Source organism: Scardinius erythrophthalmus (genome assembly GCF_964197995.2).
Source record: "Scardinius erythrophthalmus genome assembly, chromosome: 12".
NCBI lineage: Eukaryota > Metazoa > Chordata > Actinopteri > Cypriniformes > Leuciscidae > Scardinius > Scardinius erythrophthalmus.
This window is the reverse complement of record NC_138232.1, coordinates 8,197,151-8,477,570: the sequence shown is the minus strand read 5'-3', so window position 1 is coordinate 8,477,570 and position 280,420 is coordinate 8,197,151. Positions and strand designations below refer to the sequence as shown.

The window sequence follows — 280,420 nt, the reverse complement described above, 5'->3', positions numbered from 1 at the left end:
AAAAAAATCCAATCATCAATTACAAAAGAAAAAAAAGAAAGAAAAAAAAATCAGTAAAAGTTTTTCTTTTCATTTCAGTTAAATTTGATCTGCACGCACTTTTTGTACAATTTTTTTCAATCTGTGGACATCTTGACTTGATAGTCCTTCTTCCCCTCTTTCTCTCATTAAGAAATTTGCAGACTCAATGAAAATTTTACGATCCGGAAAGAAATCATCTATCACCACATTCCGTTTGCCTTTTGTAATGATCAAAAACCGTTGTACCTTTTCAAGACTGTACCCACTAGGCCCTTGGCCCTCATTCAGAGACACCACAGAGTCTGAAGGATCTATTTCACAAGAACTGACCACCGAAACATCAGTAGATGAGTCATCAGAAGCGTCCTCCGAACTATTACCTTCCCCATCTTTTATTGACTCTTGGCTGTTCATTAATTGTTTCTTTAATTTTGACCCCCCTTCCTCTTGTCTGGATTTCCTTTTCACTACAGGGATTTTAAATACTAATTCTTCCTCCTCCATCATTATACTTTCCTCACCTATTATAGCTTCTGTCACAACTTTTATCATTTCACCATCCAGTACCTTTGGATCAATCTCATTTCCCTTTTCCTTACCCTCAGTACTTTTCCCTTTATCAGTGTTTACACTTTCACCAGACACTTGTGCACCTAAGGTTGGCTCTGCTTCTTTTTCAGCCTGAGTCACATTTTGTTTATTTACATCCCTTTGGGGAGCATTGTTTTGCTCTGGACAAAAACGAACTTGATGTCCTACCCCCCCACACCTGAAACACTTCATCGTCTCAGTTGTGGCAAAAACCACATAGTCAAATCCCTCTACTTTAAACTTCAGCACTATATTTAATTCTTCTGCATCCCCCTTCAGAATCATGAAAAGTTGTCTACGAAAAGACACGACATGTTTCAAAAGAGGGGATTTGCACCCCAGAGGAATCTTTCTTACTGCCGAAACTATTTGCCCGTGTCTTGCCAATTCACGTTCTAAAATCTCGTCACTAATAAACGGCGGTGCGTTTGAAATCACAACTCTTTTAGCTGGATTAACAAGCGGGAAAATTCCAATATGTTCGTCTTTGATTACAATCCCTTGTTCAACAACTTGATTAACTTTGTCAATTGACTCCAAAAACAATACAACTGCACTGTTCATTCTTGACGCCGATTTAATGCAACTATGCCCAACAATCTCTCCAACTGCGAGACTACATTCCTCAACGGAGCATTCCACCCCGACCGGTATCTTAATGCCATGCCGGTGTAGCAGTCGATTCTGTTCCCTACAGGAATTTGTGTTCCCCCTCAAAGAGGCATGTATGCGCATGCCTAGAAGATGCATCAAACCACAACTGGAAGTACGGAAAGCGACAAAGGCCAAACGCATTGGCGCAACATTCAATTGTCAGCATAATAAAATGGTTCTCACACTCCAGTAATATTTCTGTCAAAACAAAAACTCAATGCCTTATATTGTCTTTATATAATTATGTCTGTATTATTTATAAAGATTGCAAAACGTCAGAGATGACAGGTTTATGAAATACAACGTTGTAAACAGTATACAAAATGTATAAATATGTTAAATGTCACCAAAATACACATTTAAAAAAAGAGTTCATCATATTATTGTCAAAAGGTAAACACATTTTCAGGTGACACCTTTTATATCCCCTGTATGAAAATAAATAAATAAATATGAATAAAACCATATTGCTATTTTTCTTTAATATTTTTCACATGCAAGATACATGGGTGCAACATAACATTCTAGTAATTAATTCATTAACGATTTCTGAGGGCACTAATTAGCTTTAATTAATCAAATGAATCAATGGTGTTATAAATGGGGAGATGACCACACAACATTGTCACCTGAATTTCTATTCTTGCTGGCACATTCCAACAATGGATCCAAAAATGTATGAAGAAATCATGAGCTATAAAACTCAAGGCACATATCCATTTGGTATAAAAAAAGACCAAAAATATGTGATTCGCAGACGTTGCTCCAATTTCCAAATTCATGGTAAGTAATCTATTCTAAATTATAATTATTTTTGAAAGTGAAGATAACATAGCTCCACAGACAGGAGTGAGGTAATACACCAAGACTTGATAGAAACAAAAAACCCATACTTGTCCATGGTCTATAGCCTTCTTGGCAAATAGAACATAAAATATTACCTATCCTGCAATTTTAGTTTAAAATATCCTATTTCTTTCATTAGGCATTCAGAACCTCTGTGGTTATTGTTTAGACTTTACTAACAATAAAGCTATTTCAATAGATGGTCAACTTTACTACATCTCAAAAAATTGTATGGGTTCGAGGAAAAAAGTGGTCATTGGCCAAAAAGAGGCCAACCAAATATTTACAGAATTCCATGCCAGCCCCTATGGCGCACACTGTGGAACAGAAAAAACCAAGCTTGCCATTTCAGCGAGATTCTACTGGCCTGGAATGGGGGTGGACATTGATAAATGGGTAAATCCTAAATTATTCCTTTCTAACTTTGTTGTGAAACATATGAATGCATTATGTTTTGGAATGCATTTCTCATGTGCTTATTTCTGAATATCAGGTTTTGCAGTGTGCCCAGTGCCAATATAGCAGACTGTCCATCAAACAGGAGCCCAAGTACATCCCAATATGTGTAAGCTTGTCCACAGATGTGCATGGGATTTGAGACTGGTATTTCATGAGTGCACATAATTTGAATGTATTTATTTTAATTTTAAGGTGGATAAGCCTCTGGAACTGCTAGGTATGGATTTGGTGGGGAAAGTCACCAAAACCAACCAGGGAAACGAGTACATTTGTGTCCTCGTTGACTACTATACTAAATGGTCCGAGGCATATCCAATCCCAAATAAATCTGCAGCAGTTGTCTCGCGCTGCATTATAAATTTTTTCTACAGGTTTGGGGCACCAAAGAGGATTCTAACTGACCAAGGGACTGAGTTTGTAAACCAGGTTTGAAGTTTGTTAAATGAACTAAATTCAATATGCATGATATTTTAATGGTTTCACACATGTTTTTGTTTATGTAGATTAATGTTAATGTATGTTTTGGAAACAGATCAATGAAGAGCTCTGTACCTTCCTCAATGTGGAGAGAAGCCTCTGTGCCCCGTACCATCCACAAACAAATGGGCTTGTGGAAAAATTAAATGGAACCATTCAGAGGTGAACCTTCATTTATGGGTTGCTTGTGGGAATGCAATATTCTGAGAAATATTTGTCTTTGAAAACTGGTTACTCCTAATTTAACTCATTTTGGTCATGACTCCAGAGCCTTGTGCAAACTGGTGGATTCAAGACCAGAAAAATGGGATGAGTACCTAGATGCAGTAATGTTTGGTCTTAGAACCAAGACACAGCTGACAACTAGGTTCTCACCATTTTTTTAATGTTCGGTATGGAGGCACGATATCCTTTTGAGGTGCCGGAGATATATGAGGTATGTGATCCTTTACATTGTTCCATATAAATATCATGCATCAATTTAGTAAAATCATTTCAATCTTCAATGTTTCTAAAAAAGGTCAACAGCACAGTGGAATCTGTAATTGCTGAGGACACCATTTCAAAGGCCATTTCTTTGAAGGAGAAAATGGACAACATTGTAAAAAAAAATGTAAGAAGATAACAGGACAGGAGACAGAGGGTGGCTGCGGTGGCAAATCAGGCACCACTTTTTGTAGGGCAGAAGGTCTTACGACAAAACATACGGACCCAACAGAGGAAAGGGGGCAAGCTTGAGCGCAGCTGGTTGGGACCATATGAAGTTGTTTATTTGCAAGACAAAAGCGCAGATTTAAGGGATGAAGATGGCAGGATATTCCCCAAAATCAACACTGACCACCTCAAACCCTTCAAAGAAGACACACCACGGATACCCCATAGAATCACCCAAGAACCACAACATAAAAGAGCACATCATGAAACGTTATGCCCTTCACTCACACCTGTAGACCTCACCATCACCAAGTCACATGAACACCAGCCCCCACCATCACCTCCATCCTCACCAATTGACTTGTCTACTAGATCTCAATCTACAAGATCTTCTCCCCTGTCTCCGTTGAACTTTTCAACCAAAATGCCACTTTCCTCTCCTGTGTCCCACACACCTACAATGATTGCAGAGGTACCAGCCGACACCACAGACGCAGTGCATGGCTGTAAGTGTTGATGCACAGATCTTATAATAGATCAATATTAGTCTGATTTCTAATATATTTGTGAGGTGGTAAGTGCAATGCTGTTTTTGGTTATCCTCTGTAGATATCAAAAGTGCCTGGGCTGGAAACGACAGCTATGTACTGCTGTCCAGAGTGGGACCCTATAAATTATTTTATAAAGACTTGCGTATCGGCCCTGGAAGGGAGTTGGAGAGTGAGGTACACATTTAATTGATTTTGTCAGATAAGCCTTTCATCTGCTATGCTAATATTTTGTATTAATGTTTTTCCATGTTTGTCAAGGTTATAAATGCATATCTCTCCCTTAAAGTGAGGGAGCACAATTTAACTTCACCAGGCAAGGCATTCCACATGGACACATTTGCCATGACCGATATGTGGAACGGAAAACATGAAAGGCTCAAGGTGTCCTGCAAAAGTGCAATTTTTTTTTTTATATATATATATTTTTTACTTGTTCTAATGCCCATTTTGTGTACAGTCGCAAAGTTTAAATGATAGAACATGGGTTTTTTTTAGTTGGACCCAGCAAATTATGAGGTCATAGTGGGTATTGTAAATGAGGGCCACCACTGGTTCCTAGTTGTAAGTATTTGTTGTATTGAACAGTTTTTTACTTAAGTTTTCCCTTTTCCCCTTAATCCTGATTAGCAATTATACACCCCTATCAAGTTGTCTTTTTGCATGTTACTTAGGCTATATACCCATCCCAACAAAAAACCATTCTGCTTGACTCAATTGGAGAGTCAGATATCAAGAAGAAAAAGTGTTTGGAGACAACAAGGTATTTTTCATACACCATATGTAGTGTTATTGTGTAATATGTAGGCTGCTTGAAATAATACTATCTTGTTTGTAGAGCCCTGATGATGGCAAAGGGTATTTCGGTTTCAAACTGGGTGTGTGAAACCTTGCCTCACCCACTTCAGAGGGATGCCATATCATGTGGTGTGTTCGCTTTGAAGGTGTGTGATTATAGTATTGTAGCAAATATTATAATATTTGTGAGTATTATTTGTGTGATATTATAATATTTATAATATCATCCACTTATAAGTGTTCATTAAAATGGGATGATGCTTAAGTTAATATCTTGTTACTTCCTCAGTTTGCAGAACACATTCTGCAAAATACCACAATAAACTTCTCCAGTGATGTACAATCTTTAACACTATTCAGAATGGAGATTTCTTTAACTCTGCTCCACCAATCTGGTATGGCTTTATAAACTCCTGAATGTTATTGATTTTGATGTGCATCACTTTCATCAGTGTCGTACTGTACCTCATAGATGACCTAAGTGACCTGTGCCACTTTTGTGGAGAGGCAGAAACTTTTGATGACTCTGAAGGAGAGGCAGAAACATTGACTGGATGTGCAGATGATTGCAGTGCAGATGTTCTTTGGGTAAATATGGTTAAGCATTTTTGGTTGGTGTAGCATACTCAAAAGTAATCATGAATGGACCAATGCTTTAAACCCCTTTTTTAAAATTGTTAATCTTATATATATTTTTATTTTTTTATAGATTGCCTGTGATGACTGTGGGCGATGGTTCCACTTAAAGTGTGTTGGCAATCCATCCACGGAAGATGAACACAAATGTGCTTCTTGTAATAAATAACTAAATATGAAACCATTGTTTTTGGAGTTTATTTTTTCCCCTTTATTTTCCCTTTGGTTAAACCTACTCTAAAATCAATCTTTCAAAACAAGTAGCCTATTTATTTTATAAAATGTGACATAAATGATAGTGACATAAATTGTGAAGTAATTGTGGTTCAAATAGTCTTCTGCTAGACGAGTATTAGGCTACTAATCAAAGCCTTAATAAACATTACATTGAAATCGCTAATAACGGTTCAAATCTGAATATAACAAAAAAAAAAAAATAAGCTAGATTGAAATGACAGAGCAGGAAAAACTCGCTTTAATAACTTTTTTTTTTATTGCAAAATAGTACTTTTTTTAACCTTTTGGCTTCCCGTACATCCAGTTGTGCTTCTTGTCGTATCAATTCTGACGTTACGTATGGTAACCTGATGGTAACGCGGCAACTACGCATGATTTGTAGTATGATTGCGTAAAGGGAACAGGAATTCCGGAAGGGAACAGAATCGACTGCTACACCGGCGCGTCAACTGACTGAACGTCATTTTCGTCTAAACGCCACACCGGCCAGAAATGGAAACACAAATCCGGCCGCTGTAAACTTCCACCACCCCACTAACTATGTTTTCCTAAAATTACTAACTATAAACTATATAAACATCAAATAAGAAAAGATAGAGCAAAAGATCGCAATCACTCACCAAACACTCTCAGACACGCGCTCACTCAATCACCCGCACCAGTCGCGCATGCGCACAGAGAGAGAGAGAGAGAGAGAGAGAGAGAGAGAGAGAGAGAGAGAGAGAGAGAGAGAGAGAGAGAGAGACTATATACTGTATGTGCAAAAGCCTCCCCAATATTGCCTCCCCAATATTGGCCTGCCATTTTCTGATCCCCAATCCCCAATGCTTGCCAGGGAATAACATATCATAGATCATGGCTGTGATGAAAACCAAAGGCTATTGGTTATTATATTAAGTAGGCGGGCACTTTTCTTCGTCCCCCCCCCAAACTTCCAGCTTCACTAGGAAATATAAGTCAGTACAAGAAAGAAAATAATTTAGGAGGTTAAGGGGTATTGGGAAATAGGTTGTGCAATCTTGACCCATACTCCTAACCAGCAGGTGGCGGTAATGCACCTTAAAGTTGTTTGCCAACCGCCGTTAAAAAAAAACAAGAAGATGAAGAAGAAGATGAAAAACTCATCAAGTAGCTTCTAAAGTTGTACCAGTATCCAACTATTGAAATCTGCTATGATTGTTACGGGTGAACACAGATAGCGATAGATATATGTATATTTGATTCAAAAGTGCTACCTGGAAGAAGTTTAAAATTGTTTGTATTTACATAAAGGATAAAGGCGACCTTTTAAACTTAAAAGTTCATTCCAAGAGTCGCTCTCATATTCTTGTATCTTTGATCTCCATGAACGCTCTTTAAGGTAAGCGCAACCCTCAGCTGAACCTGAAGCCATGAACTCAATTTGAACCAAAGACTGTGAACATTGCTGTTCATCATTTACTCTCTGCTTGTGAATGAAAGAGCCCACCAAATGTGAGTGGATAGGTTTGTTTTCTTATTTTCAGGTCATGGACATTCTCAGTTTAAAAAAAGTCTTCTACAGAATTTAGCCTGTTTCTTTCATCTCCTCAAAAAGATGTTCAGAATAACAGATAATGAGAGACATGTTTAAGAATGCCTTATTTTGATCTTTGATGATGAAATGTCCTGTGTTTTATCGATATTTGTCACTACTACAGAAGATGTAATGAATATTACCCTTTGGCTTATTTTTGTCATAACATCATTGATTTACGTCAAATTGTCGTCTTATTCTTGGCTGCGATCCATCACATTGACATTTAGAAATACATGAATCAGATTCAACTCTGCGTCAGCACTGGGAAGTAACGTGGAAATTGTAAATGTTTTTTCCAACGGTTAGTTACAGCTGCAACGCGACCTTGCTGTTTTTAATGTCTTTGTATTACGCATGCTGTTTTACTGCAGAGAGCGCTGAGAGAATAAACGCTCCTCGCTCTCATGATGTGTGGTGTTGGACAGTCGGTCATTTAATTTCCAAACAGCCATTTCTCTAGCGTTGGCAAGGCCAGTTCATTCTAATCATTGGTTCATTCAGAAACAACAATTTGATGTAATGAATTCAAATTCATGAAGTCGGATTCATTCTAATGAATCAGTTTTTCCTATATTGTCCTCTTTATTATGTAGAGTTGGAATGTCTGATTCATATTAAAGATGTTGGTTAGTTTATAATGATCCTATGGATAGCTTCAGCTCCTCTTCCCTCCAAGGCGTGATGTATCCCAATCTCCAAGCAGAAAGAACTGGATGAAACATTCTAAATGACATCAATCCCCAATTTTGACTTGTGTTGTAGCCTGGAATTAAACCACACCATGTTTGTTTGTTTGTTTGGCCAGAGAAGAACGGGCCCCCCCACTGAGCCTGATGTCTCCCACCTGTTTTTCCTGCATTTCTAGTTTGGGTTTCTTGCCACTGTCGCCTTTTGGGTTGCTTATTTGGACAGAGACACTAAATATACTGCAATATTATTGACTTGACTGCACTGACACTATTGGATGAGACCTGAACTGAACCAGATGATGTTGACATCACTGTTATCTCCACAACTGCTTTATAGATGAACTGAACTTTACACGGTTATTTTTCAACCAAACTGATTCAACACTGAACTGAATTGATCTGAATAACCTATTGTTTGCTATTGTCTTTCTTGAGCTGCTTTACAGCAGAATTAAATTCTGTTGAATCGTTGAATCATTATTTTCCTGTTTATCACTGTAAAGCTGCTTTGAAACAATCTGTATTGTATGAAGCACTATATAAATAGAGGTGACTTGACTTGACTTCATTCAGATGGATAATGAACAAATTAATGAACAGATTAATCAAGTTCTTGCCTGGATTGTTAGTCTTCTATTTTCGTAAGGGAATAAATAATTCGTTAGTTATTTAAATAGAGCTTTTCGTTTTGCTGTTGTTTTTTCAGTTTGTTTAGTGTACATTTATCTGTTACAGTATCTGTTAAAGGTACAATATGTAAGATTTTTGTAATAAAATATTCAAAAACCACTTGCACAGTGGGATATATTTCATATAGTTGTGTAGTTACATTATCCCAAAAGTTGCCATGGATTTGTAAATCCAGAGAAATTCCAGTTTTAAATAATGGCTCGTCTCTTGTCATTGTCACATATCAATTACGTAATATCCACGCAATCCTCGGTTTCTGCTTGTAGAAACCATAGATAGATATACATAGATACCTCATTAGCGGCTGTTTCAATGGGCCGCTATACGCAAGCCGCTAATGAGGATCTATGTATATATACACTCACCTAAAGGATTATTAGGAACACCTGATCAATTTCTCATTAATGCAATTATCTAATCAACCAATCACATGGCAGTTGCTTCAATGCATTTAGGGGTGTGGTCTTGGTGAAGACAATCTCCTGAACTCCAAACTGAATGTCAGAATGGGAAAGAAAGGTGATTTAAGCAATTTTGAGCGTGGCATGGTTGTTGGTGCCAGACGGGCCGGTCTGAGTATTTCACAATCTGCTCAGTTACTGGGATTTTCACGCACAAGGGTTTACAAAGAATGGTGTGAAAAGGGAAAAACATCCAGTATGCGGCAGTCCTGTGGGCGAAAATGCCTTGTTGATGCTAGAGGTCAGAGGAGAATGGGCCGACTGATTCAAGCTGATAGAAGAGCAACTTTGACTGAAATAACCACTCGTTACAACCGAGGTATGCAGCAAAGCATTTGTGAAGCCACAACACGTACAACCTTGAGGCGGATGGGCTGCATAAGCGGATAACAGCAGAAGACTCCACCGGGTACCACTCATCTCCACTACAAATAGGAAAAAGAGGCTACAATTTGCATGAGCTCACCAAAATTTGACAGTTGAAGACTGGAAAAATGTTGCCTGGTCTGATGAGTCTCGATTTCTGTTGAGACATTCAGATGGTAGAGTCAGAATTTGGCGTAAACAGAATGAGAACATGGATCCATCATGCCTTGTTACCACTGTGCAGGCTGGTGGTGGTGGTGTAATGGTGTGGGGGATGTTTTCTTGGCACACTTTAGGCCCCTTAGTGCCAATTGGGCATCGTTTAAATACCTGAGCATTGTTTCTGACCATGTCCATCCCTTTATGACCACCATGTACCCATCCTCTGATGGCTACTTCCAGCAGGATAATGCACCATGTCACAAAGCTCGAATCATTTTAAATTGGTTTCTTGAACATGACAATGAGTTCACTGTACTAAAATGGCCCCCACAGTCACCAGATCTCAACCCAATAGAGCATCTTTGGGATGTGGTGGAACGGGAGCTTCGTGCCCTGGATGTGCATCCCACAAATCTCCATCAACTGCAACATGCTATCCTATCAATATGGGCCAACATTTCTAAAGAATGCTTTCAGCACCTTGTTGAATCAGTCTGCCACGTAGAATTAAGGCAGTTCTGAAGGCAAAAGGGGGTCAAACACAGTATTAGTATGGTGTTCCTAATAATCCTTTAGGTGAGTGTATATATATATATATATGATACATTATCTGGTTTACGATTATTGATTGCGAGTACAGAAAATCCCCCCAAAAAACGTAAATGTAGATCAACTGAGCCAAGCAGGCTTTGGGAGAAACGGAGAAATAAAACAAGGATCAATATTGGTGTGGCGTTTTCAAGATGGAGAGAGCTTCGCGACAAACTTACACTTGATCTGTCGACAGAGACTCTGCTCTCACATGTGTTTTAATAGACAGGTAAGCAAAGATTTATTATTAATTGTACACACAGGCCTACAGTTATATTGCACTTTGTTTGTACTTCAGTAACGCTTTTTATCAAGTCTATGGCAGTGAAATTAAAGAAAGTAGCATATGTGTTCCACAAAAATATTTAGCCATTACTTGCAAATACTGTGGGTTTGATCAAATGTACTTTTACTAAGATTGTTTTAAACGTGTAAAACTGTTCAGCGTTAACCCACCAAATCATTTGACAAATATTCACATATCAGTAACAGGCTAATATAGCTTAATATGTCACGTTCCTTGCAGCTAATTTATCAATGACATAAAATAGAGTGATCAAACGCTCAGGTAATACAAAAACTAATTTATTATCTGATATATAATTTATATGATTCGTGAATTCCACACATCTCTGCATGGTGAAAACGACATATCCCATCATTCCACTCTCCTTCATAGTGTCATCAATCTTCGTCTTTGTTATTGTTTTGAAAATACGACCTCTGGCGGCGAAAAAATTACAGATTGTACCTTTAAAGTTAGATGTGGTTTAATTGTGTGCGTGTGTGTATGTGTATTTGTGACTGAATTCTTGACACAAGTTTTTATAGGCCTATGTGTACAGTATGTGTAGGTGTGCAGTTTATCAGTCAGAAAAATGACTTAATACTTGATGAAGGGAAACATGAGCCTTATTGATGGAGCTGTAGTATTCAAGTGATGCTCACTGCAGAACCAAATGATGTCCAGCTCCCTCTCTCTGGATGCAATGGGTGGAGCTTGGCATAGTCCTGCTCCGCCTCTGTTGACCTAATACGTGGTGCTTCTCCTTATCAGGTTTAGGGATAGGGGATAGGGTAAGGTTAGGGTGTGGCTGGACCTTCAAGTTCCACCAATTACATCCAAAGAGGGGGAGCTGGACATCATTTGGTTCAGTGAGCAGCCTCTCGTAGTATTACATGAGAAAAAAAAAAGTCTGGGAACTTTGACAGAACTTTCAGTTCCTTGTTTTTTCCAAAAAGTAATATGTAGTGTTAATGGTAATTTTCATCAAGTATCAAGCGGATTTAAAGATTTGCATTGCATGACGAGGGACATGTCATAAGCCCTGATGGGAACTGACAGAGACACAGTATTACAGTTATATAAAGCACCTTAGTGTACTCCAGATTATAGCCTACTGCATTTCACAACAACTGGTGCATGAGTCGGCATTATATATTGTCATATTTGTGAAATGGGTAAAGAATATGTATTGTATTTATTGCATAATAGCATAAAACATGTTTTTCATTATTCAAAGCTTTTGGTAAAACTAGATCAAAGCTTTTACATTTGTTTTCCTTGTTTCTTTCCAGACACTTAAAAGAGGAATTTTTTAATGCAACAGTAGTATTTGTTATGATGAATGTCAAAGCATATCTTTTCAAGATGATAAAATTATCATGAAAAAAAAAACTAAACATGAAAATAGGCATAAATCAGGCTTCAGTATTTTCATTTTCAGTGACTCCAATTATCTCCGTAATACATTTTGACATCCCAACCCTTAACGTATCGGTTCATATCCATATTTATGGGTTCTTTATGGAGATTAATGTATGGAAGTTGTAAGAATGCCTCCTAATCTGTACATTTCGAAAGCCGCAGCGGAAAAACAGAGACGTGACGAGGTTGAGATAGTCAAATATTCCAGCTACGACACTTGATTAAAGTAATCCTGTTTGTGCAACAAGAACAGAAAAGGTCTGAGCCCTATCTCCTCTATGCAGCTGCCGGCTCTTCAGCAAAATCCACGTCTTATGTTGGAATCAAACGCTATTGAGAACAAACTGATTGCACTGAGCATCAATAACGTGGAATCATTTAGTTGAAATGAAGCGTGGTTTATGCACTTTGTCATAGGCATGACGGGTTCTTGACTGGAAATGATTGTTTACAAAATAACACCTAGCTAGTAATGGAAATGAAATTTGTGTGTGTTTCATATTAATTAGGAAGCTGAATGAGCCTCATTTACATATCAGATTTGTTATAAAGCAGTTCATCTGACTCTCACGGATCCTAAAATTGATGAGTTGCGTGTGTATACTAATTCTTTGTTTGAAATTGAATTATATGGATTTACTGTACATGCTAATTGTGTTCAAATTTATGTGACATCTTCTGTCCTCAGGGCCTATGTAAGACAGGATTGATAGGCCAGTCTTTTACAACTCTTGTAAAGAAACTAGCGGCATCAAATAAAATGGCATTTTCCAAAGACTTTATCATATAAGCAATAGGCCACGCTAATGCCCATTGAATCATATTGGTCGTGTTTCTGACTTTTTGCCTTGACCCCATTGAATGGATCACTGCTGTACAACATCGCCTGCAGAGATTTATGAGCGTGGGCTTCATTCATTAGCTTCCGGTTGTTAGCGCTATAGCCTGTTAGAAACTCTTACACTCTAAAAGCTCCGCTTTATCACCGTTAATACAATAACACCAAGAAACATCCAGATCAAATGCTACACGTTCTTTATTATTTCAGTACAGTCCGGAATCATTCAACCAATCATGGACGCTGAAGCAAACAAGTGTTGCGTGCAGTGAAACATGGTGATGTATGGCTCCTCAAAGCTGCTTTGCTCTGTAAATTAAAGCGCTTAATTGCTGCCTTATTGCTCGGTGAAGATGAATAATAGTCAAGAGGCTTATCATTGGCAGCAGACCGTGAACCAGCCTCCTCATACTGAGCCCGGCATCCCCCCTCAGATGCTCGCTTTCAGAGACACTAGCGCTGATAAAGACTTGGCCGAGTAGTTGGTAATTATGAGAAGCATCCGCTTCCTGGAATGCTGGTTTGTGTAAGTTCGGAATTACTTGATGTCATGATGATTTCATCTTTTGGTTACTCATTTACATTTACATTTAGTCATTTAGCAGACGCTTTTGTCCAAAGCGACTTATAATTTAGGACTAAGTTAAGCGAGTCATCGTAAAGAGGCAAAAACAATGCAAGAAGTGTTCAAAATACAAAGGTCAGGCATTGTTCAGAGTAGCAAAAAGGAATTTTTTTTTTTTTTTTATGAGGTTAATTGCTCACGGAACAGATGATTTTTCAGTTGTCTTTTGAATGTTGTCAGGGATTCTGCATTCCGGATGAGGGTGGGGAGATCATTCCACCAGCATGGAACCGTGAATGAGAATGTTCTGGTAAGGGATTTTGTGGCTCTCTGTGATGGAACCACGAGCCATCGCTCATTGACCGATCGCAGACTTCTGGTTGGGATGTAGACTCGTAGGAGCGAGTGAAAGTAGGAGGGAGCTGACCCTGTGATAGATCTGTAAGCAAGAGTCAATGCCTTGAACTTGATGCGAGCAGCGAGTGGTAGCCAGTGCAGAGAGATGAACAGAGGAGTGACGTGGGCCCTTTTTGGCTCGTTGAAGACAAGACGAGCTGCAGCATTCTGAATCATTTGTAGAGGTTTAGTTGCACATGATGGAAGTCATCATGCCAGAAGAGCATTGCAGTAATCAAGCCTAGATATGACCAGGGCCTGGACGAGAAGTTGTGTTGAATGCTCAGTTAGGAAAGGCCTGATCTTCCTGATGTTGTGCAGTGCAAACCTGCATGATCGAGCTGTCGTTGTAAAGTGGTCTGTGAAGGTCAGCTGGTCATCAAATATTACTCAACTTTAGCATAGTTGCTTGCTATAGAATATTTGATTCGTTGCATTAATATCAATAATGTCATACGACTGGCATATGTCAGATATTGGCCCCTAGTACACCTCTGATCACCACATCTGCTTAAATTGTAAAAAATGACTAGGGCCCAAAGTGCTTTGCCTCTCAACCTCTCAGAGCAATTATCTGACAAAGTTTTGAGTCTTTGCTGTATCGTGTCTACATCCCGCTACCAGTCAGAATGGCCAACTCCTGGGAGACTTCTCCAACAACATGATTGAATGAGAGTAAATTATGAGTGAACGGTGCCATCTCCCTTATGGGCCCTTCTGTTTCAATTTGGCAGATCTCTGGACAAGGATGGAGAGTGATAATGCTGAGCAGTCTCGTTGGTCTCAAACTAAGCTCATCATTTTGTCAAGAACCAAGTCCAGCCAAATTTTTTTTATTTTTATGAATTTGCTGTATGCATATGCCTAGTTTTCCAAATCATTGATTTTAAACTAAATCAAAGTTTAAATGAATGTTTAAATGGTGAACATGAGATGAGAATTTTTAGGCTGTTCCCAACCTGATCTCGTGAGAAAATGTAACTACGAGGTGCCAATTTCATATCAGTTCACAAGATGAAGTGCAGTGTTGTTTTAGTATCATTAAAATATTAATTTAGTTTTTGTTAATAATTTCAATAGATTTTATTTTTATATTGTTTTCATTTTTAGTTGAAATTTAAATTATTTGTTTGTCATTTTTATGTTTTTTGAGTTTTTTATGTAGTTTTTATTCATTTCTAATATAAGTTATTTTAGTACTTCAACTTTAAATAAAACTGAGAAATGTTGCTTTGGTAACTAGCTGAGATCAAATAAGTTTTGATTTTGTAAATATTGAATTTTATTTCAGTATTTTTATGTTTGTTTCAAGTAATGAATTTTTCTTTTGTTTTATGTTTTTGTTTTATCAATAATAACCCTGTTCAGTGGGATGTAATCATCTGAAAAGGAATGAATCAGGAACGAATTAGCCACCAGTTTGTAAAAGCGTAAAAAAAAAAAAAAAAGGTTTTCCAATATTTACCTTTGCATTTTCTTAATTTATTTAGATTTTGTTACCTGTATGAAATTGAATGATTTTTAATATGAGCACACTGTAGTTTCAACAAATGCCAAATAATCCCTTAAATCATGAACACCTGATGAATATTTGATAAACAAATATTAAATTATTTGGTTCACTGCTTTAACACTGGATTATCCTCATCTGTAACCTAGAGAAATGTTGGCTAAAAAAAATTAAGTAATCATAATACGGTTCACATAGCATTATGGAGACAAATAGTATAACCTCATTATATCATGGTGGAAAAGAATATCCTGTTGGTCATTGTTTTACAGATGTGCACTAGTCTGGGTCTAAAGAAAAACTGCATTACTTGCATAAATGTCTGCTTGTGGTAAACAATAGGATGGAAATTAATGCTATTTCTCCCATGGCTACTATCTTTTCTACTCACGTTGCAATAAAATTACCTTTCAAAAAGTTGACAAACTGCAATCTGGGCACTTTTAAACAGAAGTTATCACACACACAAAAAAAGGAAAGGAATTAATATACCTTTGTTATGCCTGTGGCAAGAACAGCAAGCATTCATTGTGCCATGCAACATGTCCGTCAATGCATCTGTTACTTCTAAGATGGGATGTCAAGGGGGCGTGTTGTGTAGTCGCGCTGATTACAGAGTTAAGGCTACAATCGTAATATCAATCTTCGCTCCTGTGAGAAAAAGACATTGATTGGGTGAAACCCACCCAAAGATTAATGACACCACGTTCGTAACGTGGCATTTAGTCTTTATTATTGCCAGCAGGCATGGGAGCGTCACACACAAATGTTCTCGCACACACTCACCCGAAGACACGCAGCATGTGCTAACACTCCTCTAATCCAATATAGCGATCTCCCTGCTCTTGCATCCCAGGGAAAACTGCCTGGCATGACAGGCTCATTTCAAGCAGCCTTTCACCAGTTCCTGAGGGTGTGCGGCCAGTTCAGGGCAGGTCTTACTTGGGGAAATTGTGTTAAATGGACTGTGAGGCCCGGCATTTTGACCTCAATTAATACTGTTCTCCTCAGTGTCTGAAAAGAGCACAACCTCCACCGTCTACGAGCAGGATTTAATCTGTTGTATGTCTCGTTACCTTTGCCAGATCATAACATAATATATATATTTTTTTACTTTCAGTTCCTCTGATTCTAATTACAAGCTCTGTGGACTGTGAGCAACTCAGCTCAACATTAGCCACAATTCTGTTAAAAGATGTGAAATCAGTCCCAGCGGGTGTCCAGGGTGTTAATCATTCTCTGTAGGCATTTCAAGATCGTTGGAGACTGTCATTAATCCAGTCTGGTATTGATTGCTATCCGTTATAGAATATTCCCTGAAATTAACATTCCCTTTTAAGGGAAACTCCTGTTGTTATTTACTCACCCTAATGTAGTTCCTCTTTTACTGTATGTTCCACAGAAGAAAGTAAGTCATAAGGGTGAGTGAATGATGACTGATACTGTCTACTAGTTATATTATATTGCTTTTATACTACGAATAATGATGGCTCTGGGACAAATTACTTATGTTCTTCTATTGCAAGACGCTTTGGATGAAAATGTCTGCTAAATGGATAATTGAAATATATAATTTTCATTATTTGGTGCACTATTCCTTTAAATTTCAAAGAAACATTTGTATAAACTTATCAAAGTTAAATATATAGAGATAGATATAGTGCGTGTGTGTGTGTGCGTGTGTGCCTACTTTACTATATTTTGGGGACAAATTTGTACCCAGAAGTGACCAAAATCTCCAAAAACCTCCCTCTAGGGACGTCTTCATAGCAAATATCGTATAAAAATAAAGTAATTGAAGTTTTTTTTAAAATATGTAAAAATGCAGAAAGTTTTGTGTGATGGGTCGGTTTAGTGGTAGGGTTAGTGTAAGTGGATAAAATATACAGTTTGTACAGTATAAAAACCATTATGTCTATGGAATGTCCCCATTTAGATAGCTGAGTATATGTGTGTGTGTACTTGTACAACTATCTTTGTGAGGACGTTTTAGACCATCGGAGTGAGGACAAAGAGAGTAAAGTGAGGATATTTTGGCCAGTCTGAGACCCCTTTAAAGGCCTGTTTGAGGGTCAAGACTTGGTTTTAGGGTTATAATTAGGTTAAGGGTATAGGTTTAGGGTAAGGGTTTGGGTTCGGGTTAGGCACTTAGTTGTGATGAGTAAGGTTAGGGTAAGCGGCTAGAGATTGCATTGTGTCAATAAATGTCCTCATAAAGATAGATGTACAAGAATGTGTGTGTGCACGTGTGTATGTGTGTCTGTGTGTGAAACCGCTAAACCTGGGGCTCTTATGTTGTGCCCTGAATCATGACTAACACTTAACACGTCTGGCATTAGTGCCATGGTAAGAAGCCATGACCACCATTTGAAATTTTCCAAATGACTAACCAGAATTCCGGCAAACATTCATCTCTTCAAATCCTCTTTATACAGGGGCAAATGCAGAGATGTGCGCAAGAGCATTCTGCAGCCAACTTGTCAACAGCTTTAGTACATTAGCACAGAGAAATAGCCTTCTGTATGTGAGAGAGACGTGTGACAGAGAAATGTATAAAACATGGTGAGTGTATTGTCATTTCCCAGCTTATCATTTCAGAGACCAAATGTGTTTTTCATCACTATTGAGAGGAAAACAATTCAGCATTTTTTCACTGCTCATTTTCAGTATATCCTCAAATTATGTAGTGATAGTATATTTTATTCCTGCGATGACAAAGCTGAATTTTCAGCATCATTACTCCAGTCTTCAGTGTCCCATGATCCTTCAGAAATCATTCTGATGCTGATTTGGTGCACAAGAAAAATTTCTTCTCAGTATTATTACGGATTATGAAAATGGTTTTGCTCTGTTCAATATTTTTTATGGAAACTGTGATTATTCAGGAATCTTTGATGAATAGAAACTTCAATAGAACAGCATTTATTTAAAATAGAAATCTTTTGTAACATTATAAACTTATTAAGTCTATACTGCCATTTTTTTGTATCAATTTATTGCATCCATGCTAATTAATATACCGATTATATGCATGCTATGCTATGGTGCAGCCACAGTACTGATTCAGCACTCCATTTGTCATATTCCGAGTTAGTGATTTGCGATTATTCATGTTATAATACATTTCAACCCAGATAAACTGGAGAATGCACATCCACTGTGAAACTGACTGGTTTTCTTGCTTCTCGAGTCAGAGGGACTAGCAGACTGACAGCTCAGTGGGCAGAAGAGTGAAGTCACCTCTCATACTTGATGAAGACAAATGATCTCTGCATAACACTCTTACCTCGTGGATCAAATATAAAGAAATTTGACACTGACAAATGGCTCTGACTGAAATGTGTCACTTGATTGAATGGTTCCATGTTCATTTTCTCATCTCACCCACTCAGAACTGCATTACCATTCAAACAGTTGCTCATAAAGCAATTTGCATCCGCCTAATTTGTGCAGATGGATTGGGAATTGTTGGGGATGAAAGTCTAAAGAAAAAACACAAATGAAAAAACAGAATTTTGTGTCTTATCAACTTAATCAAGGCCGTGTCGTATTAGTATTTCCATCTTGTCCCTTGTATATTCCGGAAGACGGAATTAGCCTGTTTTGTGCTGCAAGGATTTTCTGCACCACCTCAGTGTATTTGCCACAATAAAACCCAGGGACTCTCTAAGACATACAAAGTTATTCGATTTCTTCTCCCCCTCCATAATGTATAGTTGGCACCAATTTAACAAGTGCTAACTTGATAGGCTACATTTAGATGGTTCTCAGTGCGGCAATCCTCCCTCAGGCTACGATGGCGTGTGGACTGGCGAGGCAGTAAATGCTATTTAAGCATCACTGAGCAAATATATCCAACCAAGTCATAGCTGTTTTGTTCAAGGAAATATAATCTGTGGCCCTCTGGAAAATAACAGAGTGAAAATCAAAATAACCAGAATTGGATTTGTGATGCCAGATATGTCTCTGGGTAGACATTTTTTGTTGTTTATTTTGTTGAAACCATCTGCAGGAGCAAGTATATGGAGATAACTTGAAGATAGAAGCTATTTGAAGGCTTTTCTTTGGCTCGGATTAGTTGGTTTGCATGCCTAACTTCAAAAGTTGGCCTATTTGATACACAAATGTAGACGCAATTGAGGCCTTCCAAACATGAGAACTAGTGCATACGTTGTTTATACTGCGTATGTTGTGTTGATTTAATATGGTTCAGAGATTTCGAATAGTGTGGATAGCGTATGGAGTCCCTTACATCTCGAGCAGGGGCGTTTTCTCTGAGGAGGCAAGGGAGGAAGTGCCGCCTCAAAAAATTGGATAAGAAAAGTATCCATATTACAAAAATAAAACAATGCAAGTCTTACAAAAGTTTTTCTAAAGTAACACTGTCCAACAGCGACGCCCGCTGGTTTAGTGGAGGGTAATTGAGAATTAATATGGGGAAGTCACGTGAGAGGAGGCAATGCCTGCATTGGATGGGATTGGTTCGCGCGATAAATCCCGCCTCTTGTTTTCGTGCACGTTTGAGAGTCAGTCTGAATAAACAAAATGATGCCGTTAATGGGAAGACTTATTAAAAAGTTAGTAAACAACTCACCAACTTATCACAGCTTAATGTCACTTCAAAATCAAACTTTAAATGGCCTGAAAACATCAGACAGCAACATGTGTCAGCCCAGATCCGGCCCACATCTGGTATGCGTTGAATCCACATGTACCAGATGTGGCCCGGATCTGGGCCGACACTATGTTGCTTTCTGGGATGAAGATTGTGGGGGGGTTTTAGTGAGCAATCAACCTGTGAAAATTAAAGGTACATTGATCGTGTCTGTGACCAGTTTTACCGAGAATGACTGATGATCCGAAAATAAGTTAAATATTTAAAAAGAATAGATGGACATCAGTTCACAAGAAAGATATATACTTGGTTTTAATAAACATAACATTAATTACATTGTTAATGTAAAAATACAAAATAGAATTGTATTTTCTTTTTCTTTTTTTTTTCTTTTTTGATGTAATGTTTATTTAACCAAGAAAATGTGACAACCTTAAGTGTAACTGGGACATGAAATATATATATATAAAAATTCATGTCCCAGTTACATTTAAGGTTGTCACATTTTCCTGGTCTATATATATATATATATATATATATATATATATATATATATATATATATATATATATATATATATATATATATATAGACCAGGAAAATGTGACAACCTTAAATGTCACATTTTATATATATATATTTAAACACATTATAAAACACATTTAAGTAAACTGTGAGGGCGTTGTATCCTCATTTCAGGACACCATTGCACGCCACTTATCTCGAGTGTATGTAAGCATACGTGCTTGTCTTTATTGTTTTATGTGTGACTGACAGCAGCCATTCTTGCACGTGCTTGTATATAGCTGTGTTCGCTTGGTGGAACTGATGTCCACTGACAGATACATCGCTTTGTTGCTCTCAAAATGATTTATTACATGAAGCAAATCAGCCAGAGATCCCTGGAAATGATTTTGCCTTCCATTATTTATTTTTAATCCCATGCGGTTTCAATCAACAGTTCAATATTCATTGAGCGTGTTTGGTGATGTGAGATTGCATATTCAAATGTTGAAAAATGTCGACCTATAAAACAAGCACCTACTAGCTTTACAATAAAGATGTGCATTACATTATGGCAAAGATATTTATTTGAACAGGCCTGAGACTAGTAATGTCAAAAGTGGAATATCTCGGCCAGGCTATTTAGCCTAAGGCAGATGGCGCATGGCATGGATGTGCCGACTTTGCTGGAATGTGCCTCCTCAGAGCTCTTCCCACCTGCCCATGGCACACTTGCAGAGAAATGTCAGTCTCAAACACAGTTATGTTGGTATTTAAAACTATATAACTAATTTGCAAGTGGTTTTTTTTTTTCATTCAGCAACATCCTTGCAATTGCATAGACATTTCCTGACAACACTTTAGCGTAGTAGCTGCAAGTTTTGCCAAAGTAAACAAGAAATGTAGGGTGAGACTGGGTAATATGATTTGTGTCTTGGTAAAAGTGATACATGACATTGTATTATGTTGAATATTTTTTGTGTCTTATTTGTTACCCAGACAGCAACATAGTGTCGGCCCAGATCCGGCCCACATCTGGTATGCATTGAATCCACATGTACCAGTTGTGGCCCGGATCTGGGCCGACACTATGTTGCTGTGTGGGTAATGAGAGATTTGTGAACACATTAATGTTTTTAGATTTATGGATTAAAATTTTTCGTTTTTATTGTGAAGTGAAAAGATAAAATTAGTCCCTCGGAAAATGAATTGGCACAGAACAGAAGGCCCTGACTGGCATGTTGTTAATAGTGAAATTACTTTTAAATGTAATACTTATTGTATATAATGTTATTCAATAATGCCAATACATTTCAGACAGGGTTACCAGGTCTGTGTAACAAAACTAGCCCAATGGCCAATCATAAAATAGCCCAACTCTCTTTGAAAAACTCAAAATATGCCATTCCCATTCCTAAAGTACATATTTTACAGTCACTGTTATGCAAATTGAAAACCACTGTTTCATAGGACTCTCTGCCAGTGGTCCTCCTTAGCAAAACTTAACATTTAGCACAGTTTTATCATTGGTAGAATATAAAATATTTCAATGTAAAATAATTTCAGTGTTGCTAAGTAAAACTTGTATGAAAAGAGTTATGGGCATTGAGTTCATTCTAATTTGTGTGTTTGTATTCTGTACATGGCAAAGATTGTTCAGAAGTTCACTAAAAATCAAATGAAATGTTACACTCATAAAGTCATACTGAATTGAAATTACTTTGTTGGCAAGCCTAACTATAAGGTAGGCGTCTAATTCTGTAATATATTGCCATTTTGCATTCAAGATTGATTCAATAAACCATGTTTTGCATTTGTATTTTAATTGTTGTTTTGCAAACAGCTGCAGTGGTATAATATGATAGGGAACAATGCTTTCTAAATTTGATTCATATGAGTCATGTTCCTGCCGGCTGAGTTATAACCCTCTAGCAAATTAAGAGGTCTAATTAAAGCTAATAGCATTAGCATTCAAACATTACAACCATTACTTGATGAGCTACACCTATTCTTTTACATTAATGGGTGGCAGGTAGGGCAGGTTGACACAATTTACAGAGCGAAACACACAGCACATCAAGTCCAATGAATATATCGGCCTAACGAGTGACATCAACACGCGCTCAGTGTTGATTAGGCCACATAAGTCTTAAAGGAGTACGTGGCTGCATGCCATTGTCCCCATTATGTCTTGCTAATACATAGTTTGAGTTCTCTGGTGAGAGTGCGTGTCTTGCGACGGCTTTCTCGGTTCACTCGCACGCCCCCACCTGCCGAGAGAATCATCATTTGGCTTGTGCCTATCAAAGCCCACTGACACAATGCTCTGACTTTTTGCCTCAGGTGCCTTCAAACATTCACCGCTTCAGTGTCTTTTGCCACGAGAAGGTTCTTATAGAAAAGCCGGTGGGCTAGTGGCACCTGGCGCATGAATTCGGTTCACACTGCGTGCAACCGAGCCTTTCAGCCTCATTGTATTCGCTTTCTTAACACCCTGCTAACGTCGTCTCATTAACATCAGGCGGGTCGCATGGCCGCCAAAGCGTTTGGTTGTGTCTTTCAGAGGTGAATGGTATCTGCCCGCCACTCCTGCTTTCTCTCGGCATGTACGTGTGGGGGGGTTGGCGGCCTGCTGTCCGTATGAAAGACTGGGGCAGCCAGGTTTATAAATAAAACCGACAGTGTGCACCTTGCCCAACCATGACCGGAATGTTTAAAGCTTAGCAGCTCTAGAAAGAGAGACAGAGACTTGGGATGGCTGAGGTCAGGGTGGTGGGGTATTTAGAGGCTCTTGTCAGTGGCGTCGAACGGAATAGGGAGGCGTAAAAATGATTTTTGTTCCTCCATTCAAAGTCTACTCGCCCAAAGCTTCACGCTTCAAAACATTCATAAAGAAGTTTAATGAGACACAATCACTTCATATGATGAAAAAATGTAATTTAGACTTTTATTCTGTAAACATTGATCAGCGAACATACATAGAGCACTCAAATATGGTAAATGAAAGCTCAACTATACCTGCTTGGCACGCGAGAACAAACCTCAAACTGCTGGCATGACATTCGAGAACGAATCTCACTGGTTCTTGCGGAAGCTCAAACGTGTAACAGACGAGAATGGACCATTGGTTCTTGCGCGTCATGCAATTTTACAAAATTTGAATGCTCTACGACTATTGTGTTGTTAACAGTTTAGGACCCAAGGACCAGATGTTTGAAAGAAGACCCGGAGTCAGAATTATACAAAATTGAAGAAAAGTTTTACTGAAGATAGCTTGCAGTTTCATCAGCAGAAGTCAGCTTCAAGACTCACACAGGAGTTCGTAGGCCGCCCCGCTTACAGTTACAAAGATCACAGCAGTTATACCATTTCCAAGGTCTAAGCTACGTCATTGCTTACAGGTTGAATGATTCTGATTGGCTAAGAAATTCATAAACATAGTAATTTTCCACACATATACAGATAGACAGAAGCATATCTCCATAGATTATGCCGCTGACACTCAGACCCTGAAGTCAGGCACGTCATGACCTTCCAGGTCACAGATTTGGGATGCTGGGTGCCAGCATGTCCCGAACAACAACTCAGTCAATCTCCAATAATGCCAGTGGTTCCTTAACCTGTAACCAAGAAGACTAACACACACACCGACACACAGCTTTTCCAAGGTTGGATTTGGCCTGGCTCTAACTATAAACAGGAGTCTCATCTCAAAACATCAAGGTAATGCGTTCTTTCTCAAGGAGAGTTACACTTTAGTCTAAGTAAGGAATGGTCAAAGAAATGGTCCCTTAAACTATTGGCTTCAATAACCCCTATGTGTTTTAACATGTTGAGGACCTTTCTCAAACACAAAACATGTCCCTATTTCATTTCTGGAAATATCAAATACTGGCATTAAAGAATACATGAAAAGACCATTTCAGTAATCACACTGGTAACTTCAATAACAAAATAAAAATCTTCAGAGAAGTAATTCAACTCATGTGATATTTAGAAGGAAAAATATTAATACCTTGATTATAATCACTCATTACATATACATTCAAGCAGCAGTGGATTCCAATCCACCCCCTTCACTATGCACATTCGCTGATCAATGTATATAAGTGAATAAAAGCCTAAATTAAATGTGTTCATTATATAAACCGATCTTGTCTCTTCAGAAGACTCGGATTGAACCACTCAATTCATATGGATTTATTTTACGATCTCTTTATAAATGGTTTGAAACATCAGAGTTTTAGGTGAATATACTTACAATAGAGGGACAGAAATATAAAAATAAAAAGTAGTCTATATTCATTTAAAATATATTAATTTGTGTTCAGAAGATGAACGAAAAACTTAAGGGTTTATAATGACATGAGGATGAATAATTGATGACAGAATTTTTAACTTTGGGTGAACTAACCTTTTAAAAAAGGGCAACTGGAACAGTTTTAATCCACTCCATCTCTTCAGCATGTGACCGATTTCCCCCATCACACACAACTAACGGTAGTCTCCGAAATGTTCGATCTGAGAGTGGAGCAAAAAAAAAAAAAAATGGCTCGATTGCACCGATCAATATTTACCAGATTCCCACCTCAACCTTTGCCTTTTTTCTGAAATGTGTGGGGGAGAGAGTGATCAACAGCTGAATTGAATCTGCCATCCAGGTATGATCTATCCAGGAAGTCACAACCGAGAAGATACAGGCTGTCGCTTTGACATACACACTCTTTCACACACACAAACGGACAGGTACACACCTATGAAATGACTCAGGGGAGATATAGCCTTGCCTCACAGAGGCGATAAACGTGGGCACATTAGGAATTGAATCTTTGTTTTGAACCTGAGCCCTGGCCTGGGCTGTTTTTGTTGTGACATCTGGAGGGTGATGGAGATAAGCTATCAATCAAAGTCAAGCTTCACTCCTTCTAAAGACTACCACCTTCTAAAACACACACACACACACACACACACACACACAGAGAGAGAGAGCCATTTCAACAATTTTACACTGTTGGCTTAAAGGTGACCATTAGCATTTAGCAATAGCATTTACAGTGCTGTGTCGATGTAGGTTTAGACAACTGAGATAAGCATTTGCTTTGGGCAAGGGTAAAAGAGCAAAAACAAGCCTGCTAATTCACTTTACTGAATAAGGTTGCTGAATTGCTTTAGCAACCATGTGAAAAGTATTTACTTTCTACTTTTCATCTTCAGCTGAATTTTTTTTTCTTCTTCTGAATGATTCGTGCTTTGAAGTAATCCTTTTCCACTGCTAATGCAGCCATCTCTGAAACTCCTTGTACAATTATATGACGGCTGGTTTGCTTTTCCCTTTTGCTATTACAAAAAGATTCTACCGAATTAAAAGCTAATATTGTCTTATCGTTATAAGCATTCACAAAAAAAATATTCAAACCTAGTTTGATTTGCTTCTAGCAGTTCGATTTGCTAGGTGCCTGTCTGACTAATGGAATCCTGAATTGAAAATGCCACTAGGACAATGTTTTGGTGGGTGTTTTTTTAAGGGGTTTACTTACCCCTTAAGAGCCAAGGGGTGAAAACTTTTGAACAGGATGAAGATGTCCAAATTTTTCTGCTTTGTTTAAATGTCAATTTGTTTCATTTAGTACTACCCTTCGGCAAACCAGCAGTCATATAATTGTTCAGGTGACTTCAGGGCCGGGGAAGACAATCCAGCGCTTTTTTTTTTTTAATTTAAGAGAAAATATGCCAATTTATCACATATTGACCCCTACTGTTGACTTAAGACAGGTGTAATTAATAGTTGACTCAACTAAAAGAGGTCCTTACTTGCTTTGGCTGCTGCAAACTCTTCAACTATCTTGGAGTAATCCAATTTGTGACAGATTTGGTGCTGAATTGAAATTTCGGCCAATCCATTCAAACGATCTTGCTATGTTTACATGCACACCTTTTGTTTCAATCGGACTGAATTCATTCCAATTGATGAATCTGAACGTAGTTTTTACATGAACACTAAATAAAGTGATCAGGTTGATGCACGCGTTTATAGTTTCCCGCTGTTTGTGCATAATAACTATTCTCCTACATTGAGCAAATGAACCGTTTTGCCGTGCTGCTTTTATCACGCAGTAAAAATGCCCCTATCCACACCCAAAAAGTCATCTGTGGATGAGATTCCGAAATAAGGACTGGTGGGACGTTGTCCTGCTCCACTTCACACTCACAGACGCTGAGTGAAAGGAGAATTTTAGAATGATGGGACACTCATTTATATGACACTTTATTCAACAGGAAGAACAGCTTGTTCGTTCATACGTCATTACGCTATTTCTACGTCATTGCACATGCGCAATCCTTTCAGTTTCGGTTTTCAATGCGATCAAGTGTTTACATGTCCTCTTGATCGGATTAGAAAAGGAATAAACCAACCCTTTCAATCCAATCAAAATTTCATTCGTATCGAGCTCAATCAGATCGATTAAGGTGTTTACATGAAGGCTTTTCAGTGCGATTGAGCAGTCAATCCAATTACTAACAGATTATTTGGTTGCATGTAAACGTGTCGATCCCAGATAGGTCTTCACAAGTTCGAGGAAATCGTGGTCATCATGGTGCGGCGCCCTCTAGTGTCTGGCGCCCCGGGCAATTGCTCAGTTTGCCCAACGCTTTCACTGGACCTGCTGATGGTCTTACTCATGGTTGCTCATGGTTTACTGTGAATACTCATGGTTGCCTGGATCACTATATCAGAGCTGATCTGTCTGGCTACAAAATCACCCAAATAGTCCTACAGACACTAAGCAGATAAGCCATATCTTAGCATATCCAACATAGTAGCCAGATCTTCTTAGTATTAGGACTTAAGGATGAATGATGACCTAAAAAATTCCTGCCAAATTTAACAAACAATAATTCATTTCTAATGAAAAATGAAATGTGAAATGTTCCATATTGTTAAAAAAATAGATCAATGGATAAACTTTTTTCAACCCAAGTGTATGACTTGAAATGAAATGAAATGAAAGAGAATTATATTATTTAGAATTGTATATTCTATTCTATTTTATCTGTGTCAGCACTTTAATCTGGATCTATAAGGACTAAAACCCCACCTGACTACAAACCTGACCACTAAGCATTCCATATGAAATATATGCAAGCAAAAACAGCTGCAGCTTTACCCCATTCCTAGAGTCCTGGAACTTCATCTCTCCTCCATCTGAGGTTTGCAGTTCCTGGAAGAGCAGTGTTTTTTAGGCCAGCCTCCAGACTATGTTTAACTTATCACTGCCTAAAAGTTACAGCACCTGTTCTAAAAGAGGAAGCAAACTTTCATTTCCTGAGCCCCAGAGGCCACCGATCCTTTATAAGATTTGCTAGGATCCTTGAAGAGCGCGCTGCTTCCATCTCTCACCCTCCAGGGGGGCTGCTCCATTCCACCTCGCTCCACACTCCTCCTCCCCATGTGTCAGCTGATTATAACACACTCAGTGTCATAGGCAACACATTATTGTACTCGTAAAGACATGGGGACACGCTCCAATAAGTCCTCAGTTGGGAAACAGAGCCTCTTTTGCATATTAATGACCTGGGGTCAGTTTCTTAAGATTGCGTTCATGAGGAGGTGAAAGAAATGAGAAGGAAAAGACAAATTGACCCAGCAGTGGAATTATGAAAAAAGGGAGCATATGCAGTTGTGTCCAGGGTCCATCATTAACTTTTTTCCACACCTACCAATGGCGGATGAAATGAGAGAATTTACTGGCCATAAATATTTCTTACTGACCATGAAATCATAGTTTGTGTTTTTCTGTTTATAACAATGGCATTAATTTGCTGTTTTTTTATTATTTGTATGCATTGTTACACTCATAATAATCATATACCATACTGTTCAGGGTCAGTAAGATTTAAAAATTATACTTTTATTCAGCAAGGATGCATTAAATTGATCACAAGTGACTGTAAAGAGAGACTTAATATCTACAGTAATATTAAGAAATGTTTCTTGAGTGCAAAGTCAGTATAATGATTTCTGAAGGATCATGTGACACTGATGACTGGAGTAATGGCTGATGAATGACAGCTTTACCATCAATGAAATAAATAACATTTTAATATCATACTTTAAATTACAATGATAATATTCACAATATTACTGTTGTCACTGTATTTGTTTTATCAAATAAAAGCAGCCTTGGTATAATCAGGGGGTTTATGGGAAAAGAGCAGGGGCATTTAAGGATGTATTCTTGAATTCCAGGCATGAGATAATTTAGATGATTGACATGATACTGTAGTATGGTCATATACTCTTTCCATAAAAGCGTAACTGTATCTCTGGTTCCTTTTGTGTTGTGGCTTTGTCAATAACTCAGACATCAGGTTCCCTTCCAGAGAGGACAGACACCAACCACTTAAAACAACAGAAGTGGATAATAATACACATTATGTCCCCCATCAGCTCTTCCGATGACAAAAGACTTAATGAAGTCCATGAACGCCTTGAGTACCCTCCCAGGAGATATAGGGCCAGTCCTGAGTTCACAAGAAATGGCTTGGGCAAAAGAGGGAACATCTTAAAATACCGGTGTAGCTCTCGCACAGTTGAACCCTGAAATATCCAAATTACTCCATCTCCATTGCTGAGAGTTGGGTACAGGCTCGGCATAATAGCTAAATGTCAATGTGGAGTGCTAATGCTCACACAATTGAGCAGCTCTCCTGTGAGACCTGATTAAGAGACAGTGAGAAGGCAGATAGCTTACTCATGTCCATAATAACGGGATAAGTCACATTTGAATGTCCTCATTATCTTTTACTAAGAGGAAAGGAGTGGCTGTACCCAACTCTCAGCAATGGCGATGGAGTGATTTGGATATTTCAGGGTAAAAGGGACAGCGAAAGCAATTTGTGAGGCATCACATAACTGTTTCTGAGTCAGACAAGCAGAGTGTGATAGTTGTACGATATGCCAGTTTCACACTTTGCATACGAAGTGATCTTTCAGCCTGGTTCCTGCTTGCTTAAGCACTTTCCAAGTGCTTTTCTAGATAGGCAGGAAGATGTATTGCTGTACTTTATTGATTACATAGAGGAAATTCAGTGCAGAGGTAAAGTACACGAATACATTCTCATGGTTCAGTTACAATAGGCAAGACCTTATTTACAGTGTAAAATGGAATTTTAATGTACTTACAGTACACTGTACATGATAATACGATGATAATGCTGGATTCATGAGTCAAAAGCACTGGTGGTCTCAGGGGGAAAAGATATAGGAGTGTGCATGGGCCAAAATGAACACTTTCTAAACGTGAATAAAATTTGCTAGTTAACTTTGTTAGGAACTGAAGACGTCATTAAAGTCATGTTATAACAAGTATACTTGGCCTCAACAAATATATATATATATATAAATCCACATATATAAATGCACATTTTTTTAATCTGACGTTGTAAGTCTGATCTTTAAAATAAGTAAGAGTTTAACCCAAATCATCATTGTCATTCCAAACCTGTATCCTGAATGAATTTATTTCTTCCATGTTTTCATTGAATTGACAAGAACAGTTGAAGCATTTTTTAAAATATCTTCTTTTGTTTGCTGCAAAAGAATGAAAGTCATACAGGTTTTGAAAAGGCATAACGTTGAGTAAATAATTATTATGATTATGATTTTTTATTTTTGGAGTGAACTATCCTTTTGATACGCGAAAGTAATGGTAATATATAAAAAGTGGTCTACCAATTAGGGCTCACGTGACTTTTTTCTTTTCCTCATAATTTCCTGCACTGTGAAATAGTTAGATAGCCTGGCAAGCCAGACCTACATCAAAATGTTAGGTCTGGAAATAGACACGGCTCAATCCGAGGACACGGGATAAACGGATGTCTTTCAAATTCCCTCTGCACACAATAGGACAGCGCTTCAACCAACCAGAGCGTTTTCCCAACAGCAGAGCTAGTTCATAGATTCAACATTTGCCATATCTGGCCGGCAAACCGACGAACACATCTTCTTTTTTTTAAGAATAACTCAAGTGCCGTTCTTTGCTCTTTTCTCAAAGAAAAACTTAACTCCAAGTCCTCCAGAGTCGTGGACAAAGCCGATTCGAAAGACTGTTCTCCAGCAGCAGCAGCCATTCTTTGTTTTCAAGTCGCAGCCAGGTAACCGTCGCAACTCTGTCATCATATGTTAAGCCCGCCCCGCCTACTCTATAAGCGACGTGATTGGCCTGACCCAGTTTAGGTTTTTGCAGCTCGAAAGTCTATGGAGAGTTTCTAGACTACCCTGGCTGCAAAATACATTTTGCTGCCGCTAGGGTGCATCTAGATTTCTTGGCTAATAGTTAGATGTATTCTAAATCATTTATAGACCTGTCATGTGTCAGGTATTTATACCTCCTTAAACTGATTTGGACAATGTCATCATGGGCCAAAAAACTGTTACTGTCCATATCATGTGGTTACCGTCTGTGCCTCTCTCTCCTGTGAATCTTCTCGCTGTTTTCAGCAATAACTGAAAAGTCAAGTCTGTCTCTCTTTCGTTCTGTCTGTCTGACTCTGATTACAGTCTCTTGACAGGTGTTGGCTCATTGAGTGGTAGACAGGCCAATGTCAGCATCATCAGCATGGATCCCCTTGACACACAACCCACATCCTTCCACCAGTCACCTATCATCCACCCCGAAGCCCTGCTCTCTCTCTCTCTCTCTCTCTCTCTCTCTCTCTCTCTCTCTCTCTCTCCTATAGGACCTTGTCGCCTACGGCTAATCTTCCAGGCATTCTCCCACTTGATCCACTCGACTCTGCCCTGTAGAGGTATGCCATTGCCCTGTAATTAAGACCCGGACTTTTCACCTTCCTGTCTCTGTGCAATGAGCAGCCACATTTCTGACAAATGCGCTCAATGCTTCCACTGCAGTTACGGAAAGGACTGTTATTAGCTTGGACAAGGTGCATACTTTCTGAGGCACAGGACAGAAATGTCAATCGGATGAGAATTAATTAAGTTTGCCTAACTTCCGTTAGGGGCGTCTGGTCAAAAGTTTTTCATCAAACATTTCTTTCCTACGTTTAAGAGAATTTGCTTTCTATTCAGTCTGCCCATTCACTGTTTGCTTGTGAATTTGAGGTTGAAGTTAGTTTATAAATTGTAATGATAAACCACACATAAAAAAGTGTGTGGCAATGAAATTGAATTTTAACATTATATTTGTGAGGATTTTGCTGATGATGCAAAGTTAAACAATTTGAGTATTAGAATTATTGAAATGCCCTTTTTAGTATGTAATTTATAATGTTTGAATTGCCAATTGTTTCCAGACAGGTTTCTCAAACACTTCCCTCATCTGCCATTGGTGAGGCAAAAAGACCCTAAACACCTGCCACTGGTTCAGAAAATGTCTTAAAATTCATTAAAATGCCGTTAGAGTTGGTAAGTTAGGTTCATTTTCACGAATCAATTCAAACTGTATTGAATCGATTCAAATCTGTATCGTCAATAGACGTTGGGCAAGGATTTACCTCTGATTGGGATGAAAAAACTTCAGAGTGACATCAACAAAGCGATCCATAAATATCTGGATAAATATGTAGCTTTTTAGCTCTATTTGGTTTGTTGATTTGGTGCATTTATGTCACAGACCATCATTAGAAAGAGTTTGTTCTATATCCAGCCCCTAATATGCTGCATTTCATCTGCTCCAAGCAAAATAAAATGCCTGAAGTGAAGTGAAGAATGATCCGTGTTGTTACTCAGTGAACATGCCTCATAAGCAATGTTCATTTAATGTCATATAAATAACACGTAATGTAATTGTATATTATTTTTTCCTGAAAGCTTTTATTTGTGCTCTGACTATAAATGAAATCTTAAAAGGCACAAGAGCAAATCTGGTAAATGTTATTATTCTGTATTTTCTGATTTAAAGGAGTAGCTTTAGTTCAAATCCAATAAAGAAGTTTGTGCATTATGTTCTGCCAGTAAAACATATGCATTTCCCATTTCATTGAAACAAGACATTAAACCTTCAAACCCAGGGTATAACCACTGGCACCGAGGGCTCGTACGTCCTTGTTAAACCTGTAGCCAAACAATATCTTTATTCTACCTTTCCTCTAACTTAATCTTACAGAATGTCTAAGCAAACAGTAATATATGAGAGAAGAGCCTTGAAACAACTTTTTTAAAATTCCAAGAGAAAAGAAGTCAACATTTGCATTCTGTTTTATATGCTGTATAGAGGGCACATTGTCTCCAGATGATTTATGCAAGACACATACAGTAGCTTGAAAAGACAAACTCTTATGGATTGTATTTTTTTCTTAGACTGCAGCTTGCAGTTTAAAAACAGCACATACTGTAGTAACATTTACACTTTATTTAATGCACAATGGAAAAACTTATTTTAATTAAGTAGTTCAGGTTCTTTGTAATTAATTACACTAAAATGTAAAATAACAGGTCCCTAATAAATGAATACATTTTATTGGTTTTATCTTGGTCTCACAGCTTTTATATTTCCTTTGATTATCCTATTTTTAACAATGCATCTTGTGAAATGTCTTGTTTTTTTTTTGTGTGTAATTTTGCAGAAAGGTTCCCAGTGTCAACCCAAACAGAACAGTCAAAGGGAGTTTCATTAACTCCACCATATGGAGGTTAGATAAATTTCCACTTGGCTCAATGTGCAGAAGTGTGTAATAGATTTAATGAATCGCTACAATAAAGTGCAAGCGGTAAGTTTTTGCTAATTTCTGCTCGGGCTGGTTGGCAGTGCACAATAATTAATAATAATAATAATAATAATGATAATTATGTTTTTTCTTGCAGTGATGGGCAAAATGCTCGCTTGAGATTCTCTCAGGCCAGCTCAAGCCTTTCTGACATTGTTTGGGGGTAAACTTTCCAAAAACATTTAACACCTGGTTAGAGACAAAAACTTCAAAAATAGAAAGAAAGCAAAAAAACCAGGATAGCTTATCAATTGAAGTGTCATCTTCCAATGCATCCACTTACTGTGCGTGTTCCAAAGGTATCTGATCGTGTGTCCTTTCTTCTGAGCTTCAACAGGAAATTTATCTGTGCGTCCTGAAGCGCCAGTCCTTCACACTCGGGCTGAGTATGAGCAGATGTAATTTCCACAAAGATCTGTGATCACCAAATAACTCTGACTCCACTGAAATACAATCCTTGCTATTTGTCTTTTTGACACAAAGTGACCCACACTGCAGAAATTAAGTAAAAAAATAAATAAAAAAATCCTGAAAAAAGTACTGAGTTTTAGCAATGCACAACAGACACATATGTCTCCATGGAGCTTTTGCATTACAATATACTGTATTTATTTTTGTTCTTGTTCTTGATTAATGATAAATTATCATTCTTAGAATTATAGCATCAAGTCATGGCAACTTAAGAATATAATTATATTTAAAAAAATAAAAAGCATAATTATAAAATGGAAAAAGTTCAGTTACAGAATATTTTGGTAGTGCATTCTTTTTTGGCTTTTAGAAATTGCAACCTGTGACTGCTGAACAGACCAGTTGTAAAATGGATGCATGGATTCGTAGTAAAGATACGCTGCACTGTACTGTGCAGTTTGAACTTCTATTGCAATGCTAAGGTGGAAAAATGACACCAATTGTTAGTGGTGGCTTGGGTCTTATCTGTTGGGACAGCTGAGCTTGACACAAAGTGCTCATCACGCTCCATTACCCAGCAGCGACATGCTGCTCCATAAAGACAATTCAATGTACCTATCTCAGAGCCACACAGGAATAGTTTACATGCACATGTATACTTTGGTTGATCCGTCTCTGATCTTTATGTTTCAGTAAGTGCTGGTCCAATATTGTGTGAAATTAGCATACAGAACATCAGATCTGGATGCAGTTCAACTACACTATTGTTGTTTCCAAACAAAAATGGTCATTTTTCTATGCAGCCATGTTTAGGTATATTTTTTTAGGGGAAAAGTACTTGCACTTTTTCTTTCTGGCTATTTTACCTTATATCATTGTCAACTAAGAAAAAGTCATTGTCAAACTAAGAAAACTTTGTTTGTTTTTTAAATGGCAATACTATATAAAAAATAATAATTTTCAGGGGCCTCTTTTTATGTGGCTGTTAGGCAATAGTGTAAAAAAAAAAAAAAAGGTTTCTCGTAATGTGAAGGCACCTCATCTGATCTCGCTATTCTGATAAACCATTAAAGTGAACTTAATGGTAAACTCCATCCACCAGCATATGCTATTCACCCAGCTCAGGTAGCAGCTGCCACAGTCTGCCATCTGCTCTTTAATTGGTGAACTTGTCACTGATGTTATTTTTCAGTTATCCTTTCTTTAAGAACAGATGGATGTTTAAATCAAGTCCCTGCAGTCATCATAAAAAAATAAATATTAAAAAAAAAACATTGATACGAATGCACGTCATGGTCAGCATGATCTCACAGGGAATATTAAGCTCCTTCTAGATGTCATGCCATATTTGTCTTTTTGCTTGATTGCAGGTGCAAAGGAGAAAACATCTGAGTTAAATAGTATAGTGTGTTTGTTTTCTATCACTGGCTTTTCCCTTGTAATTAATTTCAAAGCACGTTCCCTTGAGTCCGGCAGGTAAATCCAGCATTTGTTTTGGTGAACAACAAACACTGAATCAATACTCACCAAGGCCACCATCCCTTACTATAGAAGAGCGATGTCACTGATGGGTGGGAGCAGCCAAAGGAAGAGAGTTTGAACTCTACTTCTTCTTTTTTTTTTCTGTGGCCCACCACCTTATATGTTAAATGACTTGTGTATCTGGTTTGTAGAGATAGGCTCTTATCTGTTATTGAGAATGCTGGCAGCAGGTAGACTGATCTGGGTGTGTGGTGTCCAGTGGAGTGGCTCATCTAGAGGCCAAAGCTTCTCTGCATCGCTAACATTCCCCTAAGCTCCATCCACTTACCCTTTGAAAGCTCCAGCGGAGCACACCATCCTACCCACAGTCCCAGCAGACTTCGTTATCCCGCAGAACAGACCGTGCGTTTGCTTCTGCGAGAAGAGCTGTGTTTTTATATGAAATGACAGCACTGGGAAGTTACTGGGCTTGTAAGTGTTGTTTTTCACAATTATGAGGAATAAATGTTACAAGAATGGCTCAGAATGTTCGCACAAAAAGATTCAAACAATGAAGTTAGCGGCCTAAATGCTTTTGTTTTGTTTGTATAATAAAGTGCTTATAGCCACAAAAGAATGGGTGTTACAATGATTTTGAGTGGGTTCATTTTTTACTAAACAGCAGTTATATGCAATATGGTAAAAGTAAAAAAAAAAAGATAAATAGTTACATTTATTAATATTATTAATAGAAACAAACTATTCTTCCTCCTTTATCATCTTCCACCAAGTTTTCATTCACTTAACTTAATAATTAATACTAATTACAATGATTTTCACATTATTTTATTATTAACCTGATACCAAGGGATTTGAAGGCCAATATTTATATACATTTTGATAACTTTATTTATTTATTTATTTATTGTGTGATTTCTAAGGATAAGGGATAAGATTTTTTTTTTTTAAGTCATCATCATTAAAAATTAATAAACAGCAAATGTTCAGACCTCAACAAAACCTTTTATAATAAATGCCACAATCACTATTTAGTTGATTGGAATAAAACTCCACATGATGTCTGTAAATTCTATTAATATATATACTGTATAAATATATATATATATATATATATATATATATATATATATATATATATATATATATATATATATATATATATATATATATATTATAATTATTTTATGTATTATTATTATTATTATTATTGTTATTAAATATTATTGTTGATATTATTATAATCCTGGACATGTTTGTGTAGTGACACGGTAAACTCCATTGCAACAGTGCACTATAATTTAATTTAAAAAAAATACACATTATTATTATTATTAGGGTATACAAAACAAAAAATCATAGCACTATACATATGCAATATCCAGCATATAAATAAATGTACATAGAGAGATTTTCTTTTATTATTAAGAATTGAAGTGGAAGGATGTCATTGCGGTCTATAAGTAGCTTTAAATGTGGCTCATCCAGTCTGAATGTACATTTTCTGTACTTTAAACCAGTGAACATAAAACTAGCCCTACTGGAGCACTACTGGATGAGTCAGAATTCAATACCTGTATGTAGCTATCAAGGACATCAAGAGCATCAGCACATGTTTTTCAAGTTCTCTGGCAGTGCTTGCTATTTGCTTCTGAAGGAAAAGAGCTGCTTGAAGCTGCACCGTCAACAGTGGAGGGTGAGCAACTGAATATCAATCAATAAAAGATCTTACTTGGATAAATAACAACTCTCAAGTGCACATGAAGTACAGTTTCAGATTGTGATGGAGCTGACCGGTATAATCTGAGGTTAATGGAGAGTAATTCCATTATCCTTAACAGTGTCATGCTTAATATAAAAGGGACACAAGATTTAGGCTAACTGATCTCTCCAGCTATGTGAAGTATACGCGCCATCATTCTCATTATAGCACACATTATGTAAATCTAAAGCTGTTTATATTCTAAACAACTTTGTGGGCACACAATTGTCATTTGTATACTAACCATATGAATGTGGAGTTTATTTGCAGCATTATGTTTTTCCTTACACAATGTGACTCGTTGTATTTAAATGACCTGTTTTAAACAAATTTACTCCTGATTAATAGGAGGACAGAGAAAGAATACAATTCTTTCTAAATGGCAAGGGCAACCACTTCATCATTATATAGCAGGAGGCGGTTTTGTTTGTCCTTGAGGCCCATCCAAAGTCAGATCACTTGTGTTCTGGAGTGAGTCCTGTCTCTGTCTCTGCTAGAGAGAGCCGAGTCACAGTGTTAGTCTGGCAGAAACCCTCGCTAAACTCCCACGTATTAAAAAAAAATCAGTCGACAGCTTCTCAAGTAGGTAATTGATGTTAGATGAAGAAATATCACAGAACTAATCATGCTTAAGCTCGGCAGAAGACCAAGCTTAGCAGGAGAGAGCTTAAAGGAATACTTCACCCACGAACAAAAAATCTGCTTTTAAAATTCTGCAGAGGAGGGGAGTATTTTCGGGAATAACAAAGTTGTGTAGAACTATGAAAGTTAAATTGTAGTGGATTTTTTTTTTTTTTTTTTTTTTTTTGCTTTTATTGTTTGGGCACCAACTTTTTTTTCAGTTTGACAACAACTATTTGGCCTCTTTAGTAAAGTTTTCATAGACTGTTCTAAGGTAATGTGGATTTTCTATTGTGATATCTATTCTATTGTGACAGTACCCAGACAGCAACATAGTGTCGGCCCAGATCCGGGCCACATCTGGGCCGGATCTGGGCCTGTATGAGTTTTATACGTTTATTTTGTCATTCAACATCGAATTATTACATACATACAAGCTACATAACCTAACAGATTAATCCTATTTTTATGGGCTTTTGAAAATGTGGTTGGTTTGGTTTTGGGATATGTGCAATATAAATGCATTTTTACTTTTCTTGATGTGTTTTTCATCATTTGCACACCTCGCTCCACTAACTAACAATTTCATATCCTTTCAAATGGATGTGTGCTTATCTTTTCAAACACGCAAGTGCTTGTGAGAAATGAGAACAAGCTTCTTATTGTCAGACTCCTTTTAAAGCTGACTCATACTGCTAATCGGCGATCAGCCTAGTGTGACTCAAATTTGCAGCAGCATTTATAACTATTACTTCAAGGTTACTTTGGTTTTCTCATGTGGTGCTTGTCTATCCTCTGTATTCTCAAAGATTTGACTGTAGTGCAACTTTTATAGCTGATATCTTACTATTGTGCTTGACTTTTTACAAAGGAATCAGATTTCAGATTTGATCTATTTCTGATGTCGACTTGTATGTTCTTTTTTTTCCTCCCTGGAATAAGGTTGCACAGTGAGATGGTGTTGTCCTCTGACCATGACTGAATATCAATTTCAGTTAAGATATTATAATGAACAGTGTTTGAATTGTGCATGATGCATCTATTATTATCTTTTCACTGAATTTCTGGTGTCCACTCCAGCCAGTTTAAAAAAATTCTGGAGTGTTTTATATGGCTTTATAGAGTGCAACAGTCAGGTTCCGGAAGTAAAAACTCTATTAATTTTCTCCATAGGAATATTAATTTTTAAAGGTCCTCTAAGCAATGTCACGCGTTTTTTAGGCTGAAACATTTTTTGTCACATACAGCAAACATCTCCTCATTATCCGCTAGGCTAGCTGCCTGTCCCCTGAACACACTGTAAAAAAACGAGGTCTCTGTAGACAGCCCAGGCACCACAAACGGCAACAAAAACAAACTTTGCCAACCTGCACCACGATACAACAAACAGTGTTCCAGCCAATAACCGAAAATAATTATTTGGGGGTGGGGGTTGGGGGGTTAGTGCGCGTGCACATAAAGTGTGGGGAGTGGAGGAGAGAGAAGCATGAAGAGGGAAGGTGGCTAGAGGAGAGATGTCCTAGACAACGACTAACGTTAGAATTATATTCTCTTGAATTTTGATATGGCTGACACATGACCAAAGAGACAACGTTCCGATGAACAAATAGCAAAGAAGAGGGAAAAGGAGAAGGAACGCGCAAAGTCCCGAATTTACATCGGAAAAGCCTTCGAAAGGTGGCGAGAACTCCGGAGAAGGGAGGGGGAGGGGACGGGATGAGGAGGAGGGAGGGTCGAGCTAACCTCCGTTTTGTTCGAACGTCAACAAGAAGTGACATCACCCAACATCGCTTAGAGCACCTTTAACGATAATCAGTCTTTGAAGACAACCTTACTGTGAGCTACGAGGTGTTTAATCAAGAACATTTGCTTCCTTTGAAGCCATCAGCCCGCATTATTTCGACTTAGTTCTAAAATAATCATGTGAAATTCGAAAATTCCACCAATCAGAGAGCAAAACAAGCAAAGCACGCCAAAGTTTCGCCCGCTGTCATGAAGTACCGCAAATGGTGTAATCGAGTTGGTCTCCCTACACTCTCAAAATACCTAGAAATTTGAAAATATATTCACACACACACACACACACACATATACAGTGCTATGCATAAGTTTAGACACCCATGCTAAAGTTGACTAAAAAGAGGAATAAAAAATCATCTTTTGAAAATTGAACTTAATGCATTAATTTAAAAAATTAGGAAAAATACAACCTTTAAGGACACCAATTTTCTTTGTGAATGAATAATGTATTGTAAATAAATAAATGTTCTTCCTTAAAATACAGGGTGCATAAGTTTGGACACCCCTATGTTAAATTCCCATAGAGGCAGGCAGATTTTTATTTTTAAAGGCCAGTTACTTCATGGATCCAGGATACTATGCATCCTGATAAAGTTCCCTTGGCCTTTGGAATTAAAATAGCCCCACATCATCACATAGCCTTCACCATACCTAGAGATTGGCATGGAGTACTTTCCATAAGATCATCTCTCAATGCAAATCAAACCAGCTATTAGGCTAACTGAAATAAAACCATGCCAATCTCTAGGTATGGTGAAGGCTATGTGATGATGTGGGGCTATTTTAATTCCAAAGGCCAAGGGAACTTTATCAGGATGCATAGTATCCTGGATCCATGAAGTAACTGGCCTTTAAAAATAAAAATCTGCCTGTCTCTATAGAAATTTAACATAGGGGTGTCCAAACTTATGCACCCTGTATTTTAAGGAAGAACATTTATTTATTTATGATATATTATTCATTCACAAAGAAAACTGGTGTCCTTAAAGGTTGTATTTTTCCTAATTTTTTTAATTAAGGCATTAAGTTCAATTTCCAAAAGATGATTTTTTATTCCTCTTTTTAGTCAACTTTAGCATGGGTGTCTAAACTTATGCATAGCATTGTAGATGTATATAAGTTTGTAATGTTATGATTCACCTCATAGCTTGGTTTAAAATGCTTTAACAAAGACTTTTTTGAAAGAGGGGATGATAAGCCATTGTATCTAATACCAAAATTACATTTGCCCTGCCTTAAAAATGCTGTAAGTGAATTCAAATGCAACTTTCAGGTTTGAAGTTTAAAACAGCTTCGCCGATATGTGCGAAATGATTTTTGATGCACAAATGTGCTTAATGCTGCATAAAATGTAAATAGTTTTCCACTGTATAGACAACAGATTGCAGGGAAATGGCTTTCAAAGTTTCAAATGCCTCTGACACAATGTTGATATTGCTTGATTTAAGACACTCACATCATAATCCGTTTGTGTTCACAACAAAAGCTGAAACCCCTTGTAAAGGATATGAGAGGCTTTCTCGATCTAACTTCCTGTCTCAAGGCCTCGTGTCCTTGATAGCGATATTACAAGTATGGAAAGAACTCCCTAAAAACTACTCTGACTTATCTAACATTCTCAGATTTCAGCCTCCGCTGGACACAATTTCTAGCGCCCATCATGCGAATGGTACAAAAATCAATACATTTGAGAAGTGGTTAGAGCTCCTTTATCTTGGGCAGCTGATGATTTGGAGGTATAAATAATTCATTCTTAGAAAGCTACGGATGCAGCCAGGGAGTAGATAGGAAGAGGGAAGAGGAGGGGAAATAGTGCTTTACCTTATCACTCTTAATCTTAGAGGTTGCAGTAATGCAGTTCTGAACATTTAGCACTTAATGGTGTGTCAGTGGAGCAACATGATCTTGGACCATTAAGGCCATCTTGAACCGGCTCACAAGACGATGTCACTCATTCTTTTCCCAGGGAAGGGTCACGTGAAAATGGGAACTGGGTGTTTAGGAGAAGACTGATGTCAGTAGCTTGGACATTCAAGGCAAAACATCTCTTGATGGGTAAGTTATTTGTGTGTGCGTGTGTGTGTGTGTGCTTTAGCGTGTGCAATTAGTGAGCCTTGGGGATAATGGCCAATGACCCTGGTCGAGAATGATGTAGCTTCATTGCGGCAGGAAATATATATTTTGAACTTAGAGGAAGGTCTATGAGAAATATTTTAAGTGTATTTTAATGCATTGCTCAAGGTTACTTGTGTTTTTTCAAAGCTACCCATGGACAAATTTAAAGACCGTGCACATCATCATGTATGTGTTATTCATTTTCAGTATTTTCCATTATGAATTCATTTGTATTATTCAGTTATTCAGGGGATATAAATATATATAATTTTATATAGAATTTTTTATAAATATATATAATTGTATCCAAATTAGTTCATTCTGTTGAAAATAAATAAATAAAACAAAAATAATAAAACAGTATATTATAGAATAACCATCAATTGAAACGTTATTTATTTATGCTTGCGTGCTTGCAAGACTGCAATGCATAATGTGAATTTAAGCTGCCTCAACTGATGCCACATCTATAATATATATTTTCAATCTATATATTTTTGGTAACACTTTACAAAAAGGTTAATTAGTTAACATTAACTACATTAGTTAACATTAATGGCCTGCACTTAAACAGCTTTGGTTAATGTTTGTTAATGTTAATTTCAGCATTTACTAATACTTTATTAAAATCTTGTTAACATTAGATTTATTTTTATAACGTTAACAAAGATGAACAAAAACAGTAACACATGTATTGCTCATGGTTAGTTCATGTTAGTTAATACATTAACTAATGTTTAATAAATTAACCTTGTTGTAAACTGTTATTTTTTAAATGTGACATTAGCTGAGGCTGATTTCCCATGATGCATTGTGGTTTCAGTTGATTGTTAATTCTTGTTATTATTATTATTATTATATATTACTGCCAGTGCAAGCCGCAAATATTGCACAAATAACATCAACAAGCTTTCATTTGTGTTGACATGCCCATTACCATCCTTCTAAATACAGGCTGATATTGTAGTTCATGGGCACGAGTTTATTGGTCGGCGTAAAGAGGAGAGTAATGATTATTTGTGCCATTCACGTTAATGGCATTGGGAAATGAATCCTGATGATACCAGTGAGCAAACTCCCTGCAGACCAATTACAAAGGTTCACAAGGTTGTTCCTCATATGCACAATGACTTTTTAATGAGGCTTTGCCATAGCCAGACAAAATATTGCTTTGCTTATTTTGTTGCTGTCTACTTGCAGAATAGAGTATAGTTCGGCCATTGGGGAAATGACTCACAAATTACTACATTTCAGCTGTCATGAGCCTACTGTAAGTCATTAGCTCAGCATTTGTTGTATTTAAATGAGAAATGCAATGCGTGTCACACTCCTCAGTGTGTATCTGGTGGGTTTAGATGAAGTCCCCTCTTGAGGGGCAGTGGATTTCATTTCCCGCTCGGTACCCCGGATATATCCATGTGCATTAGTGCATGTATACTCTTTGCACATATCCTTGTTAGCGTGTCCTCTGCCTTCGGTGTCGTCCCGCTGCCTGTGTGACACCGGGGGACGAGGCAGTCGAGGCAGCACCTGGAACGGTCTGATGTGGGGAGACGTGCTACAGCGAGCAGGGAAATTAGGATCAGCGTGCCACCCGGGGGGTGGTGGCGAGAGGGTTCTATGTTCTCTCTTTTCCTGCCAATCCTCCTCCACTTTCCCGCTTCTTTTTATAATCTCTTCAAATCTAAAAACCCATCACTGTACTCGCTGGTGCGACATGGGTTTATCCAGCATGGATCCGGCAGTCTCTCACTCTTTGGCGCAGAGCCTTTAATCTGTGGAGCTGGAGTGTTCATGTTTTTTGTTTTTTGTAAAAGAAAAAATTGGGAAAAACTTGCTGCGCTGCAGTTGGCCTTACAGAAAAGCGCTTTTCCTTTTGGAGTAATTGGCCTGCATTCTTTTCGGTGTATTTGGCGCAGTACAGCTCCATTGGAGAAGTGACTAATAAAGAGGATTTCTTGTTTGTCTGTTGCTCTACTCCAGGAGAGGCAGTGGGTCTGAACTCAAACTTACCAATCATGTGTTGAGAAAGGAACTATATGTGAGAGCTCTACAGAAGGCTATTTCCAAATGCGTTTCTTTTGGAAGCAAATGGGGTGTGATCTTCCTAGGTGACAGATAACAAAATCTCTCATGCAGATTTAATAGTTTTTCTTTGGAACAAAGGAAGATAATAAGAAGGATGCAAACATCAAAGCCTTCATCTGAGTACGCTGTCTAGATTGTAATCATATGATGCACTGTTAGTGGAAACACTGTTAATATAGCTGTGATGGCAATTTGTTGGGTTGGCGCAAGTGTAGAACTACTTAGTCTCACAGTTTCCAGAGGAAGAAAGACGGAAGACAAAAAAAGTTGTTTGCAAGCAAGATTTCGAAAAGTTACAAGGTTGATCTTTGTTTAGTGTTCTGAATGAGAATTTATCCATAAAATGAGACCTCTTTAAGGTCTCGAACAACAGAGCTGGGATCTTTTGTTATGCAGTGTGCATTTGTTCTCCAAGTTTGCTGAATGTCTTTTTAGTCTATCAGTTTAGTTTTCGTTTAGTTTTTATTTTGTGAGCACATTTCTATTCAGCTTTTATATATTGAGTTGCAATTTTAGTATTAGCAGAGTTAACAGTACACTTTCATTTAAAAACATTTATTTCAGCAAAGTTTTCAGTTTACAGTTAACTCTTGCGTAAACCTCTTAAAATGAACTAATTGTTTAAGATTGAACAAAGAAAGAAACAAATGCAGCTTAAAAATATAAAAGTAAAAATATTTAATTCAAACTCATTCATATTAAAGATGTAATCTTGACGCGGTGTATAAGAAAAAAAAATATGCATATGATTATTATGATTATTCTTTTATGGTTATTTCTATTAATCCTTTCAAACATATTATTCTTGTATTGATCAATTTATGCTTTTTGTCTATTGTATCTTTTAATATACTCATATGCATAGTTCTATTTAGACCAAACATTTAGTTTACTTTATACTTATACTCTGAAAATGTAGCCTACGTCTACTTGTGGGCTAGACATGCTATTTTTGACTGTGTACAAGATTGATAATGTGGTATCCTGTTATTAATTTTCACATGAGATGGTTATCTTACCTGGAATTAATGTAAAGCTGTATTTGCATAAGGTCTAGACATGCTGGAAATACTTATTTCGCCATTTCTGCTTTTTAAGGCTGGTTCACACAGAAAGTGTTTTTGATTTGAAAAACGCAAGACGCGGGCAGTGGAATGGGGGGAAAGCGCAAGGTCTCGAGGCGCTCTTTTAAAAGTTGAACTTTTTTAAAGGGTAACTAAACCCTAAACCAACTTTTTTTAAGTTAAAGGGATAGTTCGGCCAAAAATGATATTAAACCCATGATTTACTCACCCTCAAGCCGTTCGAGATGCATATGTCAATAATTTTTCAGACGAACACATTTTCAGTTATTTTAGAAAATGTCTTAGATCTTTCAGTGGTTATAATGTCAAGTTATGGGGTCCACTCCTTCAAGTCCCAAAAATGTGCATGCATCCTTCACAAAAGTAATCCATCCGGCTCCAGGGGCATAAATGAAGGCCTTCTGAGGGTAATCCGTGCGGTTTTGTCGTAAAAATATACATATTTAAAACTTAAATAATAAAAAAAATAACTGGCTTCCGGCAATGGTCGATGCCCGTTCACGGGAGATGGATGCCGGCGTATGACGTAGGACGTAGCGTAGGAAGCGTCGTGACGTAGAACGAACGCGACAGCGCAGCCAGAGAGCAGAGCAAAACAAAACTCCACTCAGGATTTCCGCGATTTAAAAAACGTGGATTTAAATGAAAATGTCGGAGGATTTTGATATTAGAGAAGAGGATATTGAGTTTTTGGCCCAGCCCTATCTGTTTGTTCGTTCTACGTCACAACGCTTCCTACGCTACGTCCTACGTCATACGCCGGCATCCATCTCCCGTGAATGCGCGTCGACCGTTGCCGGAAGCCAGTTATTTTCATTTATATAGTTTTAAATATGTATATTTTTACAACAAAACCGCACGGATTACCCTCAGAAGGCCTTCGTTTATCCCCCTGGAGCCGGATGGATTACTTTTGTGAAGGATGCATGCACATTTTTGGGACTTGAAGGAGGTGGACCCCATAACTTGACATTATAACCACTGAAAGATCTAAGACATTTTCTAAAATAACTGAAAATGTGTTCGTCTGAAAAATGATTGACATATGCATCTGGAACAGCTTGAGGGTGAGTAAATCATGGGTTTAATATAATTTTTGGCTGAACTATCCCTTTAATGATCTGTAAAAATGGGGCTTTATTAGTGCTGTTCATTGATTCGAGTAACTTTTTTGACATTTGGGTATAAAGTGTTTTAATTCTACAATATATGGTGTAAAAATGTCTGAGTGCTGCCCTCTTCAGGTTGAACGGTGGCTACTGCAGTTGAATTTTCGTATTGGATGTTTGTGGTACTATGTGACGTAAGTGGTACTACGTGACGTAAGCAGGTTCCAGCTCACCACGCCCTTGGTACGAGCTCACCACACCCTTGGTCCGAGCTAACGTAGATTTATCTGTATTTAGTACAGTGGTAGGTGTAGGGATGCTGGTTGCAACAGCACTGCTGGACTGCATAGCTTTCCAGTAGACTTGGAAATTAGGCGCCAGTGGTTGCATGCACTTGACCTGGAAGACCGTGAGTGTGAAACCTGCATTTTATGTGGGATTGCTTCTCCAACATAGAGGTGGAAATGGGCTTCTCCACACAGCTCGTGCTGAAAAACGACGCAGTGCCAAACGCTGCTCCTCCTGCATGGACTCCACCACCGCAGCGGCGTCTTGATGTGAGTGATCATATATATTTTAATCACAATTTATGGTTAGGCTAAAGTTAATCCTCTGGGGTTGACAAACGCGCCGGCGCATTTTGCTGGATATTTTTCACATAGCGGCAAAATATGAATATGCCTACAGAGAGTGCGCGCTATTGATATCAGCTCGATAAAACTCATCAGATGCATTTACTTTACGTCGTCTTGCGACCCTGTGAGTCACTCTCCATTTTAGAGAGTCTGACAGCAGACCCCAGCGGAATTAGAGGGGACGAACCGTGAGCGGGGGGGCGTACACCTGAGACCTGCTGTCAGACTCACTAAAATGGAGAGTGACTCACAGGGTCGCAAGACGACTTAAAGTACATGCGAGTTGATGTCAATAGCATGCGCTCTCTGTAGGCATTTTCATATTTTGCCGCTATGTGAAAAAATCCAGCAAAATGCGCCGGCGCGTTTGTCGACCCCAGAGGTTAGCCTAACCATAAATTGTGATTAAAATATATATGATCACTCACATCAAGACGCCGCTGCGCCTACGTATCCTCCTAACCACTGTACTTAATACATATAAATCTACGCTAGCTCATACCAAGGGTGTGGTGAGCTCGTACCAAGGGAGGGCGTGGTGAGCTGGAACCTGCTTACGTCACGTAGTACCGCTTACGTCACGTAGTACCGCAAACATCCAATAGGAAAATTCAACTGCAGTAGCCACTGTTCAACCTGAAGAGGGCAGCACTCAAAAGTTTTTACACCATATATTGTAGAATTAAAACACTTTATACCCAAATTTCAAAAAAGTTACTCGAATCAATTAACAGCACTAATAAAGCCCCATTCTTACAGATCATTAACTAAAAAAAGTTGGTTTAGGGTTTAGTTACCCTTTAACTTGAGTGTCGCGTTTTTAGAATGTAGTGTCATGCGCGAGGCGTTGCAATTGCAAAAGACGCGAGTGCAACGATCATGTCCGTCTAGCCTAGCGCGTGTTTACATCAAAAAGCCTAGCACAGTCAAATGGAAAAACGTGATTTTCCGGAACAGGATGAGAGCTTATTAATAACGAAAACTATTATTTATTTTTGCTAATTATAATTTTATTTCATTTAGTTTTTCGGTAACTGTTGTTAGTTTAGTTTTAGTTTTTCATTTATGTTGAAAATTAAAGTCTCTATTTTATTTCAGTTAACCATTTTACGAACATGGTTTTTTGACCAATAGTTTTAGTCTTAGATTCAGTTTTAATTTACGAAAATAACCTTGATGCATACAAATTCATGTTTTAAATGCATTATTCTCACAAACCGAAGATCTCTGACTCTGCTATTCAGACAGGGGAGCCACAAATTAAGTGATTCGGGTAGTCAGGAATAGTATTTTAACCTTTAGTTAAATACGATTATTTCTATTACTTATGCATATGTTGTGATTATTTTATCATTATTTGAATGTCTTTTTTATGTAGAGCACTTTGAATTCACATTGTGTATGAAATGTGCTATATAAACTTGCCTTGTCTTACCTTTTATGCTCTAAGAAATTAATGTAAGATGCATAGTGTTAAAGGAGAACTCCGGTCAATTTTAACATTGAGCTCATTTTATTGTACATTTGGAGTGCTGTCAATACAGAGAACAACTACAAAAATCGGTGTTGCCTACACCGAGTTATTCTATTTTTAAAATTTGCACCCTGTTGACATCAATGGGGCAAGTACTAAACCTGCTTTTAACCTCTTAACATCCTTGATGTGTCATTACAAGTGCACAGAAAATGTGAGTGATTCCTTCTGAGTGAACACGAGTGGCTCTGACTGCAGTAGATGTAAAATATATGTATAAAAATGATGTTATTTAAGCCAGCGCAAATACCTGTGTTTACATCCTGTTTTTCGGTTGAAGTCCAAAGTAGTCGATTGCCGAGTTCACGCGCGGGATCATAGGTAACTAAACCTATGCGCGTGAACTCGGCAATCGACTACTTTGGACTTCAACCGAAAAACAGGATGTAAACACAGGTATTTGCGCTGGCTTAAATAACATCATTTTTATACATATATTTTACATCTACTGCAGTCAGAGCCACTCGTGTTCACTCAGAAGGAATCACTCACATTTTCTGTGCACTTGTAATGACACATCAAGGATGTTAAGAGCCTAAAAGCAGGTTTAGTACTTGCCCCATTGAAGTCAACAGGGTGCAAATTTTAAAAATAGAATAACTCGTTGTGTAGGCAACACCGATTTTTGTCGTTGTTCTCTGTATTGACAGCACTCCAAATACAAAAAAATGAGCTCAATGTTAAAATTGACCGGAGTTCTCCTTTTAAGCTACAATATGTAAGATTTTTGTAATAAAATATCCAAAAATCACTTGCACAGTGTAATATATTTCCTGCAGTTGTGTACTTACAATATCCCAAAAGTTCCCAAAGATTTTTAATTTCAGAGAAATTCCAATTTTAAATAATGGTTCGTCCCTGCCGCCCTGTCCCACTTGTCGCCTGTCAATGACGTAATATCCACGTTATCCCTGTTTTCCGCTCGTACTACCATAGTTACCATTGCGACAGACGTGGACAACTGAGTTATTGACCTGTGTGAATATTATTCAGCACTTGCGGGTAGTTCGGTAGAATGAAATATCCTTATTCCTTTATATCCGCGGGACTTGCATGTGGCGCTGATATCTGTCTCTCATTAGCAATCGCGACCTGCTTCATACCACAGTCATGTTAAAAACATCAATGTATTCACTCATCCATTAACATTATTAGATCCTTCGGCATGACGGCAAGTTCCATAATTCCGCTTATGCGTCATCAACACAAGCCTTTGTTATTGTAAGAGGTTAGCGACACCTAGCGGCGAAAAAAATTACATATTGTAGCTTTAAAGAAATGGTTCGGCCAAAAATTAAAGTCATCACTCTCATGTCTCATGTCACTCAAAACTCTTTTTTTTTCATTTAATTTATGTCTGTCTTAGAGCTTGACAGCCACTGATCACTAGACTTTAGTTTATGGAAAAGAGCAACCTGGACATTGTGGTATATAACTCATTGTGCCAAAGGAAAAAAGTATGTTGTAGCACTTTATTTCAATGGTGCACTTTAGACAATCTACTAACTATAACTTTGCAACTATGTCAACTAACTCTCATTAGATTATTAGTAGACTGTCTGCTTAATATCTGATAACACTTTGATGGTCCCCCAACAGACATTCTACTGACCAAGTAACTTTGCAACTACTGTACATGTCAACTTATTCTACTAACCTGAACCCTACACCTAACCCTAACCACAACAGTCCTAACAGACTTTTGGACCTCACTGTGTATAACTTATATACTTAAGTATATAAAAGTTTTTCTTACTAATTCGATTCTTTAAGTTGTGTGGAAACTTTGTATCAGCTGACATGTATCTGGCACAGTTAGCTTAGAGAGTAGTGCAAACATCTGATCTTGATCGAGCCAGAACAGGTGTGATTTAGACAGTTTTGCCAGCTTGTGCTGAGAAATGTTTCACCATGGATTTAGCCCAGTTCGGGTCTCGGCCAATAATAAAAAAATAAGGCTTCCAGGAGAAACTGGGCAATATTGGACACAGGGGGCTGTGTCAACCTATAAAGCAGGCAACTTGCTAATGACTTTTTCAGAAACTAATTTTCTTCTTTGCCGCACTGGCCATAAAAGGTGGTTATCTTCTCTATCCAGGGATAGATAGAGATTTAACTGTCCTCATTGTTTATTGTTTTCCACTGCAGATTTTATGTGGTACATGGAACACGCACCAGGAGCAAATCTCCTCAGATTAATATTGCTCCATGACTTGAGCTGTTCTCAAATAGTTTCTTAATTATAGGGAATGATAATATTGCACAATAGCACTCAATGCTAATACCTTTGTAAAAAATACTCTTGTTGTCAATAGATAATTTAGCCATGGGTCTTGTTAAAGCTAATGTCTACCTGCTGTTAAAACAAGACAGAGCAGCCAAGTCACTTAGGTGAATAGATTAGGTTTTTAAGAAAGACTTAAGTGATATGATACTTATGATAATGCATGATAGATCCTCATGCTTTTCAGTTTACCCTGCTGACAGAAACATCTTTGCTAAGATGGCCTTCAGATGGTTTAGTTGGTCTCCCAGCCTGACCAGCTGAAAAGTGCTTAAAACCCCTTTAAACCCAGCTAACTAGACCTGACCGAACTGGGAGGCCAATTTAAATGAGAATAGTTTAATATATGAGAACAAAGTAATTACTTCCCTGCTGAAAAAAAAAACAAAAAAAACATCTTTAACAAGCCTGGTCAGTCTGGTTTGTTGGATTTTTGGGGCACTATTCAGCAGTTTGTTTTTCAGCAGAGTAGTTTTGCAGCTGGGACCAGCAAAGACCAACAAACCAGCTTAAGCCGGTTTATGTGTTGTTGATGTTCCAGCAGGGTTTTCATAGACTACAAAAAAATATGTCTATCCATATAAAATCAGAAAACAATTACCATAATGCTATAATATCCCAATGAAGGATGTAATTGAAATCACCCTTTGCCCGATCTGACCCCACATAACTTTGTAGATTGGTTTCAGCTGTGCTGTCAGTCTAAACTATTGTGTTACTGAATGTACGCCGTCAAGAGCCGTAATGTAATTCCGAATGGAAAGGAAACAGGGCTCATCATTCAAAACGACCCTGTGGCCATTGATAAAAAGGCTTGATAACGTCACGCTTCCTGTGTATAAATCTGCTCTTCCTGGAGCGAGTTTAGCTAATGCTTAAAATCACTCTGCGATCTGTACGACACTTTAAAATGCACTAGAGCAGCTCTTCTCCCAACATCATTAATATTCTTTATTGCATTGCACAGTTTATAATCTCTGTTGATCAGGAGATCTCGTCTTAATCATATAAACCCTTTAGTGGATGGGGAATATTATGTATTAATGAGCTATCAAGATCCACAAAGCTCATGCAACCTGAATATCAATACCCCTTGAATACTGCATCAGAAGACAATTGATTTATCCATGTTCAGCATGAGAAAAGTCAACACGGTGTGGAGTGCAACTTTATTTCACGGTACAGAGGTTGTACTTAACCTGAGCACAGACAGTTAAATGCTTCTGTCCATGAGTCATTAGTGGCTGTAGAGTGATACCAAGTAGATGTGTCCAAAAAGAGCTCAGCCCAAGAGACACTGAAATATCACAAAGAGGAAGGTCAGTGTGGCAATGCTTAGCCTTGAACTTCTAGCAAGAGATTCAGTTGGAGTGGTTGCTTTCACGTAATTAAAAAAAGCATTTGGAGACTGACAAGTCTGAGAACGAATCTGCCCACATAAAGTATTTGTTGAGGTTTGTAATAGTCCCTTAACAGGGATTTTGAACTAGTGGCCCCTTGCATTATTAAAGTTTTGTTTCTTTTTCTTACCCAAACTAGATCATGCTATAGAACATCTTACAATACCGTTCAAAAGGGGTTGGTAACATTTCTCTTATGCTCCTCAAGGCTGTGTTTAGTTGATTTTAAGTACAGTGAAACAGTGATATTGTGGGATATTACTACAATTTAAAATAGCTGTTTTGTATTTAATATATTTTCAATGTTATTCCTGTGATGGCAAAGTAGCCATTACTCCAGTCTTCAGTGTTACACAATCTTTCAGAAATCATTCTAATATGCTGATTTGGTGCTCCAGAAACATTTAATATTTTTATCAATGTTGTGCTGCTTAATATTTTTGTGGAAAATGTTAAACTTTTTTCAGAATTCTTTGATGAATAGAAAGTTCAGAAAAGCAACAGTTATTTAGTCTGTGATATGTTTGCAATATTTATACAACAAAGTGATAAATTATGTTCTGTCAGTGTTCTGTACAATACTGAATCTAATATGAATAGAAAATGTTGAAGCGACCTACTGTCGCTATGGTTACCACCCGATGTGAAAGATTTCTGTTTGTGTCAAGTGACCCTGACTAACTTTTTTGAATGCATGTTTGTACGTAATTTCAGCATTGCAAAAAAAAATGTGACTGTTTACAAACAGGTTTCCCGATATCCCGATGTTTGTCCGTGTATACCGACTGTTCTGTTTTTAATTTTGACTGTTCTGAGTGTTTTGTTTATTTTAGTTTACTGAGCAGCCTTGCATCTTAAAACATAAAAAACAGTACAACAGATGAGGGAGGTAGAGAGGGAGGGAGGGAGGGAGGGAGTTAGTGCAGACTGAGCCGGGTCTCCCAGAGGAGGGGTTAGCCAGGGTGAAATTGACTGTGGGATGATCCAAAGTGGAGACGAAGGCTACAGGAGCCAGGGAGTATCCCCAACAGGAGAACCAGAATGCAGGCCCATGATGGAGTCAAGGGAGGGAGGAGCCATGGTGGAGCCTTGCCAGGTGGAACCAGGTGGACAACTGACTGAGTAAGAGTGGATGACAGAGGAGACCATGTTGGAGCTGCTGGGACAAGCAGCCATAGTGAAGTCAGGGTGACTGAGGCGGAGCCGTGTAGCGAGGACTGAGGTGGAGCCAGAGGGAAGGTAAAGCCCGACGGAGACAAAGGGGTGGAGCGACGAGTCAACGATGAAGGCCCGTAAGTCCACGGTGAATTCAGAGCAATGGCTGACCAAGACGGAGCCTGAGGGACAAGAAAGCCCGGTAGAGCCGTGAGGACGACGGTCCCAGGTGGAGCCGAGGGAGCGAGGAGCAAAGGTGGAGCCAACTGGCATAGGGGTCTGTTTGGAGCTATGGGATCGACACTCCCGGGCTAAGCGGACGAACTATAAGCCCAAGGCGAATCCACAATGCATTGAACAGGCAGTGTAGGAGGAGGCAAAGGGCTGATGTGAGGCAGTGAAGACAGGGCTGAAGGACTGGGCATGCAGTGCAGGAAGAGGGTTACAACAAAATGGCCTTCCTGGCCGATACCTACGACACACATAAAGTCTAAAAACGGCCTTCTTGTCCGACATGGAACAGGCAGATGTGTTCTGATATGTCAGAAAGATATGTTCTGGAAACCTGTTTGAAAAAATAGTCATAATTTTGCAGTTCCACTAAATGGCCCAGAAATTGCACCGTTCATCTTGAAAAAGTGACTGTAGATTTGTAAAAATGTTGCATATTTTCTTTTGTTCACATTTACACAGTCAACTTGGCTGCAGACATTCTTTTTTATCTTGTAGTGATTTAGCGATTTTATATGCAGCATGAGAAGTCAGCAAATACTGTATGTGCACAAAGACAGTGGAGAAGCTGCTGTTAGTCGTTCACCCTTCAAGGCTGTTGCTCTCCTCCGCACTGTCTTTCCTGCAAGTTAATCCCATCAGGAATTCAATTTACTTCTCTTTTAATTATCGCCTTTCAATTGACTATTTTAAAAGGAGAAGATTTTCTCCAATCCCACTTACTATAATTAGGGCTTATGTGTGGATAATGAAAATTTTAAGGGATCAAAGGTGGAATTCATTTGTAGAGGGGCCTGGATCTGTTTAATGTAGTTGCTTGCAGTGTAATCCTGAGATTGGTATGCAATACATAGTGCCACAGAAATTATGTAAATAAAAAAAGTGGCCGCCTAAAATTAATGCGGCAGCTATCAGTAGCACTATATTTTCCCCCAAACAGTCTAATGTCACCAGTTTATCCTGATTTGAAAAACCTGTGTTTGACAACAGGCTTGTTAGCTTGTGCCACCTAGTGGATTAGCACCTTCTGTGTGGACACGAGGTTACGTATCTAATAAAAAACCATTGATTTCCCTCCCTGATAGTCTCACAAATTGGACGCTTAAAAACATTAAAACTTCACCAGTCTTAAACACACAACCAGTGCATCTATGGCCGTAGTGTGTCCTCTAATAGTCGACGTGAATACAATCTGCCTCCCTCTATGAGGATGTGAGTGCTAAGGAAGATGGATTCATTGTAGACCTATTTCTCAAGCAGCTGTGCATGAGAAATTGCACTGTTTGTGTGCTGCAGCCTTTTCCCCTGCCTTTGAGTTGCATGAACATATGCAAAGCAGCCATAGTTACACAGCAACACACACACAGACATGCACCTAACAACCCTGTCACACCAATGTCAAAACATGCCACGCTCCCCACCTTGCCGTTCTGTCACAGCAGACAGAGGGTGCCATCGGGAGTTAAGCATGTCAATAAGCCCCTAACATTGATCAAGACACTTACTGAACAGCTTATAAACCCCCTGGCGCGGGTGCCTGGATAGATCAGTCTTCTGATCCAACTTAATTGAGGAAAATGTGATAGTATTGAGGAGAGGAGGCGGGGGAGTCTATACTCCAATGACATATAGAGCAATGCGATCTCATTTAAAGACATACATAATTTATCAGCTAATGCAACTGCTTCATAAGGGGTTCTCTTAGATTGTATTTGGCAACTGTGTTCTGTGATGAGCTCTCGTGTTCCTTGCAAAACTACTCTTTTTTTCTTTTCATGCTGAATGCCTGTTTGGGGTCTTAAAAGGCATGCTTAAAATGTATCAGGTAGATGTTATCAGAACTAATTATAACAGTGTTTTAACTTGATGCAATATCATCCATGAAAAGGTTACAGTAGCTACTAGGGTTCTAGAAAATTCAAAAGTTCTAGGGTTCAAATTCAGTAAAATGCAGTTCAATGTGTGGGAGATACTCTTCTGCTATTGTCTAATTGGATTTGTTTGATTGCATTCTTCTAGTGTTTTTGCTGGAGTCAAATTGGGCCGAAAGAGAAACAGTGTTACTCTATTGGATAAAAGTGTTATTTCTGAAAGGTGCATGCCTGCTTTGTGAGTTAAAGCTTTAATAATTCCGGTGTTCTGGGATTTGGGTCAGACAAACAAACAAAAAGAATATGAGCAAAGGTAAGAGGTTCATTTCTGAAAATTACTATCATTACGTTTACACATTATTGGGTCTCCAGGTTAAAGTATAGCATGTAATTACATAAATTAAATATTTTGTAACATCAGCATTTTTTGCTGGTAATATATTTTTTTATTATGACTAATATTTTTAGATGATAACAAATGTGGTAATGTCTAAAGTGTGGTTTGTTAAAGTCAAAAATGTTATTTAATTAATCATCTAAATCTGTATTTGAGGTCAGATGTAGAAAATAATCCTTAGTAACAGCAGCGCTTTTTATTGTTAGGCTACTCTATTAAACTTTTTAACATCCAAAAAATGCTTCATTATTTTATTTTATTTTTTGCAAATAATTTTAATAATATTTTACCATTTAAGTATACATTTTGCCTTGCTGGATATACATGTTCTCAATGTTATTTACATTTCTTATTTAACAATATTTCAGTGACATTATGATATTTTAAAATATTCTTTTTACAATATTTGTAATGAAATTGCTCTTTGTTGTAGTTGTTCTATTACAACATTTTTTACAGTATTTTTATTCTCTGTACAGTGCACCCAAAGCATCCCACCCTCTTGAAAGCAAAATGAATAATCCATGGACATATTTTACTGCAAATTTACGTTTCTGCCATTTCAGCTGTGTCCTCGTATCCCTAATGTCAAAGCCTCAACCCTTCGTGACACAAAGATGATGTGATTTGTGTGACTCTTTGGGAGCCCTCCAGCACAGTACAGTATGTGGGAGGTGCAGTGGCGGATTTAGCAAATTGGGGGCCCAAGGCGAAGGTATGTATGGGCCCCCCATCCGATCTTTAAAGGTGCAATGTGTCATATTTCTGAGGATCTATTGACAGAAATGCAATATAAGATCCATAACTATGTTTTCAGTGGTGTATAAAGACCTTACTTAATGAACCGTTATGTTCTTATTACCTTAGAATGAGTCATTTATATCTACATAACCGCGGGAACCCCCTTCTATGAAGATCGACTTATTGTGACGTCTAAAAATCACACACTGCACCTTTAAAAGAGAGCGAAATCTTTTTTTTTACAGACTGAATGGTGAATAGGCAGGTAAAGGTTGGAGAGGAGAAATAAAACTTCCCCTTTAAACCTTGCATACACGTATTCACTCCTAAACAGAAACGTTACAATGTTTACATGGTACAATTTCTGGTAAGCTCTGTTTTTTTTTTTTTTTTTTTTTTTGCTTGACAAATTTCACCATTTCGATTCAATTCTTGTGATTTGATTCAATATTGACTCATTTGGATACATATTAGGTACACAAGATAGGCGTTAATTTTTCTCAAGAAAAAAAAACTCACATAATGCTGTGAACATACAGAGAGCCATATCAGCTGGTATTATTTAAGGTTAAAAATAACTAAAATTAAACAATGCTTTTTTATTATAATTAAATTATAAGTAAACAATATACTAAATAATTAATATAGTAGGCCTACACATAGGCCCTATTTTACGGAAGAGGATTAGGGCCAGGCAATAATAAAAAAAATAAAACCATCTCGAGATTAAAGTCATTATAATGCGAGATTAAACTCGTTAAATTTCGAGAAAAAAAGTCGAAATACAATCTTGAGAATAAACTCATTAAATATCGAGAATAAAGTCGTTGTGTTGCGAGAAAAAACTCGTTAAATTTCGAGAAAAAAAGTCGAAAAACAATCTCGAGAATAAACTCATTAAATATCGAGAATAAAGTCGTTGTGTTGCGAGAAAAAACTCGTTAAATTTCGAGAAAAAAAGTCGAAATACAATCTTGAGAATAAACTCATTAAATTTCGAGAATAAAGTCGTTGTGTTTCGAGAAAAAAAGTCGAAATGAAATGTACAGAATAACGCATTCGATCAGTGTTCATTGCATAGCCTCGATATCAACCTCATCGAGGTTTCGTGGTTTCCCAGGATACCATAAGACACATTATTAATCGTTGTTGGTTGTGTACGCCTCCATCCACAGAATGTAACGACTGTAACCATCTATACAGCCATTAATGGCAATGCCGTACGGTTTTAATTTATCATGGCTGTCCATATGCCAGAATGTATTTGGGCCAGCGAAAGTGGCGTCTTCTCAAGCGTCTCCTTCGTCGAAATTCCACACCTTGAGGATCAACAAGTTTAATAATGCGTCTTATGGTATCCTGGGAAACCATGAAACCTCCATGAATTTCATGTTGGACAAAAGCGAGTACATCGCGCAAATTGGACTGATTTTTTCTTCTAAAAACACCTAGCCGACCTAGACCTAATGTTCTATTCTTTGTTACTGAAAGAAAGTCAAAAATATAGATTGTCTAAGTGATCTAACTCTGCCATGTCCTCTATCAGGTTATGCAATGAACACTGATCAAATGCGTTATTCTCTAACGTTACATTTCATTTCGACTTTTTTTCTCGAAACACAACGACTTTATTCTCGACATTTAACGAGTTTATTCTCACAATTACTTCGACTTTTTTCTCGAAATTTAACGAGTTTTTTCTCGAAACACAACGACTTTATTCTCGAAATTTAATGAGTTTATTCTCAAGATTGTATTTCGACTTTTTTCTCGAAATTTAACGAGTTTTTTCTCGAAACACAACGACTTTATTCTCAATATTTAATGAGTTTATTCTCAAGATTGTATTTCGACTTTTTTTCTCGAAATTTAACGAGTTTAATCTCGCATTATAATGACTTTAATCTCGAGATGGTTTTATTTTTTTTATTATTGCCTGGCCCTAATCCTCTTCCGTACTATTTAGCTAAATACTCTTTATATCTTATTTTTCTAGTCAACTAACATGCTATAGCCTATATTATGGTAACTAAGTGGATTTCCTGAGGAACGTTAGGCTAAATGTTATGTGACGATTGTTCTCCAGCTGTTTTACCTCTTTCCGCGGTTGAAAAACACTGATTGGTCGATATTATGAATAAGGAATACATTTTGGTAAGTTATTACCGAAGATGATCAGTTCACGTGCCTCTAGGGATCGGTCACGTCACATTACAAGCTCCAAACGGTATTTATTATTTCGTAATAGAATTGACAGAATCTGAGACCTGAGATTTTTCATATCATAAGTAATTTAAACTGCTCTGTTTTGTCTGTCGGTCTCCATGTCCTCTTTGCTTCACGATCTTTCTGTGCGTTGGACGTTTGTTGTTCCTAGCCATAAAAAAGTTTGTCATCTTTGGCAGCTTTCCCAAATAGCCTACTTACAGTATCTGAGTCTTTTTTTCTTTTATTTGAGACGCTTGGGTAACTTCGAAACTTTTCATTTTCACGTTTAGACTCATCTTGCTCTGTTTGTGTATTTCCTGTATCGTTGTTGTCATTGTCAGCGGGCATCACAAAAAAGTTTGTTACCTTATTCTGCAATTTTTCCTCCTTTTTTCAGCACCGCTTGTGTAGCTTCGCTTCATTTTTACTCTACTCTGTACACTCTGTCAATCACTTCTTTTTCTCTGTCAGTTTTTTGTCGCAATACAGCCTTGTCACTTTAGCAGATGCGTGAGATAATGGAATAGTCCAATGTAGTGAGGTGGGGGGCCCCCTCCTTTCTGCGACTAATGATTTGATGCCATTTTTCGCAAATGGAGATTTAGAAATATATAATTTGCGAAAATTAAAAAAAAAAAAATTAAAAAAAAAAACGTAAGCATAAATTAATGGGGCATTTTGGGGGCCCCTAGGTAGCTTGGGGCCCAAGGCAATTGCCGACCTTTGCCTAATGGTAAAGTCCGCCCCTGGGGAGGTGCCCACCCCGTGCCACACGAACAGCGCGCGGGCTCATGTTGATCTAATGCAGGAATCAGCGGGGACCGTGTGTGGATAACGCGATATCTCCAGCTGAACGCTGGCACTCACAAATTCTGACATTAAGCGGCACTTTTTGGAGACTGTGTCCGTTTTATTTGGATGCTCGGTTCAGTGAGAGTCTCGCAGTGAGCCCGCATTACTCTAAGGAAGGGAAGAGACTCGATGTGTCACAGTAAGTGCGTCTTATCAGCTGTGCATCGCTCCATCATACTGATCTCGGGTTTATATTGCTTCTCTATCTGCACTTCAAACATTTGTGGAGAGAGTGAGTATGCCGATGCACGTTTCGTCATGTGTTTTTGGTTAGCGACATAGGTTATTTTCTTTAGTCATTTACTTCGATAAGGGACACATCCTCACTTTGACGACTGCTCAGACGTCTCTCCGTTCATTTTCAAAGATTTCTATGCGATATACAACCAAAAAACTAAAGATCAGTTTATTAATGTTGTTTGTAGTAGTGCTAGTAGTAGAAGGCGTAAATTAGCACTAGAATAGTTGTATCTAGTTGGGAAGACAGTAGTGATCAAAATGACTAGTTTGAATGACTATTATATTATAGTAGTAGCAATTGAATAGTTTCATCAGCATTAGTTGGACTCACAGTATCTATCTATCTATCTATCTATCTATCTATCTATCTATCTATCTATCTATCTATCTATCTATCTATCTATCTATCTATCTATCTATCTATCTATCTATCTATCTGTCTGTCTAGTCTCGTCTCTCACTGCAATTGTTGTAATTGTTATTTGATGTACATGTGGTAAATGGAATATCATTTACCTTACATTATTAACAAGAAAACATTGCTATATAAATTATTCACTATTATTATTATTATTATTATTAATATTGTATTTTTTTATGTACCGTGTTTACATGCATAAAAGTCTCATGAATGGCATTTTTAAAAGTTTTGCATTGCTTCAAAAGTAATTTTCATAGTGCAGTAGCAAGAATACTTTGTACAATTTTATCAGTGCAAACTGTTGTTTTGGTATTATCGGTATTAATGTGACTGGTATTATGCTGGCAGGCACAGAGGTGTAGGCTACCTTTAATTTATTCACAAAAAACTCACAGATCATTTTGTGTTCCAAGTCATGGGTCCAAGAGTTGGTCAGTTGTTTACTGTCTAATGAGTCTATCCATTTTCACTAGTTTGACACATTCAGGCTGATTTGTGCACCTGTTACGATTTCATTATCCAGTTGACAGCGTGATCAGCCAATCAGGTGGAGTCACAGCCTCATGTCACGTGACTTTTCACCTGTATTTATATATACACACACACATATATACATATATATACATGTTATGTTCATTACATTTTATTTCCCCTCTCTCTCTCTCTCTCTCTCTCTCTCTCTCTCCAAATAAATATGTTTGTTTTTAACCAAGTGAGAGTGACAAGAATCTTGATGTTTGCAGTGAAAGTCATCATCACTGTTGACTTTTCAAACCTTGCTCGAATTGATCTTACTTACTGAAACAGCTGTTGTTGGGGTTGTGTACAGAGCGCATTAACGTCAGGACGGGTCTGCATTACCGATGCTTTGAGACATGTTGCGCTGGGGTTAATGATCTGATATGCTCTGGGTTTGATTCGGTTAGAGAGCGTTATGTTGGAGACTAGTGCCTCTGCAGATGTTTATTAATCCGCTCTCACTGTCCCTCCATCGCTTAATCCGGCCGGATTTACTGATTATTGCTGTCCACAAACCCCATAAACCACTCACAATATATTTATTTATTTCCCGTGAAGGATTTACTCGCTGCATCACGTTAAAAGTCATATATTCCTTATATTTTGCTCCTTATTTGATTTATTTATTAATTTAGTCACTATTGGACTCACTATTCGGTGTCGGGGTTCTGTCGGCAAAGATCAGCGATCTAAATAAATAATGAAGTTATTAAGTTATAGACCTCATCTGTATATGTGGTTGGATAGACAGACTTATCTAGCATCTGTCGCTCAGCATCACAGACTGGAGCTCCTTGTGCTAAGTACAATCTCATCTCGTCTGGTGGCCAAGCAGATGAGGTTTTATATGGATCATATTTAATGTTAATCACTGGTCAGGCTATAACAATGCAGGGCATGTTCCTGGCTTCCTGGCTTTTCTTTCAAAGCAACCTTTGTTTATGTTCATGTCATAATACATTAGAGACAAATTCAGTGTGATTGCATACATGCATGCAAATGAGATCGGTATAAATCAGGCTAACATTTAATGTCAAAACACTGCTGATAGGAGAATATGGTGCATAATTATTGTTTTGGATAATAATGTTTTGGCGAACAGCTGAAGTCGTTTTGGATGTCCTTTTTGATATACTACACGGTCACAAATAGCAAGCGTTATCAAGACGAAAGTAAGAGAGAGAGAGAGAGTGAATGTGTTCTTATGGTAAGTGTGGCGGGCTGTCAGAAGTGATGTAGTGCAAGTGACATTAAAAAGATTCTGGGGTGGTTGCATTTCATAAAAATTTTAATGGATGGTTTCTGCTGGGGGAAGCATTGAGAAAATGTTACAGGAAGGCCACTTCTATATAATATATACTTTCCTACTCCTTTCTAAGAAAAGTTACTGAAATGAGTGGTATCTGCGTGCAGGTCAGAGCTGAAGAGTTTTAATTTAACAGGTCATTTTCATTTTACACTTCATTTTCACTTCATTGGCAACAGACATGTGAAGGCGACTAATAAGTAAAACATGGTGACATTAGTTGTAACTTTCTTGCAAAGAGTGTTAGCAGGGATTGTGATCACTCTGATGAAACTTGTGAAATAATAGAAATTATAATGAAAACTTAAGCTTTTACAGGAAGAATGAGATGGGTTCCATATTAAAAAGCTTGTTAGTTAAAGGGATAGGTCAACTAAAAATGATAATTCTGTCATTAACTCAACCTCATGTAGTTTAAAAAGAAAAAGTTAATCTTTTTTCTTATTCTGTGACAAAAGAAGATTTTTTTTTTAAATGTTTGAAATATCTTCTTTTGTGTTGTTCTGTAGAAGATCATACAGGTTTGGAACAACATGATTTTTTTGGATGAACTATTCCTTTAAAATATGTTTTGCTTCGTCTGGTATTTTGAATACTCGTCATGTTTGCTAGGAGACTTACACCATGTTGCTCCCTTCAGGGAAATGCAGAGTCCCTCGGGATCTCGGCGTTGTTACTGTACCCTTCTAAGCGAGTCCAACTTTTATGTTTACATAGAGCAAATTCAGTGGGCAGCCCGTGTTAAAAAGCAACAAAGCCGTCATTGGGAATTCAAGTTAATTTACATGTGGGCGAGACACAGCTGGCCACTCTCATGCCTGGCAAAATAGCATTTTGGACAGTGTCCTGAGAAGTCCGTTAGCATCTAATCTAGGGGCTCTCCTCTCCCAGCGGACCGTGCGGTAAGCCAGGGTGAAGCCCTGCAAATAAAGACAAATGCTCTGTGTCATCCGCCTTGCGCCTCCAGTAAGAGACTCTCCTTTCTGCTCTGCACTCTGTGGGTTTTTAAAAGCAAACAGCGACGTGCAATTTTTCAAAACATTGTTATGCACAGAGAGGCTGTGGGCCCATGATGCTTCTTTCGCCCGTGCGCATGCTGAGACTTGTAAGCCTCTTGTGTCGTATTAAGATGATTTTTTTTTCTCCCTCCCCATCCAGCCGTTGTGGAATCTCAAAGTCTGTTTCTTTCTCTCTCTCTCGCTGTCTTCCACCCCCTTTTTTCTCTTTATCGAGAGACAGCCAGTGTCTTAGCGCAAGCATATGCTGAGTGCCTTTGACACATCTCTTCTTACGGAATTATTTGCATATTTGCCAAGCATAGAAATTGATCCAGCTGACATCACAGATCAAAGCCTTGTATACTGACAGCAGTGTACTAATGGATCTGAGATGGCTGTCAATTAGGAAAAACAATCCCTCTGGTGATGGAAATTGTTATATCTCAGATACCTCTCGAGAGTGTGTGAAAAAGGTGTATTGAATGCACTTGCGCACCCTTCAAAGGAAGCAATGGGTCTAGTAGATTATTAATAGTGTTCCTAGTGCTTTGCATTGATGGCTAAAAGGCTAAACTGAAGACATAAACGCTACTGGGAAAAGGAAGCCTCCCTTTTGTTTTAACACATCATGTTTTATTCCATGTTGGCTTGAAGTTGAGGGAAGCTGACAGCAGCGTATAATAGTGTAGATGTCTCTTTCACACCATTGCACTTTTTTAAGAGCAGAAACACTTTTTTAAGGGTTCAGGACCATAACCGAACAAAGCAAAGCTGTATTGTTACTGGGATCAGAGTTAACAAAAAACCCTCAAAAAGTGTGTTTTGTGAGAAATTGCCTTGAAGAAACTGAGTGATTTTTGAAGACAGGTGAAAATGTAAGGTTAAGAGTAGTGGAGGGGCAGAATCAATTTTCTTTTTTTCCCCAGTTCCAAGTTTCCTGTCTAAAGGAATTGTTGTAAAATACAGCATTTTGTCGGACTAAAGCTATTGTTTGGGCAAATATGCTAAATATTGAGTGAGGGTACATTCAGTATTAAGCGTGTTTAAAAAAGTTCCCTTTAAAGCAGTGCTTTTCATTTATTCTGCTGCTATCATCACTACCACTTAATGTCTCCGAGCTGTATTTTAAAGCTCCTTGGCTTCATGTAATGATCCTCAAACATGATTGCAAGTAGACCGGCCACAAACAGAGCTATCATTCATTTTAATAACATCGCCATTGTGCCTTTTTTATCATGCCTTAATGTCCAGTTATGTGAATGGACTTTTATTTCAGATTTCAATGTTACAGACACATTCAAATTATGTTTTTTTCTTTTTCTTTTGGGATTTACAGCCTCAAAAAATCACTCTTATAAATACACTTTCTTATTCATTTTTCATTCTGGTTGGAATGGTAATATTACGATACTTTGATATACTACAGTATGATTACCATGGTATTTATTTACCAAGGATAAATATATAAAAACTGTTTGTGCATCATTATTTATCTAAGCACATAAAAAGAAGGGGAAAATTGCTTTGAGTTTAATAACCAACACATCTGTCTCTAATAAGCTGTGGGTCTGAATTAGTTCAGATTCACTGAACTGTATCCCATATCTGCCATTTATAAATGTGTTACAGACCTATTATTGTCTGTTGTTTCTTATGCAATCAGGGTGCAACATTTTCCTTTGGGAATATGGGTAATTGTGGGTTTCATTAGCGGAGCATAACATGATAAGGCAGTTATGGAACTGTTGGCGCTGTGATTCCGGTTTTATTATTTACCTTTAATGTGCTCCCTGGTTGTTCTTCCCTCTAGTAAACTTAAGATGTCAGATAGAGACGTTGTATATGATGTGCTTTAATGATGGCCGTGTCGGGCAAATTGTTTAATCTGCAAAGTGCATCGTGCCAAACCACATGGGTGTGTTTTGAAGTGCTTATGAGAAATCTAAGACAATTTTCTTGGGAATTCAGATGGTGCTAAAAACATACTACTACTTTATGTTTTGGAAAAACAAACAAGTGGCTTCTGTCCATGAGGAATATTAGCCTACTGACTGAGATTAAAGTTTGGTTAGATAATTAAACTTGAGTGTATGTGTGCTTCTGAGAGCGATCATGATGTAATCTGTCTTAAAAGATAGAAAACTGGTCACAGGCAGTGGTTATGCTGGTGCATGGTTTTTACAATAAAAAAACATTAAGGTCATAATACAGATTTCAATAACATTAAAGGAGCTATATTGGATATTTTTTTACTGTGCACTTTTTCCTTGAGGTCCACTTATGATGTTACATAATATTTTTCCCAGTGCCTAAAACACTATAATTGTCCCATTATAATTTTATTTTGCATTAAAATGTTTTTGAAAATGTTCCATTACACCATAACCAGGCATGATGTAATTTGTCTTTACACACCGAAAGTCTTTTTTTTGGTCTGTGGCGTAACCATATTAAATGTTTTTAAATGTTACACCATTTCTTTTTTTTTCTAGCCAATATTAGGCAATAAATATCCAATATCTAAAAAATATAGATCCAGATATAGGCGGCAGTGGCTCAGTGGTTCATGCAGATTGTCTACAAACCGAGAGGTTGGTGGTTCAATCCCTGGTTCCACCTGACCAAGTGTCGAGGTGTCCATGAGCAAGACACCTAACCCCAGCTGCTCCCAACGAGCTGGATGGCGCCTTGCATGGCTGACACCGCCGTCGGTGTGTGAATGAGTGAGTGAATGGGTGAATGTGAGGCTATGTAAAGCGCTTTGGTTGCCATAGGTCTGTGAAAGCGCTATATAAATGCAGTCCATTTATTCTTGGTATTATGATTTTGTTTGTGAGGAACTTCCAATGTACATTTCACATTTTCACCTTAAAGAAGGCAGAAATGTGTGTTTAGAGGGTAGTACTACTATAAATTACGTAGACCTCACTGTCTTTTTTGGTTAAACGATACCCGTGTCATTGTGTGTCCTCACACGACTTCTCAGGTATGAGAGATTACTCCAATTTCCTGTGTACTTCTAACAAATTGTTGCACCAAAGCAAAATCCAGGCCCTCATGTCTTACCAGTGATAGAAATGGGGAACCTTTTTGTTAGATTAGATTATAACTCTATTTCTCTGTGCCACCACAATATTCTTAGTTCCCATTTCATTAAAAAAAAGCACTGCCTTCTTCAAGGTGAAAATGCATGGGCCCATGGAAAGAGTCAGAAGCACAAAGTCTCCATTCCCCAAACTTCTTAAGCTTTATTCTTTGCAATGATTGACCACATCTCATTATATAGAAATGTAAGACAAAGAGAAAAACAAGTCCATATAAGAAGAAATGCATAATTTATTTATTTATTTATTATTGCAGGGACAGTGCATATTAATAAACATTTCTGCCAATATGCCAGAGTTAGCCAGAAGGCTATTTTCTTATAATGTGACAATATAAGTTCTGGACCAAGAACAACATTTCCCCATCTTTGCCCTGTGGGACTGGGGTGAATGAATACATTCAGAGCATATTCAGATAACGAAAAACATGTGAGCATGCAGAGAAAAAGAGGGTGAAAAGGCAGGCTGAGAGACTTATTTTACACTTTTACTCCAAATACCCTAATTTTTAGCTCTTTAAAATATGTCCTGAAGGCCTAAGGCAATTCACAACATAATCATCTCCCAAAGGCTCAGGTTTGAGAAGTAGCAAAGCGATTATCTCCCTATAAAAAAAGCTTTGAATTATATTACCATGTTGGATTGACTGTCATCTCATCTTATCTGGTCAGATAAGTCGCCTTGATGTGAGTTATGGTTTGACCGTGATAATGAATCAGCGGTTGATCTTGATTTGACAAGCTGACGGAAGGCTACTGAAAATGTCTTTGTCAAATTGGGATCCAGGGCTTGAGTTTTCTAAAACCCACAATTTAGACAAGCTGTGCAAAAATGACATTTTAAAGATGCATTGTCTCTGAGGGAGGAAATGATGGAGTGATACTTGCAGAATGTAGGCCACTATCCTACAGAAAGCAAGTGTGCATATCAAGACCAAGTAGCATTTATATAACAAGTGCCCTTTTCAAAATGAGCACAAATATGAGCACTTCCTGTCCAAATGTTACAGTAGGCTTAGGCTACAGCATGTGTTAATGTTGCAGATGGTATGTTGGTTACATACTGTATAGGGATGGGAATGTTTTTCAGTTTTTCATTTTGAGTTCTGATAGGTCTTAAAAACGAGTACTCAAGTACTAGGGGGCAGGGCATTTGCAGGGGGCAGGAAGGGGCGGGGTGTGTCCGCCATGACAATAATGAAAATACTTGAATTAGTACACTCTTACGAAAATTTATGTTGACAAATAAAAATTGTGACATGAAAATATGTATCAAAATGAAAAATATGATTAGAAAAATAACTGCTAGATTATCAATAATACATCACTGTTTTCGAAAAAGGATAATTTAAAAGGAATAGCTGCATGTGGTGATGCTAAAGAGTGAATGAACACATTAGTAAACTGAATCCCGTTCTATATTACACATCCTATATGAGATGAATCAAATTCTAGACATGTAACATTACAACTTGTATCTGCACAAAAGGAAGAAAATGCAAGTGAACTTTAACTGTTACGTGCTAGCCAGAATGTGTTACTCCCATTGTGGATCCACTCTTCCCATAACAATGCACTGAAACATGGACAAAAATTCACCAGTATTCTATACAACAATAGTGTTCTCATTATAATGCTATGGCAGATTGGTGCTGCACATCTTGCACTTAAAGATAGTTCACCCAGAAATAAAATTCTGTCATCATTTACTCACCCTCAAGGTTTTCCGAACCTGTATGAGTTTCTTACTTCTGCTGTACACAAAATAAGATTTGAAGAATGTTGGTAACAGTTGACGGGCCCCATTGACTTCCATACTATTTTTTTTTTCAATACTATGGAAATCAATGGGTCCTAATCAACTGCCATGATTTTTCACTTTCAATCAACTTGCCTTTTCAAGTTTTGAGGTCTAAAAGTTGAACTTCTGTCACTGTTTCCTTACACTATTTCTAATCACCTTATAGGCATCATTGATCGTTTTTGCAGCTTAGTTTTAACACACATTTTTGGACATTATGGAAAGCTTTGAGTTCTTAAAGTTGCATTATATTTTTATAGTACACAGGAAAAATGTATTCCTCATCAAATATTGGGCCTCTCTATTGGTTATCACAGTCTGGCTGGTACACATCACCCAGAAACAAGGGTGGCTCTGTCGAGTCATTGGCTAATCCAACTCATCACAGGCGCTGTGCTAAATAGTTGGAGAGGCACAAGAATTTGTATTGTTCCTGCCATAATGGTGATGTAATGGTGGTGGTGTTATGTTGTTGATGCCATTATTGTTCAAGGCTCAGGCTGTAATTTGGCTTAGGCTGTAATACAGGACCATAGCAAAAGCCTTTATGGGGCAGCGAGCTGCAATTTGAGCAGAGTAGAATCAGTAAGCCATTGTTGCAAGGCTGGAGGTGTAACATTAAACAAATATTAACTATTTCAGTGCTCTTTCTTTTTAAAAAGCATCTTAAATTTTAATCCTTAAATAAAAACGTTGCTAAAAGTATTGTATGTTTAACTATCATGAACAGATATGAATCAGATTAAGCATATTTATCAAAGTGGTGACATTTACATAAATCAGTAACAATCAGCTGAGTCATAATAAAGGGTTAGTTCACCCAACAGTGAAAATTCTGTCAGTAATCACTCACCCTCATGTTGTTCCAACCCGTAAGACTTTCGTTCATCTTCGGAAAACAAATTAAGATATTTTTGATGAAATCTGAGAGCTGGCTCACTCCTCCATAGGCTTCTAAAGGATCAGAACTTGCAAACCCTGAAAGTTAGTAAAGACATCGTGAAAATAGTCAAAGTGACTACAGTGGCTCAACCATAAGTTTATCAAGCGACAAGAATATTTTTTGTGCGCAAAAAACAACAAAAATAACGACTGTATTCAACTATTCATTTTAGTCTGTGTGGGCCTGAATGAATTCACGTAGTGTGTTGTGTTGTACGTCACACACATGACCAGCGTCGGCCAATTTTGAGCCTACGTGGTGGCGTACAACCCAGACGCGCTGCGCTGTTACACTACGTGAATTCATTCAGGCCCACACGGACGAAAATGAATAGTTGAATAAAGTCGTTATTTTTGTTGGTTTTTGCGCGTAAAAAGTATTCTCGTCGCTTGATAAACTTATGGTTGAGCCACTGTAGTCACTTTGACTATTTTCACTAGCCTGGCAAGCCAGACCTACATCAAGATGTTGGGTCTGGCAACTCACCTTAGACACGGCTCAATCCGAGGGGCGGGATAAACGGCTGTCTTTCAAATTCCCTCTGCACGCAATAGGACAGCGCTTCAACCAACCAGAGCGTTTTCCCAACAGCGGAGCTAACGTTAGTTGATAGATTAAGCTTTTGCGATATCTGGCCGGCAAAACTACAAACACATCTTCCTTTTTTTAAGAATGACTTAAGTGCCGCTCTATGCTCTTTTCTCAAAGAAAAACCTAACTCCAAGTCCTCCAGAGTCACGGACAAAGCCGATTCGAAAGATGTTCGCCAGCAGCAGCAGCTCTTCTTCGTTTTTAAGTGGCAGGTAACCGTCGCAACTCTGTCGTCATTATGTTAAGCCCGCCCCGCCTACTCTACACACGACGTGATTGGCCTGACCCAGTTTAGGTTTTTGCAGCTCGAAAGTCAATGGAGAGTTGCTAGACTGCCCTGGCTGCAAAATACATTTTGCTGCCGCTAGGGTGCGTCTAGATTTCTAGGCTATATTTTCACGATGTCTTTACTAACTTTCTGGGTTTGCAAGTTTCGATCCTTTATAAGCGTATGGAGGAGTGAGCCAGCTCTCAGATTTCATCAAAAATATCTTAATTTGTGTTTCGAAGATGAACGAAAGTCTTACGGGGTTGGAACAACATGAAGGTGAGTAATTACTGACAGAATTTTCATTTTTGGGTGAACTAAGTTATCCCTTTAAATGAGATTGTAGTACATCAAGTTCTGCAGATTATTAAGTATTAGTATGTTTAAATTCGAATAAAGCATCTGCAATGTGTCAATGTTTTTATTAGAGCCTAACAAGGTGTTTGCAAATGGAAGTATCATTATTCAGAGACGTTACATGCTAAATATTTAGCATTTCGCCTAGAGGTAGTGATAACAAAGATAACAGGGCTTTTGTGCTTTCAAGTCATATGCTTTTTAAGTAAGCTGGCTTAAAAAAAAGCCTAATTGATTCTAGCCCTTATTTAATCCTGTATTGATGTCGGTACTGTATTTTGTGACCTCACTTAAAGAGCAAGGTTTCATTTGTTAAACTGAATAATTGTTTATTTCTTATCACAAATTTCTGGAGATCTGGTGCTAAGCACGTTTTCTGTGGATTTTGCAGCGTATTAATGTTGGATTTATTGTTGTCAGCCTAAAGATACTGCTATGGCAAAGAGTGTCCAGTGCACCAGAACTCACAGCCTTGGGCATTTGTCAGCTGTCGATGTAAGATCTTGTTTGGTAGTAAAGCTTAAGGCACACTGACTGCAATTTCACACTCCCAGCTACTTCTTATAAATCTTGCAGAACTGTCGAATATATGACTTTGGTGCTGTATTTCTTTGTGCTTTAATTAATCTGGCATTCTTTTATTTTATAGCTGTGGTGTTGTCATTTTAATATTTGTCCATTTATTGTCCATACATATACCTCTGTAATTTGACAAATTTACTAATTTAACCCATTTCTTCTATCTTTGAATATTGCTCCAGACAATGAGGAAATTATTGGATATAGTAAAAAGCAAGTGTTACATACCAAAAATGAAGCCTGGTGGTTAGGAGGAGATGCACACAAATTAAGAGGGATTAGTAAAAGCCGAGTTGGAGAATGTTATAATTATGAAAAATATATATGAAGACAGGTGTTTATTTTCTTTGGAAGGTCATGTACAGACGAATAATGCACAATAAGACCAGTAATGTGCATTTAAAAAGTAAATGTAAGGTCAACTGTGATTTTATGCTTACACCCCATGGCCACTTCCCATTCATATTTAATATCAGAATAATATCCGTGTGCACATGCATGATACTTGACTGATTATATTTCAAGGATTTTGAAACCTTATTTTATATAAAACATTTAAAATGTTTACCACTGTTTTTCAGTAAATATAGCATAGCATGACATTTAATGATTTTAATTTGCATTAACCTATATATATATATATATATATATATAGCAGGTGTTACATACCAAACTCAACCATGACCTCATCAATATTCCTCATCCGAAGTGCAAAAATTCAAGCCAGCGGGCACATAGTCGGTTTAGTTTGTGGAGAGGGAACAGGGATGATTAAAGATTAAAGATTATGAAGACCAAGGGGTCAAGGTTTGACTGGTTAGGATAGCTATAACCTCTATTACTGTAACTACACACCGTCTGGATAAAAAAAAAAATCTCCATAAACTGCAAAATAAAATGTGTACATATTTTGAGACCTATCTAGCTTACATTTTATTTTATTTATAGTAAATGTTTTTTAGTGTCCAAATCAGCATTGTCATGGTGTAATGTTCTTGCAGCTCCAAAGTAATTAGTATTGGAATCATGTAAAGCGATGAATTGACCTACATTAAAAAAGTGAATATGGTCAGTTTTGACTTCATTAAGAGAGTATAAATAGTGCTTTTATTTAGTATTTAAAGAGAGTAAGGCAGACTGACAGAGAAAAGTGAAAAACAGGCAGATCTCAATGAACCTTTGACTGCGAATCCTATTCTCCTCCCTACATTGTAACGAGATTGGCAAAGACAGAGTGGCTCAGCCATGAAGGTTACATCCAACACAAAGAGCTCAGCTTCAGAGAGAGGCAGCAGAAAGACTTTTGTGCGGCTTTGCGTTGCAAGCCATAAGAAGACATTTTAAGCCACTCTCTTTATATCACCCATTGCCTGAAGCTCCATGAAGTAGCGGTGACTTTTTTATGCCTATGCGTTCCCTCACCCATCTTTCTGAGTGCTTGTCATTGATGCACCAATGCATGCCTGACTTTCAGCACCCTGGGCTCCACTCTGGTTTAGAGAGAGGGATTTTCTGGCCCAAAAAAGCATGAAAGATGCAGGAATGTCACTTAAAGGAGTCATGAACTGCATTTTTTGTTTTATTTAATAATGTTCTCTGAGGTCCACTTATAATGTTATCAAGATTTTTACGTCAAAAACATCCCAATTTAGAAGTAATAAGATATTTTCTATCCTGTTTTGACCCTCTTTTTCGAACACTCCGTTTTGATAGGCATGTCGCATTCAAGACTTGGAAGTAAGACATGGGGTTTTTCAAAGCAAAAATGGAATTATGAATAAATTTGCCATTGTTTGTCACACTGTCGTTCTTATAGGCTATTTATAGTTCATCCTATTCGATATACAAGTATACATTGTAATTTTATTTGTCGTGTTTTAAATAAAATTAAACGGGTTGTAATGTCTTACTGATGACAAAACAGAAGATGTCACGCACTGGATTACAGCCAAGGGATTAGATCAAAACGATAACAAAAGCAGCGTTCTCTACGTGCTCTACATGCGTGAATTGATGGGCGGGGCTAAAGAGGCAATGATGTAGAAGTAGGCGTTGATCTTCTTCTGCAGAGGCGGTCTTTCGTCGCACTTTGATGTCATAATGTGACAAAATCCGAAACAAGTCATTTTGGTTTCAATAACAGCTGTTTTTGGACGATCAAGGAAGTTTTGACTTCTGAAACTGTGCAATGACTGAACAATGACTTCTTATATGTCAAAAGATCAAGGAAAAATGTATTTATCAAATGTATTTATCAACGTATACCCACTTTGAAAATAGAAAGAAAAAAAAGAAAGAAAAAGGAAATGCACGACCCCCTCCAAGGCACCTCGAAGACAAAAAAAAAAAATATATATCCTGCATGATTTTATTTTTGAGCTGTTTTTGACCATGACAGTTTTTGAACACCCACGCAAAGGACATTGATTGCAAGTGTGTTATGATTTGCAGAAAGAACACCGTGGTGCCACTAGACAATAGATAATAGCTCTATAGGAATTACACTGTTAAGGACTGTTCTCACCAAATACTATAACTATAGTGTTTTAATAATCGTTCCAATTCTTTGTGAATAAATAAAACATTGATGAACATTGGTGTTGACGTTAATATAGTTAATATAATATAGTTAACTTTATAGTCATATTAGTCAATTACATTAAAATATATAATAATATATATCAATTCATACATATCTTTAAGACTGGAATGTAAGATAATTACAACAAGGCAATTTTGGAATTTAAAGAAAAGTGTGGCAGCATTTGCGGCAGTCTCTGTTTAGGAAAGGATGATGTGTTTGAATGACAAGACGTTGTTCAAACTTACGTGTTTTATTATTTTTATACAACAGTTGCTTATCTTCCAGACAGACTGTCGATCTCTGTATTAGTGGTTGGGATTTTTCAGGAACGAAACGAGACTGTCTTTATGAGTGATTGATAAATCAATGTCTTACTTGTTATCACATTACCATCTTTTTTTGTGTAGTATGATACAAGAGTGTTTGTCTCCTTACAAGAGTGTGTTGCAGTGTTACATGTTCTTGACCACATAAGATTACGCATTTAATCTGTGAACAAACAGGAGACAATAAAACAATTGACATTGTAAGTTGAGAGGCATGAGTGCACTAGATTTGATCAACACATTTCTTGAAATAGCGCATTAACCCCATCTGCTGCTGGATCAATTTTGTAGCTTGTTCTGCGGTCTGGATTCTCCACCTCATTTGTTGCCCATCTCAGTCACGTCTCAGTATCAGCTATAAATTAAAGCTTGTGGTCGAATCAGCATGCCTGTGATGACCAAGCCCAATGGCCCTCATCTAAATGCTGTTTTTGTCCCTTGACCCCTCGAAAAAAGAAAGAAATGGCTCTCATTTAGAGGATTTTTAGTGCAAGCATGTCATCAGATCGGTTACATTCGCATTTCCAATCAATCACAACCATTAACTCGTACTTAGAAACAGCATGGTAATGGAGACCTCCGAAATTAATTTGTTCAAGAGGATTTTTTTCAGAGCAAATTGTTTAAATTGCTTGTTTTATTGTAAAATATATGTAATGTGATGTATGTTTCTGTCATTGGTTATCATCTTGCTGTCATCTTGATGTGATCCCATATTTACCACAGTTTAAAGAAATAGTTCAGCCTATAATTACATTTCTTTCATCATTTACTCTCTTTCATGCTGTTTCAAAAACATTAAACCGTAATTATTCCAAACTTTTGACTGAGACTATTAGTAATAAAAATACTATATAATTTTTTAGTTTGTCATACGAGAAAACACCAACATTTAAGCCATTATTCAAAATCTGATCTCAATTTTAAGTGCATGCTCAAGCATTTATAATGTATAAGATTTATAATATAATGTATAGACTATTTAATGGTCCATTTTTTAAAAATAATAGTTTTATGGTATCACTATGGTATTTTTGTGTTATTTTTGGAGCTTGATATCTCCTGTCCCTCTTTACTTTCATTGTATTTACATTATTCTTTTTATTTTATTTTGTTTTGTTTAAAGCAGCTAGGATGTGCTAAGAAAGAGAGCCATACAGGTTTGGTTGAGAACATTATGACAAAATGGTTGAGTAAACAATGACAAAATAGAAATTTGTGTTGACCATTCCTTTAAAATATCAACTAAATTATTAGGAATATTGCTCTTTTGTTTGTTAGAAAGATGCCTTTGTCCAAAGCAATACATTGGAGCAGTCTTCTAACTGGGTAAAGGGCATTGCCAAAGGGCACAGTAGTGATAGAGGATCTGCTATTGACAGATCTTGATATAGAAAAAAACCATATCCGCACATCTCATCAATGTACATCCAGCAGATTTTGAGTCTAAAAGGTAGACTGTACTGGCCCGGTCTGGTTTCAGATGAAAGACAATATCCCTCTAACCCAGGTACAGAGAAAAGTGAGCTGGTATATGAGAGCAGATTAAGGTGGAGCTGGGGTTGAGGAGGAGGGGTGGAGGGTGACCTGGAGATTGGACTGATTGAAATAGAGATAAGACATGATCTAGGACATGATCTAGGTCGGCAAATCCTTAGCTTAAGTTGTTGACGTTACTTTTCAGGAAATAAAGTGGATTCAATCTCGGCAACCCTCATGATTTCGATCTGGAAAGCTCTTTGGAAATCATGCCTCGGGGTTAGGCCGGATATTCGAGCGGAAAGGTGTTAGCATCTTTTTAGTTTGGGCACGGCTGAATTAATAAACTTCAAACTGTTAGACTTGTCCGCTGCAGCAGCTGCTCGTTCTGCTCTCAAGCCGTTTTCATTCCTGTGCTTCCTCCTAGTAAAGCAGAACTCTTGACATGTTCCCTCTCACGATTGCTCTGCTCACTCTCTAGAATGCTGCATAAATCACACTGCGTCCCATTTACATTCGTCTTTGTTTGCCGGCAGTTCAGAACCGAACGCCCCTCAGTTCACCCTCCCAGACAGCCGGTCTGAACAGGAATCTGAGAGTGGAATGGAGCACAGAGGAATCCATATATGCACTTCAGAGAATAGATTGATCCATGTTTTCTTCTCTTATTTTTCAAGTTTATATTGCTACCAGTGTATTGAGGTTTACCTATTTGTTTGTTTGTTTTTGACCTCTCCAAGAATTGGACCCAAGTGTTTTTAGCTAGTAAAGTCTGGGGACATATTTCACAAAAAAAATTTGCATAAAGAAAATGTAACATACCCTTAAGAGTTTTTGCAGTGTGGCATTTTGACAAATGAGCACTTTCCCCCCAACATCTCATTAGTATAATGTGAAAAAAAATCTTATTCTCACTGATTGAAACTCATTATATTTAAATGTAAATAAATGTTTAAAATATTTATTGTAAATGTACCATTTTTACCATTTATTTTATTGTACTGTCAGAGTTCAAGAAAACTCAATGGCCTTTAAAAGTATGCATCATTTTCTTTATGAAAATATGTTTTTCCGTTTGATTTTGGGGTGAAATATTGTCATTAAATTGACCTAAATGGAAAACAAATCTTTAGATAAAAAATGAAGTATTTTGAGCTCTGAATGCATACAAATTAAACACGATGAGGCTGTTCATTCATTAAAACCATCATCTGTTGGCTAAATTAGGACTATTTAAAAAAAAAGACAGTTCTGCTTGGGGATTCTGGGACTTTACAGTAGGCCCCATTGATTTCTTCTCCTTTTCCAGCAACTTTTGCAGTGTCAAAAGCTTAATATTCCTTTCCTAGACACAATGTGTGTTTGGTCCCGATTTCACGGTGATCCCTTTGGGACTTCCACTGAGACGTAAAGACAGAACAACCCCACCCCCACACACTCCCAAAGTGAGGCATGTGACGATTCAACAAATGTATTAAACTGTGCAAAGTGTGAAAGTAAGTGTTATTTGGCCTGGCACTGATATAGAAAATAGCTCCACAACTTACATTGTAGAGTCCTGAATCAGGACTCTTAATGACACATAACTTGATATTTTTACCAGACAAGATCACATTCTCATAATATACTGGGATTTTACCAACTAGAAGAGAACAATTTGGAGTGATTGTACTGTAAATACAGTTACATACAAGATATTTTTGCCTTCAAAGCTAAACTGTGTGATTTCTGCACCACAAGTGTCACCAGAAATGTGTGTCTTTATAATCTTTAATCAAAATGTAATAACTTCCTCCACTAAACCCTCTTATTTTTTCAGCCAACTGTCGTATATGTAGAGACTGCTTTTCACAATCCAATCAACTCCTGATGGGTAAATTTAAGGGTATTTTTGTTGCTTATCCTGTTTCACTTGGCGATATGTCATATTATGAAAGTTAAATAGGTGGTGAACATCATTTCAGCATGAAAACCTTAGTAACTACTAGAACTTTACTAGAGTGGAGGATCTTTGAATCAAACTAAGCACACAATTTTTTTGTGTTCCTTGCAGAGTGAAGAACGAGAAACCACAGAGAGGACTCCATACATTCCTGATTGGATGTGAGTTGACTTTGACCGTACCAAAGTGAAGATGAAGTTGCTATGGAAACTGCTGGTTCTGCAGTCATTCCTGGGGTGCCTTACAGGTAAAAGTATCTTATTAAGAACTTTTGATGCATGCATGGCAGCTCTTCTTTGTGAACTCTGTTTTCATATTCCTGTGTATATAGGGCAGGGGACTGTCTGAAAAGACGTCACGGAAATTGCTACCAACTTATATGCAATTTACATTTGCCGATAATAGGCCTGATCTTTAAAAAGAGCAAAGAAAATAGTGTAGTTTAGTTAATAGGGGCCTTATTTATAAATCGTGCGTACGCACAGATTTGATCTTAGAGGGTGCGTACGCTAAGATCCACGCCAACACTCATATTTAGTAAAACAGTCTTTGACGTCACGTCAGGGTCTGAGCAGACATACACACTTTTCCTTGTGGCAGAAAGTCGTAGTACTGCAGTTATTTGGAAATCTAAGCACTTCTTGCCGCTCGCCATTTTCAAGTAAAGGATTTGGACGTTGACTGGTACTCTTTTATATGTTAATGACATTTATTAGGCAACATTTACAAAGCGGAGATAGGAAACCATTCAGCTGTGCATAGTTTCAAGATCACTTGCGATTTATAACTTTCACTTCTGTAAGAGAGGCGGTTCGTTCTCTAAATCACACCTACGCACATTTGAAAAATGATCGTAAGATCAAATGTTTTTATTTATATGTTTTTACTCATTTTATAAATGAGGCGCTAGGAGAGGCATTGTTACAGTCAATAACAGGATATGGCGGATAGATCTGAGAGGAAGGGCTCTCGGCTGTTTGCTTGATAGTTTGGAATATAAATTAGGTGATCGGCTTGCAAGATAGGATACTAAGATGAAAAATATTAATTTGAATCTACTGATAGCTAAGAATGTGATATTTAATCAAGAAGAGGAAGAAATCCTAATCTTTATTATTTGGCAGACTGATAGAATTTATAGCAGTCTGAAATTAAATTCTTTGGGACGTTACTGACCCAGAGGTGCTTTGTACTGAAGAATTGAAAATGACTTGTTACAAAAAGCCAATTATTGAGTGTTACTTTGTGAATAACAGAGCTAAAGAAGTGTGATAGTGAGCTCTTGTCTTCATTACAGTGATTCATTAAGGCTGATTTGACTGATTGATTGATTGATTGATTGATAGCCTTTCATGTGCTTTACAATGTTAAGTTTTACAGTTTCTTGTTTAAGTCGTAGTTTTTCTTTTAATGAAAATATATTTTAAAATACGATATGAACTGTTGCAAAAACCTGAGATCCATTTTGCATTACCATTTTGTTACCAAGATTAACTTGTGTTTTGTGAGGTGAACGATTTGAGGGAAATACTAGGGATATTGTTCCCTAATGACTTTTTAGTCAACGACTAATGCCATTGGAATCAATGATCCTTCTTACTCAAAGTCTTAGAGCTTTTGGGGAAGTAAAACTCACCCCCCTCATCTATCTCTAAAGTCTTTGTTGTTAATTAACGTACAAGGAGGGGAAATGGCGATATGCATGTATTCAAAACTCATATCGTGAATTTATTTCATATTTCATTAAGGAACAATTAAGGTGGCTATTATCTCTAATCATACTTTCTTTACCTGAGGGCTCTTGTACATCAATCATAATCTGATTACGCAGTTCCATTTCTCATACTTAGAACTATCTGTGTGAAATGAACACTATTTACCTTCTTTGAAGCATTTAATAAAATAGTACTTTGTGAGATGATGTAGTGCTAATCATTTACCATAGTTTGCATTTAGGGAATATAAAAGGAAAGATCCAAAGATGCCACAATGATCAATAATGTATATTTGAGCTGTTTCTCTTTCCCTTTAGTTTTGGTATTGCAAATGTGGCAGCCAAATTCCAGCACAAAATATTTTATTTTATTTTTATTTTTTTATTTTATTTTATTTTAAACCTGTTCAGTACTGTTCGAAAAGTATAAAGATGCTCATGAAGTTGATTGAGAGAATGTACTCAAAAGAGTGGTGACTTTGAAAAAGCTAAAATATAAAACAATTATGATCGGATTCACATATTACATGGAAAAGGGTGAAACAGAGGGAGTTTGTCTTGTAAATCAGTGGCGTATATGCATATGTATGACAGCATAGAATATGCAGTTGAAAGTAACTTTTCAACTGCTGAAAGGAGGAGAGTAAATTCCAGGAAAATTCTCTGAACTTCACCTTTAATGTTGTCAAAGTGTATTTGAAGACAGAAGTTCCCATTCAAAGGGAAATTTACTCACTTCATGTCTTTTCAAACCGCACTTCCTTTCTTCCACACCGGCCGCTATTTTACATGCAATTACAATGAATGTAAATGACATGAGGTTGAGTAAATAGTGACAGAGTTGTTCCTTTAATCTGTTCACTTACATTATCTCCCAACACATGCACAGGAAAAGACACTGTGTTTGGTGGTACTTGACTTTCTTGCACTGAGGGATCTTTGTTCTTCCCTTGTATTTTCAGTTAGTGGTAGGTGGCACTGGTTGTTGTAGTGTTGTACTCCCTTTTAACGCCGAACTGACAGGAAAGGTCGTTCAACCTGCCGAACAGCATAGACGAGGAAGGTTTGCCCCTGAAAAGACGAGGCTTGGCAGGGCGACTGCTCAGAATGCTGAGAGGGACTGCAATGATCTCCATCCCCTGCTAGGCATCTTCCTTTGTTCTCTCACAGCAGTGCATAGTGACAGGGGCGAGCTGTCTGCTACACACACACACACACACACACACACACACACACACACACACACACACACACACACACACACACACACACACACACACACACACACACACACACACACACACACACACACGTCACTCCACCCTGATCGCCCACCCAGTTAGCATGTGATTACCTTACCGTCACACACACTTCAACCAAACCCATGCTGCATTCTAATTCCCTGTCTGTTTCTCTTGTTCTCATTGACTCAGGCCAGGTTTATTAGTTTAGATTTGAGTTTCTTCAACATACTTTCATGATTCAAAGAACACTTCAAGCAACATGATTTCCCTTTTTGTCAGAGGAGATGACCCAAAGATTAAAATTCATTTTCTCATTCATTTATCTACTCACCCTCACGTCGTTCCAAATCTGTATGATTACTTTCTTTTTTTGTCCAAACAATGAAGGTTAAATAGGGACCAATGTTCTTTAAAGCATTCTTAAAATATCTTCTTTTGTGTTCTGCAGAGGAAAGAAAGTCATACAGGTTTATAATGACATGAGTAATGACAGAAATGTCATGCATTTTAGTACACTCAAAAATGATTTTTGCCTCTTGTTTAGTTTAATTAAAATTGAGTTAAAGTAACACGATTTTTTTAGATTTTAAGCTTAATTTCATTGTGTTCAATTGACCTTATATATTTAAAAAGGAAGTGTTTGGGCTACATGAATCATTTTTGTTGACAAAACTCCATCATGTTGTTTGTTCCCAACACTTAAATATAAAATAGAAATAAAAATGATTTCTAGCCTACGAAAGCGATCTGATTTCCGCACAAAAATGTAGCGCAATAACAAAAATATATAGCTAACAATAGAAATCCAGCTAAATTGTGAAGAACTAAACTGGTTTAATGAAATTGAGTTATTCAGTTAAATTAAGCAAGGGTAATGAATTCATTTTTTTTAGTGCATAATGGTAATTTTATTTCAGGGTATCGGTATACTTCTGTTTATGTTTGCCTGCAGTTCAATGGAAAAATTGGCTACAAATTTCTTTGATTAATTGGAACTTTTTTTTATTGGAAAAAATCTGATTAAGAAATGATAAATCTAGCATCAGAGCAAAAACATGATGCAACACTTGAGTTAAAAAACAAAAAAGCTCAAAAGAATAAAACTAATATAAAATGAATCTTGACTTGAGATGCATTCTACACTGTATTCCCACATTACTTTTTGCATCACTCATCAGTATAAACGGTATAGCAAAACCTTCAGAGTTTGACACATTTATACTATCATCCTGCACGGCCTTAATTCTCCTATTCTGTGCCATTTGATTTATCCACCTGAGACACCATCTGAAAATAAAGAAAGTGACATTGTTGCATTCCACTGAGGTTTATCAAAACAGAAAATGATGCAATGAGAGGAAATTGGAGAAAGCATAGGTGAATGTAGCTAAATCGTAATTTGTTTTAACATTTGAACTGGTGAGTGAACTTAGCAGGCCTGAGATGTTTGTTTCAAGCTGTCAGTGCCTGTGTGTGTGTGTGGAAGTTTAATGTTTGAGACTTATAAACAAACCACTTGACATTTTCCCTTACCAGCTGAGCTGTTTAATTTGCCCACCTTTTTCATCTTTGATTACAAATTTCTTCCAGTCAGTGAAGTGTTCTTTACCATCAGCTGCTAAGAAGAAGTATTTTTGCAAGCAAAAAGGATTCAGTTCCACATAGCCATTTTATGTTTCAATTCAGAAAGAATATTTCATACTTGAAATTGAATTTAAATGATTTAATATATTTTTTTAAAGGAAAGTTCACTGAAAAATGAATATTCTGTCATAATTTACTCACCCTCATGTCGTTCCAAACCTGTACGGCTTGTTTTGTTTTTCTAAGGTGCACAAAAGAAGAATTTTATTTTATTTATTTTTTTCACAGTCTTTATTATACTGTAAAAACGGAAGGTGACTGGGGCTATCAAGCTCTTAAATTGACAAAAAGAAATGCACCACAAAAGAAGTTCAACTTTAAACTGCACTATACATTCAAATTCCTCTGAAACTTTGTGAGAAGCAGATTGAAATTAAAGTTGTTTTTCCACTGGAAACTTGCCCTCTGCATATTTTAAATGTCATTCACTCATTCACGCCTTCAAACTCATTGGACAAAAATAAGCCAGAATATTCTTTTAATTTGCTGTGAGGCTATCATAAAATCCTCTCCCTCTATTTCTGTGTCTTATTTCGCAGAGTGTTTGACAGACTGTCATTGGATGTTTGCTTCAATTGTAAGCATAAAATACTAGAGGAACATCTTCTTTTCTGATTAATTTGGGGCTTAGATCGTTTCAATATAGCAATCAGCTCAGACACAGTCTTTGTTTCTATGCTTTTATTTTGTATGTCTGGTTTATATAGACCACTCACAGGTGAAAAGCCAGACAGCGGGACCCAGAAACCCGTCATTTGGTGACCAAGTTATTCATGGCTTGTAAAGGCGAGGCCCAGTGGGGATTCTGTAAACAGCATTTTCACAAAACAATTTTTGCCTTCCGTGAGGTGTTATGATCTAAGAAGCACTGTCTCCCCCGACCCACCGCTGGCACGGCGCATACAAATGCTAATAGAACACCAAATGACTCACCTCCACGACTCTCTATATTGAAAAACTATGCAATCACATTGTGTGATCTTTTTCTTCAAAGCTGTTGTGTGCGGTTGTAGAGCGTGCGTATAGCCTATCTTGAGTGTTTGTCTTTCTACTCGCAAGAAAAAGTGTAGTCATTGAGCCCTGTATCGTATGTTATCACATTTCACTCAACATATTCCACACGCCTCTGTGCTTGTGAATATGATTTGGAAATATGAATCTTAATTGGTTTGCGTGTGTGTGGATGGGTATGAGTGTGTCCGGGAGTGTGCGTGCGTGCGCTACCTGACTCTATTCCAGGTGGAATAGATGTTTGGTTTTCATGTGTGGTGTGGATTTGTAGCTTATCCGTTGTCCTCATTAGTATCATAGACAATGGCACTCCTATTATATTACATAGTACAGACCAGAATTCCAATTTTCTGCTCAAATCTAATTTTTTATTTTTTTTTGTGGACATGACCTTTCAAATGTGGCCCATATCAGACACCGGTCTGAACAGGCAACAATGTGACCAGCATGCATAAAGTGTGTTCATCATAACATCATCCACAAATTCCATATAATCATTTAATATTTTGTATCATGTAATGTTTTGTTTCAGGGTGATTCAACAATTATGATGTTAAAGTCGAAGTAAATTCAAACCTGACTACGCACACCAAAGTCACATTGCAAAAAATCCCATACATGATTGTTTTGAACGTGGTCCAAATTGGATTAAAAATTGTATTTTGTCAACGTAACATGTGTGGGGGTAAAAATCAGATTTGGTCTACATTTAGCTGTGGTCTAAACATAGCCTTTTTTGAACATTGTCTAACATTTGTGATTGTGAATCACATGTTTTGATGAATTGAGTTCACATGGAATGATGAAACTATTAGTAACCACTTTACTGACATCAGTAATTTGTTCTAGTGACTTTGTCTGACACTTTAGGTTTTTATGCATCGGAGGTTTGATTGCCCATGCCCAGATTAGTGGGTTGAGTCCACATGATTGAATAAGCTTTATTGATCTTCAAAGACAGACAATGAGAGCTGAGTGAGAACTAATAAATCCTGTTTCAATTTGATGTGAGAGTAATTTGAGGTGCCATAGCTTTGTCCAGCATGGCAGAAACCATAGGCTATATGTTGGTTGGTTGGTTGGTTGGTTTGATTTCATGTGATTTATTGATTTAGTTCATTCCAGTGCTATTTTCAAAATAGTGTAGCTTTCTTTTCAAGCTACTTTTTCTAGCTGAGTAGCGCAACAAACATTACATTTCTCTTTTTATGTCTCATTGTTTGTGCGTTAACTGAGGCAAAAATCAAAAATACTTTGATGTAAAAAGAAAAACGATGTCTTGTAGCGTCAGATTCAATTTATATAAATCAGTTTGTTGAAAATGATTGAATCAATTATTCACAGAAGTTCCTGGGTTGCATCTTTCTTTATTTTCTAAAATATTTATTAAATGATAATAAAAATAGTTAAATCATAGTTTTTGATTTTAACTAGATAAATGCAGTTAGTTATACAAATTATTTTTTTTATTTAAATTAATTAAATAAATTGTCTTAGCTTACTTGAAGTTTGAGGTGTTTTTTTCTTCTTTTTTATACAGTTTTAAATCTTCTGCAATAATTAACTATAATTAAAATGACTAATTCACTGAAGTTCCTGGGTTGGGTTTCCATAATTGTGTAGCATAAATGAGTTAAATTACTGTTTTTAAACTAAAATAAGGTTAAAAAAAATAAGGTTACACTTAAATTACACATTTGATCTCAATAAATGAAATTTTCAATTTGAAAATCTTTATGTATATTCATTCTATAATTTGAAGAACTAAATTATGTGACTACAGTCAATGGAAACCAAAATGATCAACACACTGAGGGCTAGATTCAAAATCTAGTATTTTTAGTAAATCTGGTTTTTAATACTAAAAACCAATGTAAAAAAACGAAGTGACCGGCTGATCCAACTTGCATGAAGTTCATCAAAGCAACTAATAATGTAAGTCAGTAGTGTGTATGGTCCCCACGTGCCTCTATGCACTCGCGACAACATCTGGGCATGCTCCTGATGAGATGGCGGATGGTGTCCTGGGGGATCTCCTCGCAGACCTGGATCAGGGCATCAGCGAGCTCCTGGACAGTCTTTGGTGCTGCTTTGGATGCTCCGATACATAATGTCCCAGAGGTTCTCAATTGGATTCAGGTCTGGGGAACATGAGGGCCAGTCAATGGCATCAATGCCTTCGTCATCTAAAAACTGTCTACACACTCTAGCCACATGAGGCCAGGCATTATCTGGCACCAGGAGGAACCCAGGGCCCACTGCACCAGCATAAGATCTGACAATGGCGCTGAGGATTTCATCCTGGTACCTAACAGCAGCTAGCACATGGAGCTCTTTGCGACCGGATATATTCCTCCCCAGGCCGATAGGATATCCGAAGGATATTCCTCCCCAGACCATTACTGACCCATCGCCAAACGGTCATGCTAGATGATGTTGCACGCAGCATAACATTCCCCACGGCATCTCCAGACTCTTTCATGTCTGTCACATGTGCTCAGTGTGAACCTGCTCTCATCCGTGAAGAGCATGGGGCACCAATGGCGGACTTAACAATTCTGGTGTTCTCTGTCAAATGCCAATCGAGCTGCTCGGTGCTGAGCTGTGAGCACAGGTCCCGCTAGAGGACGTTGGGCACTTATGCCACCCTCATGAAGTCTGTTTCTGACAGTTTGGTCAGAAACTTCCACACCAGTAGCCTGCTGGAGGTCATTTTGTAAGTTTCTTTCAGTGCTCCTCCTGTTCCTCCTCGCACAAAGGAGCAGATACCGGTCCTGCTGCTGGGTTGTTGCACTTCTACATCCCTGTCCCCTGTCTCCCTGTATCTCCTCTATGCTCTTGAAACAGTGCTGGGAGACACACCAAACCTCCTTGCGACAGCACATATGGATGTCCCATCCTGGAGGAGCAGGACTGCCCTAACAAAACACAAAACTAAAGACAAATCAGTCAGAAAGAATAAGGACAGAACAATTATCTATGGCCACCACCTGCAAAATCTAGGGCTGGGTAAAAATATCGATTTCTCGATTTTAATCGATTCTCATTTTTACGAAACGATATCGATTCTTAAATCCCAAGAATCGATTAGTCATCCTGTTTTCAGTTGATGAATGAATGGAACATTGTTGCGTGCATCCCATCCAATAAATTGCAATAATCTTTGTGCTTTGTTATTATTGATATGAAACAAAGTCTCAGATTTCGAATTACGTCCATTTTCTTACGAAATTCAAAAACATAATTACTGTTTTGGCGCTGTGGCGTGGGATCACTCTGGCGCAGCTCAGATTCAGATTCAGATATCTGTCAGGGGATGTGGAGGTAGAACCCAAACGCAGACGATATGTGCAACACAAAAGGTTTATTTAAGCAAAAACCAGAAAACAAAACCCACGAGGGGGCAAAACAAGGGCAAGACAGACAAGAGATGACTAGACTAGACTAACACTTTGCAAACTAGACTAAAACAGAAACAGGAACAATACTACTACTTAGACAAGACTTTCAACAGGACTTTCAACAGACTTACTCAGAAACAGATCTCACAGTGATTAACAATGAACCAGCACAGGACAGCAAACACAAGGGGATAAAATAGGGAGAAACTAATGAGGGAAACAGGTGACGGCGATGATACAATAAAGATAACAAGATGAGATAACAAGGGGGCGGGGTTACATGACGAGACAACGCAAGCACACAGCCAAACAAATGGCCATGTGCTTACACACAAAACATGGGTCTGTCATGATCCTGCCTCAAAACAAGAAAGATCTAGGACATGAAGGCAGAATCATGACAATATCTTTATTAGTCCCCAAGGGGGCAATTCAGTTCTACAGCCAACCCATCCAATAAGGGTTCAAATTAAATTAGTAGCACACAGTAAATATAAGAATTGTAAAGTTAAAAATGTATACAAAACAATCACACCCAGACACACACACACACACACACACACACAGCACAACACAACACACACATTCACCTGCCAGTGACAGGACAAGCAGTGGAATACAAGAGCCATTTTGTTTAGTTATGAGTTATCATTTAAAAATCTTATAGCAGAGGGAATTAATGAGTTTGCATATCGATTCGTTTTCCTTATTGGCACATAATACCGCTGACCTGACTGCATGTCCACAAATCCATTCCTGAGCACATGATCTGGTTGGCACAGTATTTTATCTGCTTTTTGGACCACTCTTTTTTTCCAGAGAGAACAAAGATCATTTAATTGTGTTAAAAGATAGAGTACAACTTATCGAAGTCCGTATCATGTCACATGGAACCGCTCAATCAGTGTTTTAACTGTGGAAAGACGTTAGTAAACAATGTCATGTAACGTCACATAAAAAACATATCCAGTGACCATAAACTCAGCTAGAAAAATTAACTTTATTAGTTAATTAACTAAGAGGAATAGGAAGGAACTAGGAAGATATATATAGGAATATAGGAATATTTTGTTAAATATATGCACCATATTACATATTCATTATAATTTTTAATGTTCTTCAATATTTAATGCATGTTTGAATAAATCTGGAAAGTTTTTTATGACAGCCACCATTTAAATTTTTATATAATTTCATATAACTTTATTATTATAAAAATAAATAGTTGGCTAATGAAGCCTAGGCTACAACTGACTCCCATAGTTTACAATAATAGTTAAGATGTTTGTTTTCCTTGAGAAAATGTTCAATGTATTGTACCTGATATCCAAAATAATCGATATTGAATCGAATCGAATCGTAATCGAAATCGAATCGATTTGCAAGCTTGTGAATCGAAATCTAATTGAATTGTGAAATTTGTGTCAATACCCAGCCCTAGCAAAATCATTCCCTTTTTGGGAGTTGTCTTGCTGTTGCCTCTCCAGTACACCTGTTGTCACTTTCATCCAAACACCAAAGCAAGTGTAAATGAAAAAAAAAAATTCACAATTTACTTATGCTTCCTAATTAAACAGATTGATATCCCTGAAGTTTAATTGACTTGGTGTTATACTATGATGATTAAGTGTTCCCTTAATTTATTTGTGCAGTGTAGATATGTTCTGATTGTAAATATGTATATGTGTCTGTGTGTGTGCGTGTGTGTGTGTATATATATATATATATACAGTATATATATATATATATATAGCCTATAGAGTCCCTATATTTATATACAATATATACAGACTGCTAAATATATATTCCTTTAAATAGCTTTAGTGTACCTAGCTACTTATTTTAATTTGTCCTAAATTTAAGGTTATTTTTCATCAGTAACTTCATCTACGAATAATTTTGCACGTTGGAAGTGGGCACCAAAATGATTAGACAGAGAAAGAGTAAAAATAGTGATAATAATAGAGAAAGAAAGGAGAGGGTGAACCAAATCAAAGGTGTCAGCATGGCATGAGAATTCTATGCAAATCAATCCCAACATTTGGCCCCATGCAAATCCCTTGTCACCCCTGAAACAAATTGAAGTCATCAAACAGACTCCTGTGCCAAGCTCCTCTGTACTGAAAATATGCTTGTCACTCATCCAAAAATCCCAGCTCATGTTTTTATGTTTCCTGTGATTTCTTATTGTGGCTCTTTGTCATATTTTGAAGGCAAGTTTACACAGCTGTCTGTTGTGAGAGATTCGGATGTGGGATCTGTGTGGTTGTGTTTGCTGATTTGCTTTACGTATTTGTTGCTGTTTCTTTGAGCCTCTGGCTGGGAGACACTGCTTTCATGCAGATCAGAGGGCCACTTTCTCCAGACATGTTTCTGTGTCTCATGGGAGGGCCAATAGACTTTGCCTCGGGCAAGTGTTGCTCGCAGGCAGAGACCTGGAACTTCGAAAAGATATCCCGACAGAGGAGAAGAAGGGGTTGTAGATTAAAAAGAGGGCAAAGAAGAGCACTTTGTCATCCACTTGGAAGATGGGATGTTTGTTCTTTCTGGTATCCCAGTCTTAGAAACACTTTGAAAGAGGAGATGTGTACTTCGCCATAGCCAGTGCAGTAGACTAAGAAAACTTCATGAAGAAAAGGACAGCACTGGAAAAGTTAAGTTACAGTAGTACTGAGTTCAGATCTAACCAAACATGTTTGCAGGAAAGAGCGATAATAGTAATGTGCCTATTTTTGCATTATTTGTGACATTATTTTCTATTTCACAAGTTCACCTACCCATCCAGTCTTAATAGTTAATCGTAAATTAACTTGGCTTGCTGTCCTCGAAGGAGGCTCAATCCTGAGGCTTAGCTTGAGCTCTGAGCTCAACCCCCCCCATAACGGTACTATGTAGAGGGAGAATGAGAGTAAAAGAGGAGGAGATGGGGAGGTGGAGGAATGCCAGAAGAATTTTACACTCATAATGATGATTGACAGGACTGAATGATTGGGCTCCTCCCGAACCTACGTTTGGAACTTCATTACAATTACATTTTCATCACCATAATATATACATTAATATACAATACTTTTATTTTTTACTTATATTTTGTAATTCTTATAAGTGTGGTCAAAAGTGGTAATTTTCCTTAATTGTCCAAAATATTGACTTAATTTTAATTTCTTAAAGCAAAATATAGGTAAATGTCATGTTTGTCAAAATCGTGTTTAGTTTTGTCTTTTTTAGGTTTTTTGTTATGTACTTTTAACTTGCTTTATTTCAACTGATTGTTTTCAGTTAATTGCCAAGGAATCATTTCTAATTTTGTGGTACTTTTTCATCCTTTTTGGAGCTTGAAACCCACTGGTCAACATCCAGGGCCGGAGTGGGGCCACTTTTCAGCCCGGGAGTTTCAGGCCCAAGACCGGCCCACTTTTCCCATGGTGGAATTCCAAATTAGCACTTTTTCCAAATTGGATAAATGAAGCAACAGTTCAACTCTTACTATTGTGTAGTTTGTATTAATACCATGGGTTAACAAATAATGTAAAGGTTAAATAATAATTCACTTAGACTTTATAAGAAGCAAGTGCGACTTCATTTCACGCAGTTCTGACTTTATATCTTGCAATTCTGACTTTATAAGAAGCAATTGCGACTTTATTTCACACAATTCTGACTTTATATCTCGCAATTCTGACTTTATATCTTGCAATTCTGACTTTATAAGAAGCAATTGCGACTTTATTTCACACAATTCTGACTCTATATCTCACAATTCTGACTTTATAACACGCAATTGCGACTTTATTTCACACAATTCTGACTTTATATCTCGCAATTCTGAGATAAAAAGTCGCAATTATCTTTTAAAATATTTTATTCTGTGGCGGAAACAAACTTCCATACCTCCTGGCCTCTTCCTCCCATCCTCCCTGACGCGTACCGTTACGGCCGGCCCAGCTATCGGTAGGCGCCGGTGGTGCCGCGGCCGGTAGCCTACCTGAGAAAACGTTTTGGAAAAGACGGACTATGGACCCAACCAACTCTATAGGAGGGGAGGGGAGAACTCCCTCACATGGTACAACCCATGCAGAGGCTGCGCGCTGCGGTGTCAGAATGCGGAATGTGTAATGTAACTAACGTGACAAATGTGAAAAAATAAAAAAATTCCTCGACCGGCCCAAAAGTGAAGCGGCCCACCGGGAATTCTCCCGATTCTCCCGATTACCCACCCCGGGCCTGTCAACATCTACTTTCATGCTGGCGAGCCGTTTGCTATATATTGTGTGTGTGTGTTCTGTAATACAACGCTGAGCATTTACAGTTACGATTATTGAAAAGTTTAAAGTAAAATCATTCACCGAATGAATTCTGAATGGTCACCTTTCCTGGAAAAGCATTTATTCAAAGCAGCATAAAACATCTGCCATGATTATTTCCATTCTTTCCACATCTCAATATTTAATATAAATCATATCCACATGTGGCCAAAGTACCCATATCTATATCTTTCTCTTTCCATTATCATTTATCAACCCAAAGATGGATATTCCCCTTTCTCCCCAGACTAGCTCCATCTCACAGAACCCCATTCACTCTAATGGCTCCCGCAGAGCATGAACAATGTGGGCAGCGTTTCCGTCGTTCCCTGACCTTGAACCAATTTATATAGCTTTCTGTCGCTCTCTTCCCACAAATGCATGATCAGATGTGTTGGGGGCTTCATCGAGCATGGAGGAATACATTTTCTTGTAAGTTCACCAGGGCACGCCGTGTGGCGTCTGCCACAGTTGGATTTACAGATATAGTAGCTCTGTTCTTAAAAAGAGTGGACCGTATCTCTAAGTTTAGCTTTTATCAAACCCAAGGGAGAACATGCCCACAATTGGCTTCGAGTCTGAGTTCTAAACAGACTTATCTGCCCGTATCTATAAGAGCTGAGCGTGGAAAAGCTGCTCTGCCCGTGGCTTATGGAGTGCAAAAATTAATGCAATAGATTTTGGATTTTCTAAAGAAGGTTTTGCTTTGTCTGCTTGTTGTAATTTATTCTCTATTCACATTGGGGTTTGTGGTGAGATCTGTAAATTCACATGGTCACCTGGTTACAGAGATTGTGGTTTGTGCATTTGGTTCGTTCGGAATGGGATTTTAAAAGTCTAAAGCTTGTAATCTTTAATGGCTTTCCTTTGAAAGACATACTGAAATCTCTAGCAACGTGTGTGTTTTCAATAAAACGAATTACATTTTTTCTGAAAGTCTTTAGTTATAAAGCTAAAGTAACTACAGTAAGTAGCCATTTGTCTTCAGTGTGAGAAACCGAACACAAGTGCTCTTAGTTTAATGTTCTCACCTTGAGAAATCCCTTCGTTTTTTTTAACCAACATAATACATTTCTTTCATCTTTATGTATAAGGATCTTCAAATCCACACTCAGACGAGAGAGAAAGCGAGAAAATAACAGGAGTTTTTGACTTGGTGCTCAATTGATTGATTCCGGCCCTTTGCCAAGCCGGATTCCAAGACGTGGCATGTGAGGTCACTCTCACAAACAGACTGTGTTAGAACTGTAAAGGTAATGGTATTGTATGTTGTCATGGTGACAGACACTGCTATGAATTGAATATAAAAGTGTCACATTCTTCATTATGCAAGCAGCATTACAGTTTGAAATTCTTGAAATGTCTGAGACTTGTCATTTAATGGCGGCACAATGGACATTTGAATAGAGAATTTCAGACTTCAGTAAATGAGTTCTAATGGCTAAATAGAAATAGTTCTGAATGTTAAAATATGCATGCATTTTGATGTATTTAATATTTGAAACTATTTCTATTTAGCCATTGGATGTGGTTCACTTTGATTGAGTGAGCCACATTCAAGGCCATTATAAAAAAGTCAACCTGTTGTACCTGCATGGGAAGTCTTGAACAGTTAAAGCAACACTAAATAACTTTTTTTACCTTAAAATAATGTTTCCAAAATCGTTTCAGTGGTTCATCAAGTCGTAACAGGGTGAAAGGCACTTCTACATTCGCTTTGCGGCCCTATATCTGCTACATTATTAATATTGTTTATATTCACTATCATATTGCATTTTCCTTCATTTTATGAATTAAGGGGTAGCTTGCAATCGGTATACATTATATTCTCTACCATGGTATATCTCAAAGTACCTTGGATTACAATCCAGTGTTATTTTAGTATCGAGATACTATTATAGTTTTGAATTAGTTTTTATTTTTATGATATCCGTTTTCATATACGATATCCGTTTTCATATACATTTTTGTTTATCGATTATAGATTATCGTTTATCGATTTTTGTTAATGATTTCTTTTAAATCATTTTTTAAATTGTAGATTTTAAAGACTGTACAGTTTTTTTATAAAAATGAAAAGAAATATTGCCTTGGAAAATAGCTGATATAAAATGTCATTTAAATGTAAAAAATGATTTAAAATTTAAATAAAAGTTTAGGGCTGCATGATTAATGATTTCTGCTTCTCTCGATTAATTTAAAATAACCGTCTTGATATTGGCTCCCTTAATCTTAATCTTCTTAATCTTCTCAATATGGCAACCAGACTCACACGCAATCCCTGGGCTGCAAAAAAAGCGCATTTGATCTGACAACACTGACAAACATATGTTGGAGTTTAGTGATGTCCATTTTAAAATTCTGCTTGAATTAAAGTATCATACAGCTAGTATGTGTTCCTTAATGAGGCCGTGTTATTTGGATGCTTCTAAATCTGTGACGAACAGTAATAAATCCAAACTTGATTCTCCGACCATATTTTTTGCAATTGTGGTTGCTGAATAAATGCACTAACGCAATCTATGTGCTACAATATAATATTATGGTATTGCCATATTATATGTCCAAAAATGTGGTATGACCATGGTAGGATGTCCACATAAGCATATTTTGGTATGGTTCTGATATAGTGCTTTGTAGCTTGTTGCTTGATTTTACATAGCTTTGAGATTGAAAAATAAATGAATTGTACTTGGTCCTGAGACTGGTTCTTGGTCTTCTTGCTCTAATACATCTCTTGTCATTAATAACAGCAGCTTTAGTTGAGACTTAGAAACCTTTAATCTGATCATTACAAAGAGTAGCGCAGTGTTAAGATCAATTAATACCTCATTAATCAAACACAAACTAGTCTTAGCAGCTGCCGCAACTGATTTTGCTCATTATCATGCATAGTTTGTTATATATTTTGGCTGTCAGAAGCACTTGAGAAGTGAATTATTTCAGCTGAATTATTGACAGCCCATGATTTAGCCACCCAGCGGAACTAATACACTCAGGAGCAGATTTATGAAAGCCTTCAATACATGTTGGAATTTTCGCTCATGAATTTTCAGGGGCTTGATCAATGATTGGAGTGTGGCAAGAGCCCCAACCAATCGCAGGTCCTCCTGAGCAATGCAGTCTGCACTCTGACAATGTCCCAGTAAATCACAGTCTTATGTGTGAACCACAGAACAGGGTAGAAATGACAACGAAATATTCTTATGAAACTTTGCCAAGTTATCAAGTTGCCAAGAAACTTACAAGCTGCCCCCAAAACACATGATATTATACCAATTAGACACCAATTAATTAAATATGTGCTGAAACGCACAAAAGAAATTATATTTGGTAATAATTTAAAATGTCTCCAATATCATGTGAGTTTGCACATTGTCAGTTTATTTGGTGTATTATTGTTCATTTAAACGCACACAAATCACTTAACATACAGACTCCCATTCAAATTATTTAGCTAATAAGTTTAAACTTAAAGGTGCAGTAATAGATTTCTGAGAAACGCTATTGGAAACGAATCAGACCGAGCACCACAGCACACTTGTAGCCAATCAGCAGTAGGGGGCGTGTCCACTCATGATGGGGGAGGAGAGAGAGTGAGCAAGAGGGAGATTTAAAGAAAGACTGTAGAAAGAGAGATGGCTGAGAGACATTACAAAAGAGAAAAGGTCAGTGGAATATCAGTGGAAAAAAAGGGTTATAATCAGGCAAGAGCTTTAGGACCCGTGTTTTAATATAAGACAAGCTTTCCAGCGCTAGAGAGACATAAGCAGGAAGGCCTGAAAACAGATGCCGAGGTTGTGTTGTTTCTGCTCCATAGTATATGTGAGTAACACTGGTTTTGCGGTTTCACAGAACCAAGATATGCTGTTGTTTATAGTAACAGGACAGTTTTGAGTGTCATTTGGCGCTTTTCCACTGCATGGTACGGCTCGGTTCGGCTCGGTACGGTTCGACTCGGCGCGGAACGGTTCGGCTCGCTTCGCTTTTCCACTGCGTGGTACGACTCGACTTGTTACAGCACGGTTCGGCTCGCTTTAGCTCGTTTGCTTTTCCACTGCAGTTAGTACCGCTTCAAAGTGGGTGGGACTGATCATTATATAGTTGCCGTCTCTACTACCATGACATCATATTAAATGCGAATTTTTCATTCCGTGTTTCCCCATCCACTCCTCGGCATCTGACGAGAGGAACGTCTGCACCTCGTCCACTGACCACGATTCAGCCATTTCTTTTTTTAAAGTTTATACTCTTTTTTTTCGAAGCAAATACTTTTAAAACAGGTTGGCTGTTGTCTACTGGCTATTTAAATCTAGCGGGTTTAGTGTCTCGTGTTGTAAATTCAATGACGCTGGTAGAGATGATTCTGTCTGACCAATCAGTGATCTGCAGTGTTTTCACGTCACATTTTAGTATCGGTACGGTACGCTTGGAACCTCAACAGAGGTGGTACCATTTAAAGCGAGCCGAAGCGAGCCGTACCGTACCGTACCATGCAGTGGAAATGCGCCATAAGTGAGCCGTACTGAACCGAGCCGTACCGTACCATGCAGTGGAAATGCGCCAAAGCGTGCCGTACCGAACCGAGCCTTACCGTACCATGCAGTGGAAAAGCGCCTATTGTTTGTCTGGAGCTGCTGTGCTACTAGCGACTATCAACAAACTCTTGCTTGTATATACTCTTGTGTACTGTATGTTCATTATTTATTCTTCCTTGTCGTTCATTCATCATCTTTGCTTTATTTTTCGCAAAGCATTATTTTGCTTTGCTTTGGCCTATGATTAAAAAAGAAATCCACTCTAGCATTGTGTGTTCAAGCATTTTGGGTGTGGAGCAATGAAGGGAATGGTCTGACTCTGTTTATTTGCGTTCATTTCAATTATCTCAGAAATCGCTTCACTCTAAAACGGTTGGGTTTGTCCATATTTGTCCCAAACATGGGTTGAAACAACCCAGCATTTTTTTTTGAGTGTTACTGCCCCTTTAAGTGTAATATATTTTTGTTAAGTTATTTTTTGTGAACTTTTTTGGTGTAAAAATTTTGGAAATTAAATTGAAGTATGAAAATGTCCCATTGTCTTCATAGCGATAGAATATTCTCAGAATCTCATTATTCAAAACATAACGCGAATTGTGATCTTATTTTTGACCACAATTTGCATACTGAATTGTGATTTGACTTTTTTTCCCCTTTGCATTTAACTATTTATCACCTTTACATTGCACATTGACTTTGTTAATTGTTATATGGAGCCAAGAAATTAGATGCATGTTGAAGTGTCATGACTAGACAGTAAAAAGTGACAACCCTGCAACAGTGCAACTGATGCCACGATGCATTTTTTGTTGATGTACTGTAACCTAATGTGTTTATTTAGCTTATTAGACAATTCAGCGATAAAGTATAAAGTATATTTTTGGTGCCTGTTCTGTTCTATCTGTGTCTTTTGATATTTTTCTGTTGTAGCTTGATCTTAAATCACTGTGAACCACCGAACCGGATGAGAGAGAACAGGATAAGAGAAACTTGCAACCTTTTGTCATGTTACTGCTCTTTTTTTTTTCTCCAACTGCTATTCGCACCCTCGGTTGTCCGTTGTTCTGTGGACCACGGCATCTGGTCTACGCCACCCTGTGTCCCGTTGCCAGGCCAACAGCGGCAGTGTCCTATTAGCACAGCCCTGCGGACTCCTCAAAAAGACTATCGAGCAGAGTACAGCTGTGGCTGTGATACAGCACTGTCCTGATCCTCGTCCACGTCTGCATTTCTGCAGCCTCAGCCTCAGTCTCTCCATCTGGTCTTTGAAGGAGACCAGAAACCCCCAAGTAATCAATTTTTAGTGAGACACTCCAGCGCCTGTGATATTTCAAGTACCTCCTGACTTTGTGAAAAATAATCTTGCGCAGGATGACGTCTTAATACCAGGTCGCTCGGTTCCTGCGATTGACTACATTAAAGCTTTCATTAGCTTTCATTTGATTTCATTGCAGTTCATTGATGACAGTATTAGCGGGAGCTGACTTCTTGTTGATGAAAGCCAAGACCGTCTCTGAGTAACAGAAGCCCTTGTTCCGCTCCAGGTGGACTCACCTGCTCCATCTCGGGGGACGCAATTATTCTTCTCGTGGCTGCATGAAGGCACACGCATCCCTAGATGGCTGCGCAGGCAAGCCCTTGTTAATTGGTGATGTCAGCGATTCACCGCTGGCCCTGTTTTCTTTCCTACCGTTCTCGTTTTTTTGGCACCTGCTTCGTTTGGTTGTTGTTTGCGCTTGCTCGACATTTTCTTCTGCATATGTATATATCGATAAATGTTTTATTCATGGGAATTGCAAACCGATCCCGTTCCTACCTCCTCCCCCTCTCTCTCTGATTTCCTCCTAATGCTTGTTTGAGGTATCATAACATGTTTGGCAGAGCAAGTCGAGATGTTTTTGATGAGGAAAAATGTGACAGACTTAAGTTGAAGTTTTTCTTGACACTGCAGAGATCTTTTAATGAGAATGCATCGTTAATTGACTGACTGGGAGATGCGGTTGATCACAACACGTGCAATCTTGCAGTTTTGAACCGGCTCGTCTTCCCGAAGGATAAACGCACCTGTTCTTGAATAATTGTGATATTGCCACCATTTAATGTGATTTTAAAGATCTTATTTTGAATTAAAACGTTAATTTTGTTTACTCTTTCCTGTGTTAAAAGTTTTGTCAGGCCTTGTGGTGTTGTTGTTCATTGCTGTATGTTGTCATGGAGCAAGACATGATGCAAGGCTTGTGAAACGTGTCTCATGCCTTGTGTCATATGTCCTCTGGATATATTCCGTTTGTGTTTGTACAGGTGATTGGCCCCTCTGCATCCAACATCAACAGTAACATATGACAAGATAACACTATGTCAAACATACAGAATATTTTTAGTGCTCTCCCTCTGGAATCGTGCACATATCGGTTGAATAAATGTCTTATGAAGTGAAATGTATAGGTTTTTTCTGATAGATTCTGATAATAGATCTATCTATCTATCTATCTATCTATCTATCTATCTATCTATCTATCTATCTATCTATCTATCTATCTATCTATCTATCTATCTATCTATCTATCTATCTATCTATCTATCTATCTATCTATCTATCTATCTATCTATCTATCTATCTATCTATCTATCTATCTATCTATCTATCTATCTATCTGTCTGTCTGCTGCAAGCAATACAAACTCTCAAAGCTGAAAGCATTTTGCAGTAAATGGAATTACATGGATTTCTCAGAAAAGAACCCTTGAAAATTTGTAATGATTTCTGCTGCTCCACCCGCCCCCCACCCCCACCCCCCCCCCACCCCCATCTTATCGCTCGGTTAAATTGTTTAGAAAATTGTCTAAGCTGCTTATTTATTTAGCACTACCAACGATGTGCTGACACCCCTTGTCGCTAAAAAGCATTTTTCTGTAATTTTGAAGCTGTAATATGTGTGGATGTTCTCTGGTTTGTGGAGAAAATGCTCACTCCTGCTGCTCTTTAGAAGCCTGATGACCTTTCAGAGCTTTTTATGGCTGCTGCAGACTAAGTTAGTTAGTCTCAATTCTACTTCCTCTGTTTTTACTTTTGCAAAATTTGCTTCATCAGTTGTGCAGAGATCCAACGAGGTGATGTGCAATACTTAATAAGTTTTCTTTTCACAGAGCCAACAAACATGCACAAACCAGCAACACCTTAAGTGATATAAAGTGTAATTAGCTGAGGCTGTAGGTGTAAAATTATGGAGAATGTACATACTTAATACTACTAATACTTAATACTTTATACTTTATTGTCAGATACTTTATACTTTATTGTCAGACAAATCTGAAATTTTTCTTGCATAACAGTGTCTATGTTTAAAACAACCAACATACATTAAACATCAACATACACTTAAACCTCCCACATTATACATTCAATACTACACTTATATAACTACAACACCTTCACAATACTCTTGATTTCTGATTAACTGTTTTGTTCAACGCTAAGATAGCCTGATGCACAAAAGAGTGTTTCAGCCTCACTTGGAACTTTGTACCTCTGCTTTGATGGTAGTAAATCGAACTCATTATGCAGGATATGAATAGGGTTAGAAACCATAAACAAATTGTTATAATAAGCTGAATCATAAACCCTCTTAAGAGGCTAGCCTACAATCTTTGAACAGATTTTGAATTGATTATACAACTTTGTTTTTAGCATAACAGACAAACTCTTATACCAAATAGAGTTGCAATATTGCAGTATACTCATTATCACAGACATAAAAAACAACAAAAGAATCTGTTTTCTTACTCCAAATGACCTAAGACGACGAAGAAAGTAAATTTTCTGCTTTGTTCTTTTACGGAGAGTATCAATATGATCTTTCCAGGATAACATATCATCTATCATCACTCCTAAATATTTGTATGTTTTAACCAGTCTGATTTTTTCATTATGAATAAAAACAAGCATTATATGAGTATCAGATGTAGACCCAAATGTAATATCATCGGTTTTACTCTTATTATTGACGAGCATTATTCACACACCTCTCTATCAATTTAGTCACACCCTGTTGATGAAGCCCAGGACTGTCATTCAACACAGATATTAAAACAGTATCATCAGAATACTTTAAAGGGGTCATATAATGGTACATGCACTTTTACAAGTTGATTGTACTGAAATGTGTGTTGGCAGTGTTTTTTTTTTTTATATCCTTATATGTTTTCCAATCTCTAAAATCAAGCCGTTCGACCTAGTGACGTCACACGGTCGGACGCCCCTCCCACGATTTGTGATTGACAGCAGCGTTTCAACACAGTCCCGCCCTCGCTCGTGAGCGAGCTGTCTGTCATCATAGTCTGCGCGTCATTGTTGATACTCACTGGAGCACTGTCTATGAGCAGAATGGCGTCTAAGCGATTTTGGTGTTCTGTTCTTGGGTGTAATAAGGAACACAGCAGTCATTTTGATGTTCCTAAATCCGAACCGCTGAAGACGCAGTGGCTGAGTTTGTTTTCGAAGGGAATATTCCCCACGATCAACGTCAATGCTTTCATGTTTGCGCGAATCATTTCACACATCAGACTGCTCAAGGGTCAGTATAAAGCTGGTTTTGCTAAGAAAAAAGCTCCTGAAAAAAGGATCGGTACCAACTATTCGTGTTCCTGCTGCACCTCCAGAAGAACTGAAGTGAGTGTAACGTTTTATTAACCTTTATATTAATATTTATCGATTGCTGCACGCTTCACGATGAATGCGGCTGTTTACACTCAGGTACATTACGGCATGTTTTCTATGTACGACGTTTTCAATATAATTCATAATCCCACGTTTATAATGAACAACGCGTTATGGTTATTGTGTTATTATTAAAAACGGTGTACGCACAGAACAGAGGGGCAGGGTGAGCAAAGCTCATTATCATTTAAAGACACATGCACTTAAACGGCGTGCTGAAAACAGAGCTGTTTTTGACCAGGTGAAATGAGTGTTTTCTCACAATACTAATGAGAATGTTTAATTAAAGTATATTACAAACTATAAATTTAGACCCTAAAGAATCCTGTTAGCTTGTACAAAAATGGCATTATATGACCCCTTTAAAATATACTGATTTAACCTGTCAGTTCGACAGTCGTCTGTAAGGTGAAAAGTATGGCAGAACTGACACAACCTTGTGGTACTCTGACATTTGTTGTGATTGCAGATGACACAGTTTTGTTCACTTTGAATCTCTCTGAACTCTATCAGTGAGAAATGAGATATACCAATGGATCAGATTTACATCCAACTGTACAAGTTTCGACACCAATCTGTCAACCTGTATTGTATTGAATGCAGAAGAGAATCCAGAAACAAGGTTCTTACAGTTGTTTTGGATTTATCCAAATGTTTAGAGATGATATGCGCTAAAGCAGCAACTGCATCTTCAGTACTACAACCTTTCTTCTAGGCGAACTGCCAAGGATCTAGTTTATCTTTAACTATCTGAACTAAATGCTGAAGTAACAATCTCTCTAGACATTTCCCAATCACAGAGGTAAGGGCTATTGGTCTAAAATCTTTATATTCTCTTGGACATGAAATTTTAGGTGATGGTTTTATGTATGCGGTCTTCCATATCACAGGAACAGTATGTGTGTCAACTGAAGCTTGAAATACTGGTTGCCACACCGGCGCCAATTCATATGCAAAATTCTTTAAAAGACCTGCACTACATCCATCTGGACATCTTTTTTGTATTAATAGACTGAAACGTTTTCCTAACTTCTTCAACCTCAATAACAATTCTGCCCAATAATGATGGAACCATATCTATTGTTTCATTGCAATTGTTATGTTTGGTATGTCTGGTAAAAAATGTGTTCAGTTCATTCCCAAAACAAAGTTCATCATCAATTACAATAGATTTGTTTGAAGACGACAATCCAGTCATTGTTTTCATGATGTCCCAAACCTTTTTAGTATTATTAGTTTTAAAGGCTTTCTCCAAACGCCTCTTATGAACTTCTTTTGTTTCCTTTAATTTAAATTTTAACTCTGTTTCTGTTTGTTTAAGTGCCCTAATATCCTTATTCTTAAATGCTACTTTCCTCAAATTTACAATTTCTTTAATACCTTTAGTCACATATGGTTTGCTATTTGGATAAATTTTAATCTCTTTTGTAGGTATGACCAGCTCCACACAAAAGTAAATATAATAATTTAACACTGTAGTTCTTTTATCAAGTGAGCCTTCCTCAAAGATTTCCCAATTTTTCCATTCGAAATAGGCTTTTTAGTTGTTGTACAATGTAATCATTTTCTTGTCTGGTTTGCTTTTTTTAAGTTTGGTCCTGTACACAGGAGTCAAATGCACTACATTATGGTCAGAGTTTAGAATTGGTGGCATACTCTTCGACACAAAAGCATCCTTGACATTCACAACGCACTTATCAAGAATATTATTGTTTCTTTTTTGAGTCTTTACATACTGTTCAAATCCTGGCAACAAAGTCTCCAATTTGCATTGGTTTAAACCGCCCAGCACGATCATGGGTGCATCTGAGTAGCTGAGCTGAAGTTCCATCCATCCATCCATCCATCCATCCATCCATCCATCCATCCATGGTCAACTTTTAAAAAAAAATTATTCTGCAGGAATGCAATAAATTGATCAAAAGTGACAGTAAAGACATTCCAGGTTGAATTTTATATCCAAAAAAGCTATACTCATAATCGCATTTTTACCAACCAAATCCAAACAATGTGTTGTGGAGCAGTGTTTATCACCAGGTACAGAGAGAATGTACCGTGGTGCCTCTGACACTGAAATAAGGGGCTGTCATTGTCATGTCACAGGAGGAATTAGTAGAGATAGTTAGAGTTGTGATGAAGTATCTGTCTCTGCGATGGGAAGCAAAACAAGCCCAATTAAAGCACCCGGGACCTAGAGAGCAGCCATACAGGTGTCAGTGATTCACACACACTTATGCACTGTGGAACAAATTCTACTGGGTTATTGTGTAGACAACTGTTTTTACTTGTTTACACATATACACCCAATCCAATAAAATGAAAATAAAGGTTGCAAAATAAGGCACTTAGGATCGAATGCGCTCTTCACGGGTGATGTAAGTATCCATTTACTCTGGAAAGACACATCAGTTGTAGTAGAATGGATGGTGAATACTGACTGACACTCAAAAAATTTGAGATGAAGCAGATCATGAGAGCTGGGTATATTTTTGATATTTGAACACATTATAAAGCCTTTCAATTGAAAAATATCATTCCTGAGATTTACTTATATTCTCAAATTACTCAGATTTTACAGCAGGTTGCAATTCTAAATGAACACACACACACACCTACACACTCGTATTGTGTTTTCATGTTTTATGGGGACTTTCCATAGACATACTAATTCTTATACTGTACAAACTGTATATTCTACCCCATTACACTAATCCTACCCCTTAACCTACCCATCACAGAAAACTTTCTGCATTTTTACATTTTCAAAAAACATCACTTAGTACAGTATGATTTATAAGCTGTTTTCCTCATGGGGACCAAAAAAATATCCCCTCAAGGTAAAAAATTAGGTATTGGATAGAAATGTTGAAACTTATAGCCTGCTGTATGTATTTTAAGTTCTTTAGTATTTTTTCTTTTTGCCCTTTCATTTTTGTATATCCAAAATAAATGTAGAAATATATTTTTAATATATTAACTATATTTGAATATTGTCTTTGGTGCAAAACACATTTACATGGCTTATGGCAAAACATTATGCAACCAGGCTGCCTAAAAAGAAATACTTTTATTTTTTTTAAAGATCCTTTTTTTTTCTCCTTAAAAGAAGCTTAAAATGTATCTCTTACGTTGTCTCCTGCAAGCAATACAAGCTCTCAAAGCTGAAAGCATTTTTTCAGTAAATGGAATTAAATGGATTTCACAGAAATGAACCCTAAGAAAATGGTAATGATTTCTGCTGCTTTTTCCTCCGTTTTATTGCTTGTTTAAATAATGTTTTAAAATTTTTTAAGCTGCTTATTTATTTAGCACAACCCCTTGTCGCTAAAAAGCATTTTTCTGTTATTTTGAAGCTGTAATATGTGTGGATGTTCTCTGGTTTGTGGAGAAAATGCTCACTCCTGCTGCTCTTTAGAAGCCTGATGACCTTTAGAGCTTTTTATGGCTGCTGCAGACTAAGTTAGTTAGTCTCAATTCTACTTCCTCTGTTTTTACTTTTGCTTTTGCAAAATGTTCTATATCAGTTGTGCAGAGATCCAACGAGGTGAAGTGCAATAGGCCTACTTAATAAGTTGTATTTGCACAGAGCCAACAAACATGCACAAACCAGCAACACCTTAAGTGATATGTGACCCTGGACCACAAAACCAGTCACATGGGTCAATTTTTTTAAATTGAGATCTATACATCATTTGAGAGTTGAATAATTAAGTTGCCCATTGATGTGTGGTTTGTTAGGATAGGACAAATGTTTGGCCGAGATACAACTATTTGAAAATCTGGAATCTGAGGGTGCAAAATCGCCTTTAAAGTTGTCCATTTATGTTCATGATTGTGCATTCACTCGCAAAAATAAACGTTGGATATATTTACGGTAGGAAATTTACAAAATATCTTGTGAACAGAAATAGACTTGATCTTTACTTAATATCCTAATGATTTTTGCCATAAAAGAAAAATCTACCATTTTGACCCATATAATGTATTGTTGGCTATTGCCACAAATATACCCTTGCTACTGGTTTTGACTGGTTTTGTGATCCAGGGTCACATATAATGTACAAGTGTAATTAGCTGAGGATGTAGGTGTAAAATTATGGAGAATGACAGACTGTTTAAATACAGTAAAGGAGCAATTCATAGACAAGATTGATTTTCCCAACAACAAAAGACTGCAAATGTAACAGCACAGCAGCATTATTATATTTTAATGTTATCTTCAGCCACGTCTCTTCAGCTTTGATATTATAATCTCTTCATAATCATTTGGTAATATTCAGCTATTTTGAGAGATGGGAGAAAACATGCCCAAGCCATTGCATTTGTGTATGAAAGTAACAACATTTCCTCTTTGAAAATGATCAGAGATGATCACTGGAATGTTTTCAATGAATGCATTGTTTTTTCACTGTGAGAATTATGATTTTACATTATCATTCAGTAATCTTATTTAATATACCTCATATAGTGACAGATTGTTTTTTTAAATGTTGAAGAAACATTACAATTTTAATTAATGCCTATATGTTTAACAGATTGATCCAAAATAAGCTTTTGCTCGGTACATAAAGGCCCAGTTTCATAGAAGCCTTGTCTGTGAAACCAGGGGCAAGATTTATTTTTTTGGTCCCATGTCTCAAAACCTAGAAAATTGTGCGGTTATCCGAGCAGGTTGCATGAGCCATCTCAGTGTGTCACCTCACATGAGGAGCCTCAAATCTCAACTGAGAGGCGCTTACCACACGTCTAATTGCCTGAGCGTTTTCCGTTACAACTGCGCTGCCATAGCGAAGGTTAAAAACAGACCACAGAGGTGATGGAAAGCGATGAACGCGTGTCTTCAAACCATTGTTCTATATCAATCAACGGCGATTCCATTACAGTTGCCGTGGTGTTAGTTGAATTAATTGATATGTTTTGTCTGCTTGTGGTTTGACTCTCTAATGGCTTACCAGTGCTGGCCTGCTCAGTGCCACCAGCTAATAGCTTGTTTTGCAAGCAGGTTGGGTGTCTGTAAGTGGAGCGTGCTGATCGCTCTCTTTCTCTTTCTCTCTCTCTCTCTCTGTCTGTAGGCAACACGCTGCAGACTCCCGTGTTCTCCAAGCAGCCAGGCAGCATTGTGTTTCCAGTAGACTCCATGGAGAAGAACAGAGAGGTGGTTTTTAGCTGTGAGGCACAAGGTGACCCTCCTCCTTTTTACAGGTGAGCTCACTGCCAACTTTATACCGCAAAAACATTGTTTGGTCGTCTGCATCACTGCTTCGGTAAATTGAACCTCAGTCCATTTTTTTTACGATTTCAGAAACGCACAGGCTCTTTTGTGCAAATGCACATTGGCATCAGCAGCACCATATGCGACATGACATGATAAGCACTAAAAATCTTTCTTTGAGAGTTTTTGTCTTAATCGATTGGTTTCTATTTCTGCAGCATTGCACTGAGTAGCCCCCACCCAAAGTGAAATCTCATTGGTCCAACATTTTTCCCATCATAGCTGGAGATTAAACATCAAACAGGTTTTTTTTTTATTTTTTTTTTTAGCAAAAATAGTGACCGTTTTCTGACAGATTTCCACAACTGCCATTGGTCAGCCAAACAGATACAGTAGTCCCACCCCAAACTCACTCCACTGGTTTGGCCAATGTTCCTGTGTAGGCGTTTTCATAGATTACAACGTTTCAGTAAAAAGTATGTAGGTAAATAAAGGAAAAGATATAAAATGAAAATTAAAAAAAAAGATATAAATGAAGATTCATGTAGTGAAAAGTGTGGACAATTTGTTATTTGTAATTAAATGCTTAGTTTTACTTTTAGTTCTTACATTAAACATGTTGAATCTACTTGACATTTTTGAACTAACAGACACATAATTATTGTGATATACTACTGTTAAAAAGTTTGTGGTGGGTAATGTTTTTTAGCGCAATTTTCCACCGGACAAAATTGCGATTGTTAACTCAACATTTCTGTTCTGTCTGTGCGCACCAATCTTGCACTTCTATCTACTCCTCAACCAGACCACCTAGAGACTTCGGGTTTTTGGCATTATGTTAAGGAAGGTCTAATCTCGGGAACGCACAAAAAAAATCCTGGGGAAGATTTACTATCTCTTAGTGTTGTGATCCCATGACATGAGAAAATTGCGCTAAAACACTCACTGAGTTTTTATTACTTGTTTGTTTTACCAAGGCTGCATTTATTTGATTAAAAAAAACAAAAAACTTTTGAGTATATTTTAAAATAGAAAAAGCCGCCGCTCATCCGTCAATAAAGTTTTGTAGTGAGGTGCTGCTAAACTAAATCATCATTGAAAATTGTAAAAATACAGCAGCCGCACACTCAAAAGTTTTGAGTATATTTTAAAATGTAATTTATTCCTGTGAAGGCAAATCTGAATTTTCAGCAGCCATTACTATATTCTTCAATCTCATATGATCACAAACTTTTGAGTGGTAGTGTATTGTTGAGCCGTTTTCAAGCAAATGCATAATTATTGAGATATGTATTTAAAAATATTGTCAAAAGACTAAAAAAATATTGAGAAATTTTTAGCTACATACTGTATTGGCCTGACTCTGTTTTCATTCTCCTTCACATTTTATGATTTATTTATTTATGGTGAAGTATGTTCTTAAGAATGCTAATGTAGCGTCTGGCCTCTAATGAACATGTTCCCCTGACGCTGTTCAGATGTGCTGTAGAAAGTTGGATCCTTGTGCAGTTCCAGAATTGATCAAGCTTAATGGAAAAGCTAATCAGTAGCTTCCTCTTTCCTGTCAGGAAGGTTGAATCATGGAGCCTTTTGATGAATGTCCTTCTCTCGGCAGCTCGAGTGTCCATCACTTTCAAAGTGCATTAAGTTCAACCTCCTGAACTACTCCCATCCTTCCCTAGTGCCTGTGCGCTATATTCCAAGTTAGGGTTGTTAAACGTACCTTGATTGTACCAGCATTTCTACAGTACCAGTAGTACTGAGTACCAGGTATATTCGGTAGCCGCTGATAGATGCTGCTTTCGAAAGCACTCGTTCGTGTTTGTTTGAGTGCTATCTGCGTGTCAAAGGTTTCTATTTAAAGCGTGTTTTTACAAGCGTTGAGCATTGTAGCCAATCACAATCATATCTGTTGAGCGCAGGATCAAAATGGCCAATCAGAGGTGTCGGTTAGTTGTGCTCATTTTGTTAACGAAATCCATGACGAAAAATTTTCGTTGACGTCCTTTTTTTCCATGACTATGAGAAAATGACGAGACGACACCAATATCATTAAACAGTAACTGTGACTATCAACATGCTATATCGTTGACGAAAAAATACTAAATGTTGCAAAAAAAATAAAACTTGACCAAAATCACTGTTTTTGTCCAAAAAAAGAGGATATTCAGTACAATATTCAGCCCGTTCTCATCCCAAGGCGTCATATACTGACGCTTTTGACATTTCGTCTACATCGAACGCACATGGCACCCTTTAGCGTCAATATGAGACGCAGATAGATATGGGCCAGAAGGCGCCTCCTAGTGGTCTAACACTAACCCTACCCCAGACCTAAACCTACCCATAACCGAACAAAGCTCTGTGCATGTCATATTGACGCTAAAGGGTGCCATGTGCGTTCGATGTAGACGAAATGTCAAAAGCGTCAGTATATGACACCCTAGGATGAGAATGCGTTGCAATATTACAGACTGCTGTACAAGCCTTTACTACAAGCTTTTAGTACAAGTCTTTTATGCTGTTGTTTTAATAGAAAAACATGTAATTTCCAATTATTGGAATTTCTAATTAGGAATTTCACTGTTTTATTTAAGTTTCTTGTTTTACCAGTTTTCATAATTTAGAGATGTTAATTTATATGATAAATAGCCTATAATAAATCAAGAAACTAGATGAGGTAAAATAAACCATGCGTATGAGCTGACAATCTCTTGATTTATGCCTATAGGTGAAAGTGCAATAATTCTGATTAAATGAAAATAAATATCTCAAATGACAACAATTGTTGTGATTTTATAATTTTGTGCACAATTATCTTGATTATTAATACAACCATTATGCAGCATATTGAAAATGTGACTAAGTTTTCATTGACTAAATCTAGACTAAAATGCTCAGACATTTAGGCCTGGTTTCACAGACATGATATGTCACTGTAAGTTGCTTTCAGTTAAAAGAGCTCAAACATTCATTTGAAAAAACAAGTCTTAAACAAGGCAAGGTTGATGATAAAAACTAAAAAGTACATTTGGCACGGGTCTAAGACTAAGAGGCCATTTACACAACACCGCTTTCAACTAAAAATGGGAATGGGCCATTCATTCACTCAACAACAGTGTTTTGGCGGCCTGAAAACACAAGCTTTTAAAATCTGTTTTCAAAGTGCAAGTTTTTGAAAACAATAAAGTTATCGTTTCCATGTAAACAACAAAAGCACGAATTTTTTAAACCGGTGACGTCATGCACATGCGTATAACTTGCTCAGTCTATAGCAAGGGTGCAGCGATTTGTATTATTTTGAAGCACCCCCGGACGCCGCCATTGGCTAACGGAACCCCACCTGCTGTTAGCATCCCATTGACTCCCATTCATTTTGGCGTCACTTTGACAGCGAATAACTTCACATCTGAGGCGTTTAAAGACTCCATTTGTCCATTATTTATTTCTAAAGAAACACGAAAATGTATAAAAGGCTCCATTACCTTGTAGCTTACGTTATGGCCCTGTAGAAGCAGTTTTTGTAAAAGTAGGCTAACGATTGCGTCACAGCCACGCGACTCTCTGTCGCACAGTAGGAAATTACCGTATGGACAGGAGGAGAAGCTCGCGGGCAATCGGGAGGACGTCGAGGCAAAATGACAAAGTAATTAATCAGAACACCTACAAAAAGTTTCTCCTGCTCCAAGATCATGGACAGCTCCTACTCACGCTCTCCGTCTCTGCAAGATTCGGAAGGGAATGATTGAGATTTCGCTTGGCACAGCCACTTGAAGACAGACGGTTTGCTCACGTCACATCTACGTCGTCGAGCTCAGTTTGAGTCTGCGCAGTACGCTGGACCCCCAGGAAGTAAAAGTTTCTAATGGGCTTCACTTTGTCTCCGTTGAATCCAATGGGGTCGCTGTGTCCATTTCTTTTACTGTCTATGGTCTATAGGCACGTAATGTTTCTTTACAAAGTGACATCGCCAACTACTGGCCTGGCATGCATAATAGCGTTTTTAGTCGTTTTGACAACATTTGGACAAGCAAAGGAAAAACGTTTCTGTTCTCAGCACATCGTTGTCGTGTAAATGTACCCCAAGACTAAATTAAAAAAAGAGCTGACAAATTTAACACTAAGTTTAACACTGCTGAAAATGCACAAGGTTATGTTTTTTTTTTCAGCGCGAGCTGAACGCTCATGAATCCTTTCATTATAACCAACAAAGTGTAAACACAATGTAAATGAGATCCATTGTACAATTAAGACAGCTTTTTAAAATTATAATTAGAGTTATCGCAAGAGTGCAGAATTCAGTGAGCCTAAGTCATTATAAAAGGAGGGCTCTTCTCTCGTTTGCTGTTTATTACCCATTCACAATCTGAATACAAGTTTAGTTTTTCATGCTGCTAAGTACGCTGCAAAGTTTCTGGATTGACAACCGTATTTAAATGTGCAATTGAATTGGAAACTGCAGTGATTGACAGGGATAACCAACGGACTACCATTTTTTAAAGTGCTTAATTCATCAGTTTTTGTCTGCTACTGAAATTGGTATTGAGAATCGTGACATTTTACTGGCATTGGTACTGACTACTGAAATTTTGGTATTCTTCTGAATCTTGTCAGTGAATTGGTGGTTCACAAAATGATTTGTTCATGAATTGGACTGATTCAGTTGTTCAATTCACTGAATCTAGGTAATTGCTCACAGGAGGTGAACATTTTCATGAATAATGGCTTAAATTTCACTCTGTTCCATATAGCTATTGTATTACTTGAGATGAGTTTAAATATAGTGCCAAATATAGTCATATGGACCCCATTTTATACTTAATGGTGTTTTGCGTCCTTTTTGAAGCTTGAAAGCTCTTGCAATCATGTAAATCATCAATGTAAATGCAAATGTTTGGTCAGAATCTTTTTTAAATGATTATTTGGAACGACACCAGGTTATGACGGCAGAATTGTACGTTTTTATTTAAACTACCCCTTTAAGCCCATGCACAAGCCCGGAGGATAATCAAAGTTGTGATTGTAGCTTTTGAGCTAAGGCATCTGGTGTGTGACTACGTTCTTGAAGAAAGGTTTTAGTAATGAATGTGTTACGCAGAAAGACTTAAAGTGTGCAACAGATCCTCAAACCGCCTCCTGTCTCCTGAGCCAGGTGGTGTTGTATAGCACTACGTAATGTCTGTTTGAGCATGAGCGCGTAAAGCATGTGCTCAGCAAATGGAGCGTCTGGTTAAAGCTGTCAATGCCGTGAGGTGTTTGATGTTGTGATCCTATGTAATCATACTTCAGTACTATTATTTTTATGTCAAACTACACTTTAAAGTGAAAAAGTGCATTTCTACCTGATCTGACCTATAAAACGTACCTTTGTTGGTGTAGGTGTCAGGTGTATTTGGCCATATAGAATCATTTTTGGGACTTGAATAAGTAAGGTATATTATCACAAAATAAACCCTAACAGGCTGATCGCTGTACATTCGTTTTTGTTTATTATATGGATACTTATAAATAAATGGACATAACATATTTATCTGAGTTGCAATTAGTTTATTATGTGAGAAGAAAAAGTTGAAATTATCTCTCTTATGTATGAAATCACGCCCAAATAGTCGTACAGTTTACTGCTTCAAGAATATTGGCAAGGCAAGGCAAGTTTATTTATATAGCATGTTTCATACACTATGGCAATTCAAAGTGCTTTACATAGAGAGGAATAAAAATAATCACAAAATCAAAGCAAGGAAAATTCAAACAGTTATTCAAAAGCTTTACATAGAAAGGAATTATAATAATCACACTAGCAATTCATAAAGCGTTGCATAGAAAATAGACACAAAATAAAAGCAGGGGAAATTAAAACAGTTATAAAAGTAATTAAAAGAGATAAATGATACAGTTATAAAATTAATTAGAGTAAAATGAATTAAAATAGTCAAAAGATGATACATAGAATAAACTTCTCATCTGGCAAAACACCGGTGTATCTTATTTTGACTCTGAGATTTCCCCATGACGGTCAGTATTCTTCTGTGGATTTTCAGTTGGCATATATATAACTCTAGATGTCTCTAGAGAGATCAGTTTTCACCTCAATTGAAAAAGGTGAGCACTTGCATATATATATATAAAAATTTGACTGCATGATTTTTTTGATTGACCAATCAGAATCAAGAACTGCTGGGAGCCGTGCACAGTTGATTTAGATGTTCACAAGTGAAGGACATTTTTAGATTACTTGACAAAACCTTTTTTCTATATTTTTTATTTTATTTTTTTTTATTTTTTTTGGATATATTTTTTATCTATTTTTAGTTAGTCTCAAGTTAGATATCAGCACTGTCACATAACCATTGCATATTTTCCATGTCGGAATCACATATTTTCCATGTGGTATATATAAAAGTTGATATATTAATGCATGTTTAATTTAGTGAACATCTTGTGAGCTTAAATTGTATCACTCCACGACACCTAATTATTTTTTAACAGTATTATTTTCTACATATTAATTTCATAATATTAATAGAATATTTGAAGTGTCATTTTGTAAATAAGTAAATTACATTTTTAAAGAAATGAATCATTTTATTCAGCAAGGGCGTATTAAATTGATCATTGTATATAAATGTATGATGTTACAGAAGTTTTCTTTTTCGAATAAATGCTGTTCATTTGAACTTTCTTTTCATTTATTCATTAAATAATCCTTAATTATCCTTAAAAAATATGTATTGTGGTTTCCACAAAAATATTAAGCAGAGCAACATTTTCTTAATGGTAATAAATGTTTCTTGTGCACCAAATGAGATTGATCTCTGAAGGATCATGTGACACTGAAGACAGCCTTGGTAGGCATAAGAAACATCAGTAGCTCTTTATTTTACAGTCCTGTTCCCCATGCACATATGTACTTATTATAGTTATACATCAACTGGGTTAGCCTGACTTCGTCATACTCATATTCTAGTCAGAATGTGAGTCTGATACCGCTCCATAGAGATCTGATTATGGGGCGTGTCTCAACCGAACCAGGGGAAAAAAAAGGGGGGTATGGCTACCGAGCCCACAGCCCTCTCCTCAGACTGCACGTCATATACGCATATCTGACTTATTTGTGTGAACTTGTGAAATCTCATATAAGCATTTATTCTATCTGACTTATTTGTAAGTGTGAAATCTCAATTCTCCAGCTGCAGTCGTCTTTGTTGTAAACTAATTCAAATCAAGCGCTCTTTGTTGACGTGGGTGATTACGTAACCGCAGATCATCTGTCCATCATCGATTACAGCCCGCCCTGGCAATTTGATTGGCCCGGCCTTTTGGGAGTCGGGCATAATTACTCCTCAACGGATCGAGTCCAGACCGAACTTTCCGACCAAAAAATGTTGTGGGCGGGGTTCGGGCTGGCACCCAGGCTACAACTGGGTAATAACTAGGTACTAACTCTGAACCTACCCTTAAACCTAACCTTAACCATGTAGTTACCTCAAAATAATCAGCACTTTCTTAGGTAAGTACACTGTAAGTACACGGAAGTCCATGTACTGTAATATAAATTGCAACCAAAATCTTTCAAAAATGTTACTGACTCTTGAACAGTAGAGTATGGAGGAGGGCTGCATGGTATCGAAATATCGCAAAAGTACATACCGAGATATGCATATCGCAATACAATAACTGAATGATTTTAATACTTCAAAAGATTATGAAAAGTCTAAGTTTATCTTGACGCGCAGACAGCAGACTGGATACATGACTGTTACATACGTGTGACATAGGCAAGGCAAGGCAAGTTTATTTATATAGCACATTTCATACACAATGGCAATTCAAAGTGCTTTACATAGAACATACTTAATGTTATTAGGTGAAATAAGCGTAGTAGGGCCTGCTCACATGCACTGGAAGCCGCCTCTCAGACAGCACTTTTAGCTCTCTTCTTGGTGAGTTTTCACGTAAACACAGTCAGTTATGTCTTAAGTGGAGTAAACAGCTGAAAAAGAAAGCGTGTGTAACAATATATTGGATCCGTGCAGCTTTTAAAGCGACATCAGCCTAATAAACCTGCTTCCGTCTGTGTGCTTAATGTTAATCAAACAACAATAGACAAAGAGATGATTACTCACTGCTATTTCACTGAATAACTTTTGTAGTTTTAATAAGAATCAATGTCTTTAAGTAGTTTTCAACAATTTCTGTTGTTGAAACACTGTTGGTTATATCATTTTCAGTCTTTGAAATATATTTAAATATAATTCAAATCAATTTTACACACCTAAAGCATTATTGTGTCGCATATCGAATATTGCATTATTTAACGAGTTATCTCATTGTACCATCTCCTCCCAATACTTTAAGTTCCTCTCTGCTCTTTCACTATCTTTTAACTCTCATCAAAATACCAAGAATAAAACAGAAAAAAGGCATGTTATATCATTGCTTATTGAAAAGCCCCGTTAACCTTCCATGGTCTGCCGCTTTGTAACACCTATTCCTTGTAGAGAAGGTTGGAGCGGCGGTGTAATTGAAGTTTAACAACTTATTGTAAATTATACCGCTAGCTTCTCTTCATCTGAGGGCGACAGCTGCTCCTTATACTTCAGATGTCCCACCTTCTCTCTCTGCAGCTTCTCATTCTAATTCACTTCTCCTCTTTACCTCACTTCAAGAAGCTCATCTTAAGACATGAAGGAGACTAGAGAATGCTATAGAGTATCCTTGCATCACCTCGTCGTGAAGTTGAGGGAGAATTGTCAATCAAAGGATAGCCTGTAGCCATAGTTACAGCAGCAGATGGGAAGTGGCCATTTTTTTAACGGTTACACAAAGTTTCTTGACATGCTGTCACATAGCAGCATTCTCATTTCTATGCTGATAATTGATCTTTTGAAATAAAGTTGTTACATTTTTCGGGAGAATGCGGCGGTATTTCAGGCCCCCATGATGAAACATGAACGAAGCATTGGCGTAGTGTGAAAATGCAAATGTGTCACAAAAACTTGGAGATAAAGAGAAATAACACAGGCTGTCTGTGACACGAACTGGATGTTTTGTCACCCAAGATGGGAACTGTAGGTGGTGAAATCTCAATTTCTTCCAAGGACAGGGGGTTATTAATAACTGATGACATCCATTCGTAGCCTTTTCTTGTTTCGATGCAATGTTACGTTATATAATTAGATGTCTTAGAAGCGATGTATCATTTGGGACTTTTCAGCCAACATTTCTTTTATGAGTTTGATTTCACATGATGTTGTCATTATTCTTAATTGCAAGTGTGCTTTTATCCTTCACAAATCGCCAAATCAGGAATCTCAAACAAACAAGAAATAACTGCTCGTCCCTTTTTCTTTTCATCAGCCTCGCTAAGATCAAACGGAGCAGAGAAGGGCACTTGGAAACTAACAGGAAGGAGAAATCATCTTATTATTGAGCCTGAGATTTGGAAACTCACCACTCCTATCAATTACTGGCGTCTCTAAAGACTGTGCAGTATCGTTCACTGTGGCCTACAAATATGAAATATTTATTGCGTTTTTGTATTTGAAAACACTTGCAGAAGCAGTGGGAATGTGCGGGTGTCTTTGATTTAGAGGTACTGGATTCAAATAGACTCGAGAGCAGAAGTCCTGAAAGAAGTGATGTAGGGCTACACCCATATTATTTCTGCTATGCTTTGCATAGACGCGCAGTCGCTTCCTGGTGTGAAGAGTTTGCAAATGACCCTTCTCTCAGGGGGCATTAGAGAGATTCTGTTTTTGTTTAGGAAAATAAGATGCATCTGTATACAAATTGGAAACAGACAAAGAAAACAAGATGTTGTGCTACAAACACCATTTAGGAAGGCACAGTGTGAATGTACCACATGCTGAAAGGGGCGATTTAACATTAGATTTCTCGCTAGTTAAAGGGATAGTCCACCCAAAAAATTTTAATTCTGTCATCATTTACCCACCCTTATGTCGTTCCAAACTTTATGCATTTTTTTTTCCTGCTGCACACAGAAGAAGATATAATGAAGAAAGTATTCTGAAACTGTTTTTTGTCAATGGGATCTAAACTGTTTAGTTACCAATATTCTTCAAAATATCTAATAAAGAAAGAAACTCATACAGGTTTAGAACAGCACAAGGTTTTTTGGGTGGACTATCCCTTTAAAGGCCCCCTCAAATCAAAATAAAACATTTTAAGCTTTTAGTATGAATATGTTAGCCTTAAGGTTATGAATAAGCTGGTGTGTTCCCAAACAATGACCAAATTCGCATTTAGGAGATATAAGCATTCAAAACTTAGTCTCTCACTTCCGCTAAAATGGATCACAGATTTTAATGACATCACCGTGGACTTCAGCTTCTCATCACATCTTCTGTCCAATCAAATGCTCTCTAGAATCGAAAGCGTCCCGCTCCCTATGCTATAAATACCACCTGGCCAAAGCGACCGTTGACACGTCACAAAGCAATATGGGATGGAGATGTGTGTTTGGTTGCTCAAACGCTTGAGTTTTATTCCTTTTTCCAACTGTACCTAGGTTTCGCTTCCATGGTGCTGGCATGTATGACTTACAGTCTGTGAGGTAAACTAAACGCTATTGGCTATTTGAAAAGGGGAAGGAGCCATTCAATATGTCCCGCCTTAGTCAGATTGATCTTGCTCTATTTGTTTACCACTATCGCATGCTGATGATGTTTTATTCTTCCATACTGACTTTTGTCGTAGCCTACAACTCAATAGGTGTCATCATCGTACAGTCTACATACATGTCGCACGGTACCTAAGTTTATTAGATCCATGTCGTACAGTGTGATTTGTATTGCGAGTGCCAGAATTGCAATCTGGGATCTGTCTGTTGCAAGCATAAGACAATAGAACATTTAACATATACCAGTTGTCAAACTAAGCTCATGCTCCACTTGTCACCATGATGGCACCCCCCCCCCCCACACACACACACACACCACCACCACACACACACGCATACACACACACACACAAAAACATAACAGAAACTCTTCTAAATTAGCATAGCAAAGCATTAAACACTGCTTGATCTGGCACACAAAAAAAACTTAAAAGAAACAAGTTCATTAAACTCAAAATAATTAAACGATTACTTAAAATGTGTCAGTTTCGTGAGCTCAAAAGAAAAAGAAAGTTCTAAATACTTTAAAGTTATTTTTTTTTTTTTACAAATTTTAATATATGTCTGCCCTACTCAAACCAATTAATTATTTTGAGCATTTGAGTTTACAGTGCAGCCCTACATAGATCTCTCATAAAACACTCACACACATAACCTCATAAACGCAGTATCATCCTCTTCCCATTACCACAGTTAATGATGAAAAGAGAACGATTTTTAAAAGTCTGGTTTATATGTGGGTTTTGTATTGATTTGGCAGATTGTTTTATTTTAATAAGGCTGTTTGAAGGGTTGGAGAATCCGCTGATATCTTAAATGAATTAAATCCTTAAGTAATCTCAATAAATTCCTAGTAATCATACTGCATGCTATAGAATACAGAAATGCTTACTTCAAATATTAGTTTTAATTGTTGCTCTGCCGTGATAAAGCTCACATTTGATGCTGTATGACTTTGTGTTCAACAAGATGGATGGTCACAAGCCGTGCCATTCTGGGCATTAATCTTGGTATGGGGAAAAATACAGGCTTCTGAATTTATCAGGGCTACAGATGGTTGCTTTTCATTTAGCAGACACATTTTATGCAAAGCACTTTACAGTGCACTAATTGCAAGGACAATCCCCTTGGAGTTAGTGTAGTGTACTAAGTGCTTTACTCTGGAGTCTAATAACAGCAGTGCATCTCAGTTACTCAGTGCAGTTCACTGGTTGTTTTAATGTGGGATCTCACTTAGAACTTTTGTTTCACCAGCCCAGATTTGTACCCACATGTCTGATGACAGCCGATATTTGTGCAAAACAACCTGCTTCCGGCCATGTGCTTTCTTATTAAACTTTATTAGCTCATATTGACTGCTATGTTTTTAAACCTGAAGATTTACTTTTTACTTTTTATACTTTATATATTATGCAAAATTTGCTAAATTAAATTGTTAATAAATAGTAATGTATTAACTATTCAGAGATACATTCTGTATATTAATTCAACATAATATACTGTACAGTAGTCCCAAAATATGTAAATGAAGTGTCCAAATTCTTCCAATTCTTGTGAACATAGTTTCTGTTGTCTTTTAAAGTCCCCCTGTAGTCAATAATTTTATCCTTTACAACTCATTTTTGATCACCAGAATGACATATTTAAAAGTTTTTTCCTTAATAATAATTTCCTTAAAATAACTTGAATGTAACTCTGCACCCTTGCCTCATTTAGTATACGTGGTTCTATGAATATGAAAATCATCCCTGCCTCCACTCACTCACACCAGCTCAGAGATCCACTCGTTGACGATCACACGTTGACATGATTGGTTACAAGGTAGTTTGTGACGTCAGAAACACCAGCGATTTCAAACAGTGTTTTTGAGTCTGTCTTTGATTCAATGCAGTTTTAAGGAGAAAATACTCAGCAATGGGGTTGTCTTAAACTATATCAAAAACACCGCATAGACATATAAACAACATTAAAAACTTAAATTTTCACCACAGAAGGTTTTTAAAGGCAACATATCATGCTAAATGCACTTTTTTAGCCCTTAAATGCATTTTGTTGTATATTTGGAGTGTTTAGAAGTACAGAAAAGATGAAATTATTCTCTTCAGGTGCTTCGTTGATATCTTTATATTCTGTTTTGGTCATATTTTTCAACCGGTTCAGATTTTTCTGTTATCTATGACGTTTTTTGAACTAATACGTCACAGTATTTGCAGTGGAACTGCCAAATAAGGACATTGACTACCGGCCCAACACTTCGAGCAATCCGCCATTATTATTTCTCGCTGCAATTTTGTATTCCAAGCTAAAGGGTGCAGAAGTTATGAGAGGGTAAGTTAAAATGTTCGGTTGTTGGATGTAGTAACCCACACGCTTCATTACACCGTCTAATTTAGATGAACTGCCGCGCTTGTGACAGGAGCATGTTTAACTGAAAGAACGAGCAGAGAGAGAGACCCGGTCGCGCGCGCGCTCACTCTCTCTCTTCAGAGCCAGGCGAAAGTGTAAACAAGACATCACCGTCTCCAAACTAGACGCTGTCTTGCTCTCTCTCCCTCGGACATATTAATAAAAATAAATCGACACGGTGGTAAAAGGTCGGAAGACCAAAGTTTCATGTGTAAATACAGTAACATACCATTGCAATACATCCATACAGAGTCGTCTTCATTTTCATCTCGCTCCGGCTCCGACTCTGGCTCGAACATGTAAGGCTGGCTGGACAAGTCTTCCGTTGTTGACATTTTGTTAATAACGTGTGTATAAAAGTTTCTGTGCCGCTAGATAATCCTATCTCTGCTACCAGACTACAAAAATGGCCGAACGGGGTGGAGTTGAACCTCTGCAACCTGGAGAGGGGGCGGGGTATGAAGTGTCTCAATATTATTTAAAGAGACCGCACCAAAACGAGTTGCTTTCAGAAGCTCATCAGAAAAGGGGTAAAAAAGGGGCCTGTGGAGCTATAATAATGAGGAATTCAGACCCAAGCATTGCAGTTCCGCTTTATATAGACTACAAATGTATGATTTATATGTAAAAAGGAACAATTTAAAAGCATGATATGTCTCCTTTAAATGAAAATCAAGCAAAGAAGTTTTTGTTAAATGTTTTGATTGAAAAGTGTGCTCTGTTGTCTTATTTTAAAATATATCACATTTGGTGTGATATTTTATGTAATGTTTAGACTAAAAAGTGTCCAAATAGTTTGTAGAGCATATATAATATAAAAAATATTTTTATTTTAATATTCAAAATTATTTTTATTTCAGTGGTTGCTTTTTCATACTTCAGGAGATTTTTAATTGTAAAAATATTTTATGTAAAGTATCAACTTTGTCTCAGATGTTTCTTCTAAATTGAATGTCCTATCACCAAGGCTGCATTTAATTGATCACAAAATACAGTAATAATTGTAATTTTGTGAAATGATTGCAATGTAAAATATCTTTTCTATTTTAACATATTTTAAAATATATATAAAAAACAGCATTTATTTGAAATAGACACTTATCACTTTTGATCACTTTAATTCATTCTTGCTGAATAAACGTATTATTATTATTTTTTTAAACTTGCTGATCCCAAACTTTCGGTAGTGTAAATTATGTATTTATAAAAATATTTTAAATGCTCTTATTTTTGAGAATAACAGTATAGAGCTATAACATTAATAAGCCTTGCTGTGACAGTTTCATCATGGAAGGTCATGATGAGAAATGTCTGAGTTCATATTGAAATCTCTGAACTGTAAACCCCTTTGTCTTGTAGGTGGAAGCTAAATGGCAGTCTGGTCAATCCTAAACCCGGCTCCCATCACAGCCTTTCTGGAGGCAACCTTCGCATCAACCATCTCAATAAAGATGAGGACGCTGGGACGTACCAGTGCCTTGCTTCCAACTCTTTCGGGACTATTGTCAGCAGGGAGGCCAGCCTAACCTTTGCCTGTAAGTCACATTCTGATCTCTGATCACACTTGCAGCACAGATAAGGTCCAAACAAACAGGACATTGCAGACCTGACAGCACGGACTGCTACACTGGCCCTTGTACTCCTCACTGATAACATGATCAAAATGAAAATGTTTTCCCTGAGGAGAGCCTGGTCGCTTTCTCACCCTCTCTCATTCTTGTTTCTCTCGCACTCTGTCTGTATCTCACACATACACACAGGTTGTTCATGGGCAAGATTCAGTCATCATTTACATCAGCTGAAAATGAGATATCAAAAAATGAGATTCAGTAAAACACATTCAGACCTTGTGTTCCTTGTTGTGGCTGTTTTTAAAGCTACGACTGGCATGTAATTGGTTCAAGCTCCACCCTTTCCACACAGCCTTGAAAAAGCCCTATCCAGCCCATAAAATAAGGAGACCATGTTTAGAAAAGCAAACTAGCTGTCACCATTACAGTATGTTCTGTTTATTTTAGTTTTCATGGACCTTCTATTTGTTTTCGTTTGTCACATGTGTTCCTAGTTCTATTTGCCGCCACTGATCAGTCACCATGGACACCTTCATAATCACCACAGCTGTTTGTCATTGTGTCATCGCCGCTGTGTATTTAAGTTCCTCCTTTTCATTCAGTTGTTGTCTGGTATTGTCCGTGTTAGCACGCTGTTTCGTACGTTGGCTGTTTATTCTTAGTATTAAATCTTATGTTATTGAATCATCGTCTTCATCTTCTGTGGAACTAAGCATTACACTTGCGTACTAATTGTATAATTTCTGCAGTATATGCTGCACACTATTTGAATTTTCTGTAAGCATAGAAAACCAGATTGACCTACTACATAATGTGCAGACCACTCTGTGTGAAATACAGACTTTTTCATAATTTTCCTCTTTTTCAACTTTTTCCAAAATTCTCATAATTTTTTTTAACAATTGTTAATTTAGCAATTTTCACTCAACATTTTAAAATAATAGCAATTAACACTGAGCAAGTTTTTATTTCCAAAATTAAAAATGGTCTGCTCACTGCCTTATAAAGACATAGTAAGTCAAATTTAGATACATTTATGATTCAATTTTCATAAATGTATTATAACTTTTCACACTTGGGGCACCAGTCAGTACAAAAACAAAGTTGACATACCAGCATTACTGCTGTACCGGTAGTACCGAGTACCAGGTACAGTACATTCGGTACACGCTGATAGACACTGCATTCAAACGCTCTTGTTCGTGTTTGTTTGAGGTCAAATGTTTCTATTCACAGCGTGTTTTTTCTTAAGTGCTGAACATTGTAGCCAATCACAATCATATCTGTTGAGCGCATAAACTCGCTAGTCAGCAAAACTCAAGGTTTTGTTTTGTGCAACGTGAACTGCATGCTCATGAATTCTTACATTTTTAACCAACAAAATGGAAACGTAATGTAAATAAGAGATCCACTATACAATTAAGACAGCTTATTTTATTATAAGTTTTTGAGAGTGAAGAAAACTGAGCTTGCACTTTAGAGATTGAAGTCATTATTAAAGGAGGGCTCTTCTCTTGCTTTCTGTTGCACAGTCACAGTCTGTATACAAGTTTAGTTTTCCATGCTGCAAAGTTTCTGGATTGACAACCGTGTTTAAATGCGCTGTTGAATCGGAAACTGAGATAATCGACAGTAATAACCAACGGACGGGACCAAACGGGACAAAATCTGGTAAAGAACTTAATTCGACAGTTTTTGCTCTAGTATGGAAATTGGTACAGAGAACTGAAAGTGTTTTGCTATGACTATAGAATTTCCCCCATCATGACATTTAAAATCACACTGATTGGCTGACACGTCTTTGCATATGGCACTGATAGCAAATGACAAACAAGCCTTTCCGAATGAATTCTGTTCCCAGCAAGGCCACTGCCTGAAGACGATGGCACTGCAGGGCAGGGAACAATCCAATTCTGTGGGGAGGAAGTCCGCTGTCATCGTAAGACGATTGGCTGACAGATCCATCAATCGCTGGTCTCTGACCTTACTAGGCTTCAGTTGTTGTCGTGTGGTGGGGGCACGCGTCTCTGACTGCTCCACATCCATCTTCTTTATTACTCTCTCCATAGCTTAATTAACTCCGCCGCATGATGGAGTGGTGCAGGTTCAAGAGAATAATTTAAAGGGCAGCTGATGTTATTAGATGGGATATTTTCTAATTTGGTATCTAATGCGGGAGAATTTGTAGGAGACCACGTTGTGCATGAGAATGCATAAAGGTGAAGTCAAGAAGTCATATTTCGAACTTGTATTAGTTTTAATGCTGTAAAGTGGATGGTGGAAGATGCTGATTTCAGACCGCTTCATAAAGTAGCATGGAGAAATTAATATTGGAGGTTTGTGGCTGTTGGTTCATATGTATAACCTTTAAGGTTGTTTATATGCTAGTGTAGTTCTAAAAGTCGACCAAATTAATGTATAAATTTTTTTACATTTACGCTTTAAAATTACTAAAAAATATTAATGACTCATCTTGCATTCACAGGCGAATCCATTTTTTTTATCTAATAAGCTAGTGAGCTAGATGGTATACTGAGCATCTTTCATGGATATATACTACTCATATTTATCTCATAAGGAATTTTGAATTACGTAATTAAATATAAAAATAATATATAAACGTGTAATATAAAACCGGAGCATATATCATTCCTTAACAACCTGAAATTTAGAGTTCATAGTGGTTCTGTTCATGCACTGATGTTATCATTAAAAATTAGGGTTGCAAAGGGCTGAAAATTTCCGGTAATTTTCATAAAATCATGGAAAGTTTCTGAAAACTTTGCAACCCTATTAAAAATTAATTTTTGTATGGAGAAAATGAATGGATTTTTAAACCAGACTGTTCTGGTTTACTCTTCTTTTGTTATTTTCAAAAACTTGTTTCAATTATAAATGCATTAACACAGGAAAGAAAACTGTTAGTGAAGCCATTTCATGGGGTTTTTTTCTTTTATATGTAATTGTATATAATTTGCACAAAAATGTGTGTGTTTTTTATGCAGACTTTTAGCAGCGTTCTGTCAGGACTAGCTTTAGAAATAATAGGTGGCTCATAAACTAGTTTGCGCCTCTTAGAATGTATTTGTCTCTAAACAGCTCTGCCTTTTCGTTTCAAATAAATGACCGTGAAAATCACTTAATTTGTGAAAATACATTTATGGTTACTTTAGTGTAAGCTTGTACGGTGCCTTTGTGTGCTTTCAAATTATCAAAAGTACTGGTTATTAAAGAGACTTTCATTGGTAGTGATAAAATGTTTTCTTTTTCACTCTCTCTGAATAGGATTGGATGAATTAAGCAGAAATTGAAAGGGTTGTCAGTAGATGCATAGGAAATGAGAAAAATTGTCAGTGTCGATGCACCAATCCCTAAAGCAGTAATTGCATTCTGGGGAATTGCAGAATGTTTTTAATTAAAATGCCACTGATAGAGAAGGCTGCGTCTTAATCATATTTCACATATGTACCATCTTCTCATTTTCATATCTGAGTCTTGAAAAAGACCTCACTCTAAATGTGCAATAACAATTAAAGTTCTTTTTGACTTGGTAAGAAATTAAACTGTGTGTGTGTAGCGTTAACAACATGTTGAACATTGTGGTGACAGGTTGAATAGAGTATTTTGCAGTTCAGCTGATGTTATTTGATGGGTCAGTGAATGCTGAAGACATATATATAGTGAAGATACCAGGTGTAGTTGTCACAATGGCTGTATCTCAGTAACGATGAGGTTTGGAGTCTGATTGCATAAATGCTTGTTTTCTTTAGAAGTAGTTTCAACCATCTTCAAAATTGTTTTAAATTAGAATTGTTTTTGTGAATGTTATCCACTGTACTAGAACTAGACTAGACTGGACTAAACCACAGTGTTATACATTAAAGCAATTGTGAACTACTGTATATCATTTAGTCTAAACTGTATTCTTCATAAGTGTCAGGTTTATATTGAGGCATATTTACATTTTTATATGTTCCAGTTTTATACAGTTCAGTAAATACTAATTTCATTGACTGAAACATGGGTTTGATATTTTTGTGTGCTCTCCTTTTGCTTTTTTATGAATCATTTCCATTTCATAATTGTTTTGCTGTTTAAATATCTAGTTCAGTCATTAAACTCCAGAGTGCGCAGGCTGATCCTTTATTCCGGGGACACACTTAACGAATAGCTGAAACATTCTAAGACTGAACTGAACACACTTATAGACTGTTTCCAATGACTGAAGCAGATTTTTCAACACTGACTGAATGCAACTGTCACTGACTTGACGCTTTTGGGCATCTTTAGTCGTAAGTATCAAATTACATTTATAATCGACCTTACAGTCATTAAGTGTGTCCCTGGCTTTACATGCAATCTGCAAGCAATCCTATTATTACTGCATGGCACAAGCTGATTGGCCTTTGTTGTTTCGGCAGCCAATGAGATTGCTTGCTCTACATTTAAATAGTCTGGTTCAATGTCTGTTGTAGGCTAGTCGTGCAGTGCGCTATCAGAAACCTTCCCTCCGCCTTCCCCAGCTCCACCTGCCTTGATTTGCTATGAAATTTATGTATGTCTTTTTATGCAGCAACAGCATATCTTACATTCTCATAGTCTCATCCTCAGACATCATGCCCATGGACCGCTGGCTAAACATCTGATGCATAAGGCACACAAAACAGGAAAAACTTTGTGAGTTTCAAAGTCGTCATCTGATTGGTTGATTTCTACAGGATTCCCGGAAGACGTGTGTGTCAAAAAATGTTATGGTCCGCCTGGAAACATAGCCATTGTGATGCGGTCCTTGTGGCGGTCCTTGGCCAATGAAAGCTGCCATACAGTTTAGAGTTCACAAAGAATCCACAAAGAATTCATAACACGTGTTCTCATTATAATTTTATGTAGCCAGATTTGTGCTGCACATGTTGCACTTAACTTACTGTATTTTTCTTTTCGAAGTGATTCCAATTATATTTTAAGCGATTCAAAACCACCATGGCAAACATCGAGCATCTGAAGTTGCTCAGCTGAATGAAATAATCCATTATTTGTCGCTTTAATATATCATCCTAATTTTCTTATCAGATCGAGAACCATAACATTGCCATTTATCGGCCGATACCGCTATGGTGGCCAATATATCGTGCATCCCTAGTCCAGACTTTCTGCTGTCAGTCTGAAGGTCTAGCTACGTGAGACTAACATGCTCACATTTAACATTGCCATTTTCAATAACATGCTAAAACTAGTTTGAAATATTGTTGTAAATCCACAAAGTAGTCGATAATACATTTCAAATACTGATATATTGTGTACAATCGCTTTTCTTTTAGTTTAGATAACATAGTTTAGATAGTTAAATTGGTGTTCTTCTCAATTCATTTTCAAAAAATAGTTGGTTCCCATTGTGACAACTTACCCCATGTAGTGTGCCAACATGCCCCACTGTTAGTTTACACATATTAATGAACTAAACTTTTTTCTGATCAATAATTGTTAGCTTTTTTTTGTAGCCAAGAATTTGAGATATGTGACTAAAAAAGAGAGAAAGAGAGAGAGTGCGAGAGCTGTTAATCAATTATTTGAGGAATTTCTTTTTATTCTGCCCCAATTGACAGTGAAAAACAGCTGGGGTTCCTCTGCGAGTCTGATTTGAGTATTATTTCTTCTTCCTGTAGTGGGTGGGTCACGGGTTTCACCAGTCTTTATAAAGACGCGACAGCTCACTAGGACCATAATAAGTTATGCTGGCATTTACAAATCACCCATGGTTGGGGCACTTGATAGTCAGGTTCATTTAGATTACTGTACAACCCATCAGAACGGTTTTGCAGAGCTGGAAGTTCTTCAGTGGTGTCGTTTTTCTTCATTTCAAACTGTTATGAATTGCAGAATAGGAAAGTGCTCATGGGACATTACATCATTGGCAGCCTCCTGTCTTCCTTCTTACTCCAAATACATACCTGATACTTGGGTAAATATACAAACTGTGGATACACTTTATTTTAAGGTATCTCTGTTGCAGTGTATTTATTTAAATACTGAGTAATATTAATTAACAACATTACTATAGGGTTGGGGTTAGACATTTGGTTTTGGGTTAGTTGCATGTTATTATGCATAATTCATAGTTATTACTACAGTAACTACATGTAACAAGGACACTGATAAAGTGTTACCCAAACTGCTACTGATTTGAGATTAAATAAATTCCCATTAAGTGTTTTTGGGTAAAATGATATACTGTAAAAAAATATGGACGTAGTGTCCATGACGTCACCCGTAGGTTTCTGAAGAGCATTTTTGAAGGCCAAAGCGGACAGAGCCGGCCGTCGCCATCTTGGCAGCGCGTCACTCCCGGATATCCGGATTAGCTGAGGTGACGTGACGGCTAACAGACAGCAGACAAACGGCTAGTAGTGACAGCAGCGGCTATCCACCTGTCACTCAAGTGGCCACGACCTTAATTATGCAGAACGTTACTGCTTAATATAATTTAAACGGATGAGGTATAAAAAAAATTCGCCCCCCTCACAGTTGTCTTAGAGGTCAAAATTGGAACTTTTTGTACAAGGCTGTAAACACATTTTTTTTCTGTTGTAAAGTTAGGCATATTAACATGGGGGTATATGGGATTGACTCTCTTTTGGAGCCTGTCGATGAATTGCAGTTTAAGTCACTTCCGTGTTGGATTCAAGAGAGAGACCGGAAGATTGCCGCTTTGGTAGAATTGAGAATTTCTCCATTGGAATATAGCAACAGTTTTACACTGTATAGCATCATGGCTGATCTGAGAATTGAATTGCTTTTAGAATAGAGTGTGTTTCAGGGTTTATCAAGTTATTTGCATTTCTGCGGCATATGCATTTACAAAATTTTCAAATTATTATTATTTTTAATCATTTTGCAAGGTGTTGGGGCCTTTGCACTTAACTATAATATTCTTAAATGCCCATATCTGATTCTAAGTTGTGTACTTTACAGAGTTAAAAATATGCGTTTGTGCATCAGTTTGAGCGCTTGATTTTTAATGTAAAATTTGTGGCCTCAAGCCAAACCAGTTGAGAATCACTGATTTAGAGCATGCATGTGCGTGTTAAATGCCTGTTTACCACATTTTTATTTTATAACACTGCGTTTCCTTAGCCTGAACTGTTTAAATGAATACCATCTGGATCCCCCCCAGCCCCAACTGTTTATGGGGATGCGTGTTTGTGTATTCTTTTTAAAGTTGTCTCTTCATGTGAGCGGTTGGTGCGGGTGCTTTTATGCCGCTTTTCTTCAGGGGAAATAAAAAAGTGAATGGTTTCAGCTGTGTATATTAAAAGAAGCATTTGTTTAAGTACTCCCCTCTTCCTCTCTGTCTATTTCAGTTTCTTTTTGAAAAACCTCAGGTGCGTGCTATCCTGAAGGAAACAGCCCGCTGAGTACTTTAAACAACAATAGTCCCTTTGCTCTTTTTGCTGTGTGTTTATTGAGCGGGGAGCACCACTTGTAACCCCCCCCCCCCCCCCCCAAAAAAAAGGCAGATAAAAAACACTATAGTGAGATCAAGATTGGGTTTGTCAGTAGCCCAAAAAAGGTAAACCGGCTGCAATCAAAACTGGTGCGCCCCACTCTCGCTGTGGACGACCATATGTCCCCTCTCAAAATCACTACGGCTTTTATCTCTATCCAAAATATCCCCAAAAAGACACTCTTTTCTTTTTTTCCTGTCTCAAATTAATTCAGTACCTTAGATGTTGAATGTGTTTGTCCACTTTGTTGTTGTAGGCTCTCAATTTTATGGCTTCTGTTAGTCTTTTATCTAACATCCTGTGTTTCATTGACATGAAAGTGGCAGTCCAGCCCTTTGTTGCCTTCCCATCATGTTGAGGTAGAATCCAATAGGGTTATAATCATGAGTGCTCAAGCGCACACTTTTTGGTTTGCTGCTTACTGGCCACAGTCCAAGTAATACCGCCAGAATTTCCTTTGAAGTTTAGTTAATGTGTAAACTTCAATTAGCAGCACATATTTTTTATATTTCATTCTATTTTATTTTTAATCTTTGTTAAAGCGGTAGCGTTCAAAAGGGTGGTGAGCTCATGCAGAAGGAACCTGCACTTTTTTAAATGACATCGTTTTTGTTTTATCTTAATTTTTTCCCTTTTGTTTGTCCACCTGCCAGTGGCTCCACAATGATTAGTAATGAAAGAAAGACTCAGTTTGATTGAATACACTGCAAAGCCTGTTCCTTCCACAGTTTTTGCACGAACAGATACTAAAGCAGAATTTTTGCAATTTCCTTCCAAAACAAAGACTATAACATTGTCACATTAATATGAACAAATGATGAATAATTTGCATGCCTCATTCCCGGCTATGCCCTGACATTCATAAGGGTAATTAGCTTGCGAGTATTACAAGTACTACAAGTATTAACAGTCTGTCAATAAGCTTCATACAATTCATAACACATCTGTGACTTGAATTCATTTAAGTGGTTTTTGGAAGCTGAACATTTGGTGGGCTTTTGGGGAAAAGGCCCAGCTGTCCTGATACAGATTGTTAATGTTTATTTTATTTTTTAATTTAAGCACTTGTACTTTGTTTGTTTTTTTATTAGTAGTACAAATTGGGAATTTTAAAGACACAATAAGTTGGACCAATCACTAAAATCAGTGTGAGTTTCATTCCTAACCCATTTACCATCATCGGTTGAAAAATAAAATAACCAGCATGGTTTCAACAGCTCATTGATGCTGATTCTCTGTCCTAGTGAAAAGCAATTACATGAATTACTCCTTCATTACAAACTGCTTATTGCAGAGGTGTATGAGCCTTTACCGCAGTCTCATAGTAATCTGTGAAAAATGCACAAGTATTGCTTTCCTTAATAGAAGACCAGTGTTTCAAATTGCAGCTGACTCCCAGGGTTAAAAGGAAATTTACATTTTAAGAAATAATTAGCCAACATGACGCATCCTAGCTGACCTTATAGTCATCTTCATAAACCATTGAGCGCCATAATTTTGCATTTAAATCTAGCCCTGAAGCAGAACCAATCGCTGGTCTGTGTTTAGGGGGAAGTGAGGAAGATTTAGCATTGATTTAGCCCATAAAGAGCCATTTCATCTCTGCATCAGTGCTCCAGGTGACACCACAGAACCAGGATCATTGGAGATGAGGTTAATGTGGGTTAATTCTTCTGATTTGTGCAATATGTGCCATTAAATGTCACCGTTAGCATGTGGCGTGCGTGAGAGTAAGTGCTGTTTAATACAGCCTTGTTTAGGATTTTCAACCTATAAAAGAGCTCCTGGTAATTATTTTGTTAGATGAGGCCAGTTGTGAGGTGTTCTTCAACGTGAGTCTCTCAAGTAAAGGGGTCTCTGAACTTTTGATGTACTTTTCAGCTGAGCGACTGCAGAATCCCTTTGAGGAAGATGACAGTGGGGGCTCGCAAAGCTGACTTCACGCTTTCAAATTCAAAAGCATGCTGGTCTCGCAGAAATTTTTTACATCAGCATCTATATTTTTGATCCTTAGAAGTGCAACAGGGATGCCATTAAAAAAACTCTCTTCAGTGATTTAATGTCAAATAATTTCAAGATTATTCTGGTCATGCAGAGAGCGGAATTTAGTTGTGGGTTTTAGGTGTGGGAATTAAACAAATTAATTCATGAAGTTTCTCAATTTCCTCATTTCTTCCAGTGGAGACGTTTTCACACTTTTTAATCCAGTGAATATTTCTCATGGTACTGTAGGTTTATTATTGAAAGGCAATTTCATGAAAGATGCGTATATTACTTAAAAAGATACAGTTCACTAAACACTGGCTGGTTTATTATTATAATTGTGGGGCATGTTGTCACACTGGGAACCTGACAATAAATAAATTATTAAAATAATTATGAAGCATAAAAATATGATTATGAAACAGCAGAAGTGTGCAAAGTAACATACAAAATATCAAACCATTTATTTGGTGATATGCAATTGATGCATTGTAAAAAACTAACTAATAACCTGCCTCTTTATAAATGTGAAAATCTGCTTTCATTATATTATTGACCCTTGTTGTCTAAATAAATTCCAGTCAACATTCATTTTAACTGAAGTAACATAAATGTTTTCATGGTTTTGGTTTTAGTTAACTAGAACAACCCTGGTTTCAAACCAACATATACTGTAAAAGCTAGAGAAAACAAGTATTTGTGTATTTGTTAGTGAGATTCCATGTCTTGTAATTTTCCTGTGTGACAACTAGCCCTAGTGGCCAGTCTATTGCATAGGTGCATCATCTAATTGTTGTTCATTCGTGTCTCTGAAAAACAATAAAAGATTCTGTAAAAAGTGCATCTTAACAGTTTCCACCTGAGACTTTACAAAGCGTCCATCCATGCATTCGATCTGCCTGTACGAATTACCTTTCCCAATGATTTTAGGCAACAATTGCGCAAGGGACAAGCAGGAAGCTGTTGTGACTTGTTATTGTTTTCCGTCAATTGTCAAATCTAAATTAGTTTCAAAGGAAAGGAAATTCAGTTTCTGATGCGTTTTTTGGAACGGCTTTGTAATGGTTGCCGGCATGCTTTGTGATGAATACAACTCAGAGGGGGCCTGATAACTGCAGGAGCCATTAAAAGCACTCATGTGTGGCTCACGCTTAGCAAAACACCGCCACAGTTGGGCAGGAGCGCTCTTCTGTTTGGAGGGACTCATTGATTTTGTCCTCATCTTTACTCTCAATCTGTTAAATCGTCGTAAAATTACATTGCTGGTGATTATAGATTTGATGATTTGTGATTGAGGTTTGTCAGTGAGCTCTAAAGCACAATGCAATATTTAGTAAAGAAATCCTTGAAAATCTTTAAGCCTTAGTGTTAGTGTTGGAACACACCATTTGTGCTACAGACATGATTAATAACTTAAACCATGTGACAATGCAAAAGAAGATATCTTGAAGATCTGTTTTTGTCCATAGACTGAGAATCAATGGGGTCCAAAATTACTTTGGACCCTATTGAGTTTCATTATAATAGACAAAATAATCACTGCAACACTTTTCAAAAAACTCGTTTACTCTAGTACATGCATTTGCATTAGCTGAACCAAAACCAAATTTTGCTGAATTTGAGCTAAAGAAGTAAAATATTGATACTACATTGTCAAATTGTACTGAAACGTAGTTTTGACAAAAGTTTTATAAGTTTTTAAGAGCTGTACTTGGCAGCTTAATGCCTATATTCAACATCCCTGGCTCATTGGGAAAATTTGTCTGCAGTGGCCATATTTATGAAAAATTATATTACATAGCTTCCTGCACGTTACGCAACACTTTCAAAGTGTAATCGCCTGTGAGTGGCAGTAAAAGCGTGTTCAGTTTTATTAAAAGCTGATAATTGTGGATCTGGCAATGTTTTATTATCGGTTGTACGCATTGCAGCAGTTTGGAAATGAAATTTCTGGTGAGTTGCACTAAAACGTTAAAGGGATAGTTCACCCAAAAATGAAAATTGTGTCATTAATCATGGCTTTCCAAATTCAGAACACAAATAAAGATCTTTTTAATGAAATCTGAGCGCTTTCTGTCCCTCCATTGACAGCTACGCAACTACCACTTTCAAGCTCCAGAAAGACAGTAAAGACATCATAAAAGGAAGTCATGTGACTCCAGTGGTTAAACCTCAATTTTATGAAGCAATGTGAGTGATTTGCTTGTGCAAAAAAAGTATAATTTGCCACTTAATTAAAAAAAATATTAATAATTTGTGGGTGAACTAACCCTTTAATGCTGTATTGCGTTTGAAAATAATGTCCCACCTACACCAAACCCTATCATTTACCTAACCAGTAGTGTTAACTAAAGCATACATGAGATAAAAACGCATTTGTTGAAGCAACCGTGCCATTTTAGCTTCTACAAGTCTTTGATCTCTTTTATTGAGACTGGTGCTTCATGGGATTCATGCGCTCTCATCACAAGTGTAATGTTGTACCAGGTGAGCTACCAAGCAAGTTTAATCTGTCAGAAAAGCCATATGGAGCTGGTTGATGCAACTTTCAAAAGTTTTAATTTACAAATAATGCACTAAGTGTTTTGAGGTCATAATTTTGTGCATGGAACCGCATAAAAATAAGTGCCAATCAATCAATAATCTGCCCCTTGAAATCATAATGTGTGAAAAGGAATTAAAATTGTTTACTAGCTGCCACTAGCGTTCATTTCAATTGGAAACTGTATGTATAGGTACGTCTTTCAAGTTGACCTTGATGTAGCTGTCTGGGGGATTTTACCAAAATGGGCGCAGAGTGAAATTACTTGCCTTAAAGGGACTTTAAAACCACCTTACACCTTAGCAACTGAATAGCAATGCACTGAAATCCACTTAAAACACCTTAGCAACACGTAGCAATGCATTCCGGCCATAGAGTATTGCACAAAATAGAAAAAAACCCTACATATTCAAAACGCAGCAGGATGTTATGGATGTCAGTAATATGTGCTAGACATTTCCCCAGACTCTTTGACCTCTACTTTTTGAATTTTACTTTCACCCTCAAACTTTATTTTCCCCATTTATTCTAGACTGAGTCAGCAAGAGGCTCAAGCTTTCTCAATAAACAGACTCAATGGGTGGTGATATAGCCCCCAGTCCAGCTGAAGGCTATTTACCACATTTGTATGTACACACTCTTCTAAGGCTTCAACTTTGCGTGGCTCGCTCATTGTAGCATAAATACTTTTCGGGAAGAAAATTACAACCACGTTCAATGTGCTGCATATATTATTTATCAGAAATGTAATATTTTGTTCTGTCTTTTCTCTCCTGCTTCTTTAAGACCTGGAAAACTTCAAAACCCACAAGCGGAGTTCCGTGTCTGTCCGGGAAGGGCAAGGAGTGGTGCTTCTCTGCGGGCCACCCCCTCACTCTGGAGGTCAGTACTACTTCTAGCTCGTTCATATATCATTTACACCTCATTTTTTCCAGAGGAGAGATCTTCCGGCAGTCTCTCGGCACTCAGTTGTCCAATCTGCGGATCATGTAATCCCATCAGCATCTCTCAATTCTCTGACAGCGTGTGTAGGCAAGCCCAGCCGCCCTCCGGAGACGGAGCTGTTTGTGTGCAAACCCTCTTCCACCCTCACCCTCCTCCTCCTCCCTGTAGCGTCAAGCAGCATCCCTCCCTATCCCGAGCAAGGGATGCAGGTCAGAAAGCCATAAATCACCAACGCTCTCTTCCTGCGTTACACAAAGACCCTGAAGCATCAAGCTTTTCATCCATGCTGGGCTGCTCCTCCCATGTATTTCTCCCAGAGTTTCTCTGCCGAATCTCACGTCTCTACCTCCAACATGAATTGTTCATTAACTCTGCCATCACTTTGATGGCTTCTATCAATAAACCAGCAGCGTGTGATTTAACTGCTTATTAATGGTGCCAGCAGTGTTGCTTGTTAGAAGAAGTGCTTTGTTAGCGTTTATTGCACATCAGGTGCTTTTCACGTGGCCTTCTTGAAGAGTGGCATGGATCCAAAGCGTTTGTACTTTTGTAATGTGAGCTAATTAACATTGTGAAACTGAGCTTTCCAAAAAGGAGAACTGAAAAGTGTTAGAACGGCATCCAAAATATGTCTTAGTGTTGTTGTTTTTTCAAACTGTTTGAAACTCGGTGTGTGCCGTGGTTATATTACAGTACTTTTTTTAACTAAATAAATAGTTCGTCAGGTTTGTGCTCCTTTCTGATTTCTGAATGTTCCTGAATTCCTAAATATAAATTCAGATTCAGACATGCAGAATTTTTCATGTAGAATTGAAAATAAAATGATTGATTCATCCATTAACATGTTATCACACATATGTTATCACACACACATCTATAATAATATTTATTAACATACATGGACCATGATGGATGAACAGCATTTTTTCACATACGAATATTTAAATTTACTGTACATGGTTAAAAACAAGAGTTTTTAACTCTTTCCCCGCGCAAGCGTTTTTTAAATTTTTTATTATTTTTTTAAGTTGCCATCCAGCGCCAGCCTTTTTAATAATTTTCTCAAAATTTTCATGGGCCCCAGAGTATTTTGTTTTTTGGATATCTGAACATACAATGTATCGATTCATAAAAAATCGTTTCATAAAAAAAAGCTGTATTTTGAACAAAAAGTTGAAAATTTGTTGTCAAAGATTTCGTCCAGATCGGATTCAGAACGATGAACAAAACAATAGATGGAGTAGATTGATTACATCAACACCCCCAAAGCTTCACTTACATTTCTTAATGTTTTCATCATTTTATTCAGTAACGTAAGACCGTTTGAAATTATGTGCCGTTTAATGTGTGACGATCGCCTTATTTTACATGTGCGTAAGCAATGCTTCTATTGCTTGTTTCTGCTTCTACTTCGCCTGTGTTTTGATTCGGATTCTTTCAGAAGATGCGTAACAGCGCCTCCTACCATATAACAGTGAAAACATGGATTGCCGGAAATTTCCCGTCGATGGCAGGGAAAGAGTTAATTATCTATGTCTTGTTGCTAATTCAATTCAAATTCTACCTCATGAAAAGAAAGTGAGCCGGTTTTTAAATGCCGCATTTTGCTCAATCCTGGTGTCTGGTGGAGCTGCATGATAAGACAGATTTTAAACAATAGCACAGCACAGATGTATTACATAAATTGGACAAAGGAAAGACACTGATATCAAAGAGATTAGTAGCAAGCTCTACAGAGCTGGTAGAGCTACAGTAACAGTTGTAAGAAGATTATATGCTTGTGAAGCCTGCATTGAGCTTTTTTTGGATGAAATCAATCAATAAAAAAAACAATAAATCAAATCCAGTTGTGTGACCAGAGCTAACTGTTATAAAACAACATGTGTGTCAGAAACTTGCTGCTTGGTTTAGATTAGGGTTAATAAGTAGAAGTGACCCAGAGTTTAGACTTTGCTCTCAAAATGTTGAATCGAGTTGCATACTTAAAAGGTTTAATCTGTGCTGAAATGTAGCAGATAAGTGGGCTGTTACATTCAGCGGGGTCTGCTTTCTAAATTTGGCAGTTGCAGGAAGTGGAGAGGCAAAAAAGAAAACCGATTAGACAAAGATTCTTCCAGCTAGTTATAAATGGTATGATTCATCATAATATATATTTATTTATTTTTCCGACAAGCTATTTATTTATAGATAATTATGTTATGATTTTGATCTGATGGTACATTTCTCTCTGTGATTTTTGTATGTCATTTGCTGGAAAAATGTGTGGCTCTCTTTTTGAAGAAATTTGTCAAATTAAATCGATCGTTTTAAAGCGTTTCATTGTAACACATGGGGTTGAATTAAACATTTGCCTACCAGTAGACATATTAACATATATATAAAACATAGTGTAAACACACTTAAAAAAAAAATCTTGCCCATTTACAGAAGCTCCTGGTTAAAAATATAACCCGCCATATTAGAATATAAACAGTATCTGTTGTCTGCAGCTGGCACATTTATGTATGTATTTATTTATTTATTTATTTTGTCTGTCTTTGATGCTGGCTCACAAAATTCTGTGAAGTTTAAGAAACTGTTGCCTTTGTCGGATTTGGAGATTTTTTTTTTTTTTTTTTCAGACTCTGTGGCAGCTGGTTGGTTTGCCACAGCTTCCTTTCAGCTGTCCTCACAAATTAGATGAAAATTCATTTTGGTGTTGGAGCATGATTTATCTTTAACTCGTGGAAGAAGGAAACAGAGTATAGGAGTACGAGACTGAATAGGAACTGTTATTACTGAGATTCCGTGCAGCGTGCCTGGATTTAAACAGAAAGAAGCCTTTGTATGTTAACTTTTATCATGTCCTTGTCTCTGTTGCACTGTGGAAGGAAAAGCACTGTGAAAAGAAGCAAAACTTTCTATGTTAACGTTACAGTGAATTAATAATATCTGAAAAAAGGTGCCTGAATCTTTCATAAGTATGTTGGCTAGTTAAGTCAGTACTAAAATATAAACAAAATGTAACAATACATTATTAGTAGTACCACGTAAATACTCCATTGGGTTTGAAAACCCATGTACCGTATGTGAAAGTTTATCTGAGAAGAGCAAAAATATTAAGCCGTACAACTGCGCATTCAACATTGATAAGAAATGTTTCTTGAGCAACAAATCAGCATATTAGAAAAATATCTAAAGAATCCTGTGACACTGAAGACTGGAGTAATGATGCTGAAAATGTATATTTGCCATCACAGGAATAAATTACATTTTAAAATAGTTATTTTAAAAATGACTAATTTGACTGTATTTTAGTGATCAAATAAATGCAGCTTTGGTGAACATTATTTTCTATTTATTTATAATAATTAATATCATTTAATAATATCATATTATTTTCATAATGTTTTATTTAGTTAGTTATTTATAACAATAATAACATTTAGAAAATATCATTACACAATTATTTTCATAAAGTTTTACTATAATATTCATTATTTATTATAAATATGATTTTTTATTTATTTATTATAAATATTAGTTATTATAAATATGAATATCATGACGTTTCACAGGTATTGGGATCGGCTACTGAATTTTTGGTACGGTGACAACCCTTTTAGAAACTAAACGAGAATCATGCAGCTGGACTGATGCATGTGCATCCATAAATCAGCCAAAATTTCTCGTATGAGCCATATTAGGTCCATAACCACTCATAAAAAAGCATTTAGTCATGAATAATTAAAGCTGTAGTATTTCCAAATTGATGCACATTAAAGACGTGGGTCTCCAGTTCGTGTCTGCTTTCGAAAAAGTGACTTCCTGTGACATCTGATGATGACGCTGATCATGAATGCCATCTATCTCTTCCCCAACCCCCCCCCCCCCCCCCCCCAAGCATCCTCCGCAGTCAAACTTGGCACAGTCAGTGGGTGGCGCAGTAACGAATGAATTTCGCAGCATACTGCTATTCATTACCTTCTGCACTCGGGGTCTGAATGACTGGCTACAGCTTTGAGGACTCATATGCTGCAGAGAACCTCTCGTCAGGAGCAGGGGCCTGTCTGCCAGAGCAACTGTCAGGGGAAGCATAAGGCAGAGAAGACAGCTGGCCCCCTGTTTCCTTATGCCCGTGGATGCGCTCACACATGCTGATTGAGCTGTATATGATCCACTGGCGAGGGAGAAGGCGATAACAGAGGATTGTGGTGTGATTGGTGGAGAAACTGTGTTCTGGCTGTTACGCTGGACCAATACAAATGCGATGAGATGCGTGGCCACGTGCAACAGTGTGAGCATATATTAGCGTGCCAAACCTCCCGGGTGCGTATACATGTGTAAGCTTGTGACTCATGGTATGAAATGGAAGCAGATGATCTCTTGCACATTATCTGCATTTTTGCCTCGGTTAAATCTAAGGATGCCAGCCGTAAGCTAATTGTCTGGTAGATCATAGTTTGGTTGAAGATTGAGGACAGGATCCGCTGATAGCATTGTTCATTCGCACATTCTGTCTGCTTGGTTTTAGTGCCTGTTCGCTAAAGGAACTGGGTAAAAGCAAATCAAGTAGTGACATTTACATTGGCCCGTGCTCTTTAGTCCTTTGCTGATCCATTATAATTAAATCACAAACTTCAGTGTCAGTTAAATGTGTTTAGCATTTCCTTTTCCTTGGTATCAAGACAATTAACAATTTAGCTATTATGGTCTCTAAATTCCAAATTTTTTTTAGACTAATATTTATTGATTTATTTTTGTAATTAAAAATGTTATTTTGACCCTACAGCTGTCACAAATTGGCTGCATTTAACTTCACTTTTAGATAAAGGCTGCACATACTTTCCTACCATATATGTATTAGGCGAAAGATAGTATGTGACAAGAGTAGTATGTCTGAATTGCAGTACTCATAAAATAGTAAGCAAAAAGTACCCGAATAACCTACTACTTCCAGTGAGATTCTGAAGTGTGCATAGGATGGACACTTTACTATCCCATGAGGCAACGGGAGAGGATTTATGAACAGCAGTGAAGCGATGTAACTGACACTGGTAGGTCACATGATAATGACAACATGACGGATGTAGTACGTCTGAATTGCATTCATATTACACACATTCATACTATATAGAAAGTACTTTTTTTAGCGGTCATGGAGTATTTACTTATTCAAAATAAGTACCTACTCAAGAGAGTATGCGATTTCGGACGCAGCCATACACTCACAAACTTCCCTAAGCACTTCCCCTCGGGGGAATCCCTACCACCCCCACTTTGAAGTGCGTTCAGCTTCTTCAAGTGGACGACCCTCGACCCCTCGGTTTTGAGAGAGAGCGAGTCTACTCAACATGTACACTTCAGGCAGATCCATAAACCACAATACACCGTGATTGTAATTTACCCCCACCCTACACAACTCTAGTGTATGATATTAGCGTTGTTTCGACATTTAACAACATTTAATACTTGTACCTTAAGTTGACTGTTTTTTAAACACAGATATGTAGTTTATTGTAGTATTATCATTTTCGTTAATATTTAATATAAATATATTAATATAGGCTACTCATATTTAATATTTGTTTATATAAAAAAATTAACAGCCCAAGAATACATACAGGCATATAAAATGGTACCTATAACAAATTCCTAAGGAAAAAATTTAAATAATCAATCAGCTCCTTAGAAGATTCCAAGTGATCAAGGGCTTTGGGCGTTACATTTAAACAGATTTCAAGGGTTCCACACGTAGTGGGTACTCGTGTAATGTAATCAATGATATACATCCGAGTGAACGAGATAGAGGGAAGTTAGCGAGGGAAGGGCATAAAAATTGGACTTAAACGCAGCCTTAGTTTGTTTCTCTTCATATACCTGTTTCTAGTTTCCAGTCACCAGTCAGTAGTTGTCATGGACATTAATTCAAAAAGCACAGCTGTTACTTATTTAGTTCAGCTGTGTGTCATTGTGTATTTAAGTTCCTCTTTTTCCTTCAGTTTTTTGTCGGATATTGTTTTACGTTACTTACTGTTGCGTTGCCCTCATTCCTGTGGATTAGAGTTTTTTTTTTTTTTTTTTTACTTAAATATGTTTGTTTTAGAACCTTTTTGCATCTTTATAATCTTCATCGGACCTAAAACGTTACAACAGCACAATAATTATTAATATTTATTTATTAATTCATTAATTCATTCATTGAAAGTCAGAAGAGCAAAATTCTATTATTTTTCTCACTAGTATTTATTTTGAAATGTTTGACAGATTCTAAAGAATACAGTCTGTTTTTTAGCAAATGCTTAAGCTGAAGTGACAAAATATAAACATTTTTAAAATGTATGAAGCTCTTTTAAATGGTGAACTTAATATTCTATATACAGTATGATCAGTGAATAAATGAGGAGCAATCTGGTGCCATGTATTATGGGGCTTATTAAGTCATCATTCATGAGGTATTTCATCATACCCTCTCTATTTAACATCTGGACATGCTGTGAATATATTAATTAAGTCTGATACAGTGGGATTCAGAGTGTTAAAACAGCCTATATGTGGAGCAAATGGCTTGGTAACAATATTTGTATCAGTTATATAAATCAAGATTGGGGTAGTTGACATATCATTGCCTTTCCCCATATATTTTAGGGTAAAAAAAATGTTTTATATGTGTGTGCGTGCGTGCGTGCGTGTGTGTGTGTTTAAATATACAATGATGTCCAGAAGTCTGACATTAGTGAAAAGTTGAGTTGAAAAATTTAGTTACTTAAAACTAATAATATTGAAAATACAAATAATAATTTCTTAGTATATGTTACATCCCCTTTTTTTAATGAAAGCAACACTCGAGCTGCATGAACTCTGCGAGTTTGTGACCTGATAATTGTGTTCTCCAGCGCAATTTGACAACGTCCCAAAGATCTTTCTGCTTATTTTTGTGTCACTTTTGAAAAAAACAGTTTTTCAAACTATGGAAAATATGGAAAAAAAAATTTCTGTCATAACATTCATACATTCATATATTGCTGTGTGGTTGCTAGGGTGTTCTGAGTGATTGCTAGGTTCTTGCTTACAGTCCCAAGTCATAAGAGACAACCTTTGTAGTTCCTAGATATTACTTAAGTTTCCAACTTCATTGGGTTTTGCAATAGTTGCCCAGGTGAAAAAAAAATGTATGTGTGATTGCTTAGAAAAGTCATTTATTTTGCTCATCTTAGTATAAATGACAGCAGATCAATTCTTGCATGAAGTTTTACTGGCATGTCAGAAAGGCTTTGCAACAACTTCAAGCCACCCTTGTCTCTCCTTGCTGTCAGTAAACAGTGTTTCCCTCTCCATTGGACACCAATCACACTTTATAATGTCTCCAAGGCTTCCTGCTAACAAACACCCGCCCTCTCACACACACACACACTTCCTCACCCGTACACCAATCCTGTGGGAATAAATTCAGCCCTACAGGAATACACTGCCACTCATTCCCAACAACAAAACAACTGATTATGTGCTAGGCTCCTAGGCTAAGGCTTAGGAGACTTAGGAGCTGCTCTTAGTGCCGTCTGCCTTTCATGATGTCTATAAATTACATTTCTTAAAGCAGTTACCATACAAAATCAGTAAACTTAAGCAGTTAACTTCTATTATTGAACCTTTATTGTGGTATATCAAATAGTTCAACAGCTTATTATTAAAAACAAGATTTTTGCTGGTTGCTATTTGGTTTGGTGTTCTTAATAAATGCTATTTTGTTGCTAGGTGGTTGCTACGGTGTTTTGTTTGATTTCTAGGTGGTTACTTAATGGCCCAAGTTAAAAGAGCTCCAGGGTCCGAAATGTACTTTTTGCCATTGGTCTGTGAATTTTTTTTTTTTTTTTTTTTTGGCATTATTTTTTATAATTAAAAATATAATATTATTTCCCTACAGCAATGCAATTGTTTAACTTTCTTGTTCATGTTAAAGATGAGCCAATCTCATGTTAAACACCACCTGTCACAAAATGTGAAGACACGTTGTAACTTTGTACGTCTCATTTTAATTTTGGTGGTTTAATGAGAGGATTATTCCATTTATTTGTCATCACATTTCTTCGGGGTGAAAAACACCCTCTGATTATATTATTTTCACCCTTGGACGACATGTGAGATGTGCCAGATGTTTTCATTAGATGGTTTGTATATCTTTGAATTCAATTTAAATCATGTATTATGTTAGTCACCAGTTACTCATCACTTAGCTGTTAAATTTGTTTTTTTTTCTTGTAAAGTGATTCTTTTTTTGCAGGATATCTTGTGCGAGACCCAAGTGAGCAGTCAAACCAAGGACAAAGTATTTGTGTTGTTAATGGAGAGATAATAATAATAATAGAGCAGCTTTTGGCCTCTGGCTATTTTAGATTCACCACAAAGACTCAGCAAGGTGTCATCCCTTTGTCTTTTGTCCTCTATTCCTTGTTTTCCCGTCCCATGTCCTTGCACGTCCATAAAGCGCAGAGCACAAGAGAATTCTAGAGTTTGTATCCGATCAGTGTGTCAGCTTTCTTCTGAGATGTATATTCCTCATCGCTGAACACGGCATTATGGGTATGAGTAAATGTTTGTGTGCGCGAGTGACTTCAGGAGTGCCCCGAAATGCGCAGCGTAGACCCAAATGGAGCCTTCTGTGCGACCGCAGTCAGGTCGGATCAGTCACGCACAAGCAGTTGAGCAGCTTCCACCTCCACCTCAGCCCCCAAAGCCTCTCTGTATTCAGACGCCAGCCGCATATTCCTCAATAACTATGTTTAGTGTGAATCTAATGCAGCTGACCTCCATTTCTTAATGGAGAACGGCCCTTTCAGGTGTAGCGAACGCTGAAATCGTTTCTTTTCTGCACTCGCGCTTACAATGGGCGTTATGGCATCTGCCCTGGAGTCCTGCGAGCTGAGAGCACAGAGCATGTGCACTCTGTCTGGTCCCGTTAAGAGAAAGAAAGATGCTGATATTTTCTGGAGGCCTTTAGCGAAGTGCTTCTCAGACTGCTGCTGTGTTCTCTGATTTTCAGGTTCACTCTTCTCGGTTCTTACTGTGCCTGCAAACACAAGGTCAGACGGTAAACGCTGCTCTCAGAGACAGACTCGTATAGTGGATCATTTCTCTCTTAGGAGGATATAAACAGAGATGGGGGGGTCAGTTTAAAAAATGATTAGCCTAGGTCATAGGGGTGTAACAGTACACAAACGGTTCTGTACATACTTCGGTTTTGAAGTCACGGTTCAGTACAATGGGGGAGAAACCTAAACATAAAATTGCTTTTTTTTTTCATTAAACTGTGGTTTGTTTGAACATGTGTATCTGTGTTTAAATAATTATAATTAAAACTTTCATAAGGATAAAAAAAAATCTTAGCTAATGCTTTAAATTATATAGGGAGCCCTTACTTACTATAATATTAAAGGTTACAATTAACAACAGAGCCCAAATTATTAAATTCAGTTGCTTTTTATTTTTAGAAATAATAATCAACACTCAAAAAAAAACATAAATTGCACATAAGGCAGGTTTTGGATTAGCAGTAACTTCTAAGTATAATTATGAAGTTAATTTTGTACTCCAATTCATTTATAATAATTATAATAATTTACATAACTTATTTTCATGACAAATCTATTTAAACATACATGAAATAATCAAGACATTACTAACAGGTAAAGTAAATATAATGAATAGGCTAATATAGTGCATATACGAAATGATTTTCTGCAACTTGATTGTTAATTTACTAATATATATATATATATATATATATATATATATATATATATATATATATATATACTGTATATAAACTTTATCTCGATTTATATATATGTAATCCTGCTAGTAATCATCATTTTTACAAACGATGTGGTGATTGTCTTAATTTACAATGTGACACTGAACTCTATCCTTTGATCAGTGTTGTTTTTATCATTTATTTATTTACAAAATTATTAATTAATCAATTAACTTTGTTTAAATATTTGCCAAGCAGTAAGCTTGTGTGATCCCGGGCACAATGATTAAATATGCATACTGTTGTCACAACAAGTCTCACATGTATTATTAACAGGCAATGATCAGGCAGCTGTGATGCTATTAAAATTCATCAAGAGTACTCGCATCGATAATGCGCGATTAAGAGGCAGATATGTGCATCTTTTCATAAAGCTTTATTTCCTGCTTGCGGCATGACAGAGCGTAAAAATAATGAATGGGTCTCTTTGATTGGAACTGAGACTGGTGTTTGCGGTGATAGATGGTTTATTTTGTCTGCAGATATGTCTTTTCTCTCTGTTTCTTCACCGGTGTAATAATGGTTTCTTACCGCTAAAATGAAATATGATGGTGGGTTTTTGTTTTTTTTTAAATACTTCCTACACCAGTGTTATCCCCTGGGCTTCTACACTTGGTGCAAATTGGAAAGAGAGGGATTGTTGTCAGATAGACTGTTTATACCATTCAGTGTGAACTAGCCTAAAGTCTAAAACATCTATTTTCTAATTGTAGTTCTAGTTACTGTCACACATCAGTAGTGCTTGTGTAAGCACATTAGATAATTTGTCATTGAGCCAGATTACACTGTCACCTTCACCATGTCAAGTTAATGGCAAAAAAAAGTATAAAACAAATGGATTTTTTTTTTTTTGTGCAATGGGTATATTGAACTGCTTAAAGTGATTTTTGCCTATTTATTTTTCGTGATGCTTGCTAAAATCTGAACAAACCCCTAATTGAATATATTTGTGTGTGTTTATTTCATTCTGCTCTGTGCTACAGAAATTAATGATACCTCAAATCAAGTGGCTTATTGAGGACAGGTGTGATATTATTTTCTAAGTCGAAGGTAGCAACAAAAACGTTTGTGAATACAGTGACCCATGCACATGCGTATTACGTGTTCATTCCAAAGTGACATCGCCTGGCCTGGCTTGCATAACACAGTGCATTTAATCGTTTTCGTAGATCTGTGCGAACAGGGATAGTTTTGTCTGTATGCGAAAAACACAAAGGAATAACTTTTCCGTTTTTAGTAAATCGTTGTCTTGTATTGTGTAATTTTGAATGGAGGAATCCCAAAAAATATTATTTCCTAATAAATTTCTCACCTGTCCTGCCCCCTGTCTGCCATTTTTCAGCCAATCAGGTAATGTCACCTGAAACTGACACTAGCAAATCTGCAAATGGCATTTAACGTATATAAAAAAAAAATACACGCATCAGCTTTAATATGCATTTGTGCTGTAGATGTTAACCCAACATTGAAAAATCTGCAGTTTTGTACAGACCTGCCCTTAGAAAGCAAAATTTAGTTTCCTTCATCTTTCTTAATACTCTCCACATGTCCGTACAATTTGCACAAATCTTATATGGTCTATTTTTTCCCTTTTCGTTTTATGTTGACTTCTCTGCTGACTTTCTGCAACCCCAGCATTCTTCGGATAATGCAAACTGAGTTTTGTCAGCATCTGACAGTCCCCTCTAGGGACCCTTCAAAGTGAAGAGTCTTGGCTTCTTACACATCAAATTTCAGAGTGAACCTTGAACATTTCACATACTGTATGGAAGATTCTATGTAGCATTTATAATGTTTTTTTTTTTTTTTTTAATCTTGTATTTTTGGGGGAAGTGCCCAGCTGAGAACTGAATGCTTTATCAGGAAAGGTTTCATATCAGGGGAAAAATGTGAAAACTTTGTGCTTTTATGTTATATTTTATCTGCTTAGATTTTCTCATTTTGTTGCATTATGTTCAAGTTCATTTCTTTGGACCTTGATATCTAAGCAAATCAAACCAATTGAAAAAAAACATAAATCTAAGGGTATGATTAATTGATTTCAAAGGGAAAATAGAAATTCTTTGGGTTGTGTTGAGGTTGCATGTTGCTATATTATAACTGTATATAAATGACCTTTCTTTACTATGGTGTTGGTGATAACGCCTGCAGCTGTAGTGGTTTAGCATTTGAAGTTTTTACCTTTGAAATTAATATAAAATTCAGCATTGTGAGGAATGATTGATTGAATGCATGGATGGCAGGATTTAAGTCAGAAAGCAGATCCTGTTTTGCCATGTGCGATAGCACAAAATCACATTATGCTATTCAGCTCGTCGTGAGCCCCAGGTGTCTGTGCATGCAGGCATTATATCCCTTGCAAGCGACTTATCAAACATTTCCAAAGCACAACGCTAGCATAAGAGAGATTTAAAATAAGAAGTATCAAAATTAACTTTGGTTAGTACCCTCGTGCAACGCTCCTGTTAGCTAACACCTAGCAACAGCGAACTTTAGCGCTTTTTTTACATCTTTTTAGCCATTCTGCTAATTTTACTGTTAATTAATAGTTCACAGTTTAATTAAAAGTTAGAATTTGAGTGCCTGAGCTTGACCAGAGTATATTTATGAAAGTCTTGCTTATCTAAATACGTCCTTTTATTACAGTTATATTGCAGAATTGACCTGCATAATGTTAGCTTAGCGCTCAGGGATCACAGGTGGGAAAACCAAGCCGCTCAAGCCCCTTCTGTGCACGAGATAGCCGAAGCCCACAGCTATGGATCAGATCAAACTGTGATAAATGACCAGGGCTCAGGCAGGAATCCTCCAAGACTGTTTTGTTTAATTAGCTAACGAGTGAGTGGGTTTGATTGGGCTAAGCCGGAGAGATGCTATGTGCCTGTCGATTAAATGCGCTGCTGGGGAGCAAAGAGCCTTGGCCGAGTAGAACATTACAACGTTCGGCAAATGGATTTATCATTGACGGTGCAAATGGAATGCTCACATCATGACAACATGTCCAATTTCAGAGTGGTTTGGTTGAATAAGATAGGTATTCTCTGCAAAAACATGGAGGAGACTGGTGACGGGAAATGCACATTGGTTTATTAATGCTTCAGTGCATTGTTCCTCCACAGATGCCGTCAGATGCTTATTAGATTGACAGCTGATTTCTTTATTGCTGTTTTGAGCAGCAATTTAAATTTTGACTTATGCAAAGTTGCACTAAATGCACTATAAAAGTATTCATTTTAGGTTAGAGCCTTTCTCCAATTATAAACATGTACTATGCTAGCAATTTCAGAGAATTCAAAGTAAAAGTCAGAAGTTGAATTGTTATCGCAAAGTGCTTCTTCTGAAAAGAACATTTCTTTTGTCATTTAGAATCACACCTGGATACTACAGAAATGCCGGTTTCACCTCTCGCTTTTCATGCCTCAGACTTGTCGGCGTAACTTGGAGAATGACAGGGATTGTGCGTAATTGAATCAGCAAAAGGCAAAACAATTGTAACTCCCAGAGGTCAGGTTTGAAACTGTTTCTTTCTGTGCTGGTAGAGGAACGACCACTGACAGATGTGACATTAAGTATATGCTGATATTTTGTGGAGAGGAGCGGCCAACACGAATGCTACATCTTCAAAGCTCGGTCAACAGCACTCCTCTCAGAGTTGAGATTGTTTTATATATTTGGCTGTTATTTGTCTGTTATAGTGTGAAGTGATGTGGTGAAATTGCATAACTTGAAATATGAAAAAAATTAAATATACTTTGCTTAAAGAAAAAACGTTTTGGGTTTCTAACATTACTTTCATGACAATTAAGCACATTTTCCTCTCCAAATTATTTAAAAAATTTGCATGAAAAATCAGTCTTTGTAATTGTTTAATTACCATAAATTGAATACAGTAGGCCTAGAATAAATACTAAGTGATTTACGTATACTGAAACACTATGTGTTATGCTTAAACAGTAAGTGTACTTTACAATTGACTATTTAATGAGAATTATATATGTTTTCACATTATAGTGGGCCAACAATTGAAGATGGGAATTGTCGTGAAAATAAAAATTCTTAAAAATAGGCTTCATATTGTTTTGGGGGAGCAAGGACTTTTCTTCACAGTTTTTGTGAGATTCTCCCAATTAAGATTTCTATCCATCTGTTGTGTTTTCCACGGTTTTACTTTAAGATTTGAGATTTGTATTGTTTTCTTTAAAAACTCTTTGCTTTTATGAAATGCTGTGTGGATAGATCATTACATGTTGCCTGATTATCCATTAACTGACCAATGTCTAAACGAATAGCTCTCTGGATTTTTGAACATTGGTTACATACGACCACTTTCCCACTTGAATAGAGGCCAACTAATCACAGGGCACTGGTTATGCTTTCTGTCATTAATTTTCACCCCCTAAGCCACACAACCCTCCTCAGGCTGATTAATTTTCACCCTAGCATGTAGCCCCAATGCTAATTTAGTAACTCTGGGGAGGCGCAAGATTCATGAGCAGAGCCCACATATGCCATTTAGGCTCTGCTGAGAGAGGAAATGTCACCGTGTACTCTAGTTATGTTTATGCAAATGTAGTTTCCGGGCAGTAGAATGACCTCTTTCTTCTCATGTGTGATGTTGACGGTCTTTTCTCCATCTTTCCTTTTTTTTTCTCTCACAGCTTTAACGTTCTCCTGGATTTTTAATGAGTACCCGTCATTCGTGAAGCAGGATTCTCGTCGATTCGTGTCCCAGGAGACAGGGAATCTATACATCGCCAAAGTTGAGCCATCTGATGTGGGCAACTACACCTGTGTTGTGACCAATACTGTCACCAAGACGCGCGTCCAAGGCCCACCCACTCCTCTGATACTGCGCACTGACGGTGAGGATGCTTGTCGATGTCTCGATATATACAATCGATCCTATATGCGTCATAAAACTTTGTAGCTACAAGAGATAAAAAGAGTTGAATTCAAATTTTATACAAAGGTTAATAAGCTGTAAACTTTAAGATGCTGTGGCAGCATGTTTTGGTGCCTCTAGGCTGGCATTATCAAAGGCCCTCAAACTGAAAGGTCATTTGTCTTTGGCAGATCTAATTGTTGCTTCTTTGTGGATTTACAATTTGATCACACTCATGAACAAGGGTGATAAAAAAGAAATTGTCAAATGTCATAACAGACAAACAAATTATTATTTATCAAATAATTTTTGTCCTCTAGGTTAATTTTAAAGGGGGTAAAACATTTGTTTAAATTTTTTTAATTAAACAACAATTCTAGTTTTAGCATTCTAGCTATATATATCATTATTTGTGTCTTGTCTTCTACCTACACTTTAAATTATTTTTTACACAATTATCTGAAAGTAGCTATAGTTGGTGCCAAAACCGTATTAAAGGGATAGTTCACTTTGAAATTTAATTTTGGTATGTTTTAGCTTACCTCAAGGGCATCCAAGATGTAGGTGTCTTTTTTTCCGCAGTAGTTTCAATTTTGATATTTTTAGGTCAAACCGTTCTTGTCTGTCAGTCATATAATGCAGGTCTATGGTCACGGTCTCAAAGAACATGCACAGAGTCCAAATTAAAACAATTCCCCATCGTCCAAATTAAACAATTCCCCATGGTAAGTACACATTGATGGCCTAAGACACGAAACGAGCGGTTTGTGTGAGAAAACGAACAGTATTTATATCGTTTTTAGCTCTTATACACAGACACGTCCAAGTGATCTGAGGGCGCACGCGCATCCTGGTGTGTGACGTGTACGCAGACTGGTGCATAGATATATACGCTAGATGCCGCTTTAAAGACATTCGTTACAATGAACTGCCGTAGACAAGGCAACATCTAGTGTATATATCTATGCACCAGTCTGCGTACACATCACACACCAGGATGCGCGCGCGCCCTCAGATCACTTGGACGTGTCTGTGTATAAGAGCTAAAAACGATATAAATACTGTTCGTTTTCTCACACAAACCGCTCGTTTCGTGTCTTAGGCCATCAATGTGTACTTACGATGGGGAATTGTTTAATTTGGACGATGGGGAATTGTTTTAATTTGGACTCTGTGCATGCTCTTTGAGAGTAACCATAGACCTGCATTATATGACTGACAGACAAGAACGGTTTGACCTAAAAATATCAAAATTGAAACTACTGCGGGAAAAAAGACACCTACATCTTGGATGCCCTTGAGGTAAGCTAAAACATACCAAAATTTAATTTCAAAGTGAGCTATCCCTTTAAAGAATTTTAATAAATACATTTATTTTTGCTTTTATAATAGTTAAAAGTTAATTGACTGCTGACAAATTTGTTGCTTTAGGAAGTTTAATGTATATCCAGTTTTGTTTTTTTGTTTTCCAGGACATGTTTTAAGTAGTCAAAGGTGCCCACAATCACATTTATGCCATTTTTACCAAAGCTTTAAAGCACATTTTAATGCAAAAGCAGTAACATACAAATATAACGTATACTGTATGTATACACATACTATATCATTCAAAAGTTTGGTGTGTGTTTGTGTGTGTATGGTTCCGGTAAACCTTACAATATGGGGACAAAATGTCTATGGAATGTCCCCATAAAACATGGAAACCCATTGTGTGTGTGTTCGCATTTTTTATTTTTTAGGTCCCACTGGTAGACACCCATGCTTTGTCTGAATTGTGGTGTAAAACATGTTGTCTAAAAACCTGATGTTTGTATCAGTAGTGTATGACCAACATGAGCCACTCAATGGCTACTGTCACAGTGTGATCTCCAGGCACAATTTCAAACCCCATTGTACATGTCTTTCTACCTGGGATGCTACAGAAGAAGATGATTGCCTCTCTTCAACCCTTCCTATTTGGCAGCGCTGACATAAACGGCCAGCGTTAGACATTACAGATAAGCATCTTTTTGAGTTCTCCTCAGACAGCTTAGTCGCTAGTCCGATAGCACACCTCACAAAAACACAGAAGGAGATATCAGGGCTCCCTGCTATCCCAAAAGTCTTTCAGAAGGGATGCAATAACAATGAAAGGGAAAAAGATTGGCTGATTTTTAATTTGCAATTGCAGATGGATTAATTGATACTTTTGTTGGAAATAATTGTGCATTTGAGTGTTTCTTTTTGTAGGTGTTATGGGAGAATATGAGCCAAAGATTGAAGTACAGTTTCCAGAGGTCGTTCAAGTGGCCAAAGGTTCAACCGTGCGTCTGGAGTGTTTTGCATTGGGAAAGTAAGTATTATAAGGATGTCCTCAATAGAAAGAGGATGTAATCAGTCATTGAATTTCTTTTTGTGTTTGTGATGCTCTCCTCACACAGTCCGGTACCGTCCATAAGCTGGCATCGGGTGGATGGAGTCCCTTTCGCTCGTAAAGTGGATGTAAGGAAAACCAGCGGCGTGATGGAGATCCCTTACTTCCAGCAAGAGGACGCGGGCACGTACGAGTGTGTGGCAGAGAACACAAAAGGAAGAAACTCTGTGCAGGGAAAGCTGTCTTTCTTTGGTAAGTTGTCTTGAGATTAGGGTGACCAGATGAGATTGGCTGAAATTCGGGACGGGGGGGGGGGGGGGGGGGGGTTTGAGAGAGTGTTGCTTGGGGTAGTCCTACTATTAGACTACATAGCCTATAATAAGATGAATTTTCAAACCGGAACCAAACATATTTTTATTCAAAGATCAACAGTCTGTCATTAATATTTAGTCTGCCACAAAAAAACAATATTAAAATCATGAACTCAAATTTCATTGTGACCAAAAAAAAAAAAAAAAAAGACTGTTGTAACTGCGTAAATCAGACATTTCAGGCTATAAGTCTAACGCTAATAAGCCTTATGCCAAAATTATTATTATGACGAAATTGTCGGTCATTAAATAAGAAAACTAAATAATTGTGTAGATGATTTGCTTTGTGAAACCCAACATCAGACATTAGGCCGAAGTTTTTTTTTTTGCACACAGTGCCGCGACCGATCAATCACTCCTTTACTGGCTGCCTGCACATTCACTGTCCTCGCGGCTGCGGCAACTCGCGCTCGCTTATCAATGCATTTTAATTCGCGCCTACGGTATCTTTGTTGAACTTCAAAAAAAGAAAAAGAAAAAGATGGTGCAGCCAATAAGCAGCCGGCGGGGGCTGGCTGCAGGACGACTCAACCTCCACGGACAGTTTTTAATGTTTTATCAGACAATATAAGAATTTGCTTTAGTATAATTTTCGGGACAATTAGGGCCGGATTCGGGATTCGGGACAACAGCTTAGATTTCGGGACTGTCCCGAATTTTTCGGGACGTCTGGTCACCCTACTTGAGATGCATGTATATCTGAACAGCTGAAGCCACATGTCACGTTTATTGAAGTGAAGGACATGATGCAGGACTGCCTTTCCAGTCTTCAGCCCTGACCAGCAGAAAATCAACTTAAGGCCGGTTGTTGTGCTTTAACAGTGCATCAAAATGATTAAAGCCTCCCGGTCGTGATGTCTCTAATATTTTTATCCAGATTAAAAAGATGAGAGGGTGACCTTGTGTCTGACCTTCTGTTTGTGTGTACGTGTGTGTGTGTGTGTGTGTGTGTGCATTTATGTGTGAGTTCCTTTCTACCAGATGGCAATGTGATTGGGATCCAATTTGACTCCAGATCAAAGCTGTTAAATTTACTATACTTAGATGAGGCACATATACCAGGAAAACACTCAGCAGAGCAGCATCTGCATCCAGGAGGACATCTTATTTTTTATTTTTTTCATCAATAAGTAGTTGTTGATTTTAATACATTTTGGAGTCTCTCGACCCAACTGAAGATTGTCTGAATTAAAGGCTTAGTTAGAAGTGCTTGCTTGTTTGCATTATGGGCATGAATGATACTTGAAACTGTGTGGCTTATTAAGGAAAAGGCTATTATTTTTAAAGCAATAGGATTTATAATTTTCACCTGGTGCATGATAAAATAAAGAAGTTTTTAAGCCTTGCCAATTTAAACATTCAAGCGCAACAAGATGCTTATGAGAACTCGCGCACGAAAAGCCGCCTCTCAAAAAGCGTGTGAAAAATAAATTGTGTTCGCTTTCACGTCTTCTTTTGCTTGAACGGACAAATTCAACATGCCTGTCTTGGCGAGTATCCTAGCAAACATAGTAGCTTATGTATTAAATGATTGTGAACAGTCAAGAAAGACAACGCATATGTACAGTATTGGATCAGTGCATTATGTCTTAAAGTGACAGCTGCCTAATATTGCTACTGCTTTCTTTTTAATGTTACTCAATCAATAAAAGAGAAATAAATCACTCACTGCACTTGACTAAATAACTTTTGTAACTTTAATAAGGATTCATCTTTATTTTATATGCAGTGTTATTTTACTGTTATTAATTTTACTTGATTTACTTGAGTCACAACTATTTATCAGTCAAGGGTTTCAGTCTTCCAAACAGTGAAACAAAGAAAAAAACTTGGAAATTACATTTACATTCTATTAATTGCATGCACACCTTTGGCCTACATTTGTTTACCAGTGCAAATTGGCATGAATTGTAAAATGAGACCCCAATGGGTAGGCATAGGTTTCTAGGTAGTGTATTTTGACTCAGAGGCTTATGAAGTGTAGCATATTAAATATGGACTTTAAAATGATGGGTTCATAACCTTTTCCCTTCACCGCCGTGTTGGCTCTGTGGCATTGTTCATACAAGACAGCTACCTATTAAGTAAGTACCTGTAGGCTAGAGAGCAGTGGGATTCATCCTCCCCTTATGGGATCTTGCACTGGCTCTAATGCTGTACCCGCATGCCCAGTGGCCCATTTACAGGAATAGTCTGCACAGAGCTCGCTGAATGTTTTATTATCCCTGTTGTCTCATTGTTTATGTTCCAAACAATGTGGAATATGGGGGGACAGGTTCCTAGAAAAGGGAAGTTATCCTAATGGGCTTCCCAGATGCGCAACGTAGCGGTGATTTATAAATGTATTAATTAGATAAATAGCTTCTGCATATTGTAAAAGCTAATATAATCCAGCCAGGGAGGCGATTCGTCTTAGGTGTGGTTGTGTTTCTCTAGTGCTCTCGCTTCTCAGCTCTTGTGCACCATTCTGTTTTGAAGAGACTTGATATTTATGATAATTCGCCTCGATTTTCGCTTCGCTTCCCCTATTCCTCAATCGTTTCCACCACCGTCTCACCTCTTCTTCTGTCTATTAGTCAGCCACAGTATAAGTAGAAGGAGACAGACCTTTAGCGTCTGGTTAAACTGGATTACTTATGGGTATTAAATAAGATGCAGATTTTTTATAGAAATATCTCACACTAAACCAGCATTTATCTCATCAACCAAATTATTGACGAAAATGTTTGTTAATGAAGGGTTTTTAAATATTGTCAATGATAACAAAGAAAAAAACTACAACACTATTATTAACAATGCATTAACTATATATTTTTTTGTGGAACAAATTTTGACATTTTTGTTAAAAAATTATACTTGTTAAAATTAACATACACTGCCATTCAAAAGTTGGAGTGAGTCGTTTTTCTTCATAAATTAATACTTTTATTCAGCAAGGATCAATAAAATGTATCAAAAGTGATGGTAAAGAAATGTATATTTCCAATAAATGCTGTTTAGCAAAAATATTTAGCAGCACTGGAGTAATAATGATGCTGAAAATTACACTTTGCCCTCACAGAAATAAATTACATTTTAAAATATATTAAAATAGAAAACATTTATTTGAAATTCCAAAAAAATTTCACAATGTTACTGTTTTTGCTGTATTTTTCTTTTGATCAAATGAATGAGACATCTTTCAGAAACTTAAAATAATCTATGTATTATATTAAAGTATTATAGTGTATTAAATATTTGATTTAATTTTGCAGTTTTTTGTTAAAGGGTTAGTTCACCCAAAAATGAAAATTCTGTCAGTAATCACTCACCCTCATGTTGTTCCAACCCCGTAAGACCTTCGTTCATCTTCGGAACACAAATTAAAATATTTTTGATTAAATCTGAGAGCTGGATCACTCCTCCATAGGCTTCTAAGACATTATAATTTGCTGGCCCAGAAAATGCATTAAAGACATCGTTAATATAGTCCAAGTGACTACAGTGGCTCAATCTTAAGTTTATAAAGCGACGAGAATACTTTTTGTGCGCAAAAAAACAACAAAAATAACGACTTTATTCCACTTTTCATTTCCTTCTCTCTGGGCCTCGAGTTATTTCTCGTAGTATTTTAGCGCAGCGCGTCTGGGTTGTACGTCACACGCATCACACACACGACCAGCATCGGCCAATAGTGAGCCTACGTGTGACGTACAACACAGACGCGCTGCGCTAAAACACTACATGAAAAAACTCGAGGCCCAGAGAGAAGGAAATGAAAAGTGGAATAAAGTCGTTATTTTTGTTTTGTTTTGCGCACAAAAAGTATTCTCGTCACTTTATAAACTTAGGATTGAGCCACTGTAGTCACTTGGACTATATTAATGATGTCTTTAATGCATTTTCTGGGCCAGCAAGTTATAATGTCTTAGAAGCCTATGGAAGAGTGATCCAGCACTCAGATTTAATCAAAAATATTTTAATTTGTGTTCCGAAGATGAACGAAGGTCTTACGGGGTTGGAACAACATGAGGGTGAGTAATTACTGACAGAATTTTCATTTTTGGGTGAACTAACCCTTCAACTAAAATATTACTATATATAACTATAATATTAATATAATAGCATATTTTATAAATATTATACCACAGCTGAAATTAGATGCAGAATAATTTTACTGAAAATAATAAATATGACATAACATTAAAGTATATTTCGATGAAATTAAAAACTTTGTAAAAATTAACACTGCAAGTGCAGGCTTTCAGTGTGATTAGAGTGTCAATTCAAGTCAAATTAAAGTTTATTAGACTTGTATTTGTATGTCTGTTACCTACAGTATACATCAAATATAAGTTAAGATGGCCACTTAAGTTGCGTTAAGCTATTCACAATTATTTGTATTTATTTACACCTCTAAGCCACAGCAGGCATGTAACTAAACAGTGGCAGGTTGACACTTATCCCGTACGCGGCTCTGGGATTCTTCTGTGGCGGGATTAGCCTAAGAACAGACCTCTTGACTGCCACTCGGATCTCTCTCTCCCTTCCCCTCTATTTCTGTCTCTGTATCTCATTCTCTTCCCCACTGTTTCTCCCTTTGCCAGCCAGGTGATAAAAATCTGTAATCTTATTTTGAAGTCCCATGGAATTAGGCCTACGAGACATTCGTCAGCAGAGCGGGGGAATGAGGCGATCAATAAGTGTATCTCATGTTTATCACTTCCACCGGCAGCAGTAGCAAAGCAGGAGGAGACACTCAAAGCCTTTCATTCTTTCTGCTTACGTTGGCTTGATTAGCAATTGCCCACAAATGTTTTGGTTGTCTTCATTAGTCCTTTTCTTGGCTTGGCTCTGAGGATTGCGTACCTCTAACAGGAACACATGATTCATTAACTATTAAGGGGTTGTGTCATAAATTTGAGCATTTTTCCCCAAAAATATTATATAAGCCAATGTTTTTTATGCATCAAAAATTAGTTTTACTAAATCATTTAGTTTTACTTTACAATTTTTTACCCCGTATCTAATCCTTAGAAATAAATAGATTTATCATGATATGAAATACTTTAAAGAGACATTAAATGTGGCATTCCGTTGGTAAGGTTGGAGGTCACCAAATGATTCTCACATAAAGAGTTTCCCTATACAAAGAAAAACTCAAGGTATGTTCTTCCATAGAGAGTACATTATGGTTGCTAGGGAGAGACACCGACACCATCTATCATAATCGCAGTATGCCACTGAATAAGCATTGAGTTGGTATTAAGGATGCTGAGAGCTCATTTTGACCTCTCTACCTCTCATTCCTCTCAAGTTTGACTTGTGGGCGTGAAATGTTGAGAGTGATTGTGTGCCCTGTCTGTGGGCAAGGCTAAGTCAGGCCCTGACTGCTTACTCTCATTTAAACAGTGGGGTTTAAAAGTCAATACTCTCCCAGTGAGTGCGAGATAGACTGAGTGGCAGTGACTAAGGGATCCGAGCAGCACTTCGGTCTTCAGTAGAAAATGGTTGACAGTTTGCCACTGAAATGTGACTGGTTTGCTGCAACAGGAATATAATTAAATGTACAGTTTACTAAAAGAAAATGAAAAAACAGAAGGGTTTCAAAGAATTGTTTGGGTCTTTTTAATGCAGTTAGTACCCAATAGACTGGGGCTTTTCAAGCTTACAATGCAAAATCCCCATAAAAGCAACATTGTATCCAAAATGTTCATGATTGGGGGGACCAAATGTTAAAGTTGAAGATTTAATCAATGGAAAACCTTGCATAAAAAAGTACTAAAATAGAGTGACGGAAATGTAAGCCGTTCACCGACAATCATCCTGTCGAGTGACTTGTTAACAGCTGCAGATCACTGAGTCAGTACGTTTTAAACTCAAGAATCATATCATGACTGAATCATTTAGACTGATTTTGTGAATAAATTATTAATTGAATAGATTTGATTCCAAAGAATGAATCCTGAATCAGACATCACTACTTCCTATTTTCAGAATGTAATGGAAATCGGTCATCGGATAAACTTTATTCTTAGCTCAGCAACCTTGTGTTCACATTGTTTATTGTTTGTTTGTAAGTGTTCTACCCATTCTTATCTGTCTTTTAGTTTCCTTTTAGGGAAAATGCCCATAAATGAATCCCTAAATGTGCTCTTTGTCAATTATTTACTTGGTTTGAGTTACATGCGTTTAAAAGATAAAGATCAATACAGCTTGTTTATAATTAAGCCATAATTTACCCTAACGGTATAGGTTAAGGTAGTTTATGGTATTAGCTTTTAGACAATACTAATATATTAGATGGGATTTCCTTCCTGTACCATTCTAAGTGGAAGTGTGAATCATTTGGGCTCGACTGCTTCTATTGTCATTGCTGTTGTTTTCTCGTGTGGCATTATTTCCCACAGTTCATGGCTCTAAGAATGTTAGTCCGCTTTGAAGGACATGTAACAGGTAATAATCAAGGTTAAAGATATTCTATGTAGTCATTACCTCTGCTGTTGGTTGTTTCAGCCTCCCCCCAGCTAATTGAGAAGCCCCAGGATGTGCAGAAGGCTATAGATGACTCTCTGGTGTGGGAATGCAAGGCCACAGGGAAACCCAAACCCTCTTACAGGTGGATGAAGAATGGAGAGAACCTGGAGCCCACTGAGGTCAGTTTACCTCTGAGGTTTGAGGACGGTCAACAGACACTGACAATGATTAATAATAGAAATAGCATTAATGATTTCAGTTTTAAAGTCAGCTGGGTTTACTGTTGTTTTGGACCCCTTTGACTTTGACTCATTGTATGGCTAAAAACAGTTGTAACATTCTTCAAAATATCTTCTTTTTGGTTCCACACCTGAAAGAAAATGATATAGGTTTGGATTGGCATGAGAAAAAAAAAAAAAAAATTTAGTGAACTATACCTTTAAATCTATTTGAAAATATAGGTTTAGTACAAAGAATATAAGTTTACAGATCATATCAAGTGTATCAAACAGAATGCACAATACAAAGAAAGTTGAGAAACGTATTGTCTTGATTTTAGGTTATATCAGTGATTTGGTAACAGTCATTACAGTAGACCAGCCATCTTCATTAACCTCGTGAGACCGATGCTTTAAATTGTATTCCTTAATGGCTTCTCTATAACCGTCTAAATCAACGTGACCCCAATGGAGTACCTAATATGTCATTCTGCGGACCTTCTATATAGGCCACTCCAGAATTATCAAACCAATAGGAAAAGACAAAATTGAGATCATAAAAAGCTTCCAAATATCCACCACTTTTTCTGACGATGAGAGGGGAATAGCCCCCAAAATGCAATAAACTCAAGGTGGCAATAGCTAGAAGAAAGCACTACCTAACAGCACATTTTAAAGATTGAACCAACACATTTTCATTTCATACCTCTTCCTTTTTTGTGAGTTTGTCAGACTTATTTTTTAGATGCTTGAAGGTGATATGAAATGCCTTTTTCAACCCATTTTACTTCCCTCGTGTGACTTTTCAGAATGTTCAATGTGAAAAGCAAAATGTACGGGCTTGATTTTTATCCATTGGGAATTTATTGGATCATGAAAAATGTGCACTTCAGGACTTTGCCGTTTAGTTTTGGAGGTCTACTGCTCTCCTGAAACACTGCCAGGATCTGTTGGTTGAAACTTAAGCAGCCTTGGTGAGATCAGTTTGAGGTGGAGAAAGTTATGATATTTTAATGAAAGACAACCATTTTTTTTTCTTTGGAAAAGCATTCTCTGATAAATTATGCACAACAAAACCAGTAAAGTGCATTAAGTAAATAGGACAGTTTTGAATTTATGTCAACTTTAAATAAGGTGCAGAGAGGAGCAAACTAAGGCTCTTCTAATCATCATTACTACTCACCATTACATAAACAACATTACTGTTTTACAAACACCACAAGCTCAGCATATGAAAGACATTTAAGAAGTCCTTAAAGTAAAATACATTTAATCAACATTAAGGCTTGGTTTAGTACAGTCATTCGTAATGCAAGATACAAGATACTCAACAATCTCCCATTAAATCTCTGAGTTAACAGATTTTAAGCCCGTTTTCTTGCAGGCCATTAGGAGAAGGCTTATAAACCTTTATAGTGCACTAGACAAGCTCTTATTGTTTTGTCTTTCTCTGAAATCCATTTAAACTATAGTGAAAGAGGTGATAAACATTTATAGCCTATGTCTCGACACTCTATGTAATACGCAACCTGTCTCCACTGAGAGCCTTTCACCCAGAATCCCAAACTCTCAGCACATGAAGTTATTTTTAGAGACTAGTAGCTCTTTGGCACAACTATGGTGTGGTGAATAAACAAATCAGTAAACTTCATGTAAATCAGCTTCGCTATGCGATGTGGGTACAAACAAAACAAAAGATATTGATCCATTTAGAGACTCTGTATAGGGCTGTTTCTGTGCTCAGAACCAGTCACTTGTCTTTCTTCTTACATCTGTCACTCATTCTTTTTCATCTTTCACGCCACCAGATTAGAATATCTATCAGCTCTGCATAATTAGCAGTCTGTCCATTTCATTGTTTTGCACTTTATTAGAGAACGGTTCCAACAGAATACACTGCAGTCAAAAAAGCTCAAAGAAAGTTCATTTACATGCATTGGACCTCAGGAAAGGATTTTTAATGAAGATTTTGCTGGTCGGGATCCACATTTGTTAAATGAATTTGTATTTGAAAACCAAATTTGCATAATGATCAATGCTTTACAGGTGTGTTTGTGTGCCAAGGCAATTGCCAAAAGGTGCACTTGAATTTTAAATGCAATAAAAATCTTTTTGTTTTGCATTTATGGTTTTAAAAAATTATGCCTTGTGCTTTTCTGGAAGCACATCTCTTTGAGCACTGAATAAATGCCACCCAGTTTGTACTATGACAGACTAATGTCCCAAGGGCACAACAATCTCTTGATTGAATCATGGTCCTAGCTTACATTTTGATTCTGAAATGTTGATTTTCAATGTATCCTGGTTAAATGAATTAATCAGTGCAGAATTATTACAATCTCCAAATGTCACTGTCAGCATCAGAGCTTTAATCAATTGTATAACTAAAGGTCACTGATGTAGCAAAAGCATTGGTTGTTGACTTATACCATTTGTTATTTTCATTGTGCTTAATCAATTGAGACTTTTCCTGTTCTTTCTGCCTTATTGAAACGCAGCATTGCAAAGGTGACCAGCTAAAAACCTCTTCTTTGTAAATCACTGTGACGCTCTAGTCACTAAGAGAAAGGAATATGATGTGAGGCACATACCGTGTCTTGGCTAATCTAGTAATAAACGTGTCAATGATCTTGTTCACCCATATCATTGCGGGGTTTTTTTAATACCAGCTCCTACTGCTCACACAGAACATAGCTTATATTTGTAGTAGTTTCATTTAAAATGTACCACATAACATAAAACGGAGCGTTTACAACAGCTAGGAACTGGTAATGAGGCCTAACATGCACGGTATTTTGAACAAAAGGACACATTATCATCTTTTAGAAGGCGTAGATTTAAATCAAGACTTAGGAAATGAAAACGTCCATGCAGCCATGCACACGCACTTCATATCAGGATGAGAATTTGCCGCAACTGTAGTCATGCATTTCGATTTATACCCTGACCCTACAGATTTTGAGCAGTGACATTGCCATTCACTGCATTTCAGCGCAGACGTGCAGATGGTTCCCTCCCTTAGGTCCCGCCACGTGCAAAACTGCTGATTTAAGAGGAATGTCACGGTTAATTAGTGCAGTAGTAAAGTCAAGCATCGCCTCACTTCGAACTGCTATATGCCACCATGTGATTTTCTGTGAAGTCTTATTTGTCTTTCTCTCCATTTCAGACTACACCGGCACACATCTCATTCAAATGCAGATTATCTGTAGTAGTGAGTGACTACAGTTAGCACTTTATTAAAATTAACCATTGTGTGAACTTATGGACATTTTTGTCTTTTTCAGTTTTTTTTTTTTTTTTTATCATTTTGCCTGTGTTAATGCTTACTGCAAATATCTTGGCACAGGTGTGTATTTTTAATGGAATTTTACTATTTCACCCCCATTTCCTTTAATATATGTATTTTGCACTTGGTACACTTGTAACTTTTTTTAATTGACGCACTGTGGAAAAAGGAAAATGAAAATTTAATTATTCAAAAATGTGTTCACTCGAAAATGAAAGTTCTGTCATTATTAACTCTGCATGCCATTCCAACCATAAATGGCAGAAATAGTAAGAGCGCTATTCCGAATTAGCTGTACATCTGGGGGAAATTTTTTGTGACTCATTCAGCATGTTACATCAAAAGTGAGACATTTTTTTAAGATCAGTTTGGAAGGTTTACAAATACATCCAGGGGGATACATAATGATGAATAGAATATATATAGAAAAACTGATGTAGAAGCACCTAACCCTGGTTTTAAGCCAAAACTTAGCAGAAACTGTAGACTTGTCCCTCAAATCTGATTGGTTGATTAGAATGTTGTTCCAGAATCAACAAAGATGTTGATCCAGGAACATGTTGTACATGGTGAAATCACATTCACCATTTGCACGTACACACACCTTTGATTGCAGTGCCCTGATGTTTTAAGATGTCTTGGGAGTATTGAAACCTGGTTGACCCATTTTTTGTTGTTTTTTTAATACTCTGTATTCATCAAACAAGTTTAGTTAACATCAGAAGATGAGCAAACTTCATTCCATCACATACTCAAAATGGTATAAAGCTGTCAGCATTAAAATATTACCCCAGCTTGTTTATAATGGCAAACATCATCCAGCCTCCCAACGATGTGTCCACAGAGCTCTGGTTAAGAAGTAAACAAGCCGGGGCTTTATTTCCATCTCATAAAAATACAGATTTATTACCATCGTTTTTGAGCAGCCTCCCTACGCAGTGTCTCCCATTAGTAATGAACACTCAGATTTATGATGGTTTCCATCAACCTCCAGACGTAATTTACCTTCCCAGACACGTTGTGCTTTTATGCAGATTAGCAATCTCAGTAAAAGACTCTTAACGGAGATATCCTGTTTTCCACAGGAGAGGTTGCAGGTCATTAATGGCGCCCTGTCCATCACTCGCCTGGAGCTCTCCGATATTGGAATGTACCAGTGTGTGGCTGGGAACAAGTATGGAGAAGTGTACTCCAATGCTGAACTCAGAGTTATCGGTAAGTGAAACCTGGTTAATCGAGTTTGACTGAAATATTAGTGTTGGTTTGTAAATGAATAAAGTTGTAAAGCACAGAATAATGACTGCATTAATAATGCTTACACTCTTTATCTCAACTATATGCTCTTGATAATGGCCACTTATGACACATAATGTAAATTAGATGATTAATATTGTTCATTGCATGGGCGAATAAGCATTTCATTCAGATTCAGAGGTGACTTTCTGTCAAGGACATTTTTGTTGTTTAAAAGTTAATTTATGCCTCACTAGTAGCACACAAAAAAATAACATTTGGTTCAAACAGGCTTCCCAAACCCTCCCCCATCTACTATTGGTTAGATAAACTGATAGCCCTGCCCAAGACTCATGTCATTGCTTGTTTCTCCGAAGCTACACTAAGGCTTCACTGTCAGAATACCAAACTAAAATACCCATCCCACAATACTTATTTAATGGCACCACAACACCGCTATTGAATTTACATCACGAAACAGATGAGCAACCAGTGCATCGTGATTACAGAACTTTTTTTTTTACTGAATCAAAAATATACAGCTTAACCAGTGTATTCTGATTCCTGATTCCATCTGAACAAAGACATTTTTCCCCATAGCGCTTAAAATCAAGCTCAGCCTCTTATTCCCGCTTTTTCAGGGAACAGGGTTACAGTAAAGTAACCAGAGACGCTTTCTGTTTATGTATTTGCCATAAATATTCAGCCGCCAAAGTTGCCAAGAAACTGAACTTACGGGAGAATAATTGTCAGTCCCTTGCGCAGATAAAATAATTTAAGTGCCTTTTAAAAAACAAGAGTGTGAAGATTGTAGAGCCGGAAAAATTATCATAATAAAAACTCATTTGAGTGGGGCATGTGAAAAAAAAAAGAGGAAAGGACGTGACATTTTCCCTTTGTTTTTCTTAGAAGAGAAAAAGAGCGTGTGATAATTAAAGTGTGCTTCATACGCCAAGCCTCTGTTCTGCCATCTCTGTTTCTACATCATACGTACCCACGTACACATGTCTGTCTTTGAAGTACAATGATTAGAGAGGATGTGCTCTAAATAGTCCTTAATCCTCATGTCTGCATACCTGTAATTATGGACAAAGATGAAGGGGAAAATTGGCCTGATGCATGATGGTCTTCGGTTGTTAAATATTATTGTTGTTAAATATTTCAGTGGTTCTTTGTGTCATTTATTTGTTGGCACAATAAGATACAGGATAGGAAATAATGGGGATAAGAGGGGGGAATGGAAATGTCAAAGCCGGATTCAAACTTGTGACCAAATGAGCACCACAAAGCAAACCGCTAGACCACAGCTCTGACGTTTTCAGTCTGTTCTGTTTGCACAATAACATAGCTAGTGATCAGATTGTTTTAATAGTAATTCAGTAACTTTGAATAGCATAATTATAAGAGTCATTTAAATTACCTCATTTTTTTAGCTTTATTTCCTGTGTCGATTTATTTTGATTTATTTGATTTATTTTGATATTCCACTTTATACATTCTACTAACTCATTAATTTGCAACTACATGTCACCTAACTCTCATTAGAGTATTTGTAGACTGTTAGGTTAGGGTTAGTCGAATGAGTTGACTTAGCAGGTATTAAGCAGACAGTCTAATGACAGTTAGTTGACAGTTGCAAAGTTACTTATAGTTAGTTGAATGTATAAAGTGGACTATCGAAATAAAGTGTTTTTAAGAGAAAGACAGCACATTTTAAGTGTGTAGATATCATCTAAAAGTTAATTTTGTCTTGCCACTTTACTTGTTTTGATTATAAAATATTCCTTTATTTGTATGTTATTGAAAATAGTTGCATACATGGACACCTTTTGGTTCAGTCGGAATGAAATCAATACGATTGATGAATCCGAACACGGTGTTTACATGAACGATAAATAAAGTAATCGGGTTGATGTGCGCATTTATATGTCACAAGTTTCAAATCGGAAACGATTTTTTTGACATGCGCACACTGCACAAATAGCTCATCATACGTCATTATGCTATTTAACGTCATTGCACATGCGCAGTCCTTTCAGTTTCGGTTTTCAGTCCGATCAAGTGTTTACATGTTCTCTCGATCAGGTTACAAAAGGAATAAACCAACCCTTTCAATCCGATCGAAATTTCATTCGGATCGAGCTCAATCGGATCGATTAAGGTGTTAACATGAAGGCTTTTTAGTCCGATTGAGCCGTCAATCCGATTATAAGTGTCCATGTAAACGCAGCTGTTTCAGCTATGATAGTTTGAGGTTGCGAAACATTTTCTGTGTATACTCTTAATATAATTTAAAGCTTGTTCTTTCATTTCAGCTATCGCTCCTGATTTCGCCCAAAACCAGCTGAAGAGTCACACTTTAGTGAAAGAAGGTGGCGACGTTCTCATTGAATGCAAGCCCAAGATGTCGCCTCGAGGCACGATCTCCTGGCGCAGAGGCAACGATGCCCTCCGAGAAAGCATCAGGTAAGTTAACTCCCTTATCCCACTCAGATGTCATTAGTCGGATCTGCCGAGCCTTTCCTCTATTTGCAGTCTTCTTATACGACACTACCAAACCAAAGCTTTTCCAGTCTGATTCGTGAACAGTCAACTGGACTGTGGGATGATGAGCTCACAATACTGCGGTTGTGCTCCAGATCTGGTTTTTGATATAATGTCTTTGTCAAATCATTTCTGTTATTCACTGCAACAAAGCACTGCTACTGACTTTGGCCATTCATCTCTGCCTGTGGAATCCCACTACAGCAGCCAGAGAAAAAGCATGTCTCAGCATGTCTCTGCTAAGGGTCGCAACGATATGTCTCTAGTGGGCTTTGAGTTTCAGTTTCAACTGCTCTTTTCTCTTTCTTTCATTCTGTTTTACTATCTCCTTCTGTTATTTGCTCACTCCCCTAAACACAAGAGCCTCATAGTGGGCCATTTTCTGCAGCAGGCGTATACTGCGGATCTCTAACGTGTGCCCTGTTATCAAACATACTGCCTTAAAATAGTATAAAACGAAGTATACAATATAATATACATATACAAGTATGATGATATAAAATATAAATAAGTTAGGGTAATGTGAATGCAAATTATATTTTATTACTCCCACTACCGTTCAAAAGTTTGGGGTCAGTAAGATGTTTTTGAAAGAAATTAATACTTTTATTCAGCATGGATGCGTTAAAATTATCAAAAGTGACAGTAAATACATATATTATATTACAAAAAAGATTCCCGTGGAACTTTCTATACATCAGGGAATCCTGAAAAAAAATGTATCACTGTTTCCACAAAAATAATGAGCAGCAAAACAATTTTCAATATTTTTAATAATAAGAGATGTTTCTAGAGTGTCATATCAACATATTAGAATGATTTTGCTGTATATTTAACATATTAGAATGATATTAGATTAGCGCTCTGAGAAAGGCGCATTATAAATAAAATGTATTATTATTATTATTACTTCTGAAGGATCATGTGAACACTGAAGAGGGGAGTAATGATGCTGAAAATTCAGCTTGGCCATCATACTGTAGGAATCGATGTACAGATGTAATATATTACAGTAAAATTGTTTACATTAATACAATTTTACAGTTTTACTGTATTTTTGGTCAAATAAATGCAGCCTTGGTGCACATAGGAGACTTCTTTCAAAAATGGTATTGCGCTGCCTACCCAGACTGGATCAGTTTGTGTTTTGACTGGTTAACCAACTGGATTCCCAGCCTGACAAACCTTTGTAAAACCATCCGAATAGACCAATCTATCTCAAACTGGTTTATGCTGGAGGTTTTTCTTCGAACAAGGCCATGATGTCCTAAAATACTGTCTAAAGGCATTTTTTTAATAAGATATCACAGGCAAAGTATTTTTAGCACTCATGTTTATATTTCGTCACTTCAAGTGTGATGAAGTTTTGTAAAATATGCACATTTGGCACTGAAATCAGTGAGCACACACAATTATTCAAATGAAGCCTGATGTTCTTATTAACAACTCCAGTAAGGATCACGCTGTCCCTCATAACAGCACTCTGCAGGTTTATCAGGTGACCAGTAATATTCCCTCCTGAGCAAAGGCAGGGTGTTAATCAACTTCTCTGCACACTTAGTAGGAGGTCAGCGTCCCTGCCAGACCAGACTTTATCAACAAACATATGTCTCTGTCTCAGCCAGACCCAGCTTGATACAAGTGCAGTATGCCACCGACCCTGAGCGTTTGCGTTTGACCACACTGAGATAGGCAAAGTTCAGTGCGTCTGCATCTGTCAGTGTGTGCAGACCACGGCTGCCCGTCGTTTACATATACAAAGTTGGTGTTGGTGCTCATCAAACAGAGTGGCGGGCCGTTTGCATAGGGGTTATGCTGTCAATGTCCTTGAGCTGTCCTGTGTGAGAGGACAGCAAAGCTGATGAATACTCCATGTCTACACCTTGAAGAGTCAAGGCAGAAAATTGATTTGCCGTGAGACGTATTTCTTCTTTTCACTATGTTTTGCTTCTCTTTCCTATTCTTTTAAACACTATTTTCACAAACAGAGAGAGACTATAGAGAATATGTGTTGTCTAGTTTGTTATGGTTTAATGTGAGGAATCCTTGCGCATTACTGATGGTAATAGAGATGATAACGTGGCCCCAAAAAGTGTTTGAGCACTTAAAGTAAGTCGCACTTAAAAATGTCTGAATGTGATTGCATTCAATGACAAAATATCAAAATAAGTGGCTTTTATTTTCAAGAAGGATAAAACATGCACCATTTCAAGCAAAACAATATATATACTGTTCAAAAAAAAAGCATTTAGATGCTTAATGGTTGTCACACTTAGTGTAGCATGCTTAATTGCAGATCACTGACTTCATAAATCCACTAAAAGTTATCAGAGAGAATTGCTCAGAAAGGTTAGTTTGATATTTTGTTATCTAATGTAATGAAATTCAGACATTTTAAGTGTGGCCTAAGTGTCCAAATCCTATTTTGGGTCGCTCTATCTTTACCTTTTTATGGAAGACTTTTCTTTGTCCTGCCTGGCTTGAAAATGTCCTAAACCCTACCACTTTAGATAATAGTCCTTGCTGTGCTTTATTTGCTATAAACATCGTGTTAGACATTGCTTGTTTTCTTTTGGGAAAACCAAGTGTTCTGTAGTTACAAAGATTGCTAAGAGCCTTATTTGAATTTTAAGAAGCCATTTAGGTGTCGAATGGGTGTTTTGAGTTTAAGTGGATCTAAAGAATTGTCTTGCCACTCTGCCTTTGGAGTCAGGAAAAAAAGGCAAAGACTGAGTATTCATTAAAGGAAAGTCTTATTAAAACACTATTTTTGATGCGGTTTGGGCCCTCTTTGGTTTAGAACAAAATAATTCTCTTTTCTGCCTTTGATCATTAACGGTATTCCACTTAGACCTCCTCACCTATTTCTGACACAGAAGTAATTAAAAAGAAAAATGGATAAATCACAAGTTTGCACGTACATGTCCCAGGTTGTATTGTGGTCAGCGAGGTCTGGTCAGAATGTTTGATTGCATTGTCAATAGATGGAAGCCAGCCTGGGAACTTTTTGCAGAATTGAATGTATTTCTGGAAAATGCTGACATTCTTTCAAGCTCCTTTGGCAATGTCTTGTACACCTAATGCCTACGCACACTTGGAGTATGTACACATACACATAGTCTTAGATGGACATTCATTCCTGTTATTCATTATAAAGACTGTACAAGCTTCATTATGTACTTAAGTACTTCAGTACAACAGAGTGTTTCACTTCCTGTGAGATGTTAGTTTATCAATGTTAAAGTACTTTCTGTGACTTTAAAGATCTAAAAGCAACTTGAAATTATGTATTGCTTGATTAGCCAATGATGTGAGTTTGGGGCGGAACAACATGTTAACCGGCCAATAGAAACCAGGAGCTTAAATAAACCAGCTTATATAAAATTTGATATACAATCTAAACTTTCTCAGCATATATATGGGATTTAATTTGATTAATTAACCTGTATATAATTTAATTAAAAGTTATAACCCATTGATAGGTCTACTAAAATAAAGTCCCATCTTGTTTTTTTCCCCTATATGCCACATGTGAAATAAAAAGGGTTGCAAATGCGGATTCATGTCGGCTTTAAGATGCGTTTTATTCCAATTATTTATATTGCGTCCCTGTCAGCTCTTGCTAACCTTGCAAGCAGCAGCAGCAGGTATAAAGACACCACTCTCATTAAGTGGAAATGCCATTAGAGACTAATTCATAATCAGATGTATTGTTTTATGCAAATGCGTTTGTGTGTGCGTGCGTGTATGTGGATGCATGCTGAGTGCAAACACCTGTCTGGGAGCCAGACCTAATCAAAGCAGGGTGCATTTGAACTCCTTTTGTGTAAGATTAATTGGCATAATTGTGCAAGCTCTCCTTGATGGCGGAGAAGGAGAGGAGACGGTGTCACCAGCAGGATAATCCATCTTCATAGCAGCAGCTCCTTTTTTTCTGCCAGAGAGGAGAGGAGAGAGATCGAAAGGGAGGGAGGAAGGGATGCCATTTCTGTCTTATTTGTAACTGATGTGTCTACCTGGACATTCTATAGATCAGTGGCTCTAAACGAACAGGTCGTGACCCTTAAATGGGGTCGCAGGACTGCTCTGATAGGAACATCTACCCTTGCTGTCTTTAGCACGTTCACGAGTGAAGTATCACAGTATTTGTAAACTAGTCATTCTTTTGAGCCAAATTACTTGTACAGCAGCAAGGAGAAACATGATTTTTTTTTTTTTTTTAAATCAAATTTTTTTAAGAACATTTTGAGGACCATATGCATGGGCGTAGGTTTAGGGGGGGACGCTAGGTACTAGTCCCAATCAATATTTTGAGATGACAAATTTGTCCCCACCAATATTTAGCAAGCTCCTTTGAACTGCTATTTGGATCTTTGCGCTGCTATTTGGATCGATTCCAATGGCCAAAACAACGACAGTACAAGAAACGCCGTAATTTGATTGGCGGCGGTGTATCTGACAGGCTACACGCGCGGGCCGGGACTACTTGTGCTTGCACTGGCAGCGAGCGGGTGGTGTGTGTGTGTGTGTGTGTGTGTGTGTGAGATTGTGTGTGTGAGATTGTGTGTGCGCGCGCGTCGACGACGCCGACGGTAAGTTACCAGGGCTGTCTCTCTGCCACATACAAAGGCCAGAGTAAAACATTTTAATATTCCGTTTTTTGCCACTTTTTGTACTTTGTAGATAGATCAGCTATGCCACCCAAGAAGAAGAAAGGGGACATACGAAGCTTTTTCATAAAGCAGAGTGTAAGTAGGCAAAATAACTAGCCACACAAATAAACTAGCAGTAGTAGTGACTGACCAGGCTTTCAAATGCAGATTCTACTGTGGAAAATAGTATTGGTGATAGTATGTGTTACCCAGGATGTTGTTACAGTTAAACCTAGCAGCAGCAATCTTTCAACTAAGGTTAAGAGTATTGATCAGGCTGTGCAGCACAGCACTGATAGACTCATACGCTATCATGATAGAATGCTACGTTAGCAAGTCACTGAATGTTAATTAGCTGACCTTAACTTATAATCTTGCAGTCAACATAAACAGTGGATCTGAGACATTTTTCGTTTCTACATTCTATTTATGTAATGTATTTGTGAGTGAGTGTAGCCTAAGAATTTAATATTTAAGAATATTTAAGAATTCTATATCAATAGAATTTGATATAGAATAGTAGATACAATTTTAGTATTAATGGAATACTGTAATCATGGATAATAATAATAGATAATAATGGATTTGTTGTGTTGAATGCATACTATGATACCACGTGTGTATTTTATTCATTTGTTCATTATTTAATAATTTATGTTAATAAAACGTTTGGTTGTTCAGCATTACACAGTCTCAGGTTTTTATTTTTGTTTTTTGAGAGTGCATTTTTGAGATTATACAGTTATACTAGCTCTTTAGGGACAATACAGGATGGTGTATTGGGGTCAGGATACAATATAATGAGATGAAGTAGATTCACTTCTGTATTGTGATATTCTGTATTGCCAATACAGGGGGGGGGGGGTGTCCCCACCAAAGCTGAGGCCAAACCTACGCCCTTGACCATATGCATTGACATACAAAAATATATAGTATTTAAGTTGTATTTATTAAAAGTATTTATGCATAAAGGTAGTATTTTTGTACTGCATGTACTTTATTCAGTAACACTTTATTCCGATGGTCTACTTTAGACATTTTACTAACTATAAGTTACTTTGCAGCTACATGTCAACTAAGGGTGTGTTCACACTTGGAATGTTTGGTTGGATTAAAATGAACCCTGGTACTATTGTTATATCAATAAGTGTGAACGCTGCCATCTGAACCCTGGTGCGCACCAAACAAGCGGACAGAGACCCCTGAAAAGATGGATCTTGGTCCGTTTCCGAACAAACTCTGGTGCGGTTCGAATAAAATATGGATGCACTGATCAAAGACATGTAAACGAACCTAAAACAGGACGTGATGTCACTAGATGCTAACCCTAAAAAGGACAGAAATCTCAAGCATACCTGTTTTTTCTCATCATAGTCGTGATGTTGCCCAATACAGTACGGTTCGGTACGTCTCCTCGCAGCAGATCTCCGTTTGTGTGTGTGTGTGTGACGGAGGGATTCCTGACGCTGTTTTGACTCCTTTACACATTTTATAAGCTCTTCACGAGTTCTCAGCTGGTTAAATGTGCAGGCCACGCACATACAACGAGCGCATTTAGCCCAGCACACAGCATTGTTTTGAAGTTCCGTCTCCATCGAAATAAAGTGTTACCTTTTATTCTGCTGTAGAGCATTTAAAAAAATTGTAATACAGTCTTATTTTACTCAATTTATTTGAAATGTCCATGTTAATTAGTTAATTAGCATATTATTGGGCCTATGCTGTTTATTGTAATATTAATGTTTGATTTTAACGCCCCTTTTTTGTTGTTGTACAGTAAACGATTGGTCCTGTGCTGGGTCATCAACTTAGATGACATCAGTGACAAGAAAGCCGCTGAAATGGCAAGGTGAATGTCTTAGTGGAAGATTGTGGCCGCTCCTGAAACGCGAATCTTTTCAAAGTCGTCCACTGCAGTAAAATAAATAATACCCATAGGAGAAACACATAAATAAAAGAGATAGGGCAGGGGATTTGTTCTAGATATAAAATCAGCTGTTTTAGGTAGGACAGGTCAGCGGATGGGCTGATGTTTTCGAGCTGACTTTGCTGCGCCCGAGTGCATGTTTCCGAAGCTGATTTTGACTTGATTGTACATGACTGCTGTGCAGTGGCGGTTGAGTTGACAGCTAATTTTTGCCTGTGCTGTGCTGATGTGCACTTGTTTAACAAACAGTAGGATATATTAAGTTTGTGTGCGGCTCGGTGCAGCCCAAGGGAGGTTATTAACAGTGGCTAGTTGTTAGATACAATTACAGCCACTGTGTGTCCTTTTGAATATGTAATACAACATTTTATTTTTAGTTTTTTCAAAAGTGTCTGTATGGTCTACTGATTTTGGTCATTCTTTTACTAATGGTGAATTGTTTAATTTAATTGGGCTCATATATGTTTGCACAAAGAGTTGCCTGTGGTTTTAAAGAGGAAATGTGATTCATTAAATCTACATAATCTGAAATCTGTACACGTTCGGTACTAGGTGACGATATTAGATGAATTTAAGTTAGCACAAAGGATCAAAGGTTTTCTGTGGAGGCATAATTTGTAAAATACAAACTAATGGAGAGTTGACTTTCTTTTTTCACAAAGCTGTGTGTCTGAAATTGCCCTCTCTCAAAGAATAGCCTTTTGAAGAAGATGAAAGGTTGCCTGGTATATATGATGGAATGGGTTTTGGAGGAAATTTGTACTGTCTTCTTTTGATCTTTGTGAAATTTCTGGTTCTGGACTATTGCAAAGGAAGTATAGGAAAACCTGGGCCAAATGTACTTATGGGTGAATCTCACAAAAGTGAAATTGCATCCCAAAATCTGAATAAAAATGTACAAATTGGTAACACTTTACAAGGTTCATTTATTTCATTTAAAGTTTAATTTGTTAACATTAGTTAGCTACATTAGTTTACACAAACTAACAGTGAAATCTACTTCAAGGGGCTATGGGCCCTATTTTAACTATCTGAAACGCAAGTGTCAAAGCTCAAAGTGCAAGTAACTTTGTGGGCGGGTCTTGGCGCTGTTGCTATTTTCCCGGCGGGATAAATGACTCTTGCGCCAGGCGCAAATCTAAAATGGGTTGGTCTGAAGCAGCTTCATTATTCATTGGTGTGGTTTGGGCGTAACGTGAAATAAACCAATCAGAGCGTCATCTCACATTCCCTTTAAAGCCTCTGTTATACTTTCCGCGACCGCGATGGCGCGAGGGTCCGCAAGGGTCCGTGTGACGTAAAAATCGTCATCGGGGGTGCGCGCGGAGGCTCGTTGCGGACTGGCGCGTGCCTCCCATTTTTTGTGACCGCGCGGACCACGGGCGCGCGTTCATTAGGTTAAAACCGCGAAAGAGATGGAAATAACATGGACGCCGAATTTGAAAAAAACGGAAAACGCGTGCATTCTAGAAATAGAACCAATGCCTATTTTTCACGCAAGCCTGTTGGAAGCGTTTCCAGGCAAAATAGAATAGGAAAAGATGTTTATATGTCATTTTGACACGAATACATATTAATAAATGTAATTTTGATGTTTGAAAGTGTCTAGGTTTTGACATAAATGCAAATATAAACTATAAATATTTAAAATATTATCGATTATACTGGCCAGACCGATCTACTGCGCATGCGTTTAACGCGTTTACCGAGCGGACCTCAGCAGAAAGTATAAATACAAGTAGTCCGCGTCCGAGCTGTGCGCAGCTGTCGTGTACGCGTCCAAACTGGAGTATAACAGAGGCTTAAGAGCAGACGCGCTTTTTCTAAAGCGGATTCCTATTGTAACGGCGGATCTATCGTAATAATGTATGATTTGCAAAAATGAAAACTGCTGCTTCTGTGTAGATGAGAGAATCAAAGTGTATGCGCGTTGTGCACACGCTACATTGATTATGGCCAAGCATGCGCCCTTAAAATATCATATGAATAACATGCGCAACGCGCCACTGACTTTAAACTATTTTTTCCTGGTTAGTGGCGCAATTGTTTTCTAAACCTGCAAAATAGCATGAAGGATTGTTTGCGCTAGAACAGGCCTCCTTTATTGCGCTGAACCGCCCAGGGAGCGCAAGTTCATTCCCTAGTTTAGCGACGTGCTTCTGTGGAGGGAAAAATGTGCTTTGCGCGGGTGCAAAATAGGAATGATACATGCGTCGGTGTACAAAGTCAATTGCGCTGGGTGCAAGATAGGGCCCAAGATGTAAAAATTGTAATGTATTAATTGCTTTTTTATTGCCAATGTGTGAACAGCTTCTAACAAAACCCTAAAAAACCCAACTTCCTAGGTTGTCTATGAAAACCTGTTGACTGATTTTCAAGTAAAGGACTCGGGTCATTTTTGCCAGGAAAATCAAAAGGGAAGGATGTGCCATTTTACTCACACTCCCGAAAGCCTCTCTCATTTACAATGTTCAGGATAAAGCCGAAAGAGCTATTTTGTACTGTACAGTCAATGTGTCCTCTATAGGCTCACATAATAAGTCTATATATAGTCTTCAGTCTCAAATATACTCTATAATCGAACTATCATATGTGTAATTTTAATCACATCATTTCTCATCATGATGCTGGTCTCTTGTGCGTAACATGTGCACGAGTGTGAGCACAAGCAAAAGTTTGCTGGCTGCAGTTCACTTAACGGTGTTGCTGAACAAGGGTTTCTGAATTCTACATATAGCCTCTTTAAGGCATTTAGTGATATTAATGTTAATTTCAACATTCAACTAATACATTATTAAAAATGTTGTTTCTGTTAATGTTACGATAATATTATAATATTGTTAATATTATTTAATGGACCTGCACTAACATGAACTAACAATGAACAGTTGTATTATTATTAACTAACAAAGATTAATTAATACTGTAACAAATGCATTGGTCATTGTTAGTTAATGTTAGTTAATGCGTTAACTAATGTTAACAAATGGGACCTTATTGTAAGGTATTACGAAGAATTTAAAAGTAAATTAAGCATATTTTAGATCGTACGCATTGTGACAATATGTGTATGACAATAAACATGATTCCACCAATTCTCATACCAAACAATTTTATATAATTATCTATACACTGAAGGGTTAGTTAACCCAAAAATAAAAATTATAATTTACTCACCCTTAAGCCATCCTAGGAGTATATAAACTTTGGGTCAGAGGTCACTCTTCCGCCAGAAATAGACCCCCGTATACGGCCGTTACCGGAAGCCAGTGGTTATAGTTATATAAAGTTATAAATATGAATATTTTTCTTACAAAAACGCATTGCTTCACTTCAGAAGGCCTTTATTAACTCCCTGGAGCCATGTGGAGGACTTTTATGATGGATGGATTTTGGACTCCAAAATCCAAGTTACCATTCACTCACATTATAAAGCTTGGAAGAAAGCTTTGAAACCTGAAAGAAGAAAGTCATATACACCTAGGATGGCTTGAGAGTGAGTAAATTATGGGATAATTTTCATTTTTGGGTGAACTTAGTTGTATTTTGTGTACAATGTAATTAGAAAAATATGAGAATGGAATGAGAATCAACATAAGGGAATTACAATTATAATTATTTCTGACGATAATGTGCTTAATTGTCACAAAAACACCTTGGTTCTAAAATAAGCTTCATTGTCTAAATATAGTTTTTTTTCTAGTATAATTGTTTGGTTTGTTCGGCCTGTGACCTGTTTTTCATGAACATAATTTCACAGCTTTATAAAACAGTACGCCGACCGTCTTGTGGTAACATGCTAATGTTGAGTTAACTTCCCACTTGTAAATACGTTCGGTGCCTTGCAGAGTGAGAGAGCGAAAGATGAAGCAGAAAAGAGTGGAGGAGTGGGATGAGTACACTCTATGAAGTGATTGCTTGTCAGGATGATTTCCATTTAAAAGCGCGTCTGCCACAGAAGGCTGCAGTGCAGGTGAATGAAGGGCGGCGCGATATCAATTCGGAAAGCTCCGTATAGGAGAGGTTGTGGAGGCGAGCGGAGCTGCTGTCATTGCTGATATAGGACACGTTTGAGGGCTGGGATCCGTTTACTTATCTAATTAAGCCCACTTTCCCTTATCTTGTTATTACAGAATTAAGCTTTAACTTGATTTTCAGTCTAATGCTTAAAAGCGTCTATATATATATATATATATACGCTAAGTTCTTTGATATCTCGCCTTAACTTCTTTCCTTCCTTCAGGTGTTTTAATTTAACATGCTGTTGCATTTATTAAAAAAAGAAAGTTGTTTATTATTCTTGATGTCGCATTGGGTTTTTTTGGGGGGGTTTTTCTAAGCAATGCCTATTGTTCTGCTTTTTTTCTTTTATAACTAATTGAACACCTGTTTGGAACTTGCCGTCTCATGGACACATAGATTGAACATGATTGCGCCATAAAACAGAACGTTTCTCACAGCCAAAAAATAAATTCCAAATACACTTTCCTCATTAGCTCACCTTAATGCTCATCTGCCTAAACTGTTGTGTTGCCAGCTCATATGGTTCATTTTAATTTCATATTCCTCTCTCACCAGGGGAAGTTAGGCGGTGTCAGTCAGCGGAATGTCATTTGAAGGGGAATTGGCCCACTAGCGGAGATCTGGAACATGCCCCAAAGCTTCAACTTCTTGGTTAAAACCCAACCATAGAGGGTCTCTATCAACATATTACCTGCCCCTTTAAATAGATTGTCATTTACTTAACCTCCTATGGCTGTGTGTTGTTAATGTTGGCTAAAAGACTCTTTAACTAGCAGAGCATAATTTGATATGCCGTGTGGCGCGGTCGTGCCACAGACAATCTATATGTATAGATTTGCACGGCAGACAATTGGTCAATCAAGATGGTGGACAGCACATTGATTGCCACTAATGTTATGTTTGCAGTCTCACACAATTGATGCGCAACTTTAATTAAAGTCTCCATGGGACAATTATTTTATAAAAAGGTTTATAAATATAGATTAAATATTATTATTATTATTATTCTTTCTTAAATATACAATGAGGTCCAGATGTCTAAATCCAGATTTGAATATCGGTATTTTATTTTTCCGTATAAAACTGGAAAGTTTTAAGAATTTGTAACATTTTAAAATGTTATGACTAAAATGAAGAAGTATTTAAGATTTGGATTTATTTTGATACACTATTGCATTTGTTTTATTGTGAACTGCTTTGTACAAAAGGTCAAATGATCTTCACTAATTGTTAAATAATTGTTCAAATAAAACTATTAAATGTGAAATAAATAAAATGGGAAAAATGTGTATTAGACTATAAAAATAGAAACATTTTCACTAGTGGTCTTAGACTTTTGGACCCCAGTGTATTTGAATCCCGTTCCTTTTTACCGCAGTAATTACTCTCTTCAGGAGGAATTAGTTTAATTTGGTGAAATAAAACTCAACCAGAATGCAAATGAATGCAGTGATTTGGCCGTGATTAGTTTGGCGTGCTCTTTACCAGTCTAAGTGCCATGTTAGACTCGGCAGAATTAGTTTTATCTTGGGGGACTTGGAGGCTAATATCATTTTTCAAAGAACGAATGTGCCAGCGCAGCACCAGTAATCCATCTTTGGTCCCTTTGCACATTTGGAGCATCACGTGTGTGTTGCTCTTTTTATTCCTAGAAGGAATTGTGTGCATATAAGTGTGAGAAAAAGAGAGATGAATATCAGTCTGAAAGAATGAAGCTGAAGAGCCATTTGTGATTAAAGGAGCCCCGTTTGAATACACTCACAAGCCCACAGTGTTTGGCCCTGATAAACACTGTTTCTCCGCATCTGCAGACCCTGGAGATACATATTGCTGAAATTAAAAGCCTTGGTTACTACTGGAAATACGCCCTGCACTGCACACATGAAATTATACAATTTTCATCATTTTTGTTTCTGTTTGGGGCTGTTTTGTGTTACATTGTATCTGTTATTATTATCATTGTATTTCATTGATTCTTGAGTACTGGGACAAAACAAGCTACAGAACTGAAAAATATAATTTTATGTTATGGAATTGTTTTGGATTAATATGTTAAACATGTCCTGCTTCTTCCATTTTCTCACAAAATGTGTTTATCCTTGTATAAAGTTTAATCTTGATCAACACCATACAAAAATAATTTGTCAAATATTAATTATACAGGTAAGTATTGATACATCTAGCATTCACTTTGATGAATGAATGAATGAATGATTTTGTCAGACTGACAACAATATTTTAACGCTCTAAAAGTAGTAGTTTGTTCTTTTGTTCGATACTATTAGAACCTACTTAAAATGATGGGAATTACATTTAAAAAAAAAATAATAATAATTTTTTTTTCACAGTTTGTTTTATGGATTTTACATACACTACCATTCAAAAGTCTGAGGTCGGTAATGATTTTTAAATGTTTTTGAAAGAAGTCTCTTATGCTCACCATGATGCATTTATTTGATAGAATATACAGTGAATATAAAGTTTACTGTTTGAAATAGATATATTTTGGAACATTATAAATAAAGACAAATAAAGACTGTTCCCTTTGATCAATTAAAAAATGTATTTACTGTCACTTTTATCAATTGAATCAAAAGTGTACATACTTGCTGAATAAAAGTTTTGCGCCCCAAAAAATCATAATTACCTCAAACTGTTAAATGGCAGTGTGTATTATGTATAGCTTGTTGTGCCCCAGTCCTCAAGAATGAATTATATATGTACAGTATGTATAGATATCTAATTTCATATCTAATGGTATTGACAAAAAGTCTGAACACCTTTGAGACCTTTCAGGACACATTTCTTATATTTAAGTTTAAAAGTGGAAATGTTGCTGTTTTAAAAACTAATAGTATAAGTGGCTTAAAGCGGAGCATAACATATTTCTTTGCATATTATTTAGGTCCATATTGCACACAACAGATTTAAAGCTAAATTATTATGGTGCCTTGTTAATTTATTTCACGTTGAGAAATGACATAGAATTATCTTGTGGAATGGCAAGAGCCGAATGTACCCATACTAAATCAGCACATTGAATAATTGAACAGCGTTGAATGTGTTAAGAAAATTACCTCAGGATAAGTGGCAAGGCAATGCGAGCCTCCTTTTAAGGTGAGGGAAAAGTAGCGGCATACATTGCAAATTATTCTCTACAGGGAATGTATCTTGACGTCGCCACTGACACTCAGCTCCGTGGCACGAATATAAATTTGGTACCTGTGTATGTTGGGTTTACAATAGTAGAGATTAATACTTCTTCCTCCACGTTTGTCTTTACTCTCTTCCATTTTCATTTTTACTAATCTCTGCATTGCCATGGAAACTTAATGCCGGTCCCCGCGAGACGAGGGGTCAACGTGCCGAGCGCTCGCAGGAAATGTCACAGCCGCTTTAGCTCACAGCTCCACCATTCTTTTGCTATTTTAATACCCAAAAGGAGAAAAACACCATTGTACACAGTTGGTTGTCTAAAACGCCTGCTCTTTGAGCTCGGCTAGGTGTCCAGATGCTTCTGTCAATCATTTCTTATCACTCCCATTATATCTGAATTGCCAAGCCCTTTGGACACCCATGGAGTGAGCGACACCCGCATTATTAAACCCAAGAGCTGTCTCTGACTGACAAACCAAATAATGCCTGTCGTGAGGACTTAGATAAAAGCCACGGGTGAATTCTGTGTGAGCCAATTTCAGTGGTTTGTCTTGTAAATATGCCCCAAATTTGGAGCACGTCGGAGATGTTGAGCTCATGGCACATTGGATTTACTTCACTTCATATTTTTGCCTTTATGTATCAGTGTATTCCGAACAAATCGATGTATTTCTCCGTATTGCTGATTTATGCCGAACTTAATCAATAAGGCCTGCATTATAAATGCAACTATACCACATTAACAGTAAGTCAGACCAGATAGATGCTGTAATTCGTAAAACTTTGACATGGTTATGTGTGTGTCAGAAGCGGCGGTAATGAATGTTATGTCTTAAGAACCATTGACTCGTATACACTAAAAAAAAATCAATATCAATTACCTGGCTATTGGAAAAGTGTCAGAAGACAACATTTCCATGTCCCATTTTTCCCCTCTCCTATCCAACAAGTGATTGCTCTGTTGTTCTAGTGATAACAGCGAAACTCATTGAAAGGCTCTTTTTTTTTTCTTGTGGCAGTAATTGCCGACTAACCTTGAGGTTGAGGAGTCGAAAGCAAAGGTACGCTCATCAAGGTGGCTTCCCGTAAACAGATCTCTTGACAGAGCGTGATCCGAAATGACCTGTTTCTGCCTCCCTCGGTTTATTTATCCAACTGACAAGGTCGTCAGTTTATCAAACGCTCTTCCCAGCAGAAAGCCTACTGAGATATGGACACATGATCCATCTCAGTAACGCCAGGAGCTCTCTTACACCTCTCTTTACGGTATTAGCCCTCAACATAGATCAGCCCTTCACGTTTGGGTCAAGCCTTGTGCCCCGTTTGTAGGATAAAACGACCTACCTGGTCCTTCAGTAGACGCTGCCTTGCCCTGCTACATAACCCTCCCTCTGGGTCCTCGCCCCGGTAAATGTTTTTAAAAACATCACTGATGGAACACAACCTCCAGGTAGGTCAGAGGGGGCCAGTTAGTGCAGGAGAGTTGCAACCCGCTTAAATGTGCTGTCCTGGGTCATATCTGGGAGCTTGTTCAAATATGCAACATTATTTATGAGCTTTTGCCTTTAAACTTGAGCTACATTCACACTGTTAGCGATTCAAACGCTGTGGGTTGTCGAGTCTCTACTGTTGGTCACTATTCAACTTTGCCTGGTTGATAGTCGCCGCATCACACTGCTGCTTGTTTGCATGAGTTCAACTCTTCTGAATTTTTTATTGGGAATGCCAGTGTTCACTTTAACTCATGTTGCTGCCAATTGAAAAATTAATGACTTTGCTTTGTCTGCAAATCGCTATCAGTATGAAAGCTTCTTTACAGTAAACTGGAGAGAGATGAAGAAAACGGCAGGTGGGAGAAGGAAGCAATGGGATCAGGACTTAAGACAATCCAGACTTTAACCTGTTACTGGATATTCTCTTAGAGCATTTATAGCAGAAGCAGTATTTCCTTTCTTTTTTTAAATACTTTATAAACATTTTCATCTTTTCTATATCTTTTTATTGCATTTTAGACTACGTATTTGTATATGTTTTATACATAAATATGTGCATATGTATGGAGCCCTTAAAGGGACATGAAGAAAAATATGAGATGGGAGGGGAAATTATTTGGCAATGCTTTTGTGTTCTCTCGCAAATGTTTTGCATTCGCTCGCAAAGAACACAAAAGTTTTTCGAGCGAACGCAACGTTTTTCAGGGGAATGCAAACATTTTGCGAGCGAACGCAAAGATTCTCGGGGGAACGCAAAACATTTGCGAGAGAACACAAAAGCGTTGACATTATTTTCTCTCCCATCTTATATTTTTTTCCACCACCATGTTCCCTTAGGGGCTCCGGACATATGGGGGGTTTTAGTGACTCTTTTTGCAGGTTATATCAGGACAACAGTGGGTGTTTCACTAGAGAATCGGATTGACATTTTCAAAACACTGATTCATTTTTTAGTTTATTCTAATTTATCCAGGTTATTGTTGTTCAGCATTTAAAATACTGGATGGATGGATGGATGGATGGATGGATGGATGGATGGATGGATGGATGGATGGATGGATGGATGGATGGATGGATGGATGGATGGATGGATGGATGGATGGATGGATGGATGGATGGATGGATGGATGGATGGATGGATGGATGGATGGATGGATGGATGGATGGATGGATGGATGGATGGATGGATGGATGGATGGATGGAATTAAGCATAATTTTTGTTGGTTACTGATTGTTTTATTTGCAAAAACAGAGATGAACACTTGCTACTTTGCAGGTTATTATATACAGTATATATATAAGATAATATAAAAGCACACACACACACACACACACACACACACACATACACTCACCTAAAGGATTATTAGGAACACCATACTAATACTGTGTTTGACCCCCTTTTGCCTTCAGAACTGCCTTAATTCTACGTGGCATTGATTCAACAAGGTGCTGAAAGCATTCTTTAGAAATGTTGGCCCATATTGATAGGATAGCATCTTGCAGTTGATGGAGATTTGTGGGATGCACATCCAGGGCACGAAGCTCCCGTTCCACCACATCCCAAAGATGCTCTATTGGGTTGAGGTCTGGTGACTGTGGGGGCCATTTTAGTACAGTGAACTCATTGTCATGTTCAAGAAACCAATTTGAAATGATTCGAGCTTTGTGACATGGTGCATTATCCTGCTGGAAGTAGCCATCAGAGGATGGGTACATGGTGGTCATAAAGGGATGGACATGGTCAGAAACAATGCTCAGGTAGGCCGTGGCATTTAAACGATGCCCAATTGGCACTAAGGGGCCTAAAGTGTGCCAAGAAAACATCCCCCACACCATTACACCACCACCACCAGCCTGCACAGTGGTAACAAGGCATGATGGATCCATGTTCTCATTCTGTTAACGCCAAATTCTGACTCTACCATCTGAATGTCTCAACAGAAATCGAGACTCATCAGACCAGGCAACATTTTTCCAGTCTTCAACTGTCCAATTTTGGTGAGCTCGAGCAAATTGTAGCCTCTTTTTCCTATTTGTAGTGGAGATGAGTGGTACCCGGTTGGGTCTTCTTCTGTTGTAGCCCATCCGCCTCAAGGTTGTGCGTGTTGTGGCTTCACAAATGCTTTGCTGCATACCTCGCTTAAATCACCTTTCTTTCCCATTCTGACATTGAAGCAACTGCCATGTGATTGGTTGATTAGATAATTGCATTAATGAGAAATTGAACAGGTGTTCCTAATAATCCTTTAGGTGAGTGTGTGTATATGTATATGTATATGTATATATATATATTCTATACTAGAATACTTGAGTTATTACTGACTGAATAGTCATGATTTCCTCGGTGGTGAATGAAATATTATTTGTAACAGACAAATAATTTCATCCCTTTTGTATATCAAATTGTATATCTTAAAACTACAAACATTTTTATTTCACCTTGCACCACTGTTCTATTTGACCTAGCGTTAAGTGGATGAAATTCTGAAGAGCGAGTTTAAGAGCTTGTTGAAGTTTATTAAGTGATGTGCTCAGACTGAAAATGCCTCAGCAAAGTCAACAGAATTTTTATTATTCCACTCATGCTTCCATTTCAGGAGCAAATGTTTTGAAATGAAAAAGAATATACTAACAGATTTTAAGGTCATGTTCCTCCACTCATTACAAGATTTTCAGAATTATGCCTTTTGTCCCATTCTTACATTCACAACAGCAAAAAAAGAATAATAAAAAGGGACGCAGGAGAGGTGCGTTAACCAATTCATCAGTGATTTAAGCCAATTCACAAAGGTTTCTGGCGAAGACTTTTTGCCAGACAACAGCCAGAAGAGGCATCAAGCTTTTAGCACATGCTGTCCAGTTTATGATTTCCAGAGGAAAGCTCCTACAGGATGAATCTTATTAATGCCCTCCTATCTGTCTTCCCCCGCAAAACATAAAAGTACATAATAGCTCTAGTTGTCTTCGTACCAACTCTAAGCACACTTCTGGGGAGATTTGAGAATTCCCTGCAACATAGTGCCTCTATTTAAGCTGCTCAGCAGAGCTGTGTCATACAGGCTTGTATCCTGCTAGAAGATTTACAGCTGTCCTTATTAGCTGTTACGAACAGGAGATGAGGAGACCGGCACTCAGGTTCATCTTGCTGGTGAATTATTGATAGATTTTCATCCACTCAGACTGGATAGAGGGACTGCTGTGCCTGTCCAAGAATAGATGTGCTCTCCAAGTATGTCCAAGACCACAAACTGCCTCACCAACCTTAGGAGTCTCCTCTGTTTGAATCCATCAGTGTCAGAATGAGTCCATCAGGTTTGCTTACTCTGCTGAAAGGTCAGCTTATGAATTTTCAAGCTGGTTTATGCTGGTATACTTGCTGGTGGATCAGCATAGCCGAATCTTGCTGGTTTAACTAGTAAAAAAGCCAGTATCTCATGATAATGACCAGCCAGAGGAACATTTTATTTAAATTTCCTTAAATGTTTCTTCTAAACTTCCATAGGAGAAACAAAACTGGAAACAAAACTGTGAATAGCAAAGCTCATATTTGATCATTTAATGATAAATGTTTGAGTTAATTTTGAGATCTCTGATTGCTGTTATCTTGGCAAACCTAAGCACAATTTGAGATATTTTTGAGAACTCTTCTGCAATTTTACAGGAACTATGTAATATTCGTTTCAGGAACACTTTATTTTTGATGGTCTGCCAACGGATATTCTACTGACTAAGGAACTTTGCAACTACATGTCAACTTATTTTACCAACCCAAACCCTAACACCTTAACCTAACAGTCTGCTACATTCTACTAGTGAGAGCTAGTTGACATGTAGTTGCAAAGTTACTAATAGTTAGTAGAATGTCTAAAGTGTAACCGTATTTTCTTGTGATAAAATTATGAGAAATAGGAGATTTCTCCTGGAATGGCTGTCTAGGAGAAACAATTGAGATGTTGTTTTTCATTTCTGGTACGGTCTCACTTTATTTTCTGACACCAGAATCTGAAATCCATGCACATCCTCCATATGTCAAAGTATTTTTCCTTGTATACCTGAACGAACTGTCTAAAGGTGGGAAGAGACACGGAGAGTAATATTATAAGGAGAATGGAAAACAAATATATATATCGTAACTCATAAAGCATCACCAACAGCTGGAGAGCTGCACAAAAGCAGGTCATTCCTTGATCTAGATAAGACAATGTGCTGGCCTATTTGTTGGCAGTCTCTGGAGGTAGGGTGCATAACAGAGAAGCGAGAAAAAAATTCACCACTTTTACTGATAAACTGTATTTTACCTGCTTTGTTGTGACCTGCAAATGTGGGACTTTCCTGTCTGTGAAAATATATGCAATGCCATTCAAAAGTTTGTGGTTGGTAAGAAAATAAATGAAAACTTGAAGGATGATGTTGATGAAAAGTTTACGTGAACATTACATATTGTTCTATTTCAAATAAATGCTGTTCTTTAAAATGTTCTTTTCATTAAAGAATCCTGAAAAAAATATATATATCATGTGTTTTCCAGAAAAATATTAAGCAGCAAATGTTTTTTTAACATTAATAACTACAGCATATTTCTGATTTCTGAAGGATCATATGACACTGAAGATTGGAGTAATGATGCTGGAAATTCAGCTTTGCCATCTCAGGAATGAATTACATTTTAAAAATATATTAAAAAAGAAAAAAGTTATATTAAATTGTTATAATATTTCACAAAACTATTTTACTGTATTTTGAGCAGGAAGCTTCTTTTAAAATCATTAAACAATTCTTACAACTGAACTTTTGAGCAGTATATTCAGTTTACTCGTAAAAATATATGAATGAGATGAATGTTTCACCATATGAAGTTCTCAGATTACCTCAATAATAAAATACAGTACTTTAGGGATTGTTGGTCTAATTTTCCACTAAGGTAAAAGATGTGTAAAAGACGCTGAAAGCTTTCCACTAGACTGTTGGAACATGGTTGCAGGGATTTTCTCTGGCACTGAGGTCAAGCACTGATGTTCAATTCATCCCAAAGGTGTTCAGTGGAGTTCATGTCTGGGCTTTGTGCAGTCTAGTTAAGTTCTTCACACTCAGTAAACACATTTTACTGCTGCCATCCTATGACATTGCCACATGGAAAATCAGTCCCCATTCTACAGGAATTGCTAGTCTAAGAAGATTGCACGAGTGTATGTTTGATTTTATGCTCCTAGTAATAGATGAAGCTGAAATAGCCTAAAATATGTGTTTGTACCTTTTATGCATGTGTACAGAAAACATATCTCACCATTGTGTGTTTTATGACATCTTTTTCTGTATTTCTCTCTTTTACAGTGTGTTCACCAAATTATCATTACATTTGACACACTTCAGCTGTGTTAATTAGAAATATATTATTTATTGGGGTCTTCCTAGAGTCATTAATGAAATCTACAGTTTGTGGAAATGGATTTTTTATATTCAATGCTTTGTCCACACCAATTAAACATCTCTTCCCCCAAGCTATCACAGGGTTTCAAAATAGTACCATCTATAATATGGCACCATGTTGGTTTTGTCTCTCTCCCTCCCAATTTTTTTTTTTTTTTTTTTGCAAAACTTGCTTATGGCTCACTCCTTCTTGAGCGTTGTGGCTAGAATAATTAGAATGACATCATGAATTAATGAAGCCCTCCCTATTTTTATCCTTCATCCTCAAGGTCTCCACATCATGTTTAATCTTTGAGGATGTGTTTTTAAGACCCTTTTATGTGTGTGTGCTCTACAAGGTTTAAAGATAATTTCAGATTTTTCCATTGTCCTACATAAAAACAGATGTTGGATGTTAAAATTGACATCGCTTTGATTCTGGTTCAAGGATCAGTTTTTAAGTATAAAAGCGAATATATTATTCTAAATGGCAAATGGAAGATATCCTAGCAGCATTGAAAACTTGTCCAAATACTCATTCCAACTATTTTTTTTTTCTGAGAAAAAAAAAACAAACAAACACAGAATTTCAGCACCACTCTTATTCCTCTTAAAAACATGTTGACAGCAGTTGTTGAAGGTGGGGGTTTGAGATCTGACAAGACAAAAGATTCATTGTGAGGTGCAAAGGCTGAAAAACCTTCAAAACTGTCCAGAAATTGCACTCTTTTTCCTGAAATGGTCTCTGTAAAAATGTCTAGATCGTCTTGCATCACACACTTACAATCTCTCCAGAAGTCTCAAGTCTTAAAGAGCTACAAAACCTGTCATTGTACTTTTATCCTGTCAAAAAATAAATTGCTTTTGTTGATTGCTGGCTTAAAGTCACAGAAGCACTTTGAAGTAATATTATCATGTGTGTGTATGTTTGCCTTGCAGAATTGCTATATTGGAGAGTGGAAGCCTTCGGATATCCAACGCCACCAAATCGGACGCTGGCACGTACACGTGTGTCGCCCGTAACCAGTTTGGCGAAGCAAGCAGCTCAGGGAACCTGCTTGTTAAAGGTATTTGCTTGAATTCAGTTATTTTGGAGTCTTTGAGAATAATATAGCCTCTTCTGACATGTATTTAATGGATTATTAATGGATTCAACTTTTAAAAATAAAGATTCCACTAGGGGGTTTTCACAGCGATGCCATACCTGGTAGTTATAGGAACTAGCCACCAAGGTGATCCGAGAACTACATTTTCCCCTAGGGCCATTTTCCTGGTTGCATCCGCACCGCCAAAAGGAACTTTGAAGTGACGTAAGCCGTAACTTACGCCCTGCGCTCTGGTTGTTGTGTGGGAATTTTATTTTGACAGCGCTGAGAATGCCAGCTTGAGCACACAGCACTCCATTCTCCATCTTCATTAGTTTACGATCAGTTCAACAGTCCTGTCTAATACAATGTTAGATAGAATTGTTTGCCATGTGGTTGATGTCCAAATTCGCTAGTTGAGGATAAATACATACTCATGTTTCACTTGGTGCCTTCAAAGTCACGTTGGATTTCCTCCATAGTGTAGCTGAGGTTAGAGCTAATTTAGTCCTATAACTATAACTAAAATCATTCCCAGTTCCTGTGGTGCGAATGCACCAATAGAAGCTCAATAGAAGATCTATAGAACAGTGGTTTTCAAACTGTGGGTCGCGACCCACTTGTGGGTCACACAGTGAGAAAAGGTGGGTCGCACAAAGGCACTTAGCTGCAGCTAAATTTACGTTATGATGAGTGAAACAAAACCAGTCCGATTAATGACCAAACGACTCTTAAGTGAGTTTTAGCGCCCGCCAAAGTCTTATTTGATTGGTGAGTAGCCTAATGTAGATGAACTGCTGCGCTTGTGACAGTCACAGTGCATGTTTAACTGAAAGAACCTTTCATTGAACCGTTCTTAAAATAGCCTTCTTTTTTTTTTACATTTTAAGAATCTAAACAACCTTTTTTTCACCACAAGGTTCTCTGTACAATGGAAAGGTTCCATGGATGTTAAAGGTTCTTTATGGAACCATGAATACCAATAAAGAATCTCTATTTTAACCGTGTACAGTACATTCTGCATCATACATCCACCCAAGTCGCTCTACAACATCTTTTCGGTGTGCTTATCTGTATTATGTCTAAGTAGAATATACCTTCCAAAGCTATCTGATCTTAGCCAAGGGGAATCCTTTTATTTCCTAATGAGATGAAGGAGTGGAGTGTCAGAACACCAGCACGGGGAACCCGGAGGGACCCAGATCACACTTGTTGAGTCACTGGAGCAGTGAGTTATTATGCTGTATTAAATATGAATGAGAGGTGGGTGTGCGGTGCCAAGCATGTTCACTTAGGAGTGTTCTAAGGCTGGGTGGATTTTCAGGATGTAAGCACAACTCAGTGGAGGTCTCCATACCCTCTGCAACGTGTGTGTTTTACCTCCCTCATCGCTCTCTGTTCCTTTCTCTTTCTCTTGAGCAATATTTGGGCAGATTCGTTTTCTAAACAGCATGTAAGTTATGATTTAATAACACGGGACACATCTGATTCCATGTACAGATTCAGTTGGAATTGGGATCTCTTTATGTTTTTATCAACAGATTTTTATTGAGAATGCTTTTGAAATTCCAAACTGGATGAATTTAAGAAAATTATTAAATTGATTTGAAATTCAAAAACATTCAGTTCTGACAGATACAGTTACTGCAATTTTCTAATTCTTGACGCTTGACAAATCCTTCATTGCAAATTAAAATTCCAATTCCACTTCCTGTGTGGTTTGGCCAGTTCAGTTCCAACATATTCATTTAAAAAATTTGCAAAACCCTGAAGTCTTCTGTCTGTATGTGGCTGTTTACAGAAGGTTATACCCATTAAAACCAACTGAAATAAAGATGTAATTAATAATAACATTATATAATAATAAATTACGGCTGTTTTAATTCCAGAGATTCTCCTTTTTGATTTAATCCTCTTTTTAATAGGATGCCAGCAGTACTTGAACCACCAACTGTTATTTGACCAAAAAAGTTGGCAAAAATTCATAATGAAGGTGAACCAGGCAGCACGACTACAAATTTAGCTTTAATTACAGTATTTGGCGAAGGTCAAAATAAATGAGAAGCACTGTAAAAAATAACATACCAAAATCACAGACATTCCTCTTAGAGGTCGACAAAGGTAGCTGAAGAACAGTGGGTAATTTGTTTTGAGGCATAAAATCACACTGTAAAACAATTTTACCTAAACTCCTCAGGGAAAATGAAGTCTGTCTGAATTGGGATTTTCTTTCATATTCGTAGCTTTTTATAGTCATAATTTAAGCTATCGTATAGCAGCTTTGGCCGCCACCCCACAACCCACTAGTATTGTGGCAGATCATACACAAAATTGCTTTAAATATATTTTAGTTTTACATTTCAGGCTTGCTGAAATAAAACCATCTTTAACCAGCCTTTTTCAGCACTGCTATCAAAAGCTGTGGGTTTCCAGCTATTTTATAGAAAGTCTTTTAAGTGTCCTTAACAAACATTCAGGAGCCTCATTTTAATGTAATCCTGCAAGGAGCAAAACTACATGTCTATTAAAAGCTCTATATTTATCGCCTCACTCAGGTTCTTTTAGAAGTGAATAATTTCTCAAACTGCAGAGTTTCTTGTGCCTTAAGTGTGAGGTTTTAGTCTACTTCATTAACCTTTGTCAGGCATTGAAACCCTAAATCATTGCATGTCAAGGGGAGATCCATCAAAAACTCAATAAATATTGAGTCCCCTTCATTTTATATTCGAATGTATTATGTTATCAACTTATTGACATAACACAGGGGGAACGTGGGTTGAGTAAATGGGATTTATAGATAGATGGACTGGGGCAGAGAACCTTAAACACGATTGATAGATAGATGCAATGAGGCCAGGCACTTTTCACTTGCCAAAGATGTCAAAAGAAGTGATACGCCACTGGCAGCTATATGTCAACGTCCATTTTCTTTCCATTAGTATGTCAGAAGGGCGTACACATGCTGCATCAGCAAAATAACATCCATAATTATACCATACAGTCAAAACTACTGTAGACACTGTTAGAGCCAAGCTAAAGCCTTATGTTCTGCAAAAAAACACAACCACAGTATAGTATTCATAACACATATGATTGATATTGAATCAATCAACATACTGAATGGATAGCTTCTAAAATGTCAGTTATTTTATGTGAATACAACTTTATATATATTATATTGTTATATTTTATTGTTTACATGAAAATTAAGATTAATTAAATGTTTAATGCCTTTATATTTATTTTAAGCTTGTTTACCTGCTTGGACATTTAAGCTACTTCATTCCACTCTGGGATGGAAAAGTATGTAAAAAAGTAATATGAAACTACTAAAATATTAAGAAGTCATGGAAATGTATATAGTGAACTTTTTTTCCTCAAATATTTTCTCTAGATATTGTTTTTCACTGTAAAGAAAATCAGTTATTTCAGTTCCAGCTAGTGTTTTTTAAAAGGTTTTACATTTTATATGCTGTCCATACATTGATGTTGTACGAATAAGTATCTGCCCAAATAAAAAACATGTGTACTTTTGAACATCTGCGAATACTAATGAGATCACATAGTCCACACTTGACGTGTTTGTTCTTGATTTAAAGTTTAATGCAGTTTCCTCCCCCAAAAAAACAGTCCGACATAAAAACAAATCTGTTGTGACTGAGCGTGTTGTCATGTTTACTTAAAGGTTCAATCCATTTTTTTGTCTTTCTTCTCGGAGGTCTTCAGACACCAGCTCCACGGTTTTCTAATAAAGCACCTTGAAGGCAGTTCTCCTTTTAGTGGTTGCTATAGTGACCGCTTTGATTGTTTCATTTGCCCTTTTTTAAGATGCAAATGCAAATGTCTTTTGCATGAGTCACATCATTATTCTTTAACATGGCTGATTCCTCTATATTTAGAGATGATCCATAAGGCTGCCTGGTGTAAATTGTGTCCATAGGAGAACAAATGTCTATCTATCTGTGTCTCTATCTCTATCTCTCTATCTATCTAATAAAATGAGAACCTGCTGATGCAGATGATACCGGTTCTGCCATTTAACATCTATTAACATAATCACAAATTCAATTATATCATTATATGCAATCATAATCAGTGTTGGGGGTAAACGCATGAGTTGCGTAAGTTGCGTAATCAGATTACTTGTTTATATATGTTGGTAACACTTTATTTTGATTAACACTCTAATGAGACCTTGTAGACATGTAGGTGCAATGTTACTTATAGTTATAGTCAACAGAATGTGTTAAAGCCAAGGGACCATCAAAATAAAGTGAAACCAATATGTTAACACTAGAACTGCCATGGCGGTCATTTTGACCATTTTGAATTTTATATCTGCAATAACTTTGTTGAAAAAATAGATAAAATCCTGCTGGTACCTGACTTTTCCTAAAAATGTCTGTATTTTTATTTAAAATGTTTTTCATATAAATTACACATAAGGCAAAAAAACAAATGAACATATTTACCTATTTCGGCCATAGACGGTCAGATTGACCGCACTGAATTTCTTTATTATAGGCTTTGTACTTCACTCACGTTCCAATATCGACGGAAAAAATCATCCTCTTCACATGTGCAAAATGGTACGAATTGTAGGCTATAGCCTACGACTATATAAACAGAGCAGTGGAATTTTTATATGACTATTTTATTATTATATTTTATTATGGCTATAATGAACAGGCTGCGATGTCAAGATTGCAATGCTGGAATATGGTGTGTGTGTGTGTGTGTGTGTGTGTGTGTGTGTGTGTGTGTGTGTGTGTGTGTGTGTGTGTGTGTGTGTGTGTGTGTGTGTGTGTGTGTGTGTGTGTGTGTGTGTGTGTGTGTGTGTGTGTGTGTGTGTGTGTGTGTGTGTGTGTGTGTGTGTGACGCGGGCGCGATCGAACAGTGTAAACATGAAAACAGGCTGCTCCGTCATTTTGTTCAGGACATCGGATATTATTATTTATAGATGCATAAATAAACTTGTTTAAATGTACAGTTTGGTGGTGTTTTGTTTTTAAAAGATATCCTAATACAATAATTGCATTAATCTCTGTAAAGATTAGAGTTTGTAGATGTAGATGTAGAGTTTGGAATCTAGCGGTCAAAATGACCGCTTGCGGCAGTTCTAGTAGTTATGGAATTCTGGCACTTCTAGTGTTAAATAATACAAATATACTTTATGTCATAGATTGAACAATAGTCTCACTTTATTAACGATCCAATTCATCCATTCTAATGAGATGACTTTAGATAAAAAGCACAATCGTGTTTCTTTTTTTTTTTTCATTGCTGAATTAAGAGTGATAAACTTTCTTCTCTTGTTCTCTCTTCTCTCCCTTCTCTTCTTTTCACTTTTGGTGTGAAGGGCCTTTACCTTTACCAAAAAATAGAACTTGTTATTTTGTTATTAAAAAACAAGCAAGCCCAGCCCAGGTGAGACAAAGTAATGCAAAAGTAACGCAACACTTTACTTTCCATAAAAAGTAACCAAGTAGACAATTAGTTGCTTTTTAGGGAGAAACGCAATATTGTAATGCATTACTTTTAAAAGTAACATTCCCCAACACTGATCATAATTAATTACAATTATGGTAGAACAAAACACCCTGGTACAAAAATGCCTATTGTCTATAATAAATCAGATATTTGTTAATGAAGGCAAATTGTTTGTTTTCTCTGCCAGTTGCTTGTAAAATCTTCATTTGTCTGTGTTCCCATCGGCTGGTTAATAATTTAAAAATGCATTACTTGCATTATAGATGATATATATAAGCAGGAGAGAGATGGATGACTGGATGAGTATCTTATAAGTCTTTTATGTGGAGTCTCCGCTCCGTGCTTTTCATTGAAAGACCATTTTTGTTCACCAGTGCGAGTGTTGTACATTCGCACGGTTTTTCACTTTCTAACACTGACATATTTAATTAGTCAAGAGTGGAATTCTTTAATCTGAAGATATTTAATTTAAGAATGAAACTCCACAGATCATTTCACACCGTAAAGGTTGAAAAGCAGGCTCATGATTATTATTATCCGTCTCTAAAAACAGAATTATCTCTTGAAAGGATGTTTTATTTCTCATTTGCAGGACTTGGATTTCACACTAAAGCAATAATGGCTCTTTCAACTCAAACTGAAGTCAAAAAAGAGTCTAACGGGATTGTGATTGGTCCTCAGCCTGCCTCATTACTTCGAGTCACTGTCTGCCCTGTGCGTGCTGTTTGTTCGCCGCGTCGTCTCGCACCTTTTATTCCATTATTTCTCTTCATTAACGCATTCCTCAAACATGTCCGCTCTGTCATTATTGATGACATTTATCCAGACACTTTGTAATGCGTCTGAGGATGGGGAGCGGCCCATTAAATTGGTTATCAATCAGCCTGAGGAGAAGGATGCATCTTTTTTCTATCTGGATGAATTGCACGATTATCTTCAGATTTATATTTCAGAGAGAGTGTCACGGGCGTCTATCTGACACCCACCCTGAGCGTTTACTCTGGATTGCGTGGGCCGTGTGCGTCGCTGCATCCTTGCTGACGTACAAATGTTCCCCTATATGATCTAGCACCTAACTGTCACTATTAATAAGGCACTGAGACTAAGACAGGGGCATTTACATTTGCAATTTCATTTAGGAGTGGAAACCTGGTTTGCCTGTGTACATCAGCGTCTGCCGCAACCCTTATGGGAGATGACAGTGGTTTATTTAAATTGACTGTGGTGATATGAGGGCTGAAAAATACCTGTCACATTAGATTCCCACTGGATAAGTTGCATGTAAACCCTCCCAGCAAACAGCGGTTGGAAACGGAGCATTGTGTCAGCCCTGCTGATGTCCCAATCATCAGAACGCTGAGAGGATATTACCTAGATTAATTAGTCTTAATTAGAAATTAGTTTTGCTGGACAGAGATTAACTGAGGATCAGATCATGTGTTTGGATGTTGGACAATGATATCAGAGTTGGTGAGAGATCATTTTCATAATGAGTTGCCTCACTGTTGCATGCAACGTACACAATTATCCCATGTCGCTTAAAGTTGCAGTGCACACATTAAAACATAATCAAAAAATAAATGGGATGTTTAACCACTTTCATACATAAAACTGTGGTTGAATTTATTTCCACTTGTGCTGTTAGGCCTATTCTTTATTATATATATATGTTTTATATTATATTTTATAATTAAAAATAATTATTCATTATAATTACAACTTCTTTCTTTCAGTGGTGTTCAGTTGTTTCATTGTCAACTAGTACTGTTTTCTTCTGTGTTGTTACTCATTTGACTTTTATTTTGACTAAAGTTTAATTTGTTATTAAATGCTTTTATATTTGATGGAATTTTACCCAATGCTCTTTTGAAAAAGGACTAAAGCTATCACAGATTGCGCACATATCCAAGAGGCTCTATTTCAATTATTACTTTGTGATGTTTTCGACCCGACTTGTCTGAGTACGAGCTTCAAAAAAGGGGGATTGCAAGATCCGCAAGGTTATCGCGGAGGGTGGAAACTCAATTGGAAGAGGTTGCAGTGGTCAGGCTTTTTGTCAGCTTTCTTTTGGTGCGATTTTGCCGAGGTATTGGAGTGAAGATAAGGAGCCTTGGTCATTTCGAGTGCTTTTAGAGTGTGCATGAGGAGAGGAAAAAAAAGACATGGAGAATGGGGGCAGATATATAACCGATTTTAGTATGGTATAGATATTTTTTTTGTTGGTCAAAATCTTAAGAATCATGTCAAGTACACTTTTTTGTAGCCGCCTGGTAATCATGTGAATGAAGCTCATGACTTTTCCTGATCCCATTCTTTCTTTTCTCTCCATTGTTCTCTATAAATAAAAATGCGTATCTATATTTCACTGTAAAAACACAAGTTCCTGTTCAATTTAGAAGTTAATTCATATACATTACTATGGACAGGCAGTTGTCTCTCTAGTGATGTAGTTTAGGTTTTGTCCTATTTTGTGTCTTTCGAGTTTTGTTATTCCTTCTGTGGAACAGTGTTTTGATGGCGGCTTAGAGTTTCATAAAACACACTGAATGACTGAAACGTTTATTTCTAGCTGCTTTATTTACTTTTACTCGACGTCAGTGCTGCATGACAATGTTTTCTCAAAGTTTTGAGTTTGCTTCAGTGCATTTTTTATTACAGATGAAAAGCAAGTTGAACATACTTTCTACTTTAAAATTGTTTAGTATAATTGCATATTTTTTATTCCTAATTACGAATTTGACAGAATTTGACGGTTTCTAAACCACTCTTGCTGAGGGAATTTCTGTATATTGTCTTTCCTGATGTAACTAATTACATTAATTTATTAATTTTCAGATCATCTTGTTATACACACTGTAAAAAATAAAATAAAATAAAAACTTAATGAAGTAAGTTTGTTCTGCCTTAAAATCTTAAGTTTAGTCAACTCAAATATCCAAGTTGTCACACTACAATTTCACATTTCAAGTTGACTAAACTCAACTCAAAAAAAAAAAATTTGCAGTGCATTGCTATCATAAGATACATACAGAAAATCTTATTTCAAATAAATGACAAAGTCACAGGTGTTATTTGCTAATAGTTTGACCTTGTTTGAGTTTGATTTCTTGACACGATCAGCAGGAGCCTGTCGCACAGATCTGCACGTTGGCTTTGCTCAATTGGTTTGTGTGCCAAATCATTGTGAGCCTCCCAGAACACTTGACCTGTATGAGACTGCAATATTCAAGTAGAAATATTAGAGAAGAATAACGTGTAGTCTGGCTCTTCTATACTTCCACAGAACTTGCTTGGTCATTGTGTAGCAGGGTTTTTCCGTTCCCGTCACCTTCTTTCTGTCGCTATGAAGCAGGATATTAGCAAAATGGATGGGGCTGCATTAATTCAAAAGTGTGAACACTTTTGAGGTCATTGACGTTTCTGTGATGGGATCGGTCTGAAAGCTTCCACGGATTGCCGCTGTTAATCTATAGGGTCTCGTCTTCTCTCGACAGCTTTAATGACAGACAGTAACAGTAACAAGGTATTATGCAAGAAGGATATCACTCAGATTACGCCGACGAGAGCTTGAGGGCGTCAGGTCTTTTAAACGAGGTTATCTATGCAATCTGTCACAGATGATGATGGAGCGGGGTAATAAGAGGCATTTTCTCCAGTTCTACAACCTCGACTGTAAGACAGCAGTGTCAGCTTTGCCTTGAATTAATTTTCAGGTTTCACCTCAGAGATTTTTCTACCACCGTTCAGGGCTCTGGTCTGAAGTGCAAGTTTGCGGATCAGCGCAACCGCACATTCCCTCTACACCCTCAGTGAGGCGCGATTCATTTTTTACAACCACAATAGGAGGTATTAATAGCTTCTCGTTGACTTGCAATGGTAATTTTTCACTTGTTCAGTTCAGTCTGATGCTTGTTTAAATATAGACCATAGAGGAATCCGCCTTGTTTGGAGACCCCAAGCCACTTCCATAGTGAAGAACAAAGGGAGCCATGGGACATCCGTCTACTATGAGAGATGGCAAACAATAACATGGGAGCATTACACGGAGAACAGGATGAAAGTGGTGAAGGTATCGGGGATGAAGATAAGGTACATTACTCAACCAATCCTCCAACAAGTGCTGTTCCTACAGGAGAAGAGCGAGTAACATGCTCTTTTCTGGGCTTCAAGGCGCTGCTGTTGAATTCTGAATTGAATTGCCAGGCTAAGAGCTGACAGAATACCAGGCAGTGCCGTATTGTCATCCCATTGTGTGAATCTGACAGACAGTCGGAGAGGGATCTCATCCAAACAATAAAAGAAGCAAGCCTCATCCGACGGCCCCTCATTGTGTTCCGCACAAAACCCATAGTAACGCACCTGTTAGCTTTGCCTTTCCAGTTTGATAGCAGTCGAGATGGGAAAGGTTGTTTCATGTGTCGGAGACCTGTAATTCCAGAATCGAATCCTCACACATAGATTGGAAGCTTGTGCCGTCTGCTTTCAGCATACATTTGCACTCTTCTGGGGTATCATTCACCGTGCTTAATTTAGTCTGATGGACATTTCAGGGAAACACACACAGCGCCCTCATGAGGCTCAAAAGCGTCCTGCAGTGGATTTTTGCTCTCATGCACCTGTTCTACACAAGGCTGCACTCTGAAAGTGGAAGAGCAGGCGTGCTTGTCGTGTTCACTTGTGAAATGACGCCAGTCTGTGTGTGAACTAAACTGACTTGGGAAGAAAGTGAGCTGGGCGCAGGCCCTGCCGGGACTGGTGGCGTGTTATCTGTTTTTCAGAGTAGTGCATTCTGGGACATTTAGGGCTTAGCAAAGATCAGACAGTGACACATGGTGGAGCTCATGGATCGTTCATGGGTTATTCACCTCTTCGTCCACCCTAGATATTTCCCTGTTAGTTGTTAGCCATCTGTCGTGGAGCTCTATGCACTGGACATTTGAACAACGTTCAAAGTTAAATCTTTTGTAACATTATAAATGTCTTTACTGTCACTTTTGACCAATTTAATGCATCCTTGCTGAATAAAAGTCAAGAATTTTCAAAACATTAATGCTTGTTTTATTTCCAAAATGGTACTTTTTGAAATTTATTTATGTGTAACCATTTATATGTATATTGTTTTCCAGAGCCAACGATCATTACAACTGCTCCCAACACGCTGGACGTGACCGTTGGCGAGAGCATCATTCTTCCCTGCCAGGTTTCCTACGACTCCTCGTTGGAGCTCAAGTTCACATGGTTCTTCAACGAGCAGCTCATCCACTTCGGCAGCCATGGAGGATACTTTGAAAAAGTTGGCGGAGTAAGAACAAAACAATTAAAAATACCATTCACTGGTTTATTTATTTATATCGCAGCCAAAAGTTTCTGATAATACTGGGATTACCAAGATAAAGTGTATAGTTTATGTCTGGTCCTGTGATCTCAACATGGCAGCCACCAGTAGCTGCCGCCATTTTAAAAAAAATAGCATGTAATATGTTGCTGTATTCAATTAAGTATATATTTGAATCATAAATTTAAATATAGCAAATAAATGTATCATAAATCATTGAGTCAGAATACAGCATAATCATGCTTACTACTTTTACAACAGGTGTTGCATGCCTGTGCAGGCTTAGGCAGCTAATAGGTTTTGGAACAGAGCCATAGTTTTTTAATATATTTTTAAATACTTGTTTTTCCTTTCTTAAAAAAAAATATTAAGAACTAACGCTGTGTCTACTAGCTGGACACTTCACATACATATATGCAAATGTATTTAAGCTGTAATTGGTAACATATTGTTCTTTAGATATTCATACCGAGTACTTTCAGCTGAGTTGCTGGGAAAAAAATCACATTAATTCTTTCATTAAATTCCACAGTTTTGAGTTTGTGAATTTATGATAAGAGATTTTCCCATTATATGTCCAGGCACTGACAACCCATTCTGTATTAATCTACAGTATAATTAAGCTTCCCACTCAGTGTGAATTGCAGCACTTGTACAGTCACATGCGTTTCTTTCATTAAAAGTTCATGATATTTTTTTTTCCCTCTCCTTTTGGGGGTGAGGGCCTGATCGCTTTTCTTGCCATCTAGTTCATCATGTCATCCATAGAGGTGGCCCGTCTCCAAAGAAACAAGCAAGAACTTTCTAGATGGAAGTGCTCTATTTTAAGAGCAAAAACTGCCACTCTAATATTATTTTACCTGATTACTATGATTTATTATGAGTGATGTATCTTAATAGCAGCACTTTGAGTGAAGAATGTGGGGAAAGTATATACCCTTGATAAGGAAAAATAGCAAAGTTATTAATTCTACACACCCAAAATTTGCTTTAAAGGGTCATGAACTGCATTTATATATATATACATATACATTTTATTTATATATATATATATATTTTCTCTCCTGTTTTTGACCCTCTCTTTCGAACACTCGAGCATTCAAGACATTGACCCACTGCAATGATGGGGTCACAGTTTTGCATATTAAAATAATTTTCAACGTTCCCACCATTACATATGTGAAATTGTTTTGAAAACTTCCGATGTTGGCTTAGATCAAAACAATAACAAAAATAGCGTTCTCTATGTGCTTTCTTCCAATTCCGGGAAAGCTTCCGCATTAACTCCATAAATGCGGAAGCAAAGGAAAGAACAGCAAATCACAACTATTCAATTTGATTGCGGTGCTACAGTATAAATACAAGCAAACGGTGTCTTGACGTGATCTGACTGGAACTTCGTTAAAAATAAAGTTCATCCACACTTTCTTAATGTTATAGGATCACAAGGAAGGCAATGCAAAGACTGTTTTTCCACAACTTGGCACTTCAAACCATCTTGTAATCCTCTATCATTTTGTTTGCTTCTGTTTCGTTTTTACTATTATATGACGTGCAAATCGGTGGGCGGGGCTAAAGAGGCCATGATGTAGAAGTAGGCGTTGATCTTCTTCTGCAGAGGTGGTCTTTCGTCACACTGTGACGTAGTAATGTGACAAACTGAAACAAGTCATTTTCTGAGCTTGGTTTCAATCAAAGCTGTCTTTTTGATTAACAAGGAACTTTTGAGTTCTGAAACTATTGAAACTGATATTTTTATTGTACAATGACTTCTTATACAATATGTCAAATTAATTAAATTGTTCTAAGTACTCACAGAGACAGGTACCAAATTAGCCATATTTTTTATTTACCATATACTCTAGTCCACTTGGTAGCCATTTCTGAGCAAAAACTGCTCATCTAGACAAAAAGAGTTTTTGTATGACCTACATATTTGCATGTCATTTAAGGCAATAATAGGCCATGATGAAAAAAAAAAACTTTTTAAATAATGTCCTTGTAGTCATAGTTTGTCTACGGCTGTACGGAAAGCTGAAAAAAAAATGTCATCCCAATTTTTGTTCATCCAAATGTTATACTGATAAATATCAAATATATGTACTATAATGTAAGTACATATAAATACAATTTAAAACAAGCATTATTTAAGATGTGCAAATACAACTGAATAATAAAATTTGTTTGATTTCTCTACCCAGTCTGTTACTCCTTACCATATCTTTGATCTTTCTTTTTTAGCAGCACTCAGCAGGTGACATCATGATCCGAAACATTCAGCTGAGGCATGCTGGGAAGTACACGTGTGCCGTACAGACCAAGGTGGACAGCAGCTCCATTGCAACTGACCTGATTGTCAGAGGTGAAAATGCTGTGAAACATTAATAACACTTGCATGTGGTTATTATATCTTATATACATAAATAAGACATAATCTACTTTTGCACACTCTGGCTATTGAATATTAAATATTCATCAACTAACTAGATACAGTGTTACAGACTGTTAAACAAGCCAGTGACGCATTGTAAATGTTTACCAAATGGAGGAAAGATGTGCTGGTTTTCCTGCTACGGCAAAAAAAAATACCCATAAAAAATGAGACATAATCTAATTAGAGCTTTTAAGTCAGTAAAAACGTAGCTCAGACTTAACCAGCTGCATTGCTGTGCTTTAGGGGGCCGTCTATGTGCAGCCTACAAGCGTGACATCATTGTGTGTGTGTGTGTGTGTGTGTGTGTGTGTGTGTGTGTTCTGGTTTGCATTGCTGTCTTCTGTCTCAGGTCCCCCTGGCCCCCCTACCAGCATCCATGTGGAAGAAATCACAGATACCACTGCCACTCTCTCCTGGAGGCCTGGTCCTGATAATCACAGTCCAATTACTGCCTACACCATCCAGGCTAGAACCCCTTTCTCCCTCGGCTGGCAAGCTGTTAGCACAGGTGGGGCTTCTAACCAGCCTTCACTGATCAAAACATTTTCTGCATAGTTTCCTATTTCGTCCCCCTGCTTTTTTCTCTCCTATTACGTACTGAGATTTTCATCATGTTTTTTTTTATTTATGCTTGTTAATGCTTATTTTAGACCTTGCCAAAATGATTGGTTTTACCACATGTAGTTGTGCTTTCTCTGTAGCTTGAACAGCGATCCAAAAGGAGATGTTTTGCTCTTTTCCACACAATGACAGTAAAATGTACCCATGGGCTGTATTGGGTGTACACACATACACACACAAATACACACACACATAGTCTGGTTGGCTATCTTTGTGGGGACTCTCCATTGACGTAATGGTTTTATACTGTCCAAATGGTATATTCTGTCCCCTTACACTAAGCCTACCCATCACACAAAACTTTCTGCATATTTACTTCTTTTTTTTTTAAATCATTCTGTATGATTTATAAGCTTGTGTACCCATGGGGACCTCAATTTAGATCCCCACAGTGACATGAGTCCTCATCTATGGAAGCTTGTTTCCGCCACAGAATAAAACATTTTAAAAGATAATTGCGACTTTTTATCTCACAATTGCGAGTTTACATCTCAAGTCAGAATTGCGTGAAATAAAGTCGCAATTGCATGTTATAAAGTCAGAATTATGAGATATAAAGTCGCAATTGTGTGAAATAGTCGCAATTGCGTGTTATAAAGTCAGAATTGCGAGATATAAAGTCAGAATTCTGACTTTTTTTCTCGCAGTTGCGACTTTATATCACGCAATTCTGACTTTATAACACGCAATTGCAACTATTTCACACAATTGCGACTTTATATCTCATAATTCTGACTTTATAACATGCAATTGTGACTTTATTTCACGTAATTCTGACTTTATATCTCGCAATTCTATATAAACTCGCAATTCTGACATCTTTTCTCAGAATTGTGAGATATAAACTCACAATTGTGAGATATAACGTCCAATTCTAAGGGGGAACAAAAGATGGACTTTTTTTTTCTTTTTTTACCTCAGAATAGTTTATATCTCACAATTCTGACTTTATAACACGCAATTGCGACTTTATATCATGCAATTCTGACTTTATATCTCACAATTGCGTGATATAAAGTCGCAATTGCGAGAAAAAAAGTCAGAATTCTGACTTTATAAGACACAATTGTGACTTTATTTCACACAATTCTAACTCGCAATTCTGATTTTATAACATGCAATTGCGACTTTATTACACGCAATTCTGACTTTATATCTCGCAATTCTGACTTTATAACACACAATTGCGACTTTTTCACGCAATTGTGACTTTATATCTCGCAATTCTGAGAAATAAAGTCAGAATTGCGAGATGTAAACTCGCAATTGTGAGATAAAAAGTCGCAATTACCTTTTAAAATGTTTTATTCTGTGGCGGAAACAAGCTTCCATACTCATGAGTCTGTGTGCATTCAGGTTTAAGTCCCCACCGGGATAGAAAAACATGTACACACACACACATACACTGAACTAATGTTCAAAGGTTTGTGGTTGGTAAGATTTTTTAATGTTTATTATTTTTTAAGTCTATTATGCTCACCAAGGCTGCATTTATTTGATCAAATATGTTTGCTTCCCTGTATATTGTGAAATGTTTTAATATTTGAAAAAAAAAATTTGTAACATATAAAGTATTTACTATAAATTCTGATCAATTTAATGCATCCTTGCTGAATAAAAGTATTAATTTCTTTCAAAGAATCGTACTTACCCCAAAAACATTGAATGGCAGTATAGAGAGATATAGGGCGCTTACCTTGACAAAATATAAAACTGTGGTGCCAGGAAAAGAACCACAAAAATGAAAAGAACAATCTGAATTCCAGAGGGAAAAAAAGTTTTTAAAACAAGTGATTTTAACATTTTAATGTTATGAATGTCTGCACACACTCACACACACACACACACAAATGAAGCTTTACAACAGAGAATTTACTTATTTGTGAATTTCATATCGATAGATAGATGTATAATTGCAACTATAGGGTGTTATTTTTATCTCAGCTTTCACAGCACCTGTCGATAAGCCCGCTTTTGGATCTTACCTACGGAGCCTATTATCTCACCGAGCCGAAGAGACCCGCGCTGTGCATCTTGTTTGTGTGAGCGAGCAGGGGGCCGTGCAGGCTCACGAGGGGGCTCGTCTCACAGTATGTGTGTGTTCTGTTTTGTTCCAGTGCCGGAGGTGGTGGGGGGCACACATCTGACTGCTACAGTAATCGAGCTTAACCCCTGGGTGGAGTATGAGTTCAGAGTTTTGGCAGGCAACGCAGTGGGCACAGGAGAGCCCAGCAAACCCTCGAAGAAAGCCAGGACGAAAGAAACAGGTGAGTGCTTCAGACACGTTAGTCTGCATGTGGCTCTTTCAATTAGCATCATGTGGTGTGAGTCGCTATCTTCCGTAACGCGTTGATTGCGTTGAAGGAGGACCAAAGCCATATCTAAGACTTCTGACTTTAGCCAGTAAGCAAACACCCTTGCAAAATGCTACAAAGCACTTTAGAAAACGCCATAGCAATATGCTGCAATGCTTGAGCATCCTGACGGCTCATTTTGCATGCAAACACCACTTACATTCCTTCAGAAAATGTTCAAATGTAATTATGTATGCAGTTTTATGGGCTAGTATAAATTACTAACAGGCTAAAATGGAGTATTTGTACTTTTAAAAATGTATTTATCGCACACAATGCCATTTAAGTAACTGTAAAATGCAAGGTGAAAAAAAAAAAAATATATATATATACAGGTGCTGGTCATAAAATTAGAATATCATCAAAAAGTTGATTTATTTCAAGAATTCAACTTAACAGGTGAAACTAATATATTATATAGACTCATTAAATGCAAAGTGAGATATCTCAAGCCTTTATTTGTTATAATTTTGATGATTATGGCTTACAGCTTATGAAACCCACGAAATTAAAATCCCAGAAAATTAGAATATTACATGAAATCACACAGTAATTACACAGTGATACCATGGTCATTGAACCAGGTTTTGGTTATTTTGGCAGTGTGGGCAGGTGCAAATCCTGCTGGAAAATGAAGGAAGCATGAAGTGCTCTGGAAATGTCCTGGTCGACGGCTGCGTTGACTCTGGATTTAATAAAGCACAGTGGACCAAAGTCCTCTTTTCTGATGAGAGCAAATTTTGCATCTCATTTGGAAACCAAGGTCCCAGAGTCTGGAGGAAGAATGGAGAGGCACACAATCCAAGATGCTTGAAGTCCAGTGTGAAGTTTCCACAGTCTGTGTTGGTTTGGGGAGCCATGTCATCGGCTGGTGTTGGCCCACTGTGCTGTCCACTCAACGCAGCCGTCGACCAGGACATTTCCAGAGCACTTCATGCTGCCTTCAGCAGACAAGCTTTATGGAGATGCTTCCTTCATTTTCCAGCAGGATTTGCACCTGCCCACACTGCCAAAAGAACCAAAACCTGGTTCAATGACCATGGTATTACTGTGTAATAACTGTGTGATTTCATGTAATATTCTAATTTTCTGGGATTTTGATTTCGTGGGTTTCATAAGCTGTAAGCCATAATCATCAAAATTATAACAAATAAAGGCTTGAAATATCTCACTTTGCATGTAATGAATCTATATAATATATTAGTTTCACATGTTAAGTTGAATTCTTGAAATAAATCAACTTTTTGATGATATTCTAATTTTATGACCAGCACCTGTATAAATATATATATATATATATACACACACACACACACACACACACACACACACACACACACACACACACACACATACTACACTACCGTTAAAAAAAAAAATGTGGTCGGTAAGATTTTTTTAAATGTTTTTGAAAAAACCCATGCCCAACAAGGCTACATTTATTTAAACAAAAATATAGTAAAATGTCAAATTTTAAATAAAACATTTCTATTTTAATATATTTTAAAATGTAATTAATCCTGTTGATGGCAAAGCTGAATTTTCCAGTCTTCAGTGTAACATGATCCTTCAGAACATTAGAATATGCTGATTTGGTGCTCAAGCAACTTTTATTTTTATTATTATTATTATCAATGTTGTGCTGCTTAATTCTTTTGTAACATTATAAATGTCTTACTCTCACTTTTGATTAATTTAATATATCCTTGTTGAATAAATGAATTTATTTATAAATAAAACTTTAAAAAAACTTGCAGACCCTCAACATACTATATATATATATATATATATATATATATATATATATATATATATATATATTTAAAATACATTTATATCAGTTTTTATTTTCAGCTCACAGTTGAGCTTTTAAATCATACAGTTAAAACCGTCAAGGGAAATAGGGCCCAGCATCGAAAAATATAAGCATGTCATTTATACATGAAAATATATTTCAGCTCAAATCATGTCCATGTTATTTGTTGAACTTTCAAATGATATGCAAAAACCGAAGTCTTAAATGGCCACACCTGAGCCAAACTGAGTAAATCTTTTCCTTCCTCCAGTTCCCAAGGTCACCCCAGCCAACGTGAGCGGAGGAGGTGGCAGTCGATCAGAGTTAGTCATCACTTGGGAGGTAAGATGACCAATGCACTTCACTCGCCCGTCTGTGTGTGTGTGTGTGTGTGTGTGTGTGTGTGTGTGTGTGTGTGTGTGTGTGTGTGTGTGTGTGTGTGTGTGTGTGTGTGTGTGTGTGTGTGTGTGTGTGTGTGTTTCTCTCCCTTAGTGAGTCCTTTGTATACAGTCTCCCTTTGCAAGCTGGCTAGACATCATTGTTCCTTTTATGTGAGGTTTTCATTAATCATAGTACAGTGGATACACAGAACACTTCATTTTCTGTAAGAGCTGCGTGGCAATAACTGCCGCTGTCATACAGGAGAAGCAGCAAAGATAATTAAATGGAGTTACCCTCGAATTTTTGCGAGGAACTTTTCAAAGATTACGTTCTCTCTTTCTGTATCTCCTTTCATGAGAAATGTTCTATTGTTCAGGTTTGAGAGTCAGCTGGTGTTATCTATTGAGCTGGAAGTTTGTCACAGGGAACTAGAGACTTCAGTTCTGTTGTTTTTTAAATAAAAATGACGTATACCCACTGATCTATATAGAATGACATAGATCAGTGCGTATACCACAGAACACCATCTTTTGTCCAAGAGAATTTCATGTCTTTTACTCCAAAACCACCACTTCATTCAACAGTACTGATGGATTTCACTGTACAAAACCAAGTGTTAAATTGTATTTTAAGACTTCATATTATACTTTAATAACAAAAATGTTTTAAAATAAAATATTTCTTTATTAGACTTATCTATTTTCTATCAGTATTTTAAATGTGAATTGTGTAGCTTTGTCAGATTTTTCTGAGATTGTTCCTAGATAGATAGATAGATAGATAGGTAGATAGGTAGGTAGGTAGGTAGGTAGGTAGATAGATAGATAGATAGATAGATAGATAGATAGATAGATAGATAGATAGATAGATAGATAGATAGATAGATAGATAGATAGATAGATAGATAGATAGATAGATAGATAGATAGATAGATAGATAGATAGATAGATAGATAGATAGATAGATAGATAGATAGATAGATAGATAGATAGATAGATAGATAGATAGACGAGCACTGTTTCTGCTGCTCCAAATCTTAGAAGGGAGCGACCGGTAATATACAACAAGGCAGCTCCTAGGTTTTGGAACACATCCCATTAGGTTTGGTCTCTCTATGGCAAATTGTTATTTTCACAGCAGACACTGGAGTGAGCGCTTGATTACAGGTGCATTTTTATTTAGCCGTTAAACTCTCCCGCACAAGTGTGCAAGCGTGAAAACATAATCTCCCCCTTCTTTGAGTCGCATGCCATGGTTTCGGACTAATGGATGCTATTTTCTGGTGGTCTCACCGTTACCGCACCGCATTACTGCATGGTCAGTGGCAGACCAATATTTCAAACAAAAACCACCATGATGTCATTACCTGGCAAAACGATTTCCTGGGAGATGTAATCCCTCTCTTGCTGAAGAGGCAGAGATGACAGATATTGCCTCAGACCACGTCGCGGCAGAGATTAGCGCGAATACGGCTTCTGATGCCTGACAGGTGTCAGGAAAGTCATACACCCTGCTGTCTGCACAGCCAAAATATAACAGACGGGTTTGTGTGTAAACTCTAGAGTAAAAGGGATAGTTCACCCCAAAAAAAAAAAAAAAGATCATTAATTCCTCACCCTCATGTCGTTCCAAACTCGTAAGACTTTCGTTCATCTTCAGAACACAAGTGAAGATCTTTTTAATGAAATCTGAGAGCTTTCTGTCCCTCCATTGACAGCTACGCAACTACCAGACTGACGCTTCAAAAAGTTCATAAAGAGATCGTAAAAGTAATCCATATGAATTGAGCGGTTTAGTGCACATTTTTCTGAACAGATTTTATTGAGGCTTTTTTTTTTCACATAAACATTCATCAACAACACATCAGTTGTGGTAAACAGAAGCTTGCTTGCTTGACCTGTGAGAACCAATGAGGTTTGTTCTTGCCCGTCAAGCAGGTTCGGCTGAGCTTTAAAAATGTTTAAATGTGATTAAAATTCATTCTGATCATCATATAAAGCGATCGTGTCTCTTCAGAAAATTTGGACTAAACCGCTCAATTCATATGGATTAGTTTTACAATCTCTTTATGACCTTTTTGAAGCGTCAAAGTGGTAGTTGTGTAGCTGTCAATGGAGGGACAGAAAGCTCTGATTTCATCAAAAAGATCTTCATTTGTGTTATGAAGATGAAAGAAAGTCTTACGGGTTTGAAATAACATGAGGTTGAGTAAGTAATGACAGAATTTACATTTTTGGGTGAAATATCCCTTTAAGAGAAAACACCTTACAAACAAGTAGCATGGTTGTAAAACCATGACATTTAGATTACCTTTGTACATGGTTGTTTTTGTCTGTGGTGAACATATGAGTAGTAGTATATAAGGATAATATATCAGGGTATTTTAATAAAGGGAATGTACTGTATTATAGATGTATGTGCTTTATTTGTGGGTGTGTGTCTGTGTTGCAGCCTGTTCCTGAAGAGCTCCAGAACGGAGGAGGGTTTGGCTACGTCGTTGCTTTCCGGCCCTTTGGCGCCACCGGGTGGATGCAGGCGGCAGTTCCCTCTCCCGAAGCCTCCAAATACGTCTTCAAAAATGAGACCATCTTACCCTTCTCCCCATTCCAAGTCAAAGTGGGGGTGTACAATAACAAGGGGGAAGGACCTGTTGGGCCCGTGGTCACCATCTACTCTGCTGAGGAGGGTCAGTCATATTAACCGTTGTGTGCAACAGAGAAATTAAAGTCAAATGTACCCTTTCACATATCGCTGTGTAACGCTTAGCAGCCAGTTAATAGGAGCCAAGTTAACTGAAGTGTGTTGTGCCAGAACCCATTAATCATGGCCAGCCTTGTTTTTCAAAAAGAGTTGGACTTTTACAGACATTTGTTGAATAAAACGCTCTAATCGAAGAATTTCTCCATCGAATTCAGAGCCTGGAAGGGCCCCCAGTCGACTCAGAGCCAAAAGTCTTTCAGCGTTTGACATTGAAGTGTCCTGGAAAGCCCTTCCCTGGAGCACGAGCAAGAAACGTGTTCTTGGCTATGAGGTACACACTAAACACTTTCACATTAAAAGCTGATTTATTTATTTTATTTTTTGTGCATAAACGAAATATTTAGTTTATTGTTATAATTACTTAAAGGAGAACTCCGGTCAATTTTAACATTGAGCTCATTTTTTTGTACATTTGGAGTGCTGTCAATACAGAGAACAACGACAAAAATCGGTGTTGCCTACACCGAGTTATTCTATTTTTAAAATTTGCACCCTATTGACTTCAATGGGGCAAGTAGTAAGCCTGCTTTTTAGCCTCTTAACATCCTTGATGTGTCATTACAAGTGCACAGAAAATGTCCACCGAAAACAGGATGTAAACAGAGGTATGAGGGCTGGCTGAATTAACTTCATTTTTATTAATATCTCTAACATCTACTGCAGTCAGATTCACCCGTGTTCACTCGGAAGGAATCACTCACATTTTCTGTGCACTTGTAATGACACTTAAAGGATGTTAAGAGGCTAAAAAGCAGGCTTACTACTTGCCCCATTGAAGTCAATAGGGTGCACATTTTAAAATTAGAATAACTTGGTGTAGGCAACACCGATTTTTGTCGTTGTTCTCTGTATTGACAGCACTCCAAATGTACAAAAAAAATTAGCTCAATGTTAAAATTGACCGGAGTTCTCCTTTAAGATTTTTCAAAACCCTAAATATTAAAACCATTATGCACATTTTTTAAATGAACATGAATAAAACTGGCTAAATCTAAATATAGAATTAACTGTTTAATTAATTGCTTAATCCTTCAATATAAATCTACTGATGACTCAAAGACTGACACTGATTAGCTCATGTTAATCAATTAAAAAGCATACAATTTAAAAGTATGGATTTATGATAACTGATTGTAAGTATTATGTTATATATATATATATATATATATATATATATATATATATATATATATATATATATATATATATATATATATATATATGTGTGTGTTCACTTTTACTAAATATACAAATATTATGCAATACTATTCAAAAGATTTTTTTAAGTAATTAAAACTTTTATTTAGCAAGGACACTACTTTTTTTAAAGTGACAGTAAAGACATTTATAATGTTACAAAAATTAGGGCTGTCAAAGTTAGCGCGTTAATAACGCGTTAACGCAAAATCATATTAATGGCACTAATTTTTTTAACGTGCGATTAACGCAGCGCGTATTTTCTGTTTGAACCGTGGCCCAACCCCTAGTTGGAGAAATGGAGATACACAGTGTTGCTAACTTAGCGACATTGCAGACCCCTTTAGCGATTTTTTCCCTTCAACAAAGCGCGCAAACCTTATTTAGTTTCTGAGAATCTACCGGTACCGCCGGTACTGCTCTGTCAGCACGCGCGCGCGCGCCTCTCTCTCGCTCGCTCTCTCTCTCTCTCTCTCTCGCTCTCTCTCTCTCTCTGCGTCTCGCGCGGAGGAGCAGCGCTTTAACTCAATTAAGCACAGATATTATGTTGCTTCTCTATTTTTACAAGTATAGCCGAAATCAGAGCACAGATATTGTCTTTATCTTATGTGAATTTGATTTCACCAGAGGACGGCTCGATTATCAGAATTTTTGTGCAGATTAACGTCTTGGAAGGGAGAGCTGGTTATGTCTTAATGGGTCGCGTTTCAGTCACCATTTCAAATTCATTCCGTTGTTTGACAACAGAAACAGTAAAATATACCAATGAAAACAGTTTTATTGAGAATTTAGCTTCATCAAAATGGGCACAGAGAGAGACAAACTATAATGTAATAGGCTAATAAATAATAAATGTACATTTAGTATTTTCAGAAGAGCTGCCCTGTCATGCAAAAATCTAAACATGTTTGTGTTAGTAAATTGCTTAGTGCAAAGAAAGAGAAGTAATGGTAACCTGGCATTTTTTTTTTTTTGTTCTTTCTACGTGTCTAATAGACATGAACAAGTTCTTTGAAAAACATCTGTGACCTTTGAAACATGTCTCGTCCTTATGCTCTATATTGACTATGGTTTCAATAATAAACATACATTTGCATAAAGCATCTATATTTATCCATGCCCACGTTGATTGGAGTATTACAAACTTGAAAAGTATTAATTTAAGGTACATTTAGAACAATTTAAAAAAAAGTGCGCTTAAATGCGATTAATCGCGAGTTAACTCATGACAATATGCGGTTAATCGCGATTAAAAAATTTAATCGATTGACAGCCCTAACAAAAATATATTTCAAAATTCATGTTGTTCTTTGAACATTCTAATAAACTTTAAAAATGTATCTCAATTCACACAAAAATATTAAGTAACACAACTGTTTTCAACATTCATAAAAATAAGAAGCATATTAGAATGATTTCTAAAGGATCATGTGATGCTGAAGACTGGATTATTGGATGCTGAAAATGTAGCTTTGCCTTTACAGGAATAAAATAGATTACCATAGAAACATTTATTTTAAATTGTAATAATACAACATTAACAAGATAAACATTAAAAAAACTTTTGAATGGTAGTGTATATAAGAAGTTGAGATCATAAGGAGGCTGTAACATCATTCACAGTGCTTTATGGGATTGGGCGGGACTTCTATGATTGCTGGATGCCTCTACAGGATTATGGGTTGTGAAGTTCTTCACCAGGAGTTTAGCAGCTATAAGCAGTTTTGCAAATGGTAGTAATGTGTTTTGTTATCACTAGGGAAATAACCTATGGAGAAAATCTCCCAGAATACTGTTGCTGCGCACTGTAGATCTTACAATGTGAGCTACCTTTTCAATTTGATAGTAACAGTGTTTTGTTTTTTAGGCTGTACTATTGCAACCAACCCTAGTTAGAGTTGTGTTGTTAGTCATTTCTTTGTTGTAAGTCATCTACAAAGATCGTAAATATAAAGCACTGAGACCTTTTTGTCCTCTACTAACAGTTATGGAACAAATACGAATTAGGTTTGTGCCACCATCCATCTCTGACTCTTCAGCTGGGACTGTCCACAGACTTTGGGAGGGGAAAAGAAAATCAGTCAACCTGACAGTTGGGAAACGTTGCTTAAGATGATTTTCCTATGACAGGTTCATTTCAATACTGCCACACTTCAGTGGCTGAGTAACCAAAGCACCTGTAAGCAGATAACCTGCTATTCAGATACTCCACAAAGAAATAGTTCTCCCAATAGTTTTAAATGATATTGCACCCAGTTTAATTAAAGTTTAATGCTGAGCGGTTCTGTTTTGTCTTTCTCTGTAGTTGAGATACTGGGAGAAGAATGGCAAAGAAGATACAGCTAGTGTGCTAAGGACAGTAGGAAACCGAACAATAGCCATTATTCAGGGCTTAAAAGGAAGTAGCTCTTACTATATAACGGTGAGAGCCTACAATACAGCAGGAACAGGACCACCAAGTCCAGCGGTCAATGTTACCACCAAAAAGCCCCGTAAGTAAATTTTTTTTTTTTTTTTTTTAGATTGATTGAAGAGGATGTTACTGAATGATTGAGTGTTTGACTATAAGGGTACACCTGGTATTAAGATGTGTTTTGGTCGATTAAATCACGAATGAATGACGCTAAATACAGGTGTAAACGGGGTCTAAAATGTTTTGTGCTTGTCCACTTTCCACCACCTCCAGAGGACGTCAAAAACACATTCGACCAGATTGCTTTCGTAGTGTAAACGCTCATGTGGTCGAATGTGTTTGAACAGTGAAAAAAGACCACCTACTGATCTAAAACATCATGGGAACCACGCTAGCCAGATGGAACTTAAACTGTTTTCTGAAGACCTGAGTTTGGTTTGAAGATGAAAAACGTACCAAGCCCAATGTTCTCTCATCATTCCTGATAACACACACTCACAGTGTTCGGCGTGTACGTGCGGCTGTCAGAGCAGAAATGAAAGCTGATTCTCTCTGCATGTTTTTCCGTCGTGTTTCCGTGCGCGTTCACGTAAATTGTGCAAGCTTATTTTGTCCATTAGATCGAGAATTTGACCCGCCCATAGACCCTCCTCTTGAAGAGATCAGGACAGAAGTGGCGGAAAGTGGACAAAAGAGACGGATTAAAACACCAGGTGTAAACGAGTATGTGTCTACCTCGTCTGCTTGTGATCCGATCGACCATGATCTTAATACCAGCTGTAAACAGGGCCTTATTGTATTAGATTATTTTCTCTCTGATTTGTGTCTGTCTTCATCCAGCCCCCAGCCAGCCGCCCTCAAAAGTCATGTGGAATACGTCAAACTCCAAGATTATTCTCAACTGGGAACAGGTGAAACCTCTTGAAAATGAATCCGAGGTCATGGGATATAAGGTAAGCCCAAATCTTCTTGCAAAACTACACCACCAAATGCTCTGATATGTGCGTGACAACGACTCCAAAGCCTCTATTGGTTTGCTTGTATTGTATGTACACTTCTGCATCAGCCATTAAAAATCCCAGATCGGTCTGATCAGTGTTGGAGAAAGTTACTTTTAAAAGTAATGTGTTACTATATTGCATTACTCCCTAAAAAAGTAACTAATTTTGTTACTTAGTTACTTTTTATGGAAAGTAATTTGTTGCGTTACTTTGTGTTACTTTCTCTCTCCTGAGCTGGGCTTGCTTGTTTGATTTTCAATGACAACAAAAACCAAAGTTCTATTTTGGGCAAATGTAAAGGTTACACCAAAAGTGAAAATAAGCCTCAGGCTGAAGGAAACGCAAATTCATGCCTGTACAATAGAGGGAGCAACTCAAACTAACCGTTTGAAAATTAAACATAAATGTGATGTTTAAAGTCATTTTTGCTTGGTATGGTTGACCAGGATCATCAAAGACATATTAATAAAGTGAGAATAAATACATAAAGTATATTTCTATTTGACAAACTTAAACGTTTAATGTTTGCATGTTTGTGTAATATTCTGAGTTTGCATTTCACTGTTTTTATTCATTTTGAGGAAAACTGAATCTTTTTTGTGCAAGTTTGATGAATAAATGCATGCTCACATTTAGTCTAGAACTACAATAACTATCATGTTCACACAGTGCACACAACACCTCTGCACTTATGATTCTCTCAACATGGGGACAGAAGTGTCAGTCAATACATAGTCACTTGCGTTACTTATTTGAAAAATTAATTTATTAACTTATTAAATTTTGTTATTTTGTTGTAAATGTACTAGTTACTTGAAAAAAGTTATATTTTACCCGCATTACTATCTGTTACTTACCCCCAACACTGGGTGTGCTATAATGTGGGACCATGTAATTGGAGGTAATTGTTCCTAAAACATTTTGGAATGGTTCTGTAGGTACTGTACAAGCGGAACCATTTCAGCAGGCCCAACGTTATGGAGACTAACACCACGTCGGTGGAGCTCTCGCTGCCCACAGATGTGGAGTACTTCATCCAGATCAAGCCTTTTGGAGAAGGAGGGGAAGGCAGCAGCAGCCCACAGATCAAAATTCCCAGAATACCAGGTAGATTGTCCTATGCTGAGTGACTTATTTTTTATGCTAAATAAAAAGTGGAAAAACTTTGAAGCTTACAATATTATAAATAAAATGCATTATAAGTAATTTAGCATTATAATATGTGAGGGATAATGTACAATCAGCCTGTCATTATCACATTAAACTCAACAGGGCGATCAGACTTGAATCAGCCTGAAGGGGTTCATTTTGCACTGATTACTGTACATTATCCTGCTTATTACATGACTGCTCACCAAATAATTACTAAACGTGCATGAAAGATTGGGAAATACAAAATATTATATATCTGAGATTAAACACTACTGTTCAAACGTTTGGGTCTGTACGATTTTTCAGTCCCTTCTACTTAGGTTTCATTTATTTGGTCAAAAATACAATACAACAGTAATATTGTGAAATATTATTACAATTAAAAAAGTTTTTTATTTTAATATATTTTACATTGTAATTTATTATTGATGGCAGATCTGAATTTCCAACAGATATTACTTAAGAAATCTTTCTAATATGCTGATTTGGTGCTCAAGAAACATCTTATTATTATCAATGTTGAAAACAGTTGTAGTTTACAGTTGTGCCCTGATCGGGCAGACCGAACCGTAAGTCGTAGAGACTTGAAACGTTGAGGGCACAACGTGACAAAGGCCTGACGGGGGCGCTACAGTGGTCAAAAGTATGAAATGGCTCATAACTCCAATACCGTTAGGCGTAGGCTCAAGTGTCTTATATTGTTGGAATCCTTGGCTCAAAGTGGACAAAATGCATGGATTTGCTCGCCCTTCCGGTGCCATTTTCGAGTAAATTGATGTTTTTTGAAAAAACTACTTTTGCGAACTACATCTAGGTTTTTGGCCTGATCGGAACCAAACCACTGCAGAAATATTCTCTGGAGAGTGACTATAAATAATCATTAAAAAAAATTGAAATTTCAATTCACGGTTGCTAAGGGGAACCAAAATGTTCGATGTGACCGGGGCCACTTTTACTAAAATGGCTATCAACGGAAAGGGATATTTTCGCTAAACTCGGGATACATGTTTATGAGCTCAATCTGAGGTAAAATAATTGCGACGATTGGGCTATAAGAGGGAAAATAATCATGAAAACGGCTATAACCGCACCCAACCGTTAGTCAGATGAAAACTGGCATGCGGTGTCTTTGTCCAGGGTGCCATGATAGTCTATGAGAACATTGGCGTATCTCAAAAAACTCAGTATGCGTCATCAGCACAATGCCCTGAAGGAGCCTGAGAAGTTTCAAGCCAGAGCTTTTCACGGAAGTGACCTCCTTAGACTCCTGAATCCTTGCCGAGTCCAACGATACAAAACATGCCAGGTTTTGCCTTATGGTTTGTGTAACGGTGTCATTTAGCGCTTAAAAAACTTGCAATTATCTCCAAAACCGTTTGTCCGATCGAGACAAAACCACCACAGGAAATTTGAAAACATAGGTCAATAGCTAAACAATAACACCCAAATGTCAAAATTATGATAGGAACTGACAAAAAAATCCAATGTCGCCCATTGATAATTTTTATGCTCTCATAAATATATGTCTAAACTTCAAAACAAAATGAGATATTTACAACAAATTTGACACATATATTTAAATATGTTTTTCCATAGTAAATTGCCTGTATTGGCTGTAAATGGTCTTTTCCATCTATGATCTTTTATTTGGATCCCCATTAGCCACTATCTAGGCAGTGGCTACTCTTCCTGGGGTCCCATACATTTGGGGTCCCAAAAATACAAAACTACATTTAATCAACAACAATAAAAAGTCAAGTCAATGAAACAATTTACTATATATTGTGCCATTAAATGTTCCTTTAAATATTTATTTAAAACTAATTTTTCTTGTTAAAAAATATGTAATATCAAAGGTAAATCATTCCACATTTTCATTCCTCTATACATTACAGTCCGTTGTTTTGCAGCGGTTTTCGAAACAGGAAATAAAAAACATCCCTTTTATGCATGCCTGGTGTTAAAATTATGACTAGTACTACCTACTATACAAAAGTTGAGAGTGCAGGACATTAGGAACTCTAGACACAGAAATATTTCTTATAAAACAAAGCAGAGAGACAATCCTTCACCAGTGCATTCTTATTTTATTAGCCCTTCTTTTACAGTTTACAGTGAGTCGTGTCGCTCTGTTCTGGACTAATTGTAATTTTTAATTAGTTCAATTTTTTCTCTTTACTTGATGCACTCGACCACACCACTGGGCAATAATCTAAGCAAGAACCATTGTTTGCACAATTTTAGAAATACAGTGTTGTGGTAAAAAGTTTACACATCTCTTAATAACTGGCAAACCTCTTCCCTTACCTGTTACCATATTTTCTGTTTGACCACTTCAGCTTACTATCTAATATAACTCCAAGAAGTCGTATGTCCTCTACCTGTTCAATAGGCACACTCTTTACAGACAAATTAACTTTTGATGCAATCAGCTTTTGAAGTTGTGTGTTTACATGCTTGCTAAATAAAACTTAATATATTTTCACGCATGTGTGCTCGAAGGCCTTAAACGCTTGAACCCTGATAAATGCTGCTTGCAGCTTTAATATAACATTTGTTTTGCTATTTCTCATTCATTCACTGATTAATTCTCTTTCAGGTCCCAATGCCATCGCCTCGGCTTCCAGTGTCTCCACTCTCTCGGCTCTCAGTACAATAGCTCTCTCCCTCACAGCTCGCACATCTTTATGACAGAACACAGCGCGGGCCGCTGACTTCAGACCACACGTTCTTCCTTGAGAGGAGATTCTGAGAAAAGTGACTCAGACAGATTGATGAAAACCCATTCATACAAACCAGAGGACCTACATGAACGATAATAGTGGAATGAAGAGAAAAAGATTAGGAAAAAAAACGGGTGTGTGTGTGTGATTCGCTAGCCAATTCAAAAGAGATTGAAGGCTGATGGGATTGAATTTGATGTTACCAAAGCAGCTTAAAAAAAAAAAAAAAAAAAAAAATTGAGGAAAATATGTCACATGCTTCTTTTGTATGTACGACATATCTAGCTTTTTCCTTTTTTTATTTGATCCAGTCGGTCTGTCTGTTCCTATTACAGTACGCAGAGTGTGTAGGAACTGCTTTAGATGCATGTCATGTACAATGTTTTGTAAGAGAATGCAGGTGTCTGAAACTTAGAGCAAGACATATTTGGCTGAAAACCAACTAATCATCATTGAATGAAGTGACGATCCTCTGAGGGTCGCATGTACTTACAAGCTAAGAATCTCCAAGGACTTCTTACTGTTTACGACACGGGAATACTTTGCACTGAAATCGCGTCTGGAAGAAAGTGAACAACAACAACGACAACAACAACAAAAAAAATCCTGACCAGAAACCTCGAGAGAATGCTGCTACAAGGCCAAGGCGGACGTCTTTGTCACCTCCCTCCATACTGGTCAGCAGCAAACGGACACCAGGCGTTCACATTAGCCGTCTCTTTTTTCCATCATCTTCCGCTTCTCTGTTTGTGTGTCGCGTCTAGAGATCTTCTTTGCCTTTTTGTGTGCCTCATTGTGTGTTTTTGAAATCCTCAGGTCCTCAGAAAAGCCTTAATACATATTTTCTTAGCATTACCTACTTAGATAAGTGCTGGACGCCAAGGCTGCGAGTGGTTAGTCAAGCGGGATGCTGGGGTTTGGGTAGTTGGTGTGAGTTTATTGCTTCCATGCTCCATACTATAACAGCCGTATGCTGTTCCTCATTGTTTCAAGGCAATACTGTGTGTGTGCGTGCGTGCGTGTGTGTGAACTCTGCTAATGTAGGGGCTACGGGCTCTGCATTTTTTTAATGCCATGTGGGACTGGTGTGATGAAAGTAGCTTGTCATTTCTTGAGGTGCAAATAGTCGTATTGCTTAAAGGGACATGTGGAGCTCGAAGACTGAGTGAAAACAAATGTATATGTAAATGCTTTTTTGTATATTCCAGACAATTTATATTTAAGTGGAACACATCAAACTTTCCTACAAAACTCATCTCTGTTTTTATCTAACAAACAGAATAGACGTTTCTTAGCTTACCGTGGCTCTGCATGTGGATGTACTCATTCCATTCTTGATTCATTAGGTACTAACCAATGAACTTTTGACGAGATGATACAAATAGTCACATCCATTTCAGAAGATTTGTGTATCAGTGTGTCTACCATAGCCAGAATGCTCTTTCTCTAAGCAGTGCTTTCCACCAAACTTCTTTGGCTTTATCAGAGCTCCATTTATTGAACCATATAACTTTTTTCCTCCAAGGTTCTCTGTTTATACTGGATCAGAAAATAAACGACATTTATAAAAATGATCGCACAAATGTTTTGTTTGGGTGCATTATCTGTGACTGACTAACAGAAAAATGTGATTATAAAGTGCTTAATGATAGTTCAACCAAACATTTTGTCATTTGCTTAAACTCATGTCATTCCAAACCCATATAACTGTCTCTTCACACAGGTTAAGTAAAGCGCCTTAAACTGCTGTATTCCATCTTTTGAAGCTTTGTGTGAGGACTGGAACATGCAAGTTATTTAAGGAATATTTCACCCAAATAAAATGAAAATTCTGTCATCATTTACTCACCCTCATGTCATTCCAAACCTGTATGAATTTCTTTCTTCTGCAGAACACATTTTGAAGATTTCTGTTGGTAACTAGTTTTGATGAAAGTGCGCCAAATCACGATCGGTTGAGATCCGATACATTTTGGAAGCTCGATACCTCTTAGTAAAATGTAGAGTTTAAGAAACTTACATTTTGACATAATGTGTCAGTCACAATTATGAGTATATCACGTTCAAATCTCAATCGTTCCTGATACAAAGCTATTGCTTCAGATGACCTGCTTGAATATGAGTGCTATTTACCTTTTTTGGAGCCTGGCAGCACCTGGCCACTGACATTGTATGTAAATGAGAAGGCGCAAAAGTTTGGATAACAAAATTTGTTCCAAAGAAGAAAGTCTGGGATACACGACATAGACAGCATAGAGGACTCGGCGCCAATCCAGCAAATCAGAGCCACGTTTTGGGAAGTTGGAGTTGACGTTTCTTTTTTTTTTTTTTTTCTTTAGACTGATTCCATAAAACCGGAGGATAAAATGAGACGATTTTAGGGGGGAAAAATATTCGGCATGCGTCTCCCAGCAACGAGGAGAATTTTCCTCGTGTTCAGAACAAGACTTTTACTATTCTGACCGATTCTGACAAACACTAGTAGCCTAGGCTAATGTATCAAAGTGAAACCAAATTACTTTTCAGATTCAAAATAGACAAAACAACTTTTTCTGGTAACTGACATAAAAGTTATTATCAGTCCTAAAGAAAAAATAGATGAGTCATTCCACGAAACCGGTATGATTTGAGTCCCTCTGGCCTTTTTAAGTGTATTTTACCTATTGGGTAACCAAAATCTATTCTTAAAAGCTTTTTGTATCAATTGAAATGTCTCCTTTAATAAAGTTAAAAAATAATGACATACATATTATCTTTATATTAGAAATTATCTTGTTTTTCAGTTGACACCACCTATTTTGTCATGTTCCTCATGGCCTTCTTTGAAAGTGTAGGCTACTTGGAATATGAATAGTATAATTAGAAAAAAGTCCATACATTTTGCCATTCCCATGAATATCTATCTGTGCTTTTTTGCTGATAATGTTTTTTTCTAAGTAAATTCATGATTATTTATTAAAATCACATTATTTAGTTTTGTCCCTCAGTAGTCCCTCAACCCCGTTACACAAACAATTCTCCCCCATAAAACTAATGAACAGATCCTTATATTTGACATCAATAACATGAATTAACATCATAGAAGTCTTCTGAACAACACTGTGTGTAGACACAGGCAAGTTACCACCCTCTTTTATAACTATAACTTATTTAGAGTTGTGATAATGTGGTCGTCAAGCTCAACGACTCAACCCTGTTACATCAAATAAAGATAGAATTCTATTACTTGTGAAAATTATCTTTGTTATTTCAAAAATATACATGAATTCTTAATACAATGAATGCCATGTACTCTCTTGTTGTTCACTACATGTAGAGCAGTGGCCATTTTCAAGCAAAAAATCACACCCCCGTCACACTCAACCCCGTTACTTTTTTGCCACGAAGCGTGCGTACATGCAAAAAAACTCACAAAAACATGTTCGCACAGACACACAAACACATCAAAAAAGCACACAAGTAATATGTTTTATTTTGATGACCTATTTAGTCAGTTTATAATGTTCTAATGTATTTAAAGTTATTGTTGTTTTTCCTGCAGTCGGGTTAATAAAACTGAGTTGCAATTGCAATTTATATATGTTGTTTTTCTTGGTAACATAATGGAATACAGTGCTCATAGAAAATCTTTCAGTGAATTTGAGAAAAAATATGTATATGTTTAGCTGTATTTGTCTCTTCAACCCTGTTAACCTTAGTCTCAACCCCGTCACACCTACATTTTTTTTTTTTTAAGTTTATGAATAAGTAATTTAATGTTTGTTGAACTTGGTCAGAAATGTTCAGAGCAATCATAAGAATACTGATTTTAGTTCAAATTCTGAAGTTAGGCCAAATCTTTGATCAAAAATGATGAGGTTGCTGTCATAAAAAGTGCCCATTTCAGGTTTAGTATAGTAGAAGTGTAAAATTATATGTAAATTTTACATTTACAATTACTGAATTAGTGTGAGGGACATATGATTAATAGGAAAATGTTGATTTCATTACAAATATATTTTATAATCATATTCAGAGAGCTCCGATAGTGTCCATAACGGGGTTGAAGACTAATAGTGCCCATATCTTAAAATAATTACCAATAATAATAGGGATTTGATGCCTGAGGTGGGAAAATATGATTTTCTGGAAGTTAAATATGTAATTAATGTTGTGGGATGTTCAGAAAAGTAATACATATAAGTAAAAAATCCAAAAATGTGTTTGTCCAAATCGTACCGGTTTCGTGGAATGACTCAGATACATTTTGTTTATTCAAACGGCCACAGGTAGTGTGATCCTCCAGTTCGTTTACGGTATGATACCGTTTTCCTGTTGCCAGTTGTTTAATCGGAAAGTAAATGTTTAGTGCTGTAAAATCTATTGTGTATTCCAGCTTTTATCAGTCATATGGGTTCGGTTTGGAAGGGTATAAGAAGTTATTGTTGGTTTGAAGACACTTTAACATACTGTCTGGAGAAACCCTTGTGATGCAGTACACTAGAATGTCCCCTACGTGGTGTGTAATGCAACTTCAGTGTAGACCAAGACTGTTTTGACCTCGACTGTACAAATAGTGCATTTTATAAAGTGGGGTTTCTAGTGTGATTACTAACCTACGATAGGAACATTTCCAGACAATTGATTTATTGTCACATCAATAAACAGTATGATCCCAAGATTCCCAACAATATAAAAGCACTTGTCATTTCTTGAAGACTGGAAAAAAACACTGTTAAACAACAGAGCAAAAATCCATGTTCTTAGGTGTTACATTAGGATGCAATTATTCCCAGTCAAAAACAGACTACAAGAGATACATTTTGTGCCAAAAAAATTGTTAAAGGAAACAGTTTGCATTTTTATCTTCTGCTACTGATATTTTGATCAATCACAATAGTGATTTTTCAATGTCAACCATGTTGCAGCAGAGTATGAAATGTCATGGCCCTCCGTGACGATTAAAAGCAGCTAAAGCAAACGTGGCCTTTGGGGATCTTTTTCAAAAGGACTCCGTCGTCGAGTTCACCTTCAGCCGCAGTTGGTCTGCGGGGAGACGCTGTGTTTAATACATTGACAGCAATAACAGGGATGATGTATGAGCATATAATAAAAAGCTAATTGGGAGCATCTGGGGCCAAAAGGAAGAATTCCTGAAGAGACCGTGAAGCAGCTGTTTAAGACGGAGTCATAATAGAGATGAATGGAGTTCCACTGGATGATTTACTCTCTTACTGATGCTGGAGGTGACTGACGGCTGCTATTCACTCCCCGTCTTCCTCCCCGACCTCCATCTGCTCCAAGATTCCCTCTAACACCTCCGCCTTCCTCCGCTTCTTGGGAGCATCTGACAGAGAAGATGAGAGGACAGATTTGAGCACAGATTTGTTTTAATTCAATTAAAGAAGGGAAATTACTGGAATTGCAACCGGTGTTTGGGAAACTACTTCAAATTAAGGGATTTGGCAAGCTGCAGTTTTCAAAAAGTTAAGCAACAGTCAAACTACAGTTTGGGAAAAGTATTGAAAAAGTTAGTTGACTATATTTAGTTAACAACAATCAAGCTATTTGAGGGAGCAAAATCTTTTGAATTAAGTTACATATAATATTGATAATTTACAACAAGGTCTTACTTGTAAGGCATGAACTACAGCATATATTAACTTTTGTTAATAGAAAAATGTTAATTTTAGTTCACAGTGCATTACCTAGTATTAACAGATACAACTTTTGATCTTAAAAACTCATACAGGTTTGTTTTTCTCAACTATCCCTTTAAGATTAATAAATGCTGTAGGGTATGGTTGTCAGTCCTGTATTTGAGTCCTTAATATGGTTACGTTCACACACAGTTCAGTTATTTACGGGAGTGACAGCCCAATCTCGCACCTGTACATTTTCAGGACTCATAACCACATCTAAAAACCCACGCTGTGAACACAACTGGGCTGGACAACTAGTTGCCCGTCATGTCAGTGTGACAGAGCCGCTCTGCGCTGCGCAAACGTGTGTCTACCGTGTGTTGTGTGTGAACAGCGATGGAGATATGAGCTGTGTGTCATCTGAAGGTTAGATACAGTCACTGTTCTCCACCGGAGCGGCTCCTGTCAGTTTTGAGTTCTACATGCGACTCAGATGCTCCGCTCTTCATCAGATATAAAAGCTGCAGTCAGTTCATGAAGATTTGACGGATGAACTCAAGGCTCGACTGGATTCGTCTTATTAAGTGATCAGACATTTCAGTTTTATGGACATTTCCATCTTTGATATTACTATGGTCACAGTGGTAAGAGAATACAGGCTCGACTCCCATTGCATATTCACACAGACAGAATTCGAGATGCTACTGTAAGTTGCTGTTTGAATATTTTGAGACTGAGTCACACTTGTAATTGAATGCGGCTGTCACTCCCAAAAACTGTGATCGTAGGCTTTTAGTAAGTTATTAATTAAAACTACTTGCAACGGTTTATGCTAAATAACTGTTACGCTGCACATAAAACAAAAATGTTACCATGAAAGTGCTGTGCGGTTTTTCGTCGCAGGTCGTCCACAGTGTCCTCTGCGTCTGCCCACTCCAACACCAACCTCCTGCCGTACAGATGGGTACTGTGGCACAGCGCCGTGAACGCTTTCTGTGAGAGACCAGCACAAAATCAAAGCTCGTGTTAGATGTACTGTAACTGGACACATTGAACAGGATCAGTGTTGATCAGTTGTTTTACAGGAGACTGTCTGACTGTGAAAAGCACGAAACAGAAAGACACAGAGACAGATGCACCCACCTTGGCATCCTGTTTAGTGAGGAAGTCAATGAAGCCAAAACCACGGTGGGCTCCACCGATCCCTTTCTTTGGCAGGCGGACTGTCTTCAGCTCTCCAAATGTACTGACAAAAAGAGACAACACCTGCACTTCAAATCAGAGCTCACATGAGGACTATTTCACAAAAATTACAAGGGTACCAAGTTCAAAACCATGATACTTTCACAGTCATTTTTGTTAGTGAAAAATACTTAGTCGAGAGTTGGAATAATTTAGCCTGCTCTGTTCTATAACATGCACATGAAATGCAACAAATATCCGTTAAATGTGAAACAAGGCTGACCAGAAGAGTTCTCGCAGTTCTTTCACTGTGGCCTGGAAGGGGATGTTTCGCACCAGGATCTTAGAAGTCCTCTGTTTCCTGGAGGTTTGCTTTTTCCTCTTGGGTTCCGCCACACCTGACCTGCAAAAACAACAGAAGGGAAAACGGTTTTCACTCATGCATGTGACTAGTGCCCTTTATTATGCTTGTTATTGACTTTATTGGTCAAACTGACTGAGAAAGCACAGAATTTAAAAGCAATGATATTACAAAAAGCAAAAAAAAAACAAAAAAAAACTTAAAACACTGACTGTATATAATCTTGTTTACCATTATTACCCTAATTTAACATCAAACTGCATCGCTTCAACAAAAGCACACTGTGACTAGAAATTTCTAAAGTAAACCATTTATGTTAAATATTTTTAAAAACACAGGTGAATATGGTATATGCAAATCATGAGTTACTCCAATGAAAGTTTCTCATCACTTTAATTACAATATCTTATTATAAGTTGCCCCTAAAAACACATTAATGTGAAAATTAGACACTTATTATGCATTACTTTCTAAAAATATATATATATATATATATATATTCAGCAAATCCATGAACTCTAGGAGGTTTGTTATATTATTTCAAAACCTCAGTGTTTAAAGAAAAGTATATAAACAGATAATAATTTGATACTTTTTTTGTAAATAAAAAAATAGTTTGGTTCATGTCTGTTAAATTGGAAGTTCAGATTTAGGTCTCATTACAATGCTGAAACAATTCTTCTCAAAAAATTATTATTGCATGCAAGGACAAATATAATACAAGAAAATTAGCCCCAAAGCAGACACATATCCGTGAATGTTCTGAAGTACTTTGCTTAAATAATGTACAGCTTTAACCAGTATTTTCTGCCCTGATCACTTCCATCTCCATCAATTAGGCCTCTGCTGCTTAAAGCAAAAGTATTCATATTTTATCTATTTTTCTTATGACCATATTTTAAGTTATAAAATGTAAATTTGCAATCTGAATTAAATATGAGAAAAAAAGATACTGTACCACAAAATAATGGCAAGAAAACATGTCTGTCTATTGGCAAATCTTTACATGCTTCAGGTCCAACAAACAAAGTGTGACCAGTGAAGTCTGATTCAAGTGCAAATGACTCTTCTGAGCTAGATCTTGATGAGTTCATCAAAAACTGATAAGTTATTCACTGAATGAACTAAATTCATAATCAGAAGGCTTGGCGAGAGAGAGCCTGGGGTTTGTGAAACCCTGTCCTACACAGAACATGAAGATTTCAGACACAAAAGATGCCTCAACTTACTTGACTTCTCTTTCTGATATTTTTAGCTCAAGCTGGTGCTCATCAACTGTGCAGTGCTGCAAAAAAAATGAAAGTAATGAAAAAAAAAAGCCTGAATTTATTTCATCACATGAATATTTGTGCATAGTAAGAGTACATAAATACAGCAATGACAGAGCAGCAGATGGTCATTTACCTGCAGCTTTCTCATGGCTTTCTGTGCTGCCTTTGGAGTTTTGTACTGAACAAATCCATAACCCATTGATAACATTTTACCTGAGAGAGAGAGAGAAAAAAAGAGTCACACAGACAGGAAACAAGATGGAGGAATGACAAAAGAGAGAAAATATCCAAATAACAAATATACAGATGAATATCAATGGTAAATATGAATGTCTGTGAAATCAAACCTGCTTTATCTCTCTTCTTTGATATCGTGCAGCTTTTCACCACACCACATTTAGAAAATGTCTGTCAAAAGAACACATTGAAACCCATATGGTGAGACACGGGCTGTGTTTACACCTGTTATTAACAACATCCGTTTGGGGTGATCCGATCACACAACACATGTTGCTGCTTACACCTGCTACTAACATGCATCTCAAATGAGTCTCCTGTGACCAGAACAAGAAACCTTCTCATGTTTCCTCTACCACAAGATCTGCAGTTTGCTGCTAAAGCGCTTGTGCTCTTGAGCTCACCTCGTGTAATGTTTCCTCTGAGGTTTTAAAATTTAGGTTCTTAATGAAGAGAGTTGAGCCAGGCAAAATCGGTTCTTCCTCCTCCTCCTCATCCTCCTCCTCCTCTTCCTTTTTGGCCAAGACATTGTTCTCAGCATCTTTGGTTTGAGGCTCTGAGTGGAGGAAGGATGGATATTTAGACGGAACGAGAAAAACTACAGAAAAAGCAGCACTGAAGCTAAATACAGGACTGACAAAACACTGATTTGGATGTCCTGAAGGAAATACTTCAGAATTTGTATTAATTTGGTAACATTTTGCAATAAGGTTCAATTTGTTCACATTGTGAACATCATGAACTAACATTCAACAACAATTTTATAAAGGATCTACTAATCTAGGTTAATGCTAATTTATTAAGTACCATTACAAAAATGGAAAGAAATTAATACTTTTATTCAGCAAGGATGCATAACAAGTACAAAAATGATAGTAAAATACATTTATACTTTCACAAATGGTTTCTATAATCAAATAAATGCTGCAAACGAACTTTATATCCATCAAAGATTCCTGAAAAAAAAATCCATTCACTGCTGAACTGTTTCCAACATTGATAATAATAAGAAATGTTTCTTGAGCATCATTTCAGCATATTAGAATGATTTCTGAAGGATCATGTGACACTGAAGACTGGAGTAATGATGCTGAAAATTCAGCTTTACATCACAGGATTTTAAAATATATATTCAAATATTGACAATAGTTATTTGAATTTAATTCTAATAGTTATTTTTAATTTTGGTCAAATAAATGCATCCTTAGTGAGCATAAGAGACTTCTTTCAAAAATATTTAGAAAATCTTACCGACCCCAAATTTCTGAACGGTAGTGTAAATAATATACAGTTGTTCAACTTAAAATGCTAAAAATGCACAAGTATATCTAGAAATGTATTTAATATGAACAAAGATTAATAAATGCTTTAAACGATTTGTTTATTGTTAGTTTGTGATGTCTAATGCATTAACTAATGTTAATGATGAACAAACATTATTGTAAAGTGTTATTGCATTTTATAATTTTTTTTTTTTTTTTTGGCAAACCATCCTCACTTATGAAATTAATCAATACATTCCTAAACTTTATTTAAAATGTAAAACATTTGGTAGCTAAAAGTATCACAATATTCAAAATATTTTCAAACATGCCAAGGGAAGGGCTTGTTGGATGGTGTTCAAGTTCGCTTGGAATGTACAGAGCTTTATATGGAATTGTGATTTGGAATTTGGATGATTGGAATTCACTGCAGATTCCATGCAGGACTGTTTGTGATTTATTCTCATGTTGTCATTTCAATAAATGTCACGGTTATGAACGTGAATGTTTAGGCATACATATATCCTTCATACAAAAAGATGAATTGCTGGTTTAAGCACCAACGAACTGATATGTCAGTATTAAAGGATTACCTGGTTTAGGTTTTGGAGGAGTTGTAAAGACCGCTACAGGAGCCCACTCCAGATACAAGGGAACATGCTGGAACTGGGGAGATAGATGGTATGACATCATACCATGTCCCTAATTCAAGCTTTAACTAACCAAAGGCACACATGATTATAAATATTATTACAAGTAAATATTATATAAACAAAAACATACAAGTTACAAGTTCTTTTTTCCAGTGAAAACAGTAGCTCAAATGCCCATCACACACACTGACCTTTGTGTATGCAAGCTTCATGAAGGCCCGTTTGGCTTCGGTGGGCTCCAGGAACTCCACTATAGCAGTGAGGCCAGATGGGGGCAGCAGAACTCTTCCCAGAGATCCATGGGGCGAGAACAAAGCCTCAAGCTCTCGAACCTGCACTCCTGAGGGCAAGTTCTTCACCAGGAACACAGAGTTACTGCGCTGACCTGATCCCTAAATAGATGGAAATCACAGACACGCATTAACATAACCATGATTTATGCAGAAACAAACATAAATATGTATTTGGACATTAGTTGTATCACAATAAGCTTTTTTTTTTTTTTTTTTTAAACACACGTGTCCCGGACAAGCGTTTATGTCGAGCCCTGATATGTTTTCCTTGATTGGTTTTCCCTAAAGAGAATTATGTTTTTGAAAACGAAAGTATAAGAGTGATGCTCGTTCATTGCGTTTTACTGTGATGACTCATGAGAGTTCTTTGTCTTTATTAAAATCAACACATTATAATGATTTATCTGTCATCCACCCTCGATTCATTTGAATGTTATATTTTTATTACTTGGCCCGCCCGACCTGCAAACTATACGGTTTGAGAATGGACACAGGCCGGGAACCCGCAACAAAACCGTCACGGTGGAAAAAAGTGTATCTGAGCATGTGACTGTCTATCCAAGTTTTGTCGAGAGCCGGAGGCGGTACGAAATCTGATGGAGGCGGCCGAATTGTAATTATCTATGCAGGAAAAACCCTGTAATAATAACTTAATACATTAATGGGAATACTAGCCAATTATCATCTTGATATCGTCAAAGGCATCTGCCATCTGCGATATCATCAATCCACCTGTACCACAACCCTATACCTGACTGAATGAGTCCAGGGACACTCCATTTTCCAGGAGAAACTGTCTGGTCTCTTGAACGATCTCTGTCTCTCCGAGGGCCATCCTCACAGCCAGACTGCCATCAGACTCCTGCATACATACACAAATCCAGTGTTACCCATGTTAATCCGCTCAAGAAAAAAACAATTTACAGGTCCAAAATACTCACGTGATCTAACACTTTGCTCTTGGTTGTGTTGTATTTCTGAGCGATGGTATCAGCCACTGCGCTCGTGCCCAAAAACAGTGTGTTCCAGTTATGAGAGCTGTGTAAAAACAAAAACAGTGAACATAACTGGAAATTATCCAGTAGAGGCTTTCATCTCCAGATAGTTCATCAATGTCTGACCTGCCGCTGGCTGATTTGTCTTTGGCATCTTTACTTCTCTTAAATGAGGAGCTGCCTGGAGTGTTGGGCCCCTGATCGGGATTCTCCTTCTTCAGCCTTGAAGCCATGACATGCAGAACCCGCCCCTAGAGGGTCCAAACAGTTGTAAGAAAGCAAATAAAACTACGCAGACAGAAATGAGATGAAAGTGATCAGTACCTGGAATACGTGGCCATCCAGTTGAGTCAAGGCTGAGACTGCGTTCTCTGGTATCATGTATGTCACAAAGGCAAAGCCCTTGGGCTTCTTAGTCAGACTGTCTATGGGGAAATGCACCTCAGAAATAGGACCTGATGAAGACACAAGAAAAATAAGTGGCTTTTAAACATGGATCGCGAAATGATAAGTGGCAGATCTCCAACACTCACCGTGTGTGATGAAGACTTCTTTCAGATCTTCTTCAGTGCACGTGTAGGGCAGGTTCCTGATGAAAAGTCTTCCCGATTCCGCCACGTCTTCCTCTTCCTCATCGTCCCTCAGCTCACGCACAAAATTTCTCTCCTTTTTGCTTTCCTTCGCAGGCATTTTGTTTTTAAAGTTGTTGGCTCTGAACACTTCGATATAGCGCCCACCTGTGAGTTTACACGGATAATGTATTGCACATGAACAAGTGTTATTTGCAGTACTTGTTTTTGAATTGATTGTGCTCCCAAAACAAAACACACAACTCAAGGATTTTTTCACAGTTGTGTACTTGTAAAAAAGAGTGAAAAATCACTTACCCATGTAGTCTCTGTTCAGGCGCAGGGCCCTCTCGACCTCTGCTTCTGAGCGCAGGTCCACATACACGTAACCTTTAACAGAGGAAATTCAACCAATCAAATGGCACAAGAGTGACATCTTCAGACCATCAACAGACAGTAAACAACAGAAGCTCTTACCCGTGTTGCGCCCATCCTTGTTTTTTGCAAATCGAATGGCAACGGGTTTCAAAGGAACCATAAATTCTTTCACTTGTTGCTAAAGTGAAGTGGTAAATCAGACAGACAGGACAAAAAAACAAAATCAGGCAAAAATTACTGTTGTCAGGTCCAAAAAGATCAATAAAAAGAATAGATGTCTAGATTTGTGTTATTTATGTGACAACAGTGTTCTGTATTAATAATTACATTTATTAATAACAATAACCTTAAAATATATATATATATATATTTATAAATAATTATATATGTAAATACATGGCAACATGAACACTGTAAAATAAAGTAAACTTGAAATTAGAAAAAAAACCTGATAAAAAGGTCCTTGAATATTAACAAAAGTTGTTGAACAAAAAACAAACTGCATATTCAATAGCTGCCAATAACCAATACCTCACCTCTTTGACGTTGAATGGAGCACCTCGTAGCTTGACTGTGAACCCTGTGCTCGACTCAATCTATAATAGTGTATGAACAGCACAAACAAATGAGCGTTTAATAGCCAACTATTCCATATTAAACCCCATGACAGTTTTATCACACTGACCATGTTCTGGACAGCTGGCTTATATGCACTGTCTGTGTGCTGGTCTGGGGACTCTTCCTCTTCCTCTTCCTCTTCATCAGCAGCATTGGCACCGTCCTCTTCATTCTTTTCCATCTCTTTCTCATCCACCATGTCTGATTTCTCCACAATTTTGGAGCGAAGATAATCCATATCAGATAGATCTTTCTTCAAGGCTTTCTTAGCGGTCTCTGGTAAGAAAACACATTTGGAGAGCATAATAAAATCACACCTACACAAATACAGTACAAGTGCATGAAGAAAAGATTGGTGACACTTTACTTAAAGTCCCCCTGTGGTGAAAATCAAGTTTTTAACGTTGTTTATTTGTCTATGTGGTATTTTTAAAATGCTTTAAAGGGGTGGTATAATGCGCTTTTTCGAAAGATGTAAAATAAGTCTTTGATGTCCCCAGAGTGTGTATGTGAAGTTTTAGCTCAAAATACCCCACAGATATTTTTATATAGCATGTTAAAGTTATCACCTTTTGAGGGTGAGCATTTGTGTCTGTCCCTTTAAATGCAAATGAGCTGCTACTCCCAGCACAGTGGGCGGAGCTATAACAGCTTGTGTCCTATAGAGCTGGTAAGTCCCGCCCCTTCCGCTAACCCCACTGGACCTCTAGGTTGAAAAATTGTCAATGCAAGTGAATGGGAGAAAATAATTATTTTCTGGTCCCGTTTGAATTGTGCCATGAATGTGAACATATGTTGTCTGTGAATTTTTAATATAATTTTTCGTGTAAAGAATGCTACAATTTAGCGGGTAGAAGTTTGATACGGTTAGACTTTGTGTGAGAGCACTTTGTGGACTACAACTCTTCGCTGCTTTCGACGCGTTTGAAACGTCAACACCACTCACACACGGACTCTAGCTCACGGATCCCGCTAAACATGGCTGTGTCTTTGGTGCACTTCACCGCCTTCTTTCAGGGAGAGGACAAAATCGTTGAGGTTGGCGAAAACCACGGGTAAGTCAACTTTATGGGGTGACGTCACATAGGCGACATGTAGTCTTTCTCGTTATGTCTTTTCCACAACTGCTAGACGAAGATTCATACCATATACTGTCAAACTCGTAACATGAAAAATTATATAAAAAATTCACAGACAACATATGTTCACATTCATGGAACAATTCAAACGGGACCAGAAAATAATTATTTTCTCCCATTCACTTGCATTGACGATTTTTCAACCTAGAGGTCCACTTGGGGTTTTACGGATGGGCGGGACTTACCAGCTCTATAACTTCACACAGACATGCACTGAACATTTCAAAAACTTTTAGCCTTTTATGTTCAAACCAAAGTCAGAAAGATGGAGAGACTCAAGAAGAAGTGACAACATGTAGAATGGTTAGTTGGTGAATTTATGTAGCTTATGTGTAGTTATCTTCTAGTAATTAATTAGCATATTCTGTCTTGATAATCTAGAAATCGCGTTCCGTGGAAGGGGTTTATGTAAATTTAAGGGTTCATAATGTCACTAACCCGGGAGGAATGTCTTGTAGTCCCTACCAGCCATTTGTTGTAGTCCATAAAAAGCGATTTCTTTAAAATAAAATATCTCCCTTTGCTTTGAACTTTGAGCGTTGTAAATTTGCAGATGTTGTTTATGCTCGAACAGCAACATTACACACTAACTAAAAGTGAAATCATATTCAACCACCCCTTTAAGACAAACCATGGGCAAATTTATAAGTCGGCACCATTGCTGAGTATTTTCTCCTTCAGACTGCAGTGAACAAAAGACACTGACTCTCAAAAACACGGTTTGAAATCGCTGGTGTTTCTGACATCACATACTACCTTGTAACCAATCACGTCAACGTGATCGTCAACGAGTGGTTCTCTGAGCTGGTGTGAGTGAGTGGAGGCGGGGATGATTTGCATATTCATAGAACCGCGTATACTAAATGAGGCAAGGGTGTAGTTACATTTAAGCTATTTTAAGGCATGAAGAATATGTTTAAATATGTAATTTTTGTGATCAAAGATGAATTTTAAGGGATAACATGATTGACTACAGGGGGACACCACTTTAAAGCCTTTATATATAATAAAGGTATTTATAATGTACATTATATGATCTTTTCATAATTAATTGCAACCAAATTTAAAATGCATTACATACAATTTGCAGATTACTTGTTACATCTGAAATTGGTTGTTTTCCATGTGTTTTAATGCATTATACTTTCTAAAAGTGTGTTCAATGAATAGATAAGTATTATAATGTATTATAACTGTGATTACAATTATTCATGAGACCATACAATGCATTACAAGGCATGATTAATGATTAATTAAAAATACTTTTATAATGCTTTATATTAGTGCTGTCAAATCGATTAAGTGCACTAACATAAAAGTTTGTGTTTATATAATATGTGTATGTGTGTGTGTATATAAACATATACACATATATATATATATATATATATGTGTGTGTGTGTGTGTGTGTGTGTGTGTGTGTGTGTGTGTGTGTGTATGTGTATATATAAACATAGTAATATATACACACACATATTATACAAACACAAACTTTTATGTTAGATACGATTAATCGATTTGACAGCACTACTATGTATACAGTATATAAAGGCTTTAAGGAAAGTGTTACCAAATGATCTTTGCTACCCACAGAGAAAAGTTGTATTGCCTGCTATAGGAATCACAAAAACAGAATCTAGAATTCAGCACAAAGTTCTCACCTTGTTTGTCCTCTTCATCAGCAGCATCCTCATCATCACTCAACTGCTCTGATTCATCAGAGTCAAAGTTCAGATAATCATCCTTAACAGGAGCTTTCTTCGGTTTCTTCTGCTTCTTCTGCTCCTTCTCTTTCTCCTTCTCCTTCTCTTTTTCAGCTCCAATAGAAGCCGCTTCCACCGTGTCGTTGGCCCACGTGGGCACCTGTGTGCGTTTCTGGTGCACAGCCAGGAACTCCTGGAAGCTCTTGTCTTTTTGAAGCTAAGGATTTCAAATGACATTTTATAGGATGTCTGCATTTTTACTGAAGTATGATTTGTGTAATGCGATAAAGAATAGACTTTAGGAGTAGCAAACTTACATCCCTAAGAAGAATACTCAAAGGCTTCTTCTGCTGCTTCTGTGGAGATAGAGTGACCGCATAAATTCAGTTTGATTTATAAGTATTGCGCTTATTGCAATACACATTGTTCCAAATAGACAAATGAAGAAAAAGAAAAATCAACAAGGCCTTTCTATAAAACTGTTTGCAAACAATAAAGTGAGTGGGTCATAAATGTCCTATTTTGCTCAGCGCAGACACTGAAAAATGACAATGAATTTACCAATGAATCTTCCTTTTTTTCTAGTTGTTCACATGATTCTTGTTCTTCTGTAACTTTGTTTGCTGATGGTTGGCGTGTGTGTTTGCTCCAAGGTCTGGCTTTGTTTGGGTCTCCAAAATCTGTGCATGATTCCACCTTATTCAGACAGATGATGAATAAGATGAGAATTACAATATACAATGTAAACTATTTGCATTGCTATTTTAATCTATAAGTGATTTCCTTCCAAATCTCTCGGACTCCTCCATGATCTTGTCACTTACAGTAACTCTAGATGTGTCCAGGAAGCTCTTGTCGAAATGTTTCAGAGCTTTTTCTGCATCTTCTTCCGTCTTGAAACCAACGAACCCAAATTTGCGAAATTTGCCATCTTTGGTAAATTTCAACGCACAATCTGTAAGCGTCCCAAAATCCGCAAACATCTTGCGGAAGCGAGCTTCCTTCATCTGAGGACACAGAATAAATACAGTTTCAACAGTTGTAAGTCAACGGTTCAAATCACATATATTTCATACACATACAGTTTAAGGGCTCAATGCATTTATCATTCCCTGACAGTGCCTATAACAATTTATGGTTACACTTTATTTTAAGGTGTCCGTGTTACAGTGTAATTATACATTAGGACATTTAGGACATTACATGTACTTACTACAGGGTTAGGATGAGGGTTTGGTTTAAGGTTAGTTGCATAATTACGCATAATTTATAGTTATTACTACAGTAACTGCATGTAACATGTGTAACAAGAACACTGTAAAATAAAGTGTTACCCAATTTATTCTACAATGCCATATTACACTGATGCTATCAAATGTAATACCATGATACTTTAATAGGCTACACCATAGCATTCAAATAGTGCTCCAAAATAGTCTGGGCAGTACCATGAAATCTCCATGATTTAAAAAAAAAACATAGTTGAGGCTTTTTGTTTGTGAACACAGTAAAGAAGGGTGTTTAAAAGTTATTTACACTTTCGTAGGCGCATGCATCTTTGACAGCGAACTTGCAACACGTTCTAATATAATTACAAATACTCACCCCATTTGGGAGATTCTTGACTATTAACCTTGACATTTTCCCGATCCTGGTGTGATTTTTTGAGGTAAAATAACAATATATTGTTTTATCAACAATAAAGCATGGTGCGCATCAGTAAGACGCCATCTTTACTGTATGACGTAAAGCGCGTCACCAAAGGAACTTGATGAGTATAGCTCCCTCTTCTGGACATAACTGCAATGATAGGATGCACTCATAGACATTTAAAATCACTTAAATTCCCCAGTGATTGTAAACTCACAAGAATCTCCATTAAATCAGAACATAATTACTTTATCGGGTCTTATTTCATAAACCCAACCTTGAGCCATTAGGATTGTTATCATCTCTGCTGTATATAGATGTGCCATCTGTTATTCTCACAGCCTTCCTAACCTCAAACTCTGGAACATAGAAAGCAGCCCCTGGCCTTCCAGTTTCTTTGCTTTTTGAACCATCTGTGTATATTTGAAGAAAGGTATATTGTGCATTTTTATATATATATTCGGTTACACATCTTTTTTACATTAAACCCATCACCTTTTCCCCTGATTTATAACTTAAAGTCTATTTCAGACTATAACTAAGGCGCTATTAGAGGTATTACAAATATTCGGGTAAACAACTTTGAGTCCAGTTTCATTAATCCGCTTTTTTTCTCTCTCTCTCTCTGTAGATTAATTCAGTAGCCTATGCCATAGCTAGTTTTTCACTTTCTATGATGCACTTATCCTTTCCTTTACTTAAAATCAAACTTTGGCACATTAAAATATACATAAAACTACATATTTGTGTTGTAACTTAAAACTTTGAAATATAAATTAGGCATCGTCTTTTAAACATGGAAAAAAGTGCTTATTATAGGTAAGGCAGTTACAGGCAATGTCTGTAAAAAAATGCTTTTTTTTCATAACTGACAAAGATTATAAAAAATGTTTAAATGCAATTCTGTTGACTATTATCTTGGATTTAATTATAGCTAAATACCATATAAACCCTGTCTTAATTTATGTAATAAGTCTGTATATTGAGCTATAAATGTCCTCTTTATAAGAACACATGAAATCATAATCTGTAAACTGCCACACTGCACAATTAAGAGCTTCTCTATTAAACACACCCTAGACCACAGTCAGCATACGATTCTACCACTGGTTGGACCTCTTGATCTACAAAGGTAGCTAATTCATGATTATTATGATTCATTACTCTTCACACACATTCATCTTCAATGAAGGACTGAAGTGAGTCAAGACTGTTAGAGACACTTTGTCTGCACTTCAGTGAATGGCTTTCCAAACCGCATTTGGGTAGAGGTTTAGAGCCAACTAACCAACAGAAAAATGAAAACTAGATCAGTAAAGTAATATACTGAGTCGATAATTAAATGTGTTTTATATATTTATAGAAATAAATTGAAGCACAATGACATTGTTACTTTAGTGCACAAGTAATTTCAGGGCATGTCAGAGCATGAATTTTGTGTGAGGTGCATGAAGCTAAAGAAATGACTTAGGATGAGACTTATAAAATATTTTAATACTATACAGTACATTATTTTCTTTACAAACACAGACAATAAATAAAAAATATAAATATTAAATAAAAAAAGAGCTGAAATGACATGTAAACATCCTTTGCTTGCTTTCAAAACAGGAGGATGCCCGTCAACAATTTGACAAAAATCTATTAGCATTGAACATTTACTACTGAACTTTTTACATTTGTAATTGTACATCCTTAATCAGACTTCAACCCCTCACATTTGGCAACTTTGTTAAATATGTGGACTTTTATGGTAACATATGAGCACTACAGTAATATTTAAGGTTACTATCATTGTACCCTTGACAGTACCTTTACCATCAGACCTGAGCAGGAGTTACAATATGGCACAAATTCAATCATACATAAAACAGACCATCATATGTCCACTGTGTGCTTATGCAGCGAATCAATATGGCTTAAGAAGAAACAGAATCACAAAGTGCATTATAAGGGTCCATCTGACACATGTAAAAATGTTAAATGAAAAGCTTTTTAAAAGAAGGAGAAACAAAATATCAAGTATTTATATTTTTAAAGGGAGTCATTCAATTGGAGGAGGGCATTCTGGTCTTTGTTCAGTCCATTTTGGGCCAGCTAAGTTGCCGATTGCAAACAGGTCTGCTTCAGTCAACCGCACTGTCACACTGCAAACAGATCCAGGGTCCCCGTCGGGTCTTGCAGGCCCAGAATGCTGTAGGCTATTCTCTTCTGATGACCCGGCAGCCGTACTCCAATACTACTAATATCCCTTTTTGAAAAAGAAAAGGAGGAACAGGTTAGATGAGGCCATATAAAGTTTCAATAATTCATAAGCTTTTATAATTGGTTCATTTTGTAATTTTTTTATGGATGCAAGTAGGCATACTTACTCAATTTTCAAGTGCAACACCTGTTCCATAGTTTTAATTCCAGCAAGAGCAAAGGTTTCTCTGTACTGGGCCATCTTGATGGATTCCAGCCATTCATCCACTGACCTGAAGGAGGCGCCGTCACAACCACTAGTGCTGGGTAGACGAATAGACACACTGTGGACAAAAAAAAAAACCCAGATATTTATTGACCAGCACAAAATAAAACTTTATAGTTTTCTGCACTAGAATATTTACCATTAGCGTTTTGTAAACCGTTTCTTACCGTGGGTCGATACTGGCAATGGCCGAGAGTGATTCTGGGTTGCGAAGCAGCTTCTCGAGCAAGTTGACGATGTCAACAAAGTGTGGCCGTTTGGAGCGGTCCTGCGTCCAGCACTGCAGCATCAGCTGATTAACCGCAGATGGGCAGCACATCGGTGCCGGCAGCCTGAAGCCTTCGTTTATGGATTTCATCACCTTTGATCAAAAGTATGAAGAAAATGGTGAAGCTCATGCTCACAGAGGCCATCAATGCGTTTTAAGTGAAAGCTTAAAACATTTATTCCTAGGGTGGTTGCCAGGACATTGCTAATGTGTTCACTGGTTTTAAGAACATTACTAGGTTGTCATTTCCTGGTTCAAGTCATAAAAGCCCACAGAAAATACATTTTCTGTTCATTAGTAATGGTTTGGGTAATTTTTTTTGTTTTGTTTTATCACCAAATTTATGTCAAACTCTTAAAATATGAGCAATTAGCATTAATAAATAATTAGAAATATCCATCATACCTCATGGTTGCTCATATCCCAGTAGGGTCTTTCTCCAAATGACATCACTTCCCACATGACAATGCCAAAACTCCACACATCACTAGCTGAAGTGAACTTCCTGTACGCTATTGCCTCTGGTGCAGTCCAGCGAATAGGAATTTTTCCTCCCTAAAAGAGTAAGAGTAGAGTCAGAACCATGAAAATGATGTTTTAATGAATTTATATACTTTTATAACGATTCTCTGCATTCATATCACTTACAGTAGTGGTGTAGGTTCCCTCGGGAAAGTCCTCCAGCACTCGTGACAGGCCGAAATCTGAGACTTTACACTCCAAGTTGCAGTTGACCAGGACATTGCGAGCTGCGAGGTCCCGATGGACGTAGTTCATGTCTGAGAGGTACTTCATCCCTGCGGCTATGCCATTAAGCATTCCCACGAGCTGGTATGAGGAAAAGTCTCCATCGTGATCCTGTGGAGCGTAAAGAAACACATAAATGATTCTGCTACATCCTGGCAAGTGCATTCAGAGGAAATGTAAACTATCGTTGACCAAGACATACCCTCAAATACTGGTCCAGAGCTCCATTCTCCATGTACTCTGTGATAATCATGGCGTCTTTGACTGAAACGATAGGTAGAAGAGAACATCCGGTTAAATATGCTCTGTTTTTTGGAATGGGTTTCAAATGAACAAGAAAGTTACCAGAAACATGATTTTATAGCTTGATACTTACATTTGGTGACAACACCCTCCAGACGGATAATGTTCTTATGGGAAAACTGGCCCATGATGCTGGCTTCACTAAGGAAGTCCTGCCTCTGCTTCTCGGTGTAGCCTGGCTTCAGAGTCTTTATTGCTACAGCGACCTCACAGCGCCCTGGTGCCTTCAGAGAACCACGGTACACCTCGCCAAATTCTCCTATGGAGCAGTATGTAAATACAGTTGTTAATTAAAAATATAAATTAAAGTACAATTTTACTAAACTAAATATATAGAAACAATACAAAACAAAAAAATGACTAAAGCAATTTTTTTGCTAAAAAATTTAAGTAAACTAAAGAAATTAAAATAAAAGCTAGTTCAAAATATTAATAAATACTATAACATTATATAATCAATACTAAAGAAACACTGACCTGCACCAATGACTTTCTGCTTGGTGATGTGACTAGGGTGAATCTCACTGGCAAACTTGAGGACAGCCGCACAGGGGTCTTCATATGTATGGGGGTCAATGTAGGTCTTCAAAGGAAGGAGTTTCTCTGTAAAATGAGACGGTAGGTGTAAACTTTGGGTAAATGACACCCACTGTATGATTGTGGTGACGAAATTTGCGCCAAATGCACTGTACGCAGAAACCAAAGTATACTTTGGACTTTAAGGCCAAATACATGTATGTATGCATACTAACAAATGCAAAACAAATTCAATTCGTTTCTTACCTGGACATGAAAAGTAATCTCCATCAACCGTGCGTCGGACATTGGAATTCAGCCTCCTAATGAAAGAACATTCAACATCACATTAGAGAGTTAATTTAAGCTCCTATCTTGATGATATCCTAAATGAGAATGATTGCACTTCAAAGCTGGAATGTAAACAGCGTGGGCAGGCATAGGGTGAAGCGATTAAGGCAAAGTTGGGAAATCCTGCTTTGAGGTCTGGAAAAAAATGGATTGGAAAAAGTGAGAGCAGAGATAGCTTCTCTAACCTTTTGTGCAGAAGCAAAATAACCGCCACAATCAGCAACATGACTCCGCCCCCAGCAATCGCTCCCATGACAACCATGGAACTACTCTGTGTCTCAGATTCTGCTGTTGGAGATTAAAAAAAAAAAAAGTTCACTCTACTCATACTGACAAACATTCACACATCACCCACAGCTTATCACAAATGCATCAAGGTTACGTACTTTCATACGTGAAAGCATTTAAGGACTAAAACGAAATGCCCACGCACATATTCACACGCACTTACCGAGAGGCAGTGTCTCAAATTCAAGCTCTGCGTTGTGGCTGCTGGGATGGCCTTCTGCCGTCAGGGTGTGAACGCGGAACACATACTTTGTGGCAGGTAAGAGGTCATTAATCTGCACAGAGTTCTTCTCCAGAACCAGAACAGTGTAGGTGGTGACATCAAACTCTCCGGGATCCTCCTATAAAACAATGAGGAGAGGAAATTAAACGTTTATTTTAAAATGGTAAAGGAAGAAAACATGGAAAGTCCACAGAGAGAGAGAAAGCATGCAAGAAATATTTATGAAAATGCTACAATGCCAAGGCATTGTTATGTTGATGCTAAGGTGTTCTGTGTGGTTGTTTAGGACATTGCCCAGTGGTTTCCAGGGTTTTGAACAGTTGTATACTTCCTACCACCTAAGTGATATTCTTTTTTATTTTATTTTAAGTGAACTAAATCAGATATCATAGTCACCTTCTTGCGGTACATAAGCTCATAACGGGGGGAGTTGTGATTCTGCACACGGTGGTCCACGACCCAGGATAACGTAAGACTGCTGGTGGTCCGATCTTCAACTCTTAGGTACAGCACCCTTGGGCCATCTGAATAAAAAGGCACAAATCATCAGTATTTGGCTAAAAACAATGTCTCAATTTACATGTAAATGCCATTTGATTAAGTAAGGCATGATAAATTCTTCTCCATGTTAATCTGTTAATCTTGTCTATCCATTTTGTTGGTCGAAGTGCACTGATTGAAGAAACCTCATTGGTACAAAATTTTGCTTCATGAAGCAACATTTCAAATGTAAATGGCTGTATTTTCTCTGTCACTGTGGACAGAACCATTGCTTGTCACTCAATAGCTTTATATTGTTTCAACTAAAACTATCTAACCTGTGAAGTGAAGCACTGTTGTGATGCCAGCCGTGACTCTCTTTCGACTGAACTTGGAAACGCCGTTTTGGGCCTCGACTGTAAATGTGTAGTTCACGTGAGGCTCCAGCTCGCTAACCACAACTTCGGGGTCTTTCAAGGCCGTCTGCGCAGGCTCAAATCTCACCCTCCCACCACACAGCGAACACAGACCGTTCTCACAGCGCTCGCACACCACACTGTATGTGATGTCACTTCTGCCGCCCGTGTCTGCCGGTGGGCGCCAGGTCAGTTTCAAACTCCCCGCTGTCAGGAGAGGTGTGTGATACAAGTCTTGGGGAGGGCTAGGCAGAGCTAGAAGAGCAAAACATGATATAATGTTTAGATGCTACATTTTAAAAAAAAATGCAGAAAAAAGCAACCAAGAAAGTTTCTTAAAGGGATAGTTCACCCAAAAATGAAAATTAGCCCATGATTTACTCACCCTCAAGTCATGCTAGGTGTAAATGACATTCTTCTTTCAGACGAATACAATTGGAGTTATATTAACAAAATGTCCTTGCTCTTCCAAGCTTTATAATCATGGGATAATTTTCATTTTCGGGTGAACTTTCCCTTTAATAAAATCAAACATCCAGTGCAAAAAACAAAACAAAACATCTATTTAAAAACTTACAAGAGCAAGGAGCAGAATTTGGGTCTGTTGAGGCCCGGAAGAAGCCCTCCAGGCAGGGGCACAGCAATGCTTCACGACCCGAGCGCTTGGTGTTAGCTGGACACACTTCACATGGCTGACTGGAATCTGTGCTCTTGTAGTAACCCGGTTCACAAGCTATAGAAAAGAAGACCGAAAAAACAGGTGATCATGAGACATGTAATAAAAGGACATAGATTCACATCACAATGCATCCAGATTCAAGGCCATTGTGCACAAAGGGAGGGTCAGTCTTTCTGCACCATTACAACAGCACACAACAAGAGACAAATCAAGATTTGCAGCCGACGGGCATTCAAGTATTCAACGAAACAGTAAACTGATCACACTTTACAATGCAAACGGAAGACACTCCAACTGTTTTGAATAAAACCAGTCAAACTGGTCACTAAACTTTTGTACAGCCCTGTCATGAACAATCACATCTGGAATGTCAACTTCCTCCAAAACACTGAAAGAGATTTTATTTTATTTTAAATAATGAAATGAAGCACATGTGGATGTCCGTTGGACAAAACAGGATGTCGGAATTGCAAGCGTCAATATAAGCCCTCTGGTCTCCTCTTCTCCTCCTTTCCTTCCTCTGCCGAAGGATGAGGACATGCTATAACAAACACAAAGGAAAGAAACTCCGGAAACAAGGAATGGAGGCTGGGGGGGTGGGGGTGATGATATAACAATCATCCACAAAAGAAGACCGAGTGCAGTGATTCAGAATCACATGCACAGTCTTAAGAAGAGACCGGTTCTGATAGGTGTACTTTTAATGGGCATGAGAAACTCACTGGCTCGCAAAATCACTGTGAATATAGATTCCACAGATCCGAGGAACTTCCTTTGAGGGGAGTATGTCCCCCCTGGGGCCCGTCTCTCAGTGCTCACCTCGAACAAAGGGCCGAGTTTCAGATTGACGACCGGTGGGAGGTGTGCGAGTGTGAGCGTGAATGGGTGCGTGAGGATTGCTGACAGAAGTTCTCCCGCTGGGATTTTACATTGGGTTTTGTGTATTTGCCCTGTGTATAAGGCTGGACGTCTATAGGAGGGGGTCTGCATAAGAAAAGCAGCCCTTCTTTGTGCATTTTATTTGAAGACAGAACAAGAGAGGGAAACTCCCACTCTATTCCTCTAATCTTCATGTTTGTGTCTATTGAGGGTGGCATACGTGAAATCGGCAATGAATCCAAATTTCACCAAAGCCATGAGTAATAAATCTGATTCGATATGTCAGCTGTTTCCATGGGAACTTCATGTGAAATATGTTTAGAAAGTGCTTTGTAATGTGTGACTCGCTCATGGCACCACTGACGAGTCAGGCTGACTGATTTCACTAAGAAACTATTTAAGGAGATTCTGCGCTGGTGGACAGTCAAGGAGTCATCAGAAACAGTGAGTGAGGAAATGTGGAAAAGTGACTAAAGGCCATTTTGCGTACTTGTGCCACGTATATGTTCCCACAACCACTAAAATATGCATGACACAAGTGATTGGCAGGGCTGATAAGACTCCAAGTCTTTGGTTGATGGACAATGCACAAAGGGAATAGTTAATGCCCTTTGGGTGGAAAGGTCAACAGTTAGAATAGCAGTTTCGCCGACATAGTCGTCCTCAACAACGTGCCAGAGCAATGCAATGGCTTTTTAAAGAAAACTAAAGGTTTAAAAGGTCAATTAATTTCCAAGAAAATGTTCCCTTAATGTTTATAAATATTTATGGTTTATAAATATTCATGTTATGGCCAATAATTTAAAATACTATTTTGTCTAAATATATATTTTTTTAAGTGAAATTAGACAACACAACATTATAAATTCACAGTATGAAAAATGGATATTCATTTTGAGATTGGCTTACAATTACACTTAACAGTGTTATTAAATTAGTGTTTTTAATGATTAACTAATGCATTTATGCTCATATGCTTGTGAGGATTGCTTGTGAGAATGCACAATTAAATATGCCATATTAGCCCAAACTGATTTTTTTAATTGATTCAAATTAATTAAATTAAAAGAATTATTAAGTTACAATAAATTTGTAAAAATTTGAAATATATATATAGAAATATATATATATTTCAAATTTTTACAAATTTATTATAACTTAATAATTAATTAAATTAAATTAAATGTGAAAAAAAAAATTTTATTAATTTGCAATTTGTTCAATTACAATAATTACAATTTTAATTCAATTAATTTGAAATACATTTTTTTTTTTTTAATAATGGAAAAAATATATATACACCAAACATCTCTATTTGCTGTCATTAATTTGTTAATACGATTCAATATATCGGCCACACTGCTCTTTAGGTATCAGTATCATTATTGGCCAATGAAAACACCATATCAGACAACTAGAAATAAAGCAGTAACTGCTAATTAAACTGGATTAAATATTAAATATCTATTAAATTGGAGCTAATTTAAACATTTTTAAAAAAGTATGACCTCTAAATGTGTAAATGCAATTAACATTATCTTGCATAATATATAAAACATGACATTATAGTCTGCTACTATCCAACATCTAGGCCCGTATCAAATTCCCAAGTAATGAAAACATTGGAACACTTGGGTTTCCCCCGAAACTTTTCAAATGGGATCCCTTCCCCCATCTGTGCCGGGCAACCAACCACAATTGTCCCAAGCAAACACTGGCAGGTGGCGATAAGCTGAACAGAACAGCAGTCACGTAGAAAACCACTCGTAAAACTCCCATGAAAACAATGAAGACAGCAACTTCATTGTTTCGTGGGTTGTTTAGGGTTAAGAAGAACCCTTTTATATTGAATGCTTTGAGGCATCTTTTCACTCTGTATGGAGAAAAAAAAGCACCCAAGTTGAATCAAGAGGCATGGGCAAAGGTCGTTAACTACTACGGTCTTTCAAGAGATGAGTGGATGAACAAATTACAGAGTGAAACAATAATTTACAGAAGACAAAGCGGCTCTGTCAGAATCAGAATGGAAAGAACCACAGGTTGGGATGTCTGGACATGTACTCCTCATTCCTGAAGCATGTCATCACAAAGATAACAAGATATCAGATACCAGATTTCATTACATCTCTCCCATGAGCTATATTTCATCAGGTCATCATTCATCACACTTCCTCTAAGGGTGTCAAAACATTTAGCACGTCTCCTGGAAACTACATTATAAAAGGAAATGTGTGGAATCTGCCCTTTTCCAAAGACCTTTAGATATTCTGAACTCCCTTGATGTTCTTCAACGTCCGTTTCAGGTGCAGGTTCCTGTAGGGCTGCCAAAGGCCAAGGTCTTCGAAACATGCTTTCCTGAGATTGCCCTTGCTAATGGCTCCTATATGGATCTTTTGAAAAGATTTCATACAACCTTTTCCCAGTGGTTTCCTATTTTACAGTATGTTCAACAAACATGCCCTGCTGTTGGTATGCAATGTGTTTACCAATGGATGGATCTGAATGTCTTTGGTTTTACATTTTAAAGTAGAGTATAAATAGTGCATCTACTCAAAACCACATTATCCCACAAATACAAAAGGTGTCCGGAGAGGTCCAACCCAACCTTTAATTATATGATGACTACCCCAGACCTTGGGCATGCCAAACCTTCTCTGTAATCTGCGGTGAGCCGTTGTCATGGTAACACTTATACATACAAAGTAACTCAGGTAATGGTAGCTCTGCCCACTGAGTCATATCAGCTGTTGGAGGGTATGGGAAAAGTGTAACATGACCTTGGGGGAATTCCTTGAAACTAATTGGGAACGAAACTTAAAAATAATCCTTTTTTTTTATTCCAAAACAACTTTGAAGGGAAATTAATTCACACATTCACCAAAAAAAAAAAAAAAAAAAAAACCTTGGGACTAGTTGGTTAAAAGTTACTGCCTGATAAAAGTCAAATTAGTTCTGGGAAAAGATCCAGAGCAATTTATTTGCAGATGGCACTTAGTTTGATATCTTATTTTTCTAATGCAAAACATTAATACTTAAACTCATTATTGAAGACTAAACCCTTTCACCCAAACACACAATTTATCAAGCCTTTCTATTCAAATGTGAGATATTCGAGAAGCTCCAATGGTTAAAAACCTATGAATGCAAATCATACCACTGTAACTATGTACATACACTCCTTTACAATGGTAGCCTGGTATCTTTACACTTCCTTCCTGAAGAGTTAAACACACATGTAGAAATAATACACCAGCAGGTGAAAGGGTGTGGAGACGGCTGACATTCCATTTGACTGAAGTCACATTTCTGGCCTCTCACTAACTTCTCAGACAGCTCTGTGGCAACCACAAAAATCTCTCAAGCTTCCCAGAACACACCCTCACCCGACAACACACTTACCATCTGCCCACCCACAAAGACAGTTGTTCCCAAATTGTCTTAAAGTAATGTCAAGTATATTATAGTGGCAGGCCAACTTATTGACCGGGATTATTAAAACTGATGTTTTTTGTCCAATTCAGAATAACATTTTCTCTTTTTCTTTCAGCTTTTTTGGTTAATTTTGAATAAATACTGTGTTTGGTGCGATTTCAGCATTTTTGAGAAGTTCTCATTGCTAATTCTAAGTAAATTTCACCATTTTTATGCAGCTCTCTGGAATTCTTGATTCTGACTGGTAAATCTGCATTAAAATATTTTTGTAAGATCACTTTTAGGATAATGGCCCTGCTTTAGAGAAACCTCCATTGAGTAAAAATCTATTTCGGTCGACCACAATCAGATAAGTAGAAAATGTTCAACTTATTGCTGAAGCAAAGAACTCCAGTAAACAATAAACGTCAAAATCACAAACTCACCTTTGCAAGAATCTCCAACAGCTTGGTATCCCGCTCGACAGAGACACTGGCCCACAGGAACAACCCACTCTCCCTCAGAGGTGCAGTACATTCGAGGAGCAGCTTCTCCAACCACCACTGCGTCCTTCACACAGGTGCCCTCCACCTCCGCCAGCGCTCCTGATGCCACCTGCTCAGGGAAGGCGGCCAGGCTTCTCATCATGGCCGGGCAGGTGGTGTAGAACACCCTCAGCCCCAAGAGAGCAACACAGCCCCCTAAATCCTGGAAAGCAAGGTAAAAGCCCCTTCTGGAGAGTGGCCCGATGCTCCGCGTCTCAACGTTCACCCGGAGATCAGCTCGGCCCCCTCCACGATCAGCTGTTACCTCGTCTGGCGCTACGGTGGCTACCTTTCGAAACTGGCCCTTGCGGAAATTTGTGCCAACATCTGTGTCGGTTTCGGCTAGATAGAGGCCAAAAGTCTCGCGACAGGAAGGCGACGAGCCGCCAAACGTGTTGCAGTCCCGGACGACAAAGCGCAGCTCCACAGATACGCGAGAGACGTCGGGCCTACGCTGGATAAAGGTCGTACGAAGCCAGTTGTCTTGTTCGGTGTCACTGGCAACGTTGCACACGCTGTAGGTGTAAAGGAGAGAGCCATTCACCACCGTCTGGACAACCTCCCACTAAGAAAAATGGAAAAAGAAAGAAAAGAGGGCATATTGTATTACAATCTTCTCATAATATGGAAGTGCAAAACTTTTTAAGGCAAAGTATTTCACTTTTATTTTCAGATAGTCCCACACCAAGCTCATGCCATTGGTTAAGTAAGGCTTGTTAGGATCTTTAAACTCACTAACCAATGCTAGAGTAGAATTAACTTGTTTGTAGTTGTATTTTAAACACTGAAAAATTTCAACTTTAAAGCAAGACACTACAGGCAAAAGCATTGTTTTTTTTTTTTTGTTGTTTTTTTTTTCATGCACTGGTCAATGTTGAGATATTGGGCAACTTGGCTTTTCATAAAGTGTTGCTTAGTGTGAAGAAAACATCCAAAATACATTTTTAAATGTTTCTTTTTTGCACTTTATCTATTTGTGCCTGTAGATTACAATTAATATACATCTTTAAAGGCCGTTTTCTGCATATTTAACTAGACATTGCATCATTTGCATATTTAAATACAAACAATGTATGCAATTCATAATGTAATGAATCAACTAGGGAAGTATGGTGATCTTGATTTTTTCTTTTTCTTGGCTAAAATATTCCAGTATCCTAAATGTTAGACTGAAACAAGATTATACTGAATGTGGGAATCACACCTTTGTAAAAGTAGGCCTATCTCATTAGATGGGTGTGGGAGACAAAAATTAGGCCTCTGCTCTCCTCTTTCCCACCATGCTCTGCCGCGATAGAACTCCCTTACGACTCAACTCTTCAGAACGTACTGAAATAGCTGGCAAAATAAGCATGACCTCAAAGGGCTTTTTTGGATCCAGCAGCTGAGTGGAGCTGATGGAAGCCTTCACGACATCAGGGAAGGAAGATGACAGGACTAGCCTCTAAAAGACTAATTAAACACTCCAGCGTGTGACTGTGCTTGGTCAGAGGAAGTGGTGGAACGCTCTCGGTACATCTCTGGAAAGGTCTTTGTGTGGCTAAAGAGGAATTCACGGCAAATTCTTATAAAAACCAAAGCTTCAAAGAAGAAACATGGTTTGCGCACTCAACAGCCTCTGACCGAAACTTATTCCTCCTCAGTCCTATATTTAGACACTCTGGTGCAAAACATATATACATATTTATATGTGTATATGTGTATATGCAACGTTTGATCAGGCATAAATATATGCACACACATATATATATATATATATATATATATATATATATATATATATATATATATATATATATATATAATATATATAAAACGTTTCTGAGTAATGTTTACAATTTACACTTTTTATAATAACTTTGTGAAAAGTTTTGCTTAAAAATTGTAGCCTACTTGAGGCATCTTCGAAACAAATGCCAGTTTGTTACATTGTTCTAATACAATGACGTTATGAAGTGTGGCTTTAAGTGTCCCAATGCTTTTTATAGCCGTATAGGCAACATTAATATTTTCGATAAATAAAATGAAAATAAAAGATTCTTCAATACACAATAAGATGGTTTCGGATGTTATTTAAGCCTGTTGCTGGGGGGGAAACGCCTCACGTTATCAGATAACAACTTTAATAGCTGGAAAAGCTTTTTAATCTGAGGATATGACTCATTTTGATAGGTGTTTTATAGTACGAAATGACAGTGACTCATGCATGTATGTACAATAAACGAACCTGAACTGAATGGAGTCTATTCATGGATGTTAATGTCAGATATGGTTTATGTACAGTCAGAGAACAGAAAAATTGATAAGACTTACCCCTTCTTCATTCGGCCAGGATAACCAACCTAATTCACTTCCGGCAGCGTTCATGTCAAGCAGCAAATCTAAGGATCATATAATATTTAGTTAGGCTACATGAGAATTAAGTCAAAGAATATTTTAAAATCGTCCGTTACAGGCTCAAATGTCTTAATTTTGTACATTTTGTAGGGAGAAATTGCGAAATATTTATGAAAATTGTACGTTTTTGTCCACAATATATATTTTTTTTAATTTATCATCATACAGTAATAACAAATAGAACTGTGAAAGGTTAGAAAAAATATTGTTTTCTGAGTAAAAAGTCTTTAATAATCTCGTTTTTGTACTTACGTTCTTTTGACTGAATCTCAATAAATACGTTGTTAACAAATAAATACAAAAATAAGACGTGAAACTGAGTGCGTCGGTAGTCCATTTTGTTTGTAAAATTAAACTTTTTGGTCCAGGTTAAACTCCGACGACTCCGGCATGAAGGAACTGGTGGTGAGGATTTCATTCATGGGAACTTGGGAAGTCAGGTGACTCCGCCCCTTGGAATGCACTCCATATATGGCGCCGGTGGGCGTGTCCTTGTGCGCGTGGGCGCTTTGATTGACGGCCCCCACACCTGTTCAATGAGTTTCGGATGTTTGCTCACGTTCATTTACACAATAGTAATTTTAGACGATTGGGTACGGTATCAGTTCAAAGAGAGGGCTTTTTGTATTTGCCTCCTTTGAACCTATATCTAGGTAATTTTGTTTGCAGACTGCATAGTTTCCTGTTTTAATGCAGTTCACGAACTCCAATAGGCTTAAACGATAAAAATGATAGTAATGGTTATTGATAGTGACTAAAACTTTTGTTAATTATATTTATACTTCACAAATTATATCATATTAAAAAAAATCACCTGAGAGGTTATACACTTGTCCAATTGCAATAGTCAGGATGATAGTTTTATGAAGTTATAGCCTATAGCTAATGTTTTATGGATTTTTAATGAGCTCAGGCACAGGTTGAAGAGGAAAATGTTTTTAAGCATTTGAAATTAAAACTATAGATTGATGTGGTATAGGGACAGATCTGTGCATACCGAAGCACACTCAAATATTTAGTAAACCAACCATCACTATTTTATTCCCATGACAAGTGAGAGAAGGGGTCAAGTGGATTTGCCTCAATGAATGAATAACTACTGATGAGTTAAAGAAGTATGAATATGTAGACAGAGAAACACGGCATACAAAAGCTTCGCCAAGCAACGCAGAGGAATGCTTGAGTCAAGTCTCCATTGTGCCGCAGTCTGTCAGAGTCCCTTGACCTGCAGTCAAACACAAGCTGATTTCTTCTCAAGAGCTTTGGAGGCTGCCTGCATTGTGAGAGCAACTATGAATATTCATTAGACAGACAATGAATGAAAGACTTTAATTCTAGACAAACTCAACCAGGGATTTATGTGGCAGCGCTCTGAACAAAATCAAGACTTGCATAAACGTTAAAACTAGACATAAACCCTGATATATCAGCGAAACCTTTCCGAAGCAATGTCTCCAATACATAAATGCAAAAAAGGTCTGTACTCTAAAAATATTTTATTATAAACAGGAGATAAAGCTGACAAAAAGTTGGCTTAAAACTATCAAATCAATGCAAGTCAAGTCAAATCGCCTTGAAAAACAGGAAAATACTGTTCAGTTATGCACAATTAATCAAATATGAGACAATTTCATTTGAAGTTAATTCAGTGTTGATTAAGTTCAATTCAATAACTTCATAAGTGCAGCAGTTATTAAATGAGTTCAATAAGAAGCTCTAGAGAAGACAGCAGTGTTGTAATAAAAATCCAGAAAGAACAATACAATCATAAAATTCATACAAGTCAAAGCAACAACCAGACCCTTCATTCCTAAGATCGTTCGAGAAAGCAATACTCAAAGCCAGCTGGCTTTAGGGTTGTGTTCGCATATGAGGTGTCTGCCAAGCCTGTCTAGCAAAGCCCCAGGTTAAATACAGATCACCAAATTACAAAATACATTAAAACACACTGCAAATGTACTGCCAATTAGAATGCTATCTGTCTTAGATAATACATAATACCACCACAAAGCTAAATGAAATCTGACGTGCATATAAACTCACATTCCAACTGCAGACTGATTAAAATGGTAGCAGTTGGCCACCAACACCAAACTGAGTGTGACTTGCTTATAAATAATATTCTTTTGTGTATACGTGCACAACATTTATTAATGCTTAAACAAAGTCAATGTTTGTTTATCACGCCAGCTTCTATGAATGTTAAGTACGATTCGTAATTTTTGGAGCAAGTGCTCGGCCACACAAAATGGATGATTAATGACTTCACTCTGCTTAGTGTTTAAGCACAAGACACTTGTGTTCAGAGGAACATTTGTCTTCAACAAATAAGGAGCTAGAGCCATTGAGATGCCCTCACAATGCAGAGGTCCCTTTTCATTCAAGGGCCATGTGTGTTGCAGGAGGCCTGAATTATCTGCTGCACTCCCATCAATCCAATCCCCCCCCCCCCCCTTCACCTCTCCACGCTGTTCCACACAACCACTAACACAAAGCACTTCACGCCAGGAGGTTGGCCCGTTACTCCGGGGGTCACAGAGCTGCAGTGGGACGACTGCTGCAGGGTCATTCAACTCTTCCACCCCTCGACTCCCTCTTGTCAACCTCGCCACCACCTCTCGCCAAAAAACGCAAATACAGAGGCGGCCTTCCATTGTAGGCTGCGTCGGGACTGTCTGCTCCTCAAAAGCTTTGTTAACGCTCCCAATTCTACACTGCTCCCTTTACTGGGGGTGAAGGGAGTGCTGTCGCGGGATATGTGCCAGTAACATATGGCGAGATGTTAACAAAATTATTTCTTGTGAGTGAGTCATAAATGGATTTTAGATATAAAGTGACCCCAAAAAGTATTTAGACACTTCAGCTACACTTAAAAATGTATTAAGACCTTTTTGTTAAAGTACATTCAACACTGTTAAAAGTATACACTTTTTTCAGGTTGACAAGTGTTTATGGTATAATGTGATGAACTATAACATGTGTTAGGATATTTGTGTGAACTTTAGTGAAACTTATTTCATGCTATACTTTGAGAACAGTTAAATAGTATTAAATACGGTATCACTTTATTTTGCAGTGTCATTGTTACATGTTACATAGTAATAACTATAAATTATGCATAATTCCATGCAATTAACCCTAAACCAAACCTTCATCCAGACTGTATAGTAAGCACATGTAGTTAATTATTATTACTCAGTACTTAAATGTATAATTACACTGTAATACTGGCACCTTGAAATAAAGTTCAACCTTAAATACTTTTAAGCAAGGACACATTAATCAAGGATAAAAAAGTTTATCATGGCTTCCACATAAATATTACATTCATAATAATACATTTTAATCAGCATATTAGAATGATTTCTGAAGGATCATGTGACACTGAAGACTAGAGTAATGATGCTGAAAATCCAGCTTTTCAGTCAAAGGAATAAATTACATTATAAAATATATTAAAATAGAAAATGTTATTTTATAGCCTAAGAGACTTCCTTTAAAAACATTAACATATTTTTCACACAAAACATTTGAACAGTATATCTGAACACAAGTTAATTTATATAAACGTATATATATATATATATATATATATATATATATATATATATATATATATATATATATATATATATATAATAGTAGCTTCATAAAACACAAATGAAATATTGATTTGAACTTAAATTATTATGTCAAATGAAACCCCAGAGTGATCGAATGACAGACATGCTGGGAAATCAATTATGCAACATTGGTCAATTATACAGCTTAGCGCTCATAACATCCATAATTCCTGAACACATTACACTGAAATGTAATTGTGAAATATATACTAGGGATGTATATAAATGAGTACATAAACATCCTCAGCATATATGACACATTTTCTCTTCTAGACAAATGCCTTTTCTTTGATCCTCCAACTAACTAACAGCGTTCATTCACTTTCTTAATCTGGTATTATTGAGCTCTTAAGTAGCAGGCAGAGCTTTAAATTAGTCATCCTTAGACAGAGGGATGATAAATGTAATGTGTGTCGGGGAAGAGGCCCAATAAAGAGGATGGCACACATTCATATGCATGTGTTTGTGTGCTCAGCTTGATTGGAATGTTGTGCTGGAGGAAGAACAAAGGACTTAAGGAGGAACAAAGCACTTGAATCTAAAGGAAGGAAGGCAAGTGGCAGGGTGGCAGTGGGAAGGGGGTGATGGGAAGAACATGGATGGTTGTAAGAAGTGTGGGAGATCTTAGACACAATGAGCCCCCTGGTGCCATAGCCATTCCTACCTCCAGCTCCCTTTAACACACACACACTCAAATCACACATAGCCCCATTGGTTGCACGTTAAGACGGCAACAGCTGAGCTCCCTGATTTGTTTCTCCATGACACACATGTGCACACACTCGCAAACTTGCTACACCAGAAACACTTGTCAAACAAACAGGAACTTCTGTCACCTAGTTTACAGTTTACATCTCACTTTGACCTCAACTGGTGATCTAGCTGGGAGGCCTACACTAGTGTGGTCCCAGTGTGGGAGTACACGTGCGCATCTAGGTATAAAATCTCTCATGCATCTGGCAAATTCCATCCTTTTTATGCACATTTTGGGATATTGCATTAAAAAAATAAAAATCGCTAGATGGAAATGCAAATTAATTAAAAAAATTCACTCAATTGAGGCGGATATTTTTTTTTTATCCGATAAAAAGACATGCAAATATGGAAGCACATTTACTGTATACATTTCTCGGTGTGTAACAAAAAACTTGAGACTGCCTCAACAGAGGTTTGATAACTGGACTAACCAGTAGATTTCCTTGTACAGCATCTCAAATATTGGTTTGGTCGTTCTAAAATGCATGAGCTGGCGTCTGTTATCAAAACGGTTGGGTATAATTACCTGCCAGAAATGTCTCACACAATGTTTGAGTTCCCAAACATCAGCCATCCACCTCTGAAAGCAAGACAGCATTTAAGATATCATGATAGCATTTCAAGATATCAAGATATCATGACAGCATTTATTGGGTTTCATCTGTGCTCTCTGAGGTGCAAGTAATGATGTTGGAACAGGGCTGCCAACTTTTGAGTTTAGTTTGGAGTGAGAATTATGGAAGGGGGGAATGTAAAAAAACAAATTGCATCACAATAGGTGTAATTGTGATTGTCAAAACATTAGGTAACTAAATAGAATTGTATTAAGTTTAGTGACAACATGTTACAATGTTCACATGGTACAATGGTACTGTTTGTAGGTTATTATTGCTTAACACAATTTTCATGATTTCAGTTCAATTCTTGGGATTTGATTTCAATCTTGAAATCAATATTGACTCATTTGGATAAATATTAGGTAAGCTACAATAGATTAATTTTGCTCAAGAAAAGATATATCTCACATAATGCTGTAAAAATAGCCTAAAGAAAGCCCTATCAGCTATTTGGGTGCTATGGTCATTAAATGGCTTTCCTGAGGTAAATGTTACATTCTGTGCCATAATTGTTCTCCTGCTGTTTTATTGACCTCTTTCCGGTTGAAAAACATTGATTGATCGATATTATGTATGAGGCATATATATAGGCCTACCTTTCGGTAAGTTGTAGCCGATGTGTCTTTAAATAAAAAGTAATAGATGATCCATTTTCTTGAACTGAGGGTCAAAACGGTATTATCGTCTGAATTTCGTAATAAAATGGACAGAACCTGAGAGCTGAGATTTTTTTTTCATATCAAAAGTAACCTGCTCTGTCTAGTTTGTCGATGTCAGTGTCATCCTTGCTCCGATTTTTCTCTCCGTGAGAAAGGGAGCGTGTGAAAAGTGTCAATTGCGTGAGTCTGACGCTGAATGCGTGAGAGTTGGCAGCCCTGGACCACAGTGGCTTCTCCGATTGAAGCTACTTCCATTTTTAATACAGATATTTTGCCCCAATTTCCTAGGAAGTGACAATTTTGTTATCTTGAACACGTGATGAAACGGTGCGATATTTTGCAAAAATGTGGATGCTGTAGAGAAGAGCATGACGAAGGAATAGACAATCAAAAGTCTTTAATTAATCCAAACAGAACACTCAGGAGATAAAGCTTCAATAAAGTTATGGGATGATCATGGCACTTTGTTCAATTAAAAAGACTTATAGGCTAATACTAAGTGTGGAGTATAGGCTACTTTTATCAATGTAGAAGTGTGAAGGGATTTTTGCAATTCTGGAAAGAAGTACAGACCAGGGACGTCACTAGGATTGGAAGAAAGGGGGGGCTTAGCCCCCAGAGTACACTTTACAGGGTTTTTCCTGGTTCAAAACGAGGCGGACGTGGTAAAATCCTAATAATGTATTTTAATAATAAGGTAATTAAATTTGTATTTTTTGTATATCATCATGGTGTTTCTCACACTATTTTTGTTGGTGTAGTTTGGTACCTCTAGGGGGGTCCGGGGGCATGCCCCCCCCGTAAGAAAATTTTGTACATTTTAAAGATAAATTCATTAATCTGGTGCACTTTGAGTCACCCGAAACTATTAAAAATAAATAATCCACCCGCAAACCGCCCATATTCTCTGATTTAGATATCTGCATCTGATCATCACATTACAATTATTCAAATTCTCAGTGTTAAGCATGATAATATGGTAACATATCACACTGAAGTAGGCTGATTTAAAATGAACATTTATTTAAAATAAAAGTTCTTCTTTTGGCAAAATTACATTTCCTTAATAGCCTAAACAGAGGCTTTACTCCCTTCAAACTTAAATTGTCAATGTTTCATTACATCACTGTTTGAAAACACTCCTTTATAAAGGGCATTTTTCCCTAATTTTATTAAATGTTTGCTCCATCTTTCATTTCAAATTCTTAAATTTGATCAATATATTCAATTAAAATAATAAGACACTAGGCTGTTAGTTATACCAATCAAATTAAATAATTTACATTGAAAAATTATAACTGTATTAAATGAGATTATTTTAAATATTTCTGAATATACCATAAGAAATGTTGAAAAGAATGATACTTTATGAAACTAAACCGCCAGTAGGAGGCGGCAGGCGACAGTCTTAATGAGCGAGTCATTGAGTCATTCATTCAAACGATTCGTTCAAAAGGCTGATTTATTCAGAATGAGGCAGTTTATGAATGGATAATTGAATCTTTGACTCAATAGATTCGTTCAAAACGCTGAATCATTCATTAATGAAACACGGCTGAGTGTTGCTGTGAGATGCGCTATTGTTCTGTTGTTTGGAACTATTTTCGCTGATACTGAAACAGAACAAAAACAGTCATTGCATGTAAGTGACTTAATTTTAATTATTTGTTTATTGAACTGTTATGAAATCAGTCTCGGTTTCAATCTTGATGGCATTCAGGAAAACAGCTCTCTGGTCGTGTGTAGCCTAGGCTATATATTGTTTCTTAACTATAATAGCCTATGTTATAAATAACAGCGCGAGCCTCAACAGCGCAACTTTGTTACCGTGGGCATAGATTAGATAGGCTATCTATGACCGTCAGTAGCAGTGGTGTAGTCTAGTTTTTTGTAGTGAGTATACTCTAATATAACCCCCCCCCCCCCCGCCGCATACTCACCCATCACAGAGCGTTACCCCATAAGCACCACCACACTCACTAATGCATACAGTATGCATCGACATGCAATTGAGAGTATTATGAAATACTAAGTGTTATCAACATGTCAATTTACTATAAGCAACACAAGACTTTAACAGCCAATGACATTTACAGCTGGGGAGACTGGACTGATTTTCTAATGTTTAGTGTTAATCACCATCTAACTCAGTCAGTTAAGAGCTACCTTTAGCCTTAGATGTTATATGAATATGGTCCCTGAAGCACAGGTTTTATCAGTTGACAATTTTCAACAATTAAAAAAAAAAAAAAAAAACATTATAGGCACAAATACAAATTTGCTTTTAGAAATGGCGTTTTTGAAAAAAATGTTATTTTAAAATACATTTTACTGTGCAATTTCTATCTAATTAATTTGAGTTAGACCGAACTTTTATTTTGGTGGGTTGTAGACATTTGAGTTTCTGTGTGTTTTAATAAACAATTATTATTATTATTATTATTATTAGGCCTGAAGTATAATCTGTGCAATAGTAGGCCTAATATATTTCTGTTATAATTTCTTCAAGTTATACAGAACTTTTATTTTGACAGGTTGTCGTAAAGACATAACAGTTTCTGTGTGTATATGAAACGAATAAATGACGATAGTTTTATCAAATGAAATGGTGAAATTCCGATCAAGTGACTCTCATAGCAGCTCTGCGATGAAATGCACATGTGTAGCTTACATCATGTCTCAATACAGTAAAACGCTGAAAACACCACGAGCGTGAGTCACGCGTGCTTCTGTGTGTGTGTGTGTGTGTGTGTGTGTGTGTGTGTAGTGGAGCACACACTGAGCGCTCATTCCCAGAGACGCGTAGAACAATTGCAGTCTCTTTTAGCTTTAATATTCATTGACACTAGTCCATATCGAGATTTTATTCATTGTACAGCAGCTACTTTTGATTTATTCATTCAAAAATAGCCAAATTCCGTGACGTTCTGCTTTATATAGCAAGTTCCATTTTTGATTCCTCGATTCGATCCGTCGCTTCGCAAACACAGACGGGATGAATTTATGAATGAAAGTGTGAAAGTTCTGACACAAAACGAAGTTGATACGTATCCTCACGCTTTTTTTAAGTGGGTATACGCAAATCCTTGGCCTTTTCTAGTGGGTATACGGCGTATACCTGCGTATCACGTAGACTACACCACTGGTCAGTAGCCTACATTATAGGGCTATCAATCGCCACTTACAATAAATGAAATAAAACAGAATCTTCCTCACGTTTTCAGTGATTCCCTAGTTTTTTTAAATTTTTATATTAAAAATTGTTTTAATCAGGGCATTTGTCCGGATGGGCTACAATTCTCTCTCACTTTTCCCTTCAAAAAAGAAAAAAAAAAGCGGTATTGTCGAGTCCTTGTTTTCGATATGTTCGATGTTTGCCTTGATTGGTTTTCCCTGAAGAGAATTACGTTATTGAAAACGAAAGTAGAGTGATGCACGTTTCATTGTGTTTTACCGTGATGAGGGGGGGGGGAGGGGTGCATAGCAAGTTCAACTTCAGACTAGAGTAACGACGAGACGAGATGAATCCTCCAGTTTCTTGCAGCGCTCCGGTCTGCAACGCTCTGAAAGCTGCCACAGTTCACACCAATGCAATGAGACGGTGCGGTGCATCATCTTGATAGCACAACGACTCTTTGTACTTCAGTCCAACTTCCGACTTTTCGGCTATTTTTTGTAGCTGTATATATCATTTGTTGCGTCTAAATATGAATGAGGATACGGTTATTGATAAATCGAATTGTTATTGTTGTTCTTATTTTCATTTAGGGGGGCTTAGGAACATTTTGGGGTAGCTTCAGCCCCCCTAAAATAGGCCTAACGACGTCCCTGGTACAGACTATGATAGATGAAATGATTCATGTCTTTATCTCTTGAACCAAAAATATTTTATACATGTGTGTTTTACAAGCAAAACATATTGGGGAAAAAACAGCGTTAGAGAAATGGCAAATAGCATGTCATTGGAGAGAATAACATATAACATTAAAGTTAGATAAAAGGCTTTTAAAGACACTTGGAATCCCTTGACATTTTTGAAAAATGTAGACATGTATCCCGCATGATGGGATAGTTGATGAGTCATGACAGTGTTGTTTTTTAGTAGATCACTGATATACAAGAATCATTTCATTTTAGTTAAAGTTCACATTAACAGGAACATTCATAATGGTGTCATGTCATATGACAAAATGTAGCATTCTAGCCTACTGTTAAAAAATGTGGGAAAGTTTATCATTGAATGGACTCTATAGACCTTATTCACAGCAGCGCCATCTTTCTTTGTGTTTTTGGATTGTTCTGCTGACGAAACACTGCACAAATATCTTTCCGAGAAATTTCAGTAGACAAAAACCTCCAGACAACACGAGCAACAAGTGATCTAGGAGCTTTATACAGATTTTACAGCAGATGCCATTGAAAACACGGTAAGTCTATCGAGGCAAGGCAAGGCAAGGCAAGTTTATTTATATAACACATTTCATACACAATGGCAATTGAGAGTGCTTTACATAAAAGAAATTAAAATAATAAAAAGAAATAAGAATAATTAAAACAGTTAATAAAAATAAAAATATTACTCTCACAGCCTTGCTTAAATTCATACCTGTCATGGCGCTGCTCTGAATAAGGTCTATGCACAATCACTTCCGCATTAGATTGGTAAAAAATTGAGTACAAAATTAAATATTGCAGGACAAAGCAAACTGATACAATTCACCGTTACACTAAAGGTAAAGCATCTGAAACTTCTAAAACGTTTTAATATAATAAACGATTTTTTTTTTTTTTTTACTGATCAACATTTATTAGAAATGAGAGAGGGTGTTTTTTTTCTATGGAAATACAAAGGCAGTCATTATTCCTTACTTAACGTTTTTTCTTTCTTCTTTTTTTAAGAAAGTAGGCAGTGTATGGTGCACTGCACACAACGCAGTATTTAAGTTAGTCAACTAGTATTAATTCAAACAGCTTTTCTAAACACTCCCCCATCTGCCATTGGTTGAATACCCCTAACTTAAACTCATAGGCCTACTGTGTCGAGCTGGTGGTGGTAGTGATCAAGGGGTCAAGGTTTGGATGGTTAACATAGCCTCATTAGCCTATGCTAGTAGATGTCGGCTCCACACCATCTGGCTTCAAAGAACAGCTTGCTTTCTCCTTGTCCGGGCATCCACAAATATCGGTCTATTCTGACAAAATACGTTTTTTTTTTTTTTTTTTTAAACAAGAATATATAAATAGCACGTCATTATAATAAGCTTGACTGATTAATTTGTCACACAAAAGAAATAAACTAAAGTTTCACAAGCTGAATCAGGGGATGACTTTACATGTTTCCGGAGGTGAATGGTTCTTACTCTTTGCCTTAAGACTCTTTCTGTCTCTACAAAAAAGGGAATGTGCAAAAACGGAACACACATGTACACAAAGATAAGACTATAATCTTAAAGATCATACTGATGAAACTCATTAACGTTAACTTACTCAATATTTAAAAAAAACAAGTGTAAGAAGCTTCAGACTCCTATATCTTCAGGTTTGAGACACGTGGTTTTGAAAAACCTTTGATATCTCTTTTAATTACTGTAGCATTTTATTTACCAGCAGCATAAAAACATATTTTTATATAATTTAACAATGGCTATCTGGCCTCATTTAAAATCATTCGCATTCACGCACCTATATCGCCCTCCTTTGGGCAACTCACTGACCTGCACTACACCAGAGAATGTCTGACTACACTAACAGTGGATCTGCATTTTCGATGCTATTAATTTGGATAATTAATAATAACAAAAAAACAAAAATAATAAAAACAATTCCTCAACCTAAACACGGATGTGTCCAATGTGCTGACAACCCGTACAGTCAAATTTGCTGATAACCGGCACAGTCAAAGAATGCCATTGATTTAATTGTTTGTTTCACAGTAACAGCATACGCTCATTTTTAACTCTCCCCTTTCAGTATATACCTGTTATTATATTTACACTTATAGTTTAGAATCATTTTTGTAATAGCTCATCAAGCAATCAAGGCTTAACAAGTCCCCGTGTTATCAGTCAGCGTATTTTTTAAAAGCTCGAATGTTACTTACTCAAACCCCAGGATTACCCAACGTCGCGATCACGTGACCATCTACTGGAAACGCTGGTTGTTTGTAGTATGTCACTATCCGCCAGTCCACGCCGCGCGAGCTGTCACCATACTGTCCAGAGGTGAACCAGGTATGTCCACTGTCTCTCCCTGTCAAATCCATCTTTGTCCTAATGCATGCGCCACTATGGCTGGAGATATCATACGTACACTGAAATTTAAGATCTTGTCCTTTTATTTGTGTCTTAAGCCCGTGTTAGTTAGCTAGCTACTAGTATAGCAGGTGCTTTCAGGACCTGTTCATGTAACTTAATTTGTGATGATAGTATACTCACGTCCGCCTCTAGAAGTACACTAGTGTTAATTCTCATATTTAAAAAAAAAAAACCATATCATTATTTGTCATCAGAAACATAAAAAATCGATATATGGTCACATGTAATTTGGATCAATATATTCTTAAAATACTATGAATAATACATTTTAATTGATTAAAATGTCCAAATCATATGGTATATCTTATTATACTGGATATTAAACTTTTTCCAGTGTCAATATCACTTTCTATCCTGTTAGTCTTTAGTAATATCTCTTAATAAAAGAAATTTCCTTAATGAGGGTTTCTTCCAGACCAGAACATGACAGTGTTTTTGACGGGAAAACCATGTTCTTGTCACTGTGTAAATGAGTTATAATTAATAAAATATAATAGTGTAATGTGCTTGAATTGACCTAAGCATATCATGACACAAGTTTATGTAAATGTCTTTAATGAGTTCAACTGAATTACAACAGTTCTGTGCAGCAGTGTTTATTGAACTCTTCTGCATCCTGTTATGCTCATTTGATAGTTTAGATTGTTCCAATGAATTTTTTTGTATTTATTTTAAGGCTAGATGCCTCTATGTTTGACAATTTGCAACACCCAAATGCGCAAACAGTGCATGCTCTGTCTGAACATTAGGGTTGCGTGTACTCTGTCGTCTTTGGCCTTCACACAAGCTCATCATGAGTTATCATGAAATCAGACTAATCTTGGTTGACTTGTTTTCTGTTAGATATGTCAAGATGATTCCAGCAATATCATTCTCAACTTAATATATCAGTTCCTCTCTGTTTGGCCCAATTTAGTGACCTTTACTTTCATTCAGGTTCTTTACCGTAAATGTAGCCTGTTTTGTTGGCTTAACCTTGATTTTGTGGGTGAACACTCACTGAGGGATTACATTTGCTCTCACTTATTATTCCCATTCAGTTCAGTTATGTCAGTAGATTATACAACCCTCCAACACACCTGGGCTTTATCATAGACCATTGGCCCTCAAACTTTATGTTTCATAACTATTACGGAAGAAGACCCACACACCTAATGAGCTTCCATTAACACTATTTTGAGTTGAGTGATTTTAAAATAAGAAAGATGAGTACATGAGTTCATTTCTTGAGTATATAAAGTTATGTTCTGTGGTGCATTCAGAGGCACAATGACTTGCAGACATGATTCGTTATTACTGATCTTAACGGTTTGTGTTTTTGCTGAAATATCAGTGATTATGAAATGTGATGCTTGATATGTTGGGCCTGACATGACCGTCAAATTATATTTAGCCTTCATTTAGGTTAGCATATATATATATATATATATATATATATATATATATATATAAGCTGATATTATTATAATCCCCCCCCCCACACACACACACACTTTTATTTAGAATCCATCTGCAATTCTTACTATTTCTGACATGTCTATTTAAGGACTAAAGTCTTAGTTGCAGTGTTAACAGCTTCATATGTTTTATGTGAGGATTGAAGCTGGTTTGTATCATCAGCTAAATGTTTGCATAAGGTGTTCACTTTATGCTGAGTTATAGATAGTCATTAGTCAATATGACAAATAATGAAGCAAACTTTAGAATCTAGCTTCCAAATGCAGTAAATTCAGTGCCTTTGATCACCATTAAAGGGATAGTTCACCCAAAAATGACATTTTTATCATCACTTACTCTCAAGTTGCTCCAAACCTGTATAAGTTTCTTTCTTCTGTTAAAGAAGATATTTTGAAGAATGTTGGTAATCAAACAGATGAGTAAATATGCATTATTTAATTTTTTTGGAGTGAACTATCCCTTTAAAGGTTATGACTGTTTTACATGGTTTGGTTATCTTTTTTTGTCTTTATACCTACATGTAAACCTTACTAAATTTAATCAAATTTTCAGAATTTGAATCATTAAATTTCTTAAACTTTTTTTTTTTTAAGGTGGACACTTTGACATCACAATGCTGAGGATAAGATGGGAGCTGCTGCTAATGGCCATCATATGCTGGCACAGAGGCCACACAGATAACCATGAGGCTAAGCAGAGTCTTGGGCATGTGACTGTGGTAGTTGTGGGTGGGACAGGTGACTTGGCCAGGAAGTACCTGTGGCAAGGCTTTTTCCAGCTCTATGCTGACCAGGTAGGCAAAGGACACACCTTCTCATTTTATGGTGGGGGCCTTTCGCCGACTGATAAGGGGACTGCGCTGCTGTTTGAGATCTTGAAGGAACTGGCTTGCCCTCCGGAGCTCTCCGCTGAGCGCTGTGCTTTGGTCAAAGAGCAGTTTTTGCATCTGTCCCAGTATCTCCAACTGAAGACATCTGAGGACTATGAAAAACTCAGCCAGCTGATCAAACAGCAGGTGGGACAGGAGGGTATTGTCGAAGCAGGGAGGCTCTTCTACCTGTCAGTTCCAGCTTTCGCATATGCAGACATTGCAGAGAAGATCAACAACACTTGCCGCCCCCCATCTGACGCATGGCTGAGGGTGGTACTGGAGAAGCCATTTGGTCACGACTTTTTTAGTGCTCAGTCCCTTGACAAAAAACTGTCTGGCCAGCTGAAAGAAGAGGAGATGTATAGGATTGACCACTATTTAGGGAAGCAGGTACCATGTTATTTCATTAACATACATTAAGTTTGGGGTTGATAAGATTTCTTTATGTTTTTGAAAGAAGTCTCTTATGATCACCAAGCCTGCATTTATAAGATCTAATAAAACATTAATAATGTTTAAAACTGCGATGCATTTTTTTTTTTCTCAGGATTTTTGGATGTATAGAAAGTTCAAAAGAAAAACATTTACTTGATTACATTTTGTGGAACATTATAAAACTTTTTAATGTCATGTTTGATCAAATTAACGTATCTTTGTGTATTCTTATTGTATCGATTCTTTCAATGAAAAAAAAAAAAAAAGAATTGACCCCAGAATTGAATGGTAGTATGCTTTCACATGAGTTTTAAAAAAAATATGCTTTTTCTGTCGCAAAGGTTGTCTCTAAAATATTGCCATTTAGGAAAGAGAATAAGAAACTTCTGGACCCTATCTGGAACAAGCACCATATTGAAAGAATAGAAATTGTATTGAAGGAAACCCTGGATGCCAAAGGTACTGATTTTGAGTTGCTTGTAAATGGAAGTTCATGTTATTGATGAAACCTTTCTCCTTGTATCTTCTCAGTTATCTCTTTAGCATTGATTGTTGATCTGTCATTCATTTACAGGGCGTATTCAGTTTTATGATCAATATGGCGTCATCAGAGATGTGCTCCAGAACCACCTCACAGAGGTCATGACCCTAATGCTGATGAATCTTCCTGCAAACCCCTCCAACAGCAAGGAGATACTACAAAACAAGCTACATTTCTTGGCTTCCCTACAGCATGTAGATAACAGTAATGCGGTCGTAGGTCAGTACCAAGCTTACAATGGAGAGGTTCAGGAAGAGCTCAATAAAACAAAGGACTACTTCAGCCTAACCCCCACATTCGCTGGTGAGTGGAAGAGCTTTTTAGTTTCCTCATTTAATATGCAAAGAAGGTGTTCACGTTTATCTGTTACTTTAGTTATCTCACGCACATGCACACTCTTCTAAAACCTGTCCGACTTGTGCGTTTACTTGACCACATGAAAAAAGGTGAAGGAAAAATGGTGTTCATGTTTACATAACCTTTTAGAAAGACCTGGAATGTAAAGGTAGTCATTGATTGTGGAAATCTAGCCATGCTTACGTTGACTGTGATTGTCTTTACAGGTGTGGTCATCCATGTCGACAATGCGCAATACGAGGGCATCCCCATATTTATGACTTCAGGCAAGGCACTTGATGAACGAGTTGCTTATGCACGTGTAGTTTTCAAAAATGATGTATTTTGCGTCCAGGATCCCAACAATGTTCAGTGCAAATCCAAACAGATCATATTTTATCTGGGTCACGGAGACCTCCAGTACCCTGCGATTCTCGTGAGCAAGAACCTGTTCAAGCCCGAGCTGGTGAACAGCGGTGACTGGAAAGAGGTCACCGAACACAAAGACGTAAACGTGCTGGGGTTACCCCTCAGTGATTATTACATCCAGACGCCAGTTGTACCCAGAGAGGCTTATTGCGAGCTGATCTCACACGTCTTCTTCGGACGCAAGGACAGCTTTATCAGTGCTGAAGGACTCCTTGCTTCCTGGGCGTTTTGGACGCCTATCCTTGAAAGCTTGACTCGGGTCTTTCCAAGGGTGTATCCTGGTGGCGTAGCCAATGGGAACCTGCTGAACTTTCATCTGCGGGGCAATCAGGTCGCCTTTTGCCATGAAGCTGTGGTCAACGTGATCAACCCCGGTGCCGAGGACAACTTCCAGGTGATGCAAGGGAAGTACCGTAGTTCTGAAATGGTATCTGCTTGGGCACAGGAACTGGTGGAGCGCTTGGCTTCTGATCTTCTTCTGGCTGCTGAGGAGGCCATTCATGAAGGAGGTCAGTTTCACCTGGCGTTGTCTGGTGGCTCCAGCCCGGTGGCGCTGCTCCGTGCACTCGCCCTGAACCTCTACACCTTTCCGTGGCGCAACACTCACATATGGCAAGTGGACGAGCGATGTGTGCCACACACAGAATCTGGCTCCAACTTCCGGTCCATTCACGATCTGCTGCTTCAGCATATCCGCATACCCTATTTCAACATCCACCCCATGCCAGTGCATCTCACCCAACGGTTGTGCGTGGAAGAGGACGGTGGTCCTGCATTATATGAGAAGGAAATAAAGAAACATGTCAATGCCTCCAGCTTCCACTACATCCTGCTCGGCGTAGGCCAGGACGGCCACACTGCCTCGTTGTTCCAGGACACCAAGTTGGTAAGCGACGAAGAACGGTTGGTAACTCTGTCAGACAGCCCCATTAAACCTCATCAGAGGATGAGTCTCACATTCACAGCTATCAATAGAGCTCGAAGGGTAGGTGTTTTAATTATGGGGAAGAGCAAGCATGAACTTGTCAGTCAACTCAGCCGAATAAAGGGGGAATCATCTAAGTATCCTATCACCAAAGTACAGCCAAAGAGCGGGACTCTTATATGGTACATTGACTATGATGCACTGTTAGGATAGACCAGGACATATCGGTCAATGAAGCCACCAGGGCTTATAGCTCAAATTGAATGCTGTATTGTGAATGATTGCGAAATATCATTTGAAGTTTAATTTTCACACTAACTGAAGTGTGAATTGTATGAGAGTTATTTTGATGCTTTGACTTTGCTATTTGATTTGTGTTATGAAATTTTTGCATTATAAACAACAATTTCAAATCTCAGGACCTCTTTTAACTTACAGTAATTCAAGTTTTTAAGTAATAATGAATCTTATATTGCTAATTTGCTACAAATACTTATTCCACAAGATCAGACTATTAAGAAAGCAATTAAGAAGATGCGTATGAAAAATTGTATTCCAGATCAGAACAATTTTTCCACATTTGTGACCAATCGGTGATCAGATAAAACATATATTTGAATGCTCTGCTCTGTTCTTTTTACTTATCTTACTACATAATTGCATTAGCTCAAACAATTATTTATCAGACCACCAGATTAAATTTGAGACGAAGAACCATGTGACCATGAGGAAACAAGCAGATGTATTTGGAAGGTTTCAATTAAATGGTGAAATTTTGTTCTAGGTGTCATCTCAGACCTCAGGTTAAGAAACCCTAACATAACCGCAAAAGATGGCATATCCAGTGTAATCAGGATGGAACAAATGTCAATGTACTGTTTCATCTTTAGACTGAATTGAGTTTCTAATGTTGACATGCTTGATAAAACCATTCCAGAACAAAATTTTTGACAGTGCATTAGTGTCAAGGATTTTTGTCATACCTCAGAAAACAATGATTATGTGTAGAGCTTTCCAAATGTCATAACGCCTTAAAAACTGTTTGTATTTACACATGAATGCCTTTGTTAAGTGCTGTTTAAAATCTAAGAATTTTTTAGTTAGAATCACATGCTTTAGGAAACACTTTTATGAATCAGCATCGTCTGATTCATAAGCGTTGATTTTGGCCAAAATTTTGAAGTGAAGCAGAACATTACATTCCACAGGGATCTAATGTGAAAATGTTAATAAAACATTTAAATAAATGCACTGGGTTTTGAAATCATACATTGAAGTCCTTATGTGTATTTACACGATTTTAAATAGATTTATAGGTTTTCTAAACAAAATGTTTAACATTGCAGAGATCCTGTACTGAACCACTGTGTATTTCAACAAAGCATGTGTCTCGGGTTTAACATATTTGAATTGACACTTTTGAATGAAGTCTTACTTTTCCATTATGTTTCAATGAAGTTTTGTTATGGTATTCAGCTGTATTACATGGCATCACATAAATCATTTCATATTTGGTGGTGGTTTTGATGCATACAATAAAATATATTTTTGAAATCATCTGTGTTTTATTTTTTTCTCTTTTAAATGTCTTTCAAACATGTCTGGATTCAGATATAACCCACAAATGTGGACTGTAAACAGTTTGAGTTTTTATAAAAATGTAAAAACAATTTGTATATATGCATTTTTTCTCCTCCCATGCATGCTAATATTAGTGTCATTAAATAGAATACATCTTAACCTGCACCTCACAACTGTCTGAAAACCGTTGAAACTATGTAAATAATAGATGCACCTGTATTGAGTGTCAGTGGAGAGCTGTACAGCAGCAGTGGCTCATGTTCAACCCCAGAGGGATGTATCTCTTAACCAATGAGGAAACAGTCTGTGGATCAGGCAAAGACCTCCTCGGACCAGAAAGAAAACTGGGTAGAGACACAAGAAAAACTGGTTATTTTGTCCTTTATATATCTATTGTCCTTCTACACTTGGAATGGAACCGACCAAACCCTGTATATGATCTCACCTGTTGAGAGTATGCAGGCCCAAGACACTACCAAAGAAAATATATACAATTCTGTGGTGGTGTTCGCCTGAGAAAAATAAACTGTGACTATATTAAGGTAAAACTATTTTTGCACATAAAATCATATTACTATATTTCACACTTACACACTGAGGTGCAGTCAGGGTAAGAATGAATGTACAGAGTCCCTGTATAAATGCGAACAGCCCAAATGAGTGAAAAGCTACCCTGATGCTCTTGGGAACTGGGTCTGTGAGTGTAAGCGCTACAGCCAAACCTTAAATGAGAAGAGAAGGGTTTAAAACTAGAAAGCAGAACAAATATGCTAAATAAACCATTTACAGTATAAGTATAAAAATCTGATTACCTGTTGCTATAAAGGAGAACACAATGAAGACTATAAGATTGTTCAACAGTGGCTTTTCACAGTAGCGAGAAGTTTTTGGCCTGTGAACACATTACTGCAGAATATTAGACATTTCACATGATGAGTTATAACATGCATGCGCATATGAATATGTTTATTTGACATGCTATGTGTCACCAGGAGATCAGCTTTTTAACTGTGAAACTTCATATATAGGACGCTTACCTTGACAAAATATAAAACTGTGGTGCCAGGAAAAGAACCACAAAGATGAAAAGAACAATCTGACTGCCAGAGGAAAAACAAGTTTCATTTAAAATGTTTAATGTTATGAATGTCTGCATGCGCGCGCGCACACACACACACACACACACACACACACACACACAAATGAAGCTTTACAACAGAGAACAACATAAAATGGTGCTTAGCATCTGGTTACAATTTTATTTACTTACCAATTATGTAAACAGACAGACAGATAGATAGATAGATTTGTTAACTTACAATTTCAACCTTTGATCTCTTGGAAGCCACCTGCTGGTCTGAAAAGCTGCATGGACTAAGAAGTGGTGAAGCATTGTGCAATTTACATCCCCTCAGGAGATTACACTCTTTAGCAAGACGTACAACTACAATGAGAAATGATTTAAGACTCGCAAACGCATCTTACTGAAACATTCTAAGTATAAATACTAGTGAGGTATAAAGGTCAGGAAAGAAAATTACAGAACTTACCAGAAATGTATCAATATCATGCTAGTCAGCAAACATAGCAGTTTAGAAGCTCTCGGAAAGAAGAGAGATCCTCTGTCGGGTTATATCAAATGGCGCCGTCTAGTGCTGAGTCTTGGTATAGCTACCAAGACTCAGCTAGTACCAAGACTTTGATATCCCATAATTTGAGATATCAAATTATGGATTATAATAACTTTTTTCAGTCACAAAGAGGTTGTTAGTTTTGTTTAAGGGATCTGAATATTGTATACAACGTATTTGCTTGTAATAAAATGCATATTGTACCACAGTAAATTTACATTGTTCAACATTGTAAAGACGTTAACCCTCTACTGCATAGCGTTGCCCCCAGGCAACAGAAAGTTTTCTTAAGCCCTGTGTTCAGTACATTTTTCTTTAAATGATTGCAACCAATTAGAATGTTTGAAAAAGTATCAAAGAACAGTCCAATAAGGTTTGGGAGTCACTATCAAGCACCATTTGAAGGCGGGACGTCCTTTTCTGACACATGGTCACAGGAGCACATGGTGTGAGATGAAAGCAAGATTATTTGCTTTAGTAATCATATTTAAAATGACATGGACTGTACATAAAAAATATGTGTGTGTGTATGAAGGTGTAGAGAAGCCTTTTGGCAGGTTTTGTGAATTTTTTTTTTATTTTGCATGTTCACAAATTCAGTTTTTCTTTTTGTTGCCTCAGGGCAACGTTATGCAATAAGGGGTACTTTTCAAGGATGTCTTGGACAATACCTCACAATGCCAAATAATGTGTTACAAGTAGGGAAGATGTAGGGTTCCTGGGTGCACAGGAACACCCAAAGTCACCAAAGTGACACTAATGTGCAGCATCCACAGTCATGTTAGAACAGAAAGGGGCCATCTACAAACTGTTCCCACAAAGTTGGGAGCATGAAATTGTCCAAATTGTCTTGGTATGCTAAAGCATTAGGAGTTCCTTTTACTGGACCTAAGGGGCAAAGCCCAACCCCTGAAAAACAACCCCACACCATAATCCCCCCTCCACCAAACAACCCCACACCATAATCCCCCCTCTACAAAACTTTACACTTGGCACAATGCAGTTTGGCAAGTACCGTTTTCCTGCCAAACCCTGACTCGTCCATTGGATTGCCAGTCAGAGAAGTGTGATTGGTCACTCCAGAGTCCAGTGGCGGTGTGCTTTACACCACTGCATCCCACAATTTGCATTGCACTTGGTGATGTAAGGCTTGGAAGCAGCTGCTCAGCCATGGAAACCCATTCCATGAAGCTCTCTACAAAGTTTGGAGGTCTGTAGCTATTGACTCTGCAGAAAGTTGGCGACTTCTGTGCGCCTCAGCATGTACTGACCTCACTCTGTGGCCTAGTTGCTGTTGTTCCCAATTGCTTCCACTTTGTTATAATACCACTAACAGTTGACCGTGGAATATTTTGTAGTGAGGAAATATCACGAATGGACTTATTGCACAGGTGGCAACCTATCACCGCGCTTGAATTCACTGAGCTCCTGAGAGTGTTTGTTGAAGCATCTGTATGCCTAGGTTCTTGATTTTAAACAACTGTGGCCATGGAAGTGATTGGAACACCTGAATTCAATGATTTGGAGGGGTCCCAATACTTTTGTCAATATACAGTAGTGTATATGGGGTTGATTAGGATACATGAAGTACATGATATGACATGACGCACTACATGATACAAACCTATGTCTGTATCAAATCAAATATATTGATGTGTTTCAAGTGTTTTTCCCTTTTTACTTAAATGATTTCTTGACATTTTTTTATTTTTATATTTATTTTTTTATTGCTCTCTGAGAATTGTATAATGATAATTTTCTCTATGATTCTTTACCATTGTTGCATAACGTTGCCCTCAGGCAACAAAAAAATATGTTGGGGTGGGGGGTTTGGGAGAGGGATATTTTTTAATAAATCAATAAAATGTTCCCAAATGAGCCAAGAAATGATGTGAAATAATTTTTCTCATGTGCCATCAAAATGCATGCAGTAGAGGGTTAAAATAATCATGAAAGACGAGAAATAATGATATCATGATATACTTTCATGTTTTAATGACTGTTTCATTAACATATTCATTATTACCATATTTTCATTAGAATCCCATATTTTTCCATTTTTAATAATTATTTAATAATAATCATTTTGGTCTGTTCATCACAGAAGACTTTAAAAGTTGTATACATTTATGGTTTTTTTTTTTACCTTCACAGCTCACATTCACATTGAGTAAAGGATGACTGAAATTTCAATGTTAACTTAAGAACAGATGAATTACAAGTCCCATATGAGAACTGCCTGGATGAGAGTTAAAGAAACACCTGTCATTTCCAACTGTCTGTTGCTTTTTAGAAAATACACTCTTCAAAAAGGTTCAGGGGGATTCAATATGGAATCCTATAGGAAAAGGTTCTACAGTGTATAAGGAGAAATGTCTTACATGATTGCATAATACTTTGTTTAATGGGTTATTGCAATTTTTGTCTTAAGTATGTTTACAAGCTGTTTAATTCATAAAATGTAGTTCAAAATAAAAAAAATTCTTCTACAAGATAATAGAAAAAAAATATCAACCTATACCACAGAAGATATTTAAAGCCATTGCAACATTGTTAATGAAAAGCTGGCACAGATAATGAAACAAAACTAATCATCTCAAATCATATGGGACATTGCTAAATTCTTGCCAAACTGTTTATTCCCTGTATCAGATCAGTCCACTGCCAAAGCAACATGTGTCTTTGGAATTACATTGTTCTCTTTGAATTCCCACGGGACGCAAGCAGTGTGTAAAAGTTATGTTCCGCCTCAGAGAACAGCAACATTGACCAAGCCTCTAAAATAGCCTTTGTGCCCCATCACCCCTGCCCCATATTACACAGACCTGCTGAAATACGACACAGCGCATCTGCTTCTCTCATTTTCACTCATGTACGCTTAAATTCAGCTTTCTAGGTTCACAGAGGAGCTAGAACTCACAGAAACGCTTCAGGATCGACATCAAGCATGCCTGCAAACTACAGTGGAACCTGGGACATAGTGGACAATGAAAACTTTGAAGGTTACATGGTTGCTCTCGGTGAGTAATGTCATTCATTTATATATATATATATTAGTTATTTCAATATTTTTATAGATAGATATCTTTTTTTTTTTTATTATTAAGAGGAACTGGTATATGGACTTAACCTTGCTCTATGTAATACAGGAATTGATTTTGCCACCCGAAAGATAGCAGGGATGCTAAAGCCACAGAAGATTTTTGAGCAAGACGGAGATTCTTTCACCATTAAAACTTTAACAACTTTCAAGAACTACTCTACTTCATTCAAAATTGGAGAAGAGTTTGAGGAAATCACCAAAGGACTGGACAACAGAAAATGCCAGGTAGAACACACACACACACGTCTGGTTCGCTATCGTTGTGGGGATTCTCCATAGGCATAATCATTTTAAATAAACTTTATATTTTACCCCCTTACACTAACCCGACCCCTGAACCTATATCACAGAAAACTTTCTGCATTTTTACATTTTCAAAAAACATCACTTAGTATGATTCATAAGCTGTTTTCCTCATGGGGACCAAACAAATTTGTCCTGATAATGTGGTTTACCAAGACACACACATGCACGCACGCACACACACACACTAGATATTGGCAATAAAATATGTGGTAGAGTTTTCTGTGCCAGAATTGAGTAACACTGCTTGTTTTTTTTCTACAGACTACAGTCAACTGGGACAACGACAAACTTGTGTGCGTCCAGAAAGGCGAGAAAAAGAACAGAGGATGGACACACTGGATGGAGGGAGACACTCTTTACCTTGTGAGTCAAACAAAACATTCAATAACATGTAATTTTCAGATAAAAATGAATACAAAAAATGTTAAACCATTAAAAATGTTTTACTCTTCCTTTCAAGGAACTCAAATGTGAAGACCATATCTGCAAGCAAACCTACAAAAGAACAGCGTGAATTATTGTGTTGAGCTGAAATTGCTGTCATGTTTATTGAAGAATAATAACACACAAACTGCTTCAGCATTAATCCATTCTCAATCAAGTGAACATACGATTTCAAAAAATAAAGAACAGTGAAAACCTATACAAGTGCACTGAGAGGAATGGACACACTTAAGGAGGGAGACACTCTTCTTGTGAGTAAAATATATATAGGTCAAGAACATGTACTTTTCAGATAAAATAAATAAAAACAATAAAAATATATTAAGGAGTGTCTCCAAAGGCTGAGTGTATGTTGTCTTCTTTTGATGTTCTTATTGATTTAAAGTTCTAAGCAAATATTTAAGTATGAGACTGACATTGGCAGTTTCCCTATTTTGTTAATTCATGACTAAAAATGGTGTGCAGTTGGGTCAACCAACCCCACATTATTAAAATGCTTTAGTTGTAGGGAAGTAAGAAACACTTGTAACTTCCCCTTGTGACATTGTCAGGTAGCAAAGAGCTATTCATAAAATAAACACGTTTCTTTTTTGGTCGGTTTCACAGACAAGACTTAAGCTAAAATGGAAATTGAGCAGTTTTGACTGAAAGCAACTTGTACTGACATATCTTAAAATATGTCCGTGCCATTGTTTTGTCTCAAGAGATGCACACATCGAACACCAGCAGCCGAATGTTTTTATGTGTGTGTGTGTGTGTGGAAGTGTTGTGAAACCGGGCCTTAAAGGGATAGTTCGCCCAAAAATGAAAATTCTGTCATCATTCACTCACCCTCAACTTGTTTCAAACCTGAATGAATTTCTTTGTACTGCTGAACACAAAAGATGATATTTAGAAGAATATGGGTAACTAACCAAAGGGGCACCACTGACTTCCATAGTATAACAAAAAAATAATAATAATAATACCACACAACTGTTTGGTTACAAACATACTCCAAAATACCTTAGTTTGTGTTCAGCAGAAGAAATAAATGCATATGGATTTATTTTACTTGAAGGTGAGTAAATAATGACAGAATTTTCATGTTTAAGTGAACTATTAATCTTGAATAACATTCACTCCACGTCAGTAAGAGGCGCTGTTAGGGCGAGAATGAACTCTGGTGACGTCATACAACGTGAAGAACTCATAATTCGCGCAATTTTTAATTGTAAATGGCTAAAAGCATAAAGTCGAGCTTCAGCATAGTAGTCCAATGAGAATGGATGAGGACGAGGCACAAAAACAGGTTATAACTGATAAACTTAATGGAAAGCTAATGCGTTATGTTTGTGCACATTGTAAAGAAGTGTTCGGGTTTTATGTCTCACGTTGACAGTATTTATGTTCTTTTAGAGGCTTAAAGCTGCCGTTCACTACACTGTCGGCTCTCTCTGTCAACACATCGCGGCAGACTGCGAGAAACAAATCACCAAACAGACGATAGCAGCTATTGCAGAGACTGCGTTCAGACAGTGCGGTAAGATTGGGCTTTGTGACATTCATATTTCGGTAGGATTAAACATGATATTTATTCACGCTCGTCCTGTTTCTTACCTCTCCAGATATATTTGCCAAGGACTTGGAAGCGTTTGCGAGGTAAACTTTGTGCAAAAGTAGGTTTTCCTCTATTATTAACCACATAAAGATGTTTTACTTGTTCTGAGGCATATATTGCATGTTTGCAGACATGCTAAAAGACACACAGTTACAGTGGATGATGTGAAGCTGACAGCGAGGAGAACCACTGCACTGGTAGGATGATTTCAGATATGAAACTTATCACCTTTTTTTTTTTGCAAACAATCTGTAAGGTCCCACCCAACAACAAAAAATTACACTGTAAAAAAGGAAGTTAAAACTAATCAAAGGTCTTGTAAACACATTTATTCACTCTCGTTCTGTTTCTTACCTCTAGATATATTTTCCAAGCTTCTGAAGCCCATCATATCATGTCATAGCCTACATGTACCCCCGGCTTCACAGACAAGGCTTGAGCCTAATCCCAGGTTAAAATGCATTACTGAACCGTTTCAACTGAAAACAAGTAGCTTTTATAAATGTGCCTTAGAAAAAAAACATTACTGGTCTGCATCTTGAGACAAAACGGCACTGACATATTTTAAGAAATGTTGTTACGGTGTTTTTTTCTAAGGCACATTTATAAAAGCTACTTAAATGTTATGATTGAACTAAGGCCTAATCTCATCGTAATCTAAGCCCTGTCTGTGAAACCAGGCCTAAATGTTAATATTTAAAATAATACAAAATGCTTGGGTATATAAGTGAGTACTTTGACTGTTAGGGAAAATCTAATTTAACGTTGTACGTTGTAAAGGGTAACACTTTATTTTAAGGTGTCATAGTTACACGTTACTACATGTACTTACTATAGTTTTAACAGTAAGTTATGCATAATTACAAGTAACTAACCCAAAATCAAACCCTAACTCTATAAGTACATGTAGTTAATTAATATTACTCAGTAATTGTCTAAGTACAATGTAATTGTCACCTTAAAATAGTGTAACCTTCTAAATGTATACATGATTAAATTATAGTTAATTTAACTAACTAAAAACATTTCTTTAAAGTGCTCATGTAATACAAAATATTTACTCGTAAGATACAAGGTAATTAATGAAAAACATTGTACCCTTGCTTTATCCTTACAGTACAACTACATTCAGCAGAAAAGTGAAGAACTGGCTTTGAACAACCAAGAACTGAAGGAGAAAAGGAAGAAGAATGCTGCCAAGAGGAAGAGCAAAGACATGGAAGCTGAGGAGAACGAGGTTGAAGATTGATCTAAAGAAATGTACAAAATTCACATTTTTATAAGTTGCACAAAAGTACTTGGTTTTTGCATGTAATAAAACAGCTGTACATAAATCACATTAAATACTTAACACCAATCATTTTTATACTCAAACATGAGTTAATTTGTGTTTTATTGTAATAAAGAATCCTATAAACACGACTTTCTTGGGAATATGAAGCTCTATGAAACAATACAGATTCTCTAAAATATTTGAATTCAAACATTTTAATTACATGGACCTGAAAAACCTATGCCTGCATTTGAATACAACAAGCTGCTTTCTCAAAACCAAACTAAATCAAGCCTAATATCATCTCAGCTCAGGTTTCCAGATTGAAATGTATTATGCTTGAAGTGTTTTGAGTTAACACCTCGTCTGGAAGCACCTATCAAATTCTGCTACAGTCTACCGTGTCCATGGCCGTTACCAGAGATGCAGAACCACAGCATCCTCCATCTTCCTCCATCCCCAGACTGACTTCCCGCCTGGGGTTCAGTTGCGACCAGCCATATTCCAGGCCCCTAAATGTGTGAATTCAATTAGTTGTGTGGTATTTGCTTTCAAACATCACGTGAGAAAATGGCAATCTATTCAAATTAGTTTTATTGAAGCACTCCCTTCATTTGACAAGTCATATAAAATGCCTTTGAAAACACTGAGCAACATTATCTAGAGGGAAACTCCACAGACATCCACAGCACTCAACATACAAGTCGCACTTACACCATCACTCATGTTTTCCCCCCTCAGTGTCCACTGAAGATGTCATCCATATCAAAGCTCACACTTACAGGTCAAGTTACAAGGAAAAAAAAAAGCACACACACCATACAGCATTCAGATGGGATTATAGAAGCAAGACAAAGTATGCATCATCATCATCATCATCACAACATTCCACTAACTATATAAGCACATGTCAGTATACTAAAGGAGAAAAGCAAAATGGAACCTAGGGAGACCAAAATGTGTTTTTTTTTTTTAAATAAAAATAAATCTTTGAGGTACACATGAACAAAATGTCCGTCAATTTGGGCTCAATTAAGGGGAAAGCTGGGAAGTATCAGCAGCTCTCATTCACTCGCTCACCAAACCCACCCACTGCAGTCACATTTCGGCTCGTTCATCGCACTCGCAAGTCTTTTCGTTCGTGCGCTCCACACTTTCTTCGCTCACTCGCAGCCTTCTCACTCTTCGCCATATCACCAATCGCACTCAAGGGTTGTTTAAAAACGTCACTTTCTGCGCACTTCTTGTCTTAAAAAGTGGATTAAGAAAAAGGAGACACCCACCGTGTCATCGAGCCGTGCGATGAGAGCATATAGACATGGGGAGGAAGGTGACATAATGACCTCAGCCACACTGTGCTGCCATAGAGGGCGCTCTTCCCAGGCAAACCCCACAGATGTCAACTGCAGAAGAGATTTTGATGAAGGCTTGTTTTAAAGGGTTTCCATAAAACTGGACTGAATCATAAAGCTGAATTTACAATATGTTCAGGTTTCAACCAGATTCTTTCCAATGCAAATGTCTTTTTTTGTCCTAAATTATAATAAATGAACTTGAAGGATTATGCAATTCTCATGCATTTTCAGATATCCACAGATTGAACAACATGCATTACAAGAATCCAGTTGAAATGCTTAGTTTGTATCGACCAAGACAATACAACATTGGGAAGAAAAAAAAAACATAATTCCAAAGATGGTACATTAATGTTGCACCTTGGTTAACATCTCACTCTAAACACTAACTTAAATTCCATTCAGTGTAAAAAACATTCTTTTTTTGTCCCCTGTCTCCCTTTTCACCCATCCCCACTCCCAAACACACGTGACAAGATAAGTCTCTCGGAAAATACTTACCAAATGCGCTAGAAATACAACACTTCAAACACAAACCGATTTACATACCCCACCCTGACGACTTAGACTCCATACCAGTGCCAAAGCTGGAGTTAAACCCACTACCACCTGTGGTGGAGTTAGAGCCGGAGCCCCAGCCGAGAGCAGCTGAGCTGCTGTAGTTGCTATTCCCCGAACTGTATGTTTGGGGCTGGTCCCGAGGGGCACTAGTGCCGCTTGTGCTCGTGCCAGACGCACCTGACTGATTCTGCTGTGCTAACATTCCCATCATACCCCAACTGCTCTGCAGGGCGGCCTGGGCGGCAGCCATCATGGCTGGGTTGAGATTGAAATTGTTGAAATTTCCCAGGCTGCTGGAGCTACTACCCCCCATGCCACTGCGGCTGGCTCCAAAACCCTGACCTCCGAACCCATTCCCAAAGCGCCCTGCCCGCTCCATCATCTGCCTAGTGTTGTTGTGTTTTGGCTCAGCGTTGGAGATGTGCACGCTGATCCCCTTGATGATCAGATCTTCTCCACACAGGGAAGCGGCAACCTGGAGGAAAGATGAAAAATATTAATTAAGATCAGAAATGCATGAACAGGTGATTTATCCATCCAGAATAGAATATTAAACAAATTCCTGAATGCTGAAAAAGTAAACGTAAATTCTCGTACCAATAGAAAATCACCACAAACAAGACCTTCACGCATTCATATGAGAAATCACACAAAGTGCAAATTAATCTAGCCACGTGGCCTGTATCTTGCGTTACTTTATTTTTTACAGTTTTAGTTTAATTTCTTTTTTTGTGAAAAGGTCTTTATCCCTGGTTTATCACCTTAAAGTGCCCCTATTGTGCTTTTTCAAGGCCTGGAAGAGTTTGGTTCGTGTTGTAAACATGTTGAGAAGACACTGTTTTCTGCACTGCGAAAGGACTAGGGCTCAAATTGATACAGTAAAACTGACTCCATCATTACTGTTTGTGTCATACACGTGCTAAGGAAGATCCAGAGCTGAAATTCAGATACGGTAATGGGAGTTTTGTTTCCGACATGTGCTGTAAGCGGTAGACCAATCACAACAGACTGGGTCGTCTGACCAATCAGAGTAAGAGTAAGCTCTCAGAAGGGAGGGGTTTAGAGAGACTGAATCCTTTTTCGAACCATTTCAGACAATGTGACAAAAGAGGTGATGCTGCAATGTACATTGAGAAAATTAAATTTTATTTTATTTTTTTACATTGTATGCATATACGCCTATTGCAGGAGACCTCCAAAACAAAAACAGGAACCTTTAAAATAGCATAACAGGGCACTTTAAGATCAATGAGAGAAAAAAAAAACCAGCTTACCTGGTCATCTGCAAAGGTGACGAAAGCGAACGCTCTGAATGGTTTAGGAATGAAGACATCTGTGACCTCCCCATATTGCATGAAGAACTGACGGAGCTCATCAGCACTCATGTCCTCTGTGCAACGGCCCACAAATACTTTCCTGCTCCTCATTGGTTCATCTGGACCTTGCTGTTAAATGTTCAGACACATCATTTTGTTTAGTACCCTAAAAGTGAATACCCGACACTTCATTTATAAATGGCAAATTGATTAAAAGTAACAATTGATCATATACACTAGAGCTGCACAATTCTGAATGAGAATTAAAAAAAAATGTTTTGTTTAAAATATAGATCTGAATAGACAACAAAACATGTAATTTACTAGAGGTTCTGACAAAATGTTAATTGCTGCAGTCTATTTAAATTGTTTAATTAATCTGAACAAATTAAAAAACGGTGTTTGAATGAATGATCAATTTCTTGATGACTCAGCGTTTTAAAACGAATCTGAATGATTCAATGACACTTTTTTTAACTGTCTGGTTACCAACATTCTTTAAAATATTTTCTTTTGTGTTCAACAGAAGAAAAACTCATACAGGTTTGGTACAACATGAGGGTGAGTAAATGATGACAACATTTTCATTTTTGGGTGAACTATTCCTTTAAGTCGTAAAATGAAACAAATTTAGGGAAATTATATTTCAAAAATATTTACTACAACACGACAACTGCTCTCTCTGGCTCAGCGGAAGCGCCAAAACAGATTTGAATGTTCCAGTGTTATTTTATCAAAGGTTTAATAGACACATGTGAATTGTTGATTGCGGTCTATTAACGATAAATCGTGCAGCTCTAATATACACTATCGTTCAAAAGTCTGTAAAGTAAATTGGTCAAAGTAAAGTAAAGTAATGTTACAAAATTTATTTTAAAAGTATCATGGTTTCCACAAAAATATTGATGATAATAAGACATGTTTCTTGAGCAGCAAATCAGCAAATTAAAATGATTTCTGAAGGATCATGTGACACTGAAGACTGGAGTAATGATGCTGAAAATTCAGCTTTGCAATCCCTCGAAGGAATTACATTTTAAAAATATATTAAAAATGGAAAACATTAGAATTTTTTAACATTTCACAATATTACTGTTTTGTGGTTTAACAGTATTTTTGATCAATTAAATGCAGCCTTGGTGAGCATATGAAACTTTTCAAAAACATTAATAAAATCTTTTTAACCCCAAACTTTTAAATAAAAATAAAATAAAAAAGACACTAACCTTAGAGTTAGGTAGTTTGCAGTCACACCACCTGCCGTCAATCATGTGCCGCTGCGACATCACCTTACCCTGAGACTCCCAGTCACCAAACCTTACAAACCCAAACCCTTTTGAATTCCCCGTCTTTACGTCCCGCTTGACCTAGTGTAACAGAACCAAGTCAAGAACTCAATTCATACCAGATCTAATCTGACTTCAAGAATGACAGTCGAGTCTAGTTCTATTTTTAATAGCTGGATAGCTCTCACCAAAATATGACAGTACAAAGACGATCACATCTTATATTTATATCAGTATGTTTTACCTGCACCATGATGACTTCTCCAAACGTACTGAAGTAGTCTTTTAAGTCTTGTTCTGTAGTTTTCCATGGCAGACCCAGCACAATCAGATCTGAAGTCTTCTGATCTCCTCTCTTGATCTTTGTTGCAGAAGAAGCATCAATCTCATCCATCTTCCTCTTATTATCTGGCAGAGCCGTTTCTAGAATAGAAAAGTTCATTAGTTAAATGTTTTCATATCCAAACCAGTCATGCGACAAAAACAACCCCATTAAATCAAAATCCATTGCATTTTTACAGCTAAAGATAGACAAAAGAAATACTGAAGGACACCCAAATGTGCTCAACTATGGTTATGACATAACCTCACTGTTAAATTATAAAGCACATGCCTAAATTAACCCTAAACTGCATACAATGACCTCTTTTGCCTTCGAGGGGGGAAAGCTAGGGTTATTTATGTCATTTTACATTATAAAACATGATTTTGACCATTGTTAGGATGTTTCTCAAAACCTCTTTCATATTTATATTATTAGGTCCGAGGCCAAGTGAACATAAAACGTACCCTTGGGGTAATTGACCACATAGACCAGGTTTCCCCAGCCGTTCTCGGGGGCGTGCAGGATTCCTTCCACCAAGCGAACTCCCCTCATACACTGAGACACCGGGCTCCGGAAGCGCAGGCCACAAGCCCCTGGAAACTGAGCGGCCACCGTGGACAGCAGCACCGTGCCGTCGTCCTCCGACGGGATCTCCATCGGCTCCTCGTTCTCCTCCTCCGCGACGCGAATATACATCTCGGCCATCTCTCCTGAGTCGAGCTGTTGGTAAGTAAATGTAATTTGTGGCGCTTCCATCGTGAAATGATTGTTTAGAGCGAATCGTTCTCTCGTGTATCTTCGACTGGTACTGACTAGCGAACCAATAGCAATCGAATGCGGGCTGTGAAGGATCAATATCATTGGTTGGACACGCGGAACGACCACGCCCCTTCATTGAAAGAGTCAGTGTTTTGATTGTGAACTAACGTTCGTCAAAACGGAACTGAACGAGACAACGTTCGTGAAGGATACGTTATTGAAACTCGAAATGTAGGTTATTATTGTTAAAATGACAGATCTGTTCTAAGCATTTTCTTGGTAGAATTGTAGAGATTAATTTCAATATTTTTTAATTTGTCATTACGATGTAAATAGCAAAAGTGTCACTGAATGAATCTTTCTAGTAAACTGATTCAAAAGAATCGAGTCACTAGGTTGAATCAAAATCTTACCGCTAGTTGTAATGTGAGCTGACGGCCGTGCGCGCGACTTCAGTAACATAGCGCTTGCGAACAACTCGCGAATCATTATTGCTAAGCAACATTAAAATACTGCCTCATCCGACAAGTAATAGGTCGATATGCGGTGTAAATACATATTCTTCTGTGTATTATAATGAAAAGAATACAATTAACCTTACCAATGAACAACTGCTCGGATCCAGATATTCCTTTGTTAGCGCCACCACGCTCCTCGTTCAAAAAAAAAAAATGTGACTGTGTTAGGATCAATGAATGAACCAGTTAACACAACGCTCACGGAGACCGATACTCTCAACAGTGTCCGTTTCTACTCTAATATAGAATAAAGCAAGATAACGCAGTCTTTGTATATAATAGCAAGACAATAATATTCCGGATCATCTAACTCATGCGACACTATTTTCGTATCAAGATGGCATCACATAGTCATGAAGGAAATACGTCACACGTGGGCGAGCTCACTTTTACATGTGCACGGGTAGAGAGAAGGGAAAATAAACATTGTTGGAATGCCATCATGTTTGCTTTGCTTGAAGATATATGCATAAAATGTAATAACAACAAGTGTTATTACTAAACAATGTAGGTGGCACGGAGATAGCTGTCATTTGTGTAACTAAAACACTTTACCGATGAAACCAAAAGCGCCAGTTCCCCTTGTATTAGTGGACTGTTCCCAGAGTAGAAATTCTACCACCTCCTAGTGGTAGAAATGAGTATAATATCCATGTTATTTACTTGACGCACAGTGATGTGTACAAAGTTAGTGCAATAGTGTTTGTCTTGATCTGACTTTAATATTTTTGTAAAATAATTTCCCTAATTTTTTCATTTGTCTACTTAAAGGAATAGTTCACCCAAAAAAGAAAATGTTGTCATCATTTACTCACCCTCATGTTGTACCAAACCTGTATGAGTTTATTTCTTCTGTTGAACACAAAATAAGATATTTTAATGAATTTTGGTAACCAGACAGTTAACTATTAACTTCCATAGTAGAACAATTAAATAAATACTATGGAAGTCAATGGGTGCCATCGACTGTAACAAAAAGCAAATTCTCATGTTAAGGCGAGTTATTATCAGCTTGTTTTTTTAAAGACTATGTTTGGCTTAAAAC

General features: G+C 37.4%; 8 protein-coding genes across 18 annotated transcripts; 4 read left to right on the top strand and 4 right to left on the bottom strand.

The window, feature by feature from the left end:
• Positions 1-58,996: 58,996 nt before the first annotated feature.
• cntn4 (contactin 4) lies at positions 58,997-214,662 on the top strand. Of its 4 annotated transcripts, none has more exons than XM_081381410.1 (23): positions 58,997-59,217; positions 76,647-76,782; positions 104,180-104,309; positions 118,727-118,902; positions 131,752-131,847; positions 146,359-146,562; positions 148,812-148,914; positions 149,003-149,187; positions 155,802-155,941; positions 160,355-160,484; positions 162,818-162,968; positions 184,647-184,774; positions 195,409-195,584; positions 197,859-197,979; positions 198,401-198,559; positions 200,790-200,939; positions 203,093-203,163; positions 205,654-205,888; positions 206,118-206,233; positions 209,465-209,651; positions 210,413-210,525; positions 211,512-211,680; positions 214,325-214,662. In XM_081381410.1, the coding sequence occupies exons 2-23, from the start codon at positions 76,728-76,730 to the stop codon at positions 214,414-214,416; spliced, it is 3,087 nt and encodes a 1,028-aa protein (XP_081237536.1). In that variant the 5' UTR covers positions 58,997-59,217; positions 76,647-76,727; the 3' UTR covers positions 214,417-214,662. The 4 variants fall into 4 exon arrangements, with proteins under 4 accessions (XP_081237536.1, XP_081237538.1, XP_081237537.1 ...); XM_081381411.1 differs by having other exon boundaries at positions 59,193-59,310; XM_081381412.1 differs by lacking the exon at positions 104,180-104,309 and having other exon boundaries at positions 59,080-59,217.
• A 3,010-nt stretch (positions 214,663-217,672) lies between these two features.
• rbm19 (RNA binding motif protein 19) lies at positions 217,673-232,490 on the bottom strand. 3 transcript variants are annotated; one of them, XM_081380975.1, is made up of 25 exons: positions 232,336-232,490; positions 231,555-231,737; positions 231,292-231,426; positions 231,048-231,086; positions 230,689-230,947; positions 227,956-228,164; positions 227,807-227,866; positions 227,370-227,448; positions 227,211-227,282; positions 226,857-227,060; positions 226,648-226,778; positions 226,450-226,574; positions 226,270-226,366; positions 226,080-226,190; positions 225,227-225,427; positions 224,976-225,048; positions 223,525-223,676; positions 223,231-223,291; positions 223,017-223,096; positions 222,842-222,897; positions 221,535-221,654; positions 221,213-221,315; positions 220,942-221,062; positions 219,663-219,774; positions 219,054-219,473 (listed from the first exon to the last, which is right to left on the bottom strand). In XM_081380975.1, exons 1-24 carry the CDS (start codon positions 232,369-232,371, stop codon positions 219,692-219,694), a joined length of 2,790 nt encoding a protein of 929 aa, XP_081237101.1. In that variant the 5' UTR covers positions 232,372-232,490; the 3' UTR covers positions 219,054-219,473; positions 219,663-219,691. The 3 variants fall into 3 exon arrangements, with proteins under 3 accessions (XP_081237100.1, XP_081237101.1, XP_081237102.1); XM_081380976.1 differs by having other exon boundaries at positions 219,055-219,473; positions 219,655-219,774; XM_081380974.1 differs by having other exon boundaries at positions 217,673-219,774.
• A 1,363-nt stretch (positions 232,491-233,853) lies between these two features.
• epha2a (eph receptor A2 a) lies at positions 233,854-246,737 on the bottom strand. The gene is made up of 17 exons (XM_081381419.1): positions 246,606-246,737; positions 246,270-246,337; positions 243,858-244,521; positions 239,020-239,175; positions 238,365-238,697; positions 237,943-238,070; positions 237,487-237,664; positions 237,221-237,323; positions 236,952-237,007; positions 236,646-236,771; positions 236,242-236,427; positions 236,068-236,129; positions 235,767-235,976; positions 235,524-235,673; positions 235,018-235,211; positions 234,753-234,908; positions 233,854-234,631 (listed from the first exon to the last, which is right to left on the bottom strand). Exons 1-17 carry the CDS (start codon positions 246,688-246,690, stop codon positions 234,523-234,525), a joined length of 2,964 nt encoding a protein of 987 aa, XP_081237545.1. The 5' UTR covers positions 246,691-246,737; the 3' UTR covers positions 233,854-234,522.
• Positions 246,738-258,129: 11,392 nt separating this feature from the next.
• Positions 258,130-264,873, top strand: h6pd (hexose-6-phosphate dehydrogenase (glucose 1-dehydrogenase)). Its single transcript, XM_081380874.1, has 5 exons — positions 258,130-258,238; positions 260,374-261,041; positions 261,428-261,545; positions 261,661-261,930; positions 262,191-264,873. The coding sequence occupies exons 2-5, from the start codon at positions 260,394-260,396 to the stop codon at positions 263,528-263,530; spliced, it is 2,376 nt and encodes a 791-aa protein (XP_081237000.1). The 5' UTR covers positions 258,130-258,238; positions 260,374-260,393; the 3' UTR covers positions 263,531-264,873.
• A 286-nt stretch (positions 264,874-265,159) lies between these two features.
• LOC308699127 (uncharacterized protein) lies at positions 265,160-266,291 on the bottom strand (the record flags this gene model as incomplete). The annotated part of the gene is made up of 6 exons (XM_081379715.1): positions 265,160-265,242; positions 265,344-265,410; positions 265,490-265,620; positions 265,711-265,790; positions 265,936-265,998; positions 266,218-266,291. 6 exons carry the CDS (start codon positions 266,289-266,291, stop codon positions 265,160-265,162), a joined length of 498 nt encoding a protein of 165 aa, XP_081235841.1.
• Positions 266,292-269,332: 3,041 nt separating this feature from the next.
• rbp7b (retinol binding protein 7b, cellular) lies at positions 269,333-270,718 on the top strand. The gene is made up of 4 exons (XM_081379813.1): positions 269,333-269,549; positions 269,679-269,857; positions 270,200-270,301; positions 270,399-270,718. The coding sequence occupies exons 1-4, from the start codon at positions 269,477-269,479 to the stop codon at positions 270,450-270,452; spliced, it is 408 nt and encodes a 135-aa protein (XP_081235939.1). The 5' UTR covers positions 269,333-269,476; the 3' UTR covers positions 270,453-270,718.
• Positions 270,557-273,597, top strand: cenps (centromere protein S). Of its 2 annotated transcripts, none has more exons than XM_081379814.1 (5): positions 270,557-270,633; positions 271,781-271,904; positions 271,990-272,023; positions 272,113-272,179; positions 273,100-273,239. In XM_081379814.1, the coding sequence occupies exons 1-5, from the start codon at positions 270,601-270,603 to the stop codon at positions 273,229-273,231; spliced, it is 390 nt and encodes a 129-aa protein (XP_081235940.1). In that variant the 5' UTR covers positions 270,557-270,600; the 3' UTR covers positions 273,232-273,239. The 2 variants fall into 2 exon arrangements, with proteins under 2 accessions (XP_081235940.1, XP_081235941.1); XM_081379815.1 differs by lacking the exon at positions 270,557-270,633 and adding an exon at positions 271,503-271,673 and having other exon boundaries at positions 273,100-273,597.
• tardbpb (TAR DNA binding protein b) lies at positions 272,282-279,770 on the bottom strand. 5 transcript variants are annotated; one of them, XR_014031144.1, is made up of 8 exons: positions 279,459-279,724; positions 278,563-278,818; positions 278,018-278,196; positions 277,714-277,854; positions 276,446-276,616; positions 274,539-275,646; positions 273,674-273,767; positions 272,282-273,232 (listed from the first exon to the last, which is right to left on the bottom strand). XR_014031144.1 is itself a non-coding variant. In XM_081379812.1 (6 exons), exons 2-6 carry the CDS (start codon positions 278,801-278,803, stop codon positions 275,152-275,154), a joined length of 1,227 nt encoding a protein of 408 aa, XP_081235938.1. In that variant the 5' UTR covers positions 278,804-278,818; positions 279,459-279,770; the 3' UTR covers positions 273,833-275,151. The 5 variants fall into 5 exon arrangements, 1 of the variants encoding a protein (XP_081235938.1); XR_014031145.1 differs by having other exon boundaries at positions 272,293-273,232; positions 273,656-273,767; XR_014031146.1 differs by having other exon boundaries at positions 273,065-273,232; positions 273,632-273,767.
• Between the last annotated feature and the right edge of the window lie 650 nt (positions 279,771-280,420).

Bases quoted from the DNA above. Each gene is read 5' to 3' on its own strand.
- cntn4 (XM_081381410.1), top strand. From the start codon at position 76,728: ATGAAGTTGCTATGGAAACTGCTGGTTCTGCAGTCATTCCTGGGGTGC. The intron at 146,563-148,811 runs GTGAGGATGCTT...TTCTTTTTGTAG, and splicing joins TCTGATACTGCGCACTGACG to GTGTTATGGGAGAATATGAG. The intron at 195,585-197,858 runs GTAAGAACAAAA...TTTCTTTTTTAG, and splicing joins ACTTTGAAAAAGTTGGCGGA to CAGCACTCAGCAGGTGACAT.
- rbm19 (XM_081380974.1), bottom strand. From the start codon at position 232,371: ATGTCAAGGTTAATAGTCAAGAATCTCCCAAATGGG. The intron at 228,165-230,688 runs GTGAGAACTTTG...TTTTCTTACCAG, and splicing joins TGATGAAGAGGACAAACAAG to AGACCGCTAAGAAAGCCTTG. The intron at 226,575-226,647 runs GTACTGATCACT...TGGACCCTCTAG, and splicing joins TGGATGGCCACGTATTCCAG to GGGCGGGTTCTGCATGTCAT.
- epha2a (XM_081381419.1), bottom strand. From the start codon at position 246,690: ATGGACTACCGACGCACTCAGTTTCACGTCTTATTTTTGTATTTATTT. The intron at 244,522-246,269 runs GTAAGTCTTATC...CATTTTTCTTAG, and splicing joins CCTGGCCGAATGAAGAAGGG to TGGGAGGTTGTCCAGACGGT. The intron at 235,977-236,067 runs GTATGTCTTGGT...TACGCTCCACAG, and splicing joins CTCTGGACCAGTATTTGAGG to GATCACGATGGAGACTTTTC.
- h6pd (XM_081380874.1), top strand. From the start codon at position 260,394: ATGCTGAGGATAAGATGGGAGCTGCTGCTAATGGCCATCATATGCTGG. The intron at 261,546-261,660 runs GTACTGATTTTG...ATTCATTTACAG, and splicing joins GGAAACCCTGGATGCCAAAG to GGCGTATTCAGTTTTATGAT. The intron at 261,931-262,190 runs GTGAGTGGAAGA...TTGTCTTTACAG, and splicing joins CCTAACCCCCACATTCGCTG to GTGTGGTCATCCATGTCGAC.
- rbp7b (XM_081379813.1), top strand. From the start codon at position 269,477: ATGCCTGCAAACTACAGTGGAACCTGGGACATAGTGGACAATGAAAAC. The intron at 269,550-269,678 runs GTGAGTAATGTC...TATGTAATACAG, and splicing joins AGGTTACATGGTTGCTCTCG to GAATTGATTTTGCCACCCGA. The intron at 270,302-270,398 runs GTGAGTCAAACA...CTTCCTTTCAAG, and splicing joins AGGGAGACACTCTTTACCTT to GAACTCAAATGTGAAGACCA.
- cenps (XM_081379815.1), top strand. From the start codon at position 271,641: ATGAGAATGGATGAGGACGAGGCACAAAAACAG. The intron at 271,674-271,780 runs GTTATAACTGAT...ATGTTCTTTTAG, and splicing joins AGGACGAGGCACAAAAACAG to AGGCTTAAAGCTGCCGTTCA. The intron at 272,180-273,099 runs GTAGGATGATTT...TTATCCTTACAG, and splicing joins CGAGGAGAACCACTGCACTG to TACAACTACATTCAGCAGAA.
- tardbpb (XM_081379812.1), bottom strand. From the start codon at position 278,803: ATGGCCGAGATGTATATTCGCGTCGCGGAGGAGGAGAACGAGGAGCCG. The intron at 276,617-277,713 runs GTTAGTGTCTTT...AACATTTAACAG, and splicing joins GCAAACTACCTAACTCTAAG to CAAGGTCCAGATGAACCAAT. The intron at 275,647-276,445 runs GTAAGCTGGTTT...TCTTTCCTCCAG, and splicing joins TCACCTTTGCAGATGACCAG to GTTGCCGCTTCCCTGTGTGG.